The sequence below is a fragment of the Felis catus genome, chromosome X, assembly GCF_018350175.1.
Source record: "Felis catus isolate Fca126 chromosome X, F.catus_Fca126_mat1.0, whole genome shotgun sequence".
Taxonomy (NCBI): domain Eukaryota; kingdom Metazoa; phylum Chordata; class Mammalia; order Carnivora; family Felidae; genus Felis; species Felis catus.
Window position 1 is genome coordinate 101,062,150 of NC_058386.1, and position 288,358 is coordinate 101,350,507.

General features: G+C 39.0%; 2 protein-coding genes and 1 pseudogene across 10 annotated transcripts in view; 2 read left to right on the forward strand and 1 right to left on the reverse strand.

Moving 5' to 3' along the window:
* Positions 1–23,939, forward strand: part of LOC101090594 (X-linked inhibitor of apoptosis) — a 50,001-nt gene extending 26,062 nt beyond the window's left edge. For all 4 annotated transcript variants that reach the window (XM_011279458.4, XM_045050459.1, XM_045050458.1 and 1 more), the window contains exons 2-7: positions 2,639–3,544; positions 4,608–4,707; positions 5,720–5,798; positions 6,476–6,518; positions 11,495–11,695; positions 19,189–23,939. In XM_011279458.4, the coding sequence (XP_011277760.1) occupies positions 2,671–3,544; positions 4,608–4,707; positions 5,720–5,798; positions 6,476–6,518; positions 11,495–11,695; positions 19,189–19,382 (1,491 nt within the window). In that variant the 5' untranslated portion in view covers positions 2,639–2,670 and the 3' untranslated portion in view covers positions 19,383–23,939. The remainder of the gene's footprint in view (positions 1–2,638; positions 3,545–4,607; positions 4,708–5,719; positions 5,799–6,475; positions 6,519–11,494; positions 11,696–19,188) is intronic.
* A 39,720-nt stretch (positions 23,940–63,659) lies between these two features.
* Positions 63,660–202,567, forward strand: STAG2 (stromal antigen 2). 6 transcript variants are annotated; one of them, XM_019824250.2, is made up of 35 exons: positions 64,319–64,451; positions 64,746–64,876; positions 115,221–115,364; positions 119,666–119,744; positions 124,281–124,445; positions 133,967–134,063; positions 138,722–138,798; positions 141,869–142,073; positions 144,232–144,383; positions 146,736–146,809; positions 148,173–148,296; positions 149,101–149,199; positions 149,331–149,410; positions 155,185–155,292; positions 156,653–156,764; positions 158,665–158,782; positions 159,183–159,286; positions 160,763–160,855; positions 160,988–161,077; positions 161,687–161,890; positions 164,097–164,167; positions 164,490–164,577; positions 164,667–164,747; positions 166,545–166,637; positions 172,964–173,138; positions 177,506–177,645; positions 179,156–179,257; positions 182,115–182,263; positions 183,770–183,898; positions 187,910–188,133; positions 191,135–191,324; positions 191,415–191,525; positions 194,536–194,662; positions 195,825–195,902; positions 200,640–202,567. In XM_019824250.2, exons 3-35 carry the CDS (start codon positions 115,321–115,323, stop codon positions 200,661–200,663), a joined length of 3,807 nt encoding a protein of 1,268 aa, XP_019679809.1. In that variant the 5' UTR covers positions 64,319–64,451; positions 64,746–64,876; positions 115,221–115,320; the 3' UTR covers positions 200,664–202,567. The 6 variants fall into 6 exon arrangements, with proteins under 6 accessions (XP_011277758.1, XP_019679809.1, XP_044907070.1 ...); XM_011279456.4 differs by lacking the exons at positions 64,319–64,451; positions 64,746–64,876 and adding an exon at positions 63,660–63,880; XM_045051135.1 differs by lacking the exon at positions 64,319–64,451 and having other exon boundaries at positions 64,586–64,876.
* Positions 114,319–114,812, reverse strand: LOC101095476 (annotated as a pseudogene).
* Positions 202,568–288,358: the final 85,791 nt, after the last annotated feature.

Consider the following 288,358-nt stretch of genomic DNA (forward strand, 5'->3'; position numbering starts at 1 on the left):
AGGTCTCCACTTGAAAGCTTCAAACAGATTCTCCTGCTGGTATTGAACGATGGAGTTTTATCTAATATTATCTGAAATGGGGTGACTACTTGAACCATACAAGATGTCCACTATCTCGAAATGAGAATAGATCCTTGATTTTACATTTCTGTCTATTTTGAATGACCTGAGAAATAAAACTTACCACCTCAGAGAAGGTAATTTTCCTATGTTTTGGATTATATTGAGCATTAATTCTTCAGGGTCATTATAGACTTAGAAATGTTTTGTCCTGCCTCCTAGTCTATGCCGTTGTGCCTTCCAGTAATGGGAGGAATCTACAAGGCAACCCAATCCATTCTGTACTGCTGTTGATTGTTATAACCGTTCATCCTTGTATTGATGTTGCACTTCTGGACATTAATGCAGCCTGGAGTTGCTTTAAGTTTTGTTTTGTTTTTGTTTTTTGTGTGTGTGTTTTTTTTTTTAGCAACTATGTAATGTTGGCTCATATAATGAATTTTTATTTTCTGACATAAGCTCTGTGCCCAACATGGGGCTTGAACTCACGACCCTGAGATCAAGAGTCACATGCTGTACTGACTGAGCCAAACAGGCACCCCTCAAAATGAATTTTTAATTAACTAAAATCCCAAGATTTTAATCTAGAGACTTGCTTTCACATGACTTCTTTCCAAACCAAGTTTCCATTTTCCTTTAGCTGTGCAACAGATTTTTAAAGTCAGAATGTAATGTTTAATATCCCTGTTAAATTTCATCTCAGCGTATCAGCCAGCTTTGGTTTCTTTGAATCTTGATTTTTGTCATCCAGCTTATTCTGATTCAACGAGGGGTCTTAAAGCTAGTGTCAAAATGTTTTCAGACATCTGGGAAACAATAATGAAAAATCATGGAGACTATCTTCCAAAAATTGTTCCTTGCAGATATATCTGAGCTCTTACATATGTAGGAGTTAATACCATTGTAAATTGACAAGGCCAAGAGAGACTGAAGTTTATTGCCAGCCTGCAAGACAGAAGCCTTGTGTTCAACATGACTCTGAGATGATGTTCCGAGACATGTAGTGCCAACATAATGCCAGGGCTGTTAATTCTTCCCAAGAAATCCATTAATGCACATACGTGGTAGAGACAGAATTACCGTGTCCCAGGGCGCCTGGGTGGCTCGGGCAGTTAAATGTCCGACCCTGGATTTTGGCTCAGGTCATGATCTCATGGTTCCGTGAGTTTGAGCCCCGTGTCAGGCTCTGTGCTGACAGCATGGAGCCTGCTTGGGTTTCTCCCTCTCTTTCCTGTCTCTGCCCGCTGCCTTGCATGCATATGCTCTCTTGCTGTCTGTCAAAATAAATAAACTTAAAAAAAATTACTGTGTCCTTTTTTTAATTTTTTTTGCCAAGCATATGCTGAGCACAGTATTAGGAAGGGTGCAAGATTCCAGAGAACCAGGTTTGCTTGGGGCAACCCTGATTTATGCCTGTTGTCCCAGTGTAATTATTAGTAACATCATTTTTCAGTTTCAGAGTGTCCAGGTTTGGAGGCTAAATCATCTGGCCACCCTTCTCATAACCCAGCTAGTTCTTTTTAGAATTTTTTCTGGGTTAAATGTTACACAGCTATAATTTGGCAACTTTAATGAGGCTACACTAGTACTTGTCTTCCATTTGAACAGATTGTTTCTTGACCATGGGAAGTTGATAGCAAAAGTAACTGCAGTTAAGGTCTACACATACTCAGAATCTCTCTGGAGCTGCCCTCTAGAGGGCAGTAATACATACATCTGAAATGATCCAATTCCAACAAAAAATGGACTACGAGAGTCCATTTTCATATGCATGAAAATCAGAAACATTTGATATTCCTTTCTTTAAACTTTTTTTAATGTTTTATTTTTGAGACAGACAGACAGCATGAGCGGGGGAGGGGCAGAGAGAGAGGGAGACACAGAATCCGAAGCAGGCTGCAGGCTCCAGGCTCCGAGCTGTCAGCACAGAGCCTGACGGAGGGCTTGAACTCATGATCTGTGAGATTATGTCCTGAGCTGGAGTCGGACGCTTTAGTGACTAAGTCATCCAGGCGCCCCTAGAAACATTTGATGCTCCTGAAGGACATATTGGAACCAATACCGTGCATAAAACTCAGGTATCTTTTGCTCTGCAGGGAAGTAAAGAAATATTAAAAATTAGTTCATTAACATTCTGAACATACACAGTTTTTTTAATTGTTAAAACTGAACTTTGATGCCTTGACTATACAATGATCCATTATAACAATTATGCAGGGAGTTTAAGAATCTGCATATTTTATGCTTTTCTGTTTTTCCTAATTAATGGTTTTACATGGTTAATAATGTTAATATATTCTGCATCACATAGTTTCCATATTTATGCAAAATAAGCAATTAAAAATGAATAGTTCTACCTACTTAAATATTACTTTCCTCTAAAAAACAAAAAATGCAGGTTTTTACTTTGTAACTTGAATCATGTGGTAACGTAGAACTCTAATATTTAGAATTAGAATATTTCTTAGAGATTGTATGATTGCTTTTATGTCATCAGTAGTTAATTAGCTTCTGATATCAAAATTATATTGGCTGCGTCTCACATTTTGGATTTCTTCATGTAATGTTCTCTTTTTAGGAAGGGTGGACAAGTCCTATTTTCAGGAGAAGATGACTTTTAACAGTTTTGAAGCATCTAAACCTTGTGTACCTGCAGATCTCAGTAAGGATGAAGACTTTGTAGAAGAGTTTAATAGATTAAAGACTTTCACTAATTTTCCAAGTAATAGTCCTGTCTCGGCATCAACGCTGGCACGAGCGGGTTTTCTGTATACCGGCGAAGGAGACACTGTGCGCTGCTTCAGCTGCCACGCAGCAGTAGATAGATGGCAATATGGAGACTCAGCGGTTGGACGACACAGGAAAGTATCCCCAAATTGCAGATTTATCAATGGCTTTTATTTTGAAAATCATGCTGCGCAACCTACAAACCCTGGTATCCAAAATGGTCAGTATAAAGCTGAAAGCTATCTGGGAAACAGAAATCATTTTGTTGTAGAGAGGCCATCTGAGACTCACGCAGACTATCTTTTGAGAACTGGACAGGTCGTAGATATATCAGACACCATATACCCGAGGAACCCCGCCATGTATAGTGAAGAAGCTAGATTAAAGTCATTTCAGAACTGGCCAGACTATGCCCACCTGACCCCAAGAGAGTTAGCTAGCGCTGGACTCTACTACACAGGTATTGAGGATCAAGTGCAGTGCTTTTGTTGTGGCGGAAAACTGAAAAATTGGGAACCTTGCGATCGTGCATGGTCAGAACACAGGCGGCACTTTCCTAATTGCTTCTTTGTTTTGGGCCGGAATGTGAATGTTCGAAGTGAATCTGATGTGAGTTCTGATAGGAATTTCCCAAACTCGACAAATGCTCCAAGAAATCCAGCCATGGCAGATTATGAAGCACGGATCGTTACTTTTGGGACGTGGATGTACTCCGTTAACAAGGAGCAGCTTGCAAGAGCTGGATTTTATGCTTTAGGTAAACGTTATTATAAAATCAGGCTGTTAAATAACTTTCCAACTATCTCAGGGCTCCTAAAAAAGTAAATCGATTGCTGTAGCCCCCTGAACTGGTAAATATTTAGGTGTAGGCTGGCCTGATGGTTTGTATCACTATTAAATCTGTGAACCCTTACGTTGAATCTGCAATGTAAGCACTCCGTTTCTGTGAAAGAGACCGCCATATTGTGAGTTCTCTTCCCCTTCGTGTGATTGTTGTTTGGAGAAGGGTGACCTGCAAAAGATGGTACAAGAATGGGTCTGACAGCAAGGCTGACTGTAATGGAGCGAGCACCTGCTCTGTGTGCCCAGTGCATATCTTACGTGCATTCTTTCTACACCCCACAGAAGAGTTAACGTCAAGAGTTTAGCGTGGCCGATATTAAAATTGGTATCTGCCTTTTATGTCTAGACTATATGTTTGAAAGCTACCCTGTATGATGCCTTATTGCTTCAAATAAGCACTTCTCAAATGGACTATTGTAAACTTGTCAGGAAGGGCCATTAGTGTGATGCCTTCCAGGAATATTCAGTTATACCACGATATATCTGACCCATTTACTTTAGGATTGAACGGTGCCAAAATACAAACTCTCAGTTATTTCAATATTTTATTTACATAGTATCCTACAGAAACCATGAAGGTTTATTTAGTGTCACGTAGCTATAACCCGTAGAGAAACTTACTAGTAATTTCATTATGCTGAGCTTTACTGTTAAAGTTTCGGTTTGAAGGAGTGTAGTATGGATGGCCCCAAATGACATGTTAGAGAGAAGGTAACAATTGTAATTTTTCACATAAAAATTGGACAGTTTTATTTTTGTCTTCTGTAAAATACCTCAGATTAATTCAGTGAATTTAGTGTCTGTTTCCTCCTCAGACAACCATGTCTATTACTTAGATGTGAATTTGAATGTCTTCTTTGAAGCCGTGAGGCTTTCATGTATTTAGAAATGGTTAATTTCAGCGTTAAAAGGAGTATTTTTGCGTTAGCTTTTAATTGCACAAACACATGTATTTTTTTACTTGTGTCTTTTCTTAGGGGAAGGTGATAAAGTAAAATGCTTTCACTGTGGAGGAGGGCTAACTGATTGGAAGCCCAGTGAAGACCCTTGGGAACAACATGCTAAGTGGTATCCAGGGTAAGGTATTTAAATGCTTATTCAGGAACAGGCAAGTTAGACACTTTGCAGTAGGAAAATCTTGAATAACTTTTCACCTCAACTATTTTTGCCCTCACTATGGCTTGAAATTCACACCAGGTTTATAAAAATGGGGTCACCTACTTTATAGGGGAAAAAAAAGTCCTAAGCCTTCTCTGGTGACCAGAGAAAGCACTCATTGCTTGTATATTGTATCTCTGGCATTCAGATAATTCTGTTTCTAAATGCCAGATTAGGAATATATGGTTTTGTTGTTGTTGGAGGTAGGCTCTTTCATGATGGGCAGTAGAGCCCTTGCTGTCAAGGAGTTTCCTTAAGAACCCATGACATCCCCTAGCTGATTTTACTCTATCTCAGTGATTCTAACACACACAGTTGTTCACATTTGCAGATTTCTGAAATGAGGACACATCTGGAGGTGGGTCATAATTGAATTGTCAGTGGTGGTACTTAAAATAATCGTGCTTCGTATAATCAATGGCATCTTAGAATGAGAGCGACATACGCTAAACGTCTTTTCCATCTTCTTTAAAAATCAAGTACACACGTATGTAAATGATGTGAATTTGTGGCCTGCAAAATAGTACAGCGTAAAACTTCAGAGCAGTTGTTTGAAAATAAATCTTAACTTTAAAAAGCCTTAGAAGGAAAGGTTAGAAGCCTAAAGAATTCCTTCAAAATGTACAGTTGGTTAATCCTCTAAATAAAATTTAAGATTAACTGTTTGAAGAAAATTTTTTAAATGTTAAGGTGATAATTTAATAGGTGATATTTTTTGCCTCACTAAGATTAACAAAGTAGCATAACAAAGGGAACACATTTTTTGACCTTAAAATGACAGTTGATAGGGAATTGAATAACATTTTATTTTGCCACTTCTTAGAAATACCAAAAAGCAAGTTAATGGAATTAAGATACTGGAGATTATATCTTTACTTCTACCTTACTAATTTATCAGCTACCAAAGTTTAACCTTCTTTTAATTGTTTAGGTGTAAATATCTGTTAGAAGAGAAGGGACAAGACTATGTAACCAATATTCATTTAACCCATTCACTTGAGGACTCTATGGTAAGTCACATATTGTAGAATATATATTTTTAAATATGTAATTTCTTTTGCAATGATTTCTTGGTGTAAAATTCACCGTATAGTATTTTAAATTAATAGTGTATGGTGAGCTTTAAAGGGGAGATCTTGAAGAATGGCTTGTTATTCTTACTCTGAAGCCGATTTGTGAAAAGAGACTCCCTGTGAGCTGATTGAACTATCACTGTAAGCAGAACTGGGCTTTAAGAACTAAAATACTTAATCCCTCAGCTTTCTGAAATTAGACTTTTGTGTAATGTGTTTTATACTCATAAATAGTTTTAAACTTTTCATAGATGATATTTTAAGTCTCAAAAATGTGTCTAAATTGATGGTGCGGCCTGGGGTGGCCAAGGTATTGGCACCATGAGGGAACAGCCGTGGACTAGAACAGGGGGCTAGAGTTGCCGTTATGGCTCCACCATGAACTCTGTTGCCTCCATCAAGTTGTTTAATCTCCTTGAGTCTCAGCTTCTTGTCTGTAAAGTGAATGGATTGGGTTAAATGATCTTTTAACTTCTAGCTTCATCAGTTTATGCCTCTTGTGAACATTGGAATAAAGCCATTTTATAAATTCATGATTAATGTAACTTTTCAAATTGAGGTAATTGCCTCTACCAAAAAGAATTCTAACTTAAAAATCCGTATTTCTGTTTTAGGTAAGAACTGCTGAAAAAATGCCATCATTAACCAAAAGAATTGGTAAATATGCCTATTAAATATACTTTTAATTTCATTACTGATTTATTTTTTTAGTGTTTATTTTTGAGAGAGAGAGCGAGCAAGAGTGAGTGGGGGGAGGGGGGAGAGAGGGAGACACAGAATTCGAAGCAGGCTCCAGGCTCTAAGCATCTATACTCGATCGACGCAGGGCTTGAACTCATGAACCTCAAGATCATGACATGAGCTAAACTCGGACACTTAATCGACTGAGCCACCCAGGAGCCCCATCATTGCCAATTTATTATAGTTGTTATTTATGGGTTGGAAATACAAGCTTATTCTTTCAAGGTAATCAGGGTGTGTTTATTTGAGATGACATTGCTATGAATTAAGAATTAGTGAAGTGCCTGTAAATTTAAGTCAGATGTTTAACTATTAAGAACATTCATGTGGTTAATATAACAGTATATTAATTATACTGGAAAATTAAAAATTATACTAAACCATAAGTTATGTAATTATATATTTTGTTACATTAATTATACTAAAAAATTAAAAATAAAATAAGACTTTAAAAAAGAATATTCATATGGAAGTTGGACAGTTAGCTTTTCCTATTTCAGGAGAAGCAGCTATAGGCTGTCCATTGCCATTTCTGTTAAAATTGCGAAAGGAAGAGTTAAGTGTATTTTTGTCCCTGGTGCTTCTTCAGTTAGCCAGGATCATGAATCCAGTGCTCTGCTAATGTGCCATCACCACGATCGGCCCTACCTGCTTCCTTATCCCATGCCATCTTTCTGCCTTCCCCAGTTTCTTCACAGAGGGGCACGGTTCGGTTTATCTCCTGTTACCTTATAGAGAGGTAGAGGTTTTTATCTCAGAGATTATTTACTCATCATAAGCATGTTTGAAAACCAGAAAAATACTATGTTAAGAAAATATGATATTGTTATCCCCACTTTTCAGATGAAGAACAGTCAAGGAGGTTAAGTGTCTTGCCCACAGTTACCTTACAAATCGTCAGTGGAACTAGGACTCTGAACGAGGTCTTCTGAAACCTACATCACACTGTAGATCTCATTCTCAACTTAGGCATCATGTTTCGAAAATAGTAGAAAGTTTATTGAGAATGCCTGCTGATTCCCCACTCCTTATAGCATCATCTGTTTAGTATCCTAAGGGTTACAAGGCAAGAGAAAACTATATATACTCATGAATATGCTTAAGAAAGAGAGCCATTTTGATAATGTTTGATACAGGTTTTGTAATGAGCATAAAAAATACAGTTTAAGAAATCATTTATTCCAGCCTGTATTTTTCAGATTATCCAGAAACAAAGATTCTATAGTATTTCTTGATAATAATCACCTTTACAATGCATACTGTGTTTTTTATGACTAAATGAGACTCTTGCTCTGGTTTAGGGTTAATGTTTTTAAATAGAAATGTAATTCATATAGCAAAAATTTCACCCTTATAAACTGTACACTTTAGTGGTTTTTAGTATATTCACAAGGTTGTGGAACCATCACAACCTATTTAATTGCTGCAGGACATTATCGTAACCCCCAAAAGAAACCCTATACCCATTAGCAGTCACTCTCCATTGCTGCCCCTTCACCCTCAAACCCAAACAACTACTAATTTATTTCCATCTCTCTGGATTTACCTATTCTGGACATTTCATATGAATGGAATCATAATATATGGCTTTGAGGTTCATCCACATTTTGGTACTCCTATATGAGTACTTCATTCTTTTTTTATGGTGGAAAAATATTCCTTTGTATGGATAATACCATGAATGTTTACCCATTCATCGGTTGGTAGCCATTTGGGTTTCCATTCCTTGGCTTTTAAGAATGATGCTGATGCTATGAACATCTGTGTGCAAATTTCTGTGTAGAAATAGGTTTTGAATTCTCTTGAGTATATATTTAGGGATGGAATTGCTGGGTCATGTAGTAACTCTACATTTAACCTTTTGATAAATGGCCAGTTTTCCAAGGTGGCTGCACCATTTTACATTCCCGCTGGCAGTGCGTAAGGGTTCTGGTTTATTTCTCCACATCCTTGTTAATGCTTGTTATTGTATGTTCTTTTATTACAGCCATCCTAGTGGGTTTGTGAAGTGGTATCTTATTGTGCTTTTGATTTGCATCTCCCTGATGGCTAATGATGTTGGGAATCCTTTCATGTGCTTATTGGCCAATTGTAGGTCTTCTTTGAAGAAATGTCTGTTCGTTGCCTTTGTCCATTTTTTAAGTTGTCGTATTTATCTTTCTGTTACTGAGTTGTAAGAGTTCTTTACATATTCTAGTTTGTTATATGTAAGCCCCCTGTCAGATATATGATTTGCAAATATTTTCTCTCGTTCTGTGGGTTATCTTTTCACTTTCTAGCTGGTGTCCTTTGAAGCATATACGTTTTTAATTGTGATGAAATCCAGTTGATCTGTTTTTGTTGCTTATGCTTTTATAGTGTTATATGTAAGAAACCATTGCCTAATCCAAGGTCATCTATGTTTTCTTTCAAGAATTTTATGGTTTTAGGGGCATCTGGGGGGTTCATTGGGTTAAAAAAAAGTCTGACTTCAGCTCATGTCATGATTTCATGGTCTGTGGGTTTGAGCCCCGCATCGGGCTCTGTGCTGACAGCTCAGAGCCTGGAGCCTGCTTCAGATTCTGCGTCTCCCTTTCTCTCTGCCCCTTCCTGCTCGTGTTGTCTGTCTGTCTGTCTGTCTGTCTCTCTCTCTCTCTCAAAAATAAACATTAAAAAACTTTTTATTAAAAAATAAAAAGAATTTTATGGTTTTAGCTTTTTTTTTATGGTTTTAGCTTTTACATTCAGGTCTTTGATCCATTTTGAGTTAATTTTTATATATGTGTAAGGTAGGGGTCCTTTTAATTGTTTCTCATATCCTATTGTCTCTGCCTTTAGTTTTAAGCAAGGTGACCTTGAGATACCTACAGGATATCCAAGTACATGGATATTAAAACCTGGAACTCACCTAAATAAGAGTAAAATTGTGGTAGGGGGAAGCATCCAGAGAGATCATTAAAAAGGGTGCATCGATGAGGGAAGCGGAAGGTGAGCAGAAGGAGCCAACAAAACAAGCTGGAAAAAACAAAACAAAACGCAGACAGTAGAACCAGGAAAGAGCGCTGTCCAGCTGATCTCTGGACATCTCCACTTAAAAATCTCAAAAGCAGCTCAAATTCCGCAATTCTAAAAACCACCCTGACTGAATCCAGTCCTGCTCTCCGCCCCCCCAAGTTGGTTAATAGTTCCACAGTTCACAGAGTTGCCCAGTAATTTGAGTCATTTTAAGCTCTTTGCTTTCCTTAATCCCTCTACATTTAATTAACCACCAGGTCTGATGAATTCAACCTTTTTAATATTGTCTAAAATCCACTGATTCTGCCCTAGTTTCTGCCCTTATTTCTCATCCAGATGCGTTAGTATTCTCATAAATGGTCTTTTGTCTGCATTATAACCTCCCAACAGAATTTTTCTTTATCAAACAGAAATCTTAAGTTACTTTCTTACTTCTTTTGTTACTTACCATATAATAGTTCTTATGGTCAAATCCTTTTCCAGTTTCTCTTTTTAAAAAACATTTATTGAGGGGTGCCTGGGTGGCTCAGTTGGTGAAGCAGCCGAGTCTTGATTTCGGCTCGGATCATAATCTCACAGTTGATGGGTTCGAGCCCCACCTAGGGCTCTGTGCTGACAATGCAGAGCCTGCTTGGGATTCTCTATCTCCCTCTCTCTCTGCCCCTCCCCTGCTCGCTTGCACACATGCTCACTCTCAATATAAATAAACTTAAAAAATTTAAAAATTAAAAACATTTATTGAAGTATAATCTGCATACAATAAAATGCATAAAATAGACCAATCTGAAGTATTCAACTCAGTGAATTTTAATATGCATTTATGTGTAGTCATCAGCCAAATCAAGATAATAAAACATTTCCACCATGCCCGAAACTCATTCAGGCCCCTTCCCAATCAGTATCTACCCCCAAGTTACGTTCTGACTTCTATTACCATAGGTTAGATTTGAACATCTTACAAATGTAATCATACAGTGTATTCCTTTGTTACTAGTTCATCATTATGATGACGTTTTGTTCATCTTATCTGTGAGATTCGTCCATATTGTTTGTGGCAGTGGTTTGTTTTTCCTTCTTGCTGTGTAGTATTGGAATATACCACAATTTACTTATCCATTCACCTGATGATAGACATTTGAGTTGTTTCCAGTTTGAGGCTGTTATAAAATGACACTGCTGTGAATATTCTTGTGGATGTCTTTGGTGGACCTTTGTACTTACTTTTAATACTCAAGAGTAGAATTGATGAATCAGAGGGTGTAAGTCTCTTTTTTTTTTTTTTTTAGCAGTTCCCTATATAACCTGTATTTTACTTTGAGTACCATTAAAGCGAATTTCTGTTCATTTTGTTGCCTTATCTAGTTCACCCCCCTTGGCTACAGAAACTAAGTCTCAGAGATAGGAAACTCACACACATTCAAAGTCACAGACTGGGACTTCCCCGTATTCCCCACAATTTTTCCAAAATAATTGCTAGTGACAAGGGAAAGACATCCACTCTTTAAGTACTTAGGTTAGTTGTTAATGAGTACAGCTGATTTGATAAAGTTCTGATTTTCAAAGCACTTAACTTTTTCTTCTCAGTTTTACCTAATTGTTCACTATTTCTTTAGTCTTTAAATCACCTAATCTCGATTCATAGTGCTACAAAATACATACTGCATTTTCAATTATAACATTCTGAAAGATTCTTCAGTGCTTAAATATTTTAAAATCTTCTTCCCAAAGTAGCTTTGATTTGCTGGTTAGCATTTTGGGTTTTTTTTGGTTTTTTTGAGGAGCGGGGCTTTGCTTGCTGCTTATATGTTTCTTTTTAACTATACTTTGCTGTTGAGTTGTGCTAATGAAAATAATTATTTAAATTCCACGTTCCTTTTTCTCACCAATTTTTATTTCAGATGATGCCATCTTCCAAGATCCTATGGTACAGCAAGCTATACGAATGGGATTCAATTTCAGAGACATTAAGAAAGTAATGGAAGAAAAAATTCAGACATCTGGGAGCAACTATAAATCACTTGAGATTCTGGTTACAGACCTAGTGAGTGCTCAGAAAGACAATACACAGGATGAACCAAGCCAGACCTCATTGCAGAAAGGTATGCGTGACTGTTTTTAAAAAGCAGGAAACACCTAACAGCACTTCCTTATGGCCAGCATCTTACATGACTTTGTGGCCCATTCATTTTTTTCCTTCTCACATCCCCCTTAGGATAAACATTTTTAAAGACTTTTTGACAATAAAAAATTCAAAAATACCCAAAAGTGGAGAAAGCCATATAATGAACCCTGACATACCCATCGATCAGATTCAATAATTGTCAACAGTTTTCCAATCTTGTTTGATTTCTTCCCCAACTTTTTTTGTTATGTATTTCAAAGAAAATTCCAGGCATCCCATACACCATTTACCTGTAAATAATATATATCTAACAGATAAGGATTTTTTTAACATAATCTTAATACCATGTGTTAAGCAGTAACTTAAACTGTGCTCAGGTTAGGCTTGTAGATGGCTGCCTTCTCTGTGTGTCCTCACATGGCCGAGAAAGAGCACTCTGGTCTCTCTTCCTCTTATAGATACACTGAGTCCATGGGAAGTCTGGCTGGCTCAGTCAGTAGAGCATGTGACTCTTGATCTCCAAGTTGTGAGTTTGAGCCCCAGGTTGGGCATAGAGTTTACTTTAAGAATAAATACATACAGCGGCACCTGGGCAGATCAGTCAGTTAAGCATCTAACTCTTGATTTCAGCTCAGGTCATGATCTCATGGTTTGTGAGACCGAGCTGTGTCTTGGGATTCTCTCTCTCCCACCCTTTTCTGCCCCTACACTGTTTGTCCGCTCTCACTCTCTCTCTCTCAAAATATATGAATAAAACTTAAATACATAGAAAGAAAGGAAGGAAAGAAGGAGAGAGAAAGCAAACTGATTCCATGAGGGGGTCCCACCCTTATGACCTCATCTAAATGTAATTACCTCCCGAAGGGCCACTCTGTGAGTACCATCACGTTGGCAGTTTGGGGCTTCAAAATACGAATTTTGGGGAGATACATTATTCCATAACATACTGTCACCCCATTTAAAAAATTACCAGTACTTCTATAATATCATCTGAAAATCAGTTGGTTTTAATTTTCCCCCTTGTCTTAAAACATTTTTAACAGTTGATTTCTTCTAATCGGGATCCAAGTAAGAGCCACTGATTTATTCATTTTAAGTGTGGGGGCACCTGGGTGACTCAGTTGATTAAATGTCCGACTCTTGATTTTGGTTCAGATAATGATCTCATGGTTCATGAGATCGAGCCCTGCTGACAGCATGGAGCCTACTTGGGATTCCCTCTCGTGTGCTGTCTCTTGCGCACTCTTTCAAAATAAATACTTAAAAAAAATTTTAGAGTGTGGGTTTGTGTTTTAGTTTAGATAAAGAACAAGAAAGGCTTTTATTGGGGCGCCTGGGTGGCTCAGTCGGTTAAGCGTCCAGCTTCGGCTCAGGTCATGATCTCGCAGTTCATGAGTTTGAGCCTCGCGTCAGGCTCTGTGCTGACAGCTTGGAGCCTGGAACCTGCTTCGGGTTCCGTGTCTCCCCCTGTCTCTGCCCCTCCCATGCTCATGCTCTGTCTCTCTGTATCTCTCAATAATGAGTAAATGTTGAAAATAAATTTTTTAAAAAAGGCTTTTATCACTGTGTATAGAATCTGTAAGTTTTGTAGTTGAGATGGATTTTGAATGTTCTGCAACTTTTCATGTGGTGTGAACATATAAAAGTGCTATATTACTAAATAGAGCTTGAATGAGTGGCACTCTAACACTGTAAATCATATATTGGGGCGCCTGGGTGGCTCAGTCAGTTAAGCATCTGACTTTGGCTCAGGTCATGATCTCACTGTTTGTGGGTTCAAGCCCCACATCGGGCTCTGAGCTGTCAGCTGGAGCCTACTTTAGATTCTGTCTCCCTCTCTCTGTCCCTCCCCAACTCACACTCTGTTTCTCACAAGTAAATAAAAACATTAATTAAAGTAGGCTCCACACCCATCATGGGGCTTAGACTCAAGAACCCTGACATCAAGAGTCACATTGTCTACCAACTGAGCCAGCCAGGCATCCCTAGAACGTGTATTAAATAATGTGCAAGAGAATCATATGAACTCCCTTTAGGAAAAAAAATTAAAAATACAGGTTCCTTCTTTAAGGATGATAACTACTCTAGTGTTTGACAGCAACATTGAAGGTTAAAAGGTTTCAAATTGTGAATACATTTTGGGTACTGAGTTACGTTGTGATAATCACTGGTCTCTGAGGGGTGCCTGGGTGGCTCAGTTGATTGAGTGTCCGACTCTTGATCCCAGGGTCGTGGGATCAAGCCCCGGATTGGGCTCTTCGCTGAGTGTGGAGCCTACTTGGGACTATCTCTCTCCCTCTAAAAAATAAAAAAATAATAATAATCTTTGTTCTCTGAGCTGTTAACCACCTCTTCCAAAGGTTGAAAATTCTCCCAGTGCTAATAAACCTTAAAGTTTACTAATTTTTTTTTTTTTACATTAATGACCCTTTTAGGGTGCCTGGCTGACTTAGTTGGAAGAACATGTAACTCTTGATCTCAGAGTTCTGAGTTCAAGCCCCATTTTCGGTATGGAGCTTACTTAAAAAAATAGACCCTTTTGATCTTTAAGTTATTTCAAATGCTTCTAAAACATTATTCAGATAATTACCTCAGTCAAAAACCAGTATGATTTTAATGGCTTTTAAAATTAGATCAGTTGATATAAAACATGCAGCAGAAAGCTTACCACCCTTTTCCTAACGATGCGTTTATTTAAAACCTGTAATAGCTCCACTTGTCTTGGAGATGGTAAAATGGACCACTGACTCAGTCATCTTTCTACTGCAATAGAAATTCAAGTGATTGTATCATTTTTCCTTGCGTCTTAACCATAACTCAAGTTTGACAGTTGAAGTGTTAGCTTTTACACCTGAAGGCGTTGAATGCAACAGAATGAGTTAGTGGGGTGTAGCAGTGGGGGGCAGGGACAGAGTGCACTGGGGAGTGTCTGTTTTCTGGCCAGCAGGAGGCCTTGGCGGCTCCTATAATCACTGAGACCACAGCAAGCTAGGATGGTGTGGGAAGCAGGGTCTGAGCAAAGGGCAGCTCTCAGAGGCAGGAATTGACCTCTCCTTAGTCTCAGTAAATTGTGAGGCAGGGTCACTGATACAGGCTGTCTTCTCACACTAGGGCTGCTGCATATTCCTCTTCTCAAAGCCTGAGAGGAAAGACTGGCGCTAGGAGTCTTTATACAAAATAGAAGGCAGGTCTAATTGAAGTCGAGCAGGTGGAAGTTATTAGAAAAACTACACTGTATTGCTTACCGAGAAATCCTGCATCCAGTGCTAGCTTTTATCCCAATGGCTGTGTGACAGGGAATGTCCTAGTAAATGGTCTTCTAAAAATAGTACCAAATAGTATCTTTCATTCTTTCTTTTTCAAGATTACATAGTGTGCTGTAAAGCCCTTTACTTCTAAAGTGCTTATTTTTACCTTTATGTATGTATTACTGTATATAAAAATCAACTACCATACATATTTCTTATCAACCTGTCCACATGGATCTGCTCTGATAGTAACATGAGTAACATCAATTTATTCTAGAAATGGGTTTAAGTTTTTATTTTTTTTTTTCTAAGTAATCTCTCTACCCAGCATGGGGCTCAAACTGCCAACCCCGAAATCAAGAGTTGCTCCACCGACTCAGTCAGCCAGGTGCCCCATATTCTAGAAAGTTTTAAATAATGTGGTAAAAATATTAGCAAATACTATCCAAAGTTCACGTGCCAGGAACCTCCTGACCTAGAAGAAAGCCTTGTAGTTCATATGAAATACCTTCATAGTTCACGTGCCAGGAACCTCCTGACCTAGAAGAAAGCCTTGTAGTTCATATGAAATACCTTCATAGTTCACGTGCCAGGAACCTCCTGACCTAGAAGAAAGCCTTGTAGAAAGTTGAAGGGGAAAGGCACTAAGTGAAGGACGTAGAATCCTATAGTTGCCTTAAGGCTTGAATGAACTATAATTTTCAGAGGTAAACTATTGGTCTGAGGGGGTAAAACCATCTGAGTTAAGTGGCTGTACATAAGGCCAAAACGAGGTACAGAAGGTTGATGATAACAGTGGTTGGTAGGCCTCACATTTCATTCTCCTGTGGTCTGTAAAATGGAATCACAAACCATCAGAGCCAGAATGAACCTGAAAGATCATGTAATAACTTTCATCGCTTCAGTGAGAAAACTGAAGCTAGTTATGCTGTTGCCCAGCGTCATTCAGATAGCTGGGAATAAAACTCAGGTTTCCTTATTTTTTTAAGAGAGGGCGAGGGGTACTGAGGATCTGAAGTGGGCTGTGCTGACAGCAGAGAGCCCTATGCGGGTTCTGACTCGTGAACCCAGAGGTCAGGTCATGACCTGAGCCAGAGTCTGCCGCTTAGCTGACTGAGCCACCCAGGCGCCCCCAGCGTTCCTTAAAAAAATTTTTTATGGAGCATTTGGGTGGCTTAGTTAAGCCTCCAACTTTTGCTTTCGGCTAAAGTCATGATCTCACAGTCAATAGATCGAGCCCCACGTCACCCTTGGTGAGGAGTACAGAACCTGCTTGAGATCCTCTCTCTCTCTCTCTTTCTGCCCATCCCCCACTTGTGCTCATGTACTCCCCTCTAAATAAATAAACTTAAAAAAGTTTAAGGTTTTAAGTATACAGTTCAATAGTGCTGAGTACATTGACATTGTGCACCCACTCTCCATTAGCTCTTCTTATCTACACAACCGAAACTCTGTCCCCGTTAAACACCTCCCATCCCTTCTCACCCTTAAATCCACCTTGTGAACTCCTCCTTCCCAGTTCCACTGAGAGGTCATTCTTTCAGGCTTACCCCCATACCCAGAGTAGCGTTCTGAAGCTCCCTCTTCTCGATTTTACCTGCTATTAGAGCATTTGTAACATTGTTTTCTGTCCTGCCCATTAGACTAAGCTTTTTGAGGACAGGCACTTGATCTTATCTCTGATGCATTCTGTGTTTGAGCATAGGTTTGATTATGCCCTCTAGGTTGCTTTTTAAGAAGAAAGAGATTTAAAAAAAGAAGAAGGAGAAAGAGATTAAATAATACTTTCCCTCCACCCCTAGTCAGGCATACCTCTGCAAAGCGCAAATCTCCTCCTATCTCTCTCCTCCTGGCTCCCAGCGTCCTCAGGAACAAGTCCAAACTCCTTTACATGGGTGGCCAAATCTTTCTTTTTAATGTTTATTTATTTTGAGAGAGAGAGCATGAGCAGGGGATGGGCAGAGAGAGAGAAAGAGAGAATCCCAGGCAGGGTCTGCACGGTCAGCGCAGAGTCTGATACGAGGCTCGAACTCCAGAACTGTGAGGTCATGACCTGAGTCGAGGTCAAGAGTTGGACGCCTAACCAACTGAGCGGCCCAGGCGCCCCATGGGTTTCCAAATCTCCATGACTGGGCCCCTGTTAACCTTCTATAGCCTCTTGTCATGCTGTTTCCCTGTGACTCTCTTCCCAAGCCTTACCCGTGTACTTGCACGTCTGGTTCCGTCCCTCCTCCTGGAGCCAGCTTATGCCATTTCCCCTGCCTAGACACTCTTCTCCCACCGCCTCCATCCCCCAGGGCCTTCTCTCTCTCTCCTTCCTAGTTAACTCCTCATCCTTTAGGACCCAGTTTAAGTATCATTTCCTCCAGGAGGCCTTCCATTTATGTGTGTGTGCACACACTCCAGCACACGCTCGCACCTTTCCTGTGTTCTTGATAACACATTGTAATTGCCTTTATCCTTACGCTCTCTTATAATTTCCTGTCTACTTGTGTTTCTTGTCTATGAACGATTAGGGGCCTGGGGTCTAGATATGTTAATTATTGTATCTCTAGTCCCTAGAACCTAGTTAAGTGTTGAGTAAATACTTATTGAATGAAACTCAACCACTGTTTCCCAGACTTGTTTTCAAAATAGTATTCCCCAGCATGTTAAAAGGAATGTGGTGACAAAGGAGCTCTGTAGTTAAATAGGGACATGCATTGTGATTTTCTAAGAGGGACATATACTGTGTTGTACTGTCCTGTACTTCATAGCAGTGGTTCCCAATCGCCAGTGTGTGCAAGCCCAGAAATTGTTGTTGTATAAAACCGTATCTGTTTCTTTTTTTTTTAGCTACTTTTTTTTTTATATATGAAATTTATTGACAAATTGGTTTCTGTTTCTTTTTGCATACTTTAATTTCAGAACAAAATAAAAAATAAAACCAACCCTAGAAATTTTAGATTTAGTGAATGGAGCCTAGCAATCTAGTGTTTAAAAATGCTCTGGGGCGCCTGGGTGGCTCAGTCAGTTAAGTGTCAGACTCTTGATTTCTGCTCAGGTCATAATTTCACGGTTCAGTGGGATCGAGCCCCACGTCTGGCTCTGCACTGATGGCACGGGGCCCGCTTGGGATTCTCTCTCCCTCCCTCCCTCTCTGCTCTTCCCCTGCTCAAGCTTTCTCTCTCTTTCAAAATGGAAGAAACATTTTTTAAAAATGCCCCAAGTGAATCTCATGTGAGGCCAGATTTGGAAACCACACGTATACAAAGATTACAAAGATTGTTAAAATATGTAATGCCTTTGGAATAGTATCTAGCACATAGTAATAAGTACTGTATTATTGTTAATTGCTGCCATCATTGAGGTTGTGGTCATTACAGTTACTACGGCCACAAAACACATTTTTGTAACATATTTAACATTTCACAAAACCTAGTTTGGGAAAAGCTGAATTAAGCAAGTACCTTAGTGCCACCTGTGTGCTGATGTCACCCAGATCTCTGTCTCTAGCCCTGACTTCAGACCTCAAAACATGGCTGTCCAGTGACATTTTATGTACGGATGCCCTGCAGACATCTCAAAAATAACTTGAAAAATGCCAAGCCAGTACCTCCTTCTAGATTTCCTTTTGGCATTCCCATCCCCCTTGCCAGCCACACTAGAAGTCTTACAATCAACCCGTTTCATATTTTTTCTCCCCCCCCCCCCCCCCAGCCATCTAGTCAATCACCAAATCTTCCTAGTCTCACTTCAGAAGTGTCCCTCAGACCCATCCATCCGCTTCCGCTTCCGCTTCCGCTTCCGGGGTGAGCCATAGCCTTTCCATGTGTCCCTTCTTTTACTTCACCCTCGCTTCTCTGCCGGGCAAGTCGCCGGCCATGTGTAAATGTCACTCTTCCACATCACCCAGGTCCCCACCGCGCAGCCACCAGCCCAGGAAGCCCTCCCCGGTGCATCTGAACAGAAGAACTTGGCCTCTCATCTTGTCCCAGAGTCCTTTATACATAGTTTATTATAGCACTTATCACTCTGTACTTTGTGCTTCCCTGCACAGCCTCCGCTCCCGTCCTTCTCTCCCCCGGCACACCAGCTACTCAGGAACAGGTGTCCCACGTGAGTCTTCCTGTCTCCCAGCACCTGATTGGTGCCTGGCACGTAGTAGGGGTTCACGTTGTTTCAGTCAATGTCGGCAGCTAAGGAAGTCTAAGATTAACCCATTTCTTTTCTCTTTGTGCAGAGATTAGTGCCGAAGAGCAGCTAAGGCTCCTGCAAGAGGAGAAGCTTTGCAAAATCTGTATGGATAGAAATATTGCTGTGGTTTTTATTCCTTGTGGACATCTGGTCACTTGTAAACAATGTGCTGAAGCAGTTGACAAATGTCCCATGTGCTACACAATCATTACTTTCAAGCAAAAAATTTTTATGTCTTAATCTAACTCTACAGTTAGGCGCATTATGTTCTTCTCATTACCCTGATTGAGTGTGTGATGTGAACCGACTTTAAGTAATCAGCATTGAATGCCATTAACATTTGCTACCAAGTAGACAAAATGTAAAGTACGCTGCTCTAGTTTGTAATCTAAAATATGAATTTCTGGATTGGATTTGGGGGAGATATTAGCTATGTTATATATCTTATTTTTTTTACTGTTATTTAATTGAAAGCTAGGCTAAGCATCATATTGTAACTGACTGCAGTGTGTATTTGTAGTACACTAACTTGGTTTCTAAGTGTAAGTGAATTAATCAACTGAATTTCTCATTCTTTTCATATAGGCTTAACAAATGGAGCATTCTGTGTAAACGTGGAGATTAGAGTTAATCTCCCCAATCACATAATTTGTTTTGTGTGAAAAAGGAATGAACTGTTCCACACTGGTGGAAAGATAGAGATTATTTTTAGACGTTTGTCTTTGTGTTTTAGGATTCTGTCCATTCTCTTTTAAAATTACACACACGTGCTTGGGTGGGTGATTTTAAAAAATGATTTTGCCATTGTCAAAAGGGTATTTAAGGATAGAATAGCATGTAGCCAACACGTACTGACATGGAAAGATGTCAGAGCTACATTAAGTGTAAAAGGAAGTGGCAAAACACTATGTATAGAATGAGCCAGATGAAAGTGTGTGTGTTTTGTATTTGTATAGAACAAAAGATTTGAAAAGATGATGCATCAAATTGTTAATTGTGGTTTCTCTTGATGGGAAGGGGTGGGTCCCGGGGGGGGGGGGTTTGCAGGGGCCTTTCACTTTCTTTTTTTTTTTTTTTTCATTTTGTTCTGTTTGAATTTTTTATAAGTATGTATTACTTTTGTAATCAGAATTTTTAGAAAGTATTTTACTGATTTAAAGGCTTAGGCATGTTCAAACGCCTGCAAAACTACTTATTGCTCAGCTTTAGTTTTTCTAATCCAGGAAGGCAGAGCAGTTAACCTTTTTGGTGCCAATGTGAAATTTAAATGTTTTTATGTTTTTTCCTGCTTTGTGGATGAAAAATATTTCTGAGTGGTAGTTTTCTGACAGGTAGACCATGTCTTCTTCTCTTGTTTCAAAATAAATATTCCTGATTTTGTAAAATGAAATATAAAATATGTCTCAGATCTTCCAATTAATTAGTAAGGATTCAGCCTTAATCCTTGCTAGTTTAAGCCTGCCTAAGTCACTTTACTAAAAGATCTTTGTTAACCCAGTATTTTAAACATCTGTCAGCTTATGTAGGAAAAAGTAGACGCATGTTTGTACACTGCTTGTAGTTAGAGTGACAGCTTTCTGTGTTGAGGTTCCCATATCGTCTTGTATCTTAAAGTTTCATGTGCGTTTTTACTGTTAGGATAATTAAGATGTATATAGGACAAAATGTCAAGTCTTGACCTAATTGTTTTCTTTTCTTGATTAGTAATAGTAGTGGATACTTCCGAAATGTTCTCTCAAGATCCTTAAAATCTCTTGGAAATTGTAAAATATTGACAGGAAAGCGAGAATACTTGCTTAAATCTTAAAATAAAACTTGAATAGGAGTCAATAGAGATAAAAAATGGAAGTTTAACAGTGCTTCCTAGAACACCCAGGGTTTTCTTAATGGGATTCTTAAACTGACCTGTCACAGAGGTGAGTGAGGCATTTTACTGCAGAGAAACATTTGAGAGTGAAATTTCAAAGTTCTGTTTTCATTGTATATTCTAAGAGAAAGAGTACCGTCATGTTCTCCTAACCTCTGTCGATGACAATTTTCAGTGATACTCATTTAAGGCATTGCGAATTTCAGTGACAACTTTTTAAATTAAATACTGACTGCCCTGTTCTTGTTCTGTTGTGTAAGTTCCCACTTCTTTACCTTCTGCACATCCTCTCAGGTGTAGTTATATACTCATTAAGTTAAATTTTACATATGTAGTCTAAGCTTGGGATTTAAACGATAAGGGGAGAAAAGTGTTAACGTGTTTTAAATGCATTTTCCAGAACGTGTCAGCTCCGAGGCAGGTAGTTAGTTCAATCTAGTTGGCCAAGGACTGAATTGTTTTAACATAAGGCTTTTCCTGTTCTGGGAGCCTCAGTTCATTTAAAACTCTTCTTTTTAAAACTTGTATGTTTAGAGTTAAGAAAGACCTTTTTTTTTCTCCCCGTGAGCTGTGAAATGTAATGCATGAAGCTGATGTGGCTAACAAGTTTATTTTAAGAATTGTTTAGAAACGCTGTTGCTTCAGACCCTGAAATCACTCCACACTCCAACTTCTAATCAAATTTTTTTAAAGACTTACCGATGTTTGTGTTCTCACTATAAAAAGCACTGGACCCTTTCCATCCGGTTGTGCAAAAAAAATGATCACTCGCAAGGTCACAAATACAACCAGATCCAAATCTGTGCCTCCCCTTTCCCAAAATAGGTCTCCATATCTACATGTAGACATTCCTTTTCTGCTCTAGAGTCCACGCTAAAGATTAAGAAGTCACCACCTATTTTACTACATTTCAGTCACGTGAAGAGTCAAGTTGTTCCGTGATAAGTAGTTCTCTTTATTCGTAATAATTTGGTGTGCTGATCAAAAGCCTTGTTTCAGTTTTTGAAAAATGGGTTTAATGTTTATAAAGTAAACTCCCAGTTTCTTAATTAACGGTTTTGTATTGCCTTCACTGCTAAATTTGGATTTTTTGGGTTTGTTTTCCCTTTTGACTAGGGGCTGAGGTGGGGTAGGGTGGGTGTGATGGGTGTGCATAATATGATTTGGCCCTGCATGTTATGATCTTGTTTTTGTTGTTACATTATTTAAATCTTGGTGGTTCTGTTCCCGTTTTCATTCTAGTGGATAAAATTGGAATTTTGAACTCTCTGAATGGAGACTGCCATCACGCCATTAGTTGCATGTGTGGGACTCCTTAGGCCCAAATCATCGATTTGTGTCCTGATTACCCAGGTGCTGAATAGGAGGGGGAAGGGGTGGAGGAACGGGAGAGCTAGGGTAGGCTTTTCATTTCCCCTAGAGAAATAAGAAAACGAGAGGGGATATTTGACAGAGGTAGTTATTTTTAGCCAACTTTGCTGTAAAAAAGAGCTGGGCGCTGGGGTGGCTCAGGCAGTTAAGTGTCTGACTTTCAGTTTCGGCTCAGGTCGTGATCTCACGGTTTGTGGGTTCGAGCCCCTCATCGGGCTCTCCGCTGACCGTGTGGAACCCTGCTTGGGATTCTCTGTCTCCCCCTCTCCCTGCCCCTTCCCTGCTTGCACTCTCTTCTGTCTCTCAAAAATAAATGAACATTTTTTTTAAAGATTAAAAAGAGCTATTTCTTCACCTATCTTACAAAATTATGAGAATTCAGGGGAGACTGTGTATGTAAAATACCTGCTACAAATGTTAATTCCCTTCCTAGCACACCCTCGCCCATCATGGGCTTGCCTTGACTCTGGAAATTTGGGCCACCGCTTAGATGATAACTCTTTCAGTGACTCTTAACTCCTCTTTTTTGGTGTTTCTCATAGTTAAGATGTAAATTATAATAAATAGGTCAAGTCCTTAAAAATATTTAAGTTCCTTTTTTAAAAAATTTGAAAAAACTGTTCTTATCAAATTCAGGTGAGCTTTCCTAATAGAAACAACTGGCTTATTCCCACTTTCATAATCAGTTTCAGTTTGACTCTTGTACACTTAGCACAATGTGAATTTCATTAGCGACCTAATAGAATCATAGAGGGTCAGAGCTAGAAGTGACCTTAGAGAGTATCTGATTCATCCCCCTCATTTCACAGGTGAGGCAGCTGAGGCTCAAAAGTGAAGTGATTTACTCAAAGCTGTATAGCTAATTAGTGGCAGCCCAGACTGGGACATAGTTTGAAGGTGAAAAACTTCAAGTTACCTCTCCTGGGAGGTCTCAGATGTTTATTTTTTCAACTCTTCTTTCTTCTATACCGTAGCTTTCACTACATATTAAATGACACTTTATGACTAATACCATAGGACAATCTTAAATACATATATCTTCAAATTGTACAATACTACATTAATGTTTTGGGTGGTAAGATTCTATTTTGATGACTAATGTTTGCAGATATGCATATAGTTTTTTTTGGCATTTACTACATTCTTATTGTGTATCATTAATGTAACATTTAAGATTATATAAGTATATTTTGTCATTTTCTCTATGCTTAGTAACAAATTTGCATTTTCAATTTGCTGTAATAAAGGCTTTAATGTAATTTTTATTAGAAGATTTTGCATTTTTTTCATTACTGTTATATTTTATCTAATCTGACAGAATGACAGGTTCTTATGTCATTGTATTAGTGTTGTGAATAATCATGTGAAATGTTTTGAGATAGAGTGCTATATTTGTGAATATAATTTTATGGCTTTTTTCATTTAGTAGAAACCTTTCCATCAGTATGGGAAACTAAGAAAATTGCTTTCCACTGTGTAATCTGGCAGTCATCATAGATTAAAGCTTATTTTTCTGTGAATAAAACTTATTCAATAAAGCACTATTCTTTAAAATGGTACCATATTACTTTGTATTTATTTTACTTTCTCAGAGAAGCTGAAATAGCCTTCTTAAAAATAGGCAAATGAAACCCAACTATAACATATATTTTCTGCCATTGGACCAGGCATCAAGGTACGCATCAAGTCATGGCATGTTAAAACAGACGTCTGTTTTCATATTAATTTGTAGAATTCTGTCTGTGCATGAAAAGCACAGTTTTGAAGATGTATAAAAACATGAACTATAGTAACACCCCCTCCCCACAAAGAGTGGCCTGTTTGTCCCAAGGGATAATACAGTCACCATAACAAATCTCGAACAAACCATTTAAATGCAGCCTACCTTTCTTCATACATGTCAACTATACTCTCAGTGAATATTGATAAAGATGTGAATTTTCAAAGCTTTCTCTTACAGCTCAAGCCCCAAAGAAGACACCAAAAACAAAATTTTTAAAAAAGCTTTCTCTTACAGAAATTTTCAAACTTACACGAAAATAGAAAGGAAAGCAGAGCTAATCCCATGGCACTCCTCATTCGGCCTCAATAAATATCAACACTTTGCCCATCTCGTTTCATCTGGGATTCCCCCATCCCCCATCCTTGGTTCACTTGCAAAGTCTAGAAAATCCTAGCCGTTGTGTCATTTCTCCTGTAATTAGAACATTTTTTACAAGCACTGAATTTTTAACTGCCCGCTATTGCTAAATTTTAATGGACATCTACACAAGAATTAAAGGCAACTTTATTCCCCCTTTCCCCTCTTTGAAAATTAGTGTAAATAAACCCCTCAGAACTGATACTTAAGAATACTTAAAGGGGTGCCTGGATGGCTCTGATTGAGCATCCGGTTCTTGATTTTGGCCCAGGTCGTGATCCCAGGGTTGTGGAATCGAGCCCCGTTTCGTGCTCCATCCTGAGGGGGGAGCCCGCTTAGGATTCTCTCTCTCCCTCTGCCCTTCTCCCCCTATGCTTGTGCGCGCTCTCTCTCCCTCCAAACATAAAAATACTTTAAAACTATGTTCTTGGGGCACCTGGCTGGCTCAGTCGGTAGAACCTGTGACTCTTGATCTCGGGGTTGTAAGTTCAAGCCCCACATTGGGTGTAGAGATTACTTCAAAATCTTAAAAAAAAAACAAACCCAAAACTATGTTCTCACTATATCATTTGTAGTTTGCTTATAGATGATAGAATAAATGTGGTACTTACTAAAAGTTCATAGGCTAGGGGCACCTGGCTGGCTCAGTCGGTAGAGCATGCGGCTCTTGATTTGAGGTCATGAGTTTAAGCCTCACATTGGGCACAGAGTTTATTTAATACAAAGAAATTGTATATATAGATGTATGTGTACATATATATATAATGCGGTTAGTAGGCTAACTGCATGGTATATGGATGGCTTGTTCTGAAAGTGTGGTCCAGGGATCAGCATCTGCGTCAGCTAGGGGCTTGTTAGAAATGCAGATGTGTGGGCCCCATCTCAAACCTCCTGAATCAGAAATTCTGGGGCTTGACCTAGCTTTCGGTGTTTTAACAGGCCCTCTAGGTGGTTCTGATGCAGGCTAAAGTTTGGAAATCACTGGGATATCGTAAGGGGTCCGAATCCAGAAAGAATTAAATGGCTGAAACCTGTAAATCAAATTGGCCCAGCCCTCTACAAATGACTGTCCTCCTCACCTTTCTTTTCCTTCTAACTTAGTGCTGATCCAGTCCTGTATTTTCTCCTGTTGGCAAAACGCGACACAAAATACATCCTGAAAGTCCCTTCTGATTCTACTTTTCAACAAATCTTTCTTGCATACAGTACTCTTTGAATTTTATGAGTATAAATCTTCAGCCCTTTCACTGCTAAATTCAGAATAGCCCCACGCTGCCCGTGCCGTGGAAGAGTTAAAGAATCAATCAAGCCGTGGAAGAGTTAAAGATTCGAAGACCCACTCGACACACTCGTAAGCACTTAGTGTGACAGCAATCACTTGAAATGGTACAGAACAGACCTGCACTTCTAGAAAGAGCCAAAGTTTCAATGAAATGTGAACAGTTACTCTGCGATGAAGCCGGAAGCCTCTCTAATGTTAATAACTAGCAGTTCTGAATTCTTTTCTCCTCTAGTGGCGTCAAGCCTTTCGAGTTGAAGAAATCCACACTCATAGGTCACTATTGGTCTCTTTAACTGTAACCAAAATTAAAGTCTTCAGGCTAGATGAAAGTCGGTGGTTTTCTGTTCTATTCCTGTGAACCGCTAATTTGCTTATAACAAATACATAAACTGGACATCTGGCTTCTATAGGTTTGGTCTGCTCAGAGGTGTTTTTTTCCCCCAATCTTATCCTGGTTAATTTGAGATTTCCAAGACGTTGTATGCAGCATAATTAATGATGACAGCATAAAAACTCTTTTGCCTGGGCCTATACTTGTTAACTTTGGCTTATGAATAAATATTGGAAGGATACTGGTTCAAAACAAATAAGGAATAAAAATCTAAGAGAAACCAGACTCTGATCATTGTTTTCCCCATTCAAAGTTTCCCAAAGGAGTTTAAATTTGAACAAAACAAAACAAAACACAGCTAGAGTATACTCAATTGAGGTTAATAGTATTTAAACAATGATCTCGCTCCAAAATCTAAGTTTCGTTTCAATAAACTTTATTGAATATTGAATAATAAACTTTATTCAATATTCGAAAGATATATTTTCCAGTAGTCTCCCCTTACTCAGTTTCCCTTCCCACGGTTTCAGTCACCTGTGATCAACTGTGGTCTGGAAACAGATGACTCTCTTTCCGACGAATCATCAGAAGGTCAGTAACGCTACGTCACAATGCCTACATCATTCCCCTCGCTTCGTCTCACCACATAGGCATTTTATCACCTTCCATCACAAGAAGCAGGGCGAGCACAGTACAACAAGATGTTTTGAGTGGGGAAGAAAAGATGTTTTGAGAGAGACTCCATTCACATAACTTTCATTACAGTCTTGTTATCATTGTTCTTTATTATTAATCTCTTACTGTGCCTAAATTATAAATTACACTTGATCATAGGTATGTGGGTGTAGGAAAAAACATAGTATATTTAGGGTTGGGTACTATCCGCAGTTTCAAGCATCAAGGACCTCGGAACGTATCCCACGCGGATAAGGGGGGACTGCTGCACATACAAAATTACCGACGTCCATTCGTTACATAAAGTTTTGCCAGTTACTTTTCTTTAAGTCTGTGCACTGCATTTCTTTAACTTTATTCCATTGCCAGGTACGAGGGATTTCTTTTTAATTCCATTAGCTTATATAAGGGGCTTTGCGTTTTTGGCTAAAGCATCAAAAATGTATTTTCTCATTAAATATTGGAATTTTGTTTGGCAGCGATTAGGCTCTGCTTCTGCCAGATTTCTGACAGTTGCATTGAGGAGCGAAGAACATATAAGTATGTTCATGAACACTTACTGATGTTTCAGAGGAACTTAAATTACTTTTTTTCCAGAGGAACTTCTTTTCAAAACAAAAGAGCCTAATTCTTCCCCATAAAATTAATCTGAATTGGAGAAGAACTTACGAAAAATCATCTCGTTTTTTTGTTACATAGACATTGTGCATAGATTTCCTAGTAGAAATTTAACAAAGGCCTGTGTGAATCATTAAGAGAATGACCTAACTCATCTGGAAAAACCTGTTTTTCTTTCATCTAGGTTTTTTGTTTGTTTGTTTGTCATTTGATTATGTTATGTGGTCTATAAGAATTAAGTTATGCTAAGCCTGGGTTATAAAGCAAGATTTGGTTAGGTATATAATAATAGGTAAATATTATTTATATGTATGTAATACATATATGTAAATAATATGTAAAATAAAATGTAACAAAAAGATTAATACATGAGGGATAATAATCCCTCTCCACCTACCTCAGAAGATTGTTGCAAGGATCGTATGAGTAAACGTACATGAAAGAGCTTCAAAAAGTATAAACCCTCTCTGTAGGCCCAAGGAATCGTTCCTCTAATTAGAGTTTACTGGACTAATTGTGGGTTCGTTTTACACAAAATGAAACACTTCTGGACCAGTATCTGATTAATCAGGGATATCCAGTGATGAAATTCCCTTGTAAAGTTTCGTGGTCATTTCCATGACTCTCAAAAACATTTGTATACATTATCTCAATGTCTTCCACTCTCTGCACGGTTACTCCTTGTGTTTAAATCAGAAGTATATGGGTAATGGCACCAAGATAATTGGAGAAATTGGTGCTGTGTTACCATTGTGGAAATTGTATTCATAAACCCTGCCAATCAAGTGGCTCTCTAACACATCTACTCAGGCAGTCAGGTCAACTCTATTTTCTAACATGTGAAAATAAGAATGTATAAAACAGATTAAATTTAGGGACAATAAAATAATTGGTATGGTATTCTTGCACTATGGCACTGTGTCTGTCATTCATTATAGTCCTAGCATCTCTGTAATTTACAGCTAAGGAACCCCAGACATAAAGGTTATGTGACTCACCTACATCATATGGTGATTCACCAGTCAAGCTGTTCTTCTAGGCACTGAGAATGTTTTTAGCTAATTTTTGGCATGAATTAGCTAAATTGGCTGCCTCACTGTCTGAACTTAGAGGATATATGTCCAAATCCAGGCTCCGTTTTCGATGGCAAGACCTGGCTGGCCATATGATACCAAACCAGAAAACCACATAGAAGTAATAAATAGGTCTATGTAGTCCTTAGCAGCTACTCGACTAGAATTGCAAAATTTAAAGTAACTTTAAAAAAAAACAAAATTTGTTTCTTTAAAAAATTTTTTTTTAATTTTGTTAATTTATTTTTGAGAGGGAGAGAGAGTGCGAGCAGGCAGGGTCAGAGAGAGAGGGAGACGCAGAATCCGAAGCAGGCTCCGGGCCCTGAGCTGTCAGCACAGAGCCTGACGTGGGGCTCAAACTCACGAACGGTGAGCTCATGACCTGAGCCAAAGTCGGACGCTTGACCGACTGAGCCACCTAGCTGCCCCCCAACAGATTTTTGAAACTAAGCTCTACCCCTAATGTGGGGCTTTAACTCAGGAGCCTGAGATCAAGAGTAGCATGCCCTACTGACTGAACCAGCCGGGTGCCCCCAAATGTATGTTTCTGATCTCAAAACTTTGGGAGTGAGAAAGAGAACTTTTCACTACACTGCCAAGGCAACCCTTGGAGGTCAGGAACCATGTCTTCCTAATCACTGTGTTCGAAATGACTAGCGTGCTGTCTAGTCCATTAATAAGCACTGGGTTAATTTTTTTGAGTGAAGGAATGGATGAAGAAATTAATAAAGGAACCGATTGGGAAAATCTCATTTAAAAGTTGTGCATTGACAAATATAATACAATCCAGAATTCATACTGATTTTCTACAAATGTCATTCCTTCTTTTTAAAGTTTATTTATGTATTTTGACAGAGAAAGAAAGCGTGAGTGGGGGAGGGGCAGAGGGAGGGAGACAGAGAAACCCTAGCAGGCTCTGCCCCGCCCGTCAGCCAGCCGGAGGCAGGGCCCAAACTCTCAAGCCTCGAGATCGTGACTTGAGCCAAAGTCAGACGCTTAACCAACTGAGCCACCCAGGCGCCCCAAATTTCATTCCTTTTTGTGAACAAATATTAAACACCTACCGGGTGCCAGACGCTAGGGGATCCATTCTGCCATAGAGCACCGAAGGGCAAAGGAACTGTATCTAATGCGAACTGTTTGGGGGAAGGTCTCAGGGAAAGTGTTCTGAAGGCGGGACCCTTGAAATAGGCAAGGAGGTGGGGAAAGGGAGTTCCGCCTAGGAGAGAAGCGTGTGCAGAGCCCAGAATCAAGTCTGACCTGTCTGAAGAACTACAAATGGGGGTTTTGAATGAGAGGTTTGAGGCCACTGACTGCAAATTCTCAAGGGCGCTTCATGTGCACTAGGGGTCCTGGGGGACACATTTAGGATATATTTCGTGTCTCCTCCAACAGATGAGACCGATTCAAGCTGGTACGATGGGCTTTGAATTTCTGAGCAGGAAACATGTTTGTTATTTTCTTTTTAATGTTTATTTTTGAGAGAGTGCGAGTGGGGGCGGGGCAGAGGGAGAGAGGGAGACACAGAATCTGAAGCAGGCCCCGGGCTCCCACCTGTCCGCACAGAGCCCGACTCGGGGCTCGACCCCACGGACCACGAGATCAGGAGCTGAGCCAAAGTGGGATGCTTAACCGACTGAGCCACCCAGGTGCCCTGCCCCTGTTCCTTATTTTCTGAAGCAGGTTTTGTGAGGTGTGTTCGGGGATAAGGGAAAAGATACTCATTCACCAGGCAGCCATCACCTGTATGAGGCTTTTGCTGGGGCTGAATGGAATATATGAGTCTCACACAGGCACCTTTTTATTTGAAATATATATTCAAATTAAGCCACCTTGTTTCATGAGTTAGCTGAAACCTTGTGTCACTTCATTGCTGGCCTCTACCAGTGTCTCTTAATCCTGTGAAATCATGCCAACAGTGTGCATTGTTCTCAGCGTACCCAGAAATTCTGGGAGGTAGTGATAGGAGAAAATAAGACCGAGGCATGGCCCTCCTGGAGTTTACAGTCTTGTTAGCAAAAAGAGATTTGCATTCATCATTCACAAGATATTCCCCCTTTCCAAACATAATAAATACATGGGCCACTGGCAAACGCGGTGTTGTTTAACTCGAAATACCCAAGGAGCAAAAAAGTGTAAATACAGGGGCACCTGGGTGGCTGAGTCAGTTGAGCACCTGACTTCGGCTCAGCTCATGATCTCACAGTTCTTGGGTTCCAGCCCCACATCGGGCTCTGTGCTGTCGTTGCAGAGCCTGCTTGGGATTCTCGCTCTCTCCTCTCTCTGATCCAACCCTACTCGAGCTTTCTCTCCCTCAAAATAAATATATAAACAAACAAACACAAAGAGCATGGGGCGCCTGGGTGGCTCAGTCGGTTGAGCGTCCGGCTTCGGCCCAGGTCATGATCTCGCGGTTCATGAGTTCAAGACCCACGTCGGGCTCTGTGCTGACAGCTCAGAGCTTGGAGCCTGCTCTGGACTCAGTGTCTCCCTCTCTCTCTGTCCCTCCCCCGCTTGCACTCTCTCTCTCAAAATAAACAAAGACTGAAAAAAAAACTTTTGTTAACGTTTATTTTTGAGACAGAGAGAGGGAGACACAGAATCCGAAACAGGCTCCAGGCTCTGAGCTGTCAGCACAAAGCCCGACGCGGGGCTTGAACTCACGGGCCGTGAGATCATGACCTGAGCCGAAGTCGGCCGCTCAACGGACTGAGCCACCCAGGCACTCCTGAAAAAGATTTTTAACAAAGAGTGTAAATACAGTGTGACAACATTGCTAGATCATGTGGTATAGCCTATCACTACAACAGGAACACGGAAGGCTAAATGAGGGTGTGAACCAATAATTAGAGTGGGTTTCATGAAAGTGGTGTGACCAGAGCTAACAGATCTAAGATTATTGAAGGCCGTTCCAGATGCTAAAACTTTATGACTGTATGTGACATATTTGTTGCTTTGTTTTGTTTTCTTCTGTATGCTAGGTTAATGACGGAGGACAAAAGGACCCACTTGGGCTGTTAAGCTCTGTAGGCTTATCTGTGTGTTCTGGCAGGTATCTTAGAGGGGATTTTAGTGTATCTCCATACATTCCATTGAATAATAACTCTTCGAACAGCATTCTGTCTTAAAAGGAATTCAGCCGCCCTTGCTTCCGAACAAAAAAACAGAAGCCCACATTCGCTCAAAGCACCGCTCTAGCGTCCCCTTTTCGTTTGGAAATGGTCAATTAATTTAAATGACAAATTGGAAATAGGAGCCACTCAGCAGGTGATTCTTGGTATGACTGAAGGGGCCTGGTGACCTTTCTGACTCAGTTTCTTCCTTTGTCTGTAGGAAGCGATGGTCTCACTAATTGAAGTCGGTAGCTAGCGTGCTTTGAGATCCCTGTATGAGCCCTGCTTTTTCAAGGCGCGTGATTGCACCCTGCGGTGAGTCTCTGACTGGTTCCCTCTCCTCGGTCTTTAAAATGACCCAGCTCAGGTAGATTTTCCTTGTTCTCAAGTTACCACTACTATATTTAGCCCTGATGCCAATTGCCTTTATTTATTTGCTCATGTTTATTTATTTGTGTTGAGAGAGAGAGAGTGTGTGCATGTATGTGTGTGTGAGTGTGCAGGGGAGGGACAGAGAGAGAGTGAGAGAGAATCCCAAGCAGGCTTCACTTTGTCAGTGCAGAACCCCAAGCGGAGCCTGATGTCATAAACCTTGAGATCATGACCTGAGCCGAAATCACGAGTCGGTGCTTAAGCAACTGAGCCATCCAGGTGCCCCAGCAGTTGCCTTTACAATCAAATGCAGCCCACAGTAGTAGTAAGGACCCAGACTAATCCTTTGGCCTTAGGATTTTTTTTGTTAATGTTTATTTGAGCGCGAGTGGGGGAGGGGCAGAAAGAGAAGGGGACAGGGGATCCGAAGAAGGCTGTGGCGCAGAGCTCGAACTCACACACCGAACTGTGAGATCACGACCTGAGCCAAAAGTCGGATGCTCAACTGACTGAGCCATCCAGGTGCCCCTGGCTTTAGGATTCTTAATGTCTTTCCTTCTGCGGAGTTCAGTTTTCCAGACCACTCTCTACCCACATTTGTCAATTTTCCAATCGACTCACTCATCTCCTCCCTGATAATAATCCCAAAAAGTTGTAAAAGATCATCTCAGTGGCTTCTCCAAAACCTAAAAGGACACCCTTCTTGGCTTTGCTTAATACTTGCTAATTTCTTCTATGCCTTTCTCATTCCTTCCCTCCTCCCCTCTCCCCCATTTTAATTGGCCTGTGGGAAACACACAGCAGGTGAAATTCTTTAGATGACTCCACAGCAGGAGAAGAAAAGAGATGCTAAAACCCAAATGTTGAGTTGTTGAATGGGGGGGGGGGGGGGGCGGGGCGGGGTGCTGGGATCGGCCAAGCAGAAAACTAGAGGGGAGATGCGAGCAAGACCCTGTGACCACATCAGAATCCTTCTGGATAGTAAGGGAAAAGCTAGAAAAAGAAAGCCAACCGAGAACACTGGAAGAAAGGACCATTGACCCCTACCCTGAGCCACCTTCCACAAACTCGCTTTGCCATTTTGCCATTTGAGAGAGGGAAGCAAGTGAACGTGATACCCTTCCCCATCACAGGAAAAACGTCAAGCTTATATATCCTAATGACCCTGGATCCATAGTGACATCTTTATGTTCAAAGGAAACCACGCTTTTTCTGAGCGTTTGCTTCTAAGGATGGAATATAAAATGGAATATGAGACTATGAGTGTAAATCAGGCTTTTTCTTGAGCTCGGTTTGGATTGTGTCAATATGTATGACAATTCCTTTAACTTTCTATTTTGAAATCATTTTAGAATTACAGAAAAGTTGCAAGAATAATACGGGATTTTCACATTTATCCCTCACTCAACTTTTCTCTAATAGTAACAACTCACAGAATTATTGATAGGGAAACATCTGTTATAAGATGGCAGGCAGGACTGATAAGGAAATTCCAGTCCCTGACCGAAGACTCCCCTTCCAGGTTCTTCTTCCGACCCTGCTTGCCCAGGCACCAAATTACTACTAATGCGGAATGTGGAAGTGACAGACTATAAATTGTTCCCTCTGCTTACACGTGGAGTGCGGACCTCTGGAGAGTGATCTCCTCTGAGCCCACCGGTGTGAAATAAACCTCCTGCCTTCCGAGATCTCTGAGTGCCACTTGGTTCTTGTGCCGGGTGATCCAGACCAAGTTCCGTAACATTAAAACAATAATGTAAGCCAGGATATTAGCATTGGCGCAATATGCAAAAATAATACTTCACGGTAAACGGCTGACCTTACTTAAATTTCACCAGTTTCACTCCTAGCGTTCATTTTGTTCCTGGGTCCAGTCCAGGATCCCACATTACATATAGTTGTGTGTCTCATTAATTTCCTTCTGTCTGTGGCATTTCTCCATTTTAATATATTTTTAAATGTTTATTTTGAGAGAGAGAGAGAGAGAGAACGGGGGATGGGCAGACAGAGAGAGGGAGAGTGAATCCCAAGCAGGCTCCACACTGTCAGCGGAGAGCCTGACTCCAAGGCTCGATCCCACGAACTGAGATCATGACCTGAGCAGAAATCAAGAGGCAGATGCTCAACTGACTGAGTCACCCAGGCATCCCAGCATGTCCCCATTTTAAAGAAGAAAATAAAGCCTGTTGGCAGTGATGATGTTAAAATGCAAGATGGATGTAAGAACATACAGATGAACTGCCTCCCTCCCTTCTTTTTTTTCCTTGCCAGCAAAAGTTAAATATTAGCTTTATTTTTATTTGCTATATACCTGAAGTAAAAAATAAGTTATGATTTTTATTTTAAAGTAAAAAATGCAACTGATAGTTTTAAAGGGTTTAAAAGCTTCAAATAATCTTGTAATAATCTTACAATTGATTTTACTATGCAGTAAAGAATTTAACCTTGCCCGAAAAGAGGTCTGACCTTTGTTCTTGGCTTCTGAGAGGTTATCTCTAAGCCCTTGGAATGTCATGCTTGATAAGAGTGTCTTCACCTGCCTGGGCAATATGTGTGACAATTTTGACATGAATCCCAGGCACTTTCTTTCATTCTCTCGAACCCCAAAGTTATGTCTGCACTACCTGGGGGAGAGTTTCCTTTCATAGAAACCACTACTCAAAGAAGTGCCCATTGCTGAGTGGCGTCAGTTACCATTGCAAAACTAGAACTTTACCAGACTAAGATATCCAGAGAGTGGGTCAAGTTTCCTTTTACCTCGCAGGTAAGAAATATTTCCCTCTGGAGTAAGAAACACCAAGGGGGCTCGGCTTTTACGAAATGCTATAGCACTGCATATGCTTCTCACTTGAAGTGCAGAAAACTTCTGTTGTTTAAAATGTTAAACGTTTATTTATTTTGAGAGAGAGAGAGACAGGGGTGGGGGTGGGGGAGAGAGAGAGAGCCGGAGCCAGGGAGAGGGAGAGAGAGAGGAAGAAGAGAAAGAATCCCAAACAGGATCTGCACTGTCAGCTCGGAGCCCGACGTGGGGCTCTATCTCACAAACGGTGAGACCGTGACTTGAGACGAAATCAAGAGTCAGATGCTTAGGGGCACCTGGGTGACTCAGTCGGCTGAGCGTCCAGCTTCAGCTCAGGCCATGATCTCACGGGTTTGTGGGTTCCAGCCCCATGTAGGGCTCTGTTCTGACAGCTCAGAGGATGGAGCCTGTTTCGTATTCTGTGTCTCCCTCTCTCTCTGCCCCTCCCTTCTCACGCTTTCTCTCTCTCTCTCTCTCTCTCTCTCAAAAATAAATAAACATTAAAAAAAATTAAGAGTCAGATGCTTAACTAAGTGAGCCACCAGGTGCCCCCAAAACTTTTGAATAGTATCTATTTATATAACATTTTTGAAATGACAAATTTAAGAAATGGAGGACAGCCTGGACTCCAAGCTGTATTACAAAGCTGTAATCATCAAGACAGTATGGTACTGGCACAAGAACAGACACTCAGATCAGTGGAACAGAATAGAGAACCCAGAAATGGACCCACAGACATATGGCCAGCTAATCTTTGACAAAGCAGGAAAGAATATCCAATGGAATAAAGATAGGCTCTTCAGCAAGTGGTGCTGGGAAAACTGGACAGCGACATGCAGAAGAACGAACCTGGACCAATTTCTTTCACCATACACAAAAATAAACTCAAAATGGATGAAAGACCTAAATGTAAGACAGGAAGCCATCAAAATCCTCCAGGAGAAAGCAGGCAAAAACCTCTTTGACCTTGGCCACAGCAACTTCTTACTCAACACATCTCTGGAGGCAAGGGAAACAAAGGCAAAAATGAACTATTGGGACCTCATCAAAATAAAAATCTGCACAGCGAAGGAAACAATCAGCAAAACTAAAAGGCAACCGACATAATGGGAGAAGATATTTGCAAACGACATATCAGATAAAGGGTTAGTATCCAAAATCTATAAAGAACTTATACAACTCAACACCCAAAAAAACAAACAATCCAGTGAAGAAATGGGCAAAAGACATGAATAGACACTTCTACAAAGAAGACATCCAGATGGCCAGCTGACACATGAAAAATGCTCCACATCACTCATCATCAGGGAAATACAAATCAAAACCACAATGAGATACCACCTAACACCTGTCAGAATGGCTAACGTTAACAACTCAGGCAACGACAGAGGTTGGCGAGGATGCGGAGAAAGAGGATCTCTTTTGCATTGTTGGTGGGAATGCAGGCTGTTGCAGCCACTCTGGAAAACAGTATGGAGGGTTCTCAAAACATTAAAAATAAAACTACCTTACGACCCAGCAATTGCACTACTAGGAATTTACCCAAGGGATACAGGTATGCTGTTTCGAAGGGGCACATGCACCCTAATGTTTATAGCAGCACTATCAACAATAGCCAACGTGTGGAAAGAGCCCAAATGTCCATTGATGGATGAATGGATAAAGAAGATGTGGTATATACATCCAATGGAGTATTACTCGGCAATCAAAAAGAATGAAATCTTGCCATTTGAAACTATGTGGATGGAACTAGAGGGTATTATGCTAAGTGAAATTAGTCAGAGAAAGACAAATATCATATGACTTCACTCAAAGGAGGACATTAAGAGACAAAACAGATGAACATAAGGGAAAGGAAACAAAAATAATATAAAAACAGGAAGGGGAACAAAACAGAAGAGACTCCTAAAAATGGAGAACAACTGAGGGTCACGGGAGGGGTTGTGGGAGGAGGGATGGGATAAATGGGTAAGGGGCACTAAGGAATCTACTTCTGAAATTATTGTTGCACTATATGCTAACTTGGATGTAAATTAAAAAAATAAAATAAAAATTTTTAAAAAGAAAAGAAATGAAGGACAGCTTAGTGGTTGTCAAGGATTGGGGAGGGGAAGGCAGAGGGAGATGGGTATTGTTACAAAAGGGCAACTGGGGGAATCCTTGTGGTGTTAGAACTATTCCGTGCCTTTTTTAAAAAGTTTTATTTATTTAAGTAATCTCTACACCTAACGTGGTACTCAGACCCATGATCCTGAGATCAAGAGTTGCACACTCCTCTGAGCCAACAAGGCACCCTGGAACTGTTCTGTATCTTGACTGTGCTGGTAGATGCATGAATCTACATGGGTGATAACATTGTGTATAAATTTTTTTTAATACTTAAAAAAATTGTTTTAAGTTAATTCTGCTCCCAGCGTTGGGGCTTGAACTCACAACCCTGAGATTGAGTTGCATGATCCACTGACTGAGCCAGCCAGGCACCTCCAAATTGTATATAAATTAATATACACATGCATATGTGCATGCATGCGTGCACACACACACACACACACACACACACACACATTAGTACAATTAAAACTGGGGAAGTCTGAATAAGACCAGTGAATTGTATCAATGCCAATGTTCTGGTTGTGATATAATGCCGTAGAGGCCAAGGGCAGGCTGCCCCAAGATAGGCCCCTTTGGTATGGAGATTATTTTGAATTAAAAGCAATATAAAAACCCAACAGATTCCGGAAAAGCTCTTTACCTCCCCCAACTGCCTACTAGCTGTACCAGGAAGAGGGCTATTACAAGAGATTCTTCTTTACCTAAGAAGCTTACCTGTATAACAGGGCAACTTTGTTTTCCAGACATCTCTTCTCACCTTCCTATTAATGGTCTTCCTCCCATTTGTATACCCAGATCCTACCCCTCTCCTTAGCTCAGAATGTCATTTAAGCCTCATGTTGCCTGTATCTGAAATTTCATGCCTGCGTGGACTCCCCATATATACAAAGCTAAATTTAATTTTCTCCTGTTAAATTGTCCCATGTCAATGTGATTTTTGGTCCAGCTAGGACCTTGAAGGGAAGCGCAAATTTCTTCCTTCCCAGCAATACTATAGTTTTGCAAGATGTTACTGATGAGGGATGGAAGCAGAAAAATGTTCACCTTTACCCCAGAAGGCTGACCTGTAGCCTGCATAATTTTAATAAGGATCAAATACATGCTAGTTGCTACATTCTATAAGGGTTTCATTACTGCCTGTATATCTCACTGATGGTTGATTTCAAAATGAATGATAAGCACCAAAGAAATCTTATGAAAGTAGTTTTACAAGTAGAAATTTGATGAAGACTTTTATGACCTGCCTGCACGTGCCCTCCTTCTTGAGCACTAAGCATATAACCACCAACTTCATACATCAAAGGTGGAGCACTTTCTGCCCAAGGGTTCCGTCCCTGTGCTACTCAAATAAAATTACTAAGTTGCACCACACAATGTCTCAAGAATTCTTTCCTGACCATTGTACTCAACAACCACCCAACATTACCCGGGGGGGTACCCAGGCAAAGTGTACAAGGGATCTCTCTGTATTATTTGTTTACAATTACAGGAAAACCTCGGTTTGCGAGCCATAATTCATTCCAGAAACATGCTTGTATTCCAAAGCACTTGTATATCACAGCGAATTTTAAGAACCATTGGCTCAGTTGTGATCATGTGACATTCGGCATCACATACTACTCGTATTGCAAGACATCGCTCGTTTATCAAGTTACATTTATTAGAAATGCTTGCTCATCTTGTGGAACACTCACAGAACAGGTTACTTGCAATCCAAGGTTTTACTGTATTTTTATGAATAAGGGTAGGGAAATCATACTGATATTTAGACAGAAATTTACCTTAACCCAGGTGCCATCACTGTAAAATGATTGGTTCAGATTTGTTTTGAGAAATGAATAAATCTTATAAAGGTGACATCTTCATACTAAGACTATCAAGTGACAGCAAATGTTGTAGATCCAGGCTTGTTTTGTAAATGAAGAAATATTAAGTCTAGGTTTTGAATATATATATTCAAGGGGCACCTGAGTGGCTCAGTTGGTTGAGCGTCTGACTCTTGGTTTCGGCTCAGGTCATGATCTTTCAGTTCGTGGGATTGAGCCCTCGGTTGGGCTCTGGGCTGACAGCACAGAGCCTGCTTGGGATTCTCCCTCTCCTCTCTCTCCGCCCCTCCCCCCACTCGTGCGTGTTCTCTCAAATTAAATAAATAAACTTGAATATATATTTGAACCAAAGAGGTAGCAGTAGATAGGACCAAAGTGAGAAAGACTCCAGTTGATTTACTCTGTTAGATAATTATTAAGTTGAGGGAATAAAAGAGGAAAAACCAGCTCAGCCCATCTGTTTGAGTATGAAAACCTTCTTCAATTAAATTATTCTGTGGGAGTAAAAAATGAGGTAATTCAGATAGCATCAAACTAACAAATACCTTGATATAGAACTGAAAAGAATTCTGGGTCAAAGTCAAATCTCTGCCTCGTATCCTATTGGTGTAATACGCAAAACTAGGTGTGGCTGAACAATAACAGATAATGCATATACTGAAAGTCCAACCACTGTGCAGATATTCCTGGCAAATTACAGCATTCTTTCAAACAACATCCTGAAGCCGCAACAGGATGATATTTTCCATCCTCAGAAAGACTTGAAGGATATCATCCAAGCAAGGAGGAAAATAATTTCCTGCAGGCTGAGTTAGGGATCTCAGTGCCAGTGTGGAATAGGAGAGAGCTCATAACAGAGCAGACACAGGGTCATCACCGTGTTGGGGAAAACATGGTGAGAGAGGGACATGCTTCTCTCCTAGACGTTTTCAAAGACACGTGGGCAAAATGGAACTGACAGCTAGGTACACTATAAAAGAATTAAAGGGCTATACAGTAGTTTCTAGGGAGCCAGAAGAAAGACTGGGTGAAGGGAATTGAAAAAACAATGACTGAAAGCAAAAATGGGAAAAAGAAGCAATGAAAAGCTGATGGAGAGGCTGCAAGTGTTAGCACAGAACTGATTCCAAGACCTCCGAATGGCTGAGAAATTATACATGAATGAAAAATGTATAAAACATAGAGCCAGTGCTAGGCTGTAAGAAGAAAATGAAAGGAAAATAATTAATAGGAATTTTAAAAATGAGAATTTCAGAAACGTATTACATAGGAGTTGGAAAGGGAGTCTGACTATATGGAATTCGGCTTTTTTGGAGCAAAGTTTACATTGACATTCAAGTATCCCGGGTGGTCTCTAACCCAAGCTGGTAGCATCAGGCCAATCACAGTTTCATGGCTGCTTAAAAGCTTACAGTGTATTATTTCAGAAACAAATCAAGGGTCTTGGTGGTAATTCTTTCTGTAAATACAATATTGTCTTAGATAATAATGATTATTTTTTTTAAGTTCATTTATTTTGAAAGAGAGAGAGAGCACAGCGAGTGGGGAAGGGGCAGAGAGAGAGGGAGAGAGAGAGAATCCCAAGCAGGCGCCACACTGTCAGCGCAGAGCCCGATGTGGGACTCAAACCCACAAACCGTGAGATCATGACCTGAGCTGAAATGAAGAGTCAGACGCTTAACCGACTAAGCCACCAAGGCACTCTCAATAATTATTATATGGAAGCCTCTTCTTCCTCTCTGGGGCTAAGCATGCTGTATTATAATTTTCTACTGCGTATCAAGTTCACCAGACAGATTATAAACTTCTAGAAGGTAAAAACCATGGCTTACTTTTTCTGAATCCCAAGTATCTGGGATATGCTAGGAATTCAATAAATGGTTGCTTCTTTAATAAATGAACAGCAAAGAAAACTTAAGAAAAATGAAAGGGGGGGTGCTTGGCTGGTTCAGTTGGTGGAGCATGAGACTCTTGATCTCAGGGTTGTGAGTTCAAGGCCCAAGTTGGGTGTAGAAATTGCTTTAAAAATAAATTAAAATTAAAATTAAAATTAAAATTAAAAAAAAGCAGTGCACCTGGCTGGCTCAGTTGGTGGAGCATGCAACTCTTGATCTCAGGGTCCTGAGTTCGAGCCCCATGTTGGGTGAGGAGCCTACAAGAAAGAAAGAAAGAAAGAAGAAAGAAAGATGAAAGGCAACATTAACCTACCCACTGGTCACCAGCTAAATTCTGACCGTGCTTCTTAGTAATCTTTACATGAAGGCATTGAAGGAAACTAGATGGTGACCTAATCATTTCTTTGAGGAAATTTGGGAGAAACGGTTCACAAAGCAACAAGGAATAATACCGGAGAAACACAATTCCTGTATGACATTCTAAGATGTGATGTAGTCATAGTTCAGCAGTAAATTACAAGTGGTAACACCTTTCCCTTCTAGACTTAGATTCAGCTTCCCCTTTTCATTACCCACTCCCTGCGGCGCACCTTCTGTTTTGTTTTTCTTTAACGTTTATTTATTTCTGAAAGAGCACTAGCAGGGGAGGGGCGTGGGGGGCGGGGAGGGACAGAGGATCTGAAGCGGGCTCTGCACTGACAGCGGCTAACCCGATGCGGGGCTCGAACCCACAAACCGCGAGATCATGACCTGAGCCTAAGTCAGACCTCAATCGACTGAGCCACCCAGGCGGGCCTCCCTTTTTTTAAAACCACAAAATACCATTTGTCTTTCCTGAGATAGGCTGTGTCCTTTCAGTCCTCTGTGCCTTGGTTCATAATATGCCCTCTGCCTGGAAAAGTTCTTTCCTCCATTATCTTCCTAAAGAATTCTTATTCGTCTAATTGCCAAGTCCCTCTCATTTACCTATTGCTGCATAACAAACTCCCTCCAAACTGAGTGGCTTTCAACAACTTTATTTATTATTTCCTGAATCTGTGGGTTGTCTGGGCAGGTCTGCTGGTCTTGCCTGGGCTCCCTCCTGTGCCTGCCGTCAGCTGGTGGGTCATGGGGGGCTGGGCTCAGCTGGGACACTGTCACACCTGTCCTCTCTCCATGTGGTCTCTCCTCCTCCAGGGCCTCTCTCTCCACACAGCCTCCTCCCAACAGGATAGCCTAGACTTTTTGCCATAGTAACTGGGTTCCAAGAGCAAAAGCAGACACTGCTAGTTCTCTTAAGACCTGCCTAGGATCAGAAATCCCAGAATGTCATTTCTGCTGCATTTTATTGGTCAAAGCAAATTCCGCAGTCAGCCCAGATTCAAGGGGAGGGGAAATAGAGTGCACTTCTTGACAGGAGGAGCTACAGAATCACGTTGCAAAGGGACAGGAAACAAGGGGAGGCATCATTCATTGGGAGCCATTTTTAACAATCATACAGCTGAAATGTCACTTCTTTGTTCCTTATTTGTGATACACACGCAGAGACCAAGAATGAGAGAGAGAGAGGGAGAGAACCATCACATTATCTCATGGACATGATCTCATTCTTGTGTCTATGTCTTTTTTTTTTTAACATTTATTTATTTTTGAGAGAGAGAGAGAGAGAATGGGGGAGGGCAGAGATAGAGGGAGACACAGAATGCGAAGCAGGCTCCAGGTTCTGAGCTGTCAGCACAGAGCCTGATGCGGGGCTCGAACCCACGAACTGTGAAATTATGACCTGAGCTAAAGTCAGATGCTCAACCAACCATATAGGCGCCCCTCTTGTGTCTATGTCTGTTCCCCTTAGTATACTATGGCATACTCCTGACGCACTTGAAGGAGGCAGGGGGTTAGGAAACCAGTCTCAAGGAATACCTTTTGGTAATCGGATTTGGGGGAAGCTATACCGGCAAGATGCAGTTGGAAATATAGTTTAGGGCCAGATTGTGGAGGCCCTTGAACGTCATGCTAAGGAATTTAGATTCTATCTTGCAAGCACTCAAAACCGAAGTCAAGAACATCTCTCCCCTAACTGCTTCTCCTATATTTCCTATCCTAGTGAATGGCAGAAGTGGAGACTCATCTTCTACTTACCTCATCCAAATGGCCTCCAAGTGCTGCTTATCACAATTCTTAAATATCTCTTGACTGGCCCATACTCCATCTACACCGCCATACCATTAGCCCCGGGGTCTGCCTCATCATCTCTCCTCTGACCTATCGTCACAGCCTGTTAACAGGTTTCCGCGATACTAGTCTCACCCCATTGTCCGTCCTCCACACTTCCACCAAAGTCATCTGCAGATGTTAGCCTCTTTATCACAAACCTTCATGGATTTCTATCACTCTCGAGATACAGTTCAGTCTTTAGCACTGATTACAAGGGCCCTCCGTGATTTGGCCCCTGCCTAATCTCCCTCTACTCCCCCCCCACCCCTCGCCGCCCTTTATATATTAGCAATCCAAACTTCTTGTAGCTTCTCAATTCATTCCATGCCTCCTTAGGTCTTGGTGCCTTTGCCCATGCTAGACTCTGTGTCAAAAAACGTTGCCCTCTTCTCTTGCCCTCTACCCCCTGTCATTCTGTATGTATGAGGTGCCTCTCACCTGTGTTGTGATAGCACCTAGTTCTTATTGCTATCATAATAATGATACTTAATGGGGCGGCTGGGTGGCTCAGTCGGTTAAGCGTCCGACTTCAGCTCAGGTCACAACCTCACGGTCCGTGAGTTCGAGCCCCGCGTCGGGCTCTGGGCTGATGGCTCAGAGCCTGGAGCCTGCTTCCGATTCTGTGTCTCCCTCTCTCTCTGCCCCTCCCCCGTTCATGCTCTGTCTCTGTCTCAAAAATAAATAAACGTTAAAAAAATTTAAAAAAAATAATAATGATACTTATTGATCACTCACATACATGAATAACTCAATTCGCATACCGACCACACGAAGGCAGTTCTTACCGTGGCAGCTAGTACGTGACAGAGTTGGGACTTGAATCCAAGTGCCTGGCTCAAGGACCTACTATTGAAATCACTGTACTACTTTCCTGCTCAGGCAGAGCACACATCACACTGTATGGTAACTGTCAATTTGCCTGTAGGTCTCCCCCCATCTACTGTGAGTTTCTCGAGAATAGCAATTGTGTCACATTCATCTTTTTATCCTCAGAACCTAACATAATGCCTGTCACATAATGGGCACTCTATAAATGTGCACTGAATGGATGGATGGACAAATGAATGAATGAATGACTCCTGAAACTTATGAATGATTCTTCTTACTCTGTTGTTTTAGCCATTTTTTAAAGATAAAAATGCCTACCGAACTAGACACATACTTTGATAAAGACCCAAATTATATTAAGGAAAAGAACAGAGGACTGCTCATAGGTGATAAATTTTCTGTTTACTGATGTTCTGTCAACAGTTTAAAAAATGCATGCAAAATCGTTTTATTAAGTAAAAACATACAACAGTGGAATGAAAAAGGTACTAGATAACAGCAAGAGTTTAATTCTTCCTTCAACTCCTCCCCATTAAGGTAAGAAATGAAATGAAGTCCACTATTAAGGTAATCCAGAGAGGGACACAAAGGCTGTCCAAAAAAGATATGTTTGACCAGAATGAAGATATTCATGATACATAGAAGTATAATGAAATGATACACTGGAAGGTGGCTTAGTTGTGGAAAGCGCATGTATTTTGCATCCTAATAAACCTGTGTTTGAATCCGGGCCCTGACGCTCCTTGGGCAAGTCACTTAAACTCTCTGAACCTCGGTTTCCCCATCTGTAAGTTGGGGATGATAATATCTATCTTAGAGGGATGTTATGAGATGTACAGATAAGGTGCCATGCCTAGTCCGGTGCTTGATGTAGAATAGGTTGTCGATAAATGGTAGTTTTACTTAGTACTTACTTGGTTCTTTATATGTCTCAAAGCGCTTTCATACATATTGTCACAGAGTGAGTTAGGGATAGAGAAAGAAAATGTCATGAAAAGCTGCAGTGTACTATGGAAAAAGCACAGGGCTTGGAAACCATGAGACCCAGGACTGAATCCTGGCCGGACCATTTCGGAGCTTTGTGACCTAGGGCAAATTCCCTTAACCTCTCTGAACCTCAGTTTCCATATCTATAAAATAGGAGTGACAGTACCTAGTTACAAAATAAGGGAGTTTGTTCACCTATACACAGGCCTGAAAAACAGTAAAATCAGGGGCACCTGGGTGGCTCAGTGTCCAACTTGGGCTCGGGTCATGATCTCATGGTTCTTCGTGAGTTCGAGCCCCGAATTGGGCTCGCCATTGTCAGCGCAGAGCCCGTTTTAGATCGTCTGTCCCCCTCTCTTTCCACACCTCCCCTGCTCACACTCTCTTTCTCTCAAAAATAAAAAACATTTAAAAAGACAATAAAATCAATCAGCATTTCATTTGTGAGCTCTGAAAATTCATACTTTATTTATTTCTTTAATGTTTATTTATTTTTGAGAGAGACAGAGACAGAATGCAAGCGGGTTAGGGGCAGAGAGAGAGGGAGACAGGATCCAAAGCAAGCTCCAGGTTCTGAGCTCAGTACAGAGTCCGACATGGGGCTAGAACTCACGAGCTGTGAGATCATGACCTGAGCTGAAGTCGGAGGCTTAACCGACTGAGCCACCCAGGTGCCCCTGAAAATTCATACTTTATAGTTATGAACGATAATGAAATGTAAAAGTCACAAGCATCAGAAGACATAAATAATCTAGTGCAGTCCTAAAGACTTTGAGAAGACATTCTTGTAAAAAGAATACGAAGTAATATGGAAAACAAGAAGAATCTACCTTCTTATACTTGAAGTGGCTTCAGTAGTATCTGGATACTGAAAACAGGGTGTCTCAGTGGGTGCACCAGCAAAATGCAGGCCCTGCATCTGCAGAAGTGAGTTCTGGACTCTGAATTACGGTGATTTCCTCCAGAGGATAGCCACCCAGCAAAGCCCGTTTTGGATGAAGAGCTGATCCCCTGCCACATTATCTCTATCGCAAGTCTCTCTATCAAAAAGCAACTGTTGACGATTGCACACAAACCAAACAGACTAGCTTAAAACTTTGGAACCAGTTTTCATTAAACTAGTTCTTTCCCCTTGAAAGAATTATATACAATTGCACTTCTAGGTAGAGAAACATCCCCACGTGTGCACAAAGATATTTACTATACAACTGTTGTTAGTAGGGGCGCCTGGGTGGCTCAATCGGTTGTGCCTCCAACCTCTGCTCAGGTCATGATCTCACGATTGGTGAGTTCGAGCCCCATGTCAGGCTGTGTGCTGACAGCTCAGAGCCTGGAGCCCGCTTCAGATTCTGTGTGTCCCTCTCTCTCTCTGCCCCTTCCCCACTCGCATTCTGTCTCTCCCTCTCAGAAAATGAATAAACATTTTTTAAAAATTTAAAAAAGAACTGTCATTGACACTAACAAATAGAAAACAATCTCAGTCTCCATCAATACAAGAATGACTAAATACGGGGTGCCTGGGTGGCTCAGTCGGTTAAATGTCTGACTTCGGCTCAGGTCATGATCTCATGGTTCATGGGTTTGAGTCCCACCTCTGGCTCTGGGCTGACAGCTCAGAGCCTGGAGCCTGCTTCGGATTCCGTGTTTCCCCCTTTTTCTGTCTCTCCCCCACTCACATTCTGTCTCTTTCTCTCTCTCAAAAATAAATTTAAAAATAAAAAAAAGAATGACTAAATAAAATGTAGCTGATTCAATGGAACACTATACGGTAGTTAAAAGTCACGAATTAGTGCATGTATCAACAGGGATAAATCTTAAAAACATAATGTTGAATGAAAACCACAAGTCACAAAAGGATATGTATGGCATGATACCTTTTATGTAACATACTACACTACTATTTATTTTTGTACCTATTTAGGTAAAAGTATTTAAAAGATTTATCTGGAAGGGGACACGTGGGTGGCTCAGTTGGTTAAGCGTCCGACTCTTGATTTCAGCTCGGGTCATGATCTCACGGTTCGAGAGACGCAGCCTTGCATCCGGCTCTCTGTCGACAGCGTGGAGACAGCTTGAGATTCTCTTTACCTCTCTCTCTGCCCCTCTCCTGCTCGTGCTCTCTCTCTCAAAATAAATAAATAAACATTAAAAAAAGAAAAGATTTATCTGGAAGAATGCTCGTCAAACTAAAAAATGTTTCTCTATGGGAAGAAGGGAGAGGGACAAGCTGGGAAAGTGGCCAAGGGGAGGGTCTGTGATGGTTAATTTTATGTGTCAACTTGACTAGACCACAGGGTTCCCAGATGTTTGGACAAACATTCTGGAGGTGTCTGTGCGAATGTTTTGGAATGAAATTAACATTTCAGTCAGGAGACTGAGTCCGGCAGATTGCCTTCCCCAATGTGGGTGGGCCTCATCCAATCAATTGAAGGCCTGACTAGAACAGAAAGGCCGACTCTTCCTCCTGCTTGATTGCTTAAGCTGCTCAAACTGAAACATTAGTTCTTCTTGGCTCTCGAGGCTGTCAGCTCTCCCGAGTCTCCAGCTTGCCAACTACAGATCTTGGGACTTCTCAGCCATAATTGTGCTGAGCCAATTATTTATTTATTATTTACTTACTTATTTTTAAACAAGATTTTTTAATACTTATTTCTGAGAGTGAGAAAGTGCAAGTGGGGAGGGGCAGAGAGAGAGAGGGGGACAGAGGATCAGAAGAGGGCTCTGTGCTGTTAGCACAGAGCCTGATGCCGGGCTTGAACTCACGAACCACGAGATCATGACCTGAGCTGAAGTCGGATGCTCCACAGACTTAGGAGCCCTGTGCTGAGCCAATTCTTAATGATCAGTCTCTCTCCCTATCTATATATCTATGTATCTATGTATCTATCTATCTATCTATCATCTATCTATCTCTCCACATATACATATACATAGTTATAGGTATAGCTATATGTATAGATATATAGATATCCTGTAAGTTCTGTTTCTCTGGAGAACCCTAATACAGAGATTTTCGCTTTATCCTTTTTAATGTTCTGGTTTTGTGAAAGGAGAATGGATTCGTGTGTTATATTTAATAACTTTATCTTCAAAGAACCAAAGTGTGTCAAGCCTGTCTTTTTATTCCCAGTTCACAGATAATGAAACTAAAAGGTTAAATGATTGCCTCAGTCTTTCTCCTTAGCTCCACATACACAATTCGAAGGGAAATTGCAAAGGCAAATGCAGCATTATAAAAGAAAAGTACTTAGAGCTCCTTGTTAGGACATAGAAATTAAAGGTATCATTTTTGATTTTTCCTTCTCACCTTTTCTCAGATCTTCTACACCAAAGGGGTGAAGTCACACACATGGAGAAAGAGAGAGGAGGCAACAAATGTCTCATAAACACGGTAATTAACTCTATGTTACTTTCAAGATTTGAGGATGTGCCAAAAGTTGACCCCCAGAGTGTGGAGTGAATACTGCTTTGGAAATCATCGAGAATCAGTGCTTCAGGAACATAATTTACAGGCACAGTAGCTAGACAGCAAGATTTGCAGTGGAAAATTCCTCTCACTCCCAGGTTAAAGGATGGGGATAATTCTCCATCCTTTCTGGACAGGAAAAATGTGCTTCGAAATATGTAAGAGGAAGGCAGAAAAAAGTTTAAAGGGGGGAATCTACATGAATATTCATATGATCCTGAACGCTCTTGACTATTTCTAGGGAAAGATATATTGACATGAAATCTACTTGGAGGATTTTCTATTTTACTTAAAAGGGGAAAATAGCCATAAAACTGTTTCTTTCTCTTGTCAACAGCAGTAGAAACCCCCTTTCCACCAAATGAAGTAAAGGCTACTGTGTCTTAGATTTTGGGAGGTCTTGTGTAACTACTTGAATGTCTGTAAACAGGAAAATAGAATAGTCCCCCTTCTCTGCCACATCCCAAATCAATGGTTTGACCTTTAAATTAAAAATGTTGTATTAGTTGTTACAGAAGCAAAATGCCCTATTATCCAAATAGAATCATATGTTTTTTCAAACCTGGTCATTTAAAAAAATGTTTCTTAATGTTTATTTATTTTTGAGAGAGACACAGAGAGTGTGAGTGGGGGAGGGGCAGAGAGAGAAGGAGACACAGAATCTGAAAGACCCTCCAGGCTCCCTGCTGGCAGCGCAGAGCCTGACACGGGGCTCCAATCCACGAACTGAGAGATCACGACCTGAGCCGAAGCCGGAAGCTAAACCAACTGAGCCACCCAGGCACCCGTCAAACCTGGTCATTTATCAGAATACTTCTGAAACCTGATTTCAGGATTCTTCCTTTCCCTTGATTGAATAGAATCTTTTTAAACCATATAATTTAAAGGTATAAAAGAACAGCATTGTATTTAAGGAATTCCAAAATGGTTATGTGGACTTCTGGCTTGAACTTGGACATGATCTCTCAAGAGACTGCATATGTGGTACTTATATGATGTATGCTAGTACTATTGTATTGAGAAGTTTTCATTCCTTTATCTGTAGAATCTAATGTTTTTAGAGTGTATCACTGAGCTTTTATGAAATACCCAAATGCATTTTAACTGAAATGAAAAAGGGTATCCGAATTTCACAGAATATTTATTTATTTTGTATTATTTGAGATCCAAGACAAATAGTCTGGCTTTATAGTATTTCATTTATTTATTTATTTATTTATTTATTATTTTTTAACAGAATCATTGGTCTTTTTTTTAAATTTATTTATTTTGAGAGACAGAGACAGCGTGAGTGAGGGAGGGGCAGAGAGAGAGAGGGAGAGAGAGAGAGAATCCCAAGCAGGCTCTGTGCTGCTAATGCAGAGCCAACATGGGGCTTGAAATCATGAGACCATGAGATCATGACCTGAGCCGGAGTCAAGGGTCAGAGGCTTAACTGACTGAGCCACCCAGGTGCCCTCATTTCTTCTTTTTAAAACTTCTTTTTTTAAGTAATCTCTAGGTGGGGTTCAAACTCATGACCCTGAGATCAAGAGACGCATGCTCTTCCTACTGAGCCAGCTAGGCGCCCTATAACTTCTGTTTTTAAAATTATGGAATGTTTTACATATACAGAAAAATATAGAGAATGATATTATAAACTCCCATCTGCCTGCTGCCCGGGTTGTCAAATCTTAAGTTTCCCATATTTACTGAAGATCCTTTTTTAAAAAAAGAAAGAAAAGAAATATGACTTTACAGATACAGTTGAAATTTCCTGCCTCCATTTATTTCCCATCTCCCTTTCTCATAAGTAGCCACAATCATGGATTTGGTGACTTTCTTTTTTTTTCTTAAATTTTTCAAAATCTTTATTTATTTTTGAGAGAGTGAGAGAGAGACAGAGAGCAGGGGAGGAACAGAAAGAGAGGGAGACACAGAATCTGAAGCAGGCCCCAGGCTCCGAGCTGTCAGCACAGAACTGGACTTGGGGCTCGAACCCACGAACCGTGAGCTCATGACCTGAGCCAAAGTCCGACACTTAACCGACTGAGCCACCCAGGCGCCGCTTGGTGACTTTCATTTCCATGCACCTTTTTGTATTTTTATCACATGGGTGTATATCTATAAATGTATAGAACATTGTTTTGCCTATTTTAAACTTTATTAAATGGCATCATACAATCAGTAGTAGAGGCAGTATAATGCAATGAATAAGAGCACCAAGGGGCGCCTGGGTGGCTCTGTCGGTTGAGCGTCCGACTTCGGCTCAGGTCATGATCTCACGGTCGGTGAGTTCGAGCCCCACGTCGGGCTCTGTGCTGACAGTTCAGAGTCTGGAGCCTGCTTCGGATTCTGTGTCTCCCTCTCTCTCTGCTCCTCCCCTGCTCATGGTCTGTCTCTCTCTCTCCTTCAAAAGTAAAAAAAAAATAAAAATAAAATTTCAAAAAAAAAAAAAAAAGAGCACCAATATTGGAGCCAGAGGTGCTCTGGAATTTCTGCTGTACATGTTACTAGTTGTGTGACCTTGGAGAAATTACTTAATCTCTCTGTGCCTCATTTTTCACATCTATAAAATGGAAATTCATAAAAAATATTTAACTTATAAGGTTGTTTTAAGGATTAAATGAGTTGATATGTGTAAACACTTAGAACATAATAAACTAAGCGTAAATGTTAGCCATTACTCTGCACCTTGATTTTTTTTTTACCTAACATTGATTTTTTACCTAACATTTTTCAGATTCACCCATGTTGATTCATGTAGCATTAGTTCATTTTCACTACTACAAAGTATTGTCATATGAACATATTACAATATATCTCCTCTTCTGTGATACACACGTAGGTTGATTCCATTAGAAAAAGTGCTGCAATGAGCATTCTTGTAGATGTTTTTTGTGCACATATACACAAGAGTTTCTCGAGAGTTCTTCATCTTTAACTTTCTTTTTTTAAAGTTTTTATTTTTTTAGTAATCTCTACACCCAACATGGAGCTCAAACTCACGACCCCAAGATCAAGAACTCTTCTGAATGAGCCAGCCAGGCACCCCTCATCTTTAACGTTCTAGAAAGATACACTTTTAGAAAATATGGCTTTTATTTCTTTTTCACAGGCAAAGGAACTATGTGTCTCATCCATTTCAATGTCTCCAAAATCAACAGTCATATTGTACACCTGAAACTAATCTAACAGTGTATATTAATTACACTTGAATAAAATATATGTATATATTTAAAAAACCAGTAGTGTTTGTGACTTTCTAACCATTTGCAGCTGCCCTGTTGGGCATCAAAATCACAGTCTGGTTAAAGTGATGATGTCATGACAGCAAATACTGGTCTTACTGTTTTTTTTCATTGCCTTTTAATTTTCACACACTGCAATCTGCAAACTGAAAGTGTAGAACCTGACCTCCAGTCAAAGAGCATGCCATTTCTTATGCTTTGTATAAAATCCGATTTTTTCATGCATAGTGATTGATCATTGTACTTGAAAGGTCATTATACTTCAAAGGTTTTTGAGGTCTGTGTCACAACAGTTGTAACTAATGAATGTCTTTTCAAACTCCATTTTGTTATTTCTTCTTGGGAAGAGACTGAATTGGTCAAGTGGGTGTTATATTGGTCTTAACTTGCTGAATGGTAGGCTGTAAACCTTAAGAATGTTTCGACAACTCATAAAGGGATAAAGACCCCAGTTGAAATGTCTCTGATGATTGGGATCTTAGACTGCTAACCTCATTAAGTTTCATCTGGTAGTCCCTTTGAAAATTCATTCAAATTTTATCATTTTCTCATCCTGAAGATTGTAGGGAAGTGTTATTTTTTTTAAAAATAGGGACAACTTCCTTTTTTTTTTTTCCAAACAACTTCTGATAGTCATTATTTCTTGCATTTTCTTGTGCCAGTAATTGATACGCTTCTCTTTTAAGAATATCTAAATGGCTATAATGTTTTGCCTTGTGAAGTGACTTTAAATGGATTCTCAAAGTGTTCTATAAACCGTATTTAAATCTGAAAGAATAAAACCTCAGTAGAGATTCCAAAGCTGATCTCATTTTATGATTTGGCTCCTAGACATTTGGATGTCCCACCCTCTGTGAAACAAGCCGTCTACTCTCATTGTTGGTAGCCAGCTCTTCATTTACAGCTCTAAGAAAATATGTCAGGTTTTATGGCTTCGTAAATAAATCTAAAAGCATCTTTGAAAAAAAGAAAAAGTCTGTGTGAAAGGCATTCCAAACTAATGGATATATCAAATGTCTATTGAGCACCAAGTTTGACTTATCTACTGTGCTGGATAGATGTCCCTATTCTCAAAATGAGTAAGCACACTACGTTTGGCCAGCAAGTAGAAGGCTATGATCCAGTATCTAAAAGTGGTCTGGAAAGTGTGTTCCCAGTGGTGTAGAGAAATAGCCTAGGGTTTGGAGAATGAGAGGACTAGGGTGTTGCTCCTAGCTCTGTCACTGGACCCTGTGTTATCCTGAGGACATTGATCTCTTGACTCTTCAGTTCCTCCTCGGAAAAATGAAGGAGTCAGTCTGGATGCTCTTCTATGTATCTTCTAGACAACTCTATGAACTGTAAGGAAGGGACCAATGTGGAATGTAGTATTCAAGAGAGACATTAGGGAGAACACGAAGCTTCACAAAGTCCTGTGAAGGATTCAGATGCTTGGGAGGCAGTGTTCGGGCATAACTAAATCGGTTTTTACTGCTAGATATGATTGCTTTTAGTTTACAGTGTACAATAAATAATTGCAAAACTAGAATAATGTACATATTTACCTACTTTCCTGGGTAGATATGTTTGAAATGTATTTTCAGATGATTAGAGGATGGCATATGGAAATATATTATTATCATTACTATAATTGTTGAGATTTAACATTAGGTTTTTCGAATGTATCAACTCAGGTTAAAAGGAAAATAGAATTAAATTGTCAATTATAACACACAAAAAATTCATGACTCTGGACATTATCTTTGACTTTGATCCATGGCAAATACGTTTTAACAACCGGCTCTCCATGGGGGAAAAATAGCCCTGATTCTCTTGCATTTGCTGATTTGCATGGTGTAAATGCCCTCACCGTGTCTGATTTCAAGATCCCAATGTGAGGTCGCGAACTGAAGTCGGGAAGACATGTGCACACTCAGCTCTTGTGAGCCAGTGCTAGCAGGCTCTAGCACACCACCATAGTATATAACATGGATATAAGGAATATATTTACCTTTCTTTCTTTTTTTTTTTAAATTATTTTTTAATGTTTTATTATTTATTTTTGAGACAGAGAGAGACAGAGCATGAAAGGGGGAGGGGCAGAGAGAGAGGGAGACACAGAATCGGATGCAGGCTCCAGGCTCTGAGCCATCAGCCCAGAGCCCGACGCGGGGCTCGAACTCACGGACCGCGAGATCGTGACCTGAGCTGAAGTCGGCCGCTTAACCGACTGAGCCACCCAGGCGCCCCAATTTACCTTTCTTTCTGACCCATTTGAGTATAAGTTGCTGGCACAATGCCCCTTTTACCCTTATATAGTGCAGTGTGTATCTCTCAAGAATAAAGACATCTTGTGGCACCTCTTCACCTCCATCGGTGAAGCATGCAACTCTTGATCTTGGGGTTGTGAGTTTGAGCCCCACATTGGGTGTGGAGATTACTTAAAAAGAAAAAAAAATGAAGACAACCTCCCAATAACTACAGTATAATTATCAAAATCGGTAAATTAATATTGTTACAATATTATTACATAATCTAAATAGACCTTATTCAAATTTTGCCAGTTGTCCCAATAATACCCATTATAGTTTAAAAAAAGGGTGTGGTCCATCTAATCCAGGGTTGTCTACATTTGGGGGATAAAATGTATTTTTTCAGAAGTTTCTCCTTCCACTTTGCAATTCTCCCTTCATCTTTTCTTCACACCTCTTAATCTTTCTACGAGGAGTTCTAGCATTAATTTCTAGTGTCTAACATTAGAAGTGCTATCAACATATAACAACAGTAAACTTGCTGCCAATGATACACATCAAGTGCTTACAGTGGTTCTAGTGTTTGAATTTTACTTAATGTTGGTAGTTAGTAATAACAAATGCGCTTAAATTCAAGGAATAGTCTTGGTTGTTATTAATGGTAGTGTCCTTCCTAGTCATTAATATGGTCTTAGCTTTATAAGCCTGCATGCATGCCAATAAAAGAGAGTCTTAAAAAAGAGACAGTCTTATTGGAGGTCCTGGGCAATGCTAATTTTAACCAAATGACTTTCAGCCATATATGGAAATAGGTAAAAAAATATTTATTTTGGGGGCACCTGGGTGTCTCAGTCGGTTAAGCCTCCGACTTTTGGTTTCAGCTCAGGCCATGATCTCACGGTTCATGAGTTCCAGCCCTGAGTTGTGCTCTGCACTGACCACGTGGAGCCTGCTAGGGTTCTCTGTCTCTCCCTCTCTCTCTGCCTCCTCCCACCCCCTGCCTCTCTCTTTTCTCTCTCAAAAATAAACATTTAAAAGAACTTTAAAAAATATTTATTCTTGGGTGTGTGTCTGTTATTCTGCTAACAAGAATGCTTCTGCTTACAGTACTATTTCTATAAAAAGTAGTATCCACCAAGGAGTTCCACGGAACAACAAACAAAATGAAGAATAATGTAATCATTAAATGTGTATAGGTTTATTTATTTATTTAAAAAAAATTTTTTTTCAACGTTTATTTATTTTTGGGACAGAGAGAGACAGAGCATGAACGGGGGAGGGGCAGAGAGAGAGGGAGACACAGAATCGGAAACAGGCTCCAGGCTCTGAGCCATCAGCCCAGAGCCCGATGCGGGGCTCGAACTCACAGACCGCGAGATCATGACCTGGCTGAAGTCGGACGCTTAACCGACTGCGCCACCCAGGCGCCCCTAGGTTTATTTTTTAATTAAAAAAATTTTTTTTTAAATTTTAATGTGTATTTTTGAGAGAGAGAGAGAGAGACAGAGCATGATTGGGGGAGGGGCAGAAAGAGAGAGGGAGACACAGAATCCGAAGCAGGCTCCAGGCTCCAAGCTGTCAGCACAGAGCCCTATGTGGGGCTGGAACCCATGAACCCTGAGATTATGACCTGAGCCGAAGCTCAACCAACTGAGCCACGCAGGCGCCCCTTAAAACATTTTTTAATGTTTATTTTTGAGAGAGAGAGACAGAGACAGAGACAGACAGAGCTTGAGTGGGGGAGGGGCAGAGAGAGGGAGACACAGAATCTGAAGCAGGCTCCAGGCTCTGAACTGTCAGCACTGAGCAGGATGTGGGGCTCAAACCCATGAACCATACCGTGAGATTATGACCTGAGCCGAAGTCAGTCACTTAACCAAATGAGCCACCGAGGTGCCCCAAATGTGTATAGGTTTAAACTGATAAATGTCTCTGGAACATATTGAAAAATCCTGCATCACAACAGGGCCTTTAAAATAATCCATAGGTCTGAAGTGATAGGTTTGCCTGTGCCTTGATGTCTTTTCTGTTGTTGTTTTTTAAATGCTGGCACTCAAAAAATAATGCAAATGTCATCTGTCTGCACAACAAATCCTATGACATGTTTAACTACTTAATACAAATAACTAGGACCAGTGCCAGCATTAAGTGATGAAAGAATTAGCTGCTGATAGGAATGGATTATTTTGGCTAGTATTTCTCAAATGATTGAAGCAGAAGGCAGAAGGTCGTTTTTTCCTTGAAATTTCCAGATATTCATACTAAATTTCTACTTTGCTTCCATGGAGATCTGGACATTCAGTGAAAGCTATGTCTTTATATGCAAAAAAAAAAAAAAAAGTTGAATGGATGATCAAATAAAGACAAAACAAAGACGTTCACTGTAATTACCTTCTTTCAGGCCAAAAAGCAGCACATGTGCCCTGTCTAAACCCTGAATACATTTTTACTTCCACTGCTTAGTCTAAGCCTCATCACCTTGAAAGAGGACTTCAACTACCTCCATTTTGACCTTAAACTTTCTAATTGATTAAATTCTTTCCAGCTTATCTCTTAACTCAGGCAAAAGACCCGGTGGGCAAAGCATCCCGTGCTGGGAACTGAAATTACCCCCTAAAGCAATAAGGACTGCCCTGACGCCAGCAAGACCCCTTAAATCCCAAGACAACAATCGACCTGCCCTTTCCTGCCCACCTGCACGTACCCACTGACCTTTGTCTCACATTTTCCTTATATGAACCTGGAAGGATTTTCAGCACTGGAGACAGTCTTGGAGACATTAGTCCACTGTCTTCCCCATGTTGCCCTCACTGAAATGGATTCCTTTCTAGTTTCATCACCAGTGCCTTCGGATTTTGTTAGAGGCAAGTGCTGAACTTGGTCTGTTTGGGATCCTCAGCGCCGGTTGCCCTTGTGCCCATGCACACTGGCTACAACCTTAGATTGTCTATCCCTTTCCGATCCATCATCCAGAGACGTCTTTCTAAAATGTCAAACTGAGCATGTTGCGTCCGTGGCACACCGTTGCCTATAGGTACCAAGCTCCCTCCTTTACATGGGCATCCCAAGGGGCCCCTGTGATCAGGATCCTGCATACATCTCCAGCATAAACTTCTCCAGCTCTCCTTTTAACAGAGCTCTCTGCCCTCCACTTCCTAGTCGTTAGCCAAACGATTTGTAGTTCCAGGAGGAGAGGGGCTCTCTGTTGTGACTTTCTGTGCCTTTGTTCACACTCCTCCCAGAGTAAAGCTCTTTATCTTTTGTTTGCCTAATGAACACTATGTAATTTCAACTCTTACCTTCCTTATAAAGCCTTTTCTAACTCATGCCCACATTCACCTTTGTACACACATTCTATTTCGTCAATCTTCTGTAGTAGCACCTATAACACTTGATTGGATTTATTTGATCCTGACTATCTTTTCTTAACAGGTTGCAAGCTCTTTGAGGTCAAGCACCATGAATTATTCATCTTTGTGTCTCCAGCCCCTAGCCTATTCTGTGTCTGGCACATGGGAGGTACTCAGTAAATACTGTTGAATGAAGAACAGTTGTAACTAAAATTGTCTAGATAGCTACTGTCCCGTACGTAGCCACTAGCCACATATAGGTATTTACATTTATATTTTAATTAAAATGAAAAATGCGGTTCTTCAGTCACACTGGCCACATTTCAAGTGCTCAGTAGCTACTTGTGTGTATCATACTGGACAGCCCAGATAACAGAAATTTCCATCATCGCAAAAGGTCCTAATACATAGTGCTGATCTGGAAAATTCTTTATTTTCCTGTTTCAATTTAATGAACATTGATTTTCTGCTATAGGCTAACATTTGTGCTAGGCGTGGTGGTTATCGCAAATGTGAACAAAATGTGAATAGTATTATGATTATTTGCAAGGCATTTGAAATCTGGTAGGAGGAAGCCTTGTAAAATGAGAGAGATTATTTCCATATTGGGACATCAGGGAAGGCTTCATGGAGATTTTCTCATTTAAACTGGGCATTTAAGGATGGAGAGTATTTGAGTAGGGCAAATCTTAGGAAAGGAGAGAAAATAGTGTGAGCAAATGTACAGAGGTGGGAAAGTACTAGGAAAATGGGAAGTAATTTAGTTCCCTTAGAATATATGGTATATGAGCTGGGAGTAGTCGTTTAGTTTATTAATTCATTCCTCAAATCATTCAACAAATAGTTTTTGAGCACCTATCCTGTTTCAGGCTCTGTACTAGGTCCTGGAGGGGTGCCTGGCTGGCTCAGTTCCTACAGCACAGAACTTGATCTCAGGGTCGTGAATTCAAGCCCATGGAGCTTGAATGTGGAGCCTATTTTTAAAAAGAAAAAAAATGTATATATATCACACACATACACACATACTGAGTGCTGGGGATAAACAGAGACTATACAGACATCGCCCCAGCAGAGTTCACAGTTATGAGTGATGAGATTTGGATAAAACTATGGAAGGCACTGAAAACTACCCTAAAGAGTTTGTACTTTGCTCCTCTGGCCCTCACACTCAAAGTGCGGACTTTGGACCAGCAGCATGGGCTGGGCATGACCCGCGAGTTTGTTAGAAATGCAGAATCTCAGGTCCCACCCTAACCTCAAACCTACTGAATCAGAATTTGCACTTTAGCAAGATCTCCAGATTATCCTTAAGCACATTAACGTTTGAGGAGCATTGTTGTAGGCCAACTGAGCCAATAAGAGAGTGTGCAAATGAATGAATTAAAGTAAAGGAGTAAGGATGTAGGAAGTAAGCAAGCATAAAAGTAGGAAGTGAGGTGGTATTCTAATCAGTATTGGGTTGAAAGCAAAAGAAACCGGACGTGGGCCTATTACTGTAGAATGAGATGAGAAATGGGAGGGGTTGGGTGTGAGAGACAATCAATCTTTTGTATACAGGCACAGCTTCCGCTCCATGAACTCATACTGGAAATATTGTCTGTTATTCAAAGTGAAAAAAAATCAGCAAATTCAATAATATGGTATCTGAGATGTCTTAGAAGGTGCCAGCTATTCGTTTCAGAAAAGGCTTATTGGTAGGTCTACTTCCTGTTGACGCCACAGGTCCATAGTGTACTCCTGAGTGTCAAAGTATCAGGCCCTTAATCTTATACAAGTTCATACAGGGATTATGATAAGGAATTCAGAAATTAAATCACTGTATCAAAGTTCACAAAAAGCTGATTTATAAACGAGAAATTCAATTGATACAAATTTTTAAAAAACATTTTTTAATGTTTGTTTATTTTTGAGACAGAGAGACAGAGAGAGACACAGAGAGAGAGAGAGAGAGAGAAGGAGGGGCAGAGAGAGAGGGAGACACAGAATCTGAGGCAGGCTCCAGGCTCTGAGCTGTCAGCACAGAGCCCAACTCCGAACTCAAACCTACCAACTGCAAAATCATGACCTGAGCGGACGTTGGAAGCTTAACCAACTGAGCCACGCAGGCACCCCTAGAAGCTCAATTTATTAATTTACAATGGAGTAATTACCTTTCCACTAGCCAGAACTTTCTTTTATTACCAGCATTAAAATTTTTTAAAGTTTTTATTCATTTATGTGATCTCTACACTCAACATGGGGCTTGAACTCATGACCCTGAGATCAAGAGTCCCATGCTCCACCGACTGGGCCAGCCAGGTGCCCCTAGGTGTATCACAATTTCTTTAACCAATTTCCTTAAATGATGCCATTTCTATTTTCAGTTTCTCTTTATTACAAAGCTACACAGATCTTTGTGTAATTTGTACAAGCATCTACGTATGATAGATTCCTAGAAATAGAAATGGCAGGTTAATCTTACATCTTGTATGCTATGAGATACTTTTTAAAAAAATGTTTATTTATTTTGAAAGAGAGAGAGAGCGAGTGTGAGCAGGGGAGCGGCAGAGAGAGCTGGAGACAGAGAATCCCAAGTAGGCTCCAGCTGTCAGCACAAAGCCCAAAGGGGGGCTCAATCCAGAGTTGAAAGCTTAACTCACAGAGCCACCCAGGCACCCCTGGGATACTTTCTTTTTTAATGTTTATTTATTTTTGAGAGGGAGGGAGGGGGAGAGGGAGAGGGGGGAGAGAGAGAGAGAGAGAGAGAGAGAGAGAGAGAGAGAGAGAGAGAGAATGAGCGGGGGAGGGGTAGAGAGAGAGGGAGACCCAGAATCTGAAGCAGGCTCCAGGCTCTGAGCTGTCAGCACAGAGCCCCACTCTGGGCTGGAACTCAAGAACCGTGAGATCTTGACCTGAGCTGTAGTCGGATGCTTAACAAACTGAGCCACCCAGGTGCCCCTGAGATATTTTGTTTTTAAACAATTCCCACCAATGGTACGTGAGAATTCTCAGTGCCTCACCAATACTGAGTACTATCAAAAACTTTTAATCTCTGGGGCACCTGGGTGACTCAGTCGGTTAAGCGTCCGACTTCAACCTAGGTCATGATCTCGCCATTCCCAACTTCAAGCCCCTCATCAGCGTCTGTGCTGACAGCTCAGAGCCTGGAGCCTGTTTGAGATTTTGTGTCTCTCTTTCTCTCTCTCTCCCCTCCCCCATTCACACACTGTCTCTCTCAAAAATAGACATTAAAAAAATTTAAAAAATTTTAATCTTTGCCAACCTGGTAGGTATTTAGTTTGCATGTCTTAGTGGCGGATGAAGTTCAGCACCGTTTTATGTATTTATCAGTCATCTGCAGCAAGTTGACTCTTTATATTCTTTCTCCGTTTTTTAAAAAATTTTTTCAAAATTAAAAAAGAATTTTTTTCTGACACAGAGAGCATGCACGCGGGGAGGGGCAGAGAGAGAGGGGAACAGAGGATCCAAAGCAGGCTCTGCACTGACAGCAGCAAGCCTGATGGGGAGCTCAAACTCACGAGGAACCATGAGATCATGACCTGAGCCGAAACTGGATGCTCAACTGGCAGAGCCACCCAGGCGCCCCCTTTCTCCACTTTTCTATTGGAGCATTTTTATCTTGTTGATTTGTGCGAGTTCTTCATATGTGTCATGCCTTTCTCATTCATGTAGCAAATATAGTCTGCTCATACTTTATCTTTTGACTTTGTTTATTGTACCTTGCTATACATAATTTTAAATTTCTGTGGGCTCAAATTTATTCACCTTCAGGCTTCTGGATTTTAGTTCACATTTAGAATGGTGTTAGAAAATACAGACTACATATACATGCTGCCTAGAGTAGGAGACTATCTAGAAAATTTAAATTATAATCAGAAGCTTGTTCCATTGGTATAGATGGAGTTAAAGAGAGCTGTGGAATGCTTTATTTAGATTGTGGTAAGATAGGAAGATTATCTCTGCTACCCCGTGGGGTATGCATTTCTAGTGACCAGAATATTTTTGCATCAAATAGTGTCTTGTCCCTTAAATAGCATCAAATGTTCAAAGTATTCAACTTTCCTTTTTCTTATTTCTCATCAGGCACTGAAAGTTTCTGCTATTACAATATTATCTCATGAAGGAAAGCTTTTTTTTTTAATGAAGGCTATGTTACAAATAATTAGATTAAAGCTTATTTTACATCAGTTACATATTTCATTTGGTGGCATTTTCTCACTTTGTCCTCAAATTGAAAGGGTTCCCTTTTTGGTCTCTCGGTACCCTATGAAATACATTTCACTTCTTAGGACAGGACTGGGGCACACAGCACTGTAATCTGTACATATTGAAAGCTCAATAAATATTCTTGTGAATAAGCTCTAGAAGAAAAGAGAGGCTACTGTGAAACACTCAAACATCAGTACAAATTTGCTATAAAATTTTCTTCAGATGTTATACCAGTTAGTTACTGGTTTTCTTCAATGGTATTTTTCACAAGATGAAAGAAAGTTTACTAAACAGAGGAAGTTTTCAATGTTTTTTCAAGGTATAAAATTGTTTAAAGTCTCAGTTGCTACATAGACAATAAGATATGAATTTACAAAATAGGTGAAAAACTGTTTGCACCATGTACTATAAATGTGACGTCTGGAGCAGAAAATCAGTAGTTTTCAGCTAATACTAAGGCAGGAAATAATTTAATATCAATTGATAGTAAATTGGCACAATTGAACTAAATTAATGTAAAATGATTTGGTACAGAGCCCAATATTTCTATTACTTTAAGTGGAATTTTGCATTAACTTATGTAACTGTAAATTTTCCACTACTCCCTATTTAATGTTCTAGCTGCATCATTCCGTAACTTGAATCTATTAAAAACTGTATAACATTCTACCAAAGATGGTCTATAAATGAAATGGAAATTTATTTTGAATAGTATTCCACTCCCCAAAGCTTTAGAGGTAAGTAAAAACGTCTCGGATTTTATTTGTTATTGATATTTAGATGTTTCTGTTTAACTTTTATTGTTCAGTTGATTAAATATACCATAACTCTTTTTTAAAGTTGCAGAAAAAAAACAGTAAGCACACAGAATGGGAGAGAAACTAAGGCGTGTTAGGAATATATTTTGAGGACTGAAATTAATCATTATATTCCATTAGGAATGCTTTGAAGGTGATATCGGGTGAAATCTCCTCGATTTACACGGGGCTTTCGTTATTTCTCATTTGGAAAATTTGTCAGTAACAGTTACATTTATTCCTTTTCTTGTAACTAAAAGGTAATTCAGTATCAAAGGAATACTCTAACCAAAATTTTTTAAAAAGAAAGAGGAACGACGTGCCTTTAACTACACACTATTGTGGGAACCTGGGAACTTCTATAACAGCAATGGAGACACGGTAATAGGTCACTTCTTCCTGTCCTAGGAAAAGCGGCGCTTCGGAGGGGACAGGGCCTCCCCGAGTTTTTCTCCCCCGCGTAGAGTTCTAGGTGGTCAAAGGTCCGGGACGCTGGATTCGAAACAAACAAAAAAATAAAAAGGGTGATAAAGACTGGAGTTAACAGGGGGGTCAAAGGAACGTAAGGGCTCCTTTCGCACTTCAAACACCTTGGGATAGGGGGGAGGGGGCAGGACAAGGAGGAACCAAAATTCTTAACAAAGTCGTGAGGCAGCCCTGTCCCACGTTTCCAGGAAGACAGTGGATCAGCGGGGAAGGCGGGGGAGGACGGGGAAAGACCGGGCAGGTCCCTCTCGACTCCTTTAGCCCAAATTTTTGATTTCCCTCCACTTCGCTCCGTCCCGTTTCCTCCCCCCACCCCCGCCCCAAGAGTCGAGAATAAATTGGTCGAGCGCCCGGCCTAGCCTAGTAGCCCAGTTCCTTAAATCTCTTAGACCCTAGAGGGGGAGAGACCACATTTTCTGGGAGACGGAAATAGTGGGCTGCAAAGAAAAAAAAAAAATTTTTTTTTCCTCCAGTGTCAAGTCTTCCCGGTGAAAAATCGGCTCGCTTTCTCTCCACAGCCGAAGCAAAAAAGCAAAAACAGAAACTCAAAAAGCGAAGCCCCTGAATCACTTAGGATCAGGTGCCAGAGTTCCGCGAGCAGACTTCTTTCGGTGGGAAGGGGTAGGGACCGCGGGGGAAAAGAAGGTCCCGGAACTAGGGCGGAAGGCCCCTCGCTGGGGCGTGCCAGAGGAGGGGACAGGGAAGGGTGATGCCCAGCTGGGCTGCCAACCTCGGGCTGCGCTCGGGGCACAGGAGCCCGGGGGACGAGTCCCGCGCGACCCCGCTTTCCGATTTCCCACGGCCCGGGGCTCTGCCGGACATTCCTAACGACCTCCTTTCGACCCCCCCCAAATTAAAGAGAGAGGAAACGCGGCGCGATCGGGTCCGCGGCGGAAGCGCGGCCAAACGAATGAGTAAGTCAGGCGCGGGCACGGAACCTTGTTTACCCCACTCGGCGGCGCGCCCCTGCGGGCGCCTCGTTTGCAGGCGGCGTCGGAGACGCTGAACCCGGGAGGCAGTCGGCCACGATTGGTCGTTGATAGGGAGGAGGACGCTGGGAGACAAGCGTTGCAGTGTCAGCTCGCTGCCGCTAGATGCCGCTCCCTCCCAACAGGAGCCGAGCGCGGGTTCGTGGCCGACAGATGGCGCCTGCGCGTTCCATTCGCCTCCAAGTCGCCGAAGAGCGAACACCCCAAACAATCCCGAAGCGCCACCAAAAAAAAAAAAAAAAAAAAAAAAAAAAAAAGAAAAAAAAAAAGAAAAAAAAAAACCCGCCGGATCCGACCGCCACTTTCAAAACCCCCCACCGCTCTAGAACCGCGGGAGCTTCCGTCCCTGAGTAGAATTCGAGGGTGTAAAGAAGAGGAAGGGGAAAATATCTTGTACCAGCCCAGGGGTGAAGAAGCCCCCGGCCTGAGAAAGAAGGAAGGAGGAGTGGGGGAGGCGAACAGTCTCGTTGCTGCCTCTGTGTACGCTGAGGGGGGAGGTAAGTTATAAAATGGCGGAGGCGAAGCTTCTAGAAGTTTGGAGGGGCACCCGGAGGGCGCGGGGCCCACCGTGAGGTGTGTATGGTTGAAGCAGGGCGCGAGAGAAGAGTTGGGAGGGAAAGAGAATGGGCACTCTGTTGCCACTTAATTTCCCCTCTACTCCCTTTGCCCCCAGCGGGGCCAGCCATGGAGCGGGTGGCCAAGTCAAGACGGGGAGAAGCCTCCCCGTCCCCGCGTAACCCCCAACCCTTCTTTCTGCCTTCTCCCCCCAAGTGGCCACCTCAACACTACCAAGGAACTTCCAGCCCCCCTTCCTCCCTACCTCCTACTCCTAGAGTGGCTTTCTACTGCACGACTCTTCTTTTCGACTACCCTCGCTGAAGATTTTCTCTTCCTTCCCTCGCCCAACTCTCCCTCGGGGCCTCCACGGAGACCCCCCCCCCCCCATGGGTGGCCCAAAATGGAGAACGCGGAGCAGCGCAAGATGGAGGCTCCGCTTCTCAGTGTTGCATTAGATTTAGGTGCCTTTTCTCCGGCAGGCTCTTAAGCCTGGGAGAGCCCAAACTGGAGGTGGGGTGGGGTGCGAGCCATAGTCGGGGGAGGAAAGCCGGGGAGGCTGTGGCTGGGGTGGGGGAGAGCGCGGTATCGTGAAGAGGGGAAGGAAGAGAGCAAAATGGTGGTGCTGGGAACCTAGGGGGGAGGGGAGAAGCGGAGGCTCAGTTGTGTATATTTGGGCCTCGGACCGAGGGAGGCGAGGGAAAATCTACTCTGATCACACCCCTCCCTCGTGCCCCCTCCCTTCTCCCTTCCCCTCTTTCCTTTCCTCCCTCCCTCCGCTCCCTCCCTCTCTTCCTCCCTTCCTAGAGAGGGAACAACATTCATGTGACGGGCCCCTCTGCTTCTCCCCCGCCCCATCATCTCCAGCGCGTGGTGGGGGAACTGCTTGGGAAAGCGATTGGCATCGATCTCTCCATCCCTTCCGAGGCCCGACTTCGGTCAGTTTTCTTCGGGCAACAATTTTATAAATAGGCTGGGGTCTGGCAGTGTTGGCCCCCGCGTGCAGACCTTGCCCCGAAGGGGGCCCTGCCTGCCTGGCATGGGAGGAGGGGGGAAGGGCGGGAGTGGAAGGCTGTTTGTTGGGGGGTTTTGGCGCCACTTTTGTTTTAGTTTTAGTGCTGCTTTTCGTTCCCACCCCCACCCGCACTGTCTTTCTCAAGGCACGAACTGAGCTGATCCTTGCCCCAGGTAGGCAGCTTCTGTTTTTTCTCTCTACACTTTTATTCTTGCTTGGGGTTGACTTTCTTTTTTCTTCTGTCGCGTACCCGGTGATCTGTGGCCGGCGATTTTAGCACGAAAAGGGTCTGATGGGCCATGGGAGAGAGAAGGTGTGGGAAACAGCATCAAGTAGTTCCGCAAAACTTTGAGCCCCGTTCCCATTTTCTTCTGGCCTACATTCGTAAACGTATTGTTGATTTCTGCCTTTTTTTTTTTCCTCGTCGCGAGAAGGTCTTGTTTTGCCTTTAGTTTTTTATAAACCGCTGTACTTTCGACATTTAGTTTCCGCTCTCCCTTGGTGTGTATGTCATTTTATTTTTAATCCTGAACTATAATGGGTTTTATCGTGAGATTTTTCATGCTGCAGTGTTCAGCTTTAATTTTTAATATTGCATTAGTAGTTTCATCCGGTTTGTGAGACTTTCTCCTGCGTGGCCTAGAAATGTTTTATATCTTGTTGCCTACCACCCTTTCCTACCGTCTCCCTCCTTTCTCTCGGATGGTTTCTTAATTGAGGGTCATGGTGTTTGATTAAATGGTTATTTACAGTTTACACGATATATCTATTAGAAACTTTTGATCTGTGGGATTAGGTTTAAGTAAACGAAAAGCTTGTGTTGCTTTGAAATGGTTCCTTAAAATGCGCGGGCCGCCCCCCCTCCCCTTGGTAAAGCCCCATCTTCTCCTCATACTGGAGTGTAAATTCCATACCCCTTTTCTCCCACGGACCGCCGTATTTCACGGCAGCCACACCCTGTATTTGTCTCTGTGGATTGGACTCATTATCAGCTTAATTTAGTGACTCTTAAACCACCATGATGGGACTTGCTTAAGCACGAAGCTTCTTTTCCTGTTTAGTCCTAGTGGTTAGTGTCGAAAGAGGAATAATCGAGGTTTCTTGATGAAACCTGGTGCGGTCCAACCTCTGCCTTTTTTCTGTTGTCTTTTTTCCTACTCCGGGCTGTTGGCGGTGTCAGCACCGCTGCTGGGGGCGGGGGTGGAGGGGAGAAAGAGTCGGGTTACCGAAGTGCGTCATTCCTGGCTCTAGCAGGGCCTGCTCGGGAGCTGCTGGTGTTTGTTACTGTCCTCGCAGCACTTTCCTGCCAACCTTCTCTCTCTGCGTATTGGTTAGGAGCAAGAGCAGGAGGCGGTCTTCTAATTCTATCTGTAGCCTAGCGCGTTGCGTTTCAGGGTATATGTGAACTTATTAAAAAAAAAAAAACCTGGGCCCTGGAAAGTGGATATACATTTCTGCTTAATGACACACAATTCAGGTAGTTTAGACTTGCTTTCATATATTTTCCAATGAACGGTGGGGTTAATTTTGAACATTTTAAAACGCTTACGTTAAAATGCCTGGTTTTCTTTTTACATTGATATCAATCTGTAATTAGGGATCAGAAGGACCAGTTAAGGCATAAGCATTCAGCGGTTTTTCAAGTGGTTGAATTGTAATTTTATGACACATTATGTTAAATAGTCTGTTTTTTTTTTTTTTTTTCGTTTTGAGCCGAGGTGCTACATGAATGTAAGCTAATTGCAGATATTTAAGTTCATTTTCACCACCTATTCCTATTTCTCCTTTTAGGTATAATTTTAAATATGCCTTTTGGATCTTATGGACTTTATTAAAATTCTTAAAGATGGCTATTTCTTTGTTTTTAACTGAATTCTTAAATTTGCAAGTAGTTGTTTTAGGGTGACAGTCACTGTTAAATTCTTCTTACTAGTCTTTGATACTTTAGCATCTTTGGGGTTTTTTCAGGGTACTTACCGAGCACAGTGTCTTCTTAATTCTTTTCTGAAGATAATAATTGGAAGAGAGAGTGGTGGGAGGTAGAGATGAAACAACAGTGGCCTTGAGTTGATCGTAGCTGGATGAGTACAGGGGAGCTTATTGTACTATTATTCTCTCTACTTTTTTTGTGCGTACTTGAAAATTTCCACAATTAAAAAAATTGGAAGAAAAAATTTCAAATTGGCTTGCAATTTTGATGTGATGGCATACGTTTGTATTTACCTATCAGTTATCTGTGTGGAAAACTTGGCGTTTTGCATAAGTAATTACACAATGCCTGATATACAAACTTTCAAAAAAATATTTAATTTGAACCAGTATAGAATAAGCAGTATACATACTTACAAATCGGTTGAACTCTAAATGTTTGTAACTTAGTCTGAATGTATTCTACTTTTAGTTTCTTTTTTAATCCTTTGAAAACGGGAAAATTCCATTCTCAGATTTTGTAAATTTTGCTTGTTGTCTATTTCATTAAGTTGGGGTTACAGTGAGTCAGTATGAAAGGGATTTACTATTAATAGGAGGGGCTTTGGCAGTTGCAATAAGTGACAGTGGAAGGGATTCGGGTGCCCTAGGGCGCATTCCTGGTAGGAACATAGAGGTAGGAGTTGAATTCAGTTTCAGTATTTGGTGTTTAATGAATGGGTAGAGACTAGGATTGGAAAGGAAATGTACTTATTAGCCATTCTTTCCTACTGTGAAATAACTATAGCATTCTAAGGTTATCAGAGACTGGCAGTGGGGGTGGGGTGGGTTCTTTAAAAAAAAACTGATATGAAAATGAACATTTACTTATAAAGTGAGTTAAATCGCACTCCTCACTTTAAGGATTTAGTGTAGTTAAAAGTCGATATGTAAAATATTCTAATGTTTTTCTATTAGGGCCATTCTGACCATTACCCATCAACAGTAAAAGTGCATTGCAATTACAATCCTCAGTTTCCTTAATTAATATATTTGTGAATTGCTTCTACATTCTTTGAAGGTAAGTGCCTTATTTTCTGCAATTTTGTGTTGTTCAGTGTCAGGCTTTTTACCCCTATGAGATGTATTTTTTTTAAGATTTTATTTTTAAGTAATCTCTACATCCAACATGGGGCTTGAACCCACAACCCCAAGATCAAGAGTCACATGCTTCACCAACTGAGCCAGCCAGGTGCTCGGATGTATTTTTGAATATGTCAAAGTTCTAAAGGACATCCAAAATAATGGATATTTAAGTTTTATGTTGGGTGAAGTGTGTTCCCTCATCATTATTAAAACAAAATTCCACCCTAGTCTAGGAAGATATTTCATAACTGTTAATATTAGTCTGTGTATTCATATGCAAGTTTTAGCTTTAAGAATGTTATGAGAAGACAGATGACATTTTTTGAATTCTTGTATGCAAATAATCTTAAGTAGATGATGAAGATTGTGGCTTCAGATTTATTGTGGAAGGCCACAGCTAAACTACTAAGCCACCAAATTACGAGTTTTGTAACTTTGAAGTGTATTTAGTAAGGATTATTAATTTTTAAAATTTTATTTATTTTTTAAAATAAATAAGTAATCTCTACACCCAACATGGGGCTTGAACTCACAAGATCTAGAGTCGCATGCTCTTCTGACTGAACCAGCCAGGTGCCCAGTTAGGATATTTTTTAAAGCCCAAACGCTAAAGATTTGAATGAAATTAAGTCTTGCATTTCTTTTTCATAATTTTCTTTATCGATCTTACATTATTGACTTTGGTGGTTGTCTGAGGACCTATGTATTAAAATGGGTGGGGAGAAGTGGGGAGTAGGCTCAGGCTCAAATAAATTATCTTTTGGGAATATAGCATTAGATGTGAAAATATGCCTTGGACGGTTTAGTAGTGCTTAATATTCTGCATGTTTAACTGATGCCACCCACAGTCATGTGTGGGAAGAGAGTAAACAGTGAATAGTGTATTCTTTTTGCTTTGGGCTTTATAATAGATGGAAGACTTCAGTTTTTGATGCTGCAAGTTAACTTTTAATTTAGAATTTACATTAAATGGACACCTGGACACTTGGGTGGCTCACTTGGTTAAGTGGCCAACGTGGGGCTCAGGCCATGATCTCATCATGAGTTCAAGCCCCACATAGGACTTGGCTGCTGTCAGCACAGAGCCTGCTTCAGATCCTCTATCCCCCTCTCTCTGCCTTTTCTCTGCTTGTGCACACTGTCTCTCTCAAAAATAAATAAACTTTGAGAAGAAAATTTATGTTAAATGGACACCATGATCTGTTCATTACATCCTAGCGGGATAAGATTCATATCTCTTTAATATTGTGACTTTTGTGTCTCATGTTTAAAAACAACAACCGGGTCTTATATTATTAGCACTTTGAAATTGCTATTCGTAGGTTATTCAGATATTTGAAATGACAGCTCATTGTACAATGGAGCACTATTGTATACCCATTTTGGAAATTGGGGGAGCTTAGCAAAGGAAAGGGATAGTCCCAGTTAGCTATGGGTATCAGTATATCCTGAAATGTGATTAATCATTGGAGAATAAAGAAACTTTAAAGATACAGGCAAATTTAAAAGTTCTTTACATTTTCCTTTTGTAGTTTTCTACATCTGATACATGCATTGAACTTTTAATTTGTGGCTCAGTACTGTCCCTGTATAATAATTCTCTGTGTCTCTGGCTATCATGAGCAGTGGTTATTGCATGTTTCTGTTTGGTAAAGATAATGTGAGAAAAAATTGTCAGATTTTTTTTTTTAACATATCCTGGGTTGCCTGCTTTGCATTTAATTGAACCAAATTTTATATTCCTTCTGTGTAAGTGGTGTTGCTTGTGGAGTCTTAATTTTTGAATATGTGCATTAAAAAAAACCCTACATCTCTAGCAGCTGTGGTGATCTGCTACCTGAACTGTGTTCTTAATGTATGCTTGCTATAGTTCCATCTTTGATACTAACCAGAAGAAAACAAGAAGTCTTTACATATAGTTAGTCAAGAGGTTATTGAACTTGTTTTACACTCCTCATTCCTCCAAAGGAAGGGAGGGTGAGTAATGTCAGTGCTCTGTTCTTTTTTATTATTTGATTGGAAAATGCATTACTAGGATTGATGAGACCAACTAGAGAGATATCTGTAAGTTCTGAATAATGTAATGTAAACTCAAAGTAAAACTCTTTTATAATGTCAGAATGTTAGAGGGGGAAGAAGTAAGTCTTGTTTACACTAAAATTTTGCATGCACAACATTTGTTGTAATTGGATTTGACCTCTAACCTGTTGAATCTTGAGATATTCTAAGAAAGAAACTTAATTTAGTGTACTTTTAAGTTCCTTTTGAATGCCAATAACTGTTTTAACATTTATTGTTTTGTCTTCTCAGCTGCCTTGCATGATAGGTGGTTATTATCATTTTACAGATGGGAAAATTGAGGTTCTCAAAGAATAAATGACTTGTCACATAATAATTGACAGCCTGAATTTACACCCAAAGTAATTTGGCCTCAAAACCTTTGTGTGTGTATTTTTTTTAAGTTCAGTAGTTTCCCTTAACTGGTTTAGGTCTTGGGTTATTTATCACCAGAAAGCATGCCTCATTTTAATATTACAAAATGAAGATTTTTTTTCACATACAGTGCAAGGGAAATACAGATTTTTACACAGGGTTAGATGAGTTGTTGCCCGATGAAAGGTCTAAATTGTGTTTTACGCTAAGAGATAGTTGAAAGAAATCTGAGCCTTGGTTTTGTTTGTGTGTGCTCATTATACAAAAGTTAATGTGATAACATGTTGAGTTATAGTTTTGGCTTTTTGGGGGTAGGGGTCATACTATGGTAGATAGAACGGTTTCACTGAAAAATTTTTCCCTTATGTCATTTATGTTCTATACAGAATGGAAGCTGAGTGTGTCTGAGAATAGTTCCCCAGTCATTCAGCTTGTTTATTGAGTGGTTTAGATTTGAAATAAAAATTTATGCAACTTTTGTAGTTCACTGCTCTGATTGATTCTGTAAGGGGATTTTGTTGTTATTTAATGGTACCTTAAAAATACTCTTTCCGGGGCGCCTGGGTGGCGCAGTCGGTTAAGCGTCCGACTTCAGCCAGGTCACAATCTCGCAGTCCGTGAGTTCGAGCCCCGCGTCAGGCTCTGGGCTGATGGCTCAGAGCCTGGAGCCTGTTTCAGATTCTGTGTCTCCCTCTCTCTGGCCCTCCCCCGTTCATGCTCTGTCTCCCTCTGTCTCAAAAATAAATAAACGTTGAAAAAAAAATTAAAAAAAATACTCTTTCCTCCTGAGTGTTAATATCTTCTCTGCTTCTAATTTCTAGTTCATCTTTTCACTTTATTAAATTTTCTTGTTCTAATTTGTATCAGGTAATAGTTAATATTGGTGACCTGGATTATTAGTAGGTTCATTAGTCTCAGCTTTCTTTGCTTTTTCCTTCTTGCTTTTCATAAACTACAACTAGAACTTTTCTTATCCGAAGGACTGCTAGATGGCGGATATCTGGCCTAAGATAAATTAGTGGAGATGAGGTAAAACAATGTATAATGTTTTTCATAGCCATGAGTGCAATTTATATGTTTTATGTTAATTATTCCCTTATTTTGTGGGAGTGATGCAGTCTTCTATCCAGATTTCTTTGTTCAATATTGAGTCTTTTCATCCATATTTTCCCCTTTTGTACTCCAAGAATACCAAGACCCTGGTGTTCTACAACAGAATTATGCCCCAAGACATCCATTGTACACAATGAATTAGTTTCTCTCCTGTGTATCTAGGAAGATACTAGTTTTGTACCATTCTTGGGAGAATTCAGGAAATTGTCACTCACATTATTTTCTGAGTTCTGTGGTTAACCTTGTGGAACCCTGGATGAGAAGGGCTGCTAGAATATTAAGGGACTTGGTTTGGTGCTAAGCAGTTTTACTTTTCACAGTTAACTTTCCTGTCAGTAACCCTAATATAGCTCTACTAAACTTTTGTATGATAAAATGTGAATGTAATTGATAATATTGTCATCTCTGTGGCATAAGTTGGATAAATTGGTTAGTGTTGATTTCAAGCAGTTAGTGCTACTTAGTTGTTTCAAAGAATTGAATGTGGGAAGTTGAATAATTTTATTTGTAAAAAGGAATATTGTAGGAGCACTGTTCATTATACAAGTCAAAACTTAAATTTTTTTTTTTAATGTTTGTTTACTTTTGAGAGAGGGGGAGAGAGAGAGAGAGAGACGTGAGCAGGGGAGGGGCAGAGAGAGAGAGGGAGACACAGAATCTGAAGCAGGCTCCAGGCTCTGAGCTGTCAGCACAGACCCCGATGCAGGGCTCAAACCCACCAGACGTGAGATAATGATCTGAGCCAAAGTCGGACACTTAACCCACTGAGCCACCCAGGTGTGGCAGTGCCCCTCAAAACTTGTTTTTTAAGTTTATTTATTTTGAGACAGAGAGCGTGTGCATGTGAGAGCGAGGGAAAGGGGGAGAGAGGGAGAGAGAGAATCCCAAGCAGGTCCCGCGCTGTCAACGCAGAGCTCGACGCGGGGCTCTATGTCACAAACTGTGAGATTATGACCTGAGCTGAAATCAAGAGTCAGACGCTTAACCAACTGGGCCATCCAGGCGCCCCTCAATTCAAAACTTCTTATAAAGTATTTGATGGTGACTAACATAAGGAATAGTTAACACTAACTGAATTCTTAACTCTGTGTCAGACACTGTTACAAATGCTTTACATTGCATTACCTCTCTTAATCTTCATAACCCTGTTACCCATTATCCTATAATTTATTGCTCAAATCAGGATACTTTTTTAAAAAGTTTATTATTTTGAGAGAGAGAATGCAAGTGGGGAAGGGGCAGAGAGAGAGGGGGAGAGAATCCCAAGCATGCTCTGCGCTGTGAGTGCTGAGCCTGAGGCAGGGCTCAAACCCACAAACCAGGAGATCATGACCTGAGCTGAAATCAAGAGTCAGACACCTAACTTGATTGAGCCACCCCGGCATACTTAGGAGAATGAAAGGGGACTCTAACTAGATGGCATTCTGGGATAATAGTATAAATGGGAACTGTCCCAGAGAAGCTAGGATATATGACGTCCCTAATGAATACCCCATTTTTCAAGAGGAAACCTTGCCTAATTAGTAAGTGGTAGGAAGGGATTCACAGCCTCTACAATTTATTTGGGCATGAAAGTGATTTAATTACTTTAAACGGCCATATTCTGAGAGTTTGTTATTTTTACTTGGAGGAATTTCTGTTGGTGTGGGGTTGACAGTAAAAGACGAGAGACAGTGTTTTTAAAATTCTACCCAGGAGAATTTCCAGTTGGCTTTTTTCAAGTGACTATTGGACTTTTGAGTCACTGTTAAAAAAAAAAATAGCTTCTGAGGTCCACTGAAATAAAAGGAAAAAACCAAGATAACTACTTTTACTGTTTGAAATCCGTAAACAGATTTTCTGACATTTTATTCAGACTTCGTTTACTGTTTTCTAGGGAGGAAATGTTAATTGTATGCTTTTTCATGGAGGTTTTTATGTGGGAAATCTCTTCCTAGAAGAAAAGTGAGAGAGAAATAATTTTGTGACTAGGGAGAAGTGGTGTTAGAAAAGAAAGAAAAACTTACAGGTTAGAGACTTATTTGAAGTTAAATTGATTCTGTAACATAATTTGAGAGTTGTAGAGTTTGAAGTGTCATTTCATAAAATTAATAGTTCTCTTTTATTTTGATGACTTTTGTAGTTGCCTTATATTCCCGCCTGTTTATATTTGTGGTACATCCCCCCCCCCCCAAAAATGATTACTGTAGGTGAATTCAAACATTTGGAGAAATGAATTCAGCATAATTGCAGATTATACTCTATTGCAAACAAAAATTCCCTCCCCACCCTTTTTAGTGGGGGTGAGTGGCAGAGAGCTGATCTTAAGAGGACTTTAAGTTTTTTCATATTTGGCTATTTTGATATTTTGTTGAGGAATTTGTGTGTTTTTTATCCCCTGGCTAGTTTACTTTTGGAGGTTTTGTTGGTGTCAATATCTTATAAACAACTGCATGGTTAGTAAGTAGGTCTGTTTAGTTTTGTAAATCTTGTCTTTAATTCATTAAAAGCTATCATGAAATTGGAAGTGGGGGGATCGCCTGGGTGGCTCAGATGGTTGAGGATCTGACTCTTCATTTTGGCTCAGGTCATGATCCCAGCATCGTAGGATTGAGGAGCTCTGCATCCAGCTCTGTGCTGAATGTGGAGCCTGCTTAAGATTTTCTGTCCCTCTCCCTCCCTTCCTCCCTCCCTCTCTCCGTGTGTGTGTGTGTGTGTGTGTGTGTGTGTGTGTGTGTGTCTCTCTCTCTCTCTCCCCCTCTCCCCCTCTCCACCCCTCTCCCCCCTCCCCTTCTTCCCCCCCATGCTCTTTCTGAAGAAACAACAATAACAACAACAACAACAACAAAACAAACCACTATGTACTGGGATTACTATATATAAAAGAACATTATTAGGCTAAAACCAATAGTCATCAATGCAGGTTTTATTTTTTTTTGATACAGTGCTCTTAATTTGAGATAGTGACAAGTATTTTTTTTAAGACTTTATTTTTAAGTAATCTCTGCACCTAAAGTGGTATTCAAACTCCCAACTCCAAGATCAAGAGTTGCTTGCTCTACCAGCTGAGCCAGCCAGGCACCCCTGGTGACAAGTATTTTTAAGGACTACTTTGAAAAGTTTTGGGAGAAAAAACAATTGACTTTTAAAAAAAACCATTTTTTTAAATGTTTATTTCTTTTTGAAAGAGAGAGAGACAGAGAGTGTCTGGGGGAGAAGCAGAGAGAGAGACACACACACAGGACCCAAAGCAGGTTCCAGGCTCTGAGCTGTCATCACAGAGCCTGATGCGGGACTTGAACTCACAAACCGTGAGATCACTACCTGAGCCGAAGCCAGACGCTCAACCTACTGAGCCACTCAGGCACCCCAACAATTGAGGACTTGTAAGTGTAGCCTTAGAATGCTTCAGTTTTGGGTGGTGGTTAATAAACTAAATTAGGGGCACCTGGATGGCTCAGTCGGTTGGGCATCCTACTTTGGCCTAGGTCATGATCTTGCAATTTGTGAGTTCGAGCCCCATGTCAGGCTCTGTGCTGACAGCTCGGAGCCTGGAGCCTGCTTCAGATTCTGTGTCTCCCTCTCTCTCTGCTCCTCCCCTGCTCATGCTGTCTCTGTCTCTCAAAAATAAATAAATGTTCAAAAAAAAAAAAAACTAAATTAAAAGAGACCACGATCATCTCCTATAACTAGTTACTGTTATCCAAAAGTTGAGACCTAAATGATGTTATGGTGTTGTGTAAAAGCAAAAGAGGCAATCAGTAGTCACTGTTATATGGCATTCTTTTGTGTCTTTATTTCATGTTGTAAATGCTTGCTTTTAAATAGGAATTTTGGGGTGCCTGACTGGCTCAGTTGGAAGAGCATGTGACTCTTCCAGGGTCTTTCAGGGTCGTGTGTTTGAGTCCCATTTTGGGTGTAGAGATTACTTAAACTTAAAAAAAGGGATTTAAAGTTATGCATGTTTGTGTTTATCTTTTTTTTTATTTTTTTTTTAACGTTTATTTATTTTTGAGACAGAAGAGAGACAGAGCATGAACGGGGGAGGGTCAGAGAGAGGGAGACACAGAATCTGAAACAGGCTCCAGGCTCTGAGCTGTCATCACAGAGCCTGTCGTGGGGCTCGAACTCACGGACCGCGAGATCGTGACCTGAGCCGAAGTCGGCCGCTTAACCGACTGAGCCACCTAGGCGCCCCTGTGTTTAACTTTTTGACTTTGAATTCTTTGTTAGAATGTTAGCTTGAAATGTCTTCATAGCACTATATGATAGTCATTAAATTCATTCTCTGAATATGATATGCATGATGATTTAGGTTTGGTGTATTTGAAGTATTTCCATTACAGGATTGGGATGTATGATACCCTCTTTTCTTGCATTTCTAATCATTTTCCCTTTTTCAAAAGCAAGGAGAATTTTTCCACGCTCACCAGTGTGTCTACTGCCTTGTACCTAATTTGCAAACTTTGTGGCAACTAGAATATTATTACAAAGAACATGTTTAATATCCTCTTCCTAAAAAATGCCTTTTTTTGTGGTTTAAAGAAATAGTATTAAAGATAGGAACATGAACCTTTGAGAATTTCCCTTTTACACTAAAGAAGTAACGAAAATGTAGGAAATATTAGCAAAGCCGTAATATTTTTCCTTTGGGATATATCCCTCCCTGTTTCCACTACTCATTCAGGCCAAAAGGCATTCCTCAGACTTTATTCCTGGCAGGAGAATTGAGGAAGTGGTGGTAGCCATGGTTGGCAGGGAAGCAGAAGCATGAAGGTATGTTTTTGAAAAGCAAATTTGTCAATGATAAATGGATTTTTCCAGCTCTGTGTATATGTACTTTTTTGAGTTTTGATTAAATATCAATGCATAAAGTGCTACTATTCATTGAGGAATATTCAGTAGTTGCATTCATATTACGGTGTTCTAAATATACTTGAAAAATTTCAGAGGGATTATTTGGACAATATGGCATTATATTAGAAAAGATTCTTTAGTAGGAAATTAGTTCCTAAACTTTTGAAGTTAGATTGAAACAGGTATCTAGGTTGCTGCAGAAAAATGGCAAATCTAACATGAGAGCTAATTATATGTGTGTGTATAAATATATAGTGTTTAAATGTACAATATTGGTGAATATTCATTTATCTCTTATAAGTAGATTAACTTTTTCATTATCTCTTATAAGTAGATTGTTAATTTCTTCTGACTACGAATTGTGTTTTTATCTAATTTTGAATCCTTGTGTCATGTACTATATGTTATACAGATTCTCAAGTGAAGATTGAATTAAACCTTAGGTTTTCTAGAAATTTAACCCTGCATTATAATTACATTATTAATATTCACATTAAAGGGCTGTATGTTGGAAGAGAAGTAGTTAATTTCCTCTAGTTGGCTTTGCCTTAATGAGAAATCTTAAGTTTGTATAGGATATCATTACCACATCTACTACGTGGCAAGTTGTACATTCCCTAACATTGACTTTTTTTATTTCTTTCAACATCCTGTGAGGCAGTTGGTGGTATTTTCATTTACTGAGGTTCCAGAATGGTTAAGTGACTTGCCTAAGTTCACTCAGCTAGTGAGTGGCAGAGCCTACTTTTGAATACAGTTCTTTCTGCCTGATTCCAGCGTACAGTACTTCTTTACATGGTGATACACTGCCTCCCAGTGGGCTGATTTATAGATTTCATAGTGATAATTTTTTTGGGGGAAAGAGAATAAAAGGAGACAATAATTGGGGTGCCTGGCTGGCCCAATTGGTAGAGCATGCAACTCTTCATCTTGAGGTCATGAGTTCAAGCCCCACGTTGGGCATGGAGCCTACTTAAATAATTTTTTTTTTTTAAAGAGACAGTAATCCTGAATTGTTGAGACTGAGGAGGAAGTTAAATTTCTCAAAGTAGCTAGGGAACTTTTGGAAATAAAGTAGGAGCAAGGCTTTTTTTTCTGCTTTGAGAATTAAAAATGCATGAATTTTTTTTTAAATTCCAGTATAATTAACAGTGTTCTACTAGTTTCAGGTGTATAATATAGGGACTCAACAATCTATACATTACCCGGTGCCCATCACAATAAGTGTACTCTTTTTTTTTTAACGTTTATTCATTTTTGAGAGAGAGAGGTTGACAGAGTGTGAGCAGGGGAAGGGTAGGGAGAGGAGGAGACACAGAATCTGAAGCAGGCTCCAGGCTCCGAGCTGTCAGCACAGAGCCTGACATGGACCTTGACCTCACGAACCGTGAGATCATGACCTGAGCCGAAGTCCGATGCTTAGCCGACTGAGCCACCCAGGTGCCCCACAATAAGTGTACTCTTAATCCCCTTCACCTATTTCACCCATCCCCCTATCAACCTCCCCTCTGGTAACCATCTGTTCTCTATATTTAAGAGTCTATTTTTTAAAACTTTTATTTTTGAGGGGTGCCTGGGTGGCTCAGTCGGTTAAGCGTCCGACTTCGGCTCAGGTCATGATCTCACGGTCTGTGAGTTCGAGCCCCGCATCGGGCTCTGTGCTGACAGCTCAGAGCCTGGAGCCCGTTTCAGATTCTGTGTCTTCCTCTCTCTCTGACTCTCCCCTGCTCATGCTCTGTCTCTCTCTGTCTCAAAAATAAATAAACGTTAAAAAAAATTAAAAAAAAATAAAATAAAACTTTTATTTTTGAGAAAGTGAGAACATGAGTGAGGGAGGGTAGAGAGAGGGAGAGAGAATCCCAAGCAGGCTCTGGGCTGTCAGTGCAGAGCCTAAAGAGGGGTTCAGTCTCACAAACTGTGAGATCATGACTTGAGCTGAAATCAGGAGTTGGACGCTTAATGGACTGAGCCAACTAGGTGCCCCTAAGAGTCTGGTTTTTTTTCGTTTGTCTGTCTCTTTTTTTCTTTGTTTTGTTTCTGAAATTTCACGTATGAGTGAAATCATGGTATTTGTCTTTTCTGACTGACTTCACTTAGCATTATATTCTCTAGATCCATGTTGTTGCAAATGGCAAGATTTCATTCTTTATGATTAGTATTTCATTGTGTGTGTGTACATACCACGTCTTTTTTTTAAAGAATTTACTTAATATTTAAAGTAATCTCTACACCCAATGTGGGGTTCAAACTTAACCCTGAGATGAAGAATCGCATGCTCCACTGATTGAGCCAGCCAGGTGCCCCTCTATCACATCTTTATCCATTCATCTATTGATGGACACTTGGGTGCTTCCATATGTTGGCTATTTTAAATAAGACTGCAATAAACATAGGGGTGCATATTCCAATTAGTGTTTTTTTAAATGTTTATTTTTGAAAGAGAGAGGTTTTTTTTTTTTAATGTTTCTTTTTGAGAGAGAGAGAGAGAGAGAGAGCATGTGTGCACATGCACAAGTGCGGGAGGGGCAGAGAGAGACAGGGACAGAGGATCCAGAGTAGACTCCATGCTTGACAGCAGCAAGCCCAATGTGGGGTTCAAACTCAGCAGCTGCGAGATATGACCTGAGCCGAAGTTGGATGGATGCTCAACTGACTGAGCCACCCAGCCACCCCTCTGATTAGTTTTTTTGTAATCTTTGGGTAAATACCCAGTAGTAGAATTATTGGATCATATGGCAATTCTATTCCTTTTTTTGAGGAACCTCTATACTATTTTCCACAGTGGCTGCACCAGTTTGCATTCCTACCACCAATGATCAAGGATGCCTTTTTCTCTACATCCTTGCTAACACTTGCTGTTTCTTGTGTTTTTTAAACTAAACTCTACTCCTGATGTGGGGCTTGAACTCATGACCCCTAAGATCAAGAGTTACCTGCTCTACCGACTGAGCCAGCCAGGCACGCTGTTTCTTGTATTTTTGATTTTGGAGAAAGGCTTATTTTCTACCAGTAGTTGATAGAGGATAAATCATTCTTAGTCTGAAGTTACATGTGATGTTTCATATTTTATAATAAGTGTTGAATAGCACCTAGAAGAGCGTTGGATGGGGGGAAGATGATAAAGTTTATTATATTGTATTTGTTTTAATCCTCAGTAAAATGACATCTGAATTAATTTTAAGAAATTAAACTTGCTATAAACTATGAAATAAAATGTTGTCTAAAGCATTGTTGGCACATATCTTACTGCTAGTGTTCCTACTAAAGGACAATAATACTAATAGGAAAAATCTGTTCAGGTAAATTGGTTTAAGTCCAGGCAACATTATAATGCCACTTTGTGGTAGTGTGTGTGTGTGTGTGTGTGTGTGTGTGTGTGTGTGTGTGTGTCGTGTTTTTTTTTTCTTCTTCATTTTTTCCTGTCTCCATTTTCTGCTGCTTTTCCACTTCTGGTGTCTTTATGATTTCTAAAATTCAGCATGGGAAGTGGAAACATTTTGATGATTAAAAAAAAAAATTTATACTATTACTACTACTAACACTACATAACCAAATGCTGCGCACTGAGATAGAAATGATATCAGAAAGTAACCCATTTAATTCTCCCAACAACCCTGTGAAGTAGGTGCTATTATTATTTCCTGTTTACAGTTGAGGAAACAGAGGTGCAGAGCAAAAATGTAAATTGCCCAAGGGCACTTACCTAGGAAGTGGTGGAGCTTTGATGTGAACCCAGGCAGTCGGGCTATAGAGTCCATGTTCTTAAGCACCATACTGCTGATTGGTTGACAGTAATGTGAAAGGTTTCCTCATCTTGGCTGCGATTTATTTATTTATTTATTTATTTATTTATGTATGTATGTATGTATGTATTTATTTGGAGATGGAGATAGCACAAGTAGGGGAGGGGCAAAGAGAGAGAGAGAGAATCCCAAGCAGGCTCTGTGCCTCTAGTGTAGAGCCTGACACAGGGCTTGAACTCATGAAACTGGTGAGATCATAACCTGAGCCAAAATCAAGAGTGAGAAGCTTAACTGACTGAGCCACCCAGGCATCCCTTGGCTGTGTATTATTTTAAGTCATTTCTTTAGTTGTAGAGTGTTTCTTTATCCTCATAGGAATTTTAGGTGTCCACAGAGGATTGGACAAATTTCTGATTCTCAGGTTTCCTAGCTGTAAGAGAAGTAATGCTATCTGATTTATGTTATTATGGGGATTATATAACAGTACTTTTTCTGAGTGTTTCTGTGTGCCTGACAATATGCTGAGGGTTTTGCTGGTATGTAATAATTTCATTTATTGAGTACATTCCATGGGTCAGATATTTGATGTAATATACTACCTTTACTTATATGGTGTAGGGGATGTTATATACCCAGTTTACAGATTGGAAAACTGAGGCCTAAAGAAATTAAGTAATTTGCCCAAATAATTTGGTTCTTACCTCAAGGCCTTTGTATTTGCTGGTCCCTTTGCCTGGCTTGGTTCATTTCATCAGGACACATTTTGCTCAAGTAATTAGCCTTTCGGTGTAGCATTCCTTGGTCATGTTCTGTAAAGTAATATTCTTTGCCCCCAGCATTCACTTTCCTCCTTACTCTGGTTTCTTTCTCTGTGTGGCTCTTTTCACCATCAAACACAACTTTACATGATTTGTCCCTTTTCTGCCTTCACTCCAGCACTTAGAACAGTGCTTGGGACATAGTATGTTGTATAAATATTTGAGTGGATGCATTATGTGGTATTGTGAGATTATAGACTGCATTTGTGAGCTGATCCTAAATTAAACTGATTTAATCTTAATGGGCCAAGATGCCCATTCCCTGGAGTAAAGAAGTGCTGTGGCATGTGCTTGGGCCTGTTCTGGGTTGGGAGTAGGGAGATAGCAGAGTCTTTAGTAGTTTTAGAAACCTTTCTCATGAATTGCCTTCAATTCCAGGAGGAGTATGTGCACTCAGCTCAGTTTCTAGGTTCTGTGAAGCCTTTTATCTCTTAGTAGAGGTCTGCCTTCCAGCTTCTTCTTACGGTCTTAACTTTCAATCCCTCATTTTGCCTAAAGATTTGTTCATTGAGCTTTTATAGTGCATTTGTAATGAATGCAGTATGGAGCTAGATATGAAGTAAGGAGTTGGCTTCAGAGAGGAGGATTCCTAGCTTTGCCACTTACAATTTAGTAGGAGATAACATACATACACACATACGTACATATGAGTGTATGTTTAAAAAACCGCCATGTATTGAAACTTTCAATAATGATATTTTAGTTAATATTTTGATAGCACATAAGTCATTATTTTATGATGTTCTGGAATGCATACCTCTTTCTTTGTTTCTACTTCTTGAAAAATTTCTTGCAATAATTTATGTAGTTGGAACACAGTAGTGATAATATTGTACTGTGCTCTTGCATTTAAATGGTAGCTGATTTTGGAGAGAAAGAGATGAATTATATTTTAGATACTTCAACCTTAAGCTGATATTATGCAACTGGAGTTCAGTAGATAGAAGAACAGGAAATATATGTTAGGGATTCCTATGCATAGAGTACATTGGCTTTTAGAGGGGAGAACTTATAAACAGGAGCAGAGGGTCAGGGGTGAAAATTTCATTGTTAATTGGACAGGAGCAAGAAGTAGGACCATTGATACAGAGTGGTCAGGGAGATAGGAGAAAATCTAGGAAAATGTAGAATAAAATCCGTAAATATCTGAAATTTGAAAAGAATCCATTTCTCATCTGGGAGATGCTTTTAAATTGTATACAGTATAAAAACTTGTTCCAATTGTGTCAAGTTGAAATTCTCTTTAAAGCTGATATAATCAATGGTTATCCTCATGTAGATTGTTTTCTTTGTGGCATCTCTTGGGAGTTGGGTTCTTCTTGTACACTGGGTCCCAGGTTACCAAGAATAACACTAAGCTGTGAAGTGGTCTGGGACAAGAAGGGAGGGCATACCTGGCTTATTTCTTTCTAAAAATTCAGTGGAATTATTTTGTCTTTTTAAAAAATGTTTATTTTTGAGAGAGTGAGAGTGGGGGAGGGGTAGGGAGAGATAATCTCAAAGCAGGCTCTGCACTGTCAGCACAGAGCCCGACATGGGGCTTGATCTCACGAACCGTGAGATCATGACCTGAGCTGAAATTAAGAGCCCGATGTTCAACCGACTAAGCCACCTGAGCACCTCTTGGAATTATTTTGTATGAAACATTTATGTTAGTGTGGATAATCAAAGAATTGATTGTTCTTGTATGTGAGCTATGATAGTTACAATTGGATATGTTGGAGTCGATTTTTTAAAAAATTTTAAATGTTTATTATTGAGAGACAGAGACAGCATGAGCATGGGAGGGGCAGAGAGACAGGGAGACACAGAATCCAACGGAGGCTCCAGGCTCTGAGCCGTCAGCACAGAGCCCGACGCAGGGCTCGAACTCACCGCGAGATCATGACCTGAGCCAAAGTCAGACACTCAACCGACTGAGCCACCCAGGCACCACTGTTAGAGTCTACTTTGAAAAGGAAAGCCTTTTTTTCTTTGTTCCCTCTGTGCTTCTATGTGAAATAAAGTTTGTAGATAATCACTTCAGTTTTCTTCAAGTTTTTGGAAAAGCTATTTTGGGTAGAAATAATGCCAGGCTGAGTATCTTGTAGAATCTTCTCACTTTTCTGCTTCTTGGGATAACATTTCAAAGAAAAATTATTGATCTGAAAAACTACCCAAATTCTAATACTTATTACTTCATTCCAAAAATACTCTTTCTTGGTGAACTTACATTTTACCATTTTAAGTGTACAGTTCAGTGGCGTTAAGTACATTCACATTGTTGTGCAGGTATTACCACCATCCATCGCCAGTGTTATTTCATCACCCCGTAATGAAACTCTGTACCCATGAAACAACTGCTTCAGACAGTCCCTGATAAACCAGTGCTCTCCTTTGTGTCTATGGATTTGACTATTCTAGGTACCTCATCTAAAGGGAAACGGAATATATGTCCTTTTGTGACTGACTTCTTTCACTTGTCATAATGTTTTCAAGCTTCCATCTATTTTGTAGGATGTGCCAGAATTTCCTTCCCAATTGAAGGTGAATAATATTCCATTGTGTATATATAACACATTTTGTTGATTCATCCATGATGGACATTTGGGTTGCTTCCACCTTTTGACTATTGGGAATAATGCTCCTGTGAATATGGGTGTACAGATACCTGTTTGAATCCTTACTTTCAGTTCCTTGGTTTATATACCCAGAAGTACAATTGCTCCACAAATATTTGAGTGTCTAGTATGTGGCAGGCACTGTGCTAAGCACTGGAGATAAAGCAGTGACCCTGGTCCCTGCCCTCAAAGAATTTAGTCTACTGTTGGTAAAAGATATTAAATCAGCAGTTAAAATTAAGTATATTAAGTGTTACAAAAGGACAAGTACAGAGTGCCATGTGTATGTTTTATATGGTTGTAGTAATGTATATATTATTAGTGAGAAGAATACATAATATCAAATGCTTTTCCATATTCCAGTATAATCCCTGCAGCACCCCGCTCTCCCACTCCCCCACCTACCACCACCTGGGAAACTTCATTTTTTCAAGTGTAAAAACTTAATGCCAGGGGGCGCCTAGGTGGCTCAGTCTGTTAAGCATCCGACTTTTGCTCAGGTCATGATCTCATCGTTTCTGAGTTCGAGGCCCATGTTGGGCTCTCTGCTGTTAGCGCAGAGCCCACTTTGGATCCTCTGTTTCCCTCTGTCTCTGCCCCTTGTGCGCATGCTTTCTCTTTAAAAAAATAAATAAACATTAAAAAAAAGTTAATGCCTGGAGTTTTTTACTATGATGTGAAGTAGGGCTGTTGTGATATTGTGATTTATAAGAAGTGTGTGTATGTATGTTTGGTCTTTGACCCCATTCCTGGCACAAAGCTCCTGAAATCCTTGGAATTTCCTAAGTGTTGAGAAAGAGTAACGTGTTTTTCATTATGTTAATGAGGTTACTTTTGGAAAGCACTTGGGGATGGGACTAGTTGGTTGCCAGTGGTGCCAACCTTGTGTTTTGACGTCTGGAACCTTCAGCCCCCCCCCCCCCCCCCCCGCCTCCCACCTCCCGCCTCCCACCTCCACAGAGTGGGGAAAGGGGCTGGAGATGGAATCCAGTCACCAGCTGGCCAATGATTTAATCAGTCTCCTGCCTCTGTAATGAGGCCTTCATAAAAACCCAAAAGGACAGGGCTCCAAGAGCTTTCAGGCTGGTGAATATGTGGAATTTCAGGGAATGGTGAGCTCTGAGTGGGCAGGGAAATATGTCCTTTCTCTGTACCTTCTTTTATGTGTCTCTTCATCTAGCAGTTCCTGGGAATTATATCCTTTTATAATAAACCGGTGATCTAGTAAGTACAGGATCTCTCTGAGTTCTGTGAGCTCCTCTAGCAAATTAACCGAACCCAGGGAGAGGGTCTTAGGAGCATCTGATTTATAGCCAGTTAGTTAGCAGTACCGGTAACAACCTGGACTTGGAGCTGTCCTCTGAAGTCTAAGGACGTGGTCATGGGAATGCCCAGTCTGTAGCCCATTGTCAGAAGCACAGGTAACCTGGGTTTGCAACTGGAAGCAGAAGATGCTAGTGGGGCGGTGGTGGGGGGGGGGGCAGTCCTGTAGGACCGAACCCTGAACCTGTGGAATTTGATGCTATTTTGCAGTAGATTAGTGTCAGAATTGAGTTGCATTGTATGACACCCAACTGGCGTCTGGAGAATTACTGGGTGCTCTGTGAGAAGAAAAACACATTGGAATTGGGTCTCAGAACCAACTTATGTATACATACTTTTGTCTTTTTTATGTTTATTTTTTATTTATTTTATTTTATTTTATTTTATTTTATTTATTTATTTTTTTAATTTTTTTTTCAACGTTTATTTATTTTTGGGACAGAGAGAGACAGAGCATGAACGGGGGAGGAGCAGAGAGAGAGGGAGACACAGAATCGGAAACAGGCTCCAGGCTCTGAGCCATCAGCCCAGAGCCCGACCCGGGGCTCGAACTCATGGACCGCGAGATCGTGACCTGGCTGAAGTCGGACGCTTGACCGACTGCGCCACCCAGGCACCCCTATTTATTTTATTTTTTTAATGTTTATTTACTTTTTGAGATAGAAGCACGAGTGGGGGAGGGGCAGAGAGAGAGAGGGAGACACAATCTGAAACAGGCTCCAGGCTCCGAGCCATCAACACAGAGCCTGACAGGGGGCTCGAACTCATGGACCACGAGATCATGACCTGAGCTGAAGTTGGATGCTTAACCGACTGAGCCATCCAGGCACCCCTATTTTTTATTTTTATTTTTTTAATTTACATGTTTATTTTGAGAGAGAGAAGGGGAGGGGCAGAGAGGTGAAAGAGAATCCCAAGCAGGTTCCACACTGTCAGCACAGAGTCTTGATTCCATGAACCCTGAGATAATGACCTGAGCCCAAACCAAGAGTTGGACACTTAACCGACTGAGCCACCCAGGTGCCCCATTTTCGTCTTTTTTTTTTTTTAATTTTTAATGTTTATTTTTTAGAGAGAGAGAGAGAGCGTGTGCGAGCAGGGAAGAGCCAGAGAGAGAGATGGAGACACAGAATCTGAAGCAGGCTCCAGGCTCTGAGCTGTCAGCACACAGCCTGATATGGGGCTTGAGCTCACGAACCGTGAGATCTTGACCTGAGCCGAGGTCGGACGGTCAACCGACTGAGCCACCCAGGCGCCCCACATTCAGCCTGTTTCTTGATAGTAATGATCATTTTTAGTTATGAGCAGGGTAGATAAATTAAAAATGGCTGTTAGACATTCTTTTTAAAAAATAATTACATGATTGCATTTATGGTTATGTCAGATGGTGGTCCATATTCTACTTTCAGGAAGAAAGTCCATAGGCTTCCCTATTGAGAATTTGTCAGTGCCATGGCCTGGTGAAACCTATGGAAAAAGATACTCTTCTTTCTTTAGGATATCTGAGAATGTTCTTGACTATTTAACTTTTTTTTAAAAAACAGTTTCACCCTTTACTATTTTTTTTTTAAAGTTTATCTATTTTGAGGGAGAGCGAGAGAGTCTGGCAGAGGGGCACAGAGAGAGAGAGAGAGAGAGAGAGAGAGAGAGAGAGAGAGAGAATCCCAGGCAGGCCCCACACTGTCAGTGCAGAGCCCGAGGTGGGCTCAGTGTGGGGCTCAAGGCTCAAACTCACAAACCTTGAGATCACGACCAGAGCTGGGATAAAGAAATGCTAAACTGACTGAGCCACCCAGCTGCCCCTGGACTATTTAACTTTTGAGTTATTATTATTATTATTATTATTATTATTATTATTGTTAAATAGGCTCCACGGTGGGCATGGGGCTTGAACTCAGGACCCTGAGATCCAGACCTGAGCTGAGATCAAGAGTCAGATACTTAACCAACTGAGCCACTCAGGCATCCCTAACTTTTGAGTAAATAAAGATGCACTAGTAACTTAAAAAAAATGTTTTTAACATTTATTTTTGAGAGACTGAGAGAGACAGAATATGAGCAGGGGATGGGTAGAGAGAGTGGGAGATACAGAATCTGGAGCAGGCTCCTGGCTGTCAGTAGAGAGCCTGACGCGGGGTTCGAATCCACGAACTGCGAGATCATGACCTGAGCTGATGTTGGACGCTTAACCCACTGAGCCATCCAGGCGCCCCATCAACTTTTTTAAAGTAAGCTCTACGTCCAGTGTGGGGCTTGAACTCATGACCCTGAAATCAAGAATTGCTTGCTCTACCCACTGAGCCAGCCAGGCCATGCCTGCACTAGCAATTTTATAGTGAAACAGTTTGCAGGTCTGGGGAGAGAATTTTGTAGCAAATGGAAATACAGAATAGTTAATTTTCAGATGCTCTATAGATTGACTTATTTTAGTTAGATACATAAAATGTATTTATGGCTTTAGTTAAAATGATCCCCTCTCAACACAACCACCTTGTTTTATTTTCATGGTAGCTTTTACCACTGCTTGGTATTTTCTTGTTTCTTTGTGGTCTTTCTCCCCCCACTAGAATTTAAGCACTGTGAGAGCAGGGACTTTGTGGTTTAATGCTGTAACCTTTGTGGCTCTAAGTTGGTAGAGCATACACTTCTTTTTCTTTTTAGATGTTTATCTTGAGAGAGTGAGCGTGCAAGTGAGCGTGAGAGCATGTGCGCGTGCTTGAAGCAGAGAGGCAGAGAAGGAGGGAGAGAGTCTCAAGCAGGCTCTGCACTGTCAACACAGAGCCCGACTCGGCTTGATCCCATGAACAGTGAGATTATGACCCAAACTGAAATCGCGAGTAAGATGCTCAGCTGACAGCCACGCAGGTACCCTGAGCACGCTATTCTTGATCTTGGGGTTGTGAGTTTGAGTCCCATTGGGCGTGGAGCCTACTTAGAAGAATAATATTACTTTATCTGGATACTGATAAAGTATTTAGAAGTAAATTCAGTCCTAGTTGTGAATGTAACTAAACTTCTGAACTTTCAGAAATCACTCAGGGTGTTTTGCTTTTTGTTTTAAATCTGAGAAGTGGAAAAAGTTTTGAGATCTGAGGAGCCTTGTCAGTATTACTATAAAATACAAGAAATTAGAGGTGAGGCTAAAAAAAGACTCCAGTCTCCAAAGTCCATTAAATAAATGTTGTGCTGTATGTAACTATGTCTGAGCTCATTATCTGAGTTATGACTATTAGCATATTTTCTTCTGATCAGTTTTATCTTCAAGTTAAGGTAAGCTTTTTCTGTTAAGCATCTGATTTGGTACATTTCCAAACTTAGCTTCTTTTGCAAGTTGCAGAAAAGAAATGTGAAAAAGGTGAGAAAAGAGTAGTTAGAAACTGTATTGCTTTTTTGCCACCATCTTGGAGGAGGATCAGGGGAGGGGAGTTATGTTTGCTTGCACTTTATTTTCCAGTGTTGAACATATTACCTAATATCAAATTCCAAATGTACTGCTCATTATGTGTGTTAATCAAGTGTAACAGTAGCGATGATTCCACCATAGTTTAGTGCATTGTAGAGTTTATTATAGCATTTTCAGTATGTCCTCATAATAATTCTTTAGAGGGGGGGAAGTCTTGTGGTATTTATGCAAATACTTTACACATGAGGAGTTAGCCTTTCACAGGTGCCAAACATGGCCCAAGGTCACACAACTAAAATTGGTAAAATAAACTCTAGAATATACATCTTGTTTCCTGGTTTCGTGTTCTTTAGAACCATAGAATTTTAGATCAGGAAGAAGTTTTAAATACTCTTAATCTCATATATATATAAATTATGAAATAATTTAGCATTACAAAGCTAATGTGCCAGTATTCCAATCCAGCTCTCATCCTCAGATTGGTTCTGTATTGTTTCTAATCTTCCATGTCTTTGATCTTGGAGATATGTATGCTACTGAATGAATTGACTAGCTGATAGCAAAGGTATTTGGGTTTCTTAGTAGTTTTCTGGTTCATGTGTATACTTGTAATGGTGAATGGCTTCCAAAAATATTTGAATGTATTTTGAGGCGTCTTGGAATAGTGGAAAGAACATAAGCCTTCGAGCAAAGCAAACTTGTTGGAATCTTAGGACTCCTTTCCTCAACTGTTTGACCTTGTGGAAATTACCTAACTTCTTTGTTTTTTCATCTGTAAAATGGACAGGATATCACTACCTTAAAATAAAGATAGCGTATTATGTTAAGTTTCTGACACGTGGGATATACTCTGTTAACATTACCTTACAAAATGTCACATACAAAACTTTTTTTACGGTATAGAAAGGAACAGCTAAGATGAAAAAACAAATTTGGGGGCACCTGGCTGACTGAGTTGGGAGAGCATGTGATGCTTGATCTTGAGGTTGTAAGGTTGAGCCCCACATTGGGTATAGAGATTACTTAAATAAAACAAAATTTGGGAATGCATTTATAGCAAATACGACCAAAGGTTTTATATTAGAATTCATACAAATTGATATAAACAACTAGTGTCATCTTAAATGTTAGTGGACTTGAAGGTTTTAATAATATTACTACCATTTACTGAGTCTTACTTAGTGAAGTGCTTGACAGCTGTCACTTTAAATCCTTAGGCAGTAACCATGCAAAGAATAGGTGCAAATCTCCCATTTTACAGATAGCCAAAAATCATAAAACTGTACCTTGTCTCTAATCAAGAGCCGTGGAATAAATGTTGATCTACTTGGATCTAATAATGAGAAAATCAGGAATAATTCAGCATAAATCTATATGTATATAGGAAGCAGTGTTATAATGAAATAGTGGAGTCAATCTTAATGTCTAACAATAAATAAATAGGTTATAGGACATCATATCTGGTGGAATTTCATGAAAACATTAGTTTTTATTATGAATATCACAGAGGTGGTAGAAGTGCATATATAGATGGAAAATTATGCACTATTAATCCACTCTGTGTTTACAGTTTTGAAAAGATTTACATCTAGGCATTTATGCACACATATATAGACAAAGCCTGGAAAGAAAAATGAAAATAAGTGATTTATCAGGGTAATGGATGCTGTGTGATTGTTCTGAGTTTCTTAAAGGTAATTTTGTGTGTAATTTTGTGGAAACCAAGGTAATAATGCTTCCTGTGTAGTGTACATTGAAGAACATTGCCTTTAAACTATCAGGGGACTTGACCTCGAGGACATGGTCCAATATACTGTATCTTCTACCTTCGGGGGACTTTTAATACTCTCAACTACTGGTGTTTTACTTTTTTCTTCCAGTAGACTTTCAGCACACATTATCAGTCAACCTATTGTATTTTACCGTGGAGTTTCAGTGTTATTCTTCTTCTTGAAAATCATAGCTACAATAAGTAGACCTACATATATTATATAACCATTTTTTCCCTTAATGGATTTATTTGAGATTCTTCAACTTCTTGGTGAGATGAAAGAAGCATGCTTATTTAAGCCCCAGATATATGTCTGTCCCACTGCAGTATTATGAGGGAAACCATCCATTGTAATCTTCTATGCCCATTGCCTTTTGTGGAGCTTGTCTTGTCAATCAGCAAAGCAAATAACTTCACTGCTCTCTGCCTCCCAAATTACTTCATATATTTTATGGTTGATATATTTTATGGTATGTGTGTTCTTTTCTGTTTCATTGCTTCCGTAAAAAAGACTGGTTGAGGTGTTAGTTTTGATTCCTTCTCTTTTTCCATTCATCTGTACTACAAGACACAGTGCACCATTGATTCTTGTATTTCTCATTTATATACTGATTTTAAAAGAAGCTTGTTAGAATTTACTTGTGTAAGGGGCGCCTGGGTGGCTTAGTCAGTTGAGTGTCCGACTTCAGCTCAGGTCATGATCTCACAGTTTGTGAGTTCGAGCCCCGCGTTGGGCTCTGTGCTGACAGCTCAGAGGTTGGAGCCTGGAGCCTGCTTCTGATTCTGTGTCTCCTTCTCTCTCTGCACCCCCCCCCCCAACTTGTGTTCTGTCTCTCTCTGTCTATCAAAAATAAATAAATGTAAAAAAAAAAAGATTTTACTTGTGTAAATAGTATGATGGTCGTGGCGGTTTGAGAACTTACCAGAATCCTTTTTCAGTTGTTTGCACTTGTGTTCCAGTTAAGGGTATTACTGTTAAATTGATATCCCCTGCCTTCCCCCAATGTGTATGCTTGTGCATGCACCCCTCTGATTGGTTTTAAATTTTTTTAAGTTGATTTATTTATTTTGAGAGAGAGAGAGTGAGTGTGTGTGTGTGTGTGTGTGTGTGTGTGTGTGTGCGCGCGCGCCTGCGTGCAGGGGAGGGGCAGAGAGAGAGGGGGAGAGAGAATCCCAAACCAATTCCAAGCTCTCAGGGTGGATTTGTTTTAAATTAATATTCAGGGAGCAGTGCCTGGGTGGCTCAGTGGGTTAAGCATCCAACTCTTGATTTCAACTCAGGTCATGATCTCACTTCCTAAGTTCCAGCCCTGCGTTGGGATCTGTGCTGACAGCATGGAGCCTGCTTGGGAATCTCTCTCTCTCTCTCCCTCTCTCTCTGCCCCTCCCCTACACATGGGTATATACTCTTTCTCAAAATAAATAAATAAACATTTTAAAAAATATTCAGGGAGTGAAATCATTGAGAGTTCTCTGTACTGTGATTCTTTGGAATGTTCATATTTCTTGTATCATGTATTTTACACAACCATTGTTTGGAAAATTTACAGGTTGTGTTGCATGGTCTTCATGTCTTCCAAGGATTTAAGAAGGATTTTTAAAATGTTTAGAGCAAACTACTTTGAAAGAAGGAGTAACTGTTGTATAAAAATAATGATATCTATCCATGGTAAAAATTCAGTACAAAAGAGGCGTAACGTGAAAAATTCCAATGTCACCGTTCCCAGTTTCAGAAGTAACCACTGCTAATAGTTTCTTTGGATCCTTCTAGAAATTTTGTTAAGCATAAACAAATTGGATCATATTTGAAAATTGTGGTCTATGGGGTACCTGGGTGGCTCAGTCGGTGGAGCATGCAACTCTTGATCTCAGGGTTGTGAGTTCAAGCCCCACATTGGGTGTAGAGATTATTTAAAAATAAAATCTTGGGGGGTCCTGGGTGGCTCAGTCAGTTAAGCGTCTGACTTCAGCTCAGGTCACGATCTCATGCCTCATGAGTTCGAGCCCCACGTTAGGTTCTGTGCTGACAGCTCAGAGCCCGGACCCTGCTTCAGATTCTGTGTCTCCCTCTCTCTCTGCCCTTCCCCCCCTCAAAAATAACTAAACATTAAAATAATGTTTAAAAAAAAGTCTTAAAAGGAAACATATGTAGTGGTCTGTAATTTGTTCTTTCTACTTGATGACACTATCCTAACATTTAATAATATCAGCACATTTTTTAGCAGTATATGCTTTATGAATCTATCCATCATGGCTTTTAAAAATGCACATTTTTTTCTGGGAGTACATGTAATTTAGTGTTTTTTTTTCTTCCAGAAAAAGTGGTATTGTATTATTCTCTATACTAAGTTCGCCTAAACAATTTTTGTTGTATGGGAAGTTCATGGGGATGTGATTTAGGGCATACCTTATTCCCAGAAAAGAACTTTATTATAATGGTGTCTTTTCAGTGTGAATTGTGTATAAGATGCAGTTTTTGTCCTCAAAGAGTACACAGTCTGAATACAGAAGGTAGCTAAGGAAACAAAAACATTAAAATATAGGATCATTATTGTAATGATGGAAACTTGTGTAAAGTTTAGGAATAGAAAGGTAGTGATTATCTGGAAAAGTTCAGGGAGTGTGCCTTACCATAGTGATTGAGATTCAGTAGAAGTTTATCAGGGCATTCCAAACCAGCCAGCCATCCCCCTCTCCCCCTCTCCCCCTCTGCTTACACATGGTAGTAGTATCCAACTGCTCTTAGTTCCCTTAAACATACCACGCCGTTTGATGCCTACATGTTTCTTTGCTTGAGCTTTCTAATGCCTAGAATATTCCTGCACCCACTTGCCAGCATAACTGTATATGTCCTTCCAGATTTAGATTGGGGTCACATGGGAACCATATCTGAGCTCCTTTTTCCTAGTTAAGAGCCACTTCTTTGTGCCCTGGGGCTTCCTATGCATATTTATGCCAGTGTACTTTCAGTATACTCAATTGTGTAATTGCTTGGGTGACACCTTCACTGTACTGTAAAACTCATTTGCAGGGGTGTGTGTGTGTGTGTGTGTGTGTGTGTGTGTGTGTGACTGTTTTATGCATCCCCCCATATTTTATTATGAAAAATTTACAATATACATAATTGTACAGTGATCACCCGTATATCCATCACTTAGATTCTGTCTTTAACATTTTGCTATAATTGCTTTGTCAGATACCATCCATCTAGCCACTGCTCCCTTCTATCCATTGATGACCTTTTTTTTGGTGGGATTTCAAAGTAAGTTGTAGGGGCACCTGAGTGGCCCAGTCAGTTAAGCATCCGACTTCAGCTCAGGTCATGATCTCATGGTTCGTGGGTTCGAGCCCTGCATGGGGCTCTGTGCTGACAGCTCAGAGCCTGGAGCCTGCTTCAGATTCTGTGTCCCCCTCTCTCTCTGCCCCTCCCCTGCTCGCTCACTCGCTGTCTCTCTCTCTCTCTCAAAAATAAACACCAAAGTAAGTTGTAGACATTAGTACCTTTCTACCCCTAAAGACTTCAGCATTATGGTCATTAAATGGAGTCCGTGTTTTATTTTCATCCTTTTTTTACATTTTGAAAATTGTACCTGTTATTTTTATCAGAGCTGTCACAGTGCTAATATAGAGGTGCTTAGTATTTGAATTGAAATCCTTAATTTTGTGCATTTAACTATAAGTATATTGCACTTGAAAGGAGCGATTTATTAAGGGCTGGAGTAGAGAGAATTTCATAGAACAAGGGTAATTATTATGATTATTAGAATAATTTATAATTTAAAGGCTGAAATAAATGCTAGGTAAATAGAAAAGGGTAATTAGGAAATGGATTTGGGGATAGAGTGGGGAGGACTAGCAAGGTTTGAGAGGATGCCAGGAGCTGATGTTAGAAGCTAGGGTTTTAATTGGGCTTTACAGAATGGTTCTAGGTTGAGCAGAAGAGGGTGGTTATGGTTACAGACTGGAGAAACAGAGATGGGAATGAATAACTTTCATGGAATAATGAGACCAGCATTGTAATTGGGATTATAGGTTTGTTTTCAATAATAAAAACATTAGTTTCTGGTCTTTGCCGGATCTTCTCAAGATTGGGAAGTGGCTTGTGTAACAAGTGCTCAGAGATTATCTTGTATTTTTCTTAAACTTACAGCTTAAAAAATAAACTCTTTTTATCTGATACTTTTTTTCAATTAAGTAAACTTCTGTCTTGGGTTGTTCAGACTTCAAAAAACAGGCAGCGTCTGGTATTTCCATAGAATATAGAAATTGGAAGGAGGAAGATCCCAGTGGCAAATGAAGCCTATATGGAATAAACTTCTGGAGATTTACAATCTTGATTAACTTAAATTTGGGCAATATCTTATAGAAAAGACCTATTTCCTTCTTGTGGAAAGAAGAGTGGTGTGGTGACCACCGGTGGCTTCGACTCTGGGAAGCTTCTTAAGGACATTTTGGGGAAGTGCATTGAGCTGTGGGTTTCTGGCATTTGAGTGAGTAAGGTTCAGATGATTAAGTGGCCCAAGGCAGGAAAGGGGAAGTGTGTTTGTTTCTCTTCCCAACTACTCATGCTTTCTCAGTCTCTAAAACTAGGTCGTTTTGTGTATTAGAGGTTGCAGATTCTATGGCTTACAGCACCTTTTCTTAAAGTGTGATATGGACCCATCTGTGTAGGGGATTTATGAATAATACAGATACCTGAGACTTTAATACAGATTTACTGAAGAAGTCTCTTGGTGTGGGTCCTGTGACATTGCATTTTAATAAGCATTTTATTTTTTATTTATTTATTTTTTTCAACGTTTATTTATTTTTGGGACAGAGAGAGACAAAGCATGAACCGGGGAGGGTCAGAGAGAGAGGGAGACACAGAATTGGAAACAGGCTCCAGGCTCTGAGCCATCAGCCCAGAGTCCGACGCGGGGCTCGAACTCACGGACCGCGAGATCGTGACCTGGCTGAAGTCGGACGCTTAACCGACTGCGCCACCCAGGCGCCCCTTAATAAGCATTTTATATGATTCTTACGCAGTTGGAATTTAAGAGAATCACTCTTATACATAGACTTTTCCATTATTTATTTATTAAGTGATCACCTGTAGATACTATGGTGGGGCTACTGCTCCCCTTCAGAAAAGTACAATTATAGGTGGCAAATGCCTATTTGCTTTATAATATGATTGATGGTAAAATGCAGCTGTTGTTGATTTTCTACTGCTCTAGATTTTGCTAGAGATCATTTTGTGTACACAATTGTAAAGAAACAATCGTTTTTATTGCATGTATTGATCATGGTGTGTAAGATATTTCGGCGTTTTTTCTATGTAATTGTTTTAAACATTTAAATACAGAGGAAGGAAACCAACACCTCTCTTATATTTGAAATGGACTGATTCAGAAGACTTGAAGAGCATAATCTCATTTATGTTCTGAAGATATGGTATGTGAATTAGCCTAACAAGATACCCATCTGTCCCATCTATTTGTGAAGCAAATATGCAAAGACAGGTTCAAGCCCCAGATTTCTGCCTCTTACTATCTGTATAACCTTGGGCAAGACTCTTAACCTTTTAAAAAATATTCAGTGTTGATGAGTGTTTACGGAGAGTTGATGATGTGTTGTAGGAACCATGTTATGACATTGCTTAAATATTTTGATAAAACTTTTGGTTTTACCATGACGTGAGGGATGTTTTGGGTATGATACAGAAATAACGAGGTGAACAGGAAAAAACCCTTTGCAAACTTTTTTTTTAGCATATTTGGTGACAGATAAAATGTGCAGATCACAAAAGAAAATATGTAAGGAGGGTCTGTAGTGCATCCAAGAAGCATGGAGAGTGGTGAGCTAGCTTAAGAGGGGATGGCTGATCTCAAAAATCTCAAGTGCACAAGATAATGTCCTTTGTGGGTGGCAATGGTGAGCAGGGTAGAAGATAAAGCTTTGGTAGACAAGGTTTAGTCAGACTAGGAGAGATGATAGGGTTGTATATAACAACTATTGCATTGCCTGAGAAAGGGCTGTATATAACAACTATGGCATTGCATGAGGATGCCATATTAGCAGGAAGTGATCTGTCTGTGGAAGCAGTGGAGAGAATCTGTGGCTTCTCAAGCCTGAAAGACTATCCTGACACTTAAAGAGATTTTTGAAGTTGGCAAGAAAGAGGTCATTAGCCTGGTGTAGTCAGTCTTTCTCCACATCCCGTGCCCCTGGCAAGCAGTGATCTGTTTTCTGTCCATAGTTTTTACTTTTCTACTGTCATGTAAATGGAATCCTACAATTAATAAGTAGTCTATTGAACCTGGCTCCTTTCAGTTAACATAATGCATTTGAGATTCAGTGGAGTCATGTGTATCAAGTTTGTTCCTTTTTACTACTGGGTAGTATTCCATTGTATGGGTGTAACATAATTTGCTTATCCATTCACCAGTAGGATTTTTGGATTGTTTTTCTGTTGTTTAGTGATTAATGAATCACTTTGAAGTTTTATACTTTCAGGTTTTTACACTGACTCTAGCATTCATTTTGAGTTAATTTTTGCATATGGTACGAGGTAATCGATTAAGTAACTTCTTTTGGTATATGGGTACCCAACCTTTGAAAAGGACCTTTCTTCATTGAAATTCCTTGGTAACTTTGTCAAAAGCCAAGTGACCATTTGTGGTGTGGGTCTGTTTCAAGTTTGTAGTTCTGTTGGTCTCTCTTGATCACCATTTGCACTGCCTTGATTATTGTAGCTTTATATGAAGCTGTGATATAATGTATAGTGGGAGTCCTCCAAATTTGTTGTTTCAAAATTGTTTTGGCTGTTGTAGGGGCGCCTGGGTGGCTCAGTCAGTTAAGCGTCTGACTTCAGCTCAGGTCATGATCTCACGGTTCGTGAGTTTGAGCCCTGCTTCGGGCTCTGTGCTGACAGCTCAGAGCCTGGAACCTGCTTTGGATTCTGTGTCTCCCTCTCTCTTTGCCCCACCCCTGTTTGCACTCTGTCTCTGTCTCTCAAAGATGAATAAACATTAGAAAAAAATTGTTTTGGCTGTTGTAATTCCTTTGCCTTTTCACCTAACACAAACCATGAGACAATGACCTGAGCCGAAATCAAGAGTCAGACACTTAACGACTGAGCCACCCAGGTGCACCACCCCCCATACTAGGATTTTAATTAGACTTTTTAAAGTTTTATTTTGGTGTAATACTAGAGTCATAAGAAGTTGCCAAAACAGGAGAGAAGTCCCATGTATTTTTCACTCAGTTTTAACCAGTGGAAACATCTTGCAGAATGATAATACAATATCAAGACCAGAAAATTGGCATTGGTGCAACCCATAGAGTCTATTTATTTAGATTTTTACAGTTATATGTGCACCCATTTGTGTGACAGTGTGTTTATAATTCTGTCCAGTTTTATCACATGTGTAGATGAATGTAACCATCACCACCAAGATAACAGAACTGTTCCATCATCACAAAGATCCCTCATACTACTTGTTTATAGTTACTTTCATCCCCCTCCCTCACCTTCCTCAATTCTGTCCCTAATCCCTGGCAACCACTAATTTGTTTTCCATATTTGTGTCATTTTGGAGACTATTATAAATGGAAATGATATAGTACATAACCTGTTGAGATTAGCTTTTTTTGCTCAACATAATTGTCTTGAGTTCTGTCCAAGTTGTTGCATTCCAATAGTTAAGTCCTTTATATTGCTGAGTCATATTCCATGGTACAGATGTACCACAGGTTAACCATCGACTCATTGAAGGAAATTTGAAATTAGTGTTCAGGTTAATTTGTATTAGTTTGCTAGGGCTCCCAGTACCAGAAAGTGGGTGGCTTAAACAATGGTAATCTATTGTTTTGCAGTTCTGGAGGCTAGATATCCCAGAGCATGGTGTCAGCAGGTGTCAGCAGGGTTGGTGCCTTCTGAGGGCTGTGGGAGAGAGTCTGTTCCATGCCTCTTCCCAAACTTCTCATAGTTTGCTGGCAATCTTTGGTGTTTCTTGGTTTATAAAAGCATCACCTTGGTCTCCTCCTTCATCTTTTACATGATGTTCTCACTGTGTGCATGTCTGTCTCAATTCCCTTCCCTATTAATTTTTTTAAATTTTCTTTATTTTTAAATGTTTACTTATTTATTTTGAGAAAAAACATAAGTGGGGGAGGGGCAGAGAGTGAGAGGGAGAGAGAATCCCAAGCAGGCTCCCCACCATCAGTTTAGAGTCCGAAGCAGATAATTTTTTCTCTTACACTTAAACTCTTGATTTTTAATACCATTACACTTAAACTTTTGATTTTTGAAACCATTAACCTGATTACCTATTTGCTATCCTACAGGAAAAAGAAAATAGCTTTGGACGAACATGATCAGTATTATAACAAATGATAAAACTATTTAAAAATTTTTTGCCTTAACATTAACATTTATTTATTTTTGACAGAGCACGAGTGGGGGGGAGGGGCAGAGAGAGAGGAGGGACACAGAATCCGAAGCAGGCTCCAGGCTCTGAGCTGTCAGCACAGAGCCTCACATGGGGCTCAAACTCACGGACCACAAGATCATGACCTAAGCCAAAGTCGGATGCTTAACTGACTGAGCCACCCAGGTGCTCCACAAATGATAAAACTATTAAGTAAAGTTTAAATTTTCTTTAGATTTCATTTTGTCTTTGGAATTCATCACACTAAGGATGTTGTGTTGTGTTTTGGAATCTTAGTATAAGCACTTTCTCTGTATATTTGTGTTATTTATTCAGTGTACATGATTAAGTTTATTTTTCTAAATTTTTTCAACTTCAGGCATTTCAGAAATTCAGTTTCATGTCTCCAGTAGATAATTCATTTTCCTAAATCAGAAGTTAAAATTCAACATAGAAGCGTATACATAGAAGTCTCCAGAGACTCCTGCCTTCTCTATTCTTTCTTTTTTCTTCTTCTTTTCCTTTGGTAAATATTATTTATTTATTTTTTTTTGAGAGAGAGAGGGCGAGCACAAGTGGGGGAGGGGCAGAGAGCATATATCAAGCTGACAGTGTGGAGCCTGGTGTGGGGCTTGATCCCATGATCGTGACCTGAGCCAAAATCAAGAGTTGGACGCTTAACTGAGGAGTTGGTTCTCTTCTATTCTTTCTTTCATCCCCTTCCCCTCACAGGCAACCTAAAAAATGTTTCTTGTCAATCCTTCCAGTATTTCCTTCTGGGCAGACAAACACATCCATGTATACATTCTTATTTTACTATACTATCTTGAAAGTAGTATACTAGTCAAAATAATTTGTTACATGGGAATGCAAGCTGGTGCAGCCATGGTAGAAAACAGTATGGAGGGTCCTCAAAAAACTAAAAATAGAACTACCCTATGACCCAGCAATTGCACTACTAGGCATTTATCCACGGGATACAGGTGTGCTGTTTCGAAGGGGCACATGCACCCCCATGTTTATAGCAGCACTATCAACAGTAGCCAAAGTATGGAAAGAGCCCAAATGTCCATCAATGGATGAATGGATAAAGAAGGTGTGGTATATATATATACAATGGGGTATTACTCAGCAATCAAAAAGAATGAAATGTTGCCATTTGCAACTACATGGATGGAACTGGAGGGTATCATTCTAAGTGAAATTAGAGAAAGACAAAAATCATGACTCACTCATATGAGGGCTTTAAGAGACAAAACAGATGAACATAAGGGAAGGGAAACAAAAATAATACAAAAAACAGGAAGGGGGACAAAACAGAAGAGACTTATAAATATGGAGAACAAACTGAGGGTTACGGGAGGGATTGTGGGAGGGGGGATGGGCTAAATGTGTAAGGGGCACTAAGGAAATCTACTCCTGAAATTACTGTTTCACTATATGCTAACTAATTTGGATGTAAATTTTAAAAAATAAAATAATTTGTTACAGACATTGATATTAGGTGCCAGACCTAACAGAAGAGTTGTGTTGATGATGTCTTCCACGGTGTGAGAGTTGAATCTGCCATACTGACCTGAACCATTTCATGATCTGTCTGCAAGTTATGATCAATATGAAGTAGTGAGATAGTTTCACTAGTAACTGTGCTAATGATTAATACAACATTGGAGAAATCTGCTTGTTACTATGTAATTTTAGAAAGAAAATGAGAGACAGATGAAATATAATTGAATACCTAGTAAGTGGTTATTGCTAGCCAAAGCAAGTGGTAACAGGAGTAACCTATGTGTGTGGGGGTGCACAATGAGTGGGATATTTGGCAAACATTGGCAGAATAATTTGCAAGAAGCAGTTGAAGAAATCTTTTTCTTGTTTGAAACTTATTAATCAGAAAAGCTGAGCATAATCTCGGATGGTAGAGAGATTGCTTTTCATGATGAAAAGAGTACTTTGAGCACTTTTGCCAAAGTAGTAATAATAGAATAAAATGGGAGATACTTGAATATGAAGAATCTCCTTAGGCATCTTGTTCTCAGATTTTGCTAAATTATTTGGCACTTTTTTTTTTATAAAGTGGATCGTTATACACATGTTTTTCTATTGAAAGTTTTCTTTTTTTTAATGTTTTTATTTATTTTTGAGAGAGAGAGAGAGAGAGAGAGAGAGAGAGAGAGAGAGAGAGAGAGACAGAGTGTGAGCAGGGTAGGGGCAGAGAGAGAGGGAGACACAGAATCCGAAGCAGGCTCCGGGCTCTGAGCTGTCAGCACAGAACCCGATGCGAGGCTTGAACCCACGAACTGCGAGATCATGACCTGAGCTGAAGTCGGACACTCAACCAACTAAGCCACCCAGGCACCCCAAAAGAGTTTTCTAATTGAAAAATTTCTTTCCTTACTAATGACTTCACAGATAAATCATCAGTGCAACAAATTTCATCTTAAAAGTAAGGGTGCAATAACTATAAACCTCTCCATTTTAAGATAGTAGTTTCAAGTTCTCTGCAATATAGTATACTTTCAAGTATACCTAATATTAAAACATTAGTTCTAAGATATATTTTCCTTTAATAACATATCGTTCTTAATATTAAATGTGTACTGAGTCATTATTTTGCTTCCTTTTTTAGCATTTAGATAATCCTTTTAGGGGAAATTTTGTAGGATGCTTTAATATATTTGTGGTGGCTTAGAAATAAGGTGGTCTTTTGGTCTCAGTTGCTCTATGAGTTTAAAAAATTCCCATCATCTTAGAGCTTAGATTGAGAGTTGGTTTTGTTTCCTTCTTTTTCACCATTGGATGGCATACTCAGGTGGATGAAATACACTTACAGGGATATGGGATAGAAAGGCACTAAAAATGGAATAGGTTACAGGGCAAAATGTGGGGGCCCTTTGTAATATCTAGTATCAGTAATCTGTATATGTTTAACATTTTAATATCTCTTCTTACTGATCATCTTCATGAGGTATGCTAATGATTAGCTCCCCCCACCAAATTTAATGGAACCACATGCTACATTCTAGGGATCAGTAGTAACTCCTCTAATTCCTAGTATCATCACATGATGCAATTCTAGCATGTTTAGCCCTTGACTGCAGCCTGCTTGATTGCTGCGAGAAGGTTCTTGTTGCTTTTTTCCAGCTTTAAGTTGTGTGCTGTTTTCTTGTGGGAAACTATGAAACTTTTACCATCAAATTTTATAATTAAATTTTTTTTAACATTTATTTATTTTTCAGACAGAGAGAGACAGAGCATGAACGGGGGAGGGGCAGAGAGAGAGGGAGACACAGAATTGGAAGCAGGCTCCAGGCTCTGAGCCATCAGCCCAGAGCCCGACACGGGGCTCGAACTCACGGACCGTGAGATCGTGACCTGAGCTGAAGTCGGATGCTCAACCGACTGAGCCACCCAGGCGCCCCTCAAATTTTGAACAAAGGAGAGAAACATTGAACATTTATTAAATGGGTTTCAATGATCATTTTTATACTCTGGTTTGTAACTTTAAAAATATAGCTAGGCCTAGCTTACCTTGTTCAGTCTAAGCAAAAAAGTGCTTCCATTTTTTTTTTTTTAATCTGGATGTTTCTTTGGATCTTTTGCCATAAAGTTACACAAGCTTTGGTTCATTTTTTACCATATTAAAGAGACAAAAAAATCTGTTTGCTAAAGCAAAATACTTTGAGTGTAGGTATAAATTGTTAGTGTCTTATTTATAAAACTACATTTCAAAAGATGTCAATAGTTAAGGTCTGTAGTATGCTTATTCAGTAGAAAGGTGTTCTCAAGTGTCTGGTGATACAATCTTGTGAGACTGTATGATACAAGAGATGCTTACTTGATAAAAGGTTAAAATTTAATTTTATTGTGGTAAAAAACTTAAAATGTACCATCTTCACCATTTTTTTTTTGTTTAAAAATTTTTTTTAAGTTTTATAGAGAGTGCAAGCAAGAGAGGGGCAGAGGGCGAGAGAGATAATCTTTTTAAAATTTATTTTTATTTTTTGAGAGCGCAAGTGCACATGCGTGCGTGATTGTGAGCAGGGGAGAGGCAGAGGGAGAGAGAGGGAAAGAATCCTAGGCAAGGCTCCATACTCAGCGCAGAGCTCCATATGGAGCTCTGTCTCACAGCTGTGAGATCATGACCTGAGCGGAAATCAAGAGTTAGACACTCAACTGACTGAGCCACCTAGCCCCCCCCCCCCCCCGGCCCCCGCCATCTTTACCATTTTTAAGCAGACAGTTCAGCAATTAAATTGACATTGTTGTGTAACAGATTTCTAGAACTTTTTCATCTTGAAACTCTGATTTAATGATACCCATTAAACAACTCTCCTTTTCCCACTCCCTCCACCTCCTGGTAAACACCATTCTACTTTTTGTTTCTTTGGATTTGACTATGTTAGATACCTCATCATGTCAGTAGAATCATACAGTATTTGTCTTTTTGTGACTGACCGGCTTATTTCATTTAGCATAGTGTCTTGGAGGCTCATGCATGTTGTAGCATGTGACAAGATTTCCATCCTTGTTTAGGATGGATAATATTCTATTGTATGTATATACCATATTTTATTTATCTGTTCAGCTGTTGATAGACGTGGGCTGCTTCCATCTCTTGGCTATTGGGAATATTGCTGCTATGAATGTGGGTATGCAAATACCTGAGAACCAGCTTTCAGTTGTTTTGGATATACACCCGAAAGTGGGGATTGCTGGATCATATGGCAGTTCAGTTAAAAATTTGGGGGGAACCTCCACAGTGTTTTGCATAGCACATGCACGGTTGTACAATCTTACCAACAGTGCACAAGTGTTCAGTGTTTTACACATCTTTGTGGACACTTGCTTGCATGTGTATTTTGGTTCTAGCCATCCCAGTGAGTATGAAGTGGTATCTCATTGTGGTTTTGATTTGATTTTGATTTAGATCCTTTGCCTATTTTTTATTTGGGTATTTGAATTTTTGTTGTTGAGTTGTAGGAATTCTTTATATATTCTGGTTATTAACCTTTTACCAGATACATGATTTGCAAATATTTTCTCCCATTCTGTAGTTTTTCACTCTGTTGGTTGTGTCCTTTGATGTGTAAAATTTTTGATACTGTCTCATTTGTCTGTTTTTTGCTTTCGTTACCTGTTTTTGGTCTCCTATGCAAGAAATCATTGCCAAGTTCAGTGTTATGAAGGTTTTCCTCTACATTTTCTTGTAGGAATTTTATAGTTTTAGGTCCTACATTTAGGTCTTTAACCTGTTTTTAATGAAATTTTTTATATGGTGTGAGATAATGAATGGTTCAACTTCACATCTTTTGCGTGTGGATATCCAGTTTCCCCAGCACCATTTGTTGAAGAGACTGTCATTTCCCTATTGAGTGGTCTTCATACTTCTGTCAAAAATAATTTGAATGTGTATGCAAGGGTTTATTTCTGACCTCTCTGTTCTATTCTGTTGGTCTTTATGTCTGTCTGTGTTTATGGTAGTACAACACTGTTTTGATTACTGTAGCTTTGTGATATGTTTTGAAAGCAGGAAGTGTGATTCCTCCAACTTTCTTTTATTCTAAATTGTTTGGGTTATTTGGAGTCCCTTGAATTTTATGATGATTTTTTCTGTTTTCTGGAAAAAAAATGCTCTGGGGATTTTGATAGCAATTTCATTGAATCTGTGGATTGTTTTGGGTAGTATGGACATCTTAAATGATAATACGTCTTCCAATCATTTTACATAGGTGTCTTGTGACTTATTTGTGCCTTCTTTAATTTATTTTCTCTAAGACCTTAAGTAATTTCTACACCCAATGTGGGGCTTGAACTCATATCCATGAGACCAAAAGCCACATGCTCCACCGACTGATCCAGTCAGGTGCCCCAAGTGTCCTCTTTAATCTCATCCAGCAATATTTTGTAATTTTCAGTGTATAAGTATTCTACCTCCTTGGTTAGGTTTATTCCTAAGAAGTTTTTTCTTTTGATGCAATTGTAAATAAACTTATTTTCTTAGTTTCCCTTATTGGATTGTTCATTGTTGGTGTATAGAAGCACAACTGATTTCTTTTAAGTTTTTACTTATTTTGAGATAGAGAGACCGTGTGTGTGCACACAAGCGGGAGGGGGCAGAGGGAAGGAGACAGAATCCCAAGCAGGCTCTGCACCACCAGCGCAGGGCTAGATGTGGGGCTCAAACGCGTGAACCGTGAGATCATGACCTGATCCGAGATCAAGAGTCTGACCCTTAACCACTGAGACACCCAGGCATGCCGAAGCACAGCTGATTTTGTGTGTTGACTTTGTATCCTGCAGCTTTGCTGAATTTGTTCATTCTAACAGGTGTGTGTGTGTGTGTGTGTTTGTTTGTGAAATTTTTCGAGTTTTCTACATCCAGGATCGTATCTGAAAACAGATAATTTTACTTTTATAATTTGGGTGTCTTTTATTTTTCTTGTTTTTTATTTTCATTAAAATTTTTAAATGTTTGTTTATTTTTGAGAAAGATGGAGAAATAGTGAGCAGAGGAGGGGCAGAGAGAGAAGGAGACACAGAATCTGTAGCAGGCTCCAGGCTCTGAGCTGTCAGCACAGAGTCCAGTGTGGGGCTTGAACCCACGAACCGTGAGATCATGACCTGAGCCGACGTCCGATGCTGTCTTTAACCGACTGAGCCACCCAGGTGCCCTTAATTGCTTTTTAAAAAATGTTTATTTTTGAGAGAAAGAAAACAAGTGGGGAAGGGGCAAAGGGAGGAGGACACAATCTGAAGCAGGCTGCACACTGCAAGCAGACAGTCCGACGTGGGGCTAGAACTCATGAACTATGAGATCATGACCTGAGTCCAGGTCTGACATTTTAACAGTTGGAGCCACCCAGGCACGCACCCCTCTTGCTTAATTGTTTTGGGTAGGACTGCTGATACTATGTTGCATAGAAGTGGGGAGAATGGGCATCCTTGCCTCATTCCTGATCTTTTTCTTTTTTCCAATGTTTATTTTTGAGAGACAGAGACAGAGCATGAGTGGGGGAGGGGCAGAAAGAGAGGGAGACACAGAATCTGAAGAATCTGAAGCAGGCTCCAGGCACCGAGCTGTTGGCACAGAGCTGTTGGCACAGAGCTCGACAGGAGGCTTGAACCGTTTGACGCTTATCTGATTGAGCCACTCAGGCCCCCCGCCTCATTCCTGATCTTAAAGGGAAAGTTTCAGTCTTTAACAGTAGGTGGGCTTTTCATTAGTGTCCTTTGTTTTGTTGACTTTCCTTCTATTCCTAGTTTGTTGAGTGTTTTTATCATGAAAATGTGTTGAATTTTATCAAATGCTTTTTCTGCATCAGTTGAGATGATTATGAATTTTTTTGTCCTTCATTCAGTTTGGTGCATTGCAATGATTGATTTTCATATGTTGCACCAGCCTTGCATTCTAGGAATAAATCCCATTTGGTCATGGTGTATACTATGTTTAAGGTGCTATTGAAGTCGGTTTGCTAGTGTATTTTTAAGGATTTCTGTATTGGTGTTCATCAGGGATGTTGGTCTGAGGGTTTTTGTAGTGTCTGTCTGGCTTAATTTAACTTTTAAAATGTCATTTACATGTTTTAATCTTTAGGAAAGTTTAAGGTTAGAATTTAAATAAATTTAGTTTACATATGTATGACTCTTCTGTCATTGTCATTGTGTAGAATTAACAAATGAAGAACCAACCTCTTAAATCTGAAATAAGAAATGGGAAGTATCCATACTGGTTTATAAACTTCATTGTGAAAGCATATTTGATTTCTGAACTTCCAATATAAATATAATTCAAGCCTATGAATTGTATACTGTGGGTGTTAGTAGAAAGGTTAGCAGTTTATATCAAGTGGATGCTAATGCTAGGTATTTTAACAGGTTGTTATCTAACCAGAAATAGAAGGCACAAAAAATATTAAATATGTAGCTTGTATGTTGTGTTTCCTGGTCATACTAAAATGACAATATTTTTGTGCTTACTAGTAGTAACTGAAAATATACATTTTAGATTAAAATTTCCCATTATCCTCTATAGAGTGGTTTTGCTTGTTTACGCTTTGCTTTTATTGTTGTTTGTTAACTGAATTGTTATCTTAGTTACAGTTGTATCTCCATATTCCTGTGGCTTATTAATAAACACTCAGTATTTCATTTAGATACTTTTTGTACTACCTTGAATAAATAAATGAAAGTTTTGATATAATCCGAGAATATGTGAGATAAAAATGTGGATTTCCCTTGAAATCCAGGTAGGATTATCCTTATTTTCATTTACTTTGCTATCACATCTGCTTTGCTATCTGTTGCTTGAAATCTGCCAGTGAGCTAGTGGTGCCCAATGTGAAGTGGGTTTGATGGTGATAATGTACTGTGCTTATACTGTATACCATTTATAAGTATTTACACATGAATTTAGCTCATGGTTGTAAATTTGTTTTTCAGATCTAGATATACATTTATATCAGCTAATTGGGTCTCACCTTTGAAATGTTGATAGCCACTACACCCAGTTGTAATTATCGCTGTTTATTCATGATGTCTTAACATACAGAAAGTTCTGTCAGTGGGGGCATATATATATTTTTAAATTAACTCAGTGTCGAAAGGTAGGTATGGTATTCTGGTATAAGTTAGATGAAGAGTGAGCATTGATAGTATTTTTAAAAATTACTCATGATTTAGCTATTGACCTTGGCAGACTGAGATAAGAGTTTAAGGTGATAGTTTATGGTAAAACAAATATTCTGTTTTGATGTTTAGCTTGATATTTATTTTGGTATTTATCTGTTTTGATGTTTATTTATAAAAGTCAACTGCAGCTTGTTAGGACACACTGGGGAATCAGCAGACTTGGAATTAGATAGTTGATACATGTCCAGTATATCAGGTATGATATGATATCCAGTGTCTAGCAGCAGCCAGTGCCAGTATGGTAGACAGATGGGAGGACGATGTGGCATTCAGATTAGGGCATCTGGAGAGACACAGAGATGCTGTTTTTAGGGTGGGTTTTGGGCAGGAATCCAGTTCATGGGATGGGGTTGGTAGATAATTTATAGCAAGAACAAAGCAGGGTATTGATCCTGGGATGACTCAGACACAGGGTACAACTGAGTACAGGGTGAAAGAGTAGTGGGTCTGCAGGAATAAAGCAGAAGCTTTTTCTTATCTCCCTCCCCTTCCCCTGCCAACACCCCCCCTCCCCCAACTGGTAGTACTCATTTGTTGCAAAGTTGAGGAGTGGCATGCTAGATTTTCTACAGAAATCAGAATCGATGGTCAAGATCTGGGGCAAGCAGAATATGTAGGTTGGGCCAGGTGATTCTAATTGTGTTTAGCACTGGAGTCATATTTGGAAGGTATTGGGGAATGTGGGTAGACAAGGAAACTAGCAAGATTGCTGAGCACCTACTATCACATACTTAAAAATAGGAGGGGAACAGGTGGATGTTTCCAGTTCTGTCTGACTTTAGTTTCTGGCAATGTGTAGTGATAGCATATCTGTGTAGACTGTGCCCCAGCTTGCTCCTTCCCCTTTCCTGAAGTAGAAGTTGTTTCTGAAGTGTCGTGGCATTGTGTTCAGTTTGTCTACTTATTTGAGAAAGTCCTTTTACTTCTGGCCTCCCTCTTTCCTTCTGTATATTGTTTTTTAAGTTTGTAAGGGCAGATACTTGACCTATCATACAGTTAATTAGGAAATGTAGGTGGAGTCATTAATTCTCTGAAGTGCGCAGATTTCTTCTAGTCCTACCGTTTCCAGATTACCTTTTCCTGTGCTAAAGCAGGTGCTTTCACTAGAAATTCTTAAGGACTCCATCTAGGTTTATGGAAACGAAAATATATTTGCAAATGATACACGTGGTAGCTACGATATGAGTATGCTATCAAGAAATGTTTTGGTTGAAGTTTTGTTACTGGTCTGGGTGTACATGATCATTGCTTGATTTGTCATTCTTTACACCTTGTCATCTCCTTAGAAGACTATAGCAGAAATTGGGGAGATAAACAGAGGGAAGAAAAACATCTTTTTGAGCAAGGAGAAATCTTTTTTTAAGAAGGTTATTAATCATTAAAGGGACAGTAGATTTTCTTCTTTTGAAGGTAAGTATTTACGATTAGCAGTTTTTTGGTGAGCTTTTCATTTCTTGCCCTATGTACTCAAAGTTGCCACGTATCATTTGACATAAGGAATGATAATAACTTTCCTATTTTGATTAAGTGTTCTGCTGCAGGAACTAGTTTACCTTTTAACATTCATGACCTCAACCTAAATGATAGACTCCTGCCAGTTGGCTTCTAAGAAAGTAGATAGGCCAATAAAACCATACCTGTGTTCATAAAGTTTTTGGGGGTGCCTGGGTGGCTCAGTTGGTTAAGCGTCGGACTCTTGATTTTGGCTTGGGCCATGATCTCATGGTTTGAGTTTCAGCCCTGTGTGGGGGCTCCACCCTGGCAGTTCGGACCCTGCTTGGGATCATCTTTCTGCCTCTCTCTTTGCCCCATCCCCCCTCAAAATAAATACATAAACTTTAAAAAAATATACAAAAAGTTTTTGTTCCCTGCTAACCTTGAGTAGATGAACATGGTAATGATCATTTTATGTGAGCGCTTGGATGGCTCGGTTGGTGGAGCATGCGACTCTTGATCTCAGGGGTCGTGAATTTGAGCCCCACATCGGGAGTAGAGATTACTTTTTAAAAAAAGATCATTTTGTGATAGAACTTGGATTTTTGTAAATACTTTGAGATTATGGACCCGAAATATGAATAAATCAGCAGAGATAGTTTTGTAATTCCTCAGATAGTTCAGATTTTAAAAGATGACATTAAAAAAATACATCTCCACCTACATAATTTACTTTTTCCATACTAACAATAAAATTGTGAGTTAAAAATGTGAAAAATCACCTATATTGTCACCATCCTGATGGTTTTTTTGAATGTTTATTTTTTTTGAGAGCGGGAGTGTACCTGCACACCTGCGCAGCACAAGCAAGGGAGTAGCAGAACATGGAGAGAGAGAATCCCAAGCAGGTTCCCCACTGTTGGGTCAGAGCCCAGAGCTGTCAGTGCAGAGCCTGACACAGGGCTCAAGCTCAGGAACTGTGAGATCATGACCTGAGCCGGAATCAAGAGTTGGATGCTTAACCAACTGAGCCACAGGCATCCCACCACCCAATGTTAACTGTTCTCCTTTGCTGCTGCTTTTTTGTTGTTGTTAATATTGCATCCATTGATAGAGGGCTTTGATGTATCAAACTTTACCCATGTTGCCACACAGTCATCATAAATAGTTGTAGAGAATGAATGTTATATTATTTGTGTTTTTGTACGGTAAGTTAATAAATGGCTGGACATTTAGGTTGTTCCTACTTTTAAGTGTTTTTATTATAGTGATGGTGGCATTTCAGAGGGTTATATGTATTTCTTAGATGTGATTCTTAGAGCAGGATGTAATCCTTTTGAGAAGAGTGTTAAGATAATAGATTAGCATGTTTGTATGTGCTGGATTTGCTGGCCTTTAGCAGCTGAATATTTCTCCATTTTTAGGGACATAACACACCTAGTCATTTTAAATGCTCCCCTCACTCCCTAACAATATGTGGATTCTGAGGGACCTTGTTAGTGATGGCTCTCTGTTTTGGAGCTTTTTACTTTCTGTTTTGAGACCACTTGGGATTTGAGTTAAAAGAACTTTGAAACAATTCTTTTACCAAAAAATCAAAATTACTCTAAGATTTTTAAACAATATCATAGGAAAACATGTTTTTTGTATATTTTTACTTTTTTGGGGGGGTAATTTTAATGAATTTATTAGCAGGTGATTCAAAGTTAATTATGCAAACATAATGACATTTTTTAATATATTTGTGTTTGTATGTTCTAGTTATAGGAGTCTAACAGGTTTTCACAAGTGAGGGAAGATTTTGTTATTGAGTGAATTTAACATGGAATGTAAATTTTGAATAATAGGCCATAAACATGTATTTATTATAGATAACTTGAAAAAGCTATGGTGATCAAGTTTTAGCTTTTACATCTTTGTTTATATCAAAAGAAGTGCTACTGAGAGCATTTACTTGAATTTAATGTATAGAATTGAAAATATATAATCACCTATTACCTTTTATTCTAATAATTATGTGTGAATGTATTTAACAAACCTTTAATGGCAGTATACTAATACACTTGAGCTTAAGGAAATAGTTTTACTTTAGAGTATATTCAAACTGTCTACAAATGTGTTACTTAGTTTTCAGTAAGGAGAAACAGAAGCTAATTGTTATTGTATGTATTTTTTTCTTAAAAGGAACATAGTGATTAAGAGCTAAAGCAAATTTCATTTCTGTGAATTATCTTCCAAAGCTTTTGGAATGTTAACTCTTTTATAGTAGCTGCAGAGAATTTGTACATGTGATAAGAATCAGTTTTTCCTTGACACTAGGTGAGAGCTCCACCTTGTGATCTTTGAGCATATTTTTTAAAAAATTAGTAACCTATAGTAGGCCAGAAATGGTGTGATACGTTTGATCATCAGACTCTTACTTTTATTTGAGCATTACATATTCTTACAGTTTTGGGTTTTCCAACTTGGGACAAATGTTACTAAGTCTATTTAAAGACTTTGTTTATAAGTTTTTTAATGTAAGTCTTTGGGGGAAGCAACTGTATTTATATACAGCTGTAGACATTTAAAATAAAAAAAATTATAGCCCTTTCTACTGATAAAAGTTTATATTCTTAAAAAAAACCCAGTGCTAATTTACCCATTGATTCCCCCTCCCCTTAAAGAAGTACAAAGCAGCTTTAATATGTATAATGTTTTGAGCTATGAAGAACTGTTTTGGTGGCAAATTGGTTATTTAGATAGTGATTAAAATAGCAAAAACTCAGATACAGGCAATTTGGTATTTATGCTTAATAATATTAGGTGGCAGTATAGGTAGGTGCCTTCTTGTAGAAATATATTTTCATGTTTATTTGTACAGGTAGTTCCATAAGGGTAAGGATCTCTCCTGTTCACCACTGTGTGCCCCAGTGCACAGCACTGCATTTGGCACATGGTATAGATACCTTTAATTGGTTGGATGGATTTTTAATAATTAGAAACTTATTAGAACAAATATTTAACCAGGATAGGGAGTTGGCGCGTTTAATAATTTTTTTTCTAAATCTATTAGACCTTGTCATGGTATTTCTTTTTAAAATACAACTTGTAGGGGCGCCTGGGTGGCTTAGTCGGTTTAGCATCCAACTTCAGCTCAGGTCATGATCTCATGGTTTGGGAGTTCGAGTCTCGCATCTGGCTCTGTGCTGTGTTGACAGCTCAGAGCCTGGAGCCTGCTTCAGATTTTGTGTGTGTCTCTCTCTCTCTCTCTCTCTCTCTCTCTCTCTCTCTGCCCCTTCCCTGCTCCCGCGCTCTCTCTCTCCCTCCTTTCCTCCCTCCCTCCCTCCCTCCCTCCCTCCCTCTCTCTCTCTCTCTCAAAAATAAACATTAAAAAAAATTTTTTTTCAATGTTTATTTATTTTTGGGACAGAGAGAGACAGGGCATGAACGGGGGAGGGGCAGAGAGAGAGGGAGACACAGAATCGGAAACAGGCTCCAGGCTCTGAGCCATCAGCCCAGAGCCTGATGCGGGGCTCGAACTCATGGACCGCGAGATCGTGACCTGGCTGAAGTCGGACGCTTAACCGACTGCGCCACCCAGGCGCCCCTAAAAATTTTTTTAAATACAACTTGTCTGAGAGACTTAACATCTTCATAAATTCCATTTTTCCTTAGTGTTTGCTGTGGTTTGTAATTACCAAATCCATGTTAGTATAGCCCTGTATACTGAACAAATTAATTTGACCTGGCAAAACTTGTACACTAGAAATTTGTGCTATTTAGAGGAATGTGGTAAGTGTATCATATAATGCTTATTTTATTTAGTGTTCTCTGCTTTTCAGAGCTGATGCATTCTTTATGTCCCTTAGGAGAATATATTTATGAACTACTTTTAAAAACTGTATTTAAGGAATGCAGCAAGTTTGGTTTTATAAAATGCTTGGGGGAGGGCTGAGGACATTGCAGGTAGGCAGACAGAACAAGCACTTCATTTCCATCTTGCCATCTAGATTGCCTGGTTAGTGTTGGTTAGAACTTACTAGCTCTATACTTCTCCAACTCCTTTATAAAAAAAAAAATTGTTTCTTAAGAAGTAATTTTTTTTTTAACAAGTTGGGATTTTTAGGAGGCTAGAGTGCATCCTACGTGTGATGGCAAGCATCAGAATTCTGGTGTGCTACTTAGATAATTCCTTAGGTTACAATAAGAATAAAACCAAATTAACAATTTAGTGGTTTTAGAGGAGAACAATCCTGGGGCCATGATTTAGTGCAATGAGAAGACCATACTAACGGTCATACCCAAATAAAGATTTTACACTATGAGTACTCTTCAGAAAAAAAGATCAACTCAGAGTGGCAGTATAGACAACCCCTGATTATTCAGGGCTTGATTTGTGGATTACTCATTCTTCTTGTTTCTCTTATTACCTCATTATTTTGCTGTTCATAGTAGCTTCATTAGAGTGAGCTAGGAAATGTAGTGTTTTGAATTTCTATTAATTGCATATTACTAGCCATTTATGATTTTTAGAGACTTAAAATTAATGGAAAAAAATGGGGCACCTGGCTGGCTCGATTGGCAGAACATGCGACTGTTGATCTCAGGGTTTCAGCCCCACTTTGGGTGTAGAGATTACTTTAAAAAAAATCTTAAAATTAATGGAAAAATTGAATTATCAGTTTCTTGTATAATGTATTTATTGGGAGAGATCATTAGAAGTTAATCAGTATGCAATATTTTAGCATTATTATTTTTGGGGAGCATAGAGAGTGCATGTGTGCGTGCGAGCGGGGGAAGGGCAGAGAGAGGAGAGAGAAAATCCCAAGCAGGCTCCATGCTCAACACAGAGCTCAATGCGGGACTGAATCTCACAACCCTGGGATGGTGACCTGAGCCAAAATCAACAGGTGGACACTTAACAGACTGAGTCATCCAGGTGCCCCATAATGTTTATTATTAATTAGATATATTTAGTCTTATCTGCTGTTTCTTTAGGTGGCCATCAAGTACTAGATTCACATGGAAATAAAAGAAAAACATAAGAAAATTATAAAAGAAATACACACAAGATTAAGAGCTTCAGACCCAGGCTATTTTTTCTTTTTTGTTATAGACAGACTTATCATTTACTTTTAGATCATTTTCTCATTTAGGATCTGCATCTTTGACCTTCAAAATTAGAAATAATATCCTTCCTATGGCCAAACTAAACTTATTTTGGTCACAAATGGCATCATCTGTTGTCTACATGACATTATTGGTATTTAAATTGATTGTAAGTTCCTTGAGGGAATAGATCAGAGCTAACATTTTTTCCCCTTCTCTTTTCAACACAGTGTGGTATTATCATGACATTATTTATTAATAAGCAAGACTTTGGGCTGCTTCTTTTATTATAGAAGAACCTGCCTTTTTTTTTTTTTTTTTTTTAAGGTAGGCTCTATGCCTAACATGGGGCTTGAACTCATGACCCTGAGATCAAGAGTTGCATGCTCTACAGACTAGGCCAGTCCGGCACCGCTGGCTAGCTCCTTTTAACTGTACGGTACATCATCAGCAAAAAGCTGCAGAATTTTTAGGCATCTTGTATTATGGTTTTAAACTTGTCATAAAGATTTTAGGACCAGTAAAAGAGTCATATCCTGTTCCTAGTTAGGGCATACATCTCTTTAAGCCAGGCTAGAGAATCATAACAAATTTTAGTTATTTAAACCAGAACATTTATTTGTAACTAATTATTGAAATCCTTAAGATGAAACAGATGCTGCAGCATCTGCCCTCTTGGGTTTAAGTGTTGTTCTTTCACGGAATCCATGCTGGAATCTGCAGTATACAATTTTTAGGTGCCTCATTTGATCAGTCCCAGTGGTGTTTCATCTTTTAGCCTTGGCACTCCAGTTATACTTTCTCTTCCCCTTGGCAGGATTATTTGCTACAGGTTGGCTTTTTTTTTTAAATTTAAATTTCTTAAAAATATGTATTTATTTTTGGGAGACAGAGAGACAGAGTGCAGGCAGGGGAGGAGCAGAGAGAGAGGGAGGCATAGAGTCTGACGTTAGGCTCAAACCCATGAAGCATGGGATCATGACCTGGGCCAAAGTCGGACGCTTAACCTACTGAGCCACCCAGGCACCCCACCACAGGTTGACTTCTGAAGGTGGTAGGCCGTGGAGCCACGGTGGCGGCACAATGTGTGCGTCTTATTGCCACACTTTCCAAATGATTACATCCCCTTCATCATCTCGTTTCTGTGGCCGAGACCAAAGAGAGAGAATCATAACAAAATTTAAAAATAATTGTCTGTAATACAGTGTTTTTTCTTTGTAACTGTTTTTGCTACGGTGGGGCTACATCTGTTTATAACAAATGCACATCTAGAAAAAGCAGCCAAATGCAAGGGGAAAAAAATCCTTATTTACTAAAGGACAGTAGCAGGCACTGGGAAATTTAGTTTTTGTTTTGTTTTGTTTTTGTTTGTTTTAAGATTTTAAGTAATCTCTATACCAGAACTTACAACCTGGAGATCAAGAGTTGCATGCTCTACCAACTGAGCCAGCCAGGTGCCCTGGAGATCTAGTTTTTGAGTATGGATATCTTTCCCAATATTTTTCATTTGTTTGTAATAAATATGGCATCCCTTCCCTTAAAGGAATTGTTTGTCTTAGAAGAAAGAAGCAAACCATCATTTTACCCACGTAAATATATGAATATATTTCTGACATTGGGGTGTTCCAGAAGATGATAAAGAAATGATAGCAGCTCCAGAAATACCAACTGATTTTAATCTACTACAGTAAGTATATTATGAAAATTTTTAAATACTTGCTTTTTCCACGAAATGGGAAATATAGTATATTAATTTCAGTTAAAGTTAGTTCAGAAGATCTAACATAGAAGATAGAAGATAAGCATGTAACTTTGAAACAGTTTATATCAGTGCTAGTTTGTCTCTGTAACAGCAATTCCATGGTTTTCTGTACTATGTGTTAAATTTATTTTTTAATTTATTATTTTGCCGTGCGATTCTTTGAATCTGTACTTGGTTTTACAGTAGCAAACTGTTTGAGGGAGTGCTGTGAAATTCTTAAAAAGTACAGTGTTCTCATTAGTAAGGAATATGTACCATGTAGTAGCATTTAGGATGTAATATCAGATTTTTGTTAGAAAATCCAATGATAATAGGATAAAACAAATCTGGGAGGGTAGGATATACTCTTCATATTTTTTTCCAGAAACAAATTACATGCTTAGTGGTCCATAAAGTAACTTCAACGTAGGTATTTTCTTTTACCCTTGTTCTAAAAGCTACCTATACTCGTTATTCAACTTTTATTCTAACTACTTTTTAGTATTTGATGTAGGAAGGAATTTGAGCTACTGTATGTAATAGTAGTTTTCACACTAAGCTGCAGTTTCCTGAGGTGCCTCAGTGAAAAGTGAAACTTTAAACTGCCTTTGGATCCCTTTAACTTTACACACATATACACCATAGTATATTTGCTGTTGGAATTTTTATAAGACTTGATTTGAAAATAGTTTGGTTGCTAAAAATTGTGAAAACATTAGATAGATACCTTTGTACATAATGGTTGCCAGTGTCTACTTTTGATGCTGTATAGATTTTCATGTTTATTTATAAAAATTACAAATTTTTAATTTTAATTTTATTTTAGAGAGAGAAAGGGGGATCGCAAGCAGGGTAGAGGGGCAGAGGGAGGGAGAGAGAATCTTAAGCAGGCTCCATGCTCTGCGTGGAGCCAGACTCAGGGCTTCATCCCACAACCGTGGGATCATGACCTGAGCTGAAATCAAGAGTTGGATGCTCAACCGACTGAGCCACCCAGGCGCTCCTAGGTTTTCATTTTTGAAATAACTTTATTATTTTCAGTGGAGACTATGGGGGGGTCTACTGGGATGTTGCCAATATTTCAAAGTACGTTTTTTAATGTGACTTCAATCCCAGTGTTTATTAATTCTATTATAAGATTCTTGAGGGACATTTCTTATTTTTGTTTGAGGGAGGATATGGGATAGTCTTAGGAAAAAATAATTTTTGGTTTGACTATTGTAAAATTAGGAAATTTCTTAAATTGTTAATTAATATTGGAGCCAATTAAGACTGTTTATATTATAGGGGCATCTGAGTAACTCAGTCGGTTGAGCATCCGACTTCGGCTCAGGTCATGATCTCACAGTCTTTGAGTTCAAGCCCCGGGTCGGGCTCTGTGCTGACAGCTCAGAGCCTGGAGCCTGCTTCAGATTCTGTGCCTCCCTCTCTCTGCCCCTCTCCCACTCACACTCTCTCTCAAAAATGAATAAACGTAAAAAAAATTTAAAAAAAAGACTGTTCATATTATAAACTAGACTACTATTAGAATATCTCAAGTAATTAAGGACTGAAATAGGATAATGGATAAGTGGGAATTGTTGTGGAGGTAGAATAGCACTATTTGGTGGGGGATGAGATGGGAGCCAGGGTAAAGAGAAAGGAGTGGGTGGTTCAGTCATATGATAGATGACTCATGAAATTTCAAGCCACTAAAAGGTTAACCTCGTATGCTCCATAAACATACTAGCATAGGCTATTTTACCTAGGATAGGTGGTGGTGTTCTTTTGATCTTAAAAGCAGAGGAAAACACTGGAGGAAGACAGACTTTCAAGAATATTTCTTCTCTGGTTGGGGATATTTTAGACTCTTATCCTGATTACTCCAGATTTCTTCATAAGGTTTTCCAGTTTGTAATCAAACCTCTAGTGGCTCATTCTTTTAGTTGGGATAGCCTGGAGATGAGGATTAGGAGTGTAATTGAGCCTGTGATTACTCTGTGGCCATTGGAATATTGTGAAGACTAGTTATTGTTTGCAGATTTACTGCAGTTCCTGAGCTCTCTAAGAGAGATGGTGTCCCACAGATGTCTTGGGAAGGAAGAAGTATTATTTATATTCAGCAGATCCTTAAAAACATTTTTTTTTTGGCAAGACCATATAGGTATGTGGGGAGAATATTGTTGACAACAATCTTCCTAAGATGTAACAGGCATGAGTTTTTCAGGGTTAATATTATAGTAGTCGTTTAGGTTTTGGTGCATTAACTCTGGGAAATGGTATTTATTATAAGCCCTTTCCTCACAGCATTATAGGAGATAGTTAAGATTGCCACTATCTTCAGTACATTGTTTAGATTACTTTGTATCTGAGTGCTATAAATAGTAATTTTTTTCCCTGCTAGCACCTTAACCATTATTATACGTATGTAAAGTATTCCTACCTCATAGCCTCCGGACAACTGGTTATTGTGGCAATGAAAATGGAAATAAAAGAAATCTAGTTAGAGAAGACTAGCTTTAGAAAGATAGCTTTAAATTTTGATTGCATTTATTTTAAGCAAAACTGGTACGAGGTTTACATATTTGGAGTGGCAGACTTTTATCTTTTATGGGTGTGGCTCAATCCTAAAATCCATTATGACCCAAATTCCAAGTATGCCTTGGCTTAAGCATTTAAATGAGATTATGTTAGTACTATTTAGATACAGAGACCCATATTTACATATATATGAAGCATTACACATATGTATTTAAATTAGTCTTCTTCCTCATGTGTATGAAAATCCAGATAATACAAAACACCCCACCTTCTCCAAAATAAAGGACAACTTTACTTCTTGTACGAGAATGAAGAGACTTGAGAGATTTCATTCTTTCTTGCATATACATTGTTTGTAGATGAGAAGATTGAGAGATTGTCACTTGTTTAAGATCACACAGTTTCTTAGTACTAGAATCAGTTCTCCTGACTATATAGCTTACCACCTCTTTATTTCAAAAAGGATTTTGATCAATTAGCACACCTGTATTTCAAATGGTTTAGTTTGTAAAAATGTTTTATATATACCTTTCAGAAATACATGTTTTGTATAGTTATATTTGGATATACAAATATTTTTTGAGTGAGAGAGGAGTGGTCAGAGGATCCTTAATATTGCTAAAATTCCCTAATATTAAGTTCATCTAGTTCTTAGTGTTAAAATATAGTTTTCTGAGCACAATGGTGTTTCAATCAGAAAATGAAACCAGCCATTACAATAGAACACAATTCCTAGGGTTAAAATTTTGAGAACCATTGGTTTTGTTTTTGTATTTTGGTTAAAATTAACAAAATAAAAAATGTTTAGATATTTGTGTTTTAGATTATTGTTTTTGTAGTTATGTAATTTTATGTTTGGGAATGTGCTGTGGTATGATGCTTTGGGGAAGCATCTTCATTATATTTAATGAATAAGAATTAATTGAAAATAATTAATTGAAAAGAATAAATCAAACCTTTCTGTTAAAATATGGCAAAAATTATTAACTCCACCAATGTTTTTTGTTTTTTTTTTTTTTAATTTTTTTTTTCAACGTTTTTATTTATTTTTGGGACAGAGAGAGACAGAGCATGAACGGGGGAGGGGCAGAGAGAGAGGGAGACACAGAATCGGAAACAGGCTCCAGGCTCCGAGCCATCAGCCCAGAGCCTGACGCGGGGCTCGAACTCACAGACTGCGAGATCGTGACCTGGCTGAAGTCGGACGCTTAACCGACTGCACCACCCAGGCGCCCCTCCACCAATGTTTTTTAAAAAAGTTTTATTTATTTTTGAGAGACAGTGCGCAAGTGAGGGAGGGGCAGAGAGAGAGTGGGACACAGGATCTGAAGTGGGCTCTGCACTGAGAACATTGAGCCTGAGGTGGGCCTCCAACTCACAAGCTGTGAGATCATGTCTTGAGCTGAAGTCAGATGCTCAACTGACCGAGCCACCTAGGTGCCCTAAATTCCACCTGTATTTCTAAGGAAATGTTTTTGTTGTTTTTTTAAAGTTTATTTATTTATTTTGAGAGAGAACATGTATGCTGGAGGGGCAGAGATGGAGGGAAGGAGAGAATCCCAAACAGGCTCCCTGCTGTCAGCACAGAGCCCGATGTGGGACTCGATCCAGTGAACCATGAGATCATGACCTGAGCCGAGATCAAGAGATCAGATACTTAACCGACTGAGCCACCTAGATGCCCCTATAAGGAAAGTTTTAAATAATTGCTTATCTTTCTGTCACAGGGAGTCAGAAACACATTTTTCTTCTGACACAGATTTTGAAGACATTGAAGGAAAAAACCAAAAGCAAGGCAAAGGAAAGGTATGTATACAGACTATAACTTTATTTTGGTTCTTAAGGTCATTTGTACACACACACACACACACACACACACACACACACACACACACACAAATATAGTTTTAGTTGTATCTCAGATATTCTATTTTGTTTTTTTTTTTTTTTCATTTATTTATTTTGAAAGAGAGAAAGGCAGGGGGTCATTGTGGAGTGTGATGCAGGGCTTGAACTCATGAGCCATGAGATCATGACCTGAGTCCAAATCAAGAGTCAGACTGACTGACTCTTGCAGCCCCAGTCAGATAGATATTCTCTTTTAAAAATGCTTTTTTCCTGGATTGGTGTGGTAAACCTTCTGAACACATATGGTTTCTTTGGCTTCTAGGCCAAATATCTTTTTTTTTTTTTTTGTTTTTTTTTTGAGAGAGAGAAAATAAAAAGGGCAGCACAAGCAGGGAAGGGGCAGAGAGAGGGAGGGAGAGAGGGAGAGAGAGAATGAGAATCCCAAACAGGCTCTGTGCCATCAATGCAGAGCCCGATGCAGGACCTGATCCATGAACCATGGATCAAGAGTTGGGTGCTTAAAATCAAGAGTTGAATGCTTAACTGACTTAGTCACCGAGGTGCCCCTGGGTCAAATATCTTTTGATTATCTATTTCCACTACTGTAAAGTTGAAATTAATAACACATCACTGTTTCTTTTTTTAAAAAAAATTTATTATGTTTTTAATTTTAATTCTAGTATAGTTAACATACAGTATTACATTAGTGTTAGGTGTCAGTATAGTGATTCAGTGATTTTATACATTACTCAGTGCTCGTCATGGTAAATGTACTCTTTAATCCCCATTGCCTATTTCACCCATCCCTCCACATACCTCCCCTGTGGTAACCATCAGTTTGTTCTCTATAGTTACGAAGAGTCAGTTTCTTGGTTTGTCTCTCTCTTTTTCATTTGTTCACTTGTTTCTTAAATTCCGTATAGGAGTCAAATCATATGGTATTTGTCTTTCTCTGACAGACTTATTTCACTTAGCATTATACTCTCTAGCTCCATCTATGTTGTTGCAAATGCAAGATTTCATTCTTTTTTATGGCTGAGTAATATTCCATTGTATGTACACGCTACATTGTCTTTATCCATTCATCTATTGATGGACATCTGTTGATGTGCTGCTTCCATAATTTGGCTATTGGAAATAATACTGCAGTAAACATAGAGGTGCATATATCATTTTGAATTAGTGTTTTTGTGTTCTTTGGGTAAGTACCCAAATCGTTAGTGTGATTACTGGATCATAGGGTAGATCTAGCTTTAGTTTTTTGAGAAACTTACATACTGTTTTCCACAGTGGCTGCACCAGTTTGCCTTCCCACCAACAGTACACGAGGGCTCCTTTTTCTGCACATCCTTGCCAACACTTGTTTCCATTTCTAATAGATTCTTTTGTAAAGCACAGTATGCTAAACACAATGTAATATTTTGTTGGCTTTACACATGAGTAGTCAAATATAAAGCAAAGCAATAATAAGATGTTCTATTCTAAAGATGTAACCTATAACCAGTTCAAGTCTAATAGGTTACAGTTGACAAGAGTTTCACTCTTTATAAATAATGCCAAGGATAAAAACTAACAAAGTAAGGTTCTGAGTCAATAGAATGCAAGTTTAGAATATGAGTAGTTAGCCTGAGGGCTCTGGACAACTTGGTGAATGGGTGAATTATTTTGATGATTTGGAAAGTATACTTGACCCTGTGCATGTGTGTGAATACATTGTACAAAAGCTGATTCATTTTTGTTAACCATTTTCTTTCCCAAAATGAATTTTGGATTTATATTTTCTTATGACATATTAAAGTCTAAATAACAGAAATGTAAAATGAACAAAGTAACATTTCCCTATAAACCTATCATACAGAAGTAATGTATTAAACATTTTGATGAACATACTTTTTTTATACATATACCTGTCTATAAACATGCACGTAGAATTTTACTTAAATGGGTTTATACTATGCAGACTGCTTAATTTGCTTTTAAAACTCAATAGTATGTTGTCAGCAGCTTTCCTATCAGTGAATTTTTGCTGTAATTTCTAATGTTGTCAAGGCATCACATTTTATGTATGGAATATAATTTATTTAACTAGTCCTTGGAATATATTTTTAGAGTTCACATAATCCATGTTTCATAATTTCATATGCTTTTTTAGTCTGTTAAAAAGTGGAAGTTTTGAGACAGAAAAAGTGTGAATGAATAAAATGTTAACTCAGAACTATCCAAAGACAACTATAATTCTAGTGGGTAGTTTATGGTTTATTCATTATAAATCCATGTTTTCTTGTTCCACAAATATCTTGCAAAACTAAAAATCTGCTTTTGACTTTGATTTCATTTACAAGGTGGGATAAGACTAACAGTGGCATCTGAATAGAGGACTCCCCAAAGTTACTGTGCCACAGGTTAACTTTATATAAGCCACTGCTATGAGTGAGGTGTTAGGGGTCAGGTCAAGGATTTATTATAATAGTAACTTATGTTTTTTTTTTTTTTTAAGTTTATTTATTTTGAGAGAGAGAATACATGCGAGGGAGGGAGGGGCAGAGAGGTGGGGAGAGAATCCCTCAGATTCTGTCAGCACAGAGTCTGATGTGGGGCTCGATCTCAAACTGTGAGATGATGACCTGAGCTGAAATCAAGAGTCAGATGCTTAACTGACTGAGCCACCCAGTCACCCTGGTAACTACGTTTTGACACTATACTATGTATATCCCAAGCACTATGCTAATAATAATGTTTGTTTAACTAATTTAATATTTGAACCACCCTGTGGATTAGAAATCTTCCTTATTTTTATAGATAGGAAACTGTGGTCCAGAGAAGTCCAGTGCTTAAAGGATTTGAGCCCACATGTTGAAAGATGGTGCTCTTAATCCGCTGTAGTATGCTAGCTCATAGTCTTTCTTTAGAGATGTTTTTCATCTAGAAGATTGTACCCAGGTTAGCATGTTTATTTCTTGTACTTCCTGTGTTATCATTCCTTGCATGTTGTTTTCTAGCATAGCATATTCTTTGAACCGTTTTAATTGTACTAATTAGTTTTCCATACCAACAGGGAGTATTGAAGCATGTGATAGATAGATTGCAAATATATAGTTCCGTTTAATTAACATTAACATTTTATACTTTTCTAGTGTACTCCCGGTAGTTGATTTTTTTCTTTCACCCTTATCTGAAATCCTTCTACTGGGGACAATAACCTTTCATTCTACAATTAGTAATTAATGACTTAGTTTCACAAAGGCTGCGTCTCATTAAGCAAATAATGTAAGTTAACAAGTAATATATTTCAGTTGTTAGGAAGGAGTTTGAAGTAGTTATTATGAGTAGGGTGGTTTTGGACTCTTGAGGAAGGACCCTCTATGGAACAAAGTATAGACCCATACGGGCTGTCAGCAGAAATATATTTGTAGACCTGGCGGTAGATTGGGGGTTTGTAAACTATGACCTGTTTTTATACTGCCCATGAGCTAAGAATGGCTTTTATATTTTTAAAGGGTTATAAAAATAAACAAAGAACATGTGACAGAGATGGAATGTGGCTTGCAAAGCTTGAAATATTTACTGTCTGGTATTGTACAGAAAGTTTGCCGATCCTTGCTCTAGATCATAGAAACGTGTAGGTTGAAAAGAGACCTAGAAATCATCTATTCTAATCTGTAAAGATTTAATACAACTCTGACATTTTAGAAATGAGGACTCTGAGTTAGGGAATGACTTGCTTTTCTATAACAAGGTATAAAGGCCGTGGGAGGTATTTTATAACCGAGGCATGTAGGCAACCTTTTCACTGATTTATGAAGCCCCCAACCCCCCAATATTGACAGCTTCCTTATAAAGGTCCTTTGTTTCCCTAGTGTTCATTAACTGAATTTTCATGATAAATAAGTGTTGAGCTATCACCGGTTGTACAGAGGAACATGAGTTTTTAAATTTGAATTTGCCTTCACTTATCCAGAATGAGAATGAGGTTGATACACCTGTTCATCCTTTTTAGAATTCCTTTGTCAGTCCGCCACAATAATTTGTAAGACTAACAATAGAATTTAAAAGTTTGAACTAAATATGAGCTACTTACTTGATGAGGTGTTTTGTTATTCTTGCTGCCCACTCTAGTCTGCACCCTAAAGTATGCAACCCTATGAGTAGGCACAGTTTTATCCTCACTTTACCAATGAGAAAGTCTGCAGCGCAGTGTGGTTAAGTAACTTGCCCAATATCACTCAGCTGATAGGAGTAAGAATTTGGACCCATGCAGTCTGTCAGTCTGCAGAGACTGTGCTCCTAACTGCAACCTCATGTGAGGTGTCCGATAGGATAAGTAAACAAAATGATACCACAAAGAGGCTATCTCAACATACGTGTATGGCACGCCTCTTTAGGTCAGGTTTAGGCATGTTATAATTATATACCCTTTTAACTGCTTCTGCCGTAGCTTTGTTTTGAATTTTCAAGGATAATGATATAACTTACCCAACTTGTATTTTTATGCAGACTTGTAAAAAAGGCAAAAAGGGCCCAGGAGAAAAGGGCAAAAGTGGAAATGGAGGAGGAAAACCTCCTTCTGGTCCAAACCGAATGAATGGTCATCACCAACAGAATGGAGTGGAAAACATGATGTTGTTTGAAGTTGTTAAAATGGGCAAGAGTGCTATGCAGGTAATGTTTATCGTATTCATCCCAGTTCATTTGTACATTTTAAACTTTAGTGAGTTATATGAAATGCTGGAGATTTTGAATTGCATTTAAAAAATTTCTAACACTGCTTATAAGAAAAAAGCAATAAAGTCATCAAAACTAGGGATCTGTCCATTCAGACATAAGACCTTTAAGCTGTGTCTTGTCATTTTCTACTGCATTATTTTGTTCTCATGGTATATAATAAAAAATTCTTTGCTCAAAAAATATGCTGATGTAAACTATGAGGTTTTAATTTCCCCTGAATTTATGTGTCTACCATTAAAATATGAAGTCCTTTGCCCATGTAGAATTCTTGGTTGAGTGACCTAATATAATCACCATCCACTTTAGTGAATTGAATTACGTTGATCACTGTTATCTATTACACATTTTATTACTTGTGCTGTTTCTTAGCAGAAGAGTAAAAAGTGAGAGTCATATCCATGTCAAGTCATCCTAATTTTGTTTCTTCTGCATGATTTTGTGACGAGAAGAATTTAGGCTTTACATTGGAGACTAAACCTGTACTGTTTTAAAAAATTGAATAAACACTATACTCAAAGAAAATACATGCTTAATAAGGTTATTATTTGCTTTATAAAAGCTACAAGGAATCATTTTCAGAGAATTAATTTTAATCAAAAAAAAGTACACATGGATTGATTTTGGAGAACTAGCCACTTAAGCTTTGTGTTATTAAAAAGTAAATATAATTCTTGTTTATAAATATGGACTTAATATGTATGGTTTTGTAAGTAAATTTTAAGTATCAATTAGGACTAATAAACAGCATTTTTACATGTATAATAAAAATTGTGTGAGCTGTTAACAGTTGTACAGAGGAACATGATTTTTTAAATTTGAATTTGCCTTCACTTATTCATCTATGGTTTGCTTTTTATATAGTCGTGATGAGGGTATGGATTTTATTTCTTTAATGTTTTAAATGACTATTTCATATATACATTTGATATTTTAAAAAATAACATCTTAATTATATTACGGTGCTTGGTTTACTTAGTCGTTCCCTAATTTAAAAAGTTATCCCCCTCTCTTGTTCCCATGGTTTAATTTTATCAAAGAAATAAATTGTCTCAGTTACATCATATATACTATTTCATTACTTTCTTATTTTTATATTATACTTTTTTTCTATAATATTTTATTTTAAGCTGTTAAATGCATTAATCTTTTTTCTGGTATCTTTCATTTTTGTTAACATCAGAAGTCTCAACTTATATCCACAGCTAATTAGACTGTTCTAATTTTGTCTGGTCTATAGGGTTTTTGTTTAACTTTTTGGCTCATCAAAAATTTTTAATAGAAAATGTGAGGATTTCACTTTATATTTAATTTTTTTGTTAATGGTATCTCAGTGTTTAAAGAATGAACATTTTCTTTATTTTTGTGATTATGGTTTGTCACATATGAAGATTGTACCTCTATGCTATTTGTTTTTCTATTTCTAAAAGTGTTTTCACCCTTAAAAGTGGAATGTCCACAGTATCTCTCCATTGATTTCCCTGAATTGTCTTCTACCTCTAGTTTGTTTTGTGTACTCTTACTTGTGTTATCTTGGTAATACAAAATTTGATCAAGGAAGTCTCCTGTTTACAAGCTTCCAACAGTTCTTCCTTATCTAAAAGTTCCAGCCCAGATTTTTTTTTTATGGTGTGCTTGCTCTTCCCCAGCCACAGTATGTACTCTGCTTCCACCCTACCCAGCACTCCCACACCTTTCTTTTCGTTTTTTCCCTTTGCCTGGAATAGCCTTCTTTCTTTTCTTTTCTCCTTTTCTTTCTTCTTTTTTCTTTTCTTTACTCTTCTTTTTCTTTCTTTCTTTCTTTCTTTCTTTCTTTCTTTCTTTCTTTCTTTCTTTCTTTCTTTCGGTATCACATAAGATTGACTTAAATCATATGTCACTCTTTTGGGAAGCATTCACAGGCTCTGTCTCTTTCTTTCCTTGAATATATTTCTTACTCTCCTCTTTCCATTATAGCACTTAGTATATTGTAATATGGGTATGCATATGTCTGAAAATGCTTCTGGGTTATTAATTTCTTGATCAGGGACTGTGTATTATTATACATGAAAGTAAGTACAAGACAGGCCATTGGTTTTCAAATAGTTTTTATTTTAAAAAAGGAGGGATCATGCATGCCTATGCCCTTAGTTCTAGTAGATAATATATGTTGAATCTTATTGAATAGATTTTTAGCAAGTTACTTGATGATGAAAATTTTAAAATATTTTAATGTGTTAGCTTGTATTTATTACACCAGCCTTGTATTCCTAGTACAAATTTTATTTGATCTTTCTCAGTAACCTTTTAATGTGATGTGATCTTTTTGTAAGATTTCATTAAATATTTTTGTATCTTTATTAATGAAAATAGCCCTTGTTCACTTATCTGTTGCTGCATAACAAATCACTCCAAGCTTAATGATTTAAGAGAACAATCATTTTATTAGGCTTAATGATTCTGTGTTGGTCTAGAATTCAGATGGAACTAAATAGGGATGAAATTGTCTATGCTCCTATCCATGATGGCTGGGGGCCTTACCTGACACAGCTTTAATGCTTGGAGGTTACATAAACAGTTAGGGACTATAATCATCTGGAGGCTTCTTTATTGATGTTTGGTGTCTAGTCTGGAGTGACTTGAAGGCTGGGCACAGCTGGAACTGTTACCTGGAGTGTGCACAAATGGCTCTTGCATGTGGCTTGGGTTTCTTACATTATGGCTTCTGGGTTTGGATAGTGTCCTGAGCAGGAGCATCTAGTTCTCTAGTGCTCCAAGAACCCAATGCAGTTGAATGGTGTTCAGTGACTTACCTTTGGAAGCATCATTTTTACTGCCTTCAGTCCTAGATAAGAGAACATAGATAGACCCCACTTCTTACTGAAGAACAGCGTCCAACATTTTGGGCCATATTTTAAAGCTCCCACAGTCCTATAATATATTCTCTTGGCATTTATTAATTGTATCATATTTGGGAATAATCCTAAATGTGTTAAATTGATTTAGTTAACATACCTAAGCTGTTGTAAAGTACAGAAAAGGACTGAAATCTAGAAATTAGGTAAAATTGTAGAAGATTTCTTCTCATTCTCTGAGCCAGGTAGTTCTTAGATAATACTTCCTTTTTATTTTCTTTAATGTATATCAAATTGTACATATTTTATTCATTTAGTTTGTACCCAGGTTTTATATTTGTTGGTACAGAAGTTCAGTGTTTTCCCCTCTTGACATTTTGGTTCTTTTAGTAGCTCTTATTTTTCATCCTAATTTTTAAAGCTTGGTTTATTTAAAAATAATTTTCATCAGCTTTGTGGTTTCCTCTTCTGTCCCCCAAAGAATAAAGTGCTGCTTTATTTTTTTTAGCTCTGTCCTATTTACAGAAAATATAATGTTGAAACATACTTCACATACCATAAAATTCACCCTTTACAATGTAAATTCAGTGGTTTTTAGTATATTCACCGAGTTGTGTAGCCATCACCACAATCTAATTTTACAATAATTTAATTTTTTGTTTAATTTTTGTTTTTGAGAGAGCATGAGCGGGGGAGGGGCAGAAGGCGAGGTGGGCAGAGGATCGGAAGCGGGCTCTGTGGTGACTGCAGTGAGCCAAATGCATGGGTGGAACCCATGAACCTCAGGATCATGACCTGCACTGAAGTCAGAGGCTCAACCACCTGAGCTACCCAGGTGCCCCTAATTTTAAGATATTTTTAAAGAAAGAAACCTTGTGCCTCTTAGCAATCATTTTCTCTTCATCTGCCCCACATCTAGGCAACCACTAATTGACTTTTTATAAATTTGCCTATTCAGAACATTTCATATATATGATCCATTCAATATTTGGTCCTTTTTGAGTTTTTTCTTTGACTTAACATAATGTTTTCAAGGCTCATCCATATTGTATGTATCATAACCTCATTCTTTTTTATTGCCAAATATTCCATTTTGTTTATCCATTCATCTTTTGATGCACATTTTGTTTGTTTCCACTTTTTGGCTGTTGTGAATAATGCTGTTACAAGTATTGTACAGGTTTTTGTTTGAACATACATCTTCATTTTGCTTGGGTAATACATACCTAGGAGTTGAGTTGCAGGATCATATAGTAACTTTTTAACCATTTGAAAAGCTGCCAAACTATTTTTCCAAAGTGGCAGCACCGTTATATGTTCTTCACCAGCAGTGTTTTAGCATTCAGTTTCTCACATCCTTGCCAATACTTGTCACTGTCTGTATTTTTTATTATAGCCATCCTAGTGGGTATGAAGTGGTATCTTATACTTTTTATTTCCATTTCCTCGATGGCTAGTTACATTGAGCATCTTTTGATGAGCTAACAGCCATTTGTTTATCTTCTGTATAGAACTGTATTCAGAATCGTTGTCTATTTTTTAATGTTTATTTTTTTTGGGGGGGGGAGTGGAGGGTAGAGAGAGAGAGAGAGAGGGAGAGAAAGAGAAAATATGAATATCCCAAGCAGGCTCCACCCTGAACATGGAGCCTGATGTGGGGCTTGATCTTATGAATGTGAGATCATGACCTGAACTGAAAATCAAGAGTTGGATGCTTAACCCACTGAGCCATCCAGGTGCCCCTCTCTGTATTTTTAATTAGATTATTTGATGTTTAAAAATTATTAAATTGTAAGAAAAATTTTTTAATGTTTATTTTTGAGACACACACACACACACACACACACACACACACACACACACACACAGAGTGTGAGTGGGGAAGGATCAGGGAAAGAGGGAGACAGAATCTGAAGTAGGCTCCAGGCTCTGGGCTGTCAGCACAGAGCCTGACGCGGGGGGCTCACAAACTGTGAGATCATGACCTGAGCCGGAGTCGGCCGCTTAACCGACTGAGCCATTCAAGTGCCCTGTAAGAGTTCTTCAGATAGGCATACCTCAGAGATATTGTTGGTTTGGTTCTAAACCACTGCAGTAAAGCAAATAACACAATAAAGCAAGTCAGATGAATTTTTTGGTTTCCCAGTATGTATAAAAGTTATGTTTATACAGTACTGCGGTCTATTAAGTGTGCAACAGCATTATGTCTAAACTGTATATACTTTTTTCAGAATTTTAAAAAATATTTAAATGTTTTTAGAGAGAGTGCGAGTCAGGAAGATGGGCAGAGGGAGATAGAATCTTAAGTAGTCTCTATGCTGAGTGTGGAATCTGACGCGGGCTTGGACTCACAACCCTGGGATCATGAACTGAGCTGAAATCAAGAGTCGGATGCTCAGTTGCCTGAGCCACCCAGGCACCCCTTAACTGTATATACCTTAATTAAAAAATACTTTATTGCTGAAAAATGGTAATCATTATCTGAGCTTCTGGTGAGTTGCCGTCTTTTCGCTGGTAGAGGATCTGGCTTCAGTGTTGATTGATGGCTGCTCATGGATTGAGATGGTGGTTGCTGAAGTTTTGGGTGACTGTGATAATTTCTTAGAATAAGACAACAATGAAATTTGCCACATCAATAGACTGTTCCTTTCACAAATGATTTATTTGTAGCATGCAATACGGTTTGATAGCATTTTACCCACAGTAGAACTTCCAAAAATGAAGTCAATCTTCTCAAAACCTGCTGCTGCTTTATCATTTAAGTTGATATAATATTCTAAATCCTTTGTTGTCATTTCAACAATCTTCACAGCATCTTCACCTGGAGTAGATTCCATCTCAAGAAACCACTTTCTTTGATCGTCTATAAGAAGCATTCCTCATTCGTTAGAAGTTTTGTCATAGGATTTCAGCAATTCAGTCACATCTTTAGGCTCCATTTCCTCCTCCTCCTCCTCCTTTTTTTTTTTTTTTTTAATGTTTAAGGTGGGGGAAGGGGCAGAGAGAGAGAGAGAAAATATCCCAAGTAGGCTCCACACTGTCAGCACAGAGGCTGACGTGCGGCTAGATCTCACAAACTATGAGATCACAATCTGAGCTGAAATGAAGAGTCATATGTTTAACTGACTGAGCCATTCAGGGGCCCCTTCAGGCTCCATTTCTAATTTTAGTTCTTTTGCTATTTCTACCACATCTGCAGTCAAATTTCTACCACATCTACTGGAAGTGTTGAAGCCCTCAAAGTCAGCTATGAAGGTTACAATCAACAACTTCTAAACTCCTGTTATGTTGATATTTTGACTTCTTCCCATGGATCACAAATATTCTAAATGGCATATAGAATGATGAATCATTTACAGAAGGTATTCAGTGGACTTTGCTCATATACATCTGAGGAATCACCAACTATGGCAGCTATAGCCTTGTGAAACGTATTTCTTAAGAAGATTTGAAAGTTGAAATTTTCCTGATCCATGGGCTGCAGAATGGATTTTGTGTTAGTAGGCATGAAAATAACATGAATCTCCTATTGTACATTTCCATCAGAGCTCGTGGGTGACCAGGTGCTTTGTCAATAAGCAGTAATATTTTGAAAGGAATTTTTTTTCCTGAGCAGTAGGCCTCAAACGTGGGCTTCATATATTCAGTAAACCATGTTGGCAACAGGCTTTGTTGTTCCATTTATAGAGCACAGACATAGTAGATTCAGCGTAATTCTTAAGGGCCCTAGGATTTTTGGAATGGTAAATGAACATTGCCTTCAACTTAAAGTCACCAGCTGCATTAGTCCCTGACAGGAGGGTCAGTCTGTCCTTTGAAGCTGTGAAGACCAGCATTGACTTCTCTGTAGCTAGCTATGAAAGTCTAAGATGGCGTCTACTTCCATGATAAGGCTGTTTTGTTTACATTGGAAATTTATTGTTGAGTAGCTACCCTGGTTAATTATCTTAGCTAGTTTTCTGGATAATTTACTGCAGCTTCTACATCAGCATTTACTGCCTCACCTTGCACTTTGATGTGAAGGAGACACCTTCTTTCCTTAAACTTCATGAACCAACCTCTCCTAGCTTCAGTTTTCCTTCTGCATTTTCTTCACCTTTGCCAGCCTTTGTAAAATCGAAGAGAGTTGTGAGGCCTTACCCTGGGTTAGGCTTTGGCTTAAGGCACTTTTGTGGCTGGTTTGATTCTCTTATCCAGACCTGTAAAACTTTCTCCATATCAGCAATAAGACCGTTTCATTTTGTTGTCATCGTGTGTTCAGTGAACAACACATCATTTTCTGCAAGAATTTTTCCTTTTCATTTATAACTTGGCTATTTGGCTCAAGAGGCCTGCCTGTCTTTTGGCCTATCTCTGCTTTTGGCATGCCTTCCTTGTTAAGCTAATCATTTTTAGCTTTTAATTTAAAGGGAGAGATGTGCAACTCTTTCTTTCACTTAAACACTTGGAGGTCATTGTAGGGTTATTAATTGGCCTACTTTTAATACTAGTATGTCTCAAGGACTACACAGGTCTGAGGAGAGAGAGAGGTGAGGAAATCAGAGCACACACAGCATTTATTAAGTTCGCAGTCTTATATAGGCACGGTTTATGGTGCCCCATAACAACTACAATACTGACATAAAAGATCTCAGATTCCCATAACAAATATAATAATGAAAAAGTTTAAAATATTGAGAGAATTACCAAAATGTGACAGAGACCTAAAGTGAGCATGTGCTGTTGGATAAATGGCTCCAATAGACTTGCTTGACACATGGTTGCCACAAACTTTTGGTTTGTAAAAACAATACAACCCGCAAACAAAACAACCCGCGGTATCTGTGAAGTGCAATAACACAATATATGCTTCTATATTTTGAGTACAAATGCCTTACCAGATACATGACTTACAAATATTTTGCCCTATTCTGTGGATTGTCTTTTCTGATCCTTGATGGAGTCTTTTGAAATACAAAAGTTTTCAATGTAATTAAGTGAAATTCGTCATTTGTCTCTCATGCTTTTAGTCTAATATCTAGGAATAGTTTGCTTAACACACAGTTAAAGATTTACTTAGTTGCTTTATTGTTTTAGCTGTTACATTTTGGTCTTTGATCATTTTGAGTTAAGGTTTGTGTATGGTATGAGGTAGGGCCCAACTTCATTCTTCTGCATACAGATACCCAGTTTTGCCAGCACCATTTGTTGAAAAGCTAGTCTTCATTGAATTGTCTTGGCATCAAAAAAATCAAGTAACCATCAATATAAAAAAAAATAAATTTTTAGATTCTCATTTTTAGATTCTCATTTTTATTCCATTGATCGACACATTTATCCTTAAGCCAGTATTATCTTGATTACTGTAACTTTGTAGCAGGTTTTCAAAATCATGAAGTGTGAGTCCTCCAACTTTGTGTTTCTTTTTCAAGATTGTTGGACTATTCTAGGTCTCTTGAATTACCATAAGGATTTTAGGATCAGCTTTCCAATTTCTACTAAGAAGACAGCTAGGCTTTAAAAAAAGTTTTTTTTTTTTAATGTTGTTTACGTTTGAGAGAGAGAGTGCACAAGTGGGGGAGGGAGGGACACACACACACACACACACACACACACACACAGAATCCTAAGCAGGCTCCAGGCTCTGAGCTGTCAGCACTGAGCCCAGTGCAGGGCTCGAACTCAGGAACTGAGATCATGACCTGAGACGAAGTCGGACGCTTAACCGACTGAGCCACCCAGGTGCCCCATTTAATAGGGATTGTGTTGAGTCTGTAGATCTATTTGGAAAGTATTGTCATCTAATAATATTAAGTCTTCAGATCCATGAACTGTCCTACTTTCTTATGATGTTTATTTAGCCATCAATTTGCTTTTGTTATTAACATGGGACTATTAGTGCTCAGTGTTGAAAAAAAAAATTGTTTGGTGGTGCATTTTCTCATTGACCCAGCCATTCACATCTTTTAAAAGATTTTTGTTTTCGGGGCGCCTGGGTGGCGCAGTCGGTTAAGCGTCCGATTTCAGCCAGGTCACGATCTCGCGGTCCATGAGTTCGAGCCCTGCGTCGGGCTCTGGGCTGATGGCTCAGAGCCTGGAGCCTGTTTCCGATTCTGTGTCTCCCTCTCTCTCTGCCCCTCCCCCATTCATGCTCTGTCTCTCTCTGTCCTAAAAATGAATAAACGTTGGAAAAAAAAATTAAAAAATAAAAAGATTTTTGTTTTCATTTCATTGAAATGTTAATATTCAAGTGTTATTTATATTTACTACCATCTTTTAGTGAAAAAATATGGGTGTGATGTTTAATATTTTCTAGGATATCCTTAATGTCACTAAGAAGTAAGTAGTTACACTTTATAGAGTTGGGTCCCATAGTTTTCAGATTCCTTTTAATGCAGATTAAACAGAAGATCGATCATCATTCTGTGGCATCAGGTGATTATTTTATTGAATTCAGTTAAAATTTAATTTTAAATTTTAGTACACAAGTATGTATATATTAATTTGAAGTAATGGGATACCATTTAATGTTGAACCTTAATGACTTTAATCACACTTAATTCTTAGAACATTGCAAAAGCTGATTTTTTTTTTTTTTTGCATTAGCAAAAGTTAATTTTTCTTTAATTTCCTCCTCTGCTGTAGTCGGTGGTAGATGATTGGATAGAATCCTACAAGCATGACCGAGATATAGCACTTCTTGACCTCATCAACTTTTTTATTCAGTGTTCAGGCTGTAAAGGTAAGATACATTTATTTTGGAAGCAGCATGTTCTCAAATGATCTCTTTCTGTTCCACCTAAATATACATTAGTGCTTTACATGGAAAATAATGCCAAGATACTGAATTGTTTGCATTATAATCGTACAAAATGTTAAAGGAAAAAAGAGCAAAGAACAAAATAAGAAAGAAACTCTGTTGAGACCATTGTATTTATATGTGAAAGTTAACTAAAAACTTGGCAATTTATAATTATTATATTACTTTTATTAGATATATTTCCCACTTTCAGCATCTGGTTTTAGGAACAAAGAAATGGATTAAGAAGGGAGGAGGAAGATAATGAAGAGATACAGGTTCAAGTGGCAGGGAATTGTAAAGTGTAGGGAGTTTAAAAGTGCCATGAATAAGAGTAAGTAAGTAGGTAAGTAAGTAACTAAGTTAAGTAAGGTTTTGGTGAACTTTCTAGTTTTTTTTTTTTTTTTTTTCTCTAAAAAGTAGAGAAGTTTTGGAGTGGGGTTTTGTTGAAAAATTTTTTTCACTTTATTTAAAAAGATTTTGAAGTAGGAGTGAGGTAAATATAAAATACAGTAGTGTCTTCCCTGGGGCAAAAATACTTAGTGCAGACATTTGGCAGGGAGACAAAATTATGTAAGTTGGGGGGTGTCATACATCCTGATCTGGATCAGTAAATGATTCAGACAAAATCCTGGGCAGGTTAGGACCTATTTTGTTTCTCTGTAATACTTGGTCCGTCCTTGAAATTCTAGAAGGTGTCCAGGAAAATAAATGTTACAGAGTTTTCCAAGAGTATTACATTTTTTTTAAATGAAAGTGGTACCAAAAACAGGCATTAGTAATAAGTCAGGAGGAGGGATGTTTGCTTAAAAATAGATCTGAGAAGTTAAGATGTTAATGACAGATTTAAGTAAATCTGTAAAGAGAACCCAAAGAAGCACATTATTTATGTCTAATCCTTTAATTCTATAATAATACTTTAAAAGTACTATTATTGAAGTTGTAAAACAAGTCACGTTTTTTAAATGAGTTTTTACTTTTTTATTTTTATTTTTTAACTTTGAAAGTGACATTTTATTGAAAATAGAGTTTACATTCTTCTCACATTACTTTCTCTTCCAAGTAGCATAGGAGTAAAATCCTAATTCTCAAAATTACACTGCTCAGTGTAAAATTTAGATAATCTGTTTATATAAAGACTTCTTCAGTTAGGTTTTTAAAATATTTATTTTAATTTCAGTGTTGTTAACATGTAGTATTCTGTTATTTTCAGGTGTACAGTATAGTAATTCAGCAGTTCCTATGAACAAGTAATCTTTTAAGAAATGATACATTTTATTTGAGGTTGATCACAACATTCAGTGCAGCATGCATACTAGATATTATGTATGAGAGTCCAGATGGATAAAAAATTAACTTCTTGAGTCTTACCTGCATAATCTCATTAATGTGGTCAGTTTTGAGATTTTAAAAATTGTCTTTTTAGAGACTTTAAAACTTTAGAGTACAGAGTTGCCTAGTGTACTTCTCAGCTATAGGTAGCCACAAATCAGTATTACAGAATTCTGCAGACTCTGCTCAAGGGGTGTGTAGTAATGACAGAGTGATGAATCAGAATAACACTTTCCATAAATGAGATATATCAATATTATTTTTATTTTGTCTACGTCCAGTCTATTTTTCTGGAGTAGAAGAAATCAGGTATCTGTTTGTGGTGGTGTGTAATCAAGGGCCCTGTCCTTTTTCTTTAGATTCTTTGACAGTGGAAGGTTGATTGCAGAACAACTGAACAGGTGCCAGAAATAACTTGATGAGCTAAAATTCTGATTTTTATGTTTAGTCTTCCCTGTTATACGGTAGTTTGGTTAGTTTTAGTTTCCTTAGTTAGGCTCCTCATTGTAGTTTTAAAGCAAGGCCGTAGTCAGAGCATTTTCCTTTATCAGATTCATTCCTTTTCTGGCACCAGCGTGTTTTATGAATCAGGAGCCTGCCAGTTGAGCGTTTGGATACACTTGGTCATAAACTAGGTTGTCCAGATTTTTAAAAATTGAAGGTGTTGAAAACTTAAATTATCAGGTATATTTAAACACTGCCATAATATTTATTTTAGAATCAAGAAAGTTCCACAAAGGAGAATTTATCATATAATCCAAAGTTAAGCTCATTAAATGCTTTCAAAACATACTCAGCATAATTTAAATTGAATTTTTTTATAAACGAGTTAGAAACATCGTTATGTATATGTATTGTACTTTAACCTTTTGCTTTTGGAGTCCTGATTGTCATCATGAACATCAGTTATTTTACTGTAGTTTTGCCTTTAGCAGCTATTGAGGTGTGGTGGGATATTTGGTGCTACACTGAAGGCTTCAGGCTGCTTTGTGGTGGCTGTCTGTGGCCAGTGTTTCCTTCTTTCTTTCCTGGTCAGCTGTCACTTTTCAGTTTATCAGCTTTTAGCAGTCTGTCTTCATCTCTTCTACAATTTCAAGGCAGTGCCTTAGGCCTGGTGTCTTAATGGCACCTTCACACCTGCCCCAGGGGATACATGCACGGAGTTTGTGACAGCTATTTTTTTTCTGCTTATTTTTGGGTTTCTGGCTGTTATATGGTCAGTGAGATCAGAGAAGAGCTTTAGAAATGGGACACTTGTCGAAATGTATGCAGCATGTTTGCTTTGAGATTTATTTATTATATGCATGTTTATTTTGTAGAAATTGTTTCAGGGATTGAGCAACATGTCTTTCTATAGCATTGCCAAGTTTATAGCACCTGGGTGTAAAGTGTAGGAAGGTTCTGAAGATGGTATATCCATGATTCTAGATTAAAATAAAAACCTTTGGAATGTTTTTGAGAATGTCCTTCTTTAGCAAGGAAAATGGTGCTTCCTTCCAGATTTGTTAATATTTTAAAACCATCATGTAGTTCTTTAATGTTGTGGTAAGTAAAGGCTCTTCACAGCACCACTAGAAATTGATCTTACCTGGGGGTGGCAGCATGATGAAGATGAATCATTGCAGACAAAGTATTTAGCTTCTCTTCGCCTTAGCCTTTAGCTTCCTCATCTGTAAAGCTAGGATTACAGTGCCTGCCTCATAGGCTTGTTCCCAGAGCTGCATGTATGTCACGTGGCTGGTGTATAGGAGGCTCATTGGATGCTAGGTCCTCTTGTAGCCTTGCTGGCATTATTACACTACTGGGAAGTGTTAAATTGCATGCCCATAGAGAAGGAGCTCAGGTATCAGTTGTTCTTTTCTGGTTTGGGATTGGAAAGAGAGTATGGTATTTTATTGTTGTTTTTAAATTTATATATACACACACAAGTATGTGCATATACAAAATATATCATGGTTAATTGAAAGAAGTCTAATTGTATCTAATTTAAAAAAATGTTTAGAGAGAGAGTGTGCATGTGAGCTGGTGGGGGGTTGGACGGTAGGTTGAGGCGCGGGCAGAGACGGAGAGGTAGAGAATCCCAAGCAGGCTCCATGCTGTCAGTACAGAGCCTGATGCAGGGCTCAAACTCAAGAATGCTGAGATCATGACTTGAGCCGAAATCCAGAGTTGGAAGCTTAACTGACTGAGCCACCCATACGCCCCTATATCTAATTTTTATAATATATCTCATCTTCTTATACCAAGACATTTTTTTTAGATGGTACTATATTTATGGTGTTCATAGTGCTATGACTGGCAAGGAATAAGTAATCCAGCAATAGAAATAGGAATTTGAGAATCTAGTTTTTACATGATTTTTAAAAAAATAACCTGATACCCCATCAGTGGAAGTTCATGTGCATCTTCTTCCTGTCTTGTCTTTTTTCTAGAAATCCCTTTTCTGATACTTGATCTCTCTACTGGCTAACTTGTACTACTTGTAATGTACCCCGTTTCTCCTCCCCTTTCCCATATTCCTTTGAAATTCTGAATGTCCTTATCAGATTCCTTCTCTGTGAAACACCTGACTTATGCTAATTTATTTATTTTTTGTCTAACCTATAGCTTTTGTTGGCATTGCCACTCATTAGGGCATTTCTTATATATTGCATTTAATAGTTTTTATTTTTTCCTTCCTCCTTCCAAGAGAGAGCGGGAGCTGGGGAGAGGGAGAGTGAGAGGGAGAGGGAGAGCGAGAGAATCCCAAGCAGTCTCTGCACTGTCAGCGCAGAGCCCTTCTCAGGGCTCGATCTTGTAACTGTGAAATCATGACTTGAGCCAAAATCAAGAGTCGGATGTTTAACTGACTGAGCCACCTGGACGCCTCCTTCCTGTTTCTGTTATTCTTTATTAAAACTTCCAGCTAGATTACAAGATGAGCAGGAACTACAACTGTCTATTTGAAACCTTTTGGAGGATAACGAGTTATTGCCTTATACATAGTGGTGTTTAATAAGGAAACTTGGCTAAAGTGAACTTTACCTATCACTCTCTTCCTTATTCAGTTTTATACTTGAAGTTTTAATTGTTACTCTGGGTGTTGCCTCACCCTTGATGACATGTTTTATATTAAAAGGGGTTAAGCTAGTATACATATTATAGGTAAGACTAGATTAAGTCAGTTAGAAATGTTATAGAGACTGACAGTGTTAGAGGCTGACTTAGAAGTTCTCTTTATTTTATTCATTCTACAATGTATATTAACTTCTTACACTTGCACATTTCAGGAGTTGTCACAGCAGAAATGTTTAGACATATGCAGAACTCTGAAATAATTCGAAAAATGACTGAAGAGTTTGATGAGGTAACTTATCCTAAATGTTTTGATAATTTTATGCATGTTGATCTTGATTTACCCTTGAAAGTATTCTTAAATTCTGAGTGTTAGTGTTATGGATAACAGCTTTGGCATCAGATTTAATCAGATGATGAGATGTGATCTTGGGCAAGTTGTTATCTTGGCATCAGTTTCATGATCTGTAAAATGGGGCCAATAATACTTCTTTCATAAGGCTGTTGTAAAGACTTAACTCAGTAATGTTTGAAAAATTTCTTAGCATTTTACAATGCCTGGTATATAGTAAGAACTTAATAAATGGTAGCTTTTATTATTGTCAAAAAATTAAAACTTCAAGAAAGAATAAAATGTAGTGCCTAAGAACACATCTTGGAATATTGTTAAAGATAGATTTGGTCAATATTTGGGGAACAGGTAGCTTAGGCAAAAGACTATACACTTGACCCTTGAACAGCGGGGGGATAAAGGATGCTAATCCTCCCCCCCCACCAAACCACCATGGTCAAAAATAGGCATGTAACTTTGCCCCACCCCCCCTTAACTATTATAATAGCCTACTCTTCCCTGGAAGCTTTACCAGTGAACGGTCGATTAACAAACATTTGTATGTTATATACCATATTCTTTTTTTTTTTTTTTTTAATTTTTTTTCAACGTTTATTTATTTTTGGGACAGAGAGAGACAGAGCATGAACGGGGGAGGGGCAGAGAGAGAGGGAGACACAGAATCGGAAACAGGCTCCAGGCTCTGAGCCATCAGCCCAGAGCCTGACGCGGGGCTCGAACTCACGGACCGCGAGATCGTGACCTGGCTGAAGTCAGATGCTTAACCGACTGCGCCACCCAGGCGCCCCATATACCATATTCTTATAATAAAGTAAGGTAGAGAAAAGAAAATGTTACTAAGAAAATAAATTTACAGTACTATACATATGTTTATTGAAGAAAATCCATGTATAAGTGGACCCGTACAGTTCAAACCCATGTTGTTTAAGGGTCAGTTCTCTATATGTTATTATTTAGAATATCTTTTATGTTTCAAATATGAGTAATAAGAACAATACAAATAAAAAAATACTAGCTTAGACTTGAGTGAATTCTTTATCACAGTGATGTCTTTGAAGTATTGTTACCAATGACGACAGATTTACTATAATGTAAGCTCCTTCAGGGCAGGGTTCACAGCTGCATTCCAGGACCAGCAGGTTTACTCTTCAAAACTTGTCGCTGTGGATTTTCAAGTAGAAAGTCTGGTCTAATTTGAGTTTTACTTGATCATTTTTTTTCTTGCTTACTCTGATGAAGGAGCTTTCAACTATCATTCTAAAAGATAGACAAGATTTGTTTAAAAAGGCTTTGATGATCACTAAGTGCTATTAATCAGTCTCCAAGTAGTTGAGAGGTAATTATGAGTAATGGTATTACAGCAGTCCCTCCCCGCCCCCCACCCCTTCCTTTATCCCCGGGGGATACATTCCAAGATCTCCAGTGGATGCCTGAAGCCACAAATAGTACCAGACCCTATATATTCTATATTTTTTCTATGTATACATACCTGTGATAAAGTTTAATTTATTAATTAGACACAATAAGAGATTAACAATAACTAACAATAAAACAGAACAATTCTAACACTATACTGTAATAAAAGTTACATGATTGTAGTCTGTCTCTCTCAAAATATCTTGTGCTGTACTCACCCTTATGATGATGTGAGATGACAAAATTACCTACATGATGAGGTGAAGTGGGGTGAGTGACATAGGTGTTGTGACATAGTGTTAGGCTACTATTGACCTTCTGACAATACCTCAGAAGAAAGATCATCTGCTTTTGGATGGAGGTTGACTGTGGGTAACTGAAAGGTGGAAAATGAAACTGGATAATGGTGGGAGGGACTACTTTATTTTAACTTACTAATATCAAAATGTTTTAGTGAGAACCTTCTTACTAAAGGGAAATAGCTATTTGAGATAAGAATCCTGAAATCTGATTTGAAAGTATCCGCAAACTAACAACAATTAAGATGATACAGTTCATTGTAGCCACTAAATGATTTAATCAGATAATATGGAAGAAAGGTTTTTTCTGGAATATTAGGATCTTGTTCTCAGATGAGAAATAATAGTTCAACTTCTATATGCCATGACCTAAAATTAAAAAAAAAATGTTTCTCTGATGACAAAATATAGGGGTGCCTGGCTGGCTCAGTTGGTAGAGCATGCAACTTTTGATCTTAGAGTTGTGAGTTCAAGCCCCCTCGTTGGGCGTGGAGTCTACTTAAGAAAAAAAATATATCATGGTTAAAAAATGTACTAAACTGTACCAATAAAATGATCTTAAGTCTCTAGGATATTCTTGAAAGCAACTCTTACTTTTGGATGTTCTGTGGAGTATTGGCCTTCGTTTTTATTTTTTAAGGATTTGTTTTTAATGATTTATGGGGATTCTCAATGTAACTGCACTGGAGAATGCCCCATCTTTATGTAGAAGAAAACTCAAGTACCAGTCTTTCCAGGCTATACTAGCTATCTTTACATTTCTTTTAAAAATTATATCATTTTAAAAAAATAACTATGTCATTGTTTATGTCTTTTGACTGATGTCCTTGAAGCTAATGAAAATATACATTGTAATCTTTTGATTATTTATAAATCATAACATCATTTAGACTGGCTGAGAGTATGATTTCATCATTTTTAATCCATTAAAAATAGAACATTGGTTTGATTTTTGCTATGCTTTTGTTTTAAAGAAATTTAATCAGTTTATCTTTGTTAATCAGAATAATGTTTTGCTTTGATGGGAGAACCTTTATATTTTTAACATTGAGTAATGGTATATATTTTTATTAGTTAAAGTGAATTCAGAATCTCCATTTTGGTCTTAAAGAGAAGTGTTCAAAGGTACCTCCACCTTTGCATATTCTCCTGCCTACTTTGAGGATTTAATGGAGAAGAAGGGTGAGGTAAAGGAGTCTATTTTCAGCTTTTGCCTAGGGAATTTCAAAGACAAGCGAAATTTTGTTAAATCATGTGTTTTAAATGAAATTCCTGTTTAAAATTTTTGTTTTTAGGATAGTGGAGACTATCCACTTACCATGGCTGGGCCTCAGTGGAAGAAGTTCAAATCCAGTTTTTGTGAATTCATTGGCGTATTAGTACGGCAGTGTCAGTATAGCATCATATATGATGAGTACATGATGGATACAGTCATTTCACTTCTTACAGGATTGTCTGACTCACAAGTCAGAGCATTTCGACATACAAGCACCCTGGCAGGTCAGTATTTAAAATTTTTTTGCCTATTTCTTTAGGTTAGAGATGAAAATCGTTTTCATTAATAGAAATGAAATAATCACACAAATTAATTTTGCTTGTAGAGTAACCATCAACAGGACACTCTTCCTCCACTCCCCCCCTTGCCCCATGAATTACTAGGAATGCAATGATATTTTCAGTTTTGATTTTTAAAGGTATATTATAGTTAGTATATATTGTGATTTTCTTGTGTTAAACCTACTTGATTGCTATGCCACAGAAGGGGAAAAGAAGTGGATAGGAATGTGTCATGTTTTTGAAAGACTTTTTATCAGGGAGAATATTGACAGCAAATTTGGGGAGACTGTCAGTCACTTTGGATATGTAGTCCTAATGACCCTTATTTTGTCTCTGATTATGCACTGTCCCTCCTGGTTTGATGGTCCTGGCAGGATCATGTTTATTCTTTAATCACGCCACAAAAGTTTATTTTATTTTATTTTTTTTTTATGTTTCAGAGTAACTTTAGACTGAGCTAAATTCTTTGATTTTTGAAATGAGTTATATTTTTAAGCCTTACATAATTCTAGAACAGTGAGTTTTGGTGTTGGTGTTTATAAAATCTTTTGGTTCCTCCTTTGTGCTAAAAGTAAAATTGTTGATACGCTATCACTGAATATGTACTTCTTGGTTTGGGTTGGAAAAAAATCAACTAGACTTTCATTGTTACTATAGTATTATAAGCCTTAATGCTAGAATATATGATTTCTGCAAAAATTTTTCATTCTTTAAGTGTGGGGACATTTTTATCCTTTATTTTCCTAAAGAATTAAAGGTACAATTAAAAACGTATTTTTGCTAAGTCTTCCATTTTCAAAAAATGCAGGTAATCTGAGGGAAGGGAGTAGAGAAAAAAAATGCAGGCAATCTTTCTATAGGATTTTTGTTTTTAGATTGGAAGTCACAAAGTACGAATGTGTTCTTGCTCTATGAATTTAGGTAGTGTTTAATATTAAGAACTTGATGGCTAAAGTAAATGAAAATAAGTATGATGACGTAAGGTGGATAATTTTAGATCAGAGTAACAATCTGAGGGAATGAAATAGCTCTGAAGAGAAAATTGAGGATCCCTTTTAAAGACACCCAGTAGCCACAAATTAAGATTTAGTTTTGTGCTGTTCTATTATGCAATGAGAAGTAGTCTGGAGTAAACTAAAAAACGCATAAAATGGTGAGATAGTAGTTTTAAATCACAGTAAGTCTGGTCTCAGGAGCCAGGGTTCGGTAACAGAAGGTGGGAATCTGTAGGAAGTGTAATAAAAAGCACTTTATTTAAAAAAAATTTTTTTTAATGTTTGTTTACTTTTGAGAGAGAGAGTACAAGAGGGGGAAGGGCAGAGAAAGAGGGAGACACAGTTTTACACACTATAGTTTGACATGAGCACTCAGATTGCTTCTCCCTTTGGTTATGGAGATAGCTAAATGACTGCTATATGAACCAAAATTTACTTAGAAGGTGAAATATCTCTGAAAAAGATCATAGGGGACACAGTTTAGAGTAGTGGGATATGAGCATAGTCTAAAGTCAGATTACCTGGTTTTTTAAAAGTTTATTTTTGACAGAGAGAGAGAGACTGAGACAGAGACAGAGCCCAAGTGGGGGAGGGGCAGATAGAGAAAGGGAGACACAGAATCTGAAGCAGGCCCCCTCAGGCTCTGAGCTGTCAGCACCGGGGCTCAAACTCCTGGACTGTAAGGTCATGACCTGAGCCAAAGTCAGATGTGTAACGGACTGAGCCACCCGGGTGCCCCAGATTGCCTAGTTTTGGATACTGGTTTAACTACTTATATGAACTGTATAATACCAGGCATATTCCTTAATCTCCCTGGCCTTCAGTTTCCTTGTGAATGAAATGGGGATAATACTTGACTTTGAGAGCTGTTGTGAGGTTTAGGAGATAATCCATGAAAAGTACTGTAATATAGGTAACTGACATAGTAAGTATTCCGTACACATTAGCTGTTGTTTATTTTGTTGTTGTCATTTGTAGCAGCTGTATTTTTCTTTTCTGTTAGAAGCAGAACAGCCCATTTTATCCTTAATTTCTCTTAACTTGATATTAAATTGTAAAATTTTGCATCTGTGAAACTAATTTCAACATTTTCCATTTAAAAATAGCTATGAAGTTGATGACAGCTTTGGTGAATGTGGCACTAAATCTTAGCATTAATATGGATAACACACAAAGACAGTATGAGGCAGAACGGAATAAAATGATTGGAAAACGAGCCAATGAGAGGCTAGAACTCCTGCTACAGAAGCGGAAGGAGGTAAACTTTTGTGTTGAGTTTTTTTTTAATGCTATTTATTTATTTATTTATTTATTTATTTATTTATTTATTTATTTATTCATCAAGAGTGAGAGCGAGAGAGAGAGAACGTGCACATGCACGTGTGTGAGCTTGAGCGAGGAGGGTCAGAGAGAGGGAGAGAGCGAGTCCTAAGCAGTCTCTGCACTGTAGCGTGCAGCGCTACACAGAGCTGGAGCTCATGAACTGTGAAGCCATGACGTGAGCTAAAGTCAAGAGTTAGATGCTTTATTGATTGAGCACCCAGATGCCCCTGTATTAAATATTTAATCTGTTAATCCATGACCAACGTGGCCACCGTGAATTATCATATAACTTTGCAAGTTCATCAAACTTTTGGGAATGATTTAAATTTAAATAACATTTCAGGTTGTTTAAATGTCCAGTTCGGTTGACTGTGCAAGCCAGCAGTACCTTTTGCATGCATTTTCTTTTCTGTGTGGACTAGGATTAAGAGTTCAAGGTTTTAAGTAGGGAGTCCTAGCCATTCAGACAAGTTGTTTTAAACCTTAGTATTTATCTCTGCCATGAAAATGTCTCTGTTAACTTCTTCCCTAAGCTTGTTGTTAGGATGAATTCAGGTTTTACTTCTGTGACATCACTGTGAAAAATTACTTATGGGCTATTCATGGTGTCTCAATTGCTGCCCTTTTTTGTTTTTTGTTTTTTTTTTTTTTGGTAGTATAGGAGGGCAGTTAGCATTAACAACTGACCACCAAATTTAACTTTGAATGAGGAGACTATTTTTCAGCCTTAAAAATTTTTTTAATGTTTATTTTTGCGTGAAAGACACAGAGGGTGAGCAGGGGAGGGGCACAGAGAGAGAGGGAGACACAGAATCCGAAGCAGGCTCCAGGCTTGGCGCTGTCAGCACAGAGCTTGACGTGGGGCTCGAACTCACAAGCCGCAAGATCTTGACCTGCGCCGAAGTTGAACACATAACCGACTGAGCCACCCAGGCACCCCCTAAATAAAATATTTTAATGTTGTGTTTGTGATTTTAAATTCCTCCGTCATTAGTGATACATATTTTGCTGTCTGATATTTGTGATGTTTGCGCTCATTTCTAATATGCAAGATCTGATGTTTTAGAAGTGTTAGTAATGCAGTTGAGTTAATATTTGCCATGGTAATCCATAAATTCCTACTTGATTTTGACATATTTGGGGTTGGTAGTAGCTACAATTTTAGTTGATTATTTTTGGGATAGTCAATAACTTTAAAATGTCCTGACTCAACAAAAGCCTCAAAATCTTGTCCATATTTTCCCCCTACCTAAATTCCTCATCTTTTTTGTATAGTTTGAAATGGAAGAATTGACCTTTTTGCCCCTTAATTTAGATAATAACGTTCATCAGATTTATTAGGTAAACATAATGCATGTCTTAGGCCTTGAAATTATGGTCCAATTCTTGGACATTATTTTAAGATTGTGAGCATAGAACAAGTGGATATAGGTAAAAGGATTTTGAGATTAAAATTCCTGTACAGGTATAAGATATTAATACTTCTAGGTTAGGGTTAAGTTTTTGACCACCTTGTACATTTGACTATTTATCTGTGCTAATGAATATAAGAAGCACATGCCCTTATTAGCATTATTTGGAAATGCAAGAATGTATTTATAAAAGAAAAAAATACATTTTACAAAAGCACAGAACATAATCTAAAAGCTCATTGATACTTAAACTGTGAAAGATTTTTCTCCTCTCAAGCTCTGAAACAATTTTGTCTTCATTCTCAAACTCTGAATTGAAAAATAATGGGAGTAGATAAGTAAACTAAGATTTTAAAATGTTTACTTGATTATTTAAGGTGCAATTTGTTTCCTTCAAAAGAATTTAGCAGGGATATTCATTTTTACTAAGTTATTTTACTCAAATATCTTTTGTTCTTTGAACAAGCACTGTAACATTTCTTTTTCTGATGATTATGACCAAGATAATGAAATAATGTTAGGCTTTTTTGATATGAACATACATGTTATATAATAGGTGATACATGTGATAATAAATTACTTCACAGATTCTTATGTGCCTTTTTACAGTGGAAATTTGTGACCCTTAGAAAAGGCTAATCTACCAGGTAAACATTAAAAGCCACGTCAAATATTCTAGGTATCAAGGGACTTTGGCTACCTGATCTACAGCAGCTGTTAATTTTTGTGTGTGGTTACTGTTGTCTAGTAGAATTAAAAATTAGATTTAATTACCAAAATACTGGGGAGACCTGCATTTGTACTTGTAACAACTTCTAGAAGTTCTTTTCATTGTCCTTCCTTACAATTGAAAAGAAATGATGTATTCTTTTCAGCTTCAGGAAAATCAAGACGAGATAGAAAATATGATGAATGCAATATTTAAGGGAGTGTTTGTACATAGATACCGGTAAGTCAGGACATTTTTTCTATGTAATTCTTTTTTTTATAGAGTTTAAATTTATTCATTTATTCTAAGAGAGAGAGAGAGCACACAAATGCACACGGGAGCTAGTGGCAGAGAGAGGGGGAGAGAATCCCAAGTAGGCTCTGTGCTGTCAGCGTGCAGCCTGATGCAGGGCTTGATCTCACGTACCGCCAGATCATGACCTGAGCCAATATCAAGAAATCAAGAGTCAGATGTTTAACTGACTGAGCCACCCAGGTGCCCTCGATGTAATTCTTTTTTCCTATTCAAGTTTGGGTATTTAGTGGTTTAGGCAGTATAAATCAGTGGAAGGAGCACTGGAACAAGATCAGTGTTAGAAGGTAAGGTCTTCCACTGACACTGATTGAGCTACTCGACAGTCAAGTTATTTAACTGCTCTGAAGTTGATGTTTTCTCTCTGAAAAATGGGGTAATGTGCTTGACTTATAGCTGCCCAGCAGATGGAAGCTACTTCTATGATTAGGACTCAGAGCACAGAATACTTCATTGCCTTTGGATGTACTATGTTAATAGAAACTATGCATGACAATTCTGGGCTCTCCTGTTTTGCGTGTCAGTGGGAAAGTTTGGATAGATTTAAGGGGTTTTTTTGTTCGTTTTGTTTTGTTTCGTTTTGCTGTTTTGAATGAGCAGAGGAAAGAAATAGGTAATCTTATCACCATTTCTCCTCTAACCTATTCTTTAAATGTTGGTCGCATTTTTATTCAACTTCTCCCTCACTTCCTCAACTTGTCAATTATTGAATCACTTCCTTTGTAATGTCCCTTTGTCCATTTTTTCCTTTTTGTTTCTGGTGTCACCATTATCTTAGTCTATTCTCCCACCATTTCTCATACCTAGAGATTATTGAAGTTTTCCTAAAACATTCTTTTGTTGTTATTCCTCTGCTCAGAAGCCTTCAGTAACTCACCAGTATCTATAGGCTGAATTCAAAATAAATTTAGTCTGACATTCAAATCCAAATTTAGCTTGGCCTCAATGTTATGTGTACCTAATTCTCTCCTGGAAAATTATGCTCTAACTAGACTAGTGTGCCTGCTGTTTTCTGAACACACTGTGCCCAGCAGGTGTGAGCAGAGGCTGGGATATGGCATGATATAAAAGGTGAGGGATTCGATTTTGTTTGTAGTTTTATTTAATTTTAAATATTCATGCGATGACTATTATGCTTTGCCAAATAGACTGTAAGCATTCAGGTGTCATGCATCAGTTCTACTTTTAAATCCCCAGTAATCCATAAAGGTATTTGGCATCTCTTGACTAAATCACAAATCCTGTTGCTGTAGTGGCACTAATATATGTAATTTTTCTTTCCTTCATTTAGTGATGCAATAGCTGAAATCCGAGCTATTTGCATTGAAGAAATTGGCATTTGGATGAAAATGTATAGTGATGCCTTTCTAAATGACAGTTATTTAAAGTATGTTGGTTGGACTATGCATGATAAGGTGAGATATGCTCTTATAGAATACTTGTGTACATATAGGCATAGCTATCTACAGCTCTCATTCGTGAGGAGTATCTGCGTATAGGTATGCCTGGGACCACATTCCTATAGGTCCCTCTCTTTTATTCTTTTCTATCTTTTCCATGAGAACATGGTCTCCTGTATAAAAGTCCCCTAGACTTTTAAATCTTGGCCACTGATTTGGACATCAATCTTGAATTACTTTTTGTAGCGAAACATTAGAATCATGTATGAGGTGGTGGTCAGGCATTTCTTAGAGCAGTCAGAAGAGTCCTTATTCTTAATATGTGAGTGCTAAATACTTTTAAAATTTTTCTAACTTTTCTTCTCTCTTTGATAAACACATATCTTTGCCAGATTATAAATTACTTTGCCTTTGACCTTTTTTATTTTCTGTTTTTTGTTAATCTACCTTTCTCTCAGGCTACCTTTTCACTAGCCTTGAAGTTCTTAGCATACATCCTTTACAAATACTTTTTTTGAAGGAAAACTTACTGTCAAATGTTCTACTATTGTCTTTCACGGTAGTATTGCTCTGAATAAGTTTTCAAAAAATTTTCATTTGACCTACAGAAATAGTAACCCAAAAGGTCTTTAGTCTTAAATGTATGTATTGATTTCTATTTTTGCATTATCAGGGATGAGAGGTTTTGAAAATGAAAGTTTTGGAGAATTGTATGGAAGATACTTAAATATTTAAAGTAGAAAATACTGTTTATGTCTTGAATATTCACGTTGAAGATATGCAGAGTTTTAATGCATTTTCTCCTCTTGTTTCATTTAGCAAGGTGAGGTAAGACTCAAATGTCTCACTGCTCTACAAGGGCTTTATTATAACAAAGAACTTAATTCCAAACTGGAGCTTTTTACCAGTCGGTTCAAGGTTAGTATAACTTTAAGTTTTTAAAAATTACCTGTTGTTTGAAAATATTTTTCTCTAATTTTTACTTTATTTTTTTTAAATTTTTTTTTCTAAGTTTTACTTTAAAAATATCTTAATTTTTTTGTCCTTAGGATAGAATTGTATCTATGACCCTTGACAAAGAATATGATGTTGCAGTACAAGCAATAAAATTACTTACTCTTGTTTTACAGTAAGTATGTATTTATTGCATATTATTAATGTTCAGATGTTTAAATAAAACATTAGAGTATATAGTTTAAATTTATCTGGTTTTAAATTTTAATTACTTAAGTCACAGAATTTTTACAGCTAGAAGTTTAATTTTCTCACGTAAGGTTGTAGAAACAGGAAGAGGAAACCATTAGAGTAGAATATTTTAACTGAGCTAGGAATTCATGTGTTCCCATTCTGATGGCCAGTTTCCTTTCCATTTCACTGTCTTAGGTGCCCTTGAAATAAAGTTAAACACTTGAGTATATTAAATATGCCTATTATATTTTGTCACTCTTTTAGAAAATAGTATTTACTGAAATTTCTCTGTAAACAATCTGAATTTAAAACATTCTTTTATGCATTTAATCTCCACCACCCCCCCCCCCGCCCCGCCCCGCCCCGCCCCGGGTGGGGGGCGTTAAGGAGGGCACTTTTTCGGATGAGCACTGGGTTCTACCTCTGAAGCCAAGACTATGGCTATGTTGACTAACTTGAGAGTAAAAAAAAAAAGAGAAAGACTAAAAACGAAAATTCTATTATGTTCAAATGTAATAGTGATGCAATATTTTTTCCTTTTTAGAAAAATTTACCATCATATTTTAAAAAATTTGTTTTTTAATGTTTGTTTGTATTTGAGAGAGAGAGAGAGAGCATGCACATGAGCAGGGCAGGGGCAGGGAGAGGGAGAAACAGAATCCGAAGCAGTCTCCAGGCTCTGAGCTGTTAGCACAGAGCCCGACGCAGGGCTTGAACTCCCGAACCGTGAGATCATGACCTGAGCCGAGGTCAGATGCTTAACCGACTGAGCCACCCAGGTGCCCCTAAAATGTTTAATTGAAGTGTAGTTGACATAATATTAAATTAGTTTCAGGTATACAACATAGTATTTCAAAAATAATATATATTATGAAACGCTCACCACAATATGTATATCATAGTATTATTAACTATATTCCCTATGATACACTTTTCATCCTTGTCACTTACTTTATTACTGAAAATTTGTTCCTCTTAATCCCTTCATCCATTTTGCCCATTTGCCCCACTCCCCTCCCCTTTGGCACAGGGGTTCATTTTCTCCACAACCTCACCAACACTGTTATTTGTCTTTTTGATACTAGCCATTCTGACTGTTGTGAAGTAATACCTCATTGTGGTTTTGATTTGCATTTCCCTGATGATTAGTGATGTTGACCGTCTTTTCATTTGTTTGTTGGTCATCTGTATGTCTTTGTAAAAATGTCTGTTCAGGTCCTCTGTCCAGTTTTTAATCAGATGTTTTTGGTATTGAGTTGTATGAGTTCTTTATAGATGAAAACAGTATGGTGGTTCCTCAAAAAACTAAAAATAGAAGTACCATAGGATCCAGTAATTCCACTACTGGGTATTTACCTAAAGAAAATGGAAACACTAATTCAAACAGATATATGTCCCTCTATGTTTATTGGAGTATTATTTACAATAGCCAAGTTTAAGAAGCAGGTAATCTGTCCCATCAAAAGATGAAGGATAAAATACGGTGTACACGTGTACACACACACACACACACACACACACACACACACACAGGAATATTACTCAGCCAATAAAAATTTACAATTTTAAACATTTTTTTAAGTGTATAGTTTAGAGGCCTTTAGTATGTTTATTTTGTTGTGAAGCCATCACCATTATCTATCTCCAGAACTATTTTTATCATCCCATACTGAAACTCTCTACCCATTAAACACTAACGCCCTATTCCTTCATTCCCCCCCAGCCCCTGGTGACCACGGTTCTACTTTCTATCTCTATAAATTAGACTATTTTAGGAAACTCCTATAACTGGAATCACATAGTATTTGTAATTTTGTATCTGGCTTATTTCACTTAGCATAATGTCTTGAGTTTATTCATGTTATAGCATGTATCAGGATTTCATTTACTTTTGAGGCTTAGTAATATTCCATTGTATGTTTATGCAACATTTTGTTTACCCATTCATCTGTCAGTGGACATTTAGTTTGTTAGCATGATCCAAATAATAATTGCAAAATGATTTTTTTAACGTACCATGCTAATTCTGACACTCGTATGGAAAATTCATCATGTAATGGTAGCCAGTGAAGCTGTGATAAAAACATTTAGTGAGTGATGACTGCCCAGTATTATTTTTAAAAAAGGATATTCTTTGTTCATTCTAAGATTATGTTCTTTCCTTTTTTTTTAACATTTTTTTTGAGAGAGAGCGAGCGAGCATGGGGGAGGGGCTGAGGGAAAAGGTGAGAATTTTTCGCAGGTTCCATGCCCAGATCTCACGACCCTGAGATCACAACCTGAGCTGAAATCAGGAGTGGATGCTTAACCAATTGAGCCACCCAGGCGCCCCCCAAAATAAATTATTTTTTACCTATGTCCACAAATGGCTGGAAGTGATTTGGTTAAAATTAGCATTGCCTAGGACTCCCAATAAAATTCTCCCCCTCCTCTTTTTTTTTTTTTAATTTTTTTTTAACGTTTATTTATTTTTGAGACAGAGAGAGACAGAGCATGAATGGGGGAGGGGCAGAGAGAGAGGGAGACACAGAATCGGAAGCTGGCTCCAGGCTCTGAGCCATCAGCCCAGAGCCCGACGTGGGGTTTGAACTCACGGACCGAGAGATCGTGACCTGAGTTGAAGTCGGACGCTTAACCGACTGAGCCACCCAGGTGCCCCATCCCTCTCCTCTTTTTAAACTCTTTTATTGGCATATAACCGACTGAGCCACCCAGGCACCCCTGCGCAGTATCATTTTAAGTCATATTGTAGAACCATAGTAATTTTTAGATTTCAGTACTGGTGTGGTGTGTGAATAGACTGTGATTAGTAGCAGAGAATAAAGAATAGAGACAAGCACAAATGAGTCGGAACCTAGTATAGGGTGAGGGTGACATTTTCCTATAAGAAAATAAATGGTTAAAAAAAAAAGAAATGGTTTTGTGACAACTAGGTTCTATTTGGGGAAAAATAAAATCGGATTCCCATGCCATTCCTTATACAAAAGTAATTTCCACATGGATGAAACGTTTAAATGCAAATAAGTGAAACCATTCAAGTACTAGATGAAAACCTGGGGGAGATTAAACATTTTTATTTGATATGTAAAATGACTGAGCAACATCTTTCAGAGCTTGACATAAAACCTAGACATAACAAAAATCATTGAATTAATTACATAAAAAATTTTAAATGTCTGTATAACATAAAATACCACAAACTCAGAGAACCAATGACAGATTGGGCAAAATATTTTTTTATCAGAGGAGTTAATTTCAGTAAATCAATTTAAAGAATAGAAACCCAAGAATAGTCCAGAGTCAGGAAACCAAATCATGGGCAGAAAAGAAAATAAAAATTTAAACATATGAAAAGATGTTGAGCCACACATAGAGACAAGTATATTAAAATGAGATCATTTTTTTAACCTGTCATTTGACAGATATACAAAAGTGTTTGCTAATACACTATTTTGTTAAAGCTGTGCAAAAACAGGTCCTTAAACATTATTGATGTGACTATAAATTGATACAACCTTTTTGGGAAGAAGCTTGACAGTATCTATGTTCAAAATTTTAGTTGCTCACATTCTATAACAGCATTGTTTATAATAGAATTAAAAAAAAGTGTTTATTATTGAGAGGGAGAGAGAGCGTGCGAACAGGGGCAAGGGGAGGGAGAGAGAGAGAGTCCCAAGCAGGCAGCACATGAGCTAGCCTGACATGAGCCTGACATGAGCCTGGGTCTCACGAACAGTGAGCTCATGACCTAAGCTGAAATCAAGAGTAGGATGCATAACTGACTGAGCCACCCAGGCGCCCCAGAATAGAATTTTTGATATGGCCTAAATGATTATCAATAGAGGAAGAATTAAATTAATATGTAAGATAATAGCTGTTTTGAGCATTCTTAACTATTGCATTTTCTTTTTTAGTTCAACTTAAAAATTATAAATATTGTATACGTTATGAAAGTATTGAAATAATTCTGAAATAAATAAGAAAGTAATAGTACTCTACATGTATTTCCGTAGCTTCTCCCTTCCTCTGTAATACCTTATGGATATCTTTCAATATTTTTTTAAAGGATAATAGCCATTTAGTTGATTCAACTATTACATACTTCATCACTGGAACTTGTCAGGAGCATTCCTTCTCAAACAGTTAAAATGAGTGAACTACTGCACATTGATTTGAGTCAGTATATATATATATTTTTTTTAATTATAAAATGACCCAAGTGGGGGCGCCTGGGTGGCTCAGTGGGTTGAGCATCCGACTTTGTTCAGGTCATGATCTCGCAATTAGTGAGTTCAAACCCCATGTCGGGGTCTGTGCTGACAGCTCAGAGCCTGGAGCCTGTTTCAGATTCTGTGTCTTCATCTTTCTCTGCCCTTCTCCTGCTCGCATTCTGTCTCTCTTTCTCAAAAATAAATAGACATGAAAAAATTAAAGAAAATGACCCAAATGGTTTTTCCAATAACGATTCAGTATTATACATGGAGTAAGTCAAAATGCTTTTGAAACTTGAATTGTAACATTTTGGTTTTGTTTCTCTTAAAGAGAAGTACTATTTCCTTAGACATCAGACTTCTGGAATCCTTGGGCACAGCAGAAAACCAAAAAGGATCTGAGCTCCTCAACTAACCATCTAACATACTTTGACTTCTTTCTGTGTTGGTGGTCCTGTGATTCTCAATTTACATATAATGCTAAAAACCTAGATTGCATATTAGGGGTGAAGGAGGTACCAGAGGCCAGGACCCTGAATACAGAGTCCATAAGGGAAGAACTTAACAAGGTTTACCCTGAGGTACTGTGGTTGATGGGCCTAATAATGACTTTTATTTACCAAGAAGATTTTATTAGGTTTATTTTGTGTGTTTTTTAAAATTTTTTTTACATTTTATTTTTGAGAGACAGAGAGACAGAGAGAGAGACATAGCACAAGTTGGGGAGAGGCAGAGAGAGAGGGAGACACAGAATCCGAAGCAGGCTCCAGGCTCTCAGCTGTCAGCACAGAGCCCGATGTGGGGTCGAACTCAAAAACCATGAGATCATGACCTGAGCTGAAGTCGGCCACTTAACCGACTGAGCCACCCAGGCACCCCAAGGTTTATTTTGTTTTTTTAAAAATGAGATCAGGGAAATGAGCAGTACATTTTAGTAAGATTTTTCCAATGATAGATTGCAATTAAAGGTCTTTGGCACTTGAATTTTAACTATTTCAAAAATCTATTTGCATTGCCTTATGGTGTTCAGTACATGGCGAATGAAGTATTCATCATTGTGAGAGAATTGGGGTGTTGGTATATTTTAATGTTGTGATATTCTTAATATCACTATGAAGTACAGAGAGTATTTTCTGTGATTATTAACTCTAAGCTCTTAGAATGCCACCACTTAATTTTTTACATTAGTTTTTATTCTGTCTTCATTTCTCTTTTGCATCCTTATCACATTATCATTTCTCTTCATCATATATTTCAGTACATTTGGTATTCACTCTAATTTTTCCTCCCATTGACCTTAGATGTTAAAAAATATGGAGCTCTTTTGTCAGTGTAAGCTTTTACTGACAGATGATACTCAAATAAGTTGATTTTTTTTCTTTTTTTTTTAAACAGAAGTTAGTAAAAGTGTACTGTTTTTTAATGTATGAGCACGGATTGTTGTACTCAGTGTCTTTAAAATTAAGTCATTGTTGAAACTGCTCCTGCTCATTTATTTTTTTAGGAGTAGTGAAGAAGTTCTTACTGCAGAAGATTGTGAAAATGTCTACCATCTGGTTTATTCAGCTCACCGGCCAGTAGCAGTAGCAGCTGGGGAATTTCTCTACAAAAAGTAAACCTATATTTTTGTTATTTTGTAAAGTATACTTTTATGACAGTAATTCCTTGTGCTATAATTGATACTAAAGATGTATATAACTCATTTAAAAAATTATTCAGTACAAGGTGTAACTTTCACATTTAAGCCTTTCTCCAATTCACTTGATTTGTAGAAGTTAAATCTTTAAAGGGAAATGCCTTTTAATGGATAAAATATATAAAAATATATCTATATCGTCTTGTTAAGACTGACCTCTTCCTAATTTTTCATTCTTTTCTCCCATGTCAGCTTCCAAATATTGCCCTTCCTAATGTAATACTTAGTTTTTTTTTAAAAATTTTTTTAATGTTTATTTATTCTCGAGAGAGAGACAGAGACAGAGTGTGAGTGGGCAAGGGTCAGAGAGAGAAGGAGACACAGAATCTGAAGCAGGCTCCAGGCTCTGAGCTATCAGCACAGAGCCTGAAGCGGGGCTCGAACTTACAAACTGTGAGGTCATGACCTGAGCTGAAGTCGGACTGAGCCACCCAGGTACCCCATAATATAATATTTAGTCTTAAGCCTGTAATTATTTTGCTTTAGAAAATATTAAAAGGTTTTGCCTCAAGTGTTTGATATAGTGTGACATAAGAATCCCAAGAATCCTACAATCTTTTTCATGTTCTTATAACACCTCAGATCAGGTAGTATGGATAGCAGTGTGAATATCTTGGCCACAGAAAACATTTGGCAAATGTTATGTAATGGCTTTTAAAGAGAACAATTTGAACCACATGGACTAAACTATGTATCTTTGAGATTTTATTAAAATGCCTATTTGGCAGAAGCAATTTTATTAGAAAGTTCTACATGACATAAAATGTTCATATTCCATTTTTCTATTGGTTGCTACCAGTGATGGTTCTCTTTTGTCATATATAAGGAAAAACCACCATGATGTCCATAGAAAGAGGCCACTAAATTCAGACTTTGGGATAATTGCAAGAAGGATAGAAAGAAAATACATGTTTAGTTTTAAAGAGATGAGTATCATAGATTTAGGGCATAAATGATATAGGCTAGTATAATATTTTTATGAAAAGGAATGGTTGCATAAAATGCAGTAATGTTTTTAAAAAGAAATAATTCATAACTCCATACAATTAACTTGAGAAGTTAACTTAAGAGGACTTAGAATTACTATCAAGTTTGAAATTAAAAAGGTTTATAGCTGTTATTTACTTGGGTATCATGTTGTAGAGTACTCTACCTACCCAGGTTTCATTTACTCTCCTTAGTTAGATGCTTAAAATATGGAATCCAGACAGTTTTTTTTTATTAGGAAATACGGTTTTTTTTTGTTTTAAAAGTAAATCTTTTGTGTTGATTGTAGGCTCTTCAGTCGTAGAGATCCAGAGGAGGACGGAATGATGAAAAGAAGGGGACGACAAGGTCCAAATGCCAACCTTGTGAAGACATTGGTTTTTTTCTTTCTGGAAAGTGAGGTTAGTTAATGTTCATTTTATGCGTATGTTCAAAACAATTTGGAGAAAAGGTTGAAATGATGTATATTTTCAAATCTTCCACATATCACAGAAAATCTTGGATGGAATAGTTGTACCCATTACACAAAGTTTAAAAAACTTTTGACTTTTCTTAAGGTGTTCAAATAATAGGATTTATGTACAGAGCTTAGAGTATGAGCTTTGGAATCAGAAAGACCAATTGGGGTCCTCTGATTATTATTTGTATAACTTTGTTTTAGTTACTTAGTTTTTCTCTGCCCCATTTCCCTTGTAAAAATATGGGTAATAATTTGTTACCTAAGAAATTAGTTATCTAATCCACGTAAAACTCTTAACACAGACCCTGCATTTCATTCTCAGTATTTGGTACCTGCTTTATTACTTTTGTTGTAAAGAAGGAGATAGGGATTTACATTTAACATCAGCTCTTAGGTCTCCTTCAGGTTGAAAACCTGTTGACAAGAATTTGAGAGAATCCAACATACATTTTTGGTGTCCATATTCTGTATCACTTAATCACTTTTAGAGTCTTTTAATTAAATTTTCTAATTGTTCCTGCATATAGAAATACAGTTGGTTTTTGCATATGGACCTCTTAACTGTAACTTTGCTAAATTCACTTATTTTGGTAAGTTTTTAATAGATCTGTTGAGTTTTTCTCTAATAATACAATCAAGTCATTGCAAATAACGATAGGTTTATTTCATTTCATTTATGCCATTTTTCCTTGGTGTTACTTTTTTGGTCACTGTTTGTTTATTTTTTGAGAGAGAGAGAGACACACCGACCGTGCACATACAAGTTGGGAGCAGGGTGGACAGAGGGGGAGACAGAGAATCCCAAGCAGGCTCTGCACTGTCAACGCAAGCCTGATGCGGGGCTCTTACTCACAAACCTGTGAGATCATGACCTGGGTCAAAATCAAGAGACTGAGTCACCCAGGTACCCCTTCCCTGGCATTATTGCACTGGTTAGGACATCCAGTAGAATGTTGAATAGAATAGGTGAGAGTAGACACCTTTGGATTGTTGTTGATCTTCGTGGAAAAGTGTCCAATATCTCTCTGTTCTCTTATTAGTTATGGGTATTGTGTAACTGTTTATTTGAGGATGTTTCCTTCTATCCCTTTTGCTGAGTTTTATCTTGAATGGATGTCGAATTCTGTCCAGTGCTTTTTCTGTGTCCCTTAAGATTGTTTTATTGTATCCTTCATTATGTTAATAATTGAACTATGTTGATTGGTTTTTTGAATTTTGAACCAACCTTGCATTCTTAGGGTAAAACCTACTTAGTCGTGATCTGTTATCCTTTTTATATATTGCTGGTTTCTATTCCCTCTATATTCATGTAAGATGTTGGTCCATACATTGTTTTATTTGTAATGTCTCTGACAGCTTTTGGTGTTATTGTAATGTTGTTTCCCTAAAATGAGTTGGGAAGCTATAGGGCCTTTTAAGCTTCACAGAATGAAGACAAATAATATGCTTATATATTGAATTGATAAGTTAAACATGTATTTTATGTTTTAAGTAACCATTATCACCCCCATTAAATTAAAATCCCAGTATAATTGTAGTTAATTCATGTAGTATTGAGTCAAAATAGGCACTAAACTTAAATGCATATAATCTTTTCAGAATTAATTTTCTTGTAAACTGTTTAATGATTATTGTGAGGAATATTTAATGATACTACCTAACTAGGTTAACTTATACACAGCAAGCTGAGGCAAGTGTCTTCTTTGTCCTTTTTTCCATTTGACCTCAACAAACAGACATGCTGTTTGAGTTTGTACGTGGTGCCAACAAAGCTTCCATTCCTTTGAGTTAAGGCTAGTGTACTATTTGTCTAAGAGCACGTTGCTCTTTTTAAATTTTAGTTACATGAGCATGCAGCATACCTTGTGGACAGCATGTGGGACTGTGCTACCGAGCTACTGAAAGACTGGGAATGTATGAATAGCTTGTTGCTGGAGGAGCCACTTAGTGGAGAAGAAGGTAAGTGGTTGTTTTCTTGTCTAGACAGTTTTGAAAATGGATTATACTTATTCCATTTGTATTTAATATTAAAACATAACTGAAAATCTTTGTGAATAATCGTGCTTTCATATACACGAATACTATGTAAAAAGATGTAGTTGCTGTCAGTATTGTTGATTTTTTTCCTCCTGGTATCTGTGTTCATATCTTTGGTCAAATTGTGGACCAGTGATGCACAGATTTGTACTGTTCAGGATCGTTTACCTTGTTTTCATCCTTTTAGTGATACAGTAATGGGATATTCTTTAGTACATTAGGTCAGATTCTGTCACAGGCAGAAGGAATTGTTATGTAATACTTATAAGTGGCATATAGGAAAAAGAAACAGGTTAACTCTTTCTGATTCTTTTTTTTTCAGCATTAACAGACAGACAGGAGAGTGCTCTGATTGAAATAATGCTTTGTACCATTAGACAAGCAGCTGAATGTCATCCTCCTGTGGGAAGAGGGACAGGAAAAAGGGTATGTCAGTATAGTTTCAGTATTTTAAAGTATATTTCTGCCTTTTCAATATCATTAAAAAAATTCTTGTTTTTAAATTTTTTTTAATGTTTGTATTTTAGTTTTGAGGGAGAGACGTCGAGTGCGAGTTGGGGAGGGGTAGAGAGAGAGGGAGACACAGAAGCCGAAGCAGGCTCCAGTCTCTGAGCTGTCAGCACAGAGCCCGATGCGGGGCTCAAACTCAGACTGTGAGATCATGACCTGAGCCGAAGGGACGCCCAACCGACTGAGCCACCCAGGCACCCCTAAAAAAAAATTCTTGTTTGTAACTATAGAGCCATATTTTTGAATCTTAAATTTTATTTTTCAGATGATCTTTGCTAATATGTGTTAGAAGTAAATTTTAAAGCATTAGCAATTTGGAAAATTTGAGTTCCTTCCATAAGATACTTTGGTAGTTACTTCAGGAGATACAGTGAGAGTCTCTGCTCAAGACTAAATATAACTCACAAGGGCTTTTTAAAAAAAAATATATATGTATTTTTGAGAGAGGGAGAGAGAGACTAGACAGAGCAGGAGAGGAGCAGAGACAGAGGGAAACAGAGAATCCCAAGCAGGCTCTGCACTGTGCGTGAAGAGCCCGACATGGGGCTCCATCTCCTGAGCTGCGAGATCCTGATCTGAGCCGAAATCCAGAGTCAAATGCTTAACCAAGTGAGCCACCCAGGTGCCCCTAGAATGGTCCATTTTTGTGTTTTGGTTTATTTGTAGACTTGCTTTCTCTTTCTTTTAATAAAAATTAGAAATTAAAACATGTTTATTCATTAAAATGGAGAAATACCTATTTCCTTGGATTATTTTTTAACGTATCACTGCAAAGTTCACATATATTTGCATTGTAAATCAATAATTCACCAGCCTTTTAAACATTTTGATTATGAGGCATAAAAATATATGGTTTGTCACCTGGTATACACCTATATATGTGTGTTTATGTGTAACTGAAATAAAACTTCATCAAACAGTACTGAAACTTACAGTATGTAACTTACTTTGTTTTCCATTTTTTCTTGTTTTTCTAAATGATGATAGTAACTTACTATGTTGAATTCATAACCCATGGATCATGGCCCATAGCTTAGAGTACACTGAAATGCTACTCAATCTCATTATTATAGAAGATCCTAAACTACATTTTCTATTCCTAACTGCTTCTTTATTCATCTAATGGTAGAGTTGGTTAGTCTAATTGGGTATTGATTTTGCCTTTGGAATCCTTCAAAGTTTTTTATTGTTGTTATTTTAGGTAGCTTTTAAAATAATTGTGCAGGTTATTCTCTGTTACTTTTGGGTTTCATATTTTATAGTAGAAATTTTAGTATCCATCATTTAAAATACAGTTTCATCGCTTATTTTGTATGTCTTAACTTGAACTTGAGCACCTAACAATGTTAATAGGTTTAGTAAATACTTAAAAGCATTGTTGTGTTCATTCAGGTGCTGACAGCGAAGGAGAAGAAGACCCAGTTGGATGACAGGACAAAAATCACTGAACTTTTTGCTGTGGCTCTTCCTCAGTTATTAGCTAAGGTACATTTGTGTAATGTCAGAGTATTTCTAAGAAATTACAGGATTTGTTTGGAAATGCCATGCAGATTTTTATCATAATGTCTACTTAACATTTCTGTGATGTTTTGTCATGATTTTCTTTTTATTTCAAAGTATTCTATAGATGCAGAAAAGGTGACTAACTTGTTGCAGTTGCCTCAGTATTTTGATTTGGAAATATATACCACTGGACGATTAGAAAAGGTACAGTGTTTTCTCTGTGTAAAGACACCTTGAACAAAAGTTATTGGTTTAGTTCATCTCATCATATTGTTTCTTTATATTTTTGAAACTTCTGATGCTAAAGGAAACCTACATTTTATATATCTTCTTTATTTTCTCTAAGTTGGATTTAAAGAATGGCATTAATGAGGCTTCCTTTTGATTCATGCCCATAGCCATACCCTCATTCCTACCCATTATGAGAATATATCTGATCATTTATGGAGATGGGGGTTAGATAACTGGATAATAGTAACTGTAAAATGAGAGCAGTTAATATTCATTGAATACCTTTACTGTGTTCCAGGAACTATTGTAACTTCTTTGTATTTTCACCAAAGCCCTATGAGATTGGTAATATTATTCCCATTAAATCTGAGGAAATAAGTATGGGTGGGTTATTGTATTTATTTTCCACAACTGGAAAAACATCAAAATGTATGCCCTATTTGTTGTAGAGTTACCATATGTGAAGCTTTTTGTCGCAGAGGTGTAGTCTTTCTGTGCCTATCATATGTACCTTAGTGTTTTTTTATTTATATGTTCCTTCGTTTTACTGGAAAAAAAAAAAAAAAACCTTTGATTTTGCAGCATTTGGATGCCTTATTACGACAGATCCGGAATATTGTAGAGAAGCACACAGATACAGATGTTTTGGAAGCATGTTCTAAAACTTACCATGCACTCTGTAATGAAGAGTTCACAATCTTCAACAGGGTAGATATTTCAAGAAGTCAACTGATAGATGAGTTGGCAGATAAATTTAACCGGCTTCTTGAAGATTTTCTGCAAGAGGTATATATTACAAGTATTTTGTCAGTTGGGTTCCTCCCCTTCAGTAACCGAATTATTCATGTGTCCTGGTCATAGTCCCTAGCAGTATGTTTAAAAATGTTCAGACTTTTTGTTCTTTGATTCATCATGTTACTGTTACTCCACCAAAATGGGAAGGTGGTAAGAATCTGTGACTGGGAGAAGGTGGAAGCAAAACTGATACTCCCTCCCCTTTTGTTAATTAAAAAAAAAAAAAAAATCTCAGAAGTTACCAGCGTTTAGCTGAACCAGAAGCTATTAGGCAATTAGGGTATAAATGGAACAGAAAAGTAGAACTAAACTATGGCCATGTAGCCTCATAAAAGAAGGCTATTTCTTAGTGTTTTGACAGTGTTGCTAAGGAAAGGCAATTAATGATCTTTGATATTGTAAAGCCTTGATAAATTGCTGTTACAGGGGCGCCTGGGTGGCTCAGTCGGTTAAGCGTCCAACTTCGGCTCAGGTCACGATCTCACGGTCCGTGGGTTCGAGCCCTGCGTCGGGCTCTGGGCTGATGGCTCAGAGCCTGGAGCCTGCTTCCAATTCTGTGTCTCCCTCTCTCTGACCCTCCCCCGTTCATGCTCTGTCTCTCTCTGTCTCAAAAATAAATAAACACTAAAAAAATTTTTTTTAATAAAAAAAATTGCTGTTATAGCTACACTGTTCATTTGGGGGTTTCCTTTGTTCTATTATATTCCTAAAGAGACTTAAATTGTGACCCTCAAATACACTTGTATTTTTTGAGTTTTGTATTTTCTGGAAATACATTCCTAACAGTAATTGACGTGCATAAAATAAAATGTCATAATTCTCAAATGAATGCATTTAGCCTTTTCTACCTAACTTTTGTCATTAATGTTACAAAAATCATAATGGACTTTGTAATTTTCAGTTTTCTTGTTTGTTACTTCTTTAACTTTCTTGTTTTGGGTGTGTGTAACATTCCATGCTTACTAAGTTTTGTTTAATTGGAGGTCTGTGCAAATATGTTAATGTACAATGATGACATTTCTTAGTTAAAAAATTTATTTTTTAATATTTTTTGGGAGAGTGCAAGCAGGGGAGGGACAGAGGGAGACAGAGGATTTGAAGCGGGCTCTGCACTGACAGGCTGACAGCAGCAAGCCCGATGTGGGACTTGAACTCAACGAACCATGAGATCATGACCTGAGCCAAAGTCAGACATTCAACTGATTGAGCCACCCAGGCACCCTTTTAGTTAAAAAATTTAATGGCTGTACTGTTGGCTAGATGTGATTGTGACTAGGACAAGTTAAGTCAAAATCAAGCAATGGATTAAGTTTATTTTATTATTTAAAAAAAAAAAAAAGTTTATTTATTTTGGAAGGAGAGAGAGATAGAGCCCGAGTGGGGGACAGGCAGGGAGAGAGGGAGACACAGAATCTGAAGCGGGCTCCAGGCTCCAGGCTCCAGGCTCCAGGCTCCAGGCTCCAGGCTCCAGGCTCCAGGCTCCGAGCTATCAGCGCAAAGCCCAATGCAGGGCTCTAACTTATGAGTCTTGAGATCATGACCTGTGCTGAAGTCGGATGCTTAACTGACGGAGCCATCCAGGCGCCCCAAACAGTGGATTAATTAAGTTTAATTACTTGTGTAGAAAAATTCAAGTTTAGAAACAAAATGTTTTTTGAGAGACACAGGGTTCAGTATAGTAAGTTTGATAGTATTTAAAAAAAATTATAAGTTTCATGGCAGTAAGACTCATAAAATTTTCAAAAACTTAAGTTACTCTAAATTGGAAAATTGATACTCACAAAGGTCAATATGTCTTTCTTGAGCACTGTATTTCGTTCATTTAGGTTTTATCTTTTAGGTGTTGTCTTTATGATCTCTTGTTTGTCCTTTACTATATTTTTCTTTATTGTCCTAATACATCTTTTACTGTGAAAGAGTAAATTACTTCCTAGTTTTGTGTCAAGGTTACGTTAAGGGAAAGGGGAGAGTGTCACTCAGTTTTTGTTTCGTGAGTATAACGTACCTGTGATAACAACTCTATTGACGCGTTACTCCAGCCATACTGCTTTAAATTTGAACAGACTAGGTATTGAATGAGAAACTTAGTTTGTGGTGTTAGGTTATTTTTCTCAAGGTGGTATCACCAATGTGATAGCCTAAAGTTTTTCATGTGGGTAGTTACTAAGGTTTAATGCTGTCAAATTAATATTTGTAGGGGGAAGAGCCTGATGAAGATGATGCATATCAGGTATTGTCAACATTGAAGAGAATCACTGCTTTTCATAAGTAAGTTGAATTTTATTATTCTGATATCTTAAAACTAGCAAAATCAAAACCAGTTTGTGTGTTTTAGGGTTATAATGTTATCACATTCTGCTAGATCTCTTGCACTTTTATATAAAAAGTAGTTGGTAGAATCATGTTTTGAATTGGGGAATAATTGACAAATTATCAAATACCATACTTTTTAAAACATATTTCGTTTTTGTTGCGGGTGCATGTTAAAAAGTTTGCTTTATTTACTTTAACAGCATTTTTGTTAACATTCAAGTCCCAAATCACTCGAAGTGATTAAGCTTAACTTTTAAATATAACTTGTCTTTTGCAGTGCTCATGATCTTTCAAAGTGGGATTTGTTTGCTTGTAATTACAAACTATTGAAAACCGGAATTGAAAATGGAGACATGCCTGAACAGGTTTTTATTTATTTTCAAGTTACATATTTAACTTTGAGAATGAAAACTTGTGACTTTTTAATTTTAACTGTATTCTTTTCTTTTTACAGATTGTTATTCATGCCCTGCAGTGTACTCACTATGTGATCCTTTGGCAGCTTGCAAAGATAACTGAAAGCAGCTCTACAAAGGTTTGTGGTGGTCCTGTGAGGTTCTTATTACGCTCAGTGTCATTAACTGTTTTCGGCACACGTACACGTTTAGTAAGATCAGTTATTTCAGTAAAGTGTTGCTTATTTCTAAAGTACCATTTAGGCATGTATACCCTTAGAAAGTTTTTTTTGTAGTTTGATATATATTCAGTGAAAGAACATTAATATGTTATGATTCAAGGCATGATTTTAAATTAAAAATTCTTTCATATTTTAAGGTGGCATAGTTTATGTACGTCCATATTCTCAATAGTATTGAGAACATATAGAAATACAGATTTTGTAAATTATGACCAAGAGCCTTTGAAACCAGCATACAGCTATTGGACTGCATAAATTGATGATAACAAGCCAGTTGCCCCTAGATCTTCATAGGCCTCAGTATTGTTTTGGGATCACTTTGTTCATACCTAGATCTTTCTATTGATGTTCCAAATTCATGATAAATCACTTTCTGGTTGAGTATAATGTGGCAGCTACAAGGTAGTAGAACTTTCAGAATTTTATCCATAATGGTAATCTTTGATGTGTTCAGTAATTGAACTAAGCAGTACTGCCTCTTTGATTTGTAAACTAGAAGCTTAAGCATTGTACGTGTAGTAGATGTTGCCTTAAGTATTATATAATATTTTTATAAATATTAAGCACTTTCTAGAAGATACTTAGTTGTTCATAGCTTTTCCCTCAAAAACCATAGTCTTGATAATAAATTTCTTTTGCATAGAATCACAGAATAGTTTTAAATGCTTAGAATTTCTCTGAGTTGATAATGCACAAGATGCTGTTATATCCACAAATGGATATTTCCCCCTTGAAAAAACAATTGAGTATTGTTGTTAGTGTACTTTTGTCAAACACGCAAGAAATTTATTTAACTCAATGCCAAGCTTCTAGTAGGAACAGTAGCCATATTAGCAAATATGACTGCTCGTCTAAGTCAAAAGCATTGAATTAAAAATTAAAATGGGAAAGGAGATTATATTTTGAGTAGAGGAAAAGGATAAAAATGAATGTTACTGAATACAAACTTGTTCTGAAGCTTGGTTGAATTTTCCTTACCAAATCAATCTCCAAGTTAAACTTGTTTTTCTTTAACTTTATGGTCTATTACAGTATATTCATATTCTATCATTTGGGATCCAGTATTAGGTGATGGGTCAAGGTTATACCTTAAATTAGTGAGGATGATCTTTGTAGAATAGTTTAATATTTTAAGGTAATTGGTAAATAATTAGGAAAAAAATGTAAGGAAAAGATTTATTTTTATTGTATGTTTATAAGACCTTAATTTTTTTTTTAATTGGAGCAATACCACGAAACTGATTTTTGTCCATCTCTGTTTTTAAAATGTACAACTGGTATACTTCAAGTAAGAAATAAAAGATACCGTCTCTTTTATTATTAATTAATTTCATCATCAATTGGCTACCCTTCAAATTACAAAATGATGATGGAGCATAAATCTTTATGCATTCTGAGTTAGTAGATTTATAAAGATAGCCATATATAGTCATATAGGTTTTCTACTTTTAAAGGACCCAGACCACTTAGGATATTACCCATTAATATACCTGGTATTTTTAAAGCTGCAATTTGTTGCAAATTTTAAGAAAAATGGTCCAATTTGTCTTTTTCGTCTGATGAATAATAAATAAGTAACTCTAATGTACAGAGTTAATATAGTTAAACATATGATATATTTTATGTAATTTGAAGTATCTTAATACATGAGGTTTGTATACAATATCTTAAGTTGTTTATGTTGGATTTTTCAAGGAGGACTTGCTGCGTTTAAAGAAACAGATGAGGGTATTCTGTCAGATATGTCAGCATTACCTGACCAACGTGAATACTACTGTTAAGGAGCAGGTTAGTAATTACTGTAGATAGCCATCTTTTGTAAGCAACCTTTACAAATGTCTGAACTAATACAGAAAATTAAAGTAATACTGAGGTTGAGCAAAGTAGAAATGACTTGTATCTGTCCATGTATATGATGCTCAGAAAATAGATTAATGTATTTCATGTGGAATCTGTAAGTTGTATTGTAGATTACCCTCATATTGTAGTTATTCTGTTATTGTTTCTTTATGACTCACATGGTAAACAGACCCATATATACAAATTAGATGCATGAAATTACGTAAGTTATTCTTTTTTAAAAAACTTTATTTCGGGAGAGTTCATGTGAGTGGGTGAGGGTCAGAGAGGGAGAGCCTCCCTCCCCGTGCTGTCAGTACAGAGCCTGAAATGGGGTTCGATCTCACGAAGTGTGAGATCATGACCTGAGCCAAAATGAAGTGTTTTGGACACCTATCCGACTGAGCCACGCAGGCTCCCCATTGAAATGAACAAGTACAAGTGTGCCTCAGGGAGGAGAATGGGTCCATATGGTTTTTGTCATCTCTGAGAATATTATCAGATAGAGACTGATATTCCTGTTCATCCTGATTGTGTACATTATTTTTCCTTTTGTGGACTTTGAAATAAAAATTTTAATCATTTTCCTGCCTTCAAAGAGTTACCTTCGCACTGCATATGCCCTCATGATTTCATTACTACTATTTACCTCCTCATTCTGGAAATAGATATTGTTAAATGCTGCCATAGGTAATTTTCCCATCTGTAAAATGAATTCTGATCCTTGGACTAAGAGCCTGTTTAGTTTTAATTCCCTAGTAGAGGATTAAGGTTTTTTGGACATATGCTTTTTAAATGCTTCTGTGAGGAAGACATTTTCATAATCCTGTTATAAGAAATATTAATGATGATACAGTGAAAATGGTTATTGTGATATCAAGGGTTTTTTTTTTTTTTTTTTTTTTTTTTAGCCATTTCATTCTCCTTAACCTTTGCACATTGGGATAGATCCCTAGCAGTCATCACAAGTGCTATTTTCAGCAGTTTGTGTTCTGTTGGGTACTCTTTATTTATTTTTTCATTTTGGGGTATACTGTTCATTTAATTTATAGTGTATTTTTTATTTTTTTATTTTTTTAAATTTACACCCAAGTTAGTTAGTATATAGTGCAACAATGATTTCAGGAGTAGATTCCTTAGTACCCCTTACCCGTTTAGCCCATCTCCCCCCCCCCCCCTGTAACCCTCTGTTTGTTCTCCATATTTAAGAGTCTCTTATGTTTTGTCCCCCTCCCTGTTTGTATATTTTTGCTTCCCTTCCCTTGTGTTCATCTGTTCTGTGTCTTAAAGTCCTCATATGAGTGAAGTCATATGATATTTGTCTTTCTCTGACTAATTTCACTTAGCATAATACCCTCTAGTTCCATCCACATAGTTGTGAATGGCAAGATTTCATTCTTTTTGATTGCTGAGTAATACTCTATTGTGTGTGTGTGTGTGTGTGTGTGTGTGTGTGTGTGTGTACACATCATCTTTATCCATGCATCTATTGATGGACATTTGGGCTCTTCCCATACTTTTGCTGTTGTCGATAGTGCTGCTGTAAACACTTGGGGTGCATGTGCCTCTTGGAAACAGCATACCTGTATCCCTTGGGTAAATACCGAGTAGTGCTATTGCTGGGTCGTAGGGTAGTTCTAGTTTTAATTTTTTGAGGACCCCTCATACTGTTTTCCAAAGTGGCTGCACCAGTTTGCATTCCCACAAGCAATGAAAAAGAGATCCTCTTTCTCCGCATCCTTGCCAACATCTGTTGTTGCCTGAATTGTGAATGTTAGCCATTCTGACAGGTGTAAGGTGTATCTCATTGTGGTTTTGATGATGTGGTTTTGATGTATCTCATTGTGGTCCCTGATGATGAGTGATGTTGAGCATTTTTTCCTGTGTCGGTTGGCCATCTGGATGTCTTCCTTGGAGAAGTGTCTATTCATGTCTTTTGCCCATTTCTTCACTGAATTATTTGTTTTTTGGGTGTTGAGTTTGATAAGTTCCTTATAGATTTTGGATACTAACCCTTTATCTGATATGTCATTTGCAAATATCTTCTCCCATTCTGTTGGTTGCCTTTTAGTTTGGTGATTGTTTCCTTTGCTGTGCAGATTTTTATTTTGATGAGGTCCCAGTAGTTCACTTTTGCTTTTATTTTGCTTTTATTTCCCTTATGTTAAGAAGTTGCTGCGGCCAAGGTCAAAGAGGTTTTTGCCTGCTTTCTCCTCGAGGATTTTGATGGCTTCCTGTCTTACATTGAGGTCTTTCATCCATTTTGAGTTTATTTTTGTGTATGGTGTAAGAAAGTGGTCCAGATTCATTCTTCTACATGTCGCTGTCCACTTTTCCCAGCACCACTTGCTGAAGTGACTGTCTTTATTCCTTTGGATATTCTTCCCTGCTTTGTCAAAGATTAGTTGGCCATATGTTTGTGGGTCCATTTCTGGGTTCTCTATTCTGTTCCATTTATCTGAGTGTCTTTTTGTGTCAATACCATACTGTCTTGATGATTACAGCTTTGTAGTATAGCTTGAAGTCTGGAATTGTGATGCCTCCTGCTTTGGTTTTCTTTTTCAAGACTGCTTTGGCTATTCGGGGCCTTTTCTGGTTCCATACAAATTTTAGGATTATTTATTCTAGCTCTGTAAAGAATGCTGGTGTTATTTTGATAGGTATTGCATTGAATATGTAGATTGCTTTGGGTAGTATCGACATTTTAACAATATTTGTTCTTCCTCTCCAGGAGCATGGAATCGTTTTCCATTTTTTGTGTCTACTTCAATTTCTTTCATAAGCTTTCTATAGTTTTCAGTGTATAGAGTTTTCACCTCTTTGGTTAGATTTAACCCTAGGTATTTTATGCTTTTTGGTGCAATTGTAAATGGGATCGATTCCTTGATTTCTCTTTCTGTTGCTTCATTGTTGGTTTATAAGAATGTAACCAATTTCTCTGCATTGATTTTATATCCTGTGACTTTGCTGAATTCATGAATCAGTTCTAGCAGTTTTTTGGTAGAACCTTTTGGGTTTTCCATATAGAGTATCTTGTCATCTGCGAAGAGTGAAAGTTTGACCTCCTCCTGGCCAATTTGGATGCCTTTTATTCCTTTGTGTTGTCTGATTGCTGAGGCTAAGACTTCCAATACTATGTTGAATAACGGTGGTGAGAGTGGACATCCTTGTCTTGTTACTTACCTTAGGGGGAAAGCTCTTAGTTTTCCCCCATTGAAGATGATATTAGCGTTGGGTCTTTCGTATATGGCTTTTATGATATCTCGTGGTATGATCCTTCTATCCCTAATTTCTGAGGGTTTTTATGAAGAAAGGATGCTGTATTTTGTCAAATGCTTTCTCTGCATCTGTTGAGAGAATCATATGGTTTTTGTCCTCTCTTATTGATGTGATGAGCCACATTGATTGTTTTCCGGATATTGAACCAGGCCTGGATCCCAGGAATAAATCCCACTTGGTCGTAGTGGATAATTTTTTTAATGTACCGTTGGATCCATTTGGCTAATATCTTATTGAGGATTTTTGCATCCATGTTCATCAGGGAAATTGGTCTATAGTCCTCCTTTTTAGTAGGGACTTTGTCTGGCTTTGAAATCAAGGTAATGCTGGCTTCATAGAAAGGGATTGGAAGTTTTTCTTCCATTTCTATTTTTTGGAACAACTTCAAGAGAATAGGTCTTAACTCTTCCTTAAATGTTTGTTAGAATTCCCCTGGAAAGCCATCTGGCCCTAGACTCCTCTATTTTTTGGGAGATTTTTTGATTACTAATTCGATTTCTTTACTGGTTATGGGTCTGTTTGGATTTTCTATTTCTTCCAGTTTCAGTTTTGGTTGTATATGTTTCTAGGAATTTGTCCATTTCTTCCAGATTGCCCCTTTTATTGGCATAATTGCTCATGATATTCTCTTATTATTGTTTGTATTTCTGCTGTGTTGGTTGTGATCTCTCCTATTTCATTCTGGATTTTATTTATTTGGGTCCTTTCCTTTTTCTTTGTACCAAACTGGCTAGTGGTTTATCAATTTTGTTAATTCTTTCAAAGAACCAGCTTCTGGTTTCATTGATCTGTTTTTTTGTTTGTTTCAATAGCATTGCTTTCTGCTCTAATCTTCATTATTTCCTGAGTTCTGCTGGTTTTGGGTTTTATTTGCTGTTCTTTTTCCAGCTCTTTAAAGTGTAAGGTTACATTGTGTATTTGAGACCTTTCTTCCTTCTTTAGGAAGGCGGCCTGGATTGATATATACTTTCCTCTTATGACCGTCTTTGCTGTGTCCTAGTGGAATATAGTGCATTCTTTTTTTTTTTTTTTTTTGATGTTTTTATTTACTTTTGAGACAGAGACAGAGCATGAACTGGGGAGGGGCACAGAGAGAGAGGGAGACGCAGAATCCGAAGCAGGCTCCAGGCTCCAAGCCGTCAGCACAGAGCCCGACGCGGGGCTCGAACTCACGGACTGTGAGATCATGACCTGAGCTGAAGTCGGACGCTTAACCGACTGAGCCACAGGCACCCCTAGAATATAGTGCATTCTTAAAGCTACAATGGAAGTATTTCAGATATAGTCATCCAATTATAAAGCGATCAGTAAAGTTGTTCCACCTTTGTGTTTGTTACTTGTCTTTATTTTATTTTATTTTATTTTATTTTATTTTATTTTAGAATATCAAAACTGATTTCAGGGAAGTATTTGGAGTTATATAGTGAAAAATTTACAGTCAGTTTCCAACTGTTAATCTTAATTTTATTTCCAACTCACTTTTGTCCCTCCCATACATACATGCTTGGGCATAAATACATTAGAAAATATTAAATGGCCAAGATCCAGTTACTGAATTTCATGTTTTTCATGCAAAAATATGAAGTATATTCTTGTAATTATTAAATTGCTGAATTTTCCAGTTTTAAATATATAGTTTTGAATTATAGCAATAAAGGATTTGGAAATTCAGTTTTCATCTCTACATTTCACATGAAAGGAACAAACGTTTCTGTAGGTAGTAAATTGAGTTTAAACTCTTAGGATATGATTTTAATGGAGGTATACATGGATCCAAATTTAATACGTGAAATATTACTTGATATATTTTCATATGCCACCAAGATACTGAGCTTAATATTCCCTATTTCTTACAGTGTTCACACAGTTCCTTATCGGTTATCATATGTAATCTATATAACCTGCTGTTCAGGCCTTGGCAATTATTTGGTCATGAAATATTGGTCATGAATTATCTTGTGTGTCAGTCTTCCTAACAGCTTCCAGAAATAGTTCCTGGTTAGTTCACTTGACCTGCTATTTCACCTAATTAGTAAATACCAACATGCTTATCACTTTGTGTTCTTACTGTATATGTTGCAAAAGTTTTTATAAACTCAGATATCCTGATGGGTATAAATGGCTACTATAATAGCAAAATGAGAAGAGACTGAAAGAAGAGATGAAAGCATAAAGTGAAAGACAAAAAAGTTAATGTGGTTAGTTCCAAAAAGGTAAAACCATTAATGAGATCTGCTTTATGCTCTGTAGTATACTCTTAGAATCTGTCTAGCAGTAGTCTTCCTTCAAATGTATTTTACTGTTGACTTTGCGACCCCGAGATTCTATGTTGATTACAATCCTTTCCCAATAGGTAATTAAAATTTTCCGGTTTCCTTCTATTTTTACTAGTGTTTGAGTCCATGTAAAACTCCTGGCAAAGTTTTTATAAAGCTCCTTAAGATATAGCATTAGCTTTATGTTTATTATCATATTATCTGGTTTGCCTGATGAGTAATAAGGAGGCACATAATTGGTTGTGTTTTTTCTCTACTTAATTACCACACATAATGAGAATGAGCGTGCTTAAAAAGTACCAGAGACTTTGTGATCTCTCTTCTAAGAGATATTCTAGGACATTCCAAGTTTATATGTTATTTCATATTTAGGAATGTATACCATGAGATACTGTCATATAGTGTAGAATGAGATTTGGAGTCAGAAAACCTATGGTTGATTCCTGACTGCATGTTTTGGCAGTGTTAATATGTTCAAGTCACTTAAAGGTTGCTGAAAAGAAACAATATTTGTGAAGTTACCTTGCAGTTAGTAAAACATGATTGTACATATCAGTGATCATTATTATGAAAACTACATTCTTCAGCTTTAAAAATTTAGTAAAATACTAAACTAATTTTTTAAAGCAAAAGTTAGATTCTGTTTTTGTGTTAAATATGTCACTTGTGGTAGTTGGTGAGAAACCTTGAATTATAGCATGCTGTCCTTTTTTTTAATAGGCCTTCACTATTCTGTGTGATATTCTGATGATCTTCAGCCATCAAATTATGTCTGGAGGACGTGACATGTTAGAGCCATTAGTTTACACCCCTGATTCTTCATTGCAGTCTGAGTTGCTCAGCTTTATTCTGGATCATGTCTTCATTGAACAGGATGATGATAATAACAGCGCAGGTAATTTTAGTAATATCTTTTTGTGAAATCTTTGTATCCAGCAGAAATTTAAGTAAGTGGTAGAATACTATTTGATATTTTACTCTGAAAACTTTAAACACAGGTTCATGTTCCGGCACATTTCTATTAATTTTTTGTAATATTGTAAAGATAATGTGATATCTTCTTACCAGGTTTTAGGTAGTTTGAAAAGAATAAAGTGTTTCTTTAAGTGACCTTTTTGTTGTATTAAACTGTATAATTTCTCAATGTTAGAAAATGTTTGAAACTGTTCTGTAAATGTCTGGGGCAGTACAGAATGTTCACAGGAAAATAATTGCACCAGCCTTGCCTAGTGTTAAATTACTCTTCCTACCCTAATTACATACACAGATGCCTTACTTGAACAAGAGGTCATGTCATGGAAAAACAGTGTTGGGTGGCTTCTTTCTCGGTTTGTTTTTAATTTGAAGTGCAATATAACATCAATATATATGAATCTCCATACATATAATGACACATCACTGCAAATCAGATTCTAAACACCTACAATTCTAGACATGGCTTATAGCTTATTTTTATCAATAACCAGCTTTGTTTCTCAAGTATTAAAATTTAGCTAAAACAGAATGAAGAAACCTAGAGTAGCAGAAACATTTGTTAAGAGTCCATGTATTGAAGTTTATTTACTTAAAACTTTTTACCTTTGGGCGCCTGGGTGGCTCAGTCGGTTGAGCGTCCGACTTTGGCTCAGGTCATGGTCTCGTGTTCTGTGAGTTCGAGCCCTGCGTCGGGCTCTGTGCTGACAGCTCAGAGCCTGGAGCCTGCTTCGGATTCTGTGTCTCCCTCTCTCTCTGCCTTTCCCCCGCTCCTGCTCTGTCTCTGTCAAAAATAAATAAACATTAAAAATTTTTTACCTTTTACTTTGAGCTGTTGGTTTAGTTAGACTTTTATTTTTTAACATTTATTTGACATTTATTGGTCAGCAGGCAGTATACTAGATGCTATGGATATAAAAAAAATGAAACAGTGGCTTTTCCTTTGAGAATTCAATTCAAGTGGAAAAGCCATACCTATTTTTTTAAAAACGTTTATTTATTTATTTTGAGAGAGAGCACATTCAGGGGAGAGGCAGAGAGAGAGGGAGAGAGAGAATCCCAAGCAGGCTCCAAGCTGTCAACACAGAGCCTGACTTGAGGCTCGAATTCCTGAACCACGAAATCATAACCTGGGTCGAAATCAAGTCAAATGCTTAACCAACTATCCAGGTGCCCTGAAAAGACATATCTAAACACAAATAATTTCACTGCAATTTGATAAGTAATAGAGGCATGTTCACATTGTTGTGGGCTTGTAGAGAAAGTTTTAACTGGCCTGGGAGTCAAACCATTGAAATAAGCTAACATTTGAATCAGATCCTAAAAGAGATGAGTAGGAGTTTTTAAAACTTCTATGGGAAAGCATAGTTGCATTCCAAAAACTGATAAAAATCAGTTTTGGTTTACCATCCTTTTCGTTAATTGGGTGACTGCCTCTACTACATTTATACCATGAAAGTAGAAGAGAATAAGCTTGCCAATACTCCTGAGTTTTCTAGAAGCTTGTTGAAATTACACTCAGTCTTATTGGGCTTTTTTTTTTCCTATTTAAACCTTAAAAATGAAATGTATTCCAGTTTTTTTGAAAAATATAAAATATAACACATTTGTCCATATCTACCACTAGCACTTGTCAAATTTTGCCTTATTTGTTACTGTTTTTTATTTTTGAAGGAATAAAGGGTAGATACAAAAGAAATCCTTGTTTTTATCCCTGCCCAGTCCTATTACTCTTTTTCCCTGGAGATAACTGCTATTCTGAATTTGCCGTTATCATTCTTTGCTTTTTAATTTTATTATTAGAAGTTTATATGTCTGATAATATATAGTTTATGTTACTAGTTTCCACATAAATGGTATTATGTTGAACATTTTATTTTGCATCTTGTTTTTTTGCATTACCATTTTTGAAATCTGTCAGTGTTGTCATGGTTATAGCTTATTCATCTTGACTGCTGTTACATAATATGAATTAACTCTACTTTATCCATTTTTATGTTATTTCCTTTTTTTATTTTGGGGGGGGAGGAGTGAGAGAGAGAGAGAAAGAGAATGAATGAATGAATGAATGAATGAATCCAAAACAGGATCCACACTCAGCACGGAGCCTGATATGGGGCTTGATCCCATGACTGTGAGATCATGACCTGTGCTGAAATCAAGAGTCGGACGCTTAACTGACTGAGCCACCCAGGCACCCCTGTCCATTTTTATATTGAGGAACATTTAGGTTGTTACCAATTTTTTCCCTATTGTAGTGCTACAACAAATGTTTTCTTACACTTTTCCCCTTGAGTGCACGTGCAAATGCTTTTCTAGTGCATATCTAAGAATGGAATTGCCAGATTATATGGTCTTTGTGTGTCTTAACTTGACCACATGTTGTGAAATTATTCTCCCAAGTTGTTGTATTGTTTTATTTTCCCACCAGGAACATGAGTTTCCATTGCTTTTCATTTTCATCTAACCCCTGATGTTGTAGACCCATGGTTATTTATTTGATTTGTTTGTCTACATCTCATGAGAAGGGGAGCGTAAAACAGAGTGCTTCTAGAGGCAATGACAACACAAAATAACAATGGCAGCTAACATCTATGAGAGGCCCAGTGGGTGAGATAATTCTCTAACATTGTTTAATCCCCACAAGTGGCTGGTTTTCAGTAAGAAGTGGAAAAAAAACAGGGTGCCTGGCTGACTCAGAAGTGTATGTGATTCTTAATTCAGGGTCATGAGTTCAGGCCCCACTTTGGGTGTAGAGACTACCAAAAAAATAACAAACTGGGGCGCCTGGGTGGCGCAGTCGGTTAAGCATCCGACTTCAGCCAGGTCATGATCTCGCGGTCCGTGAGTTCGAGCCCTGCGTCGGGCTCTGGGCTGATGGCTCAGAGCCTGGAGCCTGTTTCCGATTCTGTGTCTCCCTCTCTCTCTGCCCCTCCCCCGTTCATGCTCTGTCTCTCTCTGTCCCAAAAATAAATAAGTGTAGAAAAAAAAAATAACAAACCCAAAACAAACCCAAAATCAGAGCTCAAAAACTCTTAATATCTGGGCAATTTAGTCTGTAGGGGGAAAGCATCTGAATACATGTACCTCCTAAGAGTAGTACTAAACAGTGATTGGAAACAGTATCGTATAGAAATCCATTACAATCACGGAGATGTTTAGACAAAGCTGGTATATTCAGTGCAATCTTTTAAAAGAGTAAACAATACATTTTAGGTTTCTAATCAAATGGCTTTGGGATTCTGGAGTATGCACTCATGATAACTTTTTCTGATGCTCTGTCTGAAATTCCTATTCTCAAAATTTGGTTTTGATTTACTAGCAGTTATCAAGGATCATCAGAGACAGGGTAAAACATTTGTTTTAAAGAACATTCTTACTTTACACAAATTAGTTGTTTGATATTGGTGATCTTATATTGACGAGCTGACAGGATATGCACCTACTGTTCACAAAAGAGGAAATATAAATGTCTAATCAATGCACGATAAACTTTAACTTCACTGCTAACCAAAGAAATGTAAATCAAAATTAGATAGTTTTTATAAGGAATTTCGTTTGTAAAATTTATCCAGAAGAAAATACGTAGCTTTATATATAAAAGGTATCATCACAATTTCATTTGCAGTATCAAATAATTAGAGTCTTTTGGCAGTACTTGGAGGCTATAGTCCAGCTTCCTTGACTATTCAGTTGGAAGTAAGTCTTACTCCTTGATAACTCTGAATGTCAACATCTCACACAATGGATCTGAGTAGAAATGTGTGAAGTTACCTCAAAAAGAATGGTTCCTAGGCCAGACTTACTGAATATATGTAATATTCATAACATAAGTATGTTGAGGGTAGGGTAGGGTCGAATCATCCTTGAAGGGATAGGAAGGTTTCTGAGCTTGGCTGTCCCCTGTGAAGAGCCTTAACCAATAGACACTGAATCTGCAGATCTCATTGGCAAACTATCCTTTAGCCAAGTGAATGAATGGGTTAGGCAAGCTCAGCCTGACTTCACTAAACATCAGTTCCTCTGACTCATTCCACTTGTTCCTGTTATGTCTTCAACAGGCAGCCTTATGATTACTGTTTGAGTTCACAAAAATTTTCTCTCTTGGGATTAAGGAACTGGTCATTCACTGAGATATTAAGAGTGACTATAATTTGCATTTCATTTAAATGCTTTTTCCATATTTTTCAAATTCTCCAAAATAAAGGTATTTTATAGTAAGAATTAAAAAATACATATGGCAGAAGTAAAATACAAGATGGCTTAATGTTTGTCATTTTTTTTTCTCAGACGGTCAGCAGGAGGACGAAGCCAGCAAAATTGAAGCTTTGCACAAGAGAAGAAATTTACTTGCAGCATTTTGTAAGCTAATTGTATATACTGTGGTGGAGATGAATACAGCTGCAGATATCTTCAAGCAGTATATGAAGGTAACGTTGAAAAATGGATAGCAGCTTATTTTTATAATGCTTAAAAGAAAATGAGTGTAACACTGGCTTTTATGCCTGATTGCCATTGAATTTTTTAAACAGTAAATTACTTTTCTAGCATAAAGTAAAATTTCTTTTAAAATCTAATTTTTTCGGTAACATGACCTCATACTTCTACTCTTCCATTAATGGACATTTTGGATTTGTCGGTTCACATCTTTTACAGTATTGGAAACATGTTGTCTTAGGTTAACTAGCACTATTAGAAATTACCTTTGTGATTTGGTTTAAGACAACAGGATGATGTTCCTCCTCTGCTTGATGTAGCATAAAAAGGGTATTGTTCCAGGAGTCAGGAGACCTAGCTGCTATAGTTCTGGCTTGGTTACTGTGCAGCTCGTGACCTTGAGTAATTCAATACCTTTTGTGTCCTGTCTTTCTTCATCTGTTCCACTGTGATAACTAAGGTTCCTTTAGGCTTTGAAAATCTGATTTGATTCACAGTGGGTTATTCACAATTTTCATAAGTACCTGTGAGATTCTCTAATTTTTAAGTGGTAGTAGAAAGGGTATTATTAGCGGTACTAATGAAATATGACTAAATGTGGTAGGATAGTTTTTCTTTAATCCTTTCTCAAGTAAAATCTAATTATAAATGTGAACTTTTTAAGACTTTGCTGTCACTAAATATGCAATAAATTTGTCAAAACCTAATTAATTAGTTCTCTCTTTGAACTATTTTGCTACATGATAGAACTCTCTTAGAACCATTGTAAATTACTTTGGAATTTAAGTTATTTGGCATTATTGTTTTTAGATTTTTTAAAAAAAAAAAACTAAGGTGAAGTCATTTTGCAAGTTTAAACTTTTTGACTTACGTATTGTAAAGTCAGTTTTATTAGTCATAAATAAGGGTATGGTTATCCTGTTATCTCTGATAGTTCTGTATTCATTTTGAAACAAGGTCTTAAATTAGAAGAAAAAATTCATGTGCGATGAATGTATAATACAAATGTCACACACAATGAGTTTTTTTTTTTTTTAAATGTTAACAGGCTGTTAGTTTCTATAAGCCAAATTAATAAAGTTGGAAACTGCATGTGACCTGTGGGCCTGTTGTAACAATGAATAAGTTCTAAATGTAACTGGGATTATATTCATTGTCTTGATAGTTCACAAAGAGCACAAGAACTTTGTTTATATCCTTTGTGCTATTTCTGACAATGTGCATAACCTGATTACTTAGTGTTTTACTCCGCACTTCCTTAAAACCAGGTCTGGAGCTTAATGTGACTGGATCTCAACTGTCTGTTTCAGAATTTACTGGTGTTAGGGATTATATACTTAGAAATTATTTTAAAGTTTAGTAACATTTTTATTCTGCCTCTGAATGTGTAAGTTCAGCCAAATACGTATTTTGTGGCATACTCACATGGCTAACATAAAATTAGTCTTATTGTCCAAAAGTTTTAGGAGATAAGGCTCTAATTTGTACAAATTTCTTTTCTAGTATTATAATGACTATGGAGACATCATAAAAGAAACGATGAGTAAAACAAGGCAGATAGACAAAATTCAGTGTGCAAAGACCCTTATTCTCAGTTTGCAACAGGTAAGATACAAAGTATCAACTTGGTTAAACATAATTAACATCTAAGAGTTTTCAAGGTAACAAGTAGAAAACTGGACAAAGGATGCAATACACAGTTCATGAAAGTAGAAATACATGATTTTGAGTCTCACTAGTAGACATTGTTCAAGTGAGATCATTTTTTGCTTTCAGACTGGCAACACTTAGAGCTATCTAAGATATGGGAGAAATAGGTACTGTCAGCAGTATGTGTTGGTACAAGCTTCCTGGTAGGCAGTTGTTTGGCAGTGTATATCAAAATGTATAACGTGTATGCCATTTTTGGCCGCGCTTCAATTCTGCTTTTAAAATTTTATCCAAAGTGGTAATAGGACAAGTTTGCAAAAAGGGGTATATAATATCACACATGGCAGGGTTGTTTAGAATAGCAAGAAATTAGAAATAATCCAAATGTCTATCAATAAGGTGTTAGATGAATATATTGTGCAATGCATCTCTTGCAATGACTATTGTGTAGTACTTAAAATTGTTTTTTTTTCCCCTTTTTGTGTAGCACTTAAAAGTCGTGTAGATCTGTATTCATTTTCACTAATGTGTAAAGATCAAATATATAGTTTGAGAATAAAATGAAAAAGAGTATAGTACAGCATCCCTGTAAAATTAAACTTCTCTGTATATCTATCTGGAAAAATCATCACCAAAATTTTAGCTGTGGTTAACTTGCTTTGGTAGTTTTCAAGTGAATTTTACTGTTTTTTTTTTTTTTTCATTTTCACATTTACCTTAATGAGCATTTATCAGTTTTGTAATCAAACCACAATACTCATTTTCATTTTGACAGTGGTGAGGCAAATTTAACTTCGTAAAAATCATTTGCTTAATATGCGTTTGTCTCTGGAGACCAAATGCATATAGAACATAACCCAACCTATTTCAGTTTGATAAATTTCCTTTTCAGAAATCTAGGTATTGAATTTCTTAATCCCATTTGCATATTTGGATATTCTTTAATGTTTAATAGAGCACAAGTAGAGGAGGGGCAGAGAGAGAGAGAGGGAGACACAGAATTCAAAGCGGGCGTCAGGCTCTGAGCTGTCAGCACAAAGCCCAACGTGGGGCTCGTACCCGCAAAGTATACGATCATGACCTGAGCTGAATTCAGATGCTTAACCAGTTGAGCCGCCCAGGTGCCCCTGGATATTCTTTTGTTTAAACAATTTTTTTTATTTTAATGTTTATTTATTTTTGGCAGAGAGCATGAGTGGGGGAAGGGCAGAGAGAGAGGGAGACATAGAATCTGAAGCAGGCTCCAGGCTCTGAGCTGTCAGCACAGAGTCCGATGTGGGGCTCAAACTCACGAACCATGAGATCATGACCTGAGCCGAAGTTGGGCGCTCAACCGACTGAGCCACCCAGGCGCCCCTGGATATTCTTTATTAAAGTCAATAGAGGGGTCCCTGGGTGGCTCATTTGGTTAAGCGTCCGACTCTTGTTTTGGCTCGGGTCATGATCTCACAGTTTGTGAGTTTGAGCCCTACATCATGTCTGTGCTGACAGTGTGGAGCCTGTTGGGATATTTTCCTTCCACCCCACCTCCCCCCAATCTCCTGCTCACGTGTGCGCTCTCTCTCTTCCTCTGTTTCCGAAAAATAAATATTGAAAAAACGTTAATGGAATTTAAAAGGATTTAAGGTTGACATTTAAGTAACTTCTCTTATAAACCAATAGCTTCTCCCTGTAAAAAGTTTAGAAAATACAGGAACTAGAAAAAATACAATATCCTTGTTTTTCACCTAAGAAATACATTTTTAGTTTTTAATAGCCTTCTTAGTCTTTTATGCCTATATGAAACCTTAAGTTTTATAAAAAATTAAGCCATATTATGCATTCTATTTTGTAAGCCTGAATTTTTCATGTTAATAAAGCAATAACACTTTCATGCCATTACTTTCCTGTAATGTTTTATTTATTTTTGAGAGAGTGCAAGTGGGGGAGGGACAGAGAGGGACAGAGGATCTGAAGCAGGCTCTGTGCTGACAGCAGTGAGCCTGATGTGGGGCTTGAACTCACAAACTGCACAATCACGACCTGAGCCAAAGTCTGACACTCAACTGACTGAGGCACCCAGGCGCCCCTTTTTTGAGCATTTTAAATGACTGTATAGTATTCCATTTTATACAAGGACCATAATTTAATCAGTATCTCTCCTTATTTAGCGTTGAGGTCTTTTACTATCCTTGCCGTTATAAATAACACCAAAACATTTTTGTACCTATGTATCGTGCACAGATACTATTATTCCTTTGAGTAAAGTCCAGTAATTAGAATTGTTTAGATAAAGGACATCAGACTTTTACAGTTTTCAATACAGATTGCTCTATAGAAAGGTTATTTTTCAATTATGTTTCTAGCAAGTCACAGTGCTTGTTGCATGATAGTCTTATCAGTAGTAGCCATTATGGAAAACCTTGGCCATTTGGTAGTTGAAAATTACATTTTGTTGTGCTTACTTATGATGGAAGTTCTTGATGTGAAGATTCATCATTTAAATGGGAAGTAACACATAGTTGCCTAATAATGGAGTGGGTTTCCTTTTTCTTTATATTTTTATATGCTGTTTTAATATCCAGTTAATTCCAGCAGAATAGAATTATACCATAATTAACCTAAAGAGTTCTTAATGTCAGTAACTCCCTCTAGTCTGAATGTATGAAGTACTGTAATTTTGGTCATTTTTATCATGTTCTTAAAAATCCATGTTTTAGAAGAAAATACAATGCCTCATTTATGGATCATCTAAAGAATATGAGATCTTAAAAGATGTTAGTAATCTATACTTATTACAAAACTCTAACATGCTTTCTTTCTTCCCAAACAGCTTTTTAATGAAATGATACAGGAAAACGGCTATAATTTTGATAGATCATCCTCAACATTTAGCGGCATAAAAGAACTTGCTCGACGTTTTGCTTTAACTTTTGGACTCGATCAGTTGAAAACAAGGGAGGCCATTGCTATGCTACACAAGTAATCTCCAAATATTTTATTCAGCTCTCCTGTTTTTTAATCATGAATTTTTTTCGTATTTACTTCTTTTGTTTAGAATAACCAAATTCAATTGATGCTTTATAATTTTTTTTTCAAATCTGTGGCATATCTCCTTTCTTGAGAACCAGTAATAATGCTTATCTCCATTAACACATGTATTGGGACTAAAACTTCTTTTATAGAAAGTCTTTGCTTTAATTAAAACAATACAAAAATCCTTATAAATTGTGTGAAGAAAAGCAACACATATTCATCAGGTATTATAAAATCTCTTTTAATAGCTTTTATTATAATCTCACTGCTAGGTAGAGAAATTTTTGAGATTTGATTCAATTTTTCTCTTTCTGTGGTTCTGTTTTCTATTTTGTAGTGCTCTTTTCCCTTGTTTTGAGCCACAGCCTTCTTTCTGCCTGCATTTATTCTTTGCCCTTATCAAAATTGAAAATTATCTGACTTTATTTTAGTCATATATTTTAGCATTCAATCATGCTTTTAAATAGGAGTATATTTTAGAGTTTTAACATAACCAGCACGTGGATAGTAATACGCTTTACTTCTTAATTCTGGATGAAGAGCCTGGCCTTTGGGAATATCAAGAGGCTTGGACTCTCTTTCATGAAAGCTCTTTGTTTCATTTGTGTCTCTTTTACTCCTTGCTTACTTAGTTATAAATGTGTTAAATATCTCCCTACAGGTATTTTTCTTCTTTAAGTTAGTCCCATACCCCAGTTTTAACTCCCTCTCTCCTTTTACTTTGTTCTGAACATCTTAAATTCCTTTTTATGCCTTTCCGTAATATATTGGATGATAATTTTAGGTATTATTTAAGGACCACACATGTAGTGATTATTTTGAGAAAGTAATATATTATTTTCTTCTTGTAGTAGCCTTCCATTCCTTCCTCCCCAATTTCATCGGATTATTTTTTACACAGTTACATTTTTGATAGACTATAAGAATATAACATTGGGTTGTTGTCTTGATTAGAGGTATTTGTCACTAAATAAATATATTTAAAATGGGCCCTAAGTGAAATTAAATTTTGAAATTGACTCTTAAATGCAATGTTAGAAGTATTTTTTTAAGAATATTTAAATTAGTTCTAAGCGTCATAGTAGGTCTCCTTATGTCTTGAAAAATACAGAATATATATTGATCATTACATGAGAGAATTTGGGCTGTTTTCTTTGGAGAAGAGATCCAAGAATGTAGATATACCAAACCACATTCAAAGTAATGCTAGCTGGTGTGTGTGTATTCCTCTGTGTGTTTTAGTTTTAAAATAACAGTGACATAAAATGTACATGTACTTGCTCATTCTCACACTATAGGCTCCTTATTCTCTTTATTCCTCAGATTAAATGCATGGCAGAGGAAACATCTTAATAGTGGAACAAAACTATATATAGAGAGAAATTTCCTTTCTGTGTTACTAAATTTCGTATTGTGACCCTTAAATGTTTTGTTTTTTTTTTGTTGTTGCAGAGATGGCATAGAATTTGCTTTTAAAGAGCCTAACCCACAAGGAGAGAGCCATCCACCTTTAAATTTGGCATTTCTTGATATCTTGAGCGAATTTTCTTCTAAACTACTCCGACAAGACAAAAGAACGGTGTATGTATTTGCTAAAAATATTCTATTTATGTTTGTGTTGAAATTCTTGTGTGTTTTGTTTTGTTTTGGAGAGAGTGTGTGCGAATGGGAAAGTGGGGCAGAGAGAGGGAGAGAGAGAATCTTAAGCTTGGCGTGGAGCCCAATGGGGGGCTCTGTCCCACAACCCTGGGATCATGACCTGAGCCAAACCCAAGAGTCAGAACCAAGAGAGCCACCCACGCATCTCTGTTCTGAAATTCTTAAAGATGAATTGTTACACTTGGTTTTTCTCCCCGTCTGCACAGTTCTAGGATTACATTAACGCACAAAATACTTTATGCATCAAAAAATTCTACAATTTAAGGATTATAACTGTATTTTATGTGTAATACTCCATTTTAATTCCTGTGTTGCCCTTCAGTGTAGTTGTGGCTTTAGAGTTGTTACTTGAATGCTTTATGTATTCTTATCTGCATTCTTCACCTTAACCTAATAGACAATAATATCAGTAATTCATCCAGGCTCATGTTAGTCTCTGTGTTGAGCTGTGACTACACTGGAAAGTAGAAGTTTCCTTTTTATCTTTTTTGCTTTAACCGACTAGTCCTATCCTCAGCAGACCAGTTAGACAGAATTCTTTTCTAGTGTGGTCTCCTAAAATGGTGACTTATATTCTAAGAGAGCCCAAGTGAAAATTCTCAAAATTCACTCCCCTCTTTGAGGTATAAAAGGGCAGAGGAATAGGAGTAACTCATAGTACCACTTCTGAAAGTCTACCAGTATTTTGCACTGAAAGATTGTGTAGGTTTTACATGATTTTCTGAAGCAGACAAAACTAATCTCTTGTGGTAGAAATCACTGTAGTGGTTACTTTTAGGGTTGGGGGTGTTGGATGGGAAAAGGGACATAAGGTAATTTGTAGGATCATGGGAATGTTCTTTATCTTCACAGATGTGTAGGTTACATGACTGCATTAATTTGCAAAACTGATCCAACTGTATTCTTAAGTTCTCTGCACTTTATTATATATAAATTTATCTCAATTAAAAATTACATTAGCACTATTAACCAGAGAAATCGAAATTATAAAACAATGAAAAATCATTTCTCACCTAGCAGATTAGCAAAAATTAAGAAGTCTGATAGTGCAAAGTAGTGTCAAAGATGTGGAGAAGGAGACTTTTATCCATTGTTGGTGATAGCGTAAATTGATACAAGACCACTTTGTGAAGCTATTTGGCAGTGTCTAGTAACTTTTAATATTCTCCCTATCTCATGATCCAGTAATTCTGTTCATAGGTAGATACCCTAGAGAAACTTACACATGTGTACATGGAGAACCACAAAAGAATTTGACCAGTGCAGGTTTTGAATAGAGGAAAGGTCAAAACAACATCTATAATTAGAAAATGAGATCAATTGATTGTTATACAATAGGATGTCATAAGCAGTCAAAATGGTTAGATCTTTTCCAAAGTAAACATAATTTCTTAATCTCATTAAACACCCAGTCATTGTTCAAATTTCTAGTAGTCTCATGCCATAAATTACTTTTATTTGAGAGAGAGAGAGAGAGCGAGCGAGCATGAGTTAGGGGCAGAGAGAGAGGGAGAGAATCCCAAGTAGGCTCCACGCTGTCAGTGCAGAGCCTGATGCGGGGCTTGAACTCCCAAATCGTGAGATCATGATCTGAGCCAAAACCAAGAGTTGGACACTCAAGCAACTGAGCCACACAAGCGCCCCCAAATTGTAATATATTTAAAGTGTGCAGTATGATGATTTTGTATATTTTGAGAAGATTCCTCTGATCAAGTTAATTAACACATCTGTCACCTCACATATTTACCTGTTTTTTTTTTTGAGAATACTTAAATGCTCCTCTTTTAGCAAATTCCAATTATACAGTGTAATAATAATACACCAAATACACCATCATCAACTATAATCACCATGTTATACGTTACTCAGATGTCATCTTTAAAAGCTCTTTTCTCAACTTTACTGAGATAGTTGACATACAACATTGTACAATTTTAAGGTGTACATTTTGATTTGATACACTATATATTGGAAAATTATTAACACCATAGGATTAGCTGACACCACTCTTCCAAAAATGGTTAGATCTTTGAAATATAATTTTGAGTGTAAAAGTCAAAGTACAAAACTGCTATAATAGTTATAGACAAATATATATTAAAAATATATTATGATTTCACTCATGTGGAATTTAAGAAATGAAACAAAAATGATGGGGAAAGGCAAACCAAGAAACAGGCTCTTAACTAGAGAGAACAAACTGACAGTTTCCAGAGGGTAGGTGAGTAAGGGGATTTATAGGGGATGGGGATTAAGGAAGGTACTTGTTATGATGATACTTGTTATGATGAGCACCAGGTGTTGTTGAATCCCTAAATTCTAAACCTGAAACTAATATTATACTGTATGTTAACTAACTGGAATTTAAATAAAAACTTGAGAAAAATATTTATTAAAAGTATTAAAAATATGCATGGGGATGTTAAATAGCAAATTCAGGTTAGTAGTAAGCCTTTGTGGCAGGGAAGAGGACAAAGGGAAATAGCGTCAGGGAGGGCCCCTTATCTGGAATGTTCATTTAAGCTATGTGGTGGATATGTAGCTGTAAATCTTTCTACCAGTGAGTATATTTTGGCCCAAGCTCCATATCTTGCTGCAGATTGGTAACAGTTTTCAGAATGATGGCCAGTTGATAGTCTACACTTTGAGGAGTACTGTACTACTCTGTATACCTGAAATATAATTAATAAATAGTGAACTAACCCCAAGCAGTATCTTTGTAACTGATTCCTCCTATCCTTTGTCTTTAATGGTGTTTAAAACTGGTGATTTTGAATTGATTCGAATTAGTCATTATTGTGACAGCAGATTATTTGGGTTACACATTATAGTTAGTTGACAAAAATTGTGTTCATGTATTTGAAGCATAATTTAGACAATAAAGCACTGAACTCTTAGTGTCAAAAGTCTGGGAATTTGAGGGGCACCTGGGTGGCTCAGTCGGTTAAGCATCTGACTTCGGCTCAGGTCATGATCTTGTGGTTTGTGAGTTGGAGCCCCGCATCGGGCTCTGTGCTGACAGCTCAGAGCCTGGAGCCTGCTTCTGATTCTGTGTCTCCCTGTCTCTGCCCCTCCTCTGCTCACGCTTTGTCTCTCTTTCTCTCAAAAATAAATAAACATTTAAAAAAGTGGGATTTGAATCCTGGTTCTGTTGCTTTCTCATTCTTATCCTTTGCTTCCTCATCTGTCAAGTAAGGAAAATATCTCCCTCACAGGACTATGAGACTAAAGTTAAAGAACCCAAGAATAAAATGCCTAACACATAATGTAGTCACACAAATGTTAGTTGAATTGTTATTGCTATATTACACATAAGCCATGGAATCCTCATGATACTTGGATCCATGGGTAAATGTATGACTTCCATCAGGCTGCAGATAGAGGCCATAGCTTTTTCATCTTTGTACTAATCCCCAGTGCTGAGGACATAGTGACATAGTGGATGCTTGACAAATACTAAGCTGAAATGCTGTGGATTATTTCATTTAATGAAGAATCTTGATAGAGACAAAATACCTTGTCACTGTACCGATGAGGCTGAGATTGAATCATGAAGTAATGTGTCCCTGCATGTACAGCTAGGGCTTGGTGGAACTGGGACTAGAACCCAAATTTGTGTGATTTTCAATCCAGTTCTCTTTCCAGAAATATTATTTGGTTCTCCTAGCAGAAGACCTGTAAAGTTAGGATAGAACAGAAAGAAACATAATGGAAAAGAAAACACTAAAATCCTTCAGTTGTTACTGTGTGTTTTGAGGAAATGTTTGTTTCATTCTAATTTACTTTTTGTTTAAGTCTAATTAAATCATTGACTGTTCCATATGGTATGTGAGCCTTAAGATTATTAGGAGGAATAAATAAAAATTGGCGGGGGGAGGGGGGAACTATGGCAGTTTTATGTATCAAAGCTAATGGTTTCTACTTCTTTTTAAGGTATGTTTACTTGGAAAAGTTCATGACCTTTCAGATGTCACTCCGAAGAGAAGATGTGTGGCTTCCACTGATGTCTTACCGAAATTCTTTGCTAGCTGGTGGTGATGATGACACCATGTCAGTCATTAGTGGTATCAGCAGTCGAGGGTCAACTGTGCGGAGTAAAAAATCAAAACCATCTACAGGAAAACGGAAAGTGGTTGAAGGCATGCAACTTTCACTCAGTAAGAATATAGTTGATTCTCTTTATACGTATCCCTTATGTTTACCAACAGAATTGTCATTAGGTTCACCTTAGTGTTAAATTTGAGCTATGTGTTGTTAAATAATACCTTGTACAGTACAGTGTGTCTAGTTACGTGTAAGTTTAGCGTTTTAAGCATTTAATATACATAAATTCAGTTCTCATAACTCTTTAGGTACATCCTCATTTTTCAGATGAGAAAACTAGTAGAGTGGCTTGGTTAAGTAACTTAACCTGAGGTCACACAATTATTTAGTACCCAGGCAGTCTTACTCCAGAACCCCTGCTTTTTTTTTTAATTAAAAAAAATTGTTTTTTAATTTTGGAGAGAGAGCACAAACGGGGGGGATGGGCAGAGGAAGAAAGAGAGAAAATCCTAAGCGGACTCCACGCTCAGCGTGGAGCCTGACATGGGGCTCAAGCCACGACCCTGGGATCATGACCTGAGCCGAAATCGAGAGTTGGATGCTCAACTGACTGAGCCACCCAGGCGCCCCTAAAACCCATGCTTTTTAATCACTATGCTACACTGTATATGCATGGGGATATGGACTAAGTATTACGGAGCTAATGTTACCTAAGAAACCAGATTATTTAAGTGTGGAGCAACAAATTCAGAGAGGTTCTGACTTTGAGTTTCTGTGAAGAGGTCATTTATCATGAGGAACTTGGTATAGATACAAATTTCCATCTGGAATCTTAGAAATAAGAATACATTATGGTGCTTGAATCTCTTGGACTCCTAGCACTGTAGGGCTGGTTCATAATGGGCCTGGGGACTTTTTCCCTCTCCTTCGGAACCTTTAAACAAATTAGTGGAGTTGCCAAAGTTTGTTCCAGTTATTGCTGAATAACAAACTACCCCAAAACTTAGGACATATAAGGGACGTGGTGTCTGTCTGATGCTTCAGCTAGGAAGACTCAAAGACTGGTGACAAATCCTATGGAGGCACCGTCACTTATAGATAGTATCTGGTGCTAGCTATCACCTTGGACTTTAACTGTCTTGTCTGCCAGAACACCTACGTGTGACCTCTCCATGTGGCTGTTTGGCTTTCTCACAGTATGTGACTGGGCTCTAAGAGCAAGTGTCTGAGGAGACACAGGAAGTAGAAGCTGCCAGTTTTTTAAGGCCAGAGAGTGGCATAGCATATTCTGTTGACCAAGCGTATTCCACCATATTCTCTTGACCAAGCAGTCAGAGCCCAGCTTCAAGGGGATGGAACATAAATCTTCCACCTCTTAATGTGAGGAGTGTCAAAGATTTGGGGGCCGTATTTTCTAATTGCCACATAATTCTTCAGCCATCGTCAGGTATATAGTGTTCAGTACTTGGTTGTCTGTGGATTAATGGTTGTATCTTTTGTCCAGTAGTAGAAACGCATGAACTTACAACTGGTACCCTTAGATCTAGACTTGGTTGGTTATACAGTTCCAATGTCTTGGTCTGTGGGGAAATCTCTTGTACAGTGTTCCTGACCAGTTAAAATAGGGTTAGTGGTTTATAGGAAGTTAAAATAATTTTTTTAAGTAGAAAAATTATCCAATTAAAAGATGATATATCCTGCGTATCACTACAAATTTTTCTCATCTGAACAAATAGTAGTTAACAGCTTAATGCCAAGCCATCAGATCTCTCCTTTTCTATAGACTACATGGAGCACAAATGAATTGGTATTTATATAACATCTTGAGGGTAGATGATCAAACCAGATAGTTCAACTTTTACAGAAAGAGTCAATACTCTTTAACAGATTTTTGGAGAAAGCCATAGAAATTGGGGCATTAGTAGCTTGGAAGGATGACTACTGATAGATTGTCCAGATCAGTGCAATTTTGAAGAGAGAATTGGAGCCTGACACAGTAGAACTTAAGGTGTCATGTAATTATATTGCAGATTGTGAAATTTTACATCTAATCTATTTGTTACTAGGGCATTAGCTACTAGTACATTTTTCTTTCCACTCTTTTCTTAAAAACACCTCTGTATGCACATGTGTAATTTTCTAATAAAACCGTTTTCCTGCAAATTCCTGTTCAGTCCGTCCTCAAGTGCTACAATTTCACCTCCCAAATCAGTGATTTAAAAAAAATTACTATGAATTCAGTAACACTTGCATGTGAATTTTTGTCTTTTATTAATCATGGCAGCATCTACAGATTTGAAAACAAATAGCTTTTGCAGGTGTGAAATCTAGTGTTGTTAGTCCAGTATATGGATTTGTGCTCCCCTTGAAGTTGGCGAGCATCCTATAAACTAGGAATCATTCTTCCATTGTCTCTGTTTCTCTTCCCACCTAGCCTCCTAACTAGCTCGTGTGCTCACTAGTCCTCATGTTCCTCAGTCTGCCTTCTACACTGCCACCACATACTTTGATTAAGACTCGTAACTGAACCACATTGCTTCCCTTCCATAAAACTTCAGTGGTCATTCCTGTCACCTTAGCACAGCTTGTAAGACTTGCTGCAAATTGGTTCCTGCCTCTTTATCCAGCCTTACCTTTTGCCACTTGCCCTAGGAGTACCAAACTCTTAGTCTGAACCATATGAAATTGCCGTCTTTGCAGGTCAGAACCTGCTGAATGTCAGCAAGTTAGTATGGTTCAGTCATTGTAGTTTCGTGCCTCAGTGTTTTTGTGTTTTTGTTTATGTTCTTCCCCCTGCCTGGCAAATGTCACGGTTGACGCAGTATCTACTATAGTTAGAAGTCACTTTTGGGTAGTTGGCTCTGATCCTTTTCATTGCTCCCATTCCACCTGTGCTCCCCTCTCTTGTAGCACTTACACCGTGTTGTCATTGTGTGTGTTTTCTTTGTCTCCAAGGACAGGGACTGCACTTTACATACCTTGGTGTATCCCCCTGTTTCAAGCACTAGCATGGGAAAAACAGCCAGTTATTTGTTGAACTGAACAGGTTATGTGAGACATTTCGTTCGTCAAAATTAGTTACTGAACTTTATTGCCATCAATTTTCTCATTTAGCTGAAGAAAGCAGTAGTAGTGACAGTATGTGGTTAAGCAGAGAACAAACACTGCACACCCCAGTTATGATGCAGACACCACAACTCACCTCAACGATTATGAGAGAGCCCAAAAGATTACGACCTGAGGATAGCTTCATGAGCGTCTATCCAATGCAGACTGAACATCATCAAACTCCTCTTGATTATAAGTAAGTACATTTGATTATTTTCTGTACTATAACTTTATTAATTATATAGAAAAAAGTTAAGTTAAAAGAAGAATAAAATTCTCCTTGAAGCACGCAGGTAACATGGATGTTAGCTCAAAGACAACACGAGGAAGCAAGGCAACAGCAGGAGAGAGCAGCAATGAGCTATGTTAAACTGCGAACTAATCTCCAGCATGCCATGTAAGTGAGAGTGCCTTATTGTCTGAGTCTAGGAAGTTCACTAATTCATTTTCACATATTTTAATGTGTGCCTTACCTAAAAATTTCAGCAAACTCTAGAGTAAGCTGAAATAATCAAGGAACTAAAAATTGGTCTTTCCAACAGAAGAAAACTTCCAAAGTTAAATATTCACTAGTTAGCTAAAGGACCAATCTTAGGTTGATCTGTTGGAAAAGGTTAAATTTGAATCCTTGTTTATTTTGGTACACAGAATTATAGCTTAAAAATTCAGTTTTGTTACATCTTAATTGATTCCCCAGCTTAGTTCAGGCCCTCATCCCTCATCTGAACCATTGTATTAGCTTTCTAACTTGTTTCTTTCCCTCAAATCTCCCATTTATCCTCTCACCAGACTCCTCCCCTCACTCCCCCCCACCACTCCATCATTCAACTACCATCAAAAATGACTATTGTAGAATAAGAATCTGGTCATGTAACTCTTTGACTTAAAACCTTTCCATGGCTCCCCATTGCCTACAGGATAAAGTCCAAACTCCTTAGCTCATGGCATGCAAGATCTTTCAAAACATATGCCCCCTGCCTACATACTAGTATGATACCCCCCATTCCTTGGCAGGTGGTAAAAGCACTGTGAAAGAATAAGCTCGGGTGTCACCTTAAGTGAAGCTGTGGTCATCTGTGCTCCCATAGCACTCTGTGTATTCATATTTCTTACAGCACTTACCACATTGTACTGTAATTATTTATGAATTTGTCCCTTTCTCTAGACTGTGAGCTCCTTAAGGGCAGGGACCACTTTCATTGCCTGTTGGTGCTTGGCACATAAAACGTGCTAAGCAAATGTTCGTTGAATGAATAAATGTCCAATGCAAAAAAAAAATTGTAGTATAACTTTTAAATACTTTGTTTTTACTGGAATCTGTATGAGGGTTTTATGAATTTTTATTAGCTTTGGCTCCAGAAGAAATGACAGAAAATCAGTCTTTAGATGATTGGTACAAAGGGAAGATCTGATGATTCTGATTACTTAAGTTTTGAGTTTGAAAGTTTTGTATTTGTAACATAATGTGGTATATGTTTTAATACTGGGAGACAGTAATTGTTACCTTCTTTTTAAAATTCATGTTTCGTTTCATTTTGTTTTTAAATGATGAGAACTTCACCTGTTTTTCTTGAGAAGTGATCACTTATCACATGCTTGGTAACCTATTAGAATTCACCTTAGTTATGGCCTTAGGAACCTCTACAGTTACGTACACTCTATCACATGTATAGATTCTGATCCTGACTTGGCTGATAGGGTCATCATCTATACTATGACTTGGTTCTGCCCTCTGTTCCCTTTTCCCGTGGCCACATTCCCCTTAATGTGTTCTTGTTTCATGCTGGATTCAACAGCTAATTTCCTAGCTTCCAACCAGTCACCAGTTCAGACATTCTGGAATTCTACCGTACAGTCATTTGGTCCTTATCTCTCCCCCTGAAAGTTTTCTGCCAGTCTCTAAGATCTTCCGTAGCAGCTCATTACTCAGTGCCATTTATCATTATTCTTTTATTTGAAGTTTGCTTTAATTCCTGTTGAACTTCCCCAGCTGACTGTAAGAGATTATCTCATTTAAATAATTATTACCATAGGAGTCTTTTGATTGTGGTGCCATAAGTAGTCTGTTGCCTGAAACTTTAAAATATTTTTGTTTTACAATGATTTCTCTGTAACGGCATCTGCTCTACAACTGGAAATACTTCCAAATTATCTCTTTGTTTTTTTTTTATAGTTTATATCACATGTATCTTCCTTATACTCCAAATGAGATGCACAATAGATTTCTGGTTTTCTATAATATGATTCACATATTTCCTTCACAGTTGCCTTTACCAGATACAATAAAATTGTCATTTAACTGTCCAGAACTCTTAGAAAATAGGAACCATTGTCAACATATTTCTCCAGGTAGCCTGGATGAGACATCATGCCTTGCTATCTTTATATTATTTTTAAAGACTCAACATAAGTTGTGTAAATTGTAAGTGAATAATTGATTTTGGTGATGGTGGGAATTTTTAAATGAGTGAGAAAAGAAGGAAATATTGGCCAAACTGGGGAACTACTTGCCTTCAGTTTTGCTATTATGTTGACTCCTCTATGCTGGTCTAGGCTAATTTGTGAACTTGACATTTGAGCTTATTCCTTGTGATTATGTGATAACATACAGAATTTTTGGTCTTAAGTTTTTATTTTACTTTTCTATATATGTCTTAGTTTTGATTTTTGTAGGACAGAGAATCCAAGTTTCAGCATAAATGTTACTTATTTCTTCCTGAAGCAGAATTAATCTCTTCTTTCAGTAATCTTTTATAGCCCTTGGTACATGATTCTCTTGCAATATTTGCCACATTTTGTTACAGTTAATTATTTCTGTTTTCCTGTAGTAGACTGTGAGCTCCTTGAGGGCAGGAACCATGTCTTATTTCTCCTTTTTTGTTTTGCTTGCATCCATAGGCTATAAAAGAAGCCTGACATGTAGTAGGCACTATGTGAATGAATGAGTGAGTGCCTGGTACACATTAAGTACTGAGTGAATTCGAGTGAGTGATGGGTAAAGTTACTGTATATTAGTGAAAATATCTCTGTTCTGAAAATGTCATTTCTATGGTCTCTGTTTTATATTTGTTTATTAATTTGTACCCTGCCTACTTTCACAAAGGATTTGAGGTATCTTGTCTGTTCCCATGTGGGAAATTCTCATTGAACTTTCATATGGGATATCAGAACTATCAGGCTAAATGTATTGAAGTAATGTAGAATAAACAACTCCTTAGCATTTTTAGACCAGTGAACATTGGGGTTTTGACATCATTGATGACATGATCAATGCCTAATCATTTTCCCTGACCTTTAATTCCATCATTTTCCATTACACTTCAATATAGAGAGCTACATAGTTGCTGCCAGCATATTAATAGTCACAATATTGGTTCAGATCTTGACCTTGTTTTATATTTCTCTAGTCGGCGTGGTACAAGCCTAATGGAAGATGATGAAGAGCCAATTGTTGAAGATGTTATGATGTCCTCAGAAGGGAGGATTGAAGATCTTAACGAGGGAATGGATTTTGACACCATGGATATAGACTTGGTAAGAAACTTAATGATTTCTGTATGATTTTCATTTAATATCCTTTGGAAATTAAGTTGGAATTAGAGGAAATACCTGCCATGAAAAGTAAGTTTTGGAGAAAGATTAAATAAAATAGTTGCTAGGTGTTTAGGTATATGAGAAGGGATTGGGGAGAGGGTGAGGTTGATGAGGCTGTTAACTCTTAGTTTAAGATGGCAGATTTTCAGATTAATTTAAGAATATATCGATTTAAAGACTACATTTTGCTTACTATTATACTAAGTATCATATCACCTTATCATTTTCCATTTATTTGCCATTATCAAAACAATACATTAGTAATTTGATACTGCCCTGGTATTGAGACTTAAACTTGGAAATTAAATACATATATAAGGATATATTCTTTATTATATCATATGTGATTAGGGCTTTATCATACATAAAATGCTTCTGCATTATTTCATCTTGCCACATACCTCATTCAGCTTTGTGAGGTAGGCTGGGAGGATTGAGGATATTGAAACTTAAGGCAATTAGCCCATCCAAGGAGACGAAACTAAGAAACGATAATGCTGAGACTTAATAAACTAGGTCTTCTGATTCTATTTCTTAGTATACTATGCTGTGTTCTCCTTCAAAGGAAGAAATCAGTTACCATGGGTTCTCTTCAGAGTTGTGTAATGCGGCGTCTTTAAAGGAAAATGATTTGAGGGGCGCTTGGGTGGTTCTGATGGTTAAGCATCCGACTCTTGGTTTCAGCTCAGGTCATGATCTCACAGCTTGTGAGATAGAGTCTGCGCTGTCAGCGCAGAGGGTGCTTGGGATTTTCTCCCTCTCCCTCTCTCTCTGCCCCTCCTCCACTCTCTCTCTCTCTCTCCTAAATAAATAATAAAAAATAATAGTAAAGGAAAATGATTTGAGAGAGGCATTTTTTAAAAGTAAAACAAAAAAAGTGAGTTTTCTAGCTTTCATCTTTCAGAATAATTATTTGTGAATATTTGCTTTTGTATTTTTATTCATTCTGTAGTTTTAATATACAGTATTTAAAATATTGTAACATACACTTGCAATTATATATGTCATGTGAGCACTTAATGATAATTTCAATATTTTCAGCTGCTATCTGGTTTATAGATAGAGTGATTGTCAACTCTCTTCCTTTTCTTTTTTTCCTTAGCCACCATCAAAGAACAGACGAGAAAGAACAGAACTGAAACCCGATTTCTTTGATCCAGCTTCAATTATGGATGAATCAGTACGTTCAATTTAAATGTACCCCAGGATTGCAAAATCAAAAGTACAGGCAATCCCTAAGTTTGAGATTGAAGAGCTGGGACAGCACGTTGAAAATGGATAAAAACAGTTGGACAGGAGAAATAGAGGCAGACAGAAGGGATTTCAGGAGGAAGGGGGGTTGGTGATACAGTGGTGGGACAGATTTAAAAGTACCCTTGAATCCTTGGCCAGCTGGGACTTAAGTATTATGTTCAGGAATTTGGACTGTTTCTGTAGGCTTGAGTTACCCATCCAAGGACGTTGAATGAGGGAATGGCATGATCAGAATTGTGTTTCAGAAATATTTCCTTGGCATTTATGGATGGATAGGATGAATGAGAAACCATAATCATAATATGAAGACATAGTAAGACATAGAACTTGAATAAACTTTGATAATAAAGAGAAGGGGAAAGAGACTGGTTATTGTTAGGTATTCTCACTGTGTCTTAAGTACCTCTCATATTTGTCCCCACTGCCATATCGTCCCCAACAGTGCCTTGGTACAAGTCCACTTCAGTTTTTACTTGGCCTGTTGCAAGTAGCCTTTAGACTGCCTCTTGCTGCCACTGCTTTATATTTCCTTTTATATTTCTCCTTTATATTTCTTTTGTGGTCACCTTCCTAAAATGCAAATCTGGTTCTCTCCCTCATAACTTCAGGGCCTTTCATTGATTTTTTTCCCCCCCATTGCCATTAAGAAAAAATTTTGGATCCTCAGCATGACAAACAAAAATTTTTGGGTTCTTGCTCCCTCACCAACTTAACCTTGACTTTTTCCTTACATGTATCCTGCTCTCCAGCCATACCAAGTCTTATAGTTCCTCCCATACACACCATGCTCTTTCATGACACCATGACTTTGTATAAGCTTTTCTCTCTGCCAGAATTGCCCCTGTCCTTTTTCTCCTAGTGAATTCATCCTTTAATAGTTCTGACATTACCTATGAAGTTTTTGCTGACCCCTCCAGATAAATGCCTTTTTTGGGGGGCTCTTGTACCACTTTGTGTACATTTTTAATTTGGTAATTACCACACCTGTGTAGTGAAATAGGATATTACATTTCGCTCAGTAGGCCTAACGCCAGGCAGTGATGATTTTATTCATTTTGAGTTCTGCCCAGCATAATAGGTGTTTAGTTTTGTCAAATGAATAAATCTGTTAAGTCCCCTTCCATCTCATTTTTTATCGTCTACCCATTTGTGCTCCTTCCTCCTAACCCTTACTGCCGCAGGCGACCATCCTCTGAGTCCTGCCTTCTGTGCCCCAATTTCTGCTGTTCTCTCCTAGCCCTTCCTCACCTGAGAATCTGCTTCAGATAGTTCTTGGGAAAATTTTAACAAACTAGCTCACACCAACAGACTAGATTAATAAGGCCAGTTACCTGAGTCAGGACACACCGTCACAGAGCAGCAGGTGTAGGAATCTTTGGATAAGCCACCTCGATGTCCTTTAAATCAGTGTTTCTTGTCTTTGGTGCACATATGAATCATCTGGAGATCTTAATTCAACTATAGATCTGCTTCAGTTGGTCTGCAGTGTGGCCTGAGATTCTGCATCTCACAAGTGCTGTTGATGCTTCTGCTGACCATACTTTCAATAGCATAAGTGAGCTAGGCCTACCTATAAGTCTATAGTTTCAAGTGCATTTTGAAGTGTATGGTTCCCTGATAATCCAGGGATATGTATCTTCAGTTTGTTAAATAAAATGTGAAGGTGGTGACTGTGATGAGGACTAAAAGAATCTTTTCAAGCAGTTATAATGAAATGCATTAATCTAACAATTTATTGGGCTGGACTTTGGTGCTAAAATGAGTTCGATGTTCTCCCTGCCCTCCAGGAGTTTGTATTCTAGTTCACAGTGACTATCCCTTTGAAGTGAAAGGGACAGAGCTAGTATTTGAGAGCATAATGTGCCTGATGCTGTGCTAGGCATGATTTAGATGGATTCTGTCAGCTACCGTGTGAGAAAGGTGGTAGGACCTCATTTTTACACTCAAGCAAATTTGGGACTGAAGAAATGGTTCATCGGCTTGTTCAGTCTTACAACTCTAGTGCCAGAGTAGTAATTTGATGAGAGTTCCTTTTGATTTAAAAAATCTCATGCTGTCTCTGCTGTTGTACTTTCAGAACTAAAATCAGACATCATTTAGAAGAAACACCAAGAACATAATTTAGAAATTGGAATGATTAACTGTAGTCGATAAGGGCAGTTAGAGATCTCTTATTTTTTCATGTGTTCACCTAAAGTGAGCCTAAAGGTTTGCAAAAAGGTGTTCTTCACTTGAGATTACTAAAATAATGAAACAGCAATGTAAACCATACGTATATATTTTTGGCAACTTATAGAGAAACTACAAGCTGAGTGAAGCCAGATAGGAACCTAATAATTACTTGTTACTTATAGGATTTTTTTTGGCATTCTCGTGTCTTGTTGAATAGGTAATGTTATAACTAAGAGGATAGTAGTTGAGCTGTTTCCACTAAAATTAGGAAAATGAGCACATGCATCTGTTTCTGTAGTTTTATAGTGTTACCACATGATGGCAGCAGTCACATAACTGAGTGGCCAGTAATCTTTCAAGGTTCAGTTATCTTTGACCATATAAATGTATGTATATTTATATATATGTTTAAGTTAATATATGTATTAAGTTGATACTAATTTATCTTAAAATATACACTAAACTTTACCTCATATTGTCTCAACAATAACTTAAGAAATAGAATAATAGAAATTTTTAAATGTAAAAATCTGTGTTTGCCTTTATACAATAGCTTACATCTGTTTTTAACTCAAGCCTGTGATAAATGAGTCATCAAAACAATAGTAAAATTGAGACTTAAATCCTTATACCCAGTTCTAAGATTCTCTTCTTCTAAGTAAAATAACGAAAATATCCTGTATAGATGCTTTATTACTAAATACATCCTAAACAGTCTTTTGTACCATGATATTCACAAGATTCAGAAGTGGTAGCATCAAAACTGAGCGGCTCGGTTTGGGTTGCATATACACAAGATTTTGCACTTACGGTTTAGTGAGTTGTATGTCTGGAAGCAGTGTTGGTTTATTTCATTGTGCCAGTAGTCGCTCTCTGCTACTAGTGGATCATTATTGCCACGACACACTAAAGCTTGCTGTTTATACTTTTTAAAGATATGCTTAAGTGTTTATTAATGTTAACATCAGAAACAGATGTTTGTTAGCACAAAAAGAGAATAAGTGTCATTGGTGTCATTCTTCTATGTTAAGATTCTCATATTAGAATTATCTGTAGTATAAAATTGGTAAAAGAAGTGTTCAGTCTAATGGAGCTAACTTTGTGTTCTTATAGAAGAATCTGCTTACAACCTAATCTGTACAAAAGCAAAAAAATAAATGTTCACATGATTTCTAGTTAGGCATTCTGGAAAGAACGTGAGTTCATCTTCATGCCATACTCTACACTAAGAGTTGCTAGTAAGATTTATCCTTCAATTCATCAGACGTTTCCTTACCCAAAGTCACAGAGTATTATGGCTAGAAGGGACCTTTAAACACCATGTAGGCTTCTTTGGTGGAAATACTCTAACCACCCGAACTCTGACTCTAGCCAAAAAAGGAGAATCCTAAACTTTATTGGAGGGTCGGGGGGAATAAGGGGTGAGCAGTGGTGGTGGTTTTGGTGAATGACAGGTAAGAAATGGGGTGCATTTTATCCTCTTTGTTCACGTTACTGGGAATTCCAAAAGTTTACTTGATAATTCATTATAAGGAGGCTGCAGTCAGATAGATACTTGTTTCCTGGTCTGGAAACACTCACTTCCTTCCAGTGAGTACTGAACAAGTACTGAGTTCAGTAACTTTTTTAAAAACGATTTTTCATTTACAAGTAAGAACCCTGTAATCCCAATCTTAGCTCATTATAGTATTTAAAAATACTCCTTAATTGTCCTAGTAAATGCTGGAATTTTAGTAGAATAGCCTAACTTTTAGTATATGCAGCTAAAAAGTTATGTCTTCTTTTGTTTGATGAACAAGAGAGAGTTGGCTCCATTCATCATATGCTTTTACTTTTTTCAGTTAGTGACAAGTAATTATTAGATTTTACCTTTCTTTTCCCAACTGGAGTGGTATAAAAAAAGCATCAGTGTAAGTTACTTTGCCCAAATTTCACATTACTTATTAAAATTTGTAGTTCTGTTCATTGACTCGGACTAGATTTTCTGGATTTTCTACATACTTGTATTCTTCTTGGATATTTTTAGTCCGTGTGTTCAAATTCCTTTTTAAAAGCAATACCCACTTCACAGTGCAAATACCAAGTCTGCAAGACATTCTTAAGCTCTTTCCAATGAGCCTGTGCCAGAAGTATATGTAAAGAAGCATATTCATTTGTCCATTCAACAAATGTTGAGTGCCTGTGTGTTCAGGGCATTATCTAGGCATCAACGGTGTGAATAAACCTATACATGAGACATGGTCCCTGCTCTTAGTTATATGTGTGAGGTAAGTAGCATCTTGAGTAGGCCTGATGTTGTTACTTCATTACATATTTATGGTCGTTTCAATTTTAGAATTCAAGATCTGAAGGGAGGGGAATTTTTCAAAGTGGTTTTATTAGCATATTATTAAACTTAGTATTATCAAATATTAATGTAACATATACAGATCTGTTTTACAAAGAAATGAATGACAATTTTAACAAGATTTTTTTTCTTCTCTCTCATTAGGTTCTTGGGGTGTCAATGTTTTAATACCAGTACACAATTAAATCTGTGGTGAAGTCATTTTCTAAGTGGAAGAGGAAGTTTTAAAATAAAGTGTGGTAGATACAGTGAAATTCTGTACAGATTTTTCTCTAAGGAGAATATGACATGCTTACGCTTACCAAGATCAAGTGCATTGAGGGGCAGTTTTGTTTGCCTGAAAAAAGTAAAGGACAAGTAAACAATTTGATGATAAGCTACAGTTTTTCTTAGAAAGTAAATATTTTATTTATGCGCTGTTAGTTGGCTTTTGAATCAATTATTTCATGCTTTTTTTAAAGAAAATATAACAATCTAAAGAGGCATTTGGTACAGACATGAATCCTCTCACATTTATTTACTGGGTGTACTAAGTAATGATGACCTCTGCTGGATTTCTGTTTACATCCAAGAAACAAAGTTAAGGATGAATTTATTCCCCTGCCCTGAAATTATAGGATAGAATTGTTTTTAGCATTCTAAATTTAAATGCTTAAAACATCAATCAACAAAGCTTTCTTTTAAATATTGTAATTGTGGAGAAAAGTAAACTTATAAGCAGAACTTTTACAATTTTTTCATCTAAAATGTATTTTAAGATATTTTTAAAATCCAAGAGCTTCTCTATACTTTTCAGAAATATCCAGATGCAGTGAACTGCCAGAAGGTAACCAGTCTCAAACATGCTTATCCCATTATCAGCCCTGAAAGTTTGCTTGTCCTTTAAGATAAAAATGTAATGTTGTGATATTCCTTCCAGTAGTGCCACTGTATTTTGTCTCCAAATAAAAGAAGCTTATTGTAGTATGTTTGCAGAAAAATTCTAAACAAAAATTATACAGCTTATTAGAGTGTGGGAATAGGGATCTAAATTTTAAATAAAATTATATATATATATAAATTGGTGCTGATTTTATAATTGCGCAGTTTGTTTAGTTTTTTCTTACTTTTAAATTCCAACTTAAAATTATGAGGTTTCAGAAATATATTGAAAGTTTAACAATGTTTAAAAATAGAAAAGCATGAGTGTTCATGCTTTAAAATGATTTTTAAATTTGTATTTTATATTGTTTTATCTATCTGTCTTTGCAAGCAGTCTTCAGGTTAAAGATACTTCTAACAGGTTACAGTACATTTCCTCTGTATGTAAATTAGATGGGATAATAGAATTCATAACCCATAATATTCTTTGAAAGCTAAGCTTTAAACTTCATTTTATGTCCTTTCACAAATAAATTAGTTTAAAACAGAAAGTGGCTACTTGCCATTTTGACATCAACTCATTTTGCGAGGCTTAGGCAGCTAGACATCGTTTAAAACAAAATATTAACTTATATTACATGTATATCTATCTTTTGTCAGTCGTCTCTCAGTTCTTGAGGTATATTATTTTAATCATTCCATGCCTTAATATGCTTGCAATACGAGAATATCTTCAGATGGGTGAATACCAAAAGGCTTCCAGTTCTTAGAGTCAGAAATCAACAAGCATTGGGCTGTGGTAGCCAAAAACCATAGGTTAGCTAAAAGATCATGATACAGTACAATTGTTTTATTAAATCATGATTAATAACAAATGAAACCAGACTTGTCTAAACAGATTTTCCATCTACAAATATTGTTGTGTGCAAAAAGTACTGCCTATGTTGTTTTTCACACCACTGCATTTACTAGAACTGCTGAGAGGACTGTATATATGATTTTAAACCTAAGTTGATTTTGTTTCTCACTCTTGAAAGGAGTACTTCTTTGTGAAAGCAGTTCTTACAGCTTTGTTTTCAACCAGCTAAAAATGTTTTATATATTACTCTAACCTGTTGTCCTCCACATTCTATTGTCCTAATTGTACTGTTTTCTGATTTGTATTTATGTCTTGAGACAGTAACTTTTTGAATAAAAATAAACCTACAGTATGTTGTATGTTTTATCTTTTATAATTAAAGGAGGAGGGTGGCTATAAATGGCTTAGAAAACATATCCATCATCACAGACTTTAACATGTGTCAGTGAGGTTAATTTATAGAGAACATTGCCATTTTCTATTTTTAATAAATCATGTATTTTTAAATGAGACTAAATCCCTAATTGGGTTATTACTTTAAAATAGAAACTTGTGACCATTGTTACTTTAATTTTTATTTGGTATGGGTTAAACGCTCTTTAAAATGTCTGCATTATTTATCCAGGAAACATTCGAGTGAGTACTATGTGCTAGGCATGTGTTAGAGATCTTAACAGTGAAGAAGATAGATAAGGTTCCTCCCTCCTAGATCTAGTGGGGTAAACAAAATAATTAAACTTATAAGGAGTGCTAGGAAGGAAATTACCAGTGTGTGCTGAGCTAGAGAATGAGTGTGTGTGTGTGTGTATAACCTTTCTTAGACAAGGGACTCATGCTTAGAGGTGGGTGAAAGCCAACATTTGAAAACGAATTTACTAATTGACTTAAAAAAAAAAGACTATGGTCTTTAACATGTTAAGATTTGCATTGTACTCTTTGTTTTAACTTTTTTTTTTTTAAGTTTATTTTTGAGAGAGAGGGACACAGGGCACAAGCAGGAGAGGGGCAGAGAGAGGGAGACAGAATACAAAGCAGGCTCCAGGCTCCGAGCTGTCAGCACGGAGCCCGATGTGGGGCTCAAACTCAGAAACTGCGAGATCATGACCCCAGCTGAAGTCAGACACTTAACCAACTGAGCCACCTAGGCCCCCCTGCATTGTACTCTTAACGTTAGCACATTGGTTCACCTGGTTTGTAGAGGATATTATGAAGACCAGTCTTCTGTCATTGGTGATTCAGAACTAAGCATGTTAAATGATAGCTAATAGCTGGGGCACTGTTTTAAGGGGTTTTACATGCAGTAACTTTTTAAAATGTCGTGGCAGTAGGTGATACAAGTTGTCCCCCATCTTTCCTTCTCCCCCTTCCCCCACCTTTTTCTAAATCAGGAGGCAGGGAAGAAAATGAGGCACAGAGAAGTTAAAATACCTTGGGCAAGGCTATTATGTAGCTATATGAGGCTGTATAAGGCTAGTAAGTGATGGAGTTGGCATTCATGTCCAGGCAGTCTGGCTGCATTAAGTCCCAAGAGCATTGAAACTACTTGATACATAAGGACAACCTAGATGATTGCATAAAGGTAAAATGGCACATGATTCATTGTGCCATGGTGAGGAAATGGAGGATCTTTAAGGGGTCCAGCTGGCTGTAGAACTGAGTGGTGCGAAGAAACATTGTCCTAAACATGCTACCCAGCTGACTTGTGTAAAGAGTATAAATTGAGCCTTGAGCCCATAAATACTTACTAGTTGATAGTCTTTAAAGTTGAAAGACTGGGAAAGAAGTGGATAACCCAGAAGAGAGGTCTTCAATATCCTGCCTCAAAGGGAACTTGTAAGGATTCACACGGATGAGTTCCAGGTCATATAGATGATTCTGGTAGCTGTAATCATTCAGCTAAAGAAAGTAAGCTAATCCAGTACAAGGTTTTTGGTTATGAGGAAACAAGGTGATGAAGTTCACTAAATGTCCCTTCAAGTCAACCGATCTTACCTATCTACTGTGTGCCTGGCCTTGTGTTAGTTGCTGAGCAAAGACCAGTAAGACAGACTTCCTTTTGAAGTTGTTTACAGTTCTGGGGGGCTGGGATGCCTATGCAAAACTAATAAAATGAAGCACACTCAATGGTTTTATTGGGTGTTCTGGGACCCCAGAGGAAGGGCACTAGCTGTGGCTGTGCTGTGGGAGGAGTCTTCCTATATATAAAGCTGTCACTTGAGTTCCCCCCCCATGTTTAAAATGCAAATTTTCGCACAAGCAATGCTGAACTTTACAGTGAATGTATTTTACTATACTTTACCACATACCCATCTATCAATACATCTCATTTTTAAAGTATATTTCAAAGTAAATTGCAAACGTGGGCCCACTATTTAAATATTTAGCATGCTTATCATAGGACTTTAATATTTGTTTACCCTTTTTTCTTGTGTAAAATTCATATGTGATGAAATACTGTATATATTTGCTGAGTTTTAACAAATGCATAACAGCCGTGTAACCCAATTCCCTATCAAGGATGATGAACATGACCATCAATCCAGAAAGTTCCTCTATACTCCTTATCGATCAACCCCTGCTTCCCTCCCTTCTAGAGGCAACAACTGTTTTCTTTCCACCATAGATCAAATTTGGTCATTCTAGAACTTGATATGAATGGAATTATACAATATGTGTTCTTTAAAAAAATGTCTTAACGCTTATATTTGAGGAAGAGAGAGAGAGTGCAAGCAGGGGAGGAGCAGAGAGAAGAGGGAGACACAGAATCCGAAGCAAGCTCCAGGATCTGAGCTGTCAGCACAGAGCCCGATGCGGGGCTCGAACCCACAGACCACAAGATGATGACCTGAGCCGAAGTCAGACGCTTAACCGACTGAGCCACCCAGGCACCCCATACGATATGTATTCTTTTTGTCCAAAGTTTCAGTATGTTTTTGAGATTTATCCATGTTGTATGTGTCAACAGTTTATCTGTTCAGTAGCTGATGGACATTTGGGTTGTTTCCACCTTTTGGCTGTTATGAATAAAGCTACTACTTGAGTTGAATTTTAAAAGGTGAGAGGTAAGCTAGGGGCAAGGGGATGACATGACCAAGGCTGAGAATTCTAGGCAAAGGCAACAGCATCAACAACTGTCATGGATGTAAGAACTATTAAGTAACTGTTTAGGGTAGGTGAGACAACACTGGAAGATAGTTGGCCATCTGCTACCTCACATCAGCTCTAAAAATGAAAAAGTGTGTTCACAGCATGTTTGGTAACAAGTATTACATGCAGTGCTCTCAGAACTGGCAAATATCCCAAGTAGCTGTAGTTGGGTGCTTTTATAATGAGTTTTGATAAATTGATTTGTTTACTGATATGGGTGTTTTATATGTTTTAGTCACATTAGGCCTTGTTGTACCATTGAGAAATAGAGTACTTTTCCTACAGTTCATCACTTGTGTAGTTGTGTTAAAAATGAGCTGTGAATTCTTGAAAAGTGGGTTGCTCAGTTGAAGTCAGTTTGGGACTGATAGGGCAAACTAAAAGTGAAAGGTCAGCTACGGTAAGTTTACTATTTTTTTTAAATCTTCTATTTTTGAGAGAGAGAGAGAGAGAGAGAGAGAGAGAGAGAGAGAGAGACAGGGAGACAGGGTGCGAGTGGGGGAGGAACAGAGAGAGAGGGAGACACGGAATCCGAAGCAGGCTCCGGGATCCGAGCTGTCAGCACAGAGCCCGACGCAGGGCTCGAACTCACGAACCGTGAGATCATGACCTGAGCTGAAGTTGGATACTTAACCAACTGAACCACCCAGGCACCCCAAGTTTACTAATTGTTTTTGAATTTACCTCATTTACCCTCTGCTGTCTTAGGTGTGAGGAGTTTGCCCCAGTGAGTCTTTGGCAAGCTAGCTTTTAAATAATTTTACAGTACTTGTAAATTATAGGTAATTTTAATTTTTTTTAATGTTTCTTTTTGAGAGAGAGCGAGCACAAGCAGGGGAGGGGCAGAGAGAGAGAGAAGGAGACACAGAATCCCAAGCAGGCCCCAGGCTCCCAGCTGTCAGCACAGAGCCCGATGCTGGGCTCAAACTCACGAGCCATGAGATCATGACCAGAGCCAAAGTTGAACGTCCAACAGACTGAGCCACCCAGATGCTCCAATTATAGGTAATTTTAAAGAAATAGCCAGTATTTATTGGGTGTTCACTGTGTGCCAAACACTTCACGGTGCTTCAGTGATAGTTCTTGCTGTGAACTTATAGTTGATAGTATCCGCATTTTACAGGTAAATACACTGGTGCACATGTTAAATCAACTTGCCTAAGAGCACATAACTCAAAAGTGATGGAGTCTAGATATGAACCCAGGTCATCTGACTTCACTGTCCATGCTCTTATCCATCTCCCTTCATCTTTGTGCTACCAAATGCACCTGCCTACTTGCCTCTGAATTTGTATATACTACGTTTCCTTTTCTTAGGGAGATAAGCTCTCCCTGTTTTTGAGACCCTGGATTCCCCTCCCCTGCATTCTTTATTTTCCCCTCAACTGGATCATTCCTAGAAACATACAAACATCTCCAATCTTCAAAACTAGGGGAAAAAACATTCATTTCACTAACCCTCTCCCTCTACTGCTCCATCTCTCTCTCTTCGCTGTCTGGATTCTTCTCCCGTTCTCTCTTCATTCCTCCCACTCCGTTGAAACTCTTCTGTGCCCTATTGACCTTCATTTTGCCAAGTTTTCTTACCAGTGTTCTCACTAACCTATTTATAGAATCTAGTTTCCTCCTCCAAATTACTGTCTGTCCCCTGCCCCAGGCTAACCCATTGATGGCAGGTTGAGTTTTGTGCCATTTTGGTGGAGTTATGGGGATGCCGGGTTTTTTTGTTTGTTTTTGGTTTTTTTTGGCTGCCATCTCCGGGAACTGACAGAGGGATGTTCCCATGGGACTTTCCCAAAGCCTGTGCAAGAGTAATTGAACTTGTAACTGCTATATTTAGTTCCCAGCCTCCATAGCTGTCAGGGTCTGTCTTATGCCACATGGAAATTTCCCTGTGATTTCCTGGCTTTCTGTGTTAGTGGAACAACCAATTTCATCATCTTCCCATCCTTTGCAAATGGCTTTGGTAGTGAGTTGAGAGAAGATTGGATGGATTAAGCTTGGAGCAGAGCATGGAACTCCATTTCATGCCTGCCAAAACCTGTTTGGGTCAGATTCACATTTTCCAATTCTAAATCCCTTGGGACCAGTGTCCTTTGTACAAGTTTTAGTATAAGTGTAGACACATTTAACCAGCCCTTCCATAGCATTTAAAGGTTTATCTGGCACGTTCTTAGGATTTTAGCACATTCAAAGTCCTTTTATTAAGAACTGTCTTCTTTGGGGGCACCTGGGTGGCTCAGTCAATTAAGTGTCCGACTTCGGTTCAGGTCATGATCTCACAGTTTGTGGGTTCGAGCCTAGCGTCGGGCTCTGTGCTGACAGCTCAGAGCCTGGAGCCTGCTTCAGATTCTGTGTCTCCCTCTTTCTCTGCCCCTGCCCCGCTCATGCTCTGTCTCTGTCTGTCTCAGAAATAAACATTAAAAAAAATAATAATTGTCTGCTTTGAGAGCCCCAGGGCCTCTATAGGCAGAAGGCTAAGCTATTGTAAAAGAAGACTTAATACAATTCAGTGACTTAATACATTTATGTATTTCTCCCTTTGGTAGCAATTCAGGATGACTCTTCCAACGACCCTTCCAAATTGGCAGGTGCCTTTTCTCTATATAGTTGTTGTAAGACACAGGCTAATGAAAAGCAACTCTGCCATCTTTAAATTTTTTTTTATGTTTTATTTTTTATATTTGAGAGAGAGACAGAGAGCATGTAGGGGAGAGGCAGAGAGACAGAGACAGAATCTGAAGCAGGCTCCAGGCTCCGAGCTGTCAGCACAGAGCCCAATGCAGGGCTCGAACTCACGAACCGTGAGATCATGACCTGAGCCGAAGTCAGACGCTTAACCGACTGAGCCACCCAGGCACCCCGCAACTCTGCCATCTTTAACACATGGCTTTCAAGGTTGTTTGGTCATCACCATTCTAGCCCACAGGAGGTGGGGAAAGATCATGGAGGAGTACATGTGGGAGTTTTCCCATGGGCCAAACCTGAAAGTGGCAGCCATCGCCTTTGTTCACATTCCATTGGAGAGAACTCTGTTATATGGCCACACCTAACTTGCAAGGAGCCTGGGAAAAGTAACTTAGTCATATGCCCAGAACGAAGGGAAGAATGGAGTTTAGCAGACCACTGGCAGTCTCTGCCTCAGTCTTCCCCCTTTTGCCATTCATGTGTATCCTTCTTGCCATTCTTAGGACGTACTTGCCCCCTCCCTCAAGGGAAACCACCCAAAGCCCTATCCCAGTTACTACATGCAGTTCAAAGTCCAGTATCTCTGGGTTATGCTCAGTCTTCTCCATCAAGCCCACATATAGATAAATATCCTCTAACACCCAATATAGAAATGTGAAGCATGGACAGAATGACCACAATCATTCACATTCAGAAAAGAGAAGGATGGAAACTGCAGCAGTCATTTGGTCCATAGCAAACCAGCTAGACAGAAATTGTGAAGACTTCCTACCCTGGCAGTGGAGGTCCTTTGGTCAGATTCTGGTTCTGCTCTCTGAGTGGGATTTCCTGATCTTCTGTCTTCCTTATCCTTCCTCTGGAAGTTTTTTCTTGTCTACTATCCTCCATGGCCACCTCTGAATTGGGCAATGCCAAATAGTTTATTTCGTTTGGAAGCATCCCTCTTTCAGGTATGTGATCTGTGTTAGTTGATGTAGAATACATTGCTGTTGCAAGACCCAACAGTGGTTTAGATGCAGTGATCTACATAAGAGAGGCTTTTTTTCCCCCTTTACAGCCCAGGGTAGCTGGTCTAGGTTAGGGTGTTGCTCCTCTTCTATGTGGTTATCTGTGCTGATTGTGGGAAGTTCTGTAATTTTTTACAACAATTTTTTTTCAACAAGCATAGCATTTACTAAGTTCAATATTTACAGCTCTTTTTGTAGAAGTGTATTAAATGTTTTATTTTGAAGTAATGTCAGACTCATAGAAATGTTGCAAGAATTAGTACAAAGAAGTATTTAAAAAAATTTTTTTTCTAGTTTTGAGAGAGAGAGCGTGAGTGGGGGAGAGGGGCAGAGGAAGAGAGAGAAGCTTAAGCAGGCTCCATGCTCAGCGCAGAGCCCAACATGGGGCTGGATCCCACAACACTGCGATCGTGACCCGAGCTGAAATCAAGAGTCAGACGCTCAACCCACCAAGCCACCCAGGCACCCTAGTACAAAGAAGTCTCGCATGCCCTTTATCCAGATTCCTTAAGTGTTAGCATTTTGCCATATTTTATCATTCTCTTTCAACATACACACATTTCTTTTCTGAAAAGTTTGATTATGTTGAACACGTGATGCCCCTTTAGCTCTAAGTAATGTATATTTCTTAAAATACAAGGATATTCACTTACATAACCACAATACACTTAACAAAATCAGGAAACTAATGTTGACATGACACTATCCTTTAACCTACAGACTTTATTCAATTTTTTCCTATTGTTCCACTCATGTTCTTTGTATCAAGAGAAGAAAAATATCTGATCCAGGAACTAATTCATGATGACATATTGCATTTAATTGTAATGTCGCTTTAGTCTCTTTTTATCCAGAAACATCCCTAGTCTTTGTCTTTTATGACGTGGACATTTTTGAAGAGTACAGGCCAGTTATTTTATGGAATGTCCCTCAATTTGGGCTTGTCTAATATTTCCTCATGATCAGATAGATTCAGGCTATACACATTTAGTAGGAATTCTACAGAAATAACGTGCCCTCAGCGCATCATATCAGGAGGCACATGAGGTTGATTTGTCTCATTACAGGTGATTTTAACTTTGATTACTTGGTTGAGATGATGCTGGGTTTTCACCAGTGTAAGTTACTATTTTTTGCTTTGTAGTTAATAAGTATTTTGTGGGGAGGCTCTGTGAGTCTATGTAAACATTCTGTAACTCATCAACTTTCTTGCCTTAATCAATTATTACTATTTATTTATATCAGTATGGACTCAGGAATATCTTTTAATCTATTGTTGTAATTCATTAATAGCATTATTTATTTTGTTGATCAAATTATCACAGATTTGGCCAGTGGGAGGCCTTTCAAGCTGGCTCCTGTGTCTTTGATATGTTCTTTTTTTCCTTTTTTTTTTTTCATTTATCTTTTGATACATTCTTATCATTCTTTGATTATTTCATTACTTTTTGAAATTGAGGTGTTTTTTTTTCAACGTTTATTTATTTTTGGGACAGAGAGAGACAGAGCATGAACGGGGGAGGGGCAGAGAGAGAGGGAGACACAGAATCGGAAACAGGCTCCAGGCTCTGAGCCATCAGCCCAGAGCCTGACGCGGGGCTCGAACTCACGGACCGCGAGATCGTGACCTGGCTGAAGTCGGACGCTTAACCGACTGCGCCACCCAGGCGCCCCGACTTTTTCATAACAAGATATTCCAGGCTCCTTTTGTACTTTCCCTGCTAAGCCTTGGAATCAGCCATTTCCACAAAAAGCCCCAGTTCCTTTTATTAGAGAATAGTATTTCGCTAAGTTCTTTATAGATTTTGGATACTAACCATTTATCCAATATGTCATTTGCACCATCTTCTCCCATTCCGTCGGTTGCCTTTTAGTTTTGTTGACTGTTTCCTTTGCTGCACAGAAGCTTTTTATCTTGATGAGGTCCTAATAGGTCACTTTTGCTTTTATTTTCCTTGCCTCCAGAGACATGTCTAGTAAGAAGTTGCTGTGGCGGAGGTCAAAGAGGTTGCTGCCTGTTTTCTCCTCTAGGATTTTGACAGTTTCCTGTCTCACATTTAGGTCTTTCATCTATTTTGAATTTATTTTTATGTATGGTGTAAGAAAGTGATCCAGTTTCATTCTTCTGCATGTTGCTGTTCATTTTTTTTCCAGCACTATTTGCTGAAGAGGCTATCTTTTTTCCATTGTTGGATGAGCAGTGGGTGTTACATGTAAATGATGAATCACTGGGTTTTACTCCTGAAACCAAAACTACACTGTATGTTAACTAACTTGAAGTTAAATAAATAGATTTTAAAAAGAGAGAGAGAATGGTATTTAGAAACCAGGATATGGGATCTACATGTATTCATTGGTACTGGATTGTGACGGCTTCTAGAGGCCATCTTAGATGACAGAGTTGGGAAATACCTGTATGTATACACATACATATGCATACTTGTATAGCTATACAAATGTTCTGTGTCACCCTCCTCCCCCACCACTGCCACCAGAGTGGGGTTATGTTATTCATTTGACATACAGCTAGGTTCATTTGCTTGTGTTTATATCGCATTTCTGGGTCCTCCTCAATCCTTATTGATTTTATTCATTTTTGAATATGTGAAATGTTATTTACATGATTCCAAAAGACAAAACAGGGGTGCCTGGGTGGCTCAGTCAATTAAGTGTCTGACTCTTGATTTCGGCTTAGGTCATGATCTCACGGTCCATGGGTTTGAGCCTTGCATCAGGCTCTGTGCTAACAGTGTGGAGCCTGCTTGGGATTCTCTCTCTCCTTCTCTCTCTGCCCTATCCCCACTCACCCTTCTCCAAATAAATAAAAATAAACTAAAAAAAATCCCAAAGCCAAAACTATACGAAAATATATATTTAGAGAAGCCTCACTCCTACCTGATTCCTTCTTTTTGTTTAAAAAATTTTTTAATGTTTATTTATTCTTGAGAGAGACAGAATAAGCAAGGGAGGGGCAGAGAGAGGGGGACAGAGGATCTGGAGCAGGCTCTGTGCTGACCTCAGAGAGCCCGATGTGGTGCTCGAAGCCATGAACCGTGAGATCATGACCTGAGCTGAAGTTGGACACTCTACTGACTGAGCCATCCAGGCATCCCACCCCTGATGCCCTCTATCCTAATTTTCATCCACCATTCTTTCCATCTTTTTCCCACTCACCCCCTGTAGATAACCAGTTTCTTTGGTTTCTGGTTAATATTTCTTATGTTCCTTTTTACAAAATAAGCAGATACATGGATATTTTATTTTCCTTTATTACTCTTTTGCATTCTTTTTTTTTTTTTTACTTAATACTTCCACTGTATGTTAATTAACAATACTGGAATTAAAAAAAATAGACCAAAAAAACCACAGTATTTCCTAGAAATCACTCCAAATCATTTATAGATTCTCATTCTTTCTTGTGGTTACATAATACTCCATTGTGTGGGTATACTATAGTGTAACCACTTTCCTATGTAGGAGCATTCAGGTTGTTTCCATTGTTTTGCAATCACAGAAATATGGTACAATAAATAACTGTGTATGTATGTATTTTTGTACTGTTGAAGGTTTATCTTCAGAATAAATTCCTAGCAGTGGAAATATTGGTTCAAATGGTAAGTGCCTATGTATTTTTGTTAAATATTGCCAAATTCCCTCTCCACAAGGCTGTATCAATTTGCATTCCCACCAGCATATGGTACTGAATGTACAAGTGCCTGTTTCTCCACAACCTCACCAACTGACTGTCTTGTCTTACTTTTTAAGTTTTTCCCATCTGATCACTGAGGAATGGTATCACAGTGTGGTTTCAATGTACACTTCTATTATTTAAGTTAAGTTGAACATTTTTATTGTTTAAAGGCCATTTTTACATCTTTTTTGTGAATTGTCTGTTCATGTCTTTTGCTTATGTTTTATCAGGTTTTTCTGGGTTTTTCACTTAATTAATTTTTTTTCAATGTTTATTTATTTTTGAGAGAGAGAGAGTGCGAGCAAGGGAGGGGCAGAGAGAGGGACACACAAAATCCAAAGCAGGCTCCGGGCTCTGAGCTGTCATCACAGAGCCTGACGCAGAGCTTGAACTCACGAGCCGTGAGATCATGACCTGAGCTGAAGTCAGACCCTTAACGGACTGAGCTACCCAGGCACCCCTCCACTTAATTTTAAAGAAGTCTTTAGATATTAGAATTATTTGCCCTTTATCAGTGATATGTGTTACAAGTATTTTCTCTCAGTTTGTCATTTATCTTTTTTTTTTTTTCATAAGCTCTATCCCCAGTGTGGGACTTGAACATACAACGGTGTGATCAAGAGTGGCATACTCTACTAGCTGAGCCAGCCAAGCCCATTGTCGTTTGTCTTTGGCTTTTTGCTTATGCGTCGGATTGATTCTTTTTGCCATGCAAAAGTTTTTACAACTTGTATGTGGTCAAATGTATGAATCTTTTATTGCATCTGGATTTTGAGTCATAGTTAGAAAACCATTCCCTACACAAAGCATGTATAGGAATTCAGTAAAATTTTCTTCCAGGACTTATGTGATTCAATGTATTTATTCAGCTCTCTGATCCATTTGAGATTTATTCTTGTGTGTAGTGTGAGGTGTGACCCTAATTTTGTGTTTCCCCAAATGGCTATCCTGCACTGTTTGTTAGAAGTTCATCTTTGCTCTAGTGATTGTATTTTATTTTATTTTATTTTATTTTATTTTATTTTATTTTATTATTTTATTTTTCCCTAGTGATTTTAGATGCCACTTTTATCATACACCAAATTTCTCTGTGTACTTGGTTTATATTTCTGGACTTCCTATTCTGTATCGCTGGTCTATTTATGTGAGCAGAACCACACTGTTTTATTTATAAAGGCTTTATAGTATGCTTTAACATCCCATATGTGGTTTCCTTTTCAGTGTTTTCCTAACTATTGTTGCATGTTTATTTTTCCCTATAGATAGTATCAACTTGTCTAGCTCCATAAAAAATCCTTTTAGTTTTTTATTGGGCTTCTGTTAAATTTAAAGACTAACTTGAGGACAGCTGATATCTTTATGATGCTAAGTTGTTCTATTCAAGAACAGGAAATACCTTCCCATTTGTTCATCTCTATTTTGTGTCTTTCAGGAGTATTTAAAATTTCCCTCACATAGGATTGGCACATTTTTTGTTAGGTCTGTTTCTAAGATCTTTATCTTCATTATTGTGATTTGAATGGAACCTTTCTCTACTATTATCTTCCCTGGTTATTTCTTGCATATATAAAGGTTATTGGTTTCTGTATCTTAATTTTATTTCATTTATTTTTTAAAATTGTTTATTTATTTTGAGAGAGAGTGTGACCGAGTGGGGGAGGGGCGCGGGGCAGAGAGAGCGTCCCAAGCAGACTCCACACTGTCTGCCCAGAGCCTGACGTGGGGCTCGATCTCATGAATCGCAAGATCATGACCGGAGCCAAAATCAAGAGTCAGACGCTAAACAGACTGAGGCACTCAGGTGCCCTTGATTTCTGTATCTTAATTTTATATTCTCTTCCCCACTGGATAAATATAGTGTTGGAACAACTGGACGACCATATGAAAAAAAATTAACCTCAACCCCTATCTCACACTATGTACAAAATCAATCTGAGATGGATTCTAGATCTAAAGCTTCTATAAGAAAACATTAGGGGAATATCTTCATGATTTGGCAGTAGGCAAAAGTTTCTTAAGCCACAGATAACAATATCTATCAAAGACGAAATTGATAAAATAGACCATCAAAATGTAAAACTTCTGCTAATGAAATGACACCATTGAGGAGATATGTAGGCAAGCCATAGATTGGGAGAAAGTATTCATAAAACGAGCATCTGAAAAAAGACTGGGACCCAGGATAAGTAAACTCCAGGGGCACCTGGCTGGCAGCTGGTGGAGCAACGCAGCTCTTATTCTCGGGGTCATGAGTTTGAGCCCCATGTTGAGTGTAGAGATTATTTAAAAAAAAAAAAAAAAAGAAACCCAAACTCCTGACAACTCAATGAAATAAATACCTAATGAAAATGGGCAAAAGGTTTGAACACACACTTTACAATGAAAGATAGGTAGACAGAAAAGAAAGCCATGAAAAGCATTCTATAGTACTCATCAGAAGGGGAAAGCAAATTAAAATAATAGTAAGATACCACCACACACCTACCAGAATGGCTACAATCAAAAAAGCTGAAGACACGAAATATTGGCAAGGATGTGGAGGAAGTGAAACTCTTAATATTTCATTGTGGGTAAAGGTCTAGCAGTTTCTTAGGAAACTAAACATACACATACCTTATGATCCAGCAATTCCACTCTTAGCTACTCACCCAAGAGTAGTGAAAGCAAATGTCTATAAAAAGACTTGACCAAGCATGTTCACAGTAGCTTTATGGGTGATGGCCCAAACTGGAAAGAGCCCAAGTTCCATCAACAGGAGAATGGATAAGTAAACCAAGGTATACTTATACAATGGAATATGACTCAGCAATAAAAAGGAATAGTGGGAAAAATCCTAACGTGTTTGCCTTTGGTGTGTAGATTCCAGAATTGACTGGAAAGTGACACAAGCTTTGTCCTGGGTAACCCAAACCTTTAGATTTAAGATTTGTGCATTTCATATTATTTATATTTTACCTAATAACAAACACCATAAACAAATTTTTAACTCTAAGTAATACTTATACTGAAGTATTTAGGTGTGAAATATACTGCTATCTTTTTTAAATTAAAAACGTTTTAAAATGTGTATTTATTTTTGAGAGAGACCGCACAGAATCTAAAGCAGGCTCCAGACTCCCAGCTGTTAGCAAAGAGCCCGACGCAGGGCTCGAATCCAGGAACTGTGAGATCATGACCTGAGCCAAAGTCGGACGCTTAACCGACTGAGTCACGCAGGCGCCCCTGTACTGCTATCTTAAACTTATTTCAAAATGTATCAAAAATAGGATCAATTTATGGATGAGATGGGTAGATGAATCGATACGTGTAGTTAAAATATTAGTTGTAGACTAACTTTCTTCTGTGTTTGAAAATCTCCAGAACAAACTGTTGAAAAGGAAGGAATGAGGAGAGAGAAAAGAATCACTTATCCCTAGCTTCTAAGCAACAGGGATGTAGTCTTTGGAAACAGGGAATGTTAACAACGTGTTCCTAGTACCAGATAAACAGACTCTGAGACAGTTAACTGATCATACACAGACAGTACACGGTTTGGGAAGACAGCTTAATTTACTATTGTTTAAAAAGTATGTACAGTTGCAATCAAAGAGCTTGGCCAACAACAGCAAGAACACCACTGCTGGCTACTCACTTCCCCTACGGCAGAACTCCTCAAACTTAAATCGACGCAACCTGTTTAAATAAGATTTTGTCTTGTCAGATAATTGGTAGTGTGGCTGCATTCAAAAAGCTATTTAATTTTGGGGACTTATCATAGAGTGGCAGAACTGGAAAGAACCTCAGGAATTTCTAATCGAACTCACTTCATTCTACACGGACGGAAGAACAAACAGGGACTAACAAAGCAGGCTAAAGGCAAACCCAAGTTTTTTGACTACCTGTCTCTAATTTTCCTCACTCCCAGGGGTTGTCCGACATTTTAGCAGATCTATTTCGTGAAATGAAACAGTACACAGAACTGTTTTTTATATGCAAAATATAAAAATAGTAAATGAGTTCCACAGAACTCTTTGTTTCAAAGAATAACAATGGTGACTGTTGCACAACTCTGAATATACTCAAAAACACTGAACTGTACGTTTTAAATAGGTGAATTTTATAGTATGCAAATTATGTCTCAAATTTAAAAAAGCAGTTATGTGGGGCCAAATCAATTCAGTCCAAGGATACAGTTTTCTTGTATTCAGGGATACACTTTTATCCAGGGATACGTTTTCTTTTCTTTCTTTCTTTTTGTTCATAGGCTGTATGTACAGTGTGGGGCTTGAACTCACAACCCCGAGATCAAGAGTCGCATGCTCTACTGACTGAGCCACCTGGGTGCCCCCAGGGATAAATTGTCGACGAGAGAAATGGATAGACTTCGTAGTCTTCAGGCAATCCTCCATAAATTTGATTTCTCTCAGCTGAGCATTTTTTGATAAGTTCAACAACTGTGGGTTTGAGGGTATGCTGTCTGGCAAGTCCTTAGAGCGCAACTAGTCTGTGTTTGCCAAAGTACAGAGCTATGTGTGTTAAAAGTCAACCCAAGTGAAAGATGAGTCAAACAAGAATCCATCCTGGAATAGAAAGCAACTGCCCTTCTGCGTGGAGACAGGCCAAGGGAATACTCACTGTCAGGGCCAATATAACTCTCAAGAAGGAAGTTGTGGTCTGCTTCAGCACATAGATGAACCAGAGTCCCAAATTCTACACTAGACAGCATCACTGTAGTAATTTTAGGTTGGAAAAAACCTAAAGCCGTAACCAAATCTCAGTCATGAAAATGAATGTCAGGAAAGATTTAGCTCTGAACAATAATTCCTGATGAACCAGCCACCAGAGAAACTAGCTGTAAAATGTATGCCTAGGTAACCAAACGAATTGACTTGCTGAAAAGGATCGTTAGCACTGCACTTGATAAATGTTGAGGAATGTCTACCAAGAATGGTGACTTTGATTTTCTAAGGGTATGTTTGAAACCTCTCTTTATTATTGTCATTCCCAGTTTGTGATAATAAAACCTGCATGTGGGAATACAGAAAGCATCTTTCTTCTTAGTTCAAACTGACAATAAATTATGAGGGTACACCTAAAATTGAGGAAGAGCCAGAACATATGCCTGTTGGATGAATCAGAAAATTTACAGAAGGTTACATGAAATACTCCTTGTGGTTCTGATGTTCTTGTTTAATTGGTGACTGTCGGTGCACTGAATTACATTTGAGCATCCTGCTAAGTGACTAGGTGTTAAAATCAATATTTACCTGAAGCCAAGGCCAAAACGAAATAACACTACCATAGAAAAAAGTTCTGGAATATAAGAATAAATCCAAAATCCTATTGAAAAATTATCACAATTTTTGTGAAAAATGAGGTTTTCACATTGAAAAGATTTTTTTCACATTTAAAATTTTGACATTACATTGCAGGGACACTCATTTCTCAGCACTGCCAGTTTTGTGTACTGCTTGAAGAAAATGCTTTGTGAATCTTTTAAAAATAGATTTTGTATTTTAGAGTAGTTTTAGCTTCATAGCAAAACCGAGCGGAAAGGGGCGTCTGGGTGGCTCAGTCGGTTAAGCGTTAGACTTTGGCTCAGGTCATGATCTTGCGGTTCGTGAGTTCAAGCCCTGCGTCGGGCTCTGGGCTGACAGCTCAGAGACTGAAACCTGCTTCAGATTCTGTCTCTCCCTCTCTCTCTGCCCCTTCCCCGCTCGTACTCTGTCTCTCTCAAAAATAAACGTTAAAACAAGTTTTTAAAAACTGAGTGGAAGGTACAGAGATTTTCCATATACCTCCTGTTCCCTCACATGCATAGTCTCCCCCATTATCCACACCCCGTACCACAGTGGAACATTTGTTACAATCAAAGAACCTATATCAGTGTATCATTGTCATCTGAAGTCTGTAGCTTACATTAGAGTTCACTCTTGGTGTTGTACATTCTATGGATTTGAACAAATATATGATGACATGTTCATCAATATATTATCCTAAAGAGTAGTTTCCTTGCCCTAAAACTCCTCTGTGCCCTTCCTATTCATCCCTCCCCCTTGTCCCCAACCCATGGCAATCACTGAACTTTTTGCTGTGTCCATAGTTTTCTTTTTTCCAGAATGTCATGTAGTTGGAAACATTGACTAGGTAGCATTTTCAGATTGGCTTCTTTCACTTAGTAACATGCACTTAAGATTCCTCCATATCTTTTCAAGCTTGGATAGCTCAAGTTTTAAGTGCCTAACTGTCTAGATGTACCAGTTTGTTTATTCATTCATCTACTGAAGGATATCTTGGTTCCTTCCAACTTTGGCAATTACGAATGAAGCTGCTATAAACACGTATGTGTAGGGGCACCTGTGTGGCTCAGTGGGTTAAGCATCCAACTCTTGATTTCAGCTCAGGTCGTGATCTCGAAGGTTGTGAGTTTAAGCCCCGCATCGGGCTCTGTGCTGACAGTGCAGAGCCTGCTTGGGATTCTCTCTCCCTCTCTCTCTGTGTCCCTCCTCTGCTTTCTGTCTCTGTCTCTGAATAAATAAATAAATAAATAAATAAATAAATAAATAAATAAATAAACTAACTAACTAACTAACTAACTAAAAAAAAAAAAACGTGTCTGTGGAGGTTTTTGTTTGGGCATAAGTTTTCCTCTCCTTTAGGTAAATACCAAGGAGCATGATTGCTGACTTGTATTATAAGAGTATATTTAATTTTGTAAGAAACCACCCAACCGTGTTCCAAAGTAGCTGTACCATTTTGCATCCCCATCCAGCAATGAATAAGATTTCCTGTTGCTCCCCATCTTCACCAGTATTTGGTGTTGTCAGTGCTCTGGATTTTGGCCATTCTGATAGGTGTGAAGTGGTATCTCGCTGTTATTTTAACTGGCGTTTCCCTGATGACATGTGATGGGGAGCTTCTTTTCATATGTTTATTTGCCATCCGTATATCTTTTTTGGTGAGGTGACTGTAAAGGTCTTTGGCCCATTTTTTTAATCGGGTTGTTTGTTTTCTTATTATTGAGTTTTAAGAGGTCTTTGTATAGTTTGCAAATATTTCTCCCAGTCTGTGGCTTGTGTTTTCATTCCTTTAAGAGTATCTTTTGCAGATAAGAGAAAACTTAATTTTAATGAAGTCCAGTTTATTAATCCTTCCTTTCATGGATTGTGCCTTTAGTGTTGTATCTAAAAAGCCATCTTCAAATCCAAGGTTACCTAGATTTTCTCCTATGTTACATTATAGGAGTTTTCTAGTTTTACATTCTACATTTAGATCTGTGATCCATTTTGAGCTAATTTTTTGAAGTGTGTAAGGTCTATATCTAGATTTATTTATTTATTTTTTGCACATGGATGTCCATTTGTTTCTGCACCATTTGTTGAAAAGACTATTTTTTCTCCATTGTATTGCTTTTGCTCCCTTGTCAAAGACCAGCTGACTATGTTTATGTGGATCTATTTTGGGCTCTCTATTCTGTTCTATTGATCTATTTGTCTATTCTTTCACCAATACCACGCTGTCTTGATTGCTGTAACTTTATAAGTCTGGAAGTCGGGTAAGGTCAGTCCTCCAACTTTGTTCTTCTCCTTCAATACTGTATTGGCAATTCTGGGTCTTTTGCCTCTCCGTGTAAATTTTAGAATCAGTCTGTTGATGTCCACAAAATAACTTGCTAGAATTTTAATGGGGATTACATTGAATCTACAGATCAAGATGGGAAGCACTGACATCTTGATAATATTGAGTCTTCCTATCCGTGAACATGGCATATCTTTCCATTTATTTAGTTGATTCCTTTAACCAGAATTTTGTAGTTTTCCTTCTATATATCTTGTTCATATGTTAAAATGTGGATGAGGGACAGTGTTCTCCGACCGAGAGGCACTTTGAGACCAAAAAATGTTGCAAGTCACCCCATATTGTTTATACAGAGTTCTGTTCGGGGTAACTTACTAGCGGGGGGGTTGGGCACACCAACAATCCAGACACTACCCAGCCGTTCTCCGCCCAGTTTGAACATGAATCCTTAACTTATATTATAGAGGCACTGTGGTGAGGTCAAAGGGTAATTAACCAAAGTGGTGCCACCTGTACACCACTTTAGGGTAGATCAGAACAAGCCTTCTCACATTCCAGTCAGGACATACATTAACCTCCAGTAGTCCCGGAACATGCAGCCTCCTGGGAGGTAAGCACACAGGCAAAAATAAGATTGAGGGCCCAAAGATGGAGTCGGTCTGGTTAGAACTCCTACATATACTTACTCTTAGATTTATACCTTAGATTTTCATTTTTTGGTGTGCTAATATAAGTGACATTACATTTTTGATGTAAAATTTCATTTATTCATTGCTGGAAAATAGGAACGCAGTTGACCTGTATCACTGTTTATGAGTTCCAATCTTTTTTTTGGTTTATTCCTTTGGATAGTCTACATAGACAAGCACATCATCTGCAAACAAAGACAGTTTTATTTCTTCCTTCCCACTGTATACCTATTTTTCTCCTTTTCTTGTCTTACTGTATTTTTAGGCCTTCCGTTATGATGTTGGCAGAGATGAGAAGGGACATCGTGCTTGTTGATGCTCTTAGTGGGAAAGCTTTGAGCCTCTCACCATTAAGTATGATATTAGCTATTGCTTATTGGTAGATATTATTTCTTTTTTAAAACTGTTTTATTTATTTTTGAGAGAGCGAGTGCGAGTGGGGGAGGGGCAGAGAGAGAGGGGGACAGAGGATCCGAAGTGGGCTCTGTGTTGACAGCAAGGAGCCTGATGAGGGGCTCAAACTCACAGACCGTGAGATCATAAACTGAGCTGAAGTCAAGATGCTCAACCGACTGAGCCACATAGGTGCCGCTGTAGATGTTATTTCTTAAGTTGAGAAAGTTCTCCTCTATTCTTAGTTTACTGAGAGTTTTTATCATACGTCAGTGTTGGATTTTGTCAAATGCTTTTTCTGCATCTGTTGATATGATCATGTTATTTTTCTTCTTTAGCCTATTGATGTGATGAATTAAATAATCAGTTTTCAAATGTTGAGCTAGCTTTACATACCTGGGATAAATCCTACTTGATTGTGGTGTATAATTCTTTTAATGCATTGTTAGATTCAATTTGCTAATATTTTGTTGAAGATTTTTGCATTTATGCTCAGGAGAGATACTGGTCTGTAGTTTTCTTGTAATGTCTTTTGTTTGGCTTTGGTATTAGGGTATGCTGGCTTCATAGAATGAGTTACCTCTGCTTCTATCTTGCAAGAGATTGTGGAGAATTGCCATAATTTCTTCCTTAAATGTTTGGTAAAATTCATCTGGGCCTGTTGCTTTGTTTTAAAAGATTATTAATTATTGGTTCAATTTTATTGATGATATGGGCCTATTCAGATTGTCTATTGCTACTTGTGTGGGCTTTTGCAGATTGTATCTTTCAAGGAATTGGTCCATTTCATCTAGATTATCAAATTTGTGGGCATAGGGTTATCGATAGTATGCTTTATTAGCCTTTTAATGTCTATGGGATCTGTAGTGATGTCTTTTCTTTCATTCTAGAAACAAGCATATCTTAGAGATATTGAGCATTTGGTTCCAGACCACTACAATATAGCAAATATCACAATAAAGTGAGTCAAATTAATTTTTTGGTTTCCCAGAGCATATAAAAGTTGTGTTTACACTGTCCTGTAGTCTATTAAGTATGCAATAGCATTATGTCTGAGAAAACAATTTCTGTATCTTAATTTAAAAATACTTAATTGCTTGGGCACCTGGCTGGCTCAGTTGGTCGAACATCTGACTCTTGATTTTGGCTTAGGTCATGATCCCAGCATCATGGGATCCAGCCCCATGTTGGGCTCTGCACTGAGCATGGAGCCTGCTTAAGATTCTCTCTCTCTCCCTCTGCCCCTCTCCCCTGCTCTCGCTCTAAAATTAAAAAAAAAAATTTTTTAACTTAACATAATTGCTAAAAAATGCTAACCATCATCTGAGCTTTCAGTAAGTCATAATCATTGATCATAGATCATCATGGCAAATATAATAATAATGAAAAGGTTTGAAATATTGTGAGAATTTCCCAAATGTGACACAGAGACACAAAGTGAGCAAATGCTGTTGCAAAAATGGCACCAATAGACCTGCTCAACACAGTGTTGCCACAAACCTTAAATGTGTAAAAAATGTAATATTTGTGAAGTGCAATAAAGAAAAGAATGAGCAAACAAGGTGTGCCTGCATTAGTAAATTGTGTTTTCTCTCTTTTTTTCCTTAATTAGCCTGCCTATAGACTATCACTTTCATTGATCTTTTCAGAGAATCAGCATTTGGTTTCAGTGATTTTGTCTATTGATTTCCTTTTTTCAACTTCATTGATTTCTGCTCTAATTCTTTTTTTTAAGTTTTTATTTTAATTCCAGTTAGTTAAAATACAGTGTTATATTAGTTTCAGATGTACAAGATAATGATTCAACACTTCCGTACCCCATCCTGTGCTCATCACAAATGCACTCCTTAATCCCCATCACCCATTTCACTCATCCTTCCACCCACCTCTCCCTGGTAACCATAAGTTCTCTATAGTTTAGAGTCTCTTTCTTGCTTTGTCTCTCTCTCTCTCTGCTTCCCTTTGCTCATTTGTTTCTTAAATTCCACATATCAGCTCTAATTTTTATTATTTCTTGTCTTCTGCTTAGTTTGGACCTAATTTGCTTTTCTTTTTCTAGTTTCCTGAGGTGGACATTTAGATTATTCATTTGAGATCTCAAATGCATTCAATACTAGAATTTTCCCTCTAACCACTGCTTTCACTGCATTTCACTGGGTTTATTAAGTTGTGTTTTCATTTTAATTTAGTTCAAATATTTAAAAATTTCTCTTGAGGGGCACCTGGGTGGCTCAGTCGGTTGAGCGTCTGACTTCGGCTCAGGTCATGATCTCGCGGTTCGTGGGTTTGAGCCCCGCGTCGGGCTCTGTGCTGAGAGCTCGGAGCCTGGAGCCTGCTTCAGATTCTGTGTCTCCCTCTTTCTCTGCCCCTCCCCTGCTCATGCTCTGTCTCTCTCTGTCTCAAAAATAAATAAAAAACAAAACATTAAAAAAATTTAAAAAAAAAAGAAATCTCAAGAGAAATTAAAAATTTTTTTTAATGTTTTTATTTATTTATTTATTTATCTCAAAAATAAATAAAAAACAAAACATTAAAAAATTAAAAAAAAGAAATCTCAAGAGAAATTAAAAAAAATTTTTTTTAATGTTTTTATTTATTTTTGAGACAGAGAGAGACAGAGCATGAGCAGGGGAGGGGCAGAGAAAGAGGGAGACACAGAATCCGAAGCAGGCTCCAGGCTCCGAGCTCTCAGCACAGAGCCCGACGCGGGGCTCAAACCCACGAACTGCGAGATCATGACCTGAGCGGAAGTCGGACGCTCAACCGACTGAGCCACCCAAGTGCCCCTATCTCTTGAGATTTCTTATTTGGCCCATGTGTTATTTGGAAATGAGTTGTTTAATCTCAAAGTATTTGGGGATTTTCCAGCTCTCTTTTTGTTATTGTTTTCTAGTTTAATTTTATTGTGGTTTGAGAGCATACATTGTATGATTTCCTTTCTTTTAAATTTGTTAAGGTGTGGTTTTGGGCCCACAATCCGGTCTATCTTGGTGAATGTTCTATGTGGGCTTGAGAAGAATGAGTATTCTGCTATTGCTGGATGAAATAGTCTATAGCTGTCCATTATGTCCAGTTGATTGATGCTGTTGTTGAGTTCAACTTTGTCTTTACTGATTTTCTGCCTACTGGATCTATCCATTCCTGATACAGGAGTATTGATGTCTCCAAGTATAATAGTGGATACATCTATATCTCCTTGCATTTCTATCAGTTTTTACCTCGTGTGGTTTGATGCTCTGTTAAGAACATGCACATCAAGGATTGTTGTCTTCTTGGAGAATTGACCCCCTTTATCATTATGTAACGCCCTTCTTTATCCCTGGTAACTTGTCCTTGTCTGAAGTCTGCTCTGTCTGAAATTAATATAGCTACTCCTGCTTCTTTTGATTAATTTTAGCATGGTATCTCCTTCTCTATGCATTTGCTTTTAAACTATATGTATCTTTATATATAAAGTGGGTTTCTTGTAGATAACCTATAATTGGGCCTTGTTTTTTGATCCACTCTGACGATCTCTGTCTTTTAATTGGTGTATGTAGACCCTTGATGTTCAAAATGATTATAGATATAGTTGAACTACCATGTTTGTTACTGTTTTTTATTTGTTGTCCTTGTTCTTTGTTCCTATTTTTGTTTTCCACTCCTTTTTCTGCCTTTTGTGGTTTTAACTGAGCATTTTATGTAATGCCATTTTCTTTCCTTTTTTTTTTTTTTAGCATATCAGTTATATATTTTTTTTAACTTTTTTTAGTGGTTGCCCTAAAGTTTGTAATAAACATTTACAACTAATCCAAGCCCACTTTAAAATAAGACTATACAGCTTCAAAGATAGTGCAACTATCTTATAATAACAAAACAATCATAACATATCCCTCCTGTCCTTTGTATCTTTTCTGTCTTTTATTTCACTTATACAATAAGCATACATGAGGACACACACGCATGGGCATACATGGTTGAATACAGTGTTGCTATTAATATTTTGAACAGACTTTTGTCTGTGAGATCAATTAAGAATAAAAAATTAAAAATTTAATGTTACCTTCAATTATTCCTTTTGCAGTGTTCTTCCTTTCTTTATGTAGGCTGAATTTCTTTTCTTTTTTAAAGTTTATTTATTTTGAGAGAGACAGAGACAGCACAAGTTGGGGAGGGGCAGAGAGGGAGGGAGAGAGAGAATCCCAAGCAAACTTTACACTCCCAGTGCAGAGCCCAACATGAGGCTCAAACCCACAAAACCATGAGGTCATGACCTGAGCCAAAACCAAGAGTCAGATGCTTAACCGACTGAGCCACCCAGGCGCCCCATGTTGACTGAATTTCTGACCTATATAATTTTTTCTTCTCTTTAAATAACTTTTAAAAACATTTCTTGCCAGGCAGGTGTATTGGCAACAAATTCCTTCAATTTTTGTTTGGGAAATTCTATTTCTATTTTGATTTTGAAGGATTCTTTTGTGGAGTATAGAATTTTAGATTGGTGGTGGTTTTTTTCCTCTCAACACTAAATATTTCACTCCGTTCTCTCTTTGCTTTATGAGAAGTTGGGTATAAACCTTATCCTTGCTCCTCTACGGGTGAGGTTGTTTTTTCCTTTAATTTCTTTCAAGAACTTTTCTCTAATTTTCTGTAATTTGAAAATTATATGCTTAGGTGTAGGTTTTTTGGGCATTTATTTTGGTTGGTGTCCTCTAAGCTTCCTGGGTCAGTTTGGTGTCTGACATTAATTTGGGGGAAATTCTCAGTAATTATTGTTTCAAATATTTCTTCCATTACTTTCTTTGTTCTCCTTCTGGTGTTCCCATTATGTATGTTACACCTTTTGAACTTGTCCCACAGCTCTTGGATATTGTGGAATTTTTTTCCAGTCTTTTTTTCTGTTTATTTCTCAATTTTGGAGGTTCCTATTGAGATGTCCTCAAGTTCAGAGGTTCTTTTCTCAGCCATGTCCAGTCTACTAATAAACATTCTTCATTCTTGTTACAGTGTTTTTGATCTGCAGCATTTCTTTGTGGTTCTTTCTTAGAATTTCTATCTCATTGTTTACATTGCCTATCTCTTTTTGCATGCTGTCTACTTTGTCCATTTGAGCCCTTAGCATATTAATCATGATTGTTTTAAATTTCTGGCCTGATAATTCCTATATCCCTGCCATATCAGAGTTTGATTCAGATTCTTTATTTCTTCAGACTGTTTTTTGCCCATGAGTATGTCTTGTAATTGTTTCTTCACAGGTAGGCATGATGTACTGGGGAAAAGGAACTGCTGTAAATAGGTCTTTAGTGATATAGTAATAAGGTGTGGGGGAAGGGGAAGCATTCTATAGTCTTAAATTAGGTCTTAGATTTTAGTGAGCCTGTCCCTCTGGAATGTGAACTTCACGTGTGCTTCTCAGGTTTTTTCTCCCTCCCCAGGTGGTATTGGATGGCTTGACTGAGGTTGTGTTGGGTGTTTTCCTTCTCCCAAGTGGAAGGCTACAACTGGCTGGATTTGAGTACTTCCTTCCTCAGGCCAGTTAGGTTCTGCTAAACCCCCAGCCGGCTAGGTTCTGGTTAAATAGTTTCTCCTGAGGGCAGACCTTGTTAAGGAGAACAGAATGCTCTGGCGTATTTCAACATAGTTCCTTTTCCCCTCTCCTTGCCAGAAGCAGGAGGGGATTGTTCTCTGATACTGTGAGAATCTGGTAGAAATCCAGGAGGTAAAACTCACAAAAGTGTGGGGAACCCCTGATGGCTGGGTCCCTTTAGAGTTTTTGACTCTCAGACTTGCCCACACTGAGCCTTCAGTGATTCATCCATTACAGTTCAGGTTTCCCTAACCCAGCATTGGTTTCCTCAGAGGATTCTGCTTGGGTAAGTTGTGATTCTCTATATTCATCTGTCAGTCCCTTTTGTGAGCACTGGTTTGTTCTTTGACCTCACTTTATTTTTTTTAACCTGACATCTCTTACAGATCTAAAAAGAGTTGTTGATTTTTCAATGTGTTCAGCCTTTTACTCGTTGTTAGCCTGGAGAGGCGACTTCCAAGCTCTTTACGTGCTAGACTGGAAACTAGACCTATGTTATTTAGTAATCTCTGAAAGCCTTGAGGTCAGAAACTGTGTCCTGAACTTTGTCATAAATTCAGCAACTTACATAATTCTTGGCGCATGATAGGTGCTTAGCTAATATTTGTTAAGTGCGAGAATAAGTTATTGAAAGAATGAGTGTTGGCAAACCAATTTACAGATGTTTTCAGCTAGACCTCCAACAGCTTTCGAGACTCCCCCTGAACTCCCTAGGTTCTTTGCCCAAATGCATAGTATCCAATATGGGGAAATAACTATTTTCTCTCCTAGTGGTGCTTACAAAGTTCTTTCATGCTGGACTGGAAACTGGAAACCCCATTTTCTAAGTTTTTTCAGATGCGGTTTTAAGATTGTTGCCCCCATTCAACGCTTTTACCTCTGATACCTTGTGTGACCTTGGTGGGGTTTTTTTTCCCCTTTAGGTTTTTATTTTAGATTGTATTTATCTCATTTTTATTCTATTTCTCAGTTTGACATACAGTAAAATTGACCTTTTTTTGGTGTACACTTCTATAAGGACTTCATGAACTATTTTATAGAGTCGTTTTCTGGGCTCTTCTCTCTCCGCCATCTCCCTGCTACTTTCTGATTCCTGGGGCTTCCCCAGTCAGTCCTCTGGCCAGAAAGCTGGGACTTCAGTACCCTGTTCCGCTGTGCACTTCTGGTGACTGTGCTCATGTCTGGGAGGAAAAAAAGCAATGGTGATGTGCTCTACCCTTTGGTACTACATTTTCCTGAAGAGGAAGGTTTCCCCGCCTCTGAGTTTTAGACCCTGTGGGTCCCTGCTCCTGATGCTGTCGGTGCCGCTGCCTGTGTTACCATGGGTGCCGATTTGTTGCCACTTTGAATTCTTGTCTTCTTTTCCAGGATCTCTGCTACCACTTAGTTTGCAGAATCCTCAAATAGCTGCCCCATGCATTCCATCCAGGTTTTACAGCTGCATTCGGTGAGGAAGACAGAATGGAATGTGCTTCTCTATCTCAGCAGGGACAGAAACAAGCCCTTGCCGTTGTATAAAATCATTGGTGAAAATGTGCCTTTCAATTATGCATCTAGAAATGTGACAATGGAGCAATGTAACAGACTCCAGACTTTAAAATTAGCTATGATTTTTCACCTCTATCTTGGTATTTATTGCACGTATACATCCAGTCAACACCCAGAAGCAGATTAACTGAGCTGACACACAGCTGCCCACAGGCACATGAAGGCCGTACCCAGAGCTGCCCAGCTGAGCCCAGACTAAATTGCCAACCTGAAGAATCGTGAGCCAAATAAATGGTTGTTATATTAAGCCACGGAGTTTTGGGGTAGCTGTTTTCATGTAGCAATAGCTAAGTGATACTGTAAGCAAGTAAAACAAAAGCATTAACCCATTGTGGTATCTGATAAAAAAAAAAGATTTCTGGGTGTTTCTGCATGTCCAAGTGTACAAGGCACAAAATAAAAAAGTAGTACATCTCCCAGTATCACTAATCATTTTGTGCACGGAATATAATTCACAGAAAATGTTTTCCAGTAATTTCATTTCTAGAAGGGACTTTGTAGCTAGGAATTATAGCTTGAGCAAATCTCAAAAATCCTTCAATTTCAACTACTGAGAGTGGTTGGCAGTCCATAAGCATCACTTCGACAAATTTCGTTTAGGTTTTTTAATGCCATAGACCTAGAACAGGAGGAAGTGCCTTAAAAATATTTCTTAGTCTGTTTTAAAGTTTGCTTAGCGAGAATCAAACTTTGGCTATTTCACTTGTCTCTAAGACTTTCTTCCCTTTATTCTCGTGACTTTCATTATTATGTTTGGATGGAGCATGATTTATCGTAGATGTACATGATTTGGGAGTTTTTCCTTCTTACGAAATTTCAAAGTGGAAAAGTCGACATTTAGCTTTTATTTCATCCTCATAAGCTGTGGAAAGATTTTTGAATAAGATCTCTTAAAACATGCATGGTCTTTTTGTAATTAAAAAAGAAAAATCAAGTGCAGTTCTTAAACGTGATTTTATTGTTTCGAATGCTAATACAAAAAACAATTCTACAAAGATTAGAATTCTATATTTTTAAAATTTTTATCTTATATTTAAATAAAAAATTATTGGCTCAAAAGAATGCTCTTAAGTTTATTTGTTCACTGCATGTTTTAAAGTAGGCTCTAAGCCCAATGGGGAGCCCAAACTCAGGATCCTGAGATCAAGAGTTGCCTACTCTACTGACTGAGTCAACCAGTCACCCCACTGCATGTTTTCTTAATGTTTGTATTGACTTTATCCATTTCCCTATTTAACTGTAAGTTCCTAAAAATTATGTTCGTACATAAAATTAAAAGCTTTCACAATCATCGTTAAGAACCAGGATTTTACTCCTGCCATAATAAATATGTATTTATATGTCAATGACCGGAAGATTTCAACAAATAAAGAACACAGGGAGATTTCCAGTCTAATTGTCATCTACAGTGCTTACCTATATTTGAAAACAAATGTTCAGATGTTAAAAATAAGTCTGATGTTCTTTGTTCATATTACTGACATTTTCGTGCTGATTATATACTATGGTAACATACATAATTACATTCTGCCCACGTTCTGTGATGGCAGAAATGATGTTGAGGTAGACATTCGCCCTTCAAAAGGGTGAGGCCATATGTGAGAGAAGATTTTTGGCCCAAAACTTCAGAGCATCCCTACAGTTGACGCTTATTTATTTCTCTGCTCCAGAACTTTTGTGGCTAATGTGACTTGGTAAAGTGCTGGGATGATTATAATCCATCGCAGCGCACAGAGGCACATCATAAAATCCTGCTTCGTTCTGCTTCATTTGCACGTGGCATCTTGTGTTTTCACTCACAGCCCACACCTGCCCCACAAGACATAAATCTCTTCTATTTGCCCTTTTACGGTGAATAGCATGGGGGTGCCTGGGTGGCTCAGTCGGTTAAGTGTCCGTCTTTGGCTCAGGTCATGATCTCACGGTTCCTGGGTTCGAGCCCCATGTCGGGCTCTGCTGACAGCTCAGAGCTTGGGGCCTGCTTTGGATTCTGTGTCTCCTTCCTTCTGCCCCTCCACCTCTCATTTTCTCTCTCTCTCAAATATAAATAAACATAAAAATTGTTTAAAAAAAAGATGAATAGCATGGACAAGTAAGTGGACAGTGCACCTGTAGTGGGGAAGAGATACCAGTGAAAAAAAAGACCGTGAGTAGGAGATGAGTTATGAAAGGAACGAAAGAGGACAGTGGTTTTCTTCAGAGAAGGCCATAGGAGTAGAAGTAGAGCATCATTTGAATGCTTGTTGGAAGTTACTCATTGTTTCTAATGGGTGTGAAGATTGTAAGTTTTAAGGAAAACGCTCTTTGATTGAATAAATCATATTAAATGTTGGACAAAGTTGCTGAGGCAGGATGTCAGGCATGAGGAGGAACAAGAAGCAATGGAATGATGATATTCTCTGAAACCAACAAACATACTCACTAGGTGGACTTTCCAGTTGGATGCCTTTATGGTTTTGTAAAAAGTGAGACTCAAAGCGTGTCCTGACCAAGAGAAGGGTTTCCCTCAAGCTCCAGGTTGTCTATTGAGGATTAAAAGGAAGGACTGCTAAATGCAATGCAGTATCCTGGATTGGATCCTGGAACAGAAAAAAACAAAACAACAACAACAAAAAAAACAACTACCATTGGAAAAACTGTTGAAATCTTAGCCTGGAGTTCTGAAGTGTAGTCAATAGTCATTGTCAATGTTGGTTTCTTGGTTTTGACAAATGTACCATAGTCATATAAGAGGTTGACACTGGGGAAAATGGTGGGGGGGGGGGGATACATGGAAATTTTCTGTATTATCTTTGTAAGTTTTATGTAAATCTAAAATTAGTTCAGGGGCGTCTGGGTGGCTCAGTTGGTTAAGCATCTGACTTTGGCTCAGGTCATGATCTCACGGTTCATAAGTTTGAGCCTCGTGTTGGGCTCTCTGCTGTCATTGCAGAGCCCACTTCAGACCCTCTGTGCCCCTCCCTTTCTGCCCCTCTCCCGCGTGCTGTCTCTCAAAAGTAAAATAAACATTCAAAAAGAAATAAAAATAAAATTACTCCAAAAATATTTTAAAATAACTAAAGCTGGGGGGCAAAAAAGTGCTTTAATTTGAAAGTAAGATACTGATTTTGGTAGAGAGGTGTGGCCCTTGGTGCAAGGCACACCCAAGAGAGAATGTCAGATTAGAAGGCTGTAAGGACTGCTCCAGATAAGGAGTAAAAAGTAAGGTAATGGAACACAAGCAACGAAAAGAAGTCTGCGGCTAGATTTGCATCAGAGTACTTAGTGTAAATCTTGAGGAAAATCTCTCAATAGTAATAATGCATATTGCAGTGAAATAGTAATGGTTGGTTTAATACAAGCTCATTCTCTAACATAGGTTATCCTTTAGTCTTTAACCAGTGTTCAATTCACATGGAATTAATATTTGCCACCTTTGGTTAGAGTCGTGGGAAATCAGAGGTATTTCTTCCCTTCTTCCTTATAGACATGAGCTGCAGTTAAACCCTAGGTTTTGAGTGAGACGGGCTCCAGTTTTGTTCTTCTTTGCATGTTGTTTCATTGTGTCAAATCCTGCATTTAAAAAAATGAAACAGCTGGGACGCCTGGGTGGCGCAGTCGGTTAAGCGTCCGACTTCAGACAGGTCACGATCTCGCGGTCCGTGAGTTCGAGCCCCGCGTCAGGCTCTGGGCTGAGGGCTCGGATCCTGGAGCCTGTTTCCGATTCTGTGTCTCCCTCTCTCTCTGCCCCTCCCCCGTTCATCCTCTGTCTCTCTCTGTCCCAAAAATAAATAAAAAACGTTGAAAAAAAATTAAAAAAAAAAAATGAAACAGCTTCAAAAATTATTATAAACCACATCCACCTTTGTTCTTTAAAATCTTTTTTTAACGTTTATTTATTTTGAGAGAGAGAGAGAGTGCAAGCGTGCCACAGAAGAGGGTAGAGAGATGGGGAGACAGAGAATCCCAAGCAGGCTCCGTGATATCAGCACAGAGCCCTATATGGGGCTCGATCTCATGAACTGTGAGGTCATGACCTGAGCCTAAATCGAGAGTCAGACATTGAACCGACTGAGACCCCCAGGTGCCCCAGCCCTCTTTTTCTTTTTTGGCCATGTCATACAACAGGCATGCTTTGGTCATGCTACTAGGCATTCTTCATGTCCCCCGAGGCTGTATATGGTGGCTGGGCCTTAGATCACCACTTTTTGGATTTCTGAATTGTTACTACATGTGTAACAAGTCACAGGCCATCCCACCACCTAGCCTGCTCTACAATGCCAGCTATGCAAGTTGTGTCAGCTAACCAGTCTGGTAGCTTCACTCCCCTTTGGTCGATTTTTGGATAATGGAGTGGATTCGGTAAGATTCTGGTTTTAAGTAGTAAACTGTATCTCAAGCCAGCTTAAGCAAAAAGATATAAATGGTCATTCACAAAAAGGAAATGGTGGAGGTCTTGTGGTATCTGCAGGCCGGAATGTAGCTGGACTTCTAGAGGAAACCAGAACTAGGAGCCAGAAAGTCAGCACAGGAGCCCACAAAGCATATTCTCTTTTGGTCTCTCATCTTTGCTTTTCTCTCTTTGTAGAATGACTTTCTGGGCTTCTCTGTCAACACAGAGACTGACTGGCTGACTCTATGCCCTATGAAAAATTCCCAGGAGGAAGACTCTTATTCGTTAACTCCTTGGCAGGCACTACCCCTAATCTAGTCACTGCAATCGTGGGGGAAGAGTCACACATTGTGAACCTGACTTCCTCTCCATATAGGTAGAAAAGTAGTACTGAGAGAAGCAAGAAGTACTGTGAGCTATGTAGACACCTCAGAGGCTGTTTACTATAAGAAATGGGCATAACCATAATGGAGAGAAGAAAAAGGAGATCTGATAGTTGTATGAAACACATACAACTACACAAACTATGTGACATGGAATGTTCTATTCTCTTAGGGTCAAGAATCAAGTGTTGCTTCAATTCCTCAAAAAATATTGAATATTTGTGCATGGGTTTGGCTAAGTACCATTGGCACAAATTATCAGGTATGGTCTCGTGTCCTCAGTTGAGTTAGGGAGAGGTGTCTATGAGAAAATAAACCCTTATTCTTCCTTCCCTTTCTCAAATTCCAAATATGAGTGAAGTCATGATATCTTTCTCTGACTTATTTCACTTAGCATAATATACTCTAGTTCCATCCATGTTGAGGGAGGCAAACCATAAGAGACTCTTTTCCTTTTTTTTAACGTTTTATTTATTTTTGAGACAGGGAGAGACAGAGCATGAACAGGGAAGGGTCAGAGAGAGGGAGACACAGAATCTGAAACAGGCTCCAGGCTCTGAGCTGTCAGCACAGAGCCCGACGCGGGGCTCGAACTCACAGACCGCGAGATCATGACCTGAGCCGAAGTCGGCCGCCTAACCGACTGAGCCACCCAGGCGCCCCAATAAGAGACTCTTAAATACAGACAACAAACTGAGGGGTGCTGGAGGGGAGGAGGGTGGGGGATAGGCTAGATGGGCGATGGGCATTAAGGAGGGCAGTTTTTGAGATGAGCACGGGGCATCGTACGAAAGTGATGAATCACTGGGCTCTACTTCTGAAGCCAAGACTCCACTGTATGCTAACGAATGTGAATTTAAATTAAGAAAATAAAATAAGATTATTTTATATCTTTAAAACAAAAGAAAATACACCCACAGTACAAGAAAGTACAATATTAAATCACAAGTAATACAGATGTTAAGTTCTATTTGGGTTTATGTCTATAATGAAAATGTATCATTTATCTTTTTAAGGTCCAATTTACTAATGGTACAAATGCATACTTGTGTTCATTTTATTTTATATTTGTATGAAGACAGTAGGGACTGTGGAGAAGCCCAATGACTGTGTCTCAACAAGGAAGTTGCTTGAAGAAATTTGTGCAGGGGCACCTGGGTGGCTCAGTCAATTGAGCATCCGACTTTGGCTCAGGTCATGATCTCACAGTCTGTGAGTTCAAGCTCTGTGTCGGGCTCTGTGCTGACAGCTCAGAGCCTGGAGCCTGCTTCGGGTTCTGTGTCTCCCTCTCTCTCTGCCCCTCCCCCCCTCACGCTCTGTCTCTGAAAAATGAATAAATCTTAAAAAAAATTAAAAAAAAAAGAAATTTGTGCAACAGTGATCTAATTAAGCCCAACGCCTCCAGGGCCTGCCCCACCCATAGGTGGGCCGAAATACACAATGTCGTCTCTCCTGGTCATTTTTGTGGACACTGCCCCACAAATTCCTTTTGTAAAACCATATGTCTTCTAGAGTACCCTGTTTGAGTGCAAACTGCGCTTTGCAATACTGTATGATCAAGCATTTGTAACTTAGCATGATTGGTTTAGAGACTGGTAAACTTAGATGAGAAATCCAAAAAGATCTTGAGTACAGAGCAGAGGCAATAGCCCCTTCGGGGACTTTGGAAGTGAATGATGAGATGTGGAACGAGATGGTGAGGGGCCACTGGAAATTGAGTCACTTAGTTCAGGTTACTGCCAAGAATTCCAAAGGCTGCCTTACAAATTTCCATTCCTGGTAAAGCTACCATAAAAATCTTAATGGCAAAGATTAGGTGTCCTGTTTTCTCTTTAACCTCCTATAAAGGTTTAGGGGCCCCTAGGTGGCTCAGTTGGTTAAGCATCTGACTTCAGCTCAGATCACGATCTCACGGTTCATGAGTTCGAGCCCCACATCAGGCTCTCTGCTGTCAGCACAGAGCCTGCTTCAGATCCTCTGTCCTCCCCACCTCTCAAAAATAAGTAAACATTAAAAAACTAAACTCTTACCAGGTTTACACTCATACTGACTTTCCTTATTCTTATAGAATCCTGTGAATAAATCTTCGGTTGACCGAAGGATCAGAGTTAGGGAATATACTGAAGAAAATAGGAGCCTCAACACTCTGATTCCATCAGAGGAGCCATTCTTCTGTGTAGCCTCCTGTTCCTGCCCCAAAATAGCTCTCTGGCTGAACTGATGCCAGGAAATTTCCTATTAGAGCCCTTGCTTATATATAGGTTCTTTGGATATTATTAACTAAGCCCGACACGTAGATGGTGTTCAATAGTATTTGTCCTAAGATATGGTGATGACATCAGGGATTAGCATGAATGTCTTTCAGTTTAATGAGATCAGCTTACCCATATAAAAGCTGTTGGGTAGAGGAAGGTTGGAAAGATATAAATCATGGTTCTATTTATGCTGTGACAGCACAACATAGCTCGTTTAAGAAGACCAAGATAGAAAATACAAACAGGCTATGAGCACCATGTCACAGAGAGGTTTACCCCTACCACATCACACCGCTTCCCCTCTCTTCCATGATATCCTAGCCATGTGCCGATTTACGTCTGCCGATAAGGCCGTGTGGGCTGAACTGCTCTGCCAGGGTGAAATATACAAAGCCACTGCTCATCCCTCCTCAACTGCTCCAAACAAATCGTCAGAGGGTGAAAATAACTCAATGACTAGATTTCCTGGTTTGACTTTGTTCACAGCAATTTATCTAGATAAGCCTTCCTTTTTTCTTCATTATTCTGGGGAAATACAGTCAGAAAAGATCATGCAAAGTAAATATACTGGGTTTTAAGGAAAATGTATATATTCTGCTTCTAAGAAATATGTTTAAGGGGAACAAAAGGAATTATGGAGTTTTTGTTGCTGATTTTGACACAAATCAGCTGTGTCTTCATCACCCGGTAACCACCTCACCCTTTTTGTTTCTATAAAATTAGACAGTGGCTGGAAATGGTGAAAAAGTATGCTGGTCAATCAAGAGGAAAAATTTTATAGTGAAAAACAGAGATTAAAAAAATCGCACCAAGAACTTGGAGAACAATTTGACAGATTTCGAGCCAACCTGTGTCATTTATAGTACAATTGAGTCCAAGGACTGTGTGTATAAAACAGATTAAAATGACTGGTCCCTGGAGAAAAGGGATTTGAATACATAAGTGCTTTTCTATGTCAGCTATGTTCTTAGTAAAATTTTGAGAACACTGCAAAGCTCACATTTGCTACTAAAATTTTTACTTGTTAGAAATGTAGTTCATGTAGGTAAAGGTTTCCCGGACCCAAATGAAAATTATTCTATGGGAGAAACTGTCTCCAGTTTAAAAACTATGCCATAGAGTGCCTATCGGGGTAAGAAAATAGTTCAATTATTTTAATATTTGTCCAATCAAAGCAGCACCATATCTGACTAATTCCGTTATTATAATTTGAATACTCTATTACAGTATCGATATCCTGCTGCTTTTATGGTATGTCTTGTTTTACACAAGCAATGAACTCAGGAAAATGCTTATGGAGATAGAATCCGATTACCCTCCACTGTGTCTAATATGGTTCTGCTGTTTTAAGGACACTCCTTTTCCTCTCCCCCCTTGTCCCTCTTCTGTCTCCACCCTCACCCCCGCCCAGTTCAGTGAAGTGCACTAGGCCAGCGGGATAGGGAGGCAAGGGGTGATATACTGGTCAGAGTAAACTTTTTTCTTGAAAAACCACTGACTGCCAGCCACCCCAGTATGGTGTAAGAACACTTAACAACGGAAACACCAGATTGATTTGAATTAAGCTTTTCATGCAACAAACACAGCTGAACACTGGTGTACTGGTTGTTTTCGGCATTGGAGACACAAATATGAATAAGATAGTTTCTGACTCTATTAAGTGAAGAACATCACTTGAAAGAGGAGGGAGGAGTGACAGTTTACAGTGTGGCTGGGTTTTAAAGGGTTGGATAGGAATTTGCCAGGTGGGCAAGGAAGAGAAGGGCTTCTGGGCAAAAGGCATAGCATGGGCAAGGCAAGACGATATGAAATGACAAGACGTTTTGGGGCTTCTAAGCAAATGGTGAGGGGAGGAGAGGATGGAAAGTGGCCAGGGATGGTGTTGCAAAGGGACAAGAGCTGGACCGCAAAGGGCTTTGTAGACCACTGATTGTTAGAGAGGCGTTCTCTCTTGTTGGGTGGGGGTAGTACATATGGCCTGGATGAACTGGCCCCAAACCTTGTATTTCTTTTGATCCTCATTTCATGCTTACTAAGTTGTTTCCTGGCTGGATCTTAGAGATACCTTCGGATCAGGAAAGGAACACTCAGAGCACTAAGCAGAAATAAAATGGTAAGTGGAGAAATAGAACTCCATTTAAGATGAATAAAGTAGACAGAAAATTCAGAAACAGACCCAACTCTCTTTGGAAATTAATTATATGCTAAAACTAGCATTTCAAACTAATATAGAAATGGTGGGCTTTTCAGGAAATGATGTTGGGACAATTGGTTAGCCTCTTGGGGAAAAAAAATTAAGCTTGATTCTCTCCCCATCAAAAAGCAACTTGACCCCTACCTCATTCCTCATACCAGATAAATTCCAAATGGAGCAAAGATTTAAATATTAAAACAAAAATACTAGGAGAAAATATAGGCAAACATTTCAATAATCCTAAGGTGGGGAAGATATTTTAAAGTATGATCCGAAACTCAGGAATCACAGAAAGATTGAGAAATTTGACTACGTAAAAATGTATAGCTTCCTAAATAGCAAATGAACATTGAAAATAAAAACAATGAACCGTGGAAATTATTGACATTTATGATAAATGGCAAATTTACTTAATATATAAAGAGCTTTTTTGAATAAAAAAAACCCCTCAACACCAGAATTAGGAAAATAGCCAATGGATGCTGATAACCTAATCAGTCTCTCCAAAATCAAAGTAACTTTAAATTATGTATTCTAAATGTTAAAAAATTCAACTAAAAAATTTCATCTTTGTTTCTTTGGACAAAGACTGACTCTCTTTCTTCTCAAATATGTGTGACGAATATTTTGCCTTCTTTATTTTGACTGCCCTTGTTTTCAAAATGTGTACTTGAAAACTGCTTTTCAAATGTATATTAACCGTTTGAACTATGCCTGTTTTTGAGCTTACCTTCCTGGTGAATCCCAAAACAATACCTGAAAAGATATGGGGGTAGATCTTTGTAACCACTTAAAAAGAAATGTAGAGGCGCCTGAGTGGCTCAGTCGGTTAAGTGTCCGACTTTGGCTCAGGTCACGGTCTCGCGGTTCCTGGGTTGAGCCCCATGTCGGGCTTTATGCTGACAGTGTGGAGCCTGCTTCGGATTCTGTGTCTCCCTCTCTCTCTGCCCCTCCCCCACTCGTTCTCTCTCTGTCTCTCTCTCTCAAAAGTAAACATTAAAAAAAGCTAAAAAATAAACAAAAATAAACATTAAAAAGTAAGAACAAAAAGAAATGCAAAACTGGTATGCTGAAATCTGAGGGTGTCCTAGTTTCTGGATTCTGGCTGGGCTCAGTCCCTCTCATTGCTTCATGCACACTGATGTTTTGTAGCTTTCAGTACACAATTCTTTGACCTCCTTGGTTTAATTTATTCTTAGGTATTTTCTTCTTTTGGATGCTATGGTAAATGCAAATGTTTTCTTAATTTCCTTTTTGGATTGTTCATTGCTCGTGTATAGAAATGCAATTGATTTTTGTATGTTGATCTTGTATTCTGTAAATTTACTGCGTTCATTTATTAGCTTATGTAGATTTTTCTGGAGACTTTATAATTTTCTGCTTATAAGATCATGTCATCTGTGAATAAATTTCAGCTCTTCCGCTCCAATTTGGATGTCTTTTCTTTCTTTTTCTTGCCTAATTGACCTGGCTAGAACATCCAGTACGTTGTTGAATAGCAGTGAAGAAAATGACATCCTTGTGTTGTTCCTGAACTTAGGAATGTGGGAGGAAAGCTTCCAGTCTTTCACTGTTGAATATGATGTCAGCTATAGGTTTTTCATAAATGCCTTTTATCAGGTTGAGAAAATTCCCTTCCTTTACTAGTTTTCTGAATGTTTTTATCCTAAAATGGTGTTAGATTTTGTCTAATGCCTTTTCTTCATTAATCAAGATGATCATGTGGATTTTTTCTGTCATTCTATTAATGTGGGGAGTATTATTACATTGACTGATTTTCTTATGTTGAACCACCCTTGCACTTGTGGGACAAATCCCACTTGATCCTGGTTTATAATCCTTTTAATATGCTGCAGAATTTGGTTTGGTAGTATTTTCTTGAGGATTTTTTTTTTAATTTTAGAAAGAGAGAGAACGTGTGCAAGTGGAGGAGAGGGGCAGAGGGAGAGAGAGAGAGAGAGAGAGAGAGAGAGAGAGAGAGAGAGAGAGACAATCTGAAGCAGGCTCCATGCTAAAGCTCGATCCCATGTCCCTGGGATCATGACCTGAGCTGAAATCAAAAGTCAGATGCTCAACTGACTGAGCCACCCAGGCACCCCAAGGATTTTTGTATCTATATTCATAAAGGATATTGGTCTGTAGTTTCTCTTTTTTGTTATATCTTTGTCTGGCTTTGGTGTCAGGGTAATGCTAGCCTCAAGAATGAGTTAGGAAGGAAGTATTTTCTCTACTAATGCTTTTTGGAAGAGTTTGAGAAGGGTTAGTGTTTATTATTATTAAGATTTTATTTTAAGTAGTCTCCACACCCAACATGGGGTTCAAACCCACAACACTGAGATCAAGAGTTGCACCCTCTACCAACTGACCCAGCCAAGTGCCCCTAGTGTTAATTATTTTTAAATGTTTGGTAGAATTCACCAGTATAGACATCTGGTTCTACGCTTTTCTGTTTGATTACTAACTCAGCCTCTTGTTATAGATCTGGTCAGATTTTTTATTTCTTCTTTAGTCAGTTTCAGTAATTTTTGTCATTTATTTTTTAAAAATGTTTTCAGCATATGCATGAAATCTGCTTTTTGTCTCTGATCCTATCTTGGTTATTTATGTCTTCTCTCTTTCTTTCTTATTAAATAAGCCCACCCAAAGTTTGCCAATTTTACTACTAAATCTTTTCAAAAAAATGGATTTGTTGATATTCTTTACTTTATATATGGTTTCTATGTAATTAGTCTCTTTGTTTTTGTTTTCTTCTTCACTTTAGTTTTTGTTTTAATTCATTGATTTTCATACATTGATTATGTATATGTGAAATATTAGTTTGGGGTATATAAAATAGTCTTTTTTTATGGGAAACTAATGATCAATATGGGCAATTTAATGCAGTTCATCCTAATATTTAAAGCTAAAAACATTTGCTGTAAGCAATATTTTTTACAAGGTAGAAAAATGATATTACAAAGATTTTATTGTTTATGAGTACATTTATTTCTTTTTTTTTAATTTTTAAAAATTTATTTATTTTTTGAGAAACATAGAACAAGTTGGGGAGGGGCAGAGAGAGAAGGAGACACAGAATCTGAAGCAGGCTCCAGGCTCCGAGCGGTCAGCACAGAGCCTGATGCGGGGCTCGAACTCACAAACCGTGAGATTATGACCTGAGCCGAAGTCGGACGCTCAATCAACTGAGCCACACAGGCGCCCCTGAGTGCATTTATTTCGAGTAAAAGTGCAAATCATACACGGGAAAGATATACAACAATTTCGAGATAGTAGTTACCTTAGGGAAGGAAAGCAGGTGAAGGGATTTATGTGTAATATTTTATTTCTTACAAAGAAAATATTAAAAATATAAATAAAGATGTAGAGCAAATGAGGCAAAATACCAACACCTGTTTTATTTTGTTGGTGGGGAAATCCCACAAAACTTGATAATTAGAATTTTTGTTATCATCCTGTCTAGATGTTAACAATTAGTGCATCCAGATAAGTACTATATGAAACACTTATATAAACAAGAACAATAATAACGTTTTTATAAATTGTGTATTTCATTGATGATTTCTCTGTTTACAATGCGCTATTGACTTTGTTGGTTATTTCTACTGATTCTTGCTCCTGGAGTCTAGTTTCTTTCCATGCTTGCTCATCTTTGTGTGTTCCTTGTTGGATTTAAAATTTTTTTTGTAAGAATAATTTGAGATCAGGGACAAAGGTATCTTCTTCCAAAGAGGATATGTATTTTTTTCTGTCAGGCACTTGGGGCACCAAGTGCTTTAAGCGTAGTTGAAAGCTTGAGGTTCTCTGAGGGGGGCCTGTGTGGCTCAGTCAATTAAATGTCCGGCTCTTGGTTTCGGCTCAGGTCATGGTCTCACGGTTTGTGGGTTTGAGCCCCACATCGGGCTCTGTGCTGACAGTGTGGAGCCTGCTTGGGATTCTCTCTCTCTCTCTCTCTCTCTCTGCCCCTCCCCTGCTCACTCTCTCTCTCAAAATAAGTAAAGTAAAAAATAAAATAAAAAACAAAGCTTGAGGTTCTCTGAATAACCCAGAGAATTGGACTTAGGCTGTGATCCTACGTAAAGACTGTCCCAATTCTGGGCGAAGCACTCTTAGGACTTTGGGGCCCTGACTTCTGGGTCCTGCCTGTGGGAAGTTCTCCTGTTTGTGAGGCCTCTGGGTTTTACTTCTGTCCTGCTGCCACTTATTCTGTGAGTCTTCAGAATGAAAATTCACAAATTGGAGGGATTGTCAAGAACCCTCAGAGAAGAAAGTTGCTTTTGTTCTTATTCATCTCCCTGGTGAATATTTTCCTGTTAATTTTGGCCTCATAATTCCCTACTGTCGTGTTGGGTCTTTTATGCTTTTAAGGTGGTAATTTTTCTATTTTATCTAGCTTTTTCACTTGTTTTCAGCAGGACGGTTGTCCAAACAATCTAGCCCTCGATTATCAGAATTAGGAAGCTAGCATTTAATTCAGTTCCGTCTTATCTTCTCTCTCTCTTCTTAAGGTGAAAGTCGTCCCTGTAGGTTGTTTCAGGCTCGATTCCTCACCTCCCGCGTGTGATCATTCAAACAGGAGAAGACATATTTCCACAAGAGTGAGCAGTGATCATAAGGCCGAGGACAGTTCCCCAGGGCAAAAGAAATCTGCAGATGAGGTGACTCTAGTTCACCCAGCAATTTTTACAACCATTTATATTATCAAACAGAACTCGGTTTATCAGTCTAACAATACCTTCACTTGGGATGCGTCAGAGTTTCTTTCGAGAACGAAGCATCATGACTTACTCTGCACGTCTGGAACTGAAGGGCCCATCCAAGGGTTCTCCCCAGGTGCTCCTCCAAAAGCAGCAGCTTGAACTAAAGACGAATTCACATTTCTAGTCGTCAAGTTCTGTACTTGAATTTTTTTTTTTAAATTTTGAAAGCGAGAGTGTGAGCAGGGGAAGGGCAGAGAGAGAGGGACAGAGAATCCAAAGTGGGCTCTGTGAGCCCGATGTGGGGTTCGAACTCACGAACCTTGAGGTCGTGACCTGAGCCAGAGTCCGACGCTCAACCGACTGAGCCACCCAGGTGCCACATGTGCTCGTATTTTTTGAATAACGGCTACCTCAACCTTTACCCACCAATATGTTTGAAAAGTTCCTAGGGCCTCACAATTCATCATAACAGGCAGACTCCACCGGACTCCTTCCTCCATCTTCCCCCTTCTTATCTTTGGATAGCTTAAAGGGAACAAGGTTGGTGACCCACAATGCTGCCTTTCATAGAAGCCGCCTGCTGCTATAGGTCTTGTCAAGGTCTTGTCAACACATTCGCTTATAAAAACAGGTGCCTCTGTGGCAATATTTCATTCCAGTGATGCTTTTTCCATTCTACCAGTACGTTCCAGAAACGCAATCGTTCTGGTCGATGGCCCTTAGTGCAATGGAGCCAATGTGCAGCTTTACATTTTTTGGTCTTGTGTTTTGACTGGCTGAGAACCCCAAGCCGAGGTGTCTGAACACATCACAGTGATGCTGAATTTTATGAATAAGGAAGAAGCTGGTACATGAAGGGGACTCTCTATTGGTTTTGAAATTTGAAAATTAGTGCTCATTGTTCAGCAAGTTTTTATTTCTTATCTGATAGAAGTAGAGGCTGTTTCAAAGAGGCATCTTGAGATGCTGCATTTTAGAACAATTTGTTTGAACCCAAGGAAGTTTGTATTTCGGGTGTAGGTGGGACATGGACTGAGACGGTCTGCATATAATGGAAAGCACATCGGAGAGGAAGGATGAAGGAAGGGAGGGAGACCACGGCTTCTGAGGCAGAGGAGAACAATAGATGATGTGGTCAAAGCTGGCCGCCTGCCTTCTCCGGTGCTTCCGTGTTTGTAGGGACAATTAGCGGAGGCTATACCAGGTTATGATATAGTAGCAAATGGTCACAAAGTAGTGCTTTAAGGCAACAAAGATTCATTTGTCCCTCATATCCAGTGTGGGTCTGAGGGGCTTTCTAGCACAACTGTACCTCTATATGGCAACTAGACCATCCAGGCTGATGGGGGCTTTGCCATCTAATAATTGCCCCATCTTGAACATATGACTGTTTTACATTGACTGATGTAGTGTGAGAAGAGAGGCTGAGGGTGTTGCACAAGCAGTTAAGTACTCTGTTCCAGAAGTTCTATGTGCCACTCCAGCCTACGACCCATGGGCCGAACTTGCCACACGGCCCTAACCAACTTCATGACAGATGGAGAAGTGCACTTCCTTGTGTGTCTGGAGGAGAGCCAGACGTTAACGAACAGAAGTCTCTGCCACAGAGGTGCGTGCCTGATGCCTTTCCACCTTGCAAGTTATGTGTCATAAAAAGAAGCCCAACTGTATGGTTCTTAGCCACAGAATACAAGCCTCAAATGTATGGCTGTGGCATACTGTGGAGAGAAAGGAGCCATTTGTCTTTAGAAAAAGTCCTTCCCACTCCTGAAGGGAGTACATGTAGAATAACACTCCATTCTTTTGGGTTTTCACAGACCACCACCATAACATGGTGAAATGAAAAACAGTTTGATGGGGCGCCTGGGTGGCTCAGTCGGTTAAGCGGCCGACTTCGGCTCAGGTCACGATCTCGCGGTCCGTGAGTTCGAGCCCCGCGTCGGGCTCTGGGCTGACCGCTCAGAGCCTGGAGCCTGTTTCAGATTCTGTGTCTCCCTCTCTCTGACCCTCCCCCGTTCATGCTCTGTCTCTCTCTGTCTCAAAAATAAATAAACGTTAAAAAAAAAAGAAAAACAGTTTGATGGTTGATTTTATGTGTGAACCTGGCTAGACGATGATACCTAGCTGTTTCATCAAACGCTAGTCTGGATGCTGCCATGAAGATACTTTTTAGGTGTGAATAACATTTATAATCAGTCGACCTTAAGTAAAGCAGATTGCCCTCTATAATATGTGCCATGGGTAGGCCTCATCCAATCATTTGAAGGCCTTAAGAGCTGAGACTGAAGTTTCCTGAAGAAGTGAATTCTGCCTCAAGACTATAACATAGGAATTCTGCCAGAGTTTCCAGCCTGCTGGCCTGCCCTGGAGATGTCAGACTCAAGACTGCAACATCAACTCTTACCTCAATTTCCAAACTGTTGGCTAGCCCTACAAATTTCAAATTTGTTGGCCCCCACAATCATGTAAGCCAATTCCTTACAAGAAACCTTTCTCGCCCTCTACACACACATATACACCACCCCCGTATACACACCCTATTGGTTCTGCCTCTTGGGAAGACCCTAATACAAACAGTATCTATTGCGTTTTCATCTACAGAAGGCCCCGGTAGAATCCTGTAATGAATAGCCATGCTTTGATGGAATTAAACAAATTGCTAAAATTCATTCTTAGCCCAACATCCTCTCAAGGTTCTCTGGAATAGCTTCAGCAGGACTCATGGGAAGAAACCCTTAAAATCTTGGTAGGGATTTCTTGGTAGGGAGACGGAGTGTAATGAAATATTATTGTTAAGACATTTCAAAAGGCTATTTGTAAGGGACGGTGATCACGTGAATTTGAGTAGAGTCACAAAATTTGTCTAGTGAAAAGATTAAGGGCCTACCACTCTGCTGAGACTGTAACTTTCTTTCTCTAACAGATCATGTGACATGTAATTCTGTCTATCACGGGGGCTGTTTCTTCATCAAAATGTATCTCTGAAGGCGCCTGGCTGGCTCAGTCGGAAGAACATGCAATTCTTGGTCTCAGGGTCGTGAGTTTGAGCCCCATGTTGGGTGTGATTACCTGAATAAATAAAACTTAAACAAAAAAAGAATGTCTTCTTAGTAAGGCACACATATTTTGTGTGATTCCATGACCTCCGAGTCTCTTCTCTGTAACGCCTATCATAAGTTCATGTGTGAAAGTGATTTTGCCTTACACACACATTTTTGTTTATTGCAAGTAAACAACTTGATTTGAGGGGGGCGGGGAAGTGCCTCAAAGTCAGTGTTTACAGAGGGCCCCCTCTGAGAAATGTTTATGCCCCTAGACCAGTGCCTCTCAGACTTTAATGTGCACAGAGAGCGCTGGGGAGCTCGCCAAAGTGAGGATTTGTGTTCAGTAGGTCTGGAGCGGGGTTGGAGATTCTGCATTTCGAACAAGCTCCCAAGTGATGCCTACACTGCTGGTCACTGCCCCGCACTCTGAGTAGTAAGGCTAGGTGGTTTCATCTATGAATACGGTTCCAATCACCACTTTTGCTGGTAACCCCCGAATCTCTGTCTTCCACTGAGGTGTCCCTCATTTCTAACACCCCGCTCCCCCCGCCCAGTAAACGGCAGCACCCAGTGCTCAAGTCAGAGACCCGAAAATCCTGTTGACCTTTCTTCCCCTCTCCTTATCTAATCAATGACCAATGTCAAGTCTACTTTGAAAACACCTCTCAAATTCAACTTCTCTTGTTCTTCACTGTGACATCTATTACCCTCTCCCAGGTCACCATCCCGTTTCTTGCTTGGGCCACCAGACATTGCCCTCTAACTGGGCTCCCTCCTTTCCCTCTTGCTCTCTGGCCATCCCTTCTCCTCTATGCAACCAGACTTATCTCTCTCCTGCAAACCTGTTCGGGCCATTCTCCTGCTTAAAACTCCTCTGCCATTAGGATAAAGTCCAAATTTTGATCCCACGGTTTGCAAGGCTCTGCGGTACCGGTTCCTTGATGATTTCTCTAGCTTCACTTCCTGGCAGTCTCCCATTGCACTCTTGCACTCTGAGGTGCCGCTATGCGGTCTTTGTCTAGCTCTCCAATCGAGTCTTTTACCTCCGTGCTTTTGCACAAACTGTTCGCTTTGCCCGGGCCACTCTTTCTCCACCTCTTCATCAGGCAAACGCCTATTCATCCTTCAGGCCTCAGCTTAGACATTATTGGAATCTCTCCCTGAGTCACCTAAGTCGTGCTGAGGGCCCTCCTCTGTGCCCCCTCTCTGTGTTCCCCTGTATTCCCCACCCTCATAGCATTATAATTAACAGCTTTCAGTTGACCTTTGAACAACACAGGTTTGAACTGTGCAAATCCACTTATGTGTGGATTTTTCTTTGATAACCGCAGTAGAGTACTATAAATGTATTTTCTCTTCCTTATGATTTTCTTGGTAACATTTTCTCTTCTCTAGCTTACTTTATTGTAAGAATACAGTATATAGTGCATACAACATACAAAATATGTATTAATCGACCGTTAAGGTTATGTAAGCCTCTGGTCAATAGGCTATTAGTAGCTACGTTTCTGGGGAGTGAAAAGTTATCTGTAGATTTTTGACTGCATGGTGGGGTCGGCGCCCCTAACCCCCAAATTGTTCAAGGTCAACTGTGCTAGTTTCCCTCACCAGGGTGTGAGCTCCATACGGGCAGGGACCACGTCCATCTTGTCCAATGCCTAGCACACAGCTTAGCAATTAGTGGGTGTTCATAAGCATTTGCAAATGAAGGACTAAGTAAGGGAATGAGTGAATGTCAGACATTCTGTATCTCCTGGTGTCAGGATTCTACTGGTGTCTCAGCCTTCAGTAAATTTCTGGTTTTCCTGGGAAGGAGCTCTCACCAATTTTCTTGTTTGATTTGCTCCAGGCATGCAGTGCAATCTTAAGGATCCACTCAGGGCAAAGCAGCCAAGTGCAAGGGGTTGGAGGATGGGACAGTAGGGGTGGTGCTCATGTACCTGGTGAGTTAGTGGTGTTGCTTGTGTCGCTGAAGGCTGTTTTTTCATGCTTGCAATTACAAATTTTGTTAATATCTGTCTTTTTCTTTTTTTTTTTTTAATTTTTTTTTTCAACGTTTATTTATTTTGGGGACAGAGAGAGACAGAGCATGAACGGGGGAGGGGCAGAGAGAGAGAGGGAGACACAGAATCAGAAACAGGCTCCAGGCTCTGAGCCATCAGCCCAGAGCCTGACGCGGGGCTCGAACCCACGGACCGCGAGATCGTGACCTGGCTGAAGTCGGACGCTTAGCCGACTGCGCCACCCAGGCGCCCCCAGGTCCGTCTTTTTCAAGTGGAATGTCAAGTCTGTGAGGACTGGTGCCCAGTTTGCTAACACTTTTGAAGGCCTTCAACTTTGCTGGCCCAGTGCTTACCCCTTGATGAGCAGGAGCCCCAGGAAAGTTTGTGTGCAGGGAGAGTGGATGTTTTGGTTTGTTTAGTTGCCAAGTTTGGCTGTGCATTGGTTGCTAATGAGTTTGAGAGTCATTGGCAAAGATAACCAGACTAGAAGTGTGCTCTTGCCCTTGTTGTACAGAGGTGTGGGGTATCCTCTTGAGTGAAGGCATTGCCATATGCTAATGCCGAGTTATTGTCATAACAGCTTTGCTGTGGGAATAAAGTGTCTTCCCAGGTCTTTGTTATTCATTTTAATGTGTAAACATATCAACCGCTGAGTTTCCTTGGAGATCCCACCAACCACTTCTGAAAAGAAAAAGGGGCGCTTTACATGTGGGCATAGAGATCGCTCTTGTCCCACCCTTGTGAATTTCTTATTCTGTATAACTGATGTCACGGTTTTTATTTCACTTTGCCTTTTAGTCTTCTCCCTGGGTTTGGTTAACAAGGGACCCTTTACAATTCACCCCAGAGAACCTGTGGATTAATTTATATGTTGTGTCAGAAACACCGAGGTAGGCAACACAACACACGGTAAAAATTCAAAAGTATGTGAAAAGAGTTAACCTAAGGTTCAACACAAGGGTTACAGAATTCTTTAGAAAATGATCTATAAATAAACATTTAGATGTGTTAGAGAAATTCTGAACTGAATCCTTTTGTTACCTATAATTCATGCACTGTGAATATATAACCCACATTTGAGCTGGTTTAATAATTTACATTTTCATATTGTATTCTTCTGAGATCAGGTACAATAATACTGAGAGATCACCTACCTATGTCATTTTGTGTGTGTGAGCCTCAACCACCCATTCTCTGATATGTACAGTTATAAACCAATGTTGTAAACATTAGTGCTATTAACCAAGTTTTTCTGGTTCTCTTTGGCATATGGTAGGATTTCACTTCCTGGCCTCTTTGAGGTTGGGTGGGGCCTGTGATTTGTGAGTAATTGCTGTACCCTGGATGTTTGCGTGCCCTCAAAGTTCATCTTAAAGCCCTAATCTCCAATGTGATAGCTTTTGGAAGTGGGGTCTTTGGGAGGTAATTGGGTCATGAAGGTAGAGCCTTCAGGAATGGGATTAGTGCCCTTATAGGAAGAGACACACAAAAATAATAAAGAATAAAGTAAAGATAACCAGGAGGAGGAGGAGGAAGAGGAGGAGGAGGAGGGGGAGGAGGAGGAAATAAGAGACACAAGAGAGATGCTCTCTCTGCCATGTGAGGATACAACAAGAAGACACCCATCTGTAAACCAGAAAGAGGGCTCTCACCAGGAACCATCTTGGCTAGCACCTTAATCACGGACTTCCCAGTGAGAAATAAATTCCTGTTAAGACACACAGTCCATGGTATTTTGTTATAGCAGCCCAAGCTGATAAGACAGTGGCAGTGATGTGTCACTTTTAAACCAGAGCACTTAGTTACCAATGGGAGACTCTCTGGAGCTTTCTCTTTCCTTCAGGCTGAGTCCATGCATGATCATAATGAACAGAGACCCTTGCCAACTCGTGACAGACACGAAGCATGAATGAGATATAAATATTTGTTATTTTAAGCCACTGAGATTTGAGGATTGTTACTCCAGCAAATCCTAGCCTATCCTGATTGATACACCCAGGCGTAGCATGGGCCTTGCTTCCATACAGAGGCGGCATCAGGGATGTTAATCTTAGAGGAGCCATCTGCCCAACTGTAGTACCCCTTTTAGGTTATTTTGTGGCTTCATCTAATCATCTAACTGGGAAGGACTTGTGCCCCCTCAGCCCTGTAGCAATTGGAGTCCTGAAAGGTAACCTGTAAGTTGACACCATTCCTTTCCAGAAACCTTCCAATCTTGTCTCTTCCAGACCAAAGATACCCTGAACTACAATACAGAATTTGGGAAACAAAAATTTGAGGGCTATCGAGAGTTGTGATTTCTTCAGTGGGTATTCTGCTCCTAACAGATCCTGTACCTTTGGTCAAAGGGTGACCACCTGACCCAAAGTGGGCTAATCAGAATTTTCCCCCAGAATTTTTATACTCATACAGGATACAAGCTATAAACATAGAAGCCCAGATCTGTTTAAAGCATTTTTCCCCGCCTCATGTAGAAAATCCAATGGGAGCAGGTAGAAAAGGAAACACTCCAAGAGGAGCAGCAATGAGAAATAGAGAAGTGGAAATCTACAGATAGTGAGAGCAAGCTAATGGCATTTGCGTTCCTTTATCCAGTCATCACCGAAGCTAGCTCCTTCTCTGCCATTGACACGTTTTTGGTTCTTGAGTCAATGAATGTACTCGTCCACCCCCACTGCTTATTCACCTTCAACTAGTTGTAGTTGATCCACTTACAACTAAGTCTTGATTAAATAAAGTGGTTTAAGCAACCCTCTTCCTTTTTCTTCTTATATTAATGTGATTTCCCAACTCTTTTATATCATGACACATTTGTGATGACATTTGTATGACACCTGGGGGCAAACTATGGGGTGTGTTTATGAGACTCACTGACAACATCCATTACTTTTTCATGTCATATAATTATAAGAAAAATAAAAACAAAATGTTAAAGAAAATATTAAACATGTATGTCAAACTTATACATAACATATTTTCAAAAATGTTTAATGAAAAACATGAGTTTCCTTCCTTCAATATAACTTTTTATATAGGTGTTGTGCTTGAAGGGATTGTACACCATTCCCTATCAAGATTTTGGTGATGAGTCTTTAAATTCTTCGTGGTCCCCACTGACAAGAAACTTTGTTGCCACAAGTAGATGATAAAGACAATTTAAACCTGAGGCGCCTGGCTGGCTCAGCCCATAGAGTATGTGATTCTAGATCCCGGGGTTGAGTCCCATGTTGGGCATAGAGATTACTTAAAAGATTAAAAAAAATGTTTTTTAATCTTTATTTACTTTTGAGAGAGAGAGAGAGCAAGCAGGGAGGGACACAGAGAGAGGGAGGCACAGAACCTGAAGCAGGCTCCAGCTCTGAGCTGTCAGCACAGAGCCCGACACGGGGCTCGAACTCACAAGCTGTGAGATCGTGACCTGAGCCGAAGTTGGATGCCCAACCGACTGAGCCACCCAGGCGTCCCTAAAAAAATTTTTTTAAATAAACATTTTAAAATTTATTTGAGAGAGAGAGAGAGAGAACACACATGCATGCATAAGATGGGGAGGGGCAGAGGGAGAGAGAATCCCAAGCAGGCTCCAAGCTCAGCACGGAGCCTGATGTGAGGCTCGATCTCATGACCCTGGAATCATGACCTGAGCCAAAATCAAGAGTTGGATGCTCAACCAACTGAGCCATCCAGGAACCTCTAAAAAAAGACAATTTAAACCTCGTTTGACAATAACTCCAAAATTTGTAAGAGTTGAAGTATATTTGAAGAGTCATTTTCTGTTATTGATAAATACTATGATGAAATATCTTTTGATAACACAAATGGATTTCAAGTCTAGTCAAACTTTCTCGTGTCAAGCCTACTGATATTTTGAAATAGTGATGCTACAATCTGCAGAACGCACATGTAGTCACCATGTGGCTAACATGGGTGCAACTCAAAGGGCATAGGAAACGGATTCTAAGTATGGGACATGTGAAGAAACAGACTTGAGTCTGGTACCCGGAGCTGCACCCTGTACCCAGCAGTTTCCCATCTCACTCTCTCCCCTGGTCTCCCTCAAAGCGATGTCCTGGTGGTGGAGAACCTCCTCGATATGCTCAGCATGAAGCAGTGGAACAGTGAGTGTGGGAAGTGCCCTTCGTGCTGGCTGCCTGTGAAGACTGCAGGGAAAATTCCAGATTCTGCTCTACAGGGTCTGTCCTCTGAAGGAAAAACAAAGCATCTCAGCTGCTAGCAGCTGGTGGCAACTGGCCTGGGGGCTCTGGTTCCCCTAAGCTCTGCCTGATTGTCCCAAACACTGAGAAGATCAATACTTTGCCCACCTCTAATCCACGGACAGCACTCCAGTGTGTCAGGGCCCATCATTTGGGGAGCTCTGCTTTATTAACGCTTCCACTGGAATTCTATAAGGAGATGGCAGGAAGTCTCGCCGTTGTAGGCCCTCAGAAGGGGGTGCCTCGCTGGCACTCTCACTCTCTCTCAACCTCTCTCTCTCTCTCTCTCAAGTCTCCCCAGTATTTGTTCTACAGCCCGTCCAGCATTCCCACCCTCTTCCTTGGGAAACTATACTCGTCTCCTCAAGGGGAAGAGTTCCAGCGTGTTTTGATTTCTTCACGCGAGTGCAGACGGAGGCTTGCTGCTACCCAGGTCTGCCGGGCTCTGAGGCAGAGACCTATGGGTGAGGTGACCTGCCCACAGCTGAGTATAACATGCCTTCCGTTACTACCCCCGATGTCTAGAGAAGCTTCTGTGCCAGTGCATGCCTCAACCACCGTGCCACCCAGGATGGGGTTGGGCTGCTGGACTCCTAGCAATGCTGTGTTTTAGCAACAGTGGCAACAGCTGAAGAAAACATCTCCTAGGTGGACTGAGCGGCCTTCCAGCTTTCTTTTCTCAAGGCAACAGAAGCCAGTACTGCCCCTTTGAAATGAGTGCACACTCCTGAGATTTCACAGAACTCTTGTGAAGGGGGCACCCTGGAGAGTGAAGAAACATATTCTAGTAATAGGTAAGATGAGAGGCTAGGGATAACTTAATTAGAAAAGTAATAGAAATTTAATTATTTTACTTCAAGCTAGAGAAGCGGTATATATATATATATATATATATATATATATATATATAACAATTTAAATGTGTTCTTTTCCAAAACATAATTGCCTTAAGCTATTATTGGCTTCTAGCACAACTGGTCTTAAGAGGGATGTGATGACACATTAAAGGAGTGGAACATGCGGGCTGCCCTCTCTGTTAATCATGCCTGTTGTGGACTTGAAGTCTCCCCACAAACCTCACTTTCTTCAGGGGAACTAATCCCTGCTCTGTCAGCTTCTTTAATCCTGGGTGTCCTTGGAAGAGTAGAGCTAAACTTCTGCATTTTCATCATATTTGTTAGTCATTCACATTTATAGGATTTAACCCACCAGCTGATCACTCAGCTTATTGAAGTGCTCCCTCCCATGGTCTGGCCCCACCCTGGGGAGCGTGAAGAAAAGAGCCAAGTAGAAAGGAATGTTGGAACCAGAGTCAAGGTCCAGGGAGTTGTCTTCTTTTCTTCTCCCTGGAATTATGAATACCATGCAGGTCACGAAATTGCTACCTGGGTTAACAGCCAAGTCTCTGCCCTCAGCTGGGCTGGTAGATCAGCTCGCCAATCTTGCTATTTGTTTCTTGTCACCTCTCATGCTTCCTCCTCTAGGCCCGCCTAAGCAATTAGGGCGCTTCCCACCACAGCACCACCACTCCATCTACTTCTGTGTCTTTGCCGCTGTACTGAAAACCCAACGAGGTCGGATCCTACGTCAGCCTTGTTTTCCACTGTACTTCCATCACCTGGCACAGGCTCTGCCTGGCATAGAGTCAGCATTCAATAAATATGCGTTGCGGGAATTGAACCAAACTATTTGCTTTTGTAACCTGAGCAAATGTATTCCTTTCTCAAATCCTTGGTCTTCCTATGTGTAAAATGACGGCTATGGGCTATTCTCCAAGGTCCTTTTCAGTTCTTGACACGTCATGGTTTACTTTCCTCAAACCTCAGTCTCACTCACTGATAACTTCACCTTCCATTTTGATAGTACCAATTGTCCAGAGTGAGATCTTGCAGCATATTATTTCAAAATTATCTTGCATAAACACCCTTTCTCCCTTCTATCACCTCTTGTTTCAAGGAAGAGAACTTTCTCCTCTCATCCAAAGCCCACTCCTCCATACTCTCCACCCCACCCTACCTTTCTTCTCTGGGATCTCACTTTCATCTATTCATTCAACAGATATTTGTTGAGCATCTACTATGTGCCAGATACCATACTAGTCACTGAGGATAGAACTGTAAGTGTCTGATCTGTACTTTCAAAGAGCTTAAAGTCTTCCCCTATCGTATCTCTGTAAGTGTTCTCAAATCTTTACCTTCAGCCTGGATACTTTCCCAAAGCTGCTAACTCTGATATTCCAACTTTCTTTTGGGACCCTCCATATGGACATCCTACCAGCCTCTCGTATCACAGGGAACATATCCCAAAGTAAACTCTTCTCCCCCAGACTGTTTTCTCTTCTTGTGGATATTCTTACTTTGGTCACTTTTTCTATCATGATCTGAGTCATGCAGACTTGAAGCCTGAATTATAGTTGCCTTCCTTCTTTTTGCTATCTGTGATAGGCAAATAATGGCTCCCCACAAGATATCCACATCCTAATCCCTGCAACCCATGCCCTTGTATGGCAAAGGGACTTTGCAGATGTGATTAAGATACTGAAATAACACCGAAACAAATCCCATTAAAATTGGGCAGAAGAGGGGCACCTACATGGCTCAGTCGGTTGAGCATCTGACTCTTGATTTTGGCTCAGGTCATGATCTCATAGTCTGTGCATGGAGCCTGCTTGGGCTTCTCTCTCTCTGCCCCTCCCCTACTCACACACATGGTCATGTGCACTCTATCCCTCAAAATAAATAAATAAACATGAAAAAAACTGAGCAGAAGACACGAATAAATGTTTTCCCAAAGATGACATACACGTAGCCAACAGACACATGAAAAGACACTCAACATCACTCATCATCAGGGCAATGCAAATCAAAACCACAATGAGTTGTCATCTCACGCCTGTCAGAATGGCTAAAATCAAAAACACAAGAAAGAACAAGTGTTGGTGAGGATGTGGAGAAAGGGGAACACCTGTGCGCTGCTGGTGGAAGGCAAACTGGTGCAGCCACTGGAAAACAATATGGATGTTTCTCAAGGAATTAAAACTAGAATTACCATATGATCCAGTAATTCCGCTACTGGGTACTTACCCAAAGAATACGATAACACTAATCCAAAAAGGTACATGCACCCCTATGTTTATTGCAGCATTATTTACAATAAGGCAAGCTATGGGAGGAACCCAAATGCCTATCCATAGATGAATAGATAAAGAAGAGGTAAAAGAAAAAAAAAAAAAGAAGATGTGGTATAGATATACAATGGAATAATAGCCATAAGAAAGGACAAAATCTTGTCATTTGCAGCAACATGGATGGAGCTAGAAGTATTATGCTAAGTGAAATAAGTCAGACAGAGAAAGATGAATACCATATAATTTCACTCATATGTGGAATTTATGAAACAAAGCAAATGAGCCAAGAAAAAAGAAACAAAAAACAGACTCTTCAGTATGGAGAACAAACTGGTAGTTGCCAGAGGGGAGGAGGGTGGGGGATGGGTGAAATAGTTGAAGGGGATTAAGAAGACATTTATTGTGATGAGTACTGAGTAATGAATAGAATTACTGAATCACTATATTGTACACCTGAAATTCATATAACACTGTATGTTAATTTTACTTGAACAAAATCATCTAAAAAGAAAAAAAAAATCCTTCCCCAATGCGCAGCCTACTTTTTTGAGGTTTGATCATATATATATATATATATATATATATATATATATATATATATATTTGATATTCAAATATAGGTAGCTAATGGGTTTTACAAATAGTTTTCAAAAGAACCTTATTCTTTTTTTTTAATAACTTTAAAAAAGTTTATTTAAGTAATCTCTACACTCAACATGGGGCTCGAACTCATGATCCCGAGATCGTGAGTCGCATGCTCTTCCGACTGAGTCAGCCAGGTGCCCCAAAAGAACTTTATTCTTTAAAAATATTAATCAAGCCTGATATTTAATGAAAAAAAGTGTTGCTATTCTTTTCTATTTCATGAAGGTATGGAGCCCTTGGATGACTGTGTCTGTAACACGAGTAAGTTGTTTATTAGTTGTCCTCACAAGAAAGTTGAGAAAATTAACAATTGAATGCTTATAAACTTTTTTTCTTGATTGAAAAAAACAAGAATCTTGAAATGGGAAGATTATCCTGGATTATGTGGTTGAGTCTGATATAATCGTAAGTGTCCTTAAGAGACAGGCTGAGGGAGATTTAACATGGAAGAGGAGAGGGCATTGTGACCACGGAGGCGGAGACTGGGGTGACACAGACACAAGGCAAGGAATGGCAGCAGCCACCAGAAGTGGAAAGAGACAAGGAACAGATTCTTCTCTGGAATCTCCAGAAAGAACCAGCCCTGCCCATGCCTTGATTTATGTAAGATTCGTTTTGGACTTCTGGCCTCCAGAACTGTAAGAGACTACATTTCCGTTGTTTCCACCCACTGAATTGGTGGCACTTTGTTACAGCCACCATAGGAAATGAATACACCCTCCTACCTCAAATCAGCTGCTAGTTTACCTCCACCTGTCTCCCAAATCCATCCCCCCCAACCCCCGCCATCTCCACCACCAGTGCCCTCATTCCCATTCTCATTATCTTTACCCCACATGACTAAAAAAGCTTTCTAGTGAGTCTCCATTTCTTCAGTCTCACCTCTTCCAATTCATCTACTGGAGTGACTGTCCTAAAAACAGTGTGGATCCTCCCTGGTATTTCAGACCTTCCACGGGCTGGCCATAAGCCTCTGCCCGAACACATCCAGAGCTGAAGAGCTTCCTGGTTTATGATGTATGACTCAGGATTGCAATTATTAGTTAACTCAGGTTGTTTGAGAATTATTCCTATAACTTCGATTAGGCCTGTGTCTACACATCATGCCGCTCCTGGTTCCCAGCCTCTACCTCTGTCCTCTCTGGGCAGTTAACTTGGCTAGGCTGAACTACGTTCCCCAGAATTTCCTTTCCTGTTTCCCATGATGGTGAGCCACAGGAGAGATTCTTGTGTGAGGTTTGAAAGGCAGAAATGAGGCAGCAGCCATGTTGTAGCTCATACATGTTGCCGGTCTGTTAACTCACCTCGTTCGCGTGAGGCAATGGCTCCACCTGCTCCTGGATCTCTCTTCGGCTTCTCCAAGTCCTGCGACGGTTGTGTGTGGCTAGCAGCACACCATATTACCAAAGTCAGAGGCAAGAACTGACGTGAGTTTTGGTCTACACTTGTCGGCTCTAGCGCGTGCTTGTGGGTTTCAGCATGTCTTTGTTCTTCACCATGCGCTCATCTTCCCTTGCCTGCCCTGTGGACTTCAAGCTGTAATATCAGACGCAAAGACAATAGCCTTATGGACATGCAGAGCCTACTTTACCAGCTCCCACAATTCTGCCAATTGCACGCTCAGTTCCAGACCACTGCAATAAAGTGAATTATCACAATAAAGAGTTGAATGGGTTTTTTGGTTTCCCAGTGTATACAAAAGTTATGTTTACACTATATTGTAGTCTGTTAAGTGTGCAATAGCATTAGGTCTAAGAAAACAATGTACATACCTTAGTTGAAAAATACTTGATGGCTAAAAAATGCTAACCTTTATCTGAGCTTTCATAATCACCGTAACAAATATAAGTTTTTTTTTTTAAGTTTGTTTTTTTTTTGAGAGAGAGAAAGTGTGAGTCAGGGAGGGGCAGAGAGAGGGAAGAGAGAGAGTCCCAAGCAGGCTCCAAGCTGTCAGCGTAGAGCCTGATGCGGGGCCCAAACCCACAAACCATGGGATCATGACTTGAGCCAAAGTCGGACGCTTAACCGACTGAGCCACCCGGGTGCCCCCAAAAAACTTTGAAATATTGCCAGAATTATCAAAACGGGACATGGAGACATGAAGTGAGCAAACTCTGTTGGAAGAATGGCGTCAATAGATTGCTCCATGCAGGGTTGCCACAAACCTTCAATTTATAAAAGAAAAGCAGTATCTGCAAAGCACAATAAAGTGAAGCCCACTTCACTTTATTTTCAATAAAACGAGGTCTGCCTATAATGTCACATCTCTGTAACAAACCTATATAGCATATACAGACAGGCTCCGAGAAGTTAATGCAACTCCTAGTGGTTCTGCTTCTTCCCTGACTCATGCACTCCTCCGGTTGGGACCATTTACTAGAGAATCATCCAGTCGCTCAGCTACAACCTCAGCTCTGTCCCAGGCTCTAAGGATGTACCCTGACCACAGGCCAGAGGGAAGTCAGTGGTTGTAGCTGGTCTTCTGGGACTCTTCCTCAGGTCACTTTTGTTGCCAAGCCGACTCTGAGCTCAGGTTCTTGGGTCACCCACCCACCTTCGTGTTTAAGGAGGTGGGGGCGAGTGATTGGCAGTACAAGGGGATCATGAAAGGTGCGGGGGAAGCGGGTGCTGGGTGGACAAAGGGGAGATGTTCACCACATGCCTGCCAGCTTAGCTTGTCCCCAGTACCTTCAGCTCCATCAAGCTCCTCAATTATTTCCATCCCATCACAGGAGGCCTAGCAAATTCCCTACTGTATAGCCCTTCACAGTGCTCTTTGTGGACCATGTTTGCCACACTCTCAAGGTATGAATTATTCTGTCTTTTGGAATAGTGTAGAGCAAGTCAATTTCTCTTCTATATAGCACTCCTTTCAAGAGTTTAAAACAAGCCTTAGGGGCGCCTGGGTGGCGCAGTCGGTTAAGCGTCCGACTTCAGCCAGGTCACGATCTCGCGGTCCGTGAGTTCGAGCCCCGCGTCGGGCTCTGGGCTGATGGCTCAGAGCCTGGAGCCTGTTTCCGATCCTGTGTCTCCCTCTCTCTCTGCTCCTCCCCCGTTCATGCTCTGTCTCTCTCTGTCCCCAAAATAAATAAACGTTGAAAAAAAAAAATAAAACAAGCCTTAGACTCTACTTGGCCTCTTCCCTCCCCTCAACCTTGGAGTCATCTCTTTTTCAGGCTAAACATACTTCCCACTGCCTTCAGCCCTTCCATGCTCCACTTGAGTCATCTTTTTGAGAGTAGGAACTGTACCTTAAGGTCTGGCACAAAGTAGGTGCGTAGTAATTGACTCATTAACATGGTTTTACACTAATGACTCTCCCGGTCAGTCTTCTGGATGCAGTCAGATTGGCATTGGCTTCAATCGTGCACAGACTGGTGCAGAAGATTGGGGGGGGGGGTGATCACTTCTTTGGATGCACTGCTTATCTGAGTTCAGTGTGGTGAGCTCAGACCACATTTGGGAACGTGGTAGCAATTGTTCCATGATGGCCTTTGGGTTCACTTCTACCCCAAGCCTCACAGACACCACAAAGTCCAGAGGCTTGTTCAACTGAGTTTTCTTGAAGCTTCTTGGGGGAGGGGGTGGATGCATTGGCAACAAACAAGTTGTAGCTGTGGAGTAAAATTCAAAGCCCCCATGGGCATGTCTGCGCTGCTATGCTACCCAGGAATGTTAATTATAGAGAAATAAGGACCAATGAGCAAAAAGAAGAGAAGAAAGACCCATGATTCCACTCTCCAGAGGCAGCCACTGTCAACACTGCACACCATAGTTTGTATCCTTCCAAGTTAACATTGTGACCCTACCGGTGCTTTGGGGCTTTGGCCAAGTTTTCAACTTCTCCTGGCTTCAATTTCCTCATCTGAGAAACAGATGATAATGCCAATCTAGCAGAGATGTTGTGAAAATCTGATGAGATAATTTCTGTAAAGCACCTAAGGCATAGTTACTCTTAACTTTGTGGCTATTAATTGTTTTATTAGTTCATTCCAATTCCGAATAACAGCCTTAACCACTGATCTGATGTTCCTTGTGATGCTTTTCTTCCTAAAAAAAAAAAAAAAAAAAAAAAAAAAAAGAGAATGGGACTATAGCTGGAACAAAATTGGCCACAAGTTGATGATTATTGAGAATGTGGGTTCATCGTGCTCTTCTCTCTACTTCTGTATATGTGTAAATTTTCCATACCGAGGAGTTTTAAAAGACAAAAAAAAAGTAAGAAGTCCTGAATGCAGCCATCGACTTACTCTTATTGCCAAGTCATTTCTTATAGTTTAGGAGCCAGCAGGAAGAAACTTTGCAAGTTGGGGCTGGCAGGTGTGAACTGGGGCCCATAGCTAAGGGTATTTCCAAACGTAACAGTGTGGTCACAGGCACTAATTTTGGATTGCATGGTTTGTGCATATTGAGGTGAATGAGTGACCATTCCCCTAAGGGTCATAAATGTAATGCCCGAAGTTCCGAAACCTCCCACAGAAGTCCACCAGAGTCGTAAGTCAAAGCCAAGCGGCAAGGGTCGTTTATTGCAGGTTCGAACCTGGTCCTCTGCGCACTCGTCGCCGGTGACGCAAGAGGCCACGATCAGGGTTGGTACAGCATTTTTATAGACAGAGACAAATAGCACAGGGGAGGTTTCAAATTATGAGGGGCCTGATTAGTTGATTTTAAAGTAAGGACATTTGTTGTTCTCTGATTGGGCGTCCTTTGTCTGTCCTTTGGCGGGAAGGCTTTGTCCGTTACTTGTGGCGGGAGGAAAAAGGGGGAAGGGGGAAGGGGGTAGGGTAGGTGAGGAATGTGCTAAGCAAGCAGGTTTACAGAAGCGAGAAATGCTGGTTTAGTTTATGTACAATCACTCATTCCATTACATATCAGACTACATTTAGGAAGGTTTACAACCCATTCTACTACACAGCGGGTTACATTCAGGAAAGGCCTCACAATGCTCGTAGCAAACAGCAAGCAAAACAGACTTCTCAGCAATTGTATTTCTTATCAAAGATCCATAATAAGCAGAAAAGAGAACTTTAGCTTTAAACTAAGGCAGGGCTGTCATTTGGATTTAAAGCTGTTCTTTTCAATAAAGCCTGTGACAAGTAGTTGAAGTGATATAGAGGTCTGCATCAAGAGGCTAATGTGGTGGTGACGTGACAATATCTTCGAGTAGTTCCTGCCATAGAGACCGGTATCGCCGAGTTGAAGGCCTGCTACCTCCCTTCCATCCTGTGAATTTCCCCTATCAGCTCTGAGGGCCATTGTTAACTTCTCGGGAATTTTGTGAGCCAGACGATGTCCCACTGGTAGCTCGCAATAGGCAGGCCATGGTAGGAGTATTTATTTGATGGGAATAAGTAAACGCCACAACTCAGACTTTTTGTCGTTGTCGCTGTTCTGAAGAGCTGGTTGTTAAACGTGTACCAGGGCATCACTGACCATACCATGTCAGGAAATTCTTCTTTTACTCAGATTGGCCAAAGTTGGATTCTGCTACCCCTCTCCCTAGCTTTCTCCATGTAAAACCATTGGTGACAAAGGACACCTTGAAGAGAGAGAACAGCCTGTTACTGCTGCTGCTGCTAAGCGCTGAACACGGCATGGGACTCTTTTAAAGTCAAGGACTCCACAGATACCGATAAAGTACTTAATTTCCTCTTCTGATTGTCACACAGCTTTTGGGGGAATTCTAAGTGACAGGCAGCAGCACTGGAGACCTCACGGGAGGCAAAACTGCCACAGCCTCTTTCTGAACACCTCCGACTCAATACACTCCATGGTCTGTAACATTCACTCAGATGGAGAACACCATGAGCTGCAACTGATCTCTGGCATGTTTCTCACCTTTAGTGGTTCACTGATTGCAATGTCATTTCAGGTTTTCTCTCTGGTTTGGGAATCCAATCTTCCTACTGCATTAAGGATACTTGGGTTGTCTACGTGACTGTCACTAACTGGCTGTCAACGTGGGCAAATCTCCTCTCTTGAGGTTGCAATCTGTAAGTTTACTCGTGTCTCTGGCATCCTCTGACTATGCTTGTTGTTGCCAGAGAAATGGGACCACCACTGATTCCCCACCCCAATCTGCTTTAGTGTTGTTTAAACACTTATCTTAAATAAGGTTTAAAATCAGATGATTCTTTTAGTGAGATGGAGTCACTTCTGTTGTAAAGGTTCAAGTAACATAGAGTTACATATAGTAAAATATGAGAGTTCTTTATTCCTTCCCCATTCCCCCTTTCTTCTCCTAGAAGTAGCTATGGTTATTAGTTTGTATGTTTCCATCTGGTTCTTTTATTTATTTATTTTTTTAATTTTTTTTTTCAACGTTTATTTATTTTTGGGACAGAGAGAGACAGAGCATGAACGGGGGAGGGGCAGAGAGAGAGGGAGACACAGATTCGGAAACAGGCTCCAGGCTCTGAGCCATCAGCCCAGAGCCTGACGCTGGGCTCCAACTCACGGACTGCGAGATCGTGACCTGGCTGAAGTCGGACGCCTAACCGACTGCGCCACCCAGGCGCCCCCATCTGGTTCTTTTAAAATGCACTCACAAGGGCGCCTGGGTGGCTCAGTCAGTTGAGCGTCTGACTCTCGGTTTTGACCGGGGTCGTGATCTCACGATTTGTGGGACTGAGTCCCAGGTCAGGCTCTGTACTGACAGTGCTGAGCCTGCTTGCGATTCTCTTTCTCCTTCTCTCTCTGCCCCTTCCCCGTTTGTTTATCTCTCAAAATAAATAAATACACTTAAAACAAAAAAACCATACCCTGGTACCCTTCCCATTCCCAAGCTTGGCAGAGGTCTTGAAGACAACAGGCCACACTCCTCATACAAGCACCCAGTAGGGAAGGAGTAGAACAGACTTTATTCTTAAAGGATTGTGGCTAATTTTTGGACCTGTCTGACATCCCCCAGGAGGATTAGCTCAAAGGACTTGCCTTTATTTTACCTAACTTGGAACTCCCTCAGAGCTGAGGTGGGGCTATTTGCTGGAAAATACTGAAAGGTAAATGTTTTAACTGCTGCTTACCTGGGGCGATAGATAACAGTAGTGGCAAATAGAAAACCGAAAAGCTTGGGAGAGGCTGGAAAATGAATTGCTTTGGGGGAAAAGGACTTCCGAAAAGCTCCTATAGATTCCGGGGAATCTATAAGGTGACTGCATATAGCTGAGAGGGGGTGCATGCCCAGGAAAGCCCTGAGAAGGTCATGAGCTCTTCCGTATGGCTCACGTGGAGTCCTTGTGTGAGCAGGTAGTGAAGGCCCAGGCAGAGCTGTTAACTACCTAAGACACACACAACCCCTCAGCAAAGACTCAGAGACTGGGGATTTGTTGTTGTCATTCCAGGCATCAAAGGGATTCTCTGTTAAATCACTGGCTGATCACTGAGTGTATGGAAGAGGAATTCGGTGGCAACAAGGAATATAGACCCTACAACATTAATTCAGAAAAGTCACTGAAGAAGGAAAGGAACAACCCTCCTCAAACTCTTCCAAAATATAAAACAGTAGGGAACACTTCTTAATTCCTTCAATGAGGCTGGTATTACTCTGATAGCAAAGCCAGACAAAGACCCTCCAGAAAAGAAGAGTACAGACCAATATCTCTTAGGCATATAGATGCAAAAATCATCACCAAAATACTAACAAACTGAATCTTGCAGCATATTAAAAGGATTATATGCCATGACCATGTGGAATCTATGCAAGGTATGCAAAGGTGGTTTTAACATATAAAAAATTATACGATGTAAGACACCATATTGGAGAATATTCTTTAATTAATATTCTTATATTAATAGAATGAAGGGTAAAACCCCACAAATTCATCTCAGATGATACAGTAAAAGCATTTGACAAAATCCAATATCCTTTCATAAGAAAAACACTCAGAAAACAAAGGATAACAAGGAACTTTCTTAATATGATAAAATGTGTAAGTATTCAATGAAAAACCCATAGCCAACATCATAGTTAATAGTGAAAGATTGAAAACTTGCTCCTAAAATCAGACAGAAGACAAGAATGTTTGCTTTCTCCATCGCTATTCAACATTGTACTGGAAGTTCTAGCCAAAACTATAGGCAAGAAAAAAGTCACCCAAATTGGAAAGGAATAAGTAAAAGTATTCTTATTTGTAGATGACATGATCTTATATGTGGTAACCTTGAAGAATCCACAAAGTAATTATTAGAGCTAATAAATTTCAGCAAATTTGCAGAGTACAAGAACAATGTACAAAACTCAACTTTACTTCTATATACTAGCAATGAATGATCTGAAAATGAAATTAAGAAAACAATTCCACTTACAATAGGATCAAAAAAATACTTAGGAATAAATTTAACCAAGGAGGTTCAAGACGTACTGGAAACTAAAAAAGGTGGCTGGATTTAAAGAAGACCTCATAAAAAGACATCCATTGTTTATGGACTGAAAGATTTAATATTGTTAGGATAGCAATGCTACCCAGAGTGATTTACAGGTTCAATGCAATCTCTATCAGAATCCCAATGGCATTTTTTTTTTTTTTTTGCAGAAATAGAGAAATCAGTCCTAAAATTTGTATGGAATTACAAGGGACTCCAAATGGCCAAAACAATCTTGAAAAAGAAGACCAATATTGGAGGACTTACATGTTCTGATTTTAAAACTTAATACAAAGCTACTGTAATCATAGCAATGTGGTACTGGCATAAGAATACACATACAGACCAAAGAAATAGAATTGAAAATCCAGAAATAAACCCGTACATTATGGGCAATTGATTTTTGACAAGGGAACAAAGACCATTCAATGGGAAATAAATTGTCTTCAATAAATAGTGCTGGGACAACTGGACATCCACACACAAAAGGATGAAGTTGGACCTCTCTACCTTATATCATATACAAAAATTGACTTCAAATGGATCAAAGAACTGAATGTACGAGCTATAAAACTCTTAGAAAGAAACATAGGTGTAGATCTTTGTGACCTTGAATTAGGCAATGATTATTTAAACATGGTACCAAAAGCACAAACAATGAAAGGAAAAAAATAGATAAATTGGACTTCATAAAAATTAAAAACTTTCATGCTTCAATGGATACAATCAAGGAAGTGAAAAGACAACCAGAAGGAGAGAAAATATTTGGAAATCATGTATCTGTTAAGGGTCTACTATCCAGAATATATAAAAACTCTTGAGGGGCACCTGGGTGGCTCAGTTGGTTAAGTGTCTGACTGTTGGTTTTGGCTCAGGTCATGATCTCATAGTTCATGGGTTCAAGCCCCGCATCAGGCTCTGCACTGACAACATGGAGCCTGCTTGGGATTCTGTCTCCCTCTCTCTGCCTCTCCACTGCTCGTGCTCTGTCTCTCGCTCTCAAGAATAAATAAACATTTAAAAAAAACCTCTTGCAACTCAACAACAAAAAGAACAGTCCAATTAAAATGAGCAAAGGAATTGACGTTTTCCAAAGAATATATACAAATGGCCAATCAGCACACAAACAGATGCTAAACATCATTAGTTACCGGGAGAATGGAGATCAAAAGCACAATGAGATACTACTTCATAGCCACTAGGATGGCTATAATAAACAATGACAATAGAAAACAACAAGATGTAGCAACGATGTGGAGAAATAGGAACCCTCAAACATTGTTGGTGGGGATGTAAAATGGTGCAGCTTCTCTTAAAAACAGTTTGTCAGTTCTTCAGTAAATTAAACATAGAATTGCCAGATGACCCAGCAATTCTATTTTTAGGTACATGTATATTTAGGAGAATTAGAAAAATATGTTCACATAAAAACTTTTAGACAAATAGCAGCATTATTCATGGTACCTGAAAAGTGGAAACAACTCGAATGCCCATCAAGTTATGAATGGATAAAAAATGTGGTATATTCATGCAATGAAATATTATTCAGCCATAAAAATTAAAGATGTACTGATACATGATACAGTGTGAATGAACCTTAAAAATATTATGCTAAGTGAAAGTAGCCAGACACATGAAGTCACATATGATTCCATTTACATGAAATGTCCAGAATAGGTAAATTCATAGATTTATGTAGATTTTAGATTTATGCAGAATGTAGACTAATGGTTACCAGGGGCTTAAGGAAGGAGGGAATGTGAATGACTGCTTAATATGTATAGCTTACTTTTGAGGATGATGAAATGTTCTGAAATTTATATAGTGGTGATGGTTGCAAAACATTGTGAATGTGTTGAAAACCCTTTAATAAAATGAATTGCCTGTTTATATCCTTTGTTTATATTTCTGTTGTGTAATTGGTGTTTTATTAATTTGTGGAAACTCTTTATATTTGGTGCCTATTAATTCTTTGTTTTATATGCTGCAAATATTTTCTCCCAGTCTGTTACTCATCTATCAAATTTGTGTTATCTTTTGCTGTACGGAATTTGAAAATTTTTACATAGTATGATTGTGAACCGTTTCCATTATGGCTTCTGAGTTTGAAACTTAAGATATTTTCCATTCCCAAACTGTAAAAATGTTTTCAACATTTCCTTCTAATGCCGTTGAGCTATTTTTTAAATGTAGGTTTCAAAAAAGTCTGGAATTTTTATGTTTGGCATAAAGTGGGATTTTAACTTTATTTTTTCCAAATGGCTTCATACAATTCATTGAATAATTCATGCTTTCCCCACTAATTTGAAGTGTTCCCTGTACCTATTTTGATAATAACATTGAAAATGTAGTAGTCTTCCACACTTAGGTCTTTCAGATATTCCGATGTAACAATTGATGGTCAGTGTAGTTTATTTGAATTATAGACACACAAAAATAATATTTACACCTATGCAGTTAGTTTAACCATTTATCACCACAAGGCACTTCTGTATCTCTTAAATTATTTGCTTGTCTTAACAGTTTTTTATGGTGGATGTATTTGTCTGCTTGGACTGCCAAAACAAAATACCATAGACTTCGTGGTTTAAACAACAGAAGTTTGTTTTATCACAATTATGGAGACTGGAAATCCAAGATCAAGGTGCCAGTGAGGTTGCCGGCTGGTATGGACTCTTCCTTTGGGTTGCAGATGACTACCTTCTCGATGTGTGCTCACATGGCCTTTCCTTGATGTGTGTGCATGGAGAGAGAGAAAGAGAGGGGTGGGGAAGGAGAGACTCTGGTGTCTCTTCTTTTTTTTTGTTTGTTTTGTTTATTTATTGTTGAGAGTGAGAGAGAAAGAGAGCAAGGGAGGGGCAAAGAGAAAGGGAGAGAGAATCCAAAGCAGGCTCTGCACCGTCAGTGTGGAGCCCAATGTGGAGTTCAAACCCATGAACCATGAGATCATGACCTGAGCTGAAACCAAGAGTTGGAAGCTTAACCCACTGAGCCACCCAGGTGCCCCTCTGGTGCCTCTTCTTATAAGGACACTAATCCTATCAGATCAAGGCCCCACTCTTATAACCTTATTTAACCTTAATTACTTCCTTAGAGACTCTATTTCCAAATACAGCCAATGTGGGTTAGACTTCAACAAATGAATATGTAGGATGCAAACATTCCATCTATAATATTCCAGTCCTGGTCCCCCCCCCCTCCAAATGCATGTCCTTTTCACATACAAAACACATTCATTCCACCCCAACAGTGCCAAAGTCTGAGCTTATTCCAGCATCAACTCTAAAGTCAAAAGTCCAAAGTCTCATCCAAATTTCATCTAAATCAGATATGGGTAAGACTGGAGGTATGATTCATCCGGAGGCTAAGTCCTCTCCAGCTGTGAACCTGTGAAACCAGACAAGTTATGTGCTTCCAAAATACATCAGTGGGACAGGCATAGGATAGACATTCCCATTCCGAAAGGGAGAAATCAGAAGGAAACAAAGAGTGACATGTCTATTATGCTAAGAGAAATCAGTCAGTCAGAGAAAGACAAATACCATATGATTTCACTCATACGTGGAATCCAAGAAACAAAACAAACGAATGTGTGAGAAAAAAAGAGAGGCAAACCATAAAACAGACTCTGAACAAACTGAGGGTTGCTGGAGGGGAGGTGGGCAAGGGGATGGGTTAAATGGGTGATGGGCATTAAGGAAGGCACTTGTGGTGAGCACTGGGTGTTGTATGTAAGTGATGAATCAATAAATTCTACCCCTGAAACTAATATTGCACCATATGTTAACTAAATGGAATTTATTTATTCATTTATTCATTTATTTAATTTTTTGGAGAGAGAGAGGGTAAGAGGGGCAGAGGGGGTGGAGAGAAAGAGAGAGAGAGAGAGAGAGAGAGAGAGAGAGAGAGAATATCCCAAGTGGGCTCAACGCAGAGCAGGATCCCATGACCCTGGGATCATGACCTGAGCCGAAATCAGGAGTCAGATGCTTAACCATCTGGGCCACCCAGGCGCCACCCCTCCCCCATTTTTTGCCTTATGGACAGGGTGTGAATTTTCCAAATCTTCAAGTTCTGCTTCCTTTTCGCTTAACAACTCCTTCAATTTAACTCTCTCCTCTTGCATTTTTCTATAAGCATCAGGAAGGCCCTCCAACATTTTGCTTAGAAATCTCATCAAATACCCAATTTCATTATTCATAAGTTCTGTTACAAAGCACCAGAGAACAATTCAGCCAAATTCCTTACCACTTTATAACAGGGATCACCTGTCTTCCAGTTTTCAATCACCCACTCCTCATTTCTGTCTGAGACCTCAACACAACGGATTTTGACATCCATATTTCTACCAACATTCTGTTCACTGTTATTTACGTATTCTCTAAGAAGGGAGAGGCTTTCTCTGCAGCTCTCCTCATTTTCTTTCTGAGATCTCACCAGAATCACCTTTAGCATCCATATTTCTGCCATGAGTCCCTTTATGGCAATCAGGGTTTTTCTAGCCTGTAACTCAAAACTCCTCAAAACCCATCACCCAGTTGCAACACCATTTCCATATTTTTAGTTAGTTGTTACAGTAGCACTCCTCTTCTCAGTACCAAAATTTGTATTGGTCAGGGCTCTCTGGACAAACAGAAACAAATTGCCCTCCCGAATGTGGGTGGCCCTCACCCAATCAGTCGAAGGCTTGCATAGCACAAAAAGGTTGACTTTTCTGTAAAAGGTGGAACTTCTGCTTGACTACGTTTGAACTGGGACATCTGTGTTTTTCCTGCCTTTGAACTCAAACTGAAACATTGGTTTTTCCTGGGGTTTGAGCATACTGACATTCAGACTGAAACTACACCTTTGACTCTCCTGGGTCTCTAGCTGGCCAACTGTAGATCTTGGGACTTCTTAGCCTCCCTAATTGTGTAAGCCAATTTCTTATAATAAAACTCTTTGCACACACACACACACCCTATTGGTTCTATTCTGTTTCTCTGGAGCACCAGAATATAGGGGGTGAAGCAAGTGTTATTAATCCCATTTTGTTGATGGGTAAGTTGAAGCCTGAGAGTGATTTGTATTGCTAAATAAAGATCATTAAGTAAGTTACAGACTATGACAGGGTTTCCCAGATTGTGCCCTCTTGTCTACTGTCCATCTCTCCTGAGAATGCACATGGTTAGGCTCATTGTTACCTGCCCGCTTTTTATACTTTATCAACTCTTCTGAACAAACTAGACCTCCTCGCAGGTCCTTGCATTATATTAATAGTGAATAGACAAGGCTCTCTCACTTTAATACCCCCTTGAAAGTAATGTCCATGTTCTAGAATCTATGATTTGTGTCCTGTGGGGCGTCCCGAGCCCAACCTCTAAGGCAATACCTTAAAATATTAGTAATTTTTTATACTAAGTACTTTCTTCCTAAGTACTTTCTTACGTAGCTTTTAGAAAAACACTCCATTCCTTTCTCCTTCCTTCCTTTCCTGCATCTGTTCTACCTTCTGTTGGCAATAGCACCCCAATTTCATTTTGGCAAATTCTCCGTATATATACTGGATAAAGATTGGTAGGAGTTTTAATTAAGACACCCTGTCCTCTCCTAGCTCAGGAGCAGTGATGTGGCCCCAATCTAGGTCAATTAGAAACTTCCTCTTGAATTTGATTCATGAGTGGAATGATAAAAAGACTGGATGAAGCATCAAGCAGTTCTTGCTGGACACCTTCTGGAGTTGTCCAATTTCTGAAGATCTGGGATATCCAGGCTGTTCTTAAACCTTTTTGATCCCCTGTATCCTGCAAATAATTCCTCTTTGTCCCAAGTTAGTGAGAATTGAATTTTATTATTCATAACCCAAAAGCCCCCAGCTCATATAAAGGTTATTCATTCATTCAGCAAATATTTATTAAGTCTTTACTATTTGCCAAGCACTGTGCTAGTCACTGGGGAGGTTTCTAAGTGCTTAAATAGGCTGGTCTCTTTTTGTCAATAAGAAGGAAAACTGGAGGTTAACACTACAAGCCTTGATTATAAGTGCCAGGAGAAAAAATGAGACTCTACGAAGCTCTCAGTGCTTTGCAAGAGAATAATTGACTATCATTAAATAAAGTTTAATAGAAACAATAAAAACATGAATGTTGGAATTGTGATAATTTTCTCTAATTGAAATAATTAATTCAGAGCTGTAATAATTTTCAACTTTGTAACAAGTTTCTTTAGAGGTCTGGAGCACGTTTGAGTAGATCCCTGTCGCTAATCACTCAGGAACACGGTACGTGGTGTTGCGCATATGAGAAGCAGCCCATCAGAGAGCAACGCTGATTATTTGAGGCATCTGTGCTTGTGATTTATTAATAGCCATGGGGGTGGTGAAGATACTCGGTATTCCAGGCATTTCAAAGATGAAGGGGTAGTTTGAGGGGAACAAGTGGTTTGGGGGAGTTACATACTGATTCCTCTCTACTGCACTCTGCTGAAATAGACAGTTTAAGCTCTGATATCATCTTAAAGATCTTGGAATTCTGGACGCTGTTCCATTAATAATGATTTTAGCAACCTCGCAGGCTTAGTAATTGGCTCCAACATGACCTTTTCATTGGAACATTTAGGCTCTCCTTTCAGATTCCAGACAGAGAACTGGTGTAGATTCTTTGGCGTCATTGATTTGGAGCTCAAATTTAAAAGCACTATTTTCTCTTGCAGAAGCATCTGAATTCATAGCTCACATATCTTCTGACCCGCAGCCAAATGTCTCTTTGAACTGGACTTTGGTTTCAACTGCCTGTGAAAGAGCATCGGTCTCTTGATCTCGCACCAAACATTCTTCTCATCGCACGTTCATTTGCCCTTGGAACAGCCTGTCTTTCTGACTGGCCCTCACATGGGTGTGCCTTGCGAACCGTTCCCTCTCTCTCAAAAGTCTCATCTAAAAATGTTCTTGGTGATGGGAAACTCCTATGTATTCAACACCTTTCAGGTAAATGTAAACTGGGGGGCATTTCATCGCTTTGTGTTCCGAGACAAGGAACAATAAGAATTAACGGTTTTGAAAAATAACCAGTTTATTCATAATTTTTGAAGGTCCTCTTCCTCCAGGACAGTTAAAAAATTTCATAAAGTGTAAATCACTTAACTCATACACATCTTGAAAATGATGGGCCACACAACACATAATACGAAAGGAAAAAAAATAACCAAGGTGCCCGGTAGCGCGTCCGAAGTTAACCGTGTCGATATAACGTATTCTAAGTCACACCACTCAGACATAGATAGCCTCCAAATCTGATGAAAATCTGTGCGGCTATTTCCATACCATGGAGAAACTGACAAAACTGGATGTTAATCACATAGGTAATCTGTCCAGTCAGTAATGACCCTGGCCTTCTTCCTTGACTCCTGCTACTCATTAGAACCTCCACCAGAGGGCAGGCAGTAAAAGAGAAAGGAAAGGAGAGGAAAGGCTGGGAGGCCCTCAAAACACGAAGAATGAAGAACTCAGAAGCTACCCAAACTCATCTTAGAACCCATTCCCCCTAGTCCTGGTGGGTCTACCTTATTTGAATGAAGACATTTTCCCAGATAGGGGAACTGGGTCCAAATCACGGTTCGGTCACTGCAGGCAGTCAAGAACTATTTATTGAGTGTCTGCTGTATGTGAGGGCCTGTTCTAGATGCCCTGTTCTAGACGCTGGGGATACAGCAGTATACGAGACAGACAAAACAGTAGCTTGGGGAACTAACATTCTAATATTGTATTTTCATAATCCCTGTGAGCCTCGGTTCCCTTATCTTTACCATGGGGGCAATAATACTAGAGTTTCTGTGAGCAATCAGATGAGATACTTAAGCATCTAATGAAGTTTCTGGATTTATTATAATTTACAGTTCATACACAGTTTTTATGTAAGGTCTACAAAATTGCATATTCTAGTTTGTTCAATTTCATAAACACTTTCCTATGAGTATTTCTACTCAGTGGATTAGCAGTTATGTAACATTTCCTTTGTCAATTTATCGTAAAACTTAAACATCACTCTGTTCTAGTATATATTTTGTTCATAGTAGGTTCTCGGGAAATATTTGTTGAAAGAATGTATGAATATCTCACATTTATATGATGTGCATCTTTTCAATTTTGCAAATAACACTCTTATTTTTTGAATAAACTTTCTGGGGAAAGTTCTAAAAGTAAGACAATTGTATCAAAGCGTGGGACACAAGACATGAGTATTTTCATGATCGTTAAATAGATATTGCCATCATGCTGCCATAAAGACTGGCACTAATTTATTCTTTTTATTATTTTTTAATGTTTATTTTTGAGAGAGAGAGAGAGAGAGAGAGAGACAGAGTGTGAGCAGGGGAGGGGAGAGAGAGAGGGAGACACACACATACAGAATCCGAAGCAGGCTCCAGGCTCTGAGCTGTCAGCACAGAGCCCGACGTGGGGCTCGAACCCATGAACTGTGAGATCGTGACCTAGGCCGAAGTCGGACGCTTAACTGACTGAGCCACCCAGGTGCCCCAGACTGGCACTAATTTAAAATAAGCCTACCACATTGTGATTTTATTTGTATCCTTTAATTATTCGTATTGTTAAATTTTATTCATATAGTTACTTACTATTTGGCTATCCCTGTCATACATCTCACATGTTTGGAGGGAAGACAGGAAAGGCCCTCCATGTAGGATGCTAACTGAGGAGGGTAAGACTCAAAATCCACCCCGCACCCCCAGCCTTAGCCATCAGGGCATCAGGAGCAGGGAACGCGGTGACAGAAGGAAGAATGGGGCAGAAAATGAATTAGAAGGACGACGAAGGGAGATGTTCGAGTTTTGCCAAAAACTAACAGATGACAGATAAAGACTATCACCACAAAGGAGTACCTCTGTGTCGCATCACATCAGGGGCGGAGCTGTTTTGTGCAATGAACACCTGCAGCCCTGGAAGGGTAGCCTGCAACCCTGCCTTCTTGGTCGGACTTGAGAGAGCTGATGTAGCACTGGGCATGGAAATGTTGATGAATTAGTATGAATCAGGGCCTGGCTGGCAGTGTGATTTGCATACCTGTGGTTTGGGGTTAGGCATTCTGTATCTCTGCCTCTTTGCCTTGAAGAATCGACTTGGTTGAGTGGTTGAAATTAAGCAATGAGACTTTGATCTGAAATGGTTTGGTAACATAAGCAATTGTGTGGTTTTGAAAAATAGTTGTATTTTGAAATAATTTCAAACTTGCAGAAAAGCCAAGTGCAGCACAGAGAACTTCCATGTCCCTTTCACCCAGTTTCCTAACTGTTAACAGATCACTGCACGTGGGCTTGCCTGCCATTCTTTCCAGTCCCCAGAGCTCATTAAAAATGGTGCCAACTGCCCCAACAGTGTTTCTTTTCCCTGTCCGGCCCAGGATTCCATCCAGGAACATGGGTTCGCATGCAGTCGTTTAATCTCTTCAGGCTCTTCAACCTGAAATAGTTCTGTAGTCTTTCTCGATCTTTCACGTCCTCGGCAGTTTTAGAAACTACTGGTTTTACATTTTGTAGGATGACCCACGTGCGTTTCCTCAGGACTAGACTCAGCCCACATTTTCTTGGCAGGAATACCCCAGAAATACTGCCATGCTCTTCTCAGCACCTCACATCCGAGGGCACAGGACACCAACCTGTCTTCTCACTGGAATGTCAACCTTGATCACACGGTCATGTTGGTGGCTGCTGGTTTCTCCACCCTAAAGACACCATGTTTTTTCTCTATAATTAGTATTTTGTGGGGAGATATTGCCAACGTGCTGTTCCTCATCAATCCTCTAGCCACCACCCTTAGGCTCCTGAATCAACCACTACTGTCATGGTGCCCAGAGTGATTTTCTCTTTCCATCAATCAGTCTGCCGACATTTTATTAGCTGCCATTCTCCTATAAGGAAGAGAAGGGATTCTCCCATGCTCCAGCTCTCTATTGCTGTGTATCAAACCATTTTTATTAAACTTAGTGGGTTAAAACAACAACATTTCTCTAGCTCACGAATCTGCATCTGGGCAAGGCGATGTGTCAGCTGGGGCTGGGGGATCCACTTCCTATGTGGTTCACTCACATGGCTGACAAGTTGGTGCTGGCTTTTAGTTGGGACCCCGGCTTAGGGACGTCAACCAGACCCCCTCCATAAGGCCTCTCCATGTGGCTGCTTGATTTTATTCTAGGACTGTGGCTGAAGCTCAATAGCAGGCATCTCAAGAGAGTGCGGTGGAAACACACGGCCCTTTTCTGATGCTCTCTCAGAAGTCACGTAGCTTCACTTTCATTGTATTCTGTGGTTGAGGTGGTCACAAGTACGCACCCAGGTTCAAGGGAAGGGGACATAGTTCTCAACCCGCAGTGGGGGAAGGGGACATAACCCTCACCCCTCAGTGGGAAAATTACATTGTTAACATTTCTTTGTAAGAACAGCATGTAGCATAGAATACACTGTGGTGGGTATCTTCGTGAAATATAGTCTGCCCACCCCCCCATTTGTTTATTCATTTATTTGTTTATGCCAATGTGGACTCATGGATTCCTATTTTATATAATTGGTTATAATCCACTGTTATCATTATTTATTTTGATGCTCAAATTGTCCCCGACTCGACAGTTGGGAATCCCTTTCCAGGTGGCATCTGTGTTCTTTTGGCATATTCCCATGATTCTTTGAGCACTTCCTTTAGTGGAGGGTAGTATAGAAAAACCATGACCCGGACACTTGGGTGCTCATTACCAATGGGCTGTCATTGCTTCTAGGCCCTCTTGTAAACAGAGCTAGTCTGTAAGAGTGCCTGTAACACACACACACACACACACACACACACACACACACACCCCTATAACTATTTCTCCATTTCTCTAAGTATAAGTGTGTATGTTTAAAAAGCATGGGTTCATATCAAAACCTCCAATTTCAACTCAGTATTTTGGGGTTCAGTCTGGTCTGGCTCCTTTCCATGTTTCTGCGATCTTCTCTAACGGTGAGAAGCATGGCACTTATAATCCTCCCTTATTTGCTCAGTTAATGTGACCAATCTCCAAACCACATTAGTTTTCTCCTCCACCTGCCCTGCACCTTGTCACCAGCACCCTGCATTCTCACAAAGCAGCAGACACATTGCCAATGCCCTTCCATGTGACATCTTACACTGCTTCAGCACCCCGTGTCTTTGGGTGTCTTTGCATGTCTCTATGCAGCCTTGGTGTCAATGGGCATGCTACTGACATCCTCCCATATAGCGCCTCCTGTCCCCCTCCCTAGCAGTCTACATCCTCAGGCAGGAATGCCACTGATGTGTCTCCATGAGGCAGCCCCCTTCACTGCCACTGACTCCTCCAAGCTTGGAATGGGAGACGAAAAGGAAGGTAAACAATTGTATTTCAGCATGATCAAAAGTGTCCAACACATGGTTCAGAGCCCTCTGTCTGTGAACATCCACACTAGTTCCTTTATAATCATCTTTTTCGTTTTTTTTTTAATTTTTTGAGAGAGACAGATGGAGTAAGTGAACAAAGACAGAGAAAGAGAGGGAAATAGAATCCCATGAAGGGCAGAGAGAGAGGGAGGGAGAGAGAGAGAGAGAGAGAGAGAGAGAGAGAGAGAGAGATGGGGCTCACCCAAAGCTGGGTTCGTGCTTACCTGCAGCGGGGCACAAGCTCACCCAATGCAAGACTGGAACTCACAAACCGTGTGATCATGACCCGAGCTGAGGTCAGATGCTGAACCGACTGAGCCACCCAGACGCCCTATAATCATCTTTTTAGAAATGCACACTTGATCTTGTTTTTCTCTTACTTAAAACCCTTGGATGACTCTCTGGCTCTTCCACTAAAATCGCCAAACCCTACAAGACCCTACATCTGACACTCTGCCTATTTTTCCAGTATCACCTCTGCTTTATTTCTCTGGGTTCAGTCAGTTTCGGATTCAGAACAGAATCTTCCAATTTCTTGCTTGGAGTGTGTAAACCTGGCTGTCAGTATTTCGGGAACTGAGCCAAGGGAAGGGCTGGAGGTCTCAGTGTTCAGAATGCAGACTTCAGTTTAGTCTGTTTTCAGCATGGCATATCGGTGGGCCCTCAGCTGCGCTGGGCTGAAGTGTTCAGTCTTTTGCCAGGATCAAGGAAGGGGTCTGGGGATTAATTGTTCCTTGTTAAAATGTTCAATCAATCATCCCGATTTCAACTCCATGCCAAAACTCCCACTTTCAGAGATACCTGGTACCTTCAATTCCTGAGCCTTTTGGGGTTTGCAGTACAAACATCTTCCTTAGGTTTCAAGCCTTCTCTAGCCTGCTAAGTCAGTTACTGCTCATTTATCCATTGGCTAGTTTCCACATTTTGTAGGAGGTGGGCCGGGGTCTGTTGCCTTGCCTGTTGTAGGCTTTCCTCCTGTTTCCTTTGTCCTCATGGTGTTTGGCCTTTTAATTCCTTAATGTCTTTTTTGTGGGGTCTCAGGAAAGAGCTATGTGCGTGTATTCAATTTGCCAGATTTAACTGGAAGTGGGATTCTTTTAAATAGCAGTCAGTTGGGCGGCCCACTCTTGATTTCGGCTCAGGTCATGATCTCATGGTTCGTGGGTTCGAGTCCTGCATCGAGCTTTGCGCTGACAGCAAGGGTGCACGTGCTCTCTTTCTCAAAATAATAAACTGTATTTTTTATTAAAATTTTTTTTTAGTTTATTTATTTTGAGAGAGAGAGAGAGAGAGAGAGAGAGAGAGAGAGAGAAAGCAGGGGAGGGACAGAGAGAGATTGAATACCGAGCAGGCTCCGCACTGTCAGTGCAGAGCCCGATGTGGGGCTCGAACACACAAACCATGAGATCATGACCTGAGCCAAAATCAAGAGTCAGACGCTTGAACCAACAGAGCCACTCAGGTGCCCCAAAATACTAAACATTAAAAAAAAATAGGAAACACCCTGGTTCCTTTTAAAGCAGCTCCTGTGAACAAAAATTGGATTTCATAGAATCATGAAATATTTTAACTAGAAATAGTCATCCAGTCCAGTGGTTCTTGTCTTTTTCTTTTAAAGACTTTGTTTAATGGAGCAGTTTCAGGTTTACAACACAACTGAGAGGAAGCTACAGAGATTTCCTACATACTCCCTGCTCCGACACACACGTATAACTCCTCCATTATCAACATCTCCTCCACCAGAGTGGCTCATTTGTTACAAAGGATGAATCTACATCGACGCATCATCACCCAGAGGCCATAGCTTACGTCAGGGCTCACTCTTGGTGTTGCACATATAATCATCGTTATTAGATCAAAGAGTGCGTTTTTGCTGCTCCAAGAATCCTCTGTTCTCTGCCTATTCATCTGTCTCCCCCACACGTACACCTGTGAACCACTTATCTTTTTATTGTTTCCATAGTTTTGCCTTTTCCAGAATGTCATAGAGTTGGAATTATATAGCATGTAGCCTTTTCGGATTGGCTTCTTTCACTCAGTGATCTGCATTTAAAGTTCCTCCATGTATTTTCGTGGTTTCCTAAGCCCATTTTGGGGGGCACTGAATAATAATCCACTGTCTGAATGTATTATTGGTCCATGTGTTTTGACCACCAGGTACACACCCCCGCTCCCCCAAATCCCCATATTTGAAAAGATTTAGACTTCAAAAACTCAGTTTGGGAAACTTTGGTCTAGTCGGTGCCTCATTTTACAGGTGAGGAGACTGAAGCTCAGAGAAGAGAGGTGGCTGCCAAAATCTCACAACTAATGAGGGTCCAAGTTGGGCTGTGAACCCAGGTATCCTGCCTTCCCCTCTAGGGCTCCTTTTAGATCTAGGATGTGGGATGTCTGCCCTAAAACTGACGGGCAGATGAGGGAAATCTGTCCTGATTTTCCTGCTGTGGTTTTACTCAGAAATATCATCAGTGGCATTGAAATATTACTTTTTTTGGTGCGTAGGAAGAAAATGCCTCCCTCCCATCTTGAGGGCCACAGAGGGCTGAACATACTGGGCCTCACTGGTGCTTTCTAGGGCTCCAGGGGAACTGTTTGAAATGTAATAAAGGTCCCTCTATATCAAACATGGAGAAACCGGCAATGCTGGGAACACTTCAGAGTCAGTGCGGGAGGTCTTGTCTATCCTAGGCCACCAACCAATCAGCAAGGAGAGACTAGACTCCTACTGTGAGCTTTTGTGTTCCTGAAGTTACCAAGGATACACTGCCTTTGCCCTGAAGGGGTTTATGATCAAATTGCAGAGACAAAACATCTCATCAACCAGCTTGTAACCTCTCTAAAGGCATGGCCTTTGCCTTCCCATTTCTTGTGGGCCTCAGTGCATCTGGCCTCCTTCTGGATATACGTTCCTTATCTGTGGTTTGATTAAAGCTTCTTTGTTGCGTTATTTCGTCTCGCCAAAGGGGAAATAAGGAGTGCCGAGTTGATGCAACCGTGTAGCCCTGTTCCCGGAGGTAAAGTGACTACATACATTTCCTCTGGAAACTCACGGCTTTCTGCAGACCCCTTTCACACTGGTAAAGGTTAAATTTTGCTATTCTCCTGGATCTTTTGAAAATATCTCCTACAAATGAAGAGGCTAACAATAAAACCCCTACTGTTTGTATAGGCTTTGTAGTTTACCGTGATCTCATTTAATCTCCTTTCTTGTCTCTTTCCTCAGTGCTTTGTACACAAATGTTATTGATTCCCTCCAGAGGCAGCAGTGTGTGGTGGAATAAACGGCAGGAGGCTGGAATCCGATGCACCCACCTCCTCACTGAGCTGAGTGTTATCGAGCACGTTGCCTCCCTGCATGGGCCTCGATTTACCCACCTGCGGGAGGAAGACACGGTTTGCATTCCACAGAATCTGCGTCTCCTTCCACTTTCGGATTGGAGCGCGCTGCCATTGTGTGGTTTGTGCTGTGGGCGGGGCTGTTCCAAACCAAAGGGCAGGGACAGGATGCAGTCGGCTGATCGGGGACACAGGAGGAGTGGCTGAGCTGCTCTGCACACTGGGGGTGCCTCACTCCCTGTCCGCAGATTTCCCAGGCTGTTTAAGTTCACGATCCTAGGGCACGGCCCGTCCGACCCCCGCGCCGCCCCCCACCCCCGGCCTCCCGTCACCCACCCGGTGCCATTCAGGGTTTCTTTCCCAGGGTCGGCTGCAAAGCCAGCGGAAGGTTTTCAGAGGTCTCGGATCTTCTTGTTTCTTGCCCTCTTGACATCTGAGGCCTGGAAAGAACTTGCGTTGCCAGCCTAGGCAGGCTTCCGGAGGCGGCTGCCTTCTGTCTTCCGGGGCTGGGGGCAGGAGGGTGCCCGAGCCAGCGCAGGCAGCCATTGTTTGGGTATTGACTCAAAGGAGCAGGAGCCACAATGCACAGGAAAAAGGATGAGCTCACGACGGCTAAATGAAAAGATTCTTATCTTGGAAACAGCGGTTTCTTATGCAAAACAGGGGGCGGCAATGCGATTGTGCCCCACGGAGTGCATTCAACAACAGGGATTTCAAATGAAGAAGCTATTTTGCATACCTATGGGAGCAGCAACGGGCCAGATTGTTCATTAATTAAAAAGGGGGGGGGGCACCGAAAAACTCACGCTCACGCTCGCTGCTGAACCGAAATAATTCATTTGCCTTCCTCTCCGTCCCAGTCGATCAGCTGGGAGACAAATGTTTTTTCAACCAGAGCCCCCTCCGGAGAAGGGAGGGGAGGGGAGAAGAGGAGAGAGGACAAGGCGGGAGGCGGGGAGGGCAGGGGTGGCACAGATAACCAGAACACAGATAACGGTGATCTCTCAACCATTTCTGTTTGGCGTTCAAATGTGTGGTACGGAGGTGGTGGGGTTTTGTTGCCCTTCCCCCCACCCCCACCCAGGAGCTTAACCTTCCAGTTCTGTTTGATTTCATATGAAAGAAGTCTGAACAAATCCCCAATGATGAGGTGGGGAGGAAAGAGAAATCAAGACCGTGGGTGTGGGAGAGGCTTGGAATGTGTCCTCTAACTACAGTGCTCCTCCTATTTCCCCGGCTCTGACAAGTGGTGCCCTGAACGGATGGACTAGAACAGTGGCTGTCCTGGAAATTCCGGAATGTAGGTCGCGTACCGAATGGGTAATGCCACAAGTGGAGAGTTGAATGTGGTTGCAGGTGGAGGCACCACCGATGCCTCCCACGCATCTTTCCTACCAGCCAGACTGCTCTCCTTCTACCCCACATAATCTTTTGATTTAGGAATAAGAATGGTTATCATTTATCAAGCACTTTCATACACATTACTTCCTACGTTATCTCTCATCGCTGTGTTATACATGTGTCCCAGGCGCGTTCGCTTGTGTTAGTGTACGAGAGCTTCTCACGTAGGCTGGGCGATGACTGAGTCCTGTTGCCCCGGTCTCAGAAGTGAGGAAACTGAAGATCACAGACATTAAGCGGGTTACCCGAGGTCACACAACTTGGATAGAGCAAAGCTAGGATTTGAACTCACATTAGTCTGATGTCAAAACCTGGGTCCTAAATCTAATGTAACACTGTATGTTAACTATACTGGAATTAAAATAAAAAACTTAATTAAAAAAAAAAAAACACCCGAAACCTGTGCCCTAGACAACTGTGCAATGCTGACTCTCTTCCCTTCCCCCATTCTTCCCTAAACTGTATTTGCCCAGCTGTTACCGAATTGCCAGGGTTAGGGGTGCCTGGGTGGCTCAGTATGCTAAGCTCCCAACTCTTGGTTTCGGCTCAGGTCCTGATCTCATGGTTAGTGAGTTCAAGCCCCGCATGGGGTTTGTGCTCATAGCACGGAGCCTGCTTGGGATTCTCTCTCTCTCTCCCTCTCTCTGCCCCTCTCCTGCTCACTTATCTCTCTCACAAAATAAGTAAATAAACTTTAAAAAATTGCCAGGGCTGGCATTCTGGCAAGCAGGCCAATGAAGGAAGCCTTTTCTGAATGGGAGACACTTCCCCTAGCCATGCGTACCCTTCCATATGGAAACAAGCAGGAGCCGGCATCCATTTTGCCAGTTTAGGTGGAAGAATGAACACGACAGGTCACATCACCCCCAGGTATGGCTGGACTGCCCAAGGAACATGTAGGCCTAGGCTCAAGAGATAGGAATGCTTGCTTATCATTCAAACGAAACTGTAAGACAAGTAGTTAATCAACACTACCCTAGAGATATAATCACATGTACCTAATGAAATCTCTAATGTAAAAAATAAAGTTATTTTTTAGAGTCTAAGTCTCTTGAGAGGGAAAAGACCTCCAGAGGCCCAGACGAAGTAGGGCCAGAACGCCTGCTTGCATAACCTCATGGGCCTCCAGTCGACTGCATCCACCTTCTGAGAAGACTCCCGTCCCAAATTTTGCCCTTAAACCCCTCATTTGCAAGCCATTGGGGAGGTCAGGACTTCTGAGCATTAGCTACACCAATAAATCACCTATCTTTCTTTACCGCAAAAGCTCTGTGTCAGTTTTTATTGGTTTTCTGCGCACTGAGTGGACAAACTCTCATTTGGTTCAGTTAGAAAGCTAAGCAAGCAAGCCTGATAGACCCTTTCTCTACCACAGGCTCACTAGTATGATTCATGTTCTTTTCAAAAATGTTTATTTATTTTGCGAGAGAGAGAGCGAGAGAGAGCAAGAGCATGTGTGAGCAGGGGGAGGGGCAGAGAGAGAGAGAGGGAGAGAGAGAATCCGAAGCAAGCTCCCACTGTCAGTGAGGAGCCCCCCACGGGACTCAACCTCACGAACCATGAGATCATGACCTCAGTCGAAATGAAGAGTTGGACACAACCGACTGAGCCACCCAGGAACTCCTAATTTGTGTTTTTTAAAGTCAGGTTTATTGTGGCATAATTTTCGTGCAGTAAAATTCTCCTTTTTCAAGTGTACAAGATCAATGAATTTCAACAAAGGTATATTGTTGTGTTACCACCAACACAATCAAGATAGGGAATATTTTCATTACCCCAAAAAGTTCTCTTGTGCCCCTTTGCAGTCAGTCCTTTCTCCCTATATCCAACCTCTGGCAACCACTGGTCTATTTTCTATTCCCATAGTTTTTACTTTTCCAGTAGGTTATATAAATGGAATCATACAATATGTAGAATTTTGGGTTTGATTTCTTTTGGTTAGCATAATACTTTTGAGATTCATCTATGTTTTAGTTCATCCCTTTTTAATTGCCACATAACAGTCCATCGTATGGACGTACTATAATTTGTTTGCACTTTCACCAGTTGATAGATATTTGAGTTTTTCCCAGCTTTGAGTGATAATTAATAAAGCTGCTGTGAATATTTATGTACAGTTTTGCATGAACATTTATCTTCATTTCTCTTGCGTAAATACCTGGGAGTTGGATCGCTGGCTCATAGGGTAAGTGTATACCTAACTTTATAAAAAAAGAATCTGCCAAACTCTTTCCAAAATGGCTGTCTCTTTGTGAATTTCCACCAGCAATGCATAAAAGTCCTAGTTTCTCTGCATCCTTTCAAACACGTGCAAAAGGTCAATCTTTTCAATTTAAGGGTCCTAACGGAGGTGTATTTTTTCTCATTGTGGTTGACATTGCATTTTTCTAATGACTAATAATGGCAAGTGTCCTTTCATGTTGTTGGGGAGGAAACATTTTCCTACTCCCTTTCTAAGTTCTTTGGCTGGTCTAATAATTAAATTGACAAAGGACAGATTAACAGGAGAAAAACAAATTTAATTTCATATGTACAGAAGCCCCACAAAGACACAAGAGGTTCAAAGACAGGCAGTTGAGGCTTATATGCCGTCTGAGCTAAGAGATGGGATAAGCGCCTAGGGCTTCAAAGGGGAGGAGGGTGATTCACAGGACAATAATTAGAGCAGATGTTTGGTGATTAAATGCTTGTCCCGCCATCCAGATAGGTCATCCAGATAAAAATTATCTCTGGCAATAGCTCTCTCTCTGAGCCTGTATCTAACTTTTTTTAGATAGTTAAAGGAGAAGGAAAAGGTTTTCTTGAATCTGCTAGGTCTTGATTGCCTTCTGATCAAAATAATCCACATGCCAAAGTGGCATATGTTGGGGTCATGCAATTTGCTCCCTTTCAGTGTGCTTATTTGCCACCTATGTCTCTTCTTTGGTTAAGCGTCTATTTAAATATTTTTACTTAATAGTTATTTATTTAATAATTTATTTAATTATTATAATAATTTATTTATTTAAATATATTTATTTAATAATTAGTTGGGTTGTTTGTTTTCTGGATTGAGTTTTGAGCTATCTAGTCTGGATACAAGTCCTTTATCAGATATGTGCTTTGCAAGTATTTTCTCCCAGTCTGTGGCTTACCTTTTTATTTTCTAACCCTGTCTTTTGAAGAGCAGAAGTTTGTAATTTGGATGAAGCTCAATCTATTGGTTTTCTTCATACACTGTTCATTCTTTTTTTGGTCATATATAAGAAATCTTTGCCTGGGGCACCTGGGTGGCTCAGTTGGTTAAGTGTCCAACTTCAGCTCAGGTCATGATCTCACAGTCTGTGAGTTCAAGCCCCACGTCAGGCTCTGTGCTGACAGCTCAGAGCCTGGAGCCTGCTTTGGATTCTGTGCTTGCCTCTCTCTCTGCCCCTCCCCACCCCCCACATACTCACACTCTGTCTCTCCCTCTCAAAAATAAATAAACATTAAAAAAAAAAAAAGAAATCTTTGCCTAACCAGAGGTCACAAAGAGTTTTCTCTTGTGTTTTATTCTAGAAGTTTTATATTTCAGCTTTATGTCCATGATCCATTTTGAGTTAATTTTTATATATGATATGAGGTTCTTTTTTTTTTTTACATATAGATGTCACATTGTCCCACTACCGTTTGTTGAAAACACTGTCCTCTCTCCACTGTATTGTCTTTGCCTTTTGGTCAAAAATCAACTGACTACACATGTGTAGGATTACTTATAGATTTTCTAATCTGTTCTATTGACTTATATATGCAGCCTTATGCCAATGCCACACTGTTTTGTTTACTGTAGATTCATAGTCTTGAAATCAGGTAGTGTAGGTCCTCCAAATTTGTTCTTTTTAAAATATGGTTTTGGCTCTTTCATGTCCTTTGCTTTTCTTTCTTTCTGTCTTTCTTTTTCTCCTTTGATTTTCTATACAAATTTTAGAATCATCTTGTCAGTTCCTACAAAGAAGCCTGCTGGGATTTTGACTGAGATTGTGTTGAATCTATAGACCGCTTTGGGGAGAATTGACATCTTAACTCCATTGAGTCTTCTGATCCATGAACACAGTGTGCCTCTCCATTTATTTAGGTCTCCTTTAATTTATTTCATCAGTGTTTTCATAGTTTTCAGCATAGAAATCTTGTACCTATTTTGTTAGATTTATCCCTGAGTACTTCATTTTTATTATGCTATTGTAAATTGTCCTGTTTGTTAAATTTCAATTGATATACAGTTGATTTTTGTTTATTGACCTTGTGTCCTATAATTTTGCTAAACTCTTGTGAGTTCTAGTAACTTTTTGGTACACTCTGTGGGATTCTCTAGGTAGATGACCATGATGTCTGTAAATAAATAGGGTCTTAATTTTTCTATTTTAAATGTTTTTATTTATTTTTGATAGAGAGCATGTACACACGAATGGAGGAAGGGCAGAGAGAGAGGGAGACAGAGGATCTGAAGCAGGCTCTGTGCTGAAAGCAGACAGCCCAATGCAGGGCTCAAAGTCACGAACTGTGAGATCATGACCTGAGCCGAAGTCGGACACTTAATTGACTGAGTCAGCCAGGCGTCCCTTAATTTTTCCTTTTTAATCTTTGTCTTTTATTTCTTTTTTCTTGCTTAATTGCCCTGGCTAGACCCTCCAGTGCAATGTTGAATAGAAGTGGCAAGAGCAGACATCTTTGTCTTGCTTCTGCTCTTGGGGGGAAAACATTCAGTCTTTTACCATTAAGTGTGATGTCAGGTGTGGGTAAATTTTGTAGATGCCATTTGTCGGGTTGAGGATGTTCCCTTCTATACCTGGTTTCCTGAAAGTTTTTATCATGAATGGATCTGCATTTTGTCAAATGCCTTTCTGCATGAATTGATATGATCACAGGGTTTTTATTTTTCATCCTTTTGGTATGATAAATTACATTGATTGATGTTCAAACGTTTACCGAACAAATGTTCACTACTCTTGCATTCCTGAGATAAACCTTACTTAGTCATAAGGTATTATCCTTTTTATGTGTTGCTGAATTCGATTTGCTGATATTCTGTTGAGGATTTTTTTTGGTCTATTTTCATGAGGGATATTGGGCTGTAGTTTTCTGTAGTTTTCTGATAATGTCTTTGTCTGGTTTGGTATTTATTGGATTCTGAATTGAAGTTATTTTTCAAGTAGAAAGGCTGAATTTAGAGTTGGTCTGAGGCACCAGTGTTAAAAGAAGGGCAAGTTTCTCTGAGGCACTCACTTTGCCTTCCTGTACTCTGCTGAGCCACACTGCTGACCTTTCTCCCCGCAACTGCAGATGGCACTGGTCTCAAATAGTCCCTCTGCTGCTCAGGGCTCTGAGATTTTCTGTCTCCCTTCTCCGCTTCGCTTCCAAAACTAACAACACAATGCACAAAACAACAGAGACCTGCTCCCTGTATGGAATAGGTACCTAATCAGACGCACTGAACATCAGGGACCCAAGAGACCTGTATTCATACCTCTGTCTATGCTTGAGGTGACCCGCATGAACTCAAGGGGCACCTGCACACGTGGTCACCAGAGTACATGGGATGCCGAGGGAAGAGCGCATCCAGCTTGTGAATGGGAGCACTTTCAAATCGTCACCTGCACTTAGCAAAGGTTTGAGAGTTCTCTGTAGTATCTTGAGTATTTAACAAGCATTCTGATGCTGAGTGATGATTACAGCTGTACATAAAATAGAAAGATTAGACTCTCAGTTGCCTGCTTAATATGTAGATGTATCCCGTTATGTGCATGTGCTTCTAATGAAGTAACTTGTACTTCTGTTTCCTACATTGAGAGTGATTGATGAAAAATAAACACTATAACCCCATCAGAAATTAGCAGCCAGCCGGCCCTTTGAAGGGACTCTGTGGTGCTGCCTGGCCTGGGGCTAGGAGGCAGTAGGACTGGGTTTTAGTCGGGGCTCCATAATTGATTTCCACTTCTCTGGGCTATAGGAAGGCAAAAGAAAGTAGACTTCCTTATATCCAGCTGAGCTCAGAGAGTTGTTGATGATGGACTGTGAAATAACTTCACTTACCTATTTACTTTGGATTGGTTCTCATTCAACATACAGGTATGGACAAAAATAGCCGCTTCCAGGCACTGTGCTCCTCAAACCTAGCAGATTTGTGTTTGGGCTAATCTAGTGCTTTGCTTGCATTATTTTCTTCAATCATCACACCAGTCTTGGAAGATAGGAACGACTATGCTCCCATTCTATAGATAGAGACACTGAGGCTCAGAGAAGGTAAGTTCTTGACCTAATCTCACCCTGTAAGCTAACGGCTAGGCTGAGATTCAAATTCAGATCTCCATGGCTACACCTCCCTGTCTCTCCCACTGCTGAGGATGGTAACATGGGCCAGAATTGTCTCACGTATCTGTAACCGGATGCGCTTGGAAAGAGGAGGAATATTCTGTGTGTCTTTGATGAGGTACTAGGTCCAGAGAGTGACTAGGGTTGAGCACTTTCTCTAGCACCTTAGCACATACACACTGTTCTCAGGCTTTCACGACGAGGGAAATGATTTGAATCGCATCTCTTCTAAAGTCTGCTGTAGGAAGAGCATAGAACTTCCACTCGCTATCTCTGCACCAGTAAAGGGGCTCTTTTCTGTTGCAGACCCCTCAGAGCAGCTGAGGGACTGTGTTCTATGGAGCGTCTCGAACTGGGGAAAAAAAAATTATAGCCCTTATTATACATCAGACGCTTTCCATACATTAACTCATATAATCCTCACAACAGTTCTGTGAGGACCCTTATTATTGCCATTTCACAGATGAATAAGCTAAGCCACAGAGAGGTGAAGTGATTTTCCAAGGTCTCCCCGCCAACAAGAGGTAGAGCTGGGATTCAAACCCAGAGAGTGTGGTAACTCCAAGACCTGTGCTGGTCCATATGGTGGACACTAGCCACATGTGGCTATTTAAATTTAAATGAATTACAATGAAATGAAATTAAAAATTAATTTTCTCAGTCATACCAGCCACACTTCAAGCGCTTAATAGCCACGTGTGGCTGGTGGCCACCCGGTGGGATGGTGCATTTATAGAACATTTCCATCATCACAGAGAGTTACGTTGTATAGCGCTGGGTTAGAGTCTGTGTATTTAATAGGTTAAAAGGCATTTAGATGGTACGGCCGGCCGTCTCAGAGGACGATCTGAATGCATGTCCCTGTGTTCCTGGGTGGGTCTCCATTTATCTTTGTCTCCAATTTCCTGTCCATTCCCTTTCTTAGCTTGATTGGTGAACAGGATAGCACTTTCAGCCCTTTTTAAATCTGGCTTTAAACTCTGACCTAAGCCTCTTCTGCTGACTACCACCCACGCCCACACTCCTCCAGCCCCACCTGACCTCAGGCTCCTACCGATGCTTTGATGTTTCAAGAGCTGCAGACTCTGCTCAGGACTTGGTGTTAGGCCTGCAGACCCCTTCCGGAAGCCCCGAGTCACGGCAGGGAGAGGAAAGATGCCAAGGCGGTGTTTGGCTTGTAGCCCCTTGCTGCTTCGGTCTCCAGACCTTGGTCCTTACCAAATCAGTCTGATGTGTTGTTTACAGGGGAAGAAAAACATAAAGGAGCTTCCAAACAAGAGCCACAGAATAGGACTCGGCAGCAGCCCTCCTCTGCGATACTGATGAACAGGCATTCCCACAAAATCCCCCAGGGCTGGGGCCAGCTGCCAAGTGATTGACAGTGATTACCAAAGGAGATTGTTGTGGGTTTTCAGAGGCCTAACAAAGTAGGGTCCTCCTTACTGGCAGATGGCTGCTATAGGGAGATTGACAAGGTTCTGTGCCCTGCCACCCCTAAAATAAATTTCCCTCTGGAACTTGCGGCGAGCCTGTGATGCCTCCTCCCCTTCAGAGCGAGTGTGCTGTTCACTTGTTGGCCCATATGTCACATCAGCGGGGCAGGGTCCCGAAAGGAGTGCGGGGTGGGGACATTTTGATGGGTGGGGAGTAATTTGCAGAAAAGTCGCAGACGTGCCAGACACACTTCGCTTAGTTTTCTGTCTAGCCCGTGGTCCTTTCTGTAGGTTCAAACTCAGGAAGGAAGAGAGGTTTGCTAAGACTATCGACACACTGCCTCCCATCAGTGGATGGTTCTCCACGCATGCCAGGACCAGGATTTTGAGAATAATACTGACAAGCTTTTAAAAAGAAAGGGGAGGCCGCTGAGTGATTATGTGTGGTTAGGCCTTGGCATCTGTGGTCAATATAGCAGGTGCTTTGCTGCCATATTGATAGGGTCGGGCGAGGGTGGTGGCAGAGGCTTTTTATCCCACCAAGCACCCAGGCCCTGGGTGAGAGGGGACTTGGAGAACCCATGTCTGAGTCAGTATTGTCCCCTCTCCTTGCTCCTATGCCTGGAAGCAACCTATTGCCCTCATT

Excerpts from the sequence above, each read along its gene's own strand:
- STAG2 (XM_011279456.4), top strand. The coding sequence starts at position 115,321 with ATGATAGCAGCTCCAGAAATACCAACTGATTTTAATCTACTACA. Across the intron at positions 138,799-141,868 it reads TGACTGAAGAGTTTGATGAG|GATAGTGGAGACTATCCACT; the intron begins GTAACTTATCCT and ends TTTTGTTTTTAG. Across the intron at positions 164,578-164,666 it reads ATGGAGACATGCCTGAACAG|ATTGTTATTCATGCCCTGCA; the intron begins GTTTTTATTTAT and ends TTCTTTTTACAG.